At 46.2% G+C, this 229,318-nt stretch overlaps 2 protein-coding genes across 7 annotated transcripts; one reads left to right on the top strand and one right to left on the bottom strand.

Moving 5' to 3' along the window:
* The first annotated feature begins 10,830 nt into the window (after positions 1 to 10,830).
* Positions 10,831 to 31,996, top strand: DNASE1L3 (deoxyribonuclease 1 like 3). The gene is made up of 8 exons (XM_033133236.1): positions 10,831 to 11,223; positions 18,174 to 18,262; positions 21,444 to 21,530; positions 22,106 to 22,218; positions 24,689 to 24,801; positions 27,372 to 27,529; positions 30,252 to 30,348; positions 30,643 to 31,996. Exons 1-8 carry the CDS (start codon positions 11,086 to 11,088, stop codon positions 30,757 to 30,759), a joined length of 912 nt encoding a protein of 303 aa, XP_032989127.1. The 5' UTR covers positions 10,831 to 11,085; the 3' UTR covers positions 30,760 to 31,996.
* A 20,740-nt stretch (positions 31,997 to 52,736) lies between these two features.
* FLNB (filamin B) lies at positions 52,737 to 177,611 on the bottom strand. 6 transcript variants are annotated; one of them, XM_033132801.1, is made up of 47 exons: positions 177,142 to 177,571; positions 128,987 to 129,235; positions 126,487 to 126,584; positions 124,058 to 124,205; positions 117,125 to 117,243; positions 116,215 to 116,292; positions 114,780 to 114,942; positions 113,590 to 113,787; positions 110,954 to 111,091; positions 109,258 to 109,384; positions 108,168 to 108,304; positions 106,928 to 107,121; positions 105,830 to 105,943; positions 105,067 to 105,210; positions 104,698 to 104,821; positions 104,205 to 104,365; positions 103,100 to 103,190; positions 102,663 to 102,832; positions 97,872 to 97,989; positions 95,419 to 95,681; positions 93,526 to 94,123; positions 93,077 to 93,250; positions 92,080 to 92,242; positions 91,303 to 91,463; positions 88,692 to 88,859; positions 87,542 to 87,634; positions 86,638 to 86,761; positions 85,497 to 85,653; positions 84,276 to 84,465; positions 82,187 to 82,434; positions 79,439 to 79,510; positions 78,614 to 78,716; positions 77,786 to 77,926; positions 75,365 to 75,493; positions 74,433 to 74,606; positions 73,391 to 73,549; positions 72,889 to 73,092; positions 71,721 to 71,873; positions 71,494 to 71,616; positions 68,686 to 68,952; positions 67,688 to 67,825; positions 66,542 to 66,657; positions 63,198 to 63,330; positions 60,414 to 60,590; positions 56,459 to 56,677; positions 55,337 to 55,540; positions 52,737 to 54,418 (listed from the first exon to the last, which is right to left on the bottom strand). In XM_033132801.1, the coding sequence occupies exons 1-47, from the start codon at positions 177,431 to 177,433 to the stop codon at positions 54,231 to 54,233; spliced, it is 7,902 nt and encodes a 2,633-aa protein (XP_032988692.1). In that variant the 5' UTR covers positions 177,434 to 177,571; the 3' UTR covers positions 52,737 to 54,230. The 6 variants fall into 6 exon arrangements, with proteins under 6 accessions (XP_032988692.1, XP_032988695.1, XP_032988693.1 ...); XM_033132802.1 differs by having other exon boundaries at positions 54,231 to 54,418; positions 79,472 to 79,510; positions 177,142 to 177,611; XM_033132804.1 differs by lacking the exon at positions 87,542 to 87,634 and having other exon boundaries at positions 54,209 to 54,418; positions 177,142 to 177,570.
* Positions 177,612 to 229,318: the final 51,707 nt, after the last annotated feature.

Genomic DNA, 229,318 nt, shown 5'->3' with positions numbered 1-229,318 from the left:
AAACAATTCCCATCAAAATCTTAACAGGGCTTTTCAATGATGATGATGAACTGACTAAAATTCATATGGAAAAGCAAAGGTCCAAGAAAGGCCAAAATAAGCCAAAGGAAGAAGAAAAAGTAGGTATCAAAACTTATAAAAGTATAGTCATTAGGGTGGTATGTATTCATGTAGAGATAGATAAAAACACTAATGGAACAATAGAAATCACAGAAACAGACCCATGCACATAGGGAAACTTGATTTATGACAACAGTGACCTTTCAGATCAGTGGGGAAAGTAGGGACACTTACTGAAGGGACACTTACTTACTGAAGATAAGTAAGACAGTAAGTAAGACAGTAAGATAGAAAATATGTATGAGTAGGATAGAAAAATATGGAATTTAACAACTCTCTCACCACTCCCCCATTTATTCACGATAGATTAAAGACTTTAATATAAAAGGTAAAACTTTAAACTTTCAGAAGACAATATGGGAAAATATCTTTAGGGTCTTGCCAATACTTGACACAATCAGACTTTTTCTAATCTAGTGAGTATGAGATGGTATCTTATTGTGATCTTAATCTTCATATCGATGATTAATGGGCTTGAGCATTTTTTCATATATTTATTTGCCATTCATATTTCCGTGTCTGTGAAATACCTGTTCACGTCATTTCCCCATTTTTCTGATTGTCAGTGTCGTAATGGTTTGTACTTATATGTGTTGCAAATATCTTCTCCCAGTTTGTGGCTTTTCATTTTTCTTTAGTGGCTTTTCATTTTTCTTTGTGGCTTTTGTTTATCCAATACTTGGATAAACAAGTATTAATTTTAATTTAGTCAAATTATTCTTCACGTTTAGTGCTTTTTGTGTCTTGTGTATGAAATCCTTTTCTACCTTACCTGAACCGCATAGATTGAGATTAGGGGAGACAGAGTACTCCAAGGAAAGTGGGGATGCAGGTAGTGAATTAGGACAGTGGTTACTGGGCTGGCAAAACCCCAGCGATGGCAGCCAGAAGAGGAAACCAAGCTCCCAGTGTCTGAATCACTTGAACACATCTCAGGTGAAGACAGGGGGCTCTGGTTTCATCAAGTCCAGCTCTGCCACTTATGAGCTGTCTACATAAACCTGAGATGTTTCATGTGTCAATAAGGGATGCCGACGAAGAACTGATGATGGTACCAACCTCATAGGGATACAGAGATCAAGCTGAACAATGTGTTTCAAGGTTCGCACTGGACGTGGCCCAGAGGGAGTGTGCAGAATATTAGCTGTCAGCACCATCAATCACCCTTCATAAACCGAGCATTTACTGGTTCTTAAACTCTGAATAGTCAAAGGTCAGTCATGGAAAATAGATTATGAAAACCCCAAATGTAGACCAGGAATCAGTGGGTGAAGGTTACCAGCAGGCGTGCTCATGCTTGTGCGTGTGTGAATGTCGGGCAGAGTTCTTACTAAGAAAACACACATTTCTCCAGGGCTCCTTGCTGGCTGCCTCACAGGCTTCCTTTCACATCAGCATCCACACCAGCCATGTCACTGTACCAAGACCTCTCCCCTTTAGCTGTCCCTGGTGTCTCTCACGAGAACCTTTATCAGCCCACCATATACAGCCACTTAAACATGAGCATCTTAATAAAACTTTCAAAGATGTGCATCACATTATGCCCTCCAAATCATGATGCTTCCTGATCTAATGTATTAAAAGGATACAGCATCTTCATTTGTTCCTCTCTTGTCTCTTTGACCGGCTGAGGTCATGCAGGGAGTCAGGGCGTACAGCTACATGAGTGGATCATAGTCCGGTCACCCGTTGGGCAGTGGTCCTGGTGCCCAGGTTGGGGCTCTGGGAACTGGGAGTACTGGGTACCCAATAGGGCTAGGAGCAGGAGGAACCAAGTTTGGTCATCTCTTCCCAATGGCATACGAGTGGTCGGAACAGGCCGAAGAGTCAGAAGCAGGATAGATATTGAGAAAGAGCAGAGAGGGATGGGGCAGGTGAAGCTAGGAGAAGCCAGTCGTGGGGAATAGACTGCCGTTTGCTCCTCGTTTTTGTTCTCAAGTGGATTCAAGCCATAAGGTAGGCAGGTGGCAATTAATAGCGAGTGTACATTTCTTCATTGCCGGTTCTGTACCAGGCTTGGTGCTTTCCATGTGTTACTGCATTTGTTTTCATCTTCACAACAGCTATGGCATGTGTATGTTGTTACTTCCACCATTCAATAGGTGAGGAAGCTGGGCTTGGAGATTAGGTAACTGGCCAGCAATTGGAGTAGAGACTTGTCTCCTGAATCCATGCTCTTAACCACTGTACTCCATGACACTCGGTGAGCACCTCTAGGGCTTGTGCAGGACTGACATTTTGCAGACCGCTATGGAGATTCTACTGAAGTCACGAATGATAGAATGGGCATTGGGGGATCCTCAGGAAATTGTTTCTGAGGGTCTTTCCTTTAGAAATGCACCTCACTTTAGTGATGGCAGCTCCCCTCCGGTGTGGCTACTTGTGAGCACAGCCTCATTAGATGTGAGTGGGTCTTCCGCTGACTTCTGCTTCCAGAGCAGTCTGCTTCCAATCTCTGAGAATTAATTTCAAATATAGATCTGAGACTTCATCTGCAACACGTTTACACACGAGACCTCTGAGGCTGTGTGGGAGGTTGGAAACACGGGGTTTGCTCTCTGGCAGGCCGATGCTGCCATTTACCAAAGGTACACTTCTGACAAATTGTTTACTCTCTCTGCAGCCCAGTTTACACCTCTGTAAAATATGGGTGATAAAGCACTGACTTCATGAATTTATTCTAAGTATTATTAATCTGTAAACGAAATAAGCGTTGGCTATCAGTTTTTCTCTCCCACCTACCATTCCCCTCGTGCCACCCCTGTGACCAACATTAGGGTACCAAATTCATCCCCACGTGCTCAGGACTACCCCTGCCTTTACACTGAAAGTCCCCCTCACCCCCTGCCCTTAGTCTCGGGCAAATGGGATGCTTGGTCACCCTCCCCAACTCTTCAGTCAGAGAAGTCATAATAGTCCAGATAAAACAGTGACCAATGGGGCTCCAGAAGGTCTGAGTCCAAGATTTACACTGGAGATTTCAAAATCATGAGAGTTCTGTAGCCATTGGATGTAGAATGATAGCTGAGAGGCATAGAAAACTCACAGAATTCAAAGGTTAAGTCCAATTAGTTATCTCATTTTGAGTCCCCAAGGCCAGGAGCTGTCTTACTCATCTTTGTATCTCCCTCCACCCTGAGTAGGTTGAATTGTTGAACCAGTGAATAACAAATCCCCTAAAATACCCACAATGCAAAATAATCCCCAGTCCCTGGCAGGGAGCTGCTTGTGTCAACAAGTCTCCAGGGCTGGTTTCTTAAGGTTTCGTGTTATGAATGACATTGGCCCACATCTAAATCTGGTTCTGAGATTGCTCTGAAGCAGTCTCTGCTTATGGTGGGGAAATCTCATGCTAGAGTAGGGTTCCTGCTTCGGGAGTCATTCATGAGTCACTGTTTCGTTAAGGATCGACACCTTCTGCTCATAGTTGCTCTCCTCACCCTGTATTTGGGACTGATGTAGTTCTTAATGGATTTATAAATAATTGCTTCAATGCATGATGACTCAGGAAGGGTGTCTAGAGAACATCACACAACCTACTGAGGTCCCCTACTCATGGCTTGAGGTATCTTCCAAGCTCTCATGTCTCTTATGTGTTGGGTTCCTGAATTTGGAGAGAAAACATCCTCAGTTGCTGGGACTCTCAGGGATGGGGCGGGGGTAGGGACATGGATGATCTCAGTGTTCCGAGCTGGAACACGCATGGCCTCGTCACTGCTAAGTGCCAGAGAAGGCATGGTACAGGAGACTGACCAGGTGCTTGGATGCCGGTGTTGAACAGTCCTGGCTGTGCCTCTTCCAAGCTGTGAGATCTGAGTCAAGTGACTCAGCCTCTCTGAGGCTCAGTCTCCTCATCTATGGTTTGAGGACAATAGTAGTACTTAGGTGGTAGTGAGGTTTAAAGACCTAGTAATGAAAAGAAGATGTATAATATGTGGCCTGATACAGCTCAATACCTGTAGTCACTATGATTGTCTTATTAGTGTTGTGATCCAACATTAGTACCCCACACAACATTGTTCCAAGGGGAGAATACCCCCCACAAAATCAACAAATGTAGTGTCAAACAGCAAGCACTTAATAAATGTTAGCCGCTGTTATTAAGAGCTTTTAAATCATCATCTACTTCCTGGATCTCACCCAGCTACCTTGTGAACACCAGGAGAAGCTCATTGAAGAAACTCCGTGAGACACGTAAGTTAATATTCTTGCCAAAACCTGAATATAACATGAAGAAAACTCAGACGAACCTAAATTGAGGGAGATTCAACAAAATAACTGGCCCGTACACTTGAAAAATGTCAAGGATATGAAAGACAAGAGAAAGGCTGGGGAACTGCTCAGATTGAAGAAGACCAGGAGACAGGACTGCTAAATGCCATACATTATCTTGGCTTGGATCCTGGGCTGGAAAGAAAGAAACTGCTATAAAGGACATTATTAGAGTAAATGGGAAAATTTGAATAAGGTCCGTATATTAGGTAATAACACCTTAGGATTGCTAAACCTTCTGGTGTTGATAATTTTCCTGTGGTTATATAAGAATGTACTTGCTCTTAAGAAATCACCCTGAAGTATTTAGGGATAAAGGGCCAGAATGTCTCCGATTTACTCTTTAACACTTCCAGGAAAAAAGTCTTTACATATAGAAAACGAATGAAAAAGCAAATATAGCTAAATATTTTTTGATGAAGCTGGGTGGAGAGTATGTAAGAGTTTGGGGCTATACTAACAACTTTTATGCACATTTGAAATCATTGCCAAATAAAAAGTAAGACAAATAAAATGAAGCTAGGGAACCACCAAACCCTTAAAAGAAGAATGAGACACTGTCGGAGGTTGGCAAGCAGCCAGCTCCCTTCTCAAGGCCCCCCAGTCAGCAGCTGTGTGAAGCCCTCTCCCTCTTGGTCCTGTTTCCTCACTGGCCCAGCTCATGGTCAGCCTGGAAAGGCCTACTTTATATTAACAGGCAGCTTTAAAATCTGCCACAGAGGCAGGGACAAGTCCTTGGGCATGTTGGTAAGGAGAGAAAGGCAATGGATCCAGCTCAGTGCAGTGGCCAGAATGAAGAGCTGGGCCTGGGCCTTTGATGGCATCATTTGACCTGCCTGCAACCTCTTAACCTAGAAGGTGTGAGGGTGAAAAGCGTTGTTAGTGCCCAAAGGGTCTGTTCTAGCACTGAGACGCTGCCTTAAAGGGGCAAAGAAGGCGAACTTGGCTCCCCAGGAGAGAAGCCGTGCTCACTATCAGCCAGAAGAGGGCGCTGTTGTCTCCCGTCATCCTTTGACAAACAAGCTATCCACTCCAGGGGTGTCCAGAGTGGTTTCACAGATCCGCAGGTTTAGTTACTTGTCCAAGGTTGAAAAGCCAGTAAGTGGAAATGCACATGCTTTAACCTCCACACCAGCATTTTCAACAGGGTGTGGTCTCCACCTCTTGAGGACATTTGACATACTTGAACTTGTCACAACTGGGGGGTGCTATGGCAACTAGTGGGGAGAAACCAGGACTGCTGCTAAACATCACACAATGCATAGGGTGGGAATAAGGTGAAGTGAATGAGGCAGAGTTGTGAAAGCGCAGTGTTGGATCCTGTCTTTATTTACGGTTTTGATACTTTGCTCATTATAGACGTTCCTGCATTAACTTTGATTATTCAAAATATTGCAAAATGCTTTGAATATGAATTATTCAAAATATTCTTTATCATGATTACCTAGTTATTTGTCACCCCCTTATATTTTGCACTGGAGGCCAGTGCCTCATTTGCCTCACCCTAGTCCCGCCTTGGTAGCTCTAACCCATTAATTGAGACACCACCAGTTCAGAGTTTGCAATATATTAGATGAGATCTGGAGTTATAGGGTCTTTTTGCACCTATAAAGAAAGGGGTGGCAAAGTAATTAATCCTGAGAACCCCAATTCCTGCCTTTGATGTCACTTCATAATTAGCAGGGGGAGCCTGACTTTTTTTATCTCTAAGTCTCAGTTTTTTCACATGTAAAACAGGGCCGGCCATCTTTTCTATGCACAGTATATTCTGAAGATAGAATCTCACCCCCAGCTGAGTACCTCTAACAGCCAGACACTGCTGGTCTGCTCTTTAGTTATAAACTCACTAAATTGTCACAGCTCTACCATGTAAGAGTTACTATTAGCCCCATTTTTAAGGTGAAGAAATGGACACAGAGCGGTTTAGTTATTTGTCCAAGGTTGAAAAGTCACCAAGTGGAAATGCATATGCTTTAACCTCCACACAAACATTTCCAACAAGGTGTGATCTCCACCTCTTAGGGACATTTGATATATTTTAACTTGTCACGACTAGTGGGGTGCTATGGCAAGTGGGGTGCTATGGCATCTAGTCGGGAGAAGCCAGGGATGCTGCTAAACATCACACAATGTAGGCGGACAGCCGCCTACAACATAGAATTATCTGGTCCAAAATGTCACTGCCAAGGTTGAGAAGCCTGCTCCACACTCTGTTCCCAGGTCAGGGAGTTAAATGAGAACTTAACATTCAGTGCTTCACAAAAGGCAGATGTTCTGTAGTGGTTGTTATTATTTCTTTTGTTTTAGTGGCCTGGGGTTTTCCTATGTTATCCAGGGACCTGGGTTTCCTTGGCTCAGTGCTCTCACAGGTTGGTGGAGAAGCTGAGCTCTGGAGTCAATCTAAGTGTCATATCAGGAATTCAACAATGATTTATTGAGCACCTGCTAGTACATATGCTATGTATGCGCCAGTCCTGTCCCGAGCAGTGCAGACACACATAGGTGTCCCTGCTCCTACAGAGCAGTCTGGCGGGGGCAGGGGGTGACAGACGATAAGACAACACATAAGCTCATAGCTAATAATACACTGTGATACCTGCCACAAAACAGAGGGGCTAGCGGTGGTGGGGAGTGGGGTGGGCAGCCAGGCTTCTCTGAGAGAATGGCATTTAAGTTGAGACATGGAGCTGGGAGGAAGGAAGAGCTGCAGGTGGAGGAAACAGCTGTGCAAAGTCCTGAGGTGGGAACTGAAAGCCAGGCTGTGTGAGAAGAGGCCAGTGGGGGAGAAAGAGAGAGTAGAGTGATGTGACCTTGAAGAGGTAGGTGGGTGAGGGCCACCGAAAATAGTTTGGTCTTCATCTCAAATAAAAAGACTTTAAAGGGTTCTTCTAATCAGAGCAGGGACACATCAAGGCCTTCCCTTCAGAAAGTGATCTGCTTGAGGTCCAGGCACAGCCCTGTGTGAAGATGCTGCACGAAGTCAAAACCCAGAGCCTGCTTCATCAGCTGGAAACCATCATGCAAAGGTGAGGTCTGTTCCAATTATGCAACCTTCAATAATGCACCTTCCCTGCCGCAACCCCCAAGCTGGTTGTGAAACATGATGAGTGGAGCAATTTGCATACGTTATAAGATTATTGCAAGGGCTCATTCATTATCAGACAAAGAATGACATCACTGACTAGAAACACCTGTTTGGGTCACGCGGCTCCTCCCGTCACAGTATCGGGGACTTTCCCATAGGCCCCTTGTTGCTTTTGGGTGACACAGCCTGTAGCACTTTCACTCCTCCTGGAAGCCCCATCTTGCCTTCCTCAGATGCTGAGGTGTCCTTCATCCAGCGTGTTGGCCCCCACTGCGTCCTGTCCCACCAGGGCCTCTGGTGAGTGGCCATGGCTGCCAGTGATGCTTGGAGTCATACATCTGAACTCCTGATCCTCCTTCCTGCCCACTCAGAGGGCATGCATGGGACTCTTCTGGAGGCACTTACTGACAAGAACTGGAGCTTAAGGCATGAAGGGATCTGACTGTTCCTGCTCAATCGGGACGGTATTTCCCAAGGGGGACGCCGCTCAATATATTAAAAGGAATTATAGTATGAAGAAAGGGTCCCATGGACAATCAATTCAGGACACCCTGTTTCAACACAGTTTAGCAGCTTTGTTACAGGACTTTTCAGAACATTGAATATGCTGATGTGAAGTATGAATCTCCAAAACGGAGTGATCTATATTATCTTTCTTTCAGGATCCTCTTCCAGGCTAGTGTTTAGAAGTACATGCTCCAGGAAATGCCATTGATAGTCATGAAATGGCAGAAGAAAGGACACCCCAGAGTGGGTCAGACCAGTGGCTGCCTTTCCTTCCAGGCTCCGTTCTAGGCTCCTGGAACGGACTATCTCAAACTCCCAATTCCCAACACTAGAGCCCGACAGAAGGATGAGCGGAGGGTTTCTGCTGTCTCTGAGCTGGCTAGTACAGCCTCTTTATGACCCCTCCATTACCAGTGACTTCTGGGCTGGCTGAAAGCTGCCCTCGGCTCAGTTTGCATACAAAGATATGTTGGCATGGACCTTGTTTAACCTGCTTCGAAGAATAAAAAGCTTTTAGCACTTTTTCTTTCTAATTACTAAACAAGTACGTGTTTTTGTAAAAACAAAACAAAAACCCAAAGTGTCTACAGTAAAAAATGGAAATCCTCCTTTCGGTTCCTCCCCGCCCCCTCCCCATAGTGTTCCTTTTTAAGGTTTTGCCTGGTTTGGTGGGGAAGAAGCCTGGTCTGCAGTGAGAGAGACTGGGTTCAAATCCCAGCTCTGCCACATGCTAGCTCTGCATCCTTGGGCACAAGCCTCAGTTTGCTCATCTATAAAATGGAGGCACTATAGTAAGGGCTTGGGGGACCACTGACTGAGAGAAAACAAAGAAAGCACTTGATGAAGCCCCTGCACCTAGTTGGATTCAATTATATTGGACTCTTAGGATCTTCCCTCCAGAATCCAGGTCCTTTTTTTTTTTTAAGTCCAATTCCACGTAGTGAATGTGCTAATTACAGAACAGGCTCAATCTCTTCTGTCTATTCATGTGATTTTGTTTTTCTAAGTCCTCAAGGGCAGTTTCTATATGCAGAAATCACTCTTCAGAGGTTTAGTTGATTTTTCAAATTAATATTTAAATGATCAAAGTTAATAATTTAAAAACATATTAGTTTACTCCCTCATCCTATAGGTCAGCTTATTTTTGATACTGGGAACTAAAACCTTCCCCAGGACCCTGACATGGTGGTTATTGCCTTAGAAGATGTCATGCTTTCAAGTTCAGCTTATAAGAGTTCTTATTCTTTTTACAAATCTAGCTAGGATTGCCAGATAAAATATAGGATGCCCAATTAAATTTGAATTATCTAAAATTCAAATTTACCTAGTGCTCTCTGAATTTTTATTTGCTAAATCTGGCAACCCTACATCCAGAACACTTAAATAATTACTTTTAAGGAGTTCTGGACCCATTTATAAATTTTAAACTTCTTTTATACGTTTAATATACTTTGTTTCCTTGTAAAGTTCTTTAACTGTGTTAACTAACAGAAAGCCACCACTTTTAATGCTAAATAATTCTAACTCCAATAAATTAAACTTATTAAACACTATTAACCCCAAATTCTTGTAAATGTTCCCTAAATGACATAAACTTAGTAAGGTTTCTTCAATTTAAAGTCAAATCTAAATTGTTCCCCCTCAATGGCACATTTTGTGTTGGAGTTACAAAATTGTCAATTTAACAGGCCAATATCTCTCATTTGTTACAAGTTCATAACATCATATATGTACAAATCTCTTCTTAAAAGACAAAAAAAAAAAAAGTGTGTCTCACTTAATTCTAAAATCTTTCTCTGCTTGGAAGATGCCCGTTCCCTGAGGAAGGTAATCACCACTTTGCTGACTAAAGCGGCTTTCACCAGAGCTTCATCCAGGCCTGAGGTCTGGGCTGGATGGAGACAATGGGGAGATTCGTCCCACCAGCAGCTCAGGAAACCATCATTTCCTCCCATGTATCATTTGGGGTTATCTCCTTAGAATGCCTGGGCGTACTTGGACAGAGATTTTGGCCAGGATGCTGACTGTGCATATACTGGCAATCAATCCACACTTGCTCTTTCCTGAGGCTGTGGCCACATGTCCATCACTTCAGGAGGAGGTAATCTCTATGCTGATCTTAATGTTGGCTTTAAGTGCTTCTCATTACCTGCTCTCTTCACAGAAGAATTTTTCTTGCCAAAATCTGCAAATCTCACCCTGGTTTATAACTGCATTGAATTTTGTATTTCTTTTGCTTTTCAGATCTTCATCTCTTCCTGCCCAAATCTCTGTAAGTCATTTACTTGGGCTGAAATTCTGCGAATTCTTGCAAAAACCTTCCTTTCTTAGGGCCACACGACTCTCACAAACATCAAAATAATATCAGGTTGAATCATGGATCCCTCCAGGGGCTTTAACTGGCTCTTTGTCCTTAAAGTCCAAGGACATTTTGCTGACCCTGTCTAGCAGACCAGCATTCGCTCTTCCTGGCAACACGCTGCTAACATTTGGTGTGTTAAAAACTGCCTAAAAAATTATGTAATCCAAACGAGACTTGACCTTAATTACACCCTCAGGGTGATGAGAGAATCAGAGCCTGGGTGTGTTCAGGGACCTCTAGGCTGCCAAGTCCCGAGGATGGCAGAAAACAGCAGAATTTCCTGCTGCCCCTGCTTCACTGTCCTCCCGAGGAAGCCTCCATCACCCGAGGTGCCCTCTACAGTGGACCACATCCGAGTTCATCCATTTTCAGGAAATGGCATGTGGCCTTTTGTGACCACAGGAAAGATGACCAGATGTGACAGCTGGCTCCCAGTTGGGGTGGGAGTGACTTTGCAGAGGACGGTGCCTCAATTAGGCAGGCCAATTTTCTCACCAGAGTGACAAAATCAGGGACTCCTAAAACACTAGCCCATTTCCTTCATTTCCTTGGAATAAAACCCATGATCTTTAGTTCCTCAGAGAAGTGAAAGTAGCAACAAGGAATCCAGTCATTCCTGTTATCTGCAGGCTTTATAAGTCAGCCAGCCTAAGGAGGTGGCCTGAGGAAGTGGCTCTTAGCCCGTGCTCCTCACACTGCTGTCCTCTCACCGAGCCCTGAATCCGGGAGAAGAGCCAGGATGTCTCCATCCCTGGCCGCCTTGCTGCTTCTCCTGTCCATCAACGGCAACCTGGCCCTGAAGATCTGCTCCTTCAACGTGAGGTCCTTTGGGGAAACCAAGACGGAAAACCAGAATGCCATGGATGTCATTGTGAAGGTGAGCCCCTTTCCTGTCAGAAGGACCGATGGACACCCCTCATACCCTCTCTACTGCTTTCAGGCTTGAAGAGACTCAGGAGGAATTTAAAGGTAGTCTCCAGGGTCAAGGTAGCAGCTGGCTTGGAATTTTGTAGCAATAACAACAGCCCTATTTACAATAACCACCTCACCTCTCTGGGCCTCTGTGTCATCATCTTAAAATGGGGACAATAATAGTGCCAACCTGTAGGACTGTGGTGAGGAACACATGAGCGGGTAGGTGTAAAGCTCCTAAAACATCCGTGCCTCACAGTAAGCGCAGGTAAGGGTTGACTGCTACTAAATGCTTACTACCATTTATCGGACGTCATGTCAGGCACTTAAACACAGGATTTCGTTTCATCACCCTTAGGAAGGACTCTTATCCCCCACGTAGAGATGATGAACTATGAAAGGTGAAGAACCATCGTTCAGCTGGTGGTGGGTGGGGAGCTGGGATGCCTGCCCAGCTGGTCTTTTAACCATCAGTGCAGCACTGATTTTTGCTTGTTTGCCTGCCTTCCCTCCTTCCTTCCTTTCTCTCCCCCTCCTCCTCTCCCTCTCTTTCTCGCTTTGCCTCTCCTCAGCCATCAACCTTTTCCCAACTCCCAGTTCTAATCTTTTCTCCACATAGGTGAGACTTTCCTTGGGAAAGGTAACAAATGACTTGCATCTTTGCTCAAATTCCTCTGGAGTCAGTTGACTCTCTACCCTAAAGGTTAATTTACTTTTGATGCTGGTTGCTGAAACCTTTCCCAGGACTCTGACTGGGTGTGATTGCCTTAGAAAACCCTGGAGTCACCATGACATGGTAGGACTGCAGAGCCCCCAACGTGGCAGCAGTAGCGGGGTGAACCAGCTTGGGAAGTCCCTTCGGCTCCCTGAGCCTCCAGGGCCTTTCAGTGACATGGGCCTTACACAACCTAGAGTGTAGGTTGACTGAGAGAAGTCAAGGTGAGTGAGGGCACCCCACCCCGCCCTCCCACCGCATGCAACCAGAAAAGTGGTCACAAACAGGAGCTGCTGTTATTATTAGGCAAAGTGCATTAGGGTGAGGACTGGCAGGCTGTGTTCTTCCTTAGACAGTCCTTTCAAATTCAGTCGTCCCTGCCCTTTGGATAGTACCCAAGGCCTTCCAGGTATCATTGTTTGGCCAGGACAGCCATGCCAAGCCTGTGAGAACCGTGACTCCCTGGCTCACCTGGGATCTCTGACATGCAAGGAAACTATTTTTCCCGCTTCCTCACAAAAGTTTCCCCAGAGCCTGGATACCTACTGAGTTCCCATCACCTACCTCATTTGTTCCACTCAGGAAATGTCACCACAGTCTTTGACAAAAAGAGGCTGTCATTTTGTCCCTTGGTGATTCCACTGTGGGGGGCTTACAATCAGCACCTCCCTAAGCCACTGTGCCCCACAGGGCTGACTGATGGACAGCCCATCATACCAAACACCAAGCTTGTCTGAACTTTGTCAAAGCCTCCTTATGTTCCCCATCACTGCAAAACCATCCTGTAAACAGAGGCCACCCCCAAACCGTGCCGGAGCCCCCCAGAGCACTTATAGTGAAACTCAAATCCCAGGCACTCAGGATAGCAGTACTTATAGGGTCCCTTGTCTGAGCACCTACTATAGGCCAGGAATTTTATATTCTGTTTTAATACTATGATGTAGGTGCCATTGCCCCCACTTTATAACTGAGAAGACAGACTCGGAATGGTGAAGGGACTCATCCAGGTTTCCATAACTAGTAAGGGGAAAACCAGGATCAAATCCAACTGTATAACCCAATCATGTAAGTGGAGATACCTTTTCCACTCTTCCATACTGGATTTATCACATCAGAGGTGACGAGTGAGGGAGGTCTGCCTTCCCCATCTTGGGTTTGCTGGCTGGTACTATATTCTTCAAATGCCAAAGCCTGCCTGGGTAAGGCTCCTTCTGTCTGTGACTTCTTCAGTTTGTGTCCTTAAAGAGTAGAGCTTGTTCATCCAACAAATCCTCATTGAAGGTAGGCCTTGTGCCAGACGCTCCAAGGCACTGGAGTGAGATGGTGCATGTGGTAGGCACATAATAATTTAAAGAATGTTGACTTTGTGCCAGGCCCTTAATATGCAGTGTCCAACCAAGTTCAGCCTCACAACCCCTCTGATTAGTATGCCCATTTTACAGATGAGGCAAGTGGAGTTCAGAGAGATGAAGTAAGTCAAGGTCGTGGAGTAAGTAAGTGTAAGAGCAAGGGTCAGAGCAAGGCCTGATTGACCCTATCTGGGCTTTTCCCGACCAGGCTGTGTGGCCCCCTGTTTAGAGGCATGAAAGAGGGTTTCATTGGCTGCTCTCTGCCCCAGATTTTTCTAGTGTTCTCCGTACCACCATTTCCCCTCTCCCCAGGCCCACTCATGACATCCTCTATTGGGATCCCTCACCACTGGCCATGCACAGCCCCTATTCCCCTCCTCCTCTGTGAACAGAGTCAGGAAAACTCACTGAGTTTCAGGTCTGAGAGGGCCTTCCGGTTATCCTCTTCCTTGGATCCTCTTCCTGAGAAGATGGAGCCAGGAGAGATATATTTTTCCTGGTCCTCCGACCTGAAATTGGGGCAGAGAAAAATATGTCATGAATGAATTTGAAAACTAAATAGTTAATGACTATGGGGCAAACACTTACAATGTAACATTAAGCTAAAAAAACAAGACCAGGATGTATAATAAATATTGCCATCATTTGCTCAATATCTGCTCTGTGCCATGGACTAGGCTGAGCATTTTATATCCATTATGTTATTTAATCCCCATAAGTGGGGGATTCTCCCAGTTCAAAGATAAAGAATCTGGAAGTTCCAGAAGCATTAGTGCTCAAAGTCACACAGTGATAGCCTCAAGTGATGAGTGACAGAGTCAAGACGTGAATGCAAGATTATTGGGCTCAATGTCCATACTTGGAACCAATGGGCTAGTCATTTTGATGTCAATTTTGTAAATGTAGAAATATGGAAAAGTGTCTGAGTGGTGGGGTTATAGCTCATCAGATGATTTTTACAATCTTCTGTCTTTTCTGCATTTTCCAAATTTTCTACAATAAACAACATTATTTTCATAATTAAAAAGTTATAACAAAATTATTGTTAAAAGGACTGAATAGGAAATGTAGTCCCATTTTTCTTACAATGCCATAAAGAAGATTTAAACATAGGAAGATATTTGTGCTTTATGGACTTGGCTCAACTGGTTCCAGTATGGCCCTTCCTTTCTCCTTCCCTCCCTTCTTTCTTTCACTCATGCCAGATGCTGTGCCAGGAGTTGGGCATAAAGAGGTGAATAAAGCAAGGTCGAGCATGTTGCCTGGCACACAGAAGGCCCTTCGTAAACCTTTTTCAGATGGATGAACCAACAGATGGATAGATGGGTGGGAGGATGGATGGAGAAAGTCAAACAGCTAAAGTTACAGGTCCCATCCCCAGAAGAATTCTGATAATAGGATCTTGAGCCATTACTCACTGCAGTGGAGATTCCAGTCTATAGAAAATATTCCCAGAGGTGCCTGCCCACAGGAAGTGGAAATCAGTAACTGCTGGAGATATGGGGCTCGTGGCGTATTTGTTACGCAGGCAAAAGAGTTGTAAACAGGAAATCTGGAGGCCCAATCCTTCTACTCAGGAAAGGGAGTCTGAATCCATTTTCCCAGCATGGCTGGATCACACCCAAAAAGGGATTTGGTCTTTGAGGAGAAGCAGTTACAAGGACATGGTGATTTCCTTGGTGGTTGAGTGTAGCGATCAAGAGGGACTCTGTAGTAGATATTCCATTGCCCCATGGTCACTCTGTGTAAAATTACTTCACCTCACTGAGCTTCTGAGTCCTGAGTTGTGCAATGGGAATAATAAGAGAACCTGCATCGCAGGGTTATTATGAAAATTTAATGAGTTAATGATAAGAGCTAACTCTATAAAGCCCTCACTATGTGCCAGGCACCATATTACCATGTTTACCAGAAAATAAAACCTAGCTGGACCATCAGCTCTAATGCATCTTTTGGAGCAATAGTTAATATAAGACCCAGTATTTATTATATTATATTATATTATATTATATTATATTATATTATATTAATTATTATATTATATTATATATTATATTATATAAGACCCGGTATTATATTAAAATAAGACCGGGGCCTTATATTAATTTTTGCTCCAAAAGACGCATTAGAGCTAATGGTCCGGCTAGGTCTTATTTTCGGGGAAACATGGTAGGCACTTTATATAAGACATTTCATTTAACTTTTTTTTTAAAAAAAAGATTTTATTGGGGAACAGTGTGTACTTCCAGGACTTTTTTCCAAGTCAAGTTGTTGTCCTTTCAATCTTAGTTGTGGAGGGTGTTGTTCAACTTCAAGTTGTTGTCCTTTCAGTCTTAGTTGTGGAGGGCGCAGCTCAGCTCCAGATCCAGTAGCCATTGCTAGTTGCAGAGGGCACAGCCCACCATCCCTTGCAGGAGTCAAACCGGCAACCTTGTGGTTGAGAGGATGCGCTCCAACCAACTGAGACATCGGGGAGCTCAGCGGCAGCTCAGCTCAAGGTGCCATGTTCAATCTTAGTTACAGGGGGCGGAGCCCACCATCCCTTGTGGGACTCGAGGAATTGAACTAGCAACCTTGTGGTTGAGAGCCCACTGGCCCATGTGGGAATTGAACCAGCAGCCTTCGGAGTTAGGAGCATGGAGCTCTAACCGCCTGAGCCACCAGACCAGCCCTCATTTAACTTTTGTTAGGTTAGAATCACACCTGTCATGTGTTAATAAATATAGGCCACATCCTAACCCACAATTCCTTTCTCATCAGCATTTTCTTTTTAAAATAACACTTTAATTTTTAAAATTACAAAGGTATAATTTTTAAAATTATAAGCTTGCAACTTATTAATTAATTTTATTAAATTAAAAATAATCATTATGGGCAATTTTTAAAATATAAAAACATATGAAAAAGAAAAATATTCATCCAGTATTCTAGAACTCAAAGATAACAGTTGTTGGCATTTGAGTAACTTTGTTGTGGGCATTTTTCTATGCAAAAATAAATACATAAGTCTGCATCTATTTTGAAGGATGGAGGCCACCTTATATCAGTTCTGTATTCTGCTTTTATATTAGAAGTATTTCATATGTTGTTAATATTCTTTTAAAGCATGACTTTTAATGCTATATAATGCCTTATGTTTTCAATACATTTCATTTAATGCTTTTTTATTGAGGGATACTTAAGTTGTTTCCAATTTTTTTTGTTGCAGTGCGTCTTGCTCTTTATAGTAGTAAACTACTACTACTACTACTACTAACACTAATAATAATTTATTGTGTGTCTCCTATGTGGCTGGCACTGCTCTAAGTACACATTTAATCTTCCAGCAGCCCTGTAAGGAAATGATTGTCAATCGTTCCAATTTACAGATGAGGAAATTAATGTGAAGAGAAGTAGTAGATATTTCTTTACAATGATAGACATTCCTCAAAGTGGGAAAACTAGACCAAAAGGCAAATACATTTTTTAAAGCTTTTGATACGTACTCTAAAGTTCCGTCCAGAAAGGACTAATAGTCACAGATGACTGAATCAGCAGGCTGGCTCGGTGAGCAGCGCCCTGCTCTCTCTGGGGAAACCTGCAAGGCTGATGTCATAAATGCCAAGCCTGTTGGTGGAAGGATCCAGACTCGGACAGTCTTCCTCCTCGGTCATTACACAGGTGCATCTCTAGCCCCCAGCAGCTTCTTAAAGACTGTACAAACCAACGTGTGTGGCTGTCCCCATGTCACCCTTCTGGAGAGGCAGCCAGAACATATGCTGCGGAAAAAAGGCCGGGGGCATAACGCACCTGCTCCATGTCTTTGGTGGCTGTGTGAGAGGACAGAATTAACCTTGGGGATGCTCTGTCCTTTACCAATAAATCTTATGTCGTTGAGCCCAGCAGGATCCCTTACACAGAAAGGTCCTCGTGGTCTCCAAGGGGTGCGGACATGGTCTGCACCCTGATCTCCAGGCTGTTGCTCATCCTGAAGGAGCCTCTTCTGCCTTCTTTATCCACTGAGCTCCTTCTCACCTTTCAGAGTCTCTTCAAATGCCGTCTCCTCCTTGGAGATTTCCATGACCCTCTGGGCAGAAGTAGTTAATTATTCCTCAACCATCTCAGAGCTGTGACTTTTGTTTAGCACAAATTTCAATGGCCTCTCATCGTAGCTAGTTGTTTCCACTTGTCTCTCTCACTGGACTATGAGTCTTTGAGGGCAGGGACTATATTTTAACAGTATGGCATGGTGGACTCACACAGACCTGAGTTCACATCCTGATCCTACCATCTATACTGGCTGTGTGACTTTAAGCTAGTCACTCAGTCGCTCTGAGCCTGGTTTCCTCCTTTGCTTAATAGGCTAATAATCAGAGTCGTCTCATAAGGTTGGTGAGGCTCACAATAAATGTCAGCTCTTATCATTATTAGCATTACAATTATACCTCTTTATTTCCTCAGTATCCAGACTGGTACTTTTCACTTACTAATGTACTACTACTACTATTATTATTATTATTATTATTATTATTATTATTATTATTATTATTCAAACAAAGTCAAGAGGTAAGATGTGCCGGGTATGATCGTGGGCTTTGGATTTGCATTGCCTAGGTTCACTTTGACCTCAGCCACTTTCCAGCTGGGTGACTTCGGGTACTTGACTCAGCTTTCTGGAGCCACAGGCTCCTTGTCTTTAAAATAGACATAGTAATGGCACCTCCCTCAGGGAATCCTTTTATTTATTTCAGGGAAGGAGTTAATTCATATAACAAAGCATCCAATTTGATACTTAAAACATAATAAGTACCCCCAAAAGGTTTTTATTATTTGTAGTAAATGGCCTCAAACACCTGGAAATTCTATCCACAGGTCATCAAACGCTGCGACATCATCCTACTGATGGAAATCAAGGACAGCTCCAACATGATCTGCCCCATGCTGGTTGAGAGGCTGAATGGGTAAAGATGGGGCCCCTGGATCCTCTGTGGGCTCAAAGTCAAGTGCAAGGGCACTTGTAAAGCCCTAGGGAACTGAACCTAGTATGAGAGCCAGCACTCACCCCAACCACCAGCTCACGTGACCAGCACTACCCAGCCTTCCAAACATTAGCCACAGTCCTGAGAACTTTCAACCAGCTAGTTTTAATATGATAAAGCAAAATAGGAGACATAGATGAGGAGTCTAGACAGAGAGAGAAGTGAAAGAAACAGACAAGAGGCTGAGCTGAGAAGTCCTCTTATAAAGAAAAGATTGAGTGCAAATAGGAAATTATGATATGCCCACAGGCCGGAATATTATGCAGCCATTAAAAATCATCTTTCCTACAGAATAGGTTAGAGCTAAATCTTCCAGCATGGAAAGATGGCTGCAATGTATTGAAAAAAGCAAGTTCAGAATTGTAGGTAGAGTAACTATTACATCACATTAATACATGAATAAGAGTGTGTTTGAGTTTCTGTGGGCAAAGAAGAAAGACTGGAAGGATATGCTCCAAAACTGTTAACTTCTCGGGGCCGAGGGGCTGTGATTGTACAAGGGGTCAGTGAAAGAATGAGGAACATTTGCTTTTTATTTTACATGATCTTGTATGAGTTGAATAGTTTACAAAAAGCCTGAATTGATTTTCTAACTTAAAAATAAAAAAAAATGTCCTCAAATAGTTTTAAATGACATTGGGTTATTTATGATTTATATTCTTTCTCAAAGAATAATCAGAACTCCTCACCTGACACTCACCCCAGAGGGAGTTAAAAGCGTATATTCAAGAGCCTCAGGTCTATTGAATGAGAATATCTGTGAGAGAAGAATCATTATCTTAACAAGCTTCCCAGATGATTCTAAAGCACCTGATTTTTTAAAACTTCTAATACGTTTCTTTTATAGATGGTGATAAGATTAAACAACAAACTAGAGTACACAATAATATGTGCCAAATCATTCAATTATGGAAACAAAGCAAAACCAAAAACATAAAAAATTCAAAAGTAGTGAACCAAAATGTTGACAATGGCTGGCTCAAAGTACAAAGTTACAAGGAATTTTAATGTGATTTCTTCTATATGTTTTTTGTTATTTTCCAAATTTTCTACAATGAGAATGTTACACTCCTTTTTCATTTTTTTATGAAATGTTTTAAACAAACCTAAAAGCACAGAGAAAATGATAACAGCCATGTATCCATCATCTAGATGGAACTAACAGTACATCTGGTCATTATTATAGTTTTGTAATTAGGAAAACACATGGTTTTTTAGAAATGAATGGTCAATCCAGTCTTATTAAGCCCAGGGGGAAGAGCCTTGGCCGTTCTCCTTCACACAGAGGGCCTCTTGGGCTGGCCCTACCTCTCGCTAGGCCTCAATTTCTCATCTGAAAACACACAGCTGGAGCTGAGCTTCTCCTTTCTCGCCTTGGCAAGTCTTGTTTCTGGATCTGATCTCTGACACTGGAAGAGGGTATTGCAGCACAGGGGTTAGGCCCCGATGCTCAGCTCAGACTCTTGGGATTGGATCCCAGCCTTGCCATGACCTCAAGCAAGTTACTCAACATCATTTTCTCTGTCTATAAAATAGGGCTGATAATAGAACCCGTCTTCCTGGGATGTGGCAGTAATTAAATCATGCATGAAAGCAGTTGAACTGTGCCTGGCATGTAGCAGTGATCATTAAGTGCTGGTGGTTTCTATTACTAGTAAAATGAAGAGAAATAGAATGGCAGAAGACGGTCCCAGGGGCCACAGGAAACAGCTCCTACCAATACCCTAACCTCATGCCTGTTAATTCACTTACATGTGCTATTTCATTTACTCCAACAACAACCCTGTGGGGTAGATACTCTCACTGCTTCCGTTATAGCTGAGGGAACCGGGGCACAGAAAGGAGGGACTTGCCCAAGATCACCCAGCTAGTAAATGGCCGAGCCTACCTTCGAACCTGGGTTGTGTCTGACTCCAAAGCCCGTGCTCTATTCTGAGCAGCCTCAGCCGTCCTTAGAGCAACTCTAGTCAATTCAGACATATGAGGGGCTAGGGGGATGGGAGGCTCTTGCTACAGTCAGCCTGTAGCAAGTCTTTCCACCCCCAGTGGTCTCAGTTCTTCCCAATCTTCCTAGACTACTGTGGACTGCAGGCAGAAGCAGGCCTGTTTGTCCCTTATTCCCCATAAGTTTTAAGTCACTTCACAGCAGAGTCATTACAGTTTGCCAACCCAGGACTTGGCAGGCTAGATTCAGAACAGGGCCAGCCTCCCCAAACTGGAAGCCTGGAGGGATCCATCGTCCACTCTCCTGAGGCCCCCATGGCTCGATTTGCCTTAGAATATGCATCTAAAGTCCCAGGAATTTCTGTAATGTCTAAGTTGGTTCCTAAAGATCCATTCTGTCTTTTTCCAACTGAACCTGAGACTATGCCATAGTTCAGACAGGCCCTACGTCTTTTTGCAGGCAGATGGAGTAAAACCAGCTCAGGCTCTGCCCACGGTGGGGTTATCAGCAGTTTGGCAAATACAATGTGAGTCAAGTTGCCCTGGAATAGGTGAGGGGTAGAGGCAATAGAACTTCAAGGCTGTATCACCAAGGTATGAACAACGGCAGATTTGAAATCAAAGTTCAGGGCTTGTGAGAAAACACCTAGGGGTTATCAGAGCAGGAGAGGAAGTCTGACATAAATATTACTAGGAATCCAGCATATGATAAATGCTCACGAATGGTGCATAGATAAGGTTTGCTCCACCAGGAAGTATGAGCTCCAGACCCAGCCACGGGCCAGAGTCGGGTCTGGGGCTGATTCTGGCCTGAATCTTCTACGGTCTCAATGGTTTCCCACAGGTGCAAGCCAAACCATGTGGATTTGCAAGTGAGTAGGATCTGGATTCAAATCCCAGCTTTGCACTTGCAAATTATAAAAAGCAGGTAACAATAGTACCTCATAAGGTCAAGAAATAATGGCTGTAAAGATTCTTGGCAGATGTCAGATTCCCAGTCAATGGTGGCCCTTCTTATTAGACTTAAAGGTTATGATAAATAGTGACCCTTCTACATGATGCTATTGGAGATATGGAGGTAAATTGGAGAGAGGGGAATCTATGCAGTAGGGAAACATTTTTTCTTTTAAGATGCATGTAAAATCTTTATGTTTCATAGAAATTCAAGAAGCACAACATACAACTATGTGATTAGCAATCGGCTTGGAAGAAATACATATAAAGAACAGTATGCCTTTCTCTACAAGTAAGTATAATCTATGCTTCCTGGAACATGGTTCGTTTAGAAATGATGACTTTGAATTGAATCAAAATGCGTATCTTCTCTTCAGAACCACATTTTGATCTCTAACCAGTTCTCAATATCCATCAAAATAACTGCTGTTAAAATGGAGGCTGGTGCAAAGTATTAACTCTACAAACTAGAAAACACAAGCAGCTTCCCAACACCTCATTTGTTGGTTAATTCAGTGGCTGCCTGGTCAGGGGGGTCAGGAATTCTTTATTCTTTATAGTCAAGTCCTGGTCCAGGGATGGAAACCTGAGTTGCCCAGCACAGCTGACGTCACAACTCCAGATTCTCATCCTCTTCCTACTAATTTGTGGGTGGCCTAGAAAACCAGCATTGCTCAGATCTTCAGCTCCCAAAGGGCCCTGGCCATTGAGAAAAGTTGACTAAGCCTTGTTCTCAGGCAAAAAATCCCTTCGAGCACTCAAACCTGCTTAGGAGGCGAATGAAGCCGTGGGAACATGTCTCTGCTTCTTACAAGGAATAAGAAGACAGCTGACTCAGCGGGGAGGGCTTCCTTTTTTGTCTTTTAGGGAAAAGCTAGTGTCTGTGAAGAAAAGCTACCTCTACCATGACTATCAAGCTGGAGACGCAGACGTATTTTCCAGGGAGCCCTTTGTGGTCTGGTTCCAGTCACCCCACACTGGTGAGGCCCACAGGCCATGTTCTCTCGCCCATGTTCTCTCCAGTGACCCTGTGCATGGGCAGCTGCCCTGAGGGTGACCTGCAATCTTAGGGTTTATGCAGCATCTGTAGGGGGACCTTCGGCTTTAGGACTGAGAAAGCCATTAAGAATTTCTCATACCTGAATGTAGAGAATAGTCTAGTTTGATGGCACCGGGCCGGCTGCCTCTGCAGTCTGGAGCCCACCTAGTGGAATCAATGATAACCACTGTCTGTGGAGCATTTAGGCTGGTAGAAATTATTTCCTGCAATTCCTCAGCCCCAATCAAGTACAATGATTCCTTCATTTAAAAATGTCCTAGTGATGGCCAGCAAAGATGACCCACCTATCTAGAGTCTCACTCTTTCTCCAGGAGCAACATAGAAGTTTCCTCCACAGACAGGGGTAGAGTGGAAATCCAAATGATTGCACCCTGAACTTGAACAACAGCACTTGTATTAGCCACTAACAATTACTGAGCCCTGATTTGTGCCACGCTCCTATACTCCTTGCAATGACCCTATAACATAGGCGCTAGGATCATCTCCACTTTACATTTGAGGAAACTGAGGTTCAAAGTCATTTGTCCAAGGTCACACAGCCACTATTGAACTGGATGAGCCAGGGTTGTAACCCAAGCCACGAGCTCAGGAGGTCATGCTGTTAACCACTATATGGCACTCAATGGAAAGGCAAGAAGAAATTTGGTTTGCCAGTTGGAGATATAGAGAATCAAATATTTTTTCAGTACCCACTACGTGCCAGAGTCTGTTCTGGGCACCAGACAAGACAGACAAAGTCCTCACCCTCATGAAGTTATATCATAGTAGGGGAGACACACAATGACCAAGCAAATACATGCAGAGCTGAAAGTATGGACATCTATACCTACACCACACAAACATAAGCATCCCGAACTATTTTCTGCCCAGGGCTCATTGCCTCAGCGGCAGAGTATTGTGAAACATGGGAGAATGGTGAGAAAATTCCCAACAGGACAAGAGAAGAAGATAAGGGCTACTGAGGGCAAGAAATGCCCTTCAGAGAGCACGTGCAATAATCCTCTTTGGCATGTACACGAGTCACACTTGGCTGACCAGGGCAATGTTCAGAGAGCTTCCTCCCCTGTAATGATTATTTCTTCTCCAAAAGAGTCCTCAGCCTTTGTGAATGGCAAACGAACCTGTTTCTGTTGAGCTTCCACACTTCCACTCTTCTCGACCCCTCTATCTCTCCCCTGGGATGGCACCTCAGTCATGTCCTATTTAGAATTTTCTCTCTTGTGCAAGGAAAACTCCTTCTGTCCCCTCTATCTGGGATTAAAGATGAAAGAGTTAGCTATTCTTCTATTCATTCATTCATTCAGTTAACAAACATTTTTGAGCACCTCCAATGTGCCAGGCACTGTGTTAGGTGCTGGAGCCCAAGAGGGTGAATGAGACAGATAAGCCTGCCCTTACAGTGCTAGGTTTCCAGTGGGCCAAACAAAGAAGTAAATCAAGTAATTCCACAGCATGAAGGAAGGAAGCAGTGTGCATTGACTAGCAGGGTGAAGGGCCCACCATCGATGGGGGGACCAGGGATGGCCCCTCGGAAGAGACATTAGGTTGTGATGTGAAGAAGTCAAGTCAGAGAGGGCTGGGGAAGGGCATTTTGGAGGCAGGGCACAGTGAGCACACAGCTCTCTTGTGAGAAAGGGGTTGGGGTGTTTAGGGGGAACAAAAAGAGGCTAGGGAGTGGAGTCGAGGCATGAGAATGAGAGCAGGAGATAGCTGCTGGATCAGTGTGGGGTCCTGGAGACAGCCTGCCCAGTCTGCGAGCTGGCTCCCCCACTGTGACCACGCCATGGCATCTCGCTCCTGAGTAGGCACGGAATGAGGGAAAGCCGAGGAAGAGGTAGTCAGAACTCTACAGCAGGTAGTAGCAAAAGGGCAAGGTGTGTTCTGAGGCTCACCCACATTCCCTCATTCAGGCTCTCTCGGTCTCTCCTGGGGGGCGAAATGTTTTAGACATTCCATAAAAAAAACTGCTTTAATTTTAAAATGACTTTTGGGGGCTTTTTTTCCTAATTACAAAAGGAGTGTAAACTGACATGCTTCAATTTTTTCCTTACTACAAAAGCCAAACAGGCTTATTCTTTGAAAAACAAACAAATGAAAAAACAGTTTTTCAAAAAATGAACACCCACAATGCCAGCAAGGAACACTGTCTACCAGCTTTGTCTTAGCTGTGAGGGACGACTGGGGGGAAAGAGGCTTTCATGTGCTGAAAAGAAGGGCCTCACAATCCTAAGATCATTCAAATTTCAGCCACTGGCTGGGCTCTCTGGCGATGGGGGAGACCAGAAAACACAGTCCAGGCCTTCTGGGAGGACCGCCTGTTTCCGTCCAGCAGTGTTCCTGGAACCGTGCCAGGGCAAGTGTGTGACTTCTGCCTCTTTCCTGTTCCTTAGCTGTCAAGGACTTCGTGATTGTCCCCCTACACACTACCCCCGAGACATCCGTTAAAGAGATTGATGAGCTGGCTGATGTCTATCTGGATGTGAAACGCCGTTGGAAGGCAGAGGTGAGGACCCTCTGTGTCTGTTGAATTCCCATCTAGCAGGGGCAGAATCTGGTCCTTAAGAGGGATAAGTGACTCCCCGGGAGAGTAAGAGGACAGAGCATGTGCAGACCACCATCTTTAGAGCCTCATTTTAGGCCTTTCCTTAGCCCTGAATATCCTTCTTGTTAAATCTGCCTGAGTACCATTCATGTGGGTCTTGGAAATTCCTACAGTGCTTCACAGTAATGGCTGCCAAACGTCACTGAAGGTGCCAGGAACTGTGCTGAAGACGGGCATGGACAAGTTTATTGAATCCTCCCAATAATCCCACGAGGTAGCTACTTTTATCCTTCTCACTTTGCAATTGAGAACAGTGACACAAAAAGAGGTCAGGAGTGACAGAATTTCAAACTGGCTCATGAAAAGGAAAAGCAATTTATTGGTTCTTGTAACTAAAATGTTCAGGAGTAGTTCAGGCATAGCTGGATCCAGGGCTCAGACAAAGTAATCGGGGTTTGGCTGGTCTCTTTCTTTCCATCTCCTACCCTCCTTTCCTCTGCGTGGGCTCCATTTTCAAGCTGGCTCTACCCTTGGGATGGCAAGGTAGCCATCAGCAGCTTCTAGACCAACTGACAAATTTTATTTCCCAAAATGTAACAAATACCCTGGATTGAGTCTCATTGGCTCTGATTAGGTCACATGTCCACCCCTGAACCAATCACTGTGATCAGGGAGTTGAGATGCTCTGATTAGCTAAGACTGTGTCAGCTCCACCTTAACTTCATGAACTGAGGTGGAAGAGAGAGGTGGTTTCTCAAATCAGGGGTGCTATTCTCACAGAGAGGGAATACGTCTACCATCCCTTTGGCCTTAATTATTTCCTCATCTGGAAAACATGGATGCTGCCACTTGTGGCGGTGAGAGTCTGCAAAAGTGCTTTGCAAACATGGAAATGCTCTGGAGGGCTCTTCCACACTCTTCTTTCCTCCTTTTGGGAGGTGACTCCAGTGAATCCTCTCCCTCTTCCTCAGTTCCCCTGCTGAAAGTGCAAAATGAGTCCAGTAAAGCTGGACCCATAGCTAGGACATGGAGAACACAAGGGGCATATTTCATTGCTTATTTGTAAAGAGGAGGGCAAGAGAAAGACTCATTCATTCATTCTTAAAATTATGAATTAGTTAATTCATTCAACCAGAATTAATTGAGCCTGTTTTAAGTGTTGGGCACTTGGGAGGCATCAGTGGCACAAAAGGGAACAAGAGGGGAAACCCACGCTGAGGGGCTGTCAGGGAGGCAGGTCAGGGTTCAGTGCTTGTCGTCCCCACTTGCATCTCCCAGCTGAGTGTTGTGGAGCAGGCCCTCTGTCCTGTTTCCACAGGGGTTAAAGGTCCTTCTACCTCCTAGTGTTTGTGAGATTTAAATGAAACTTTATAAAACACTGAATGCTGGGCCTCGCCCACAGGGAATGCTCAGTAAATTGTGCCTGTAGTAAGAGAAGATGCTGGTCACTAGAGTTAAGGTTGACATCCTGTCCTCAACTACGCCCATCAATCTCAGGGAAAACCATGATCACTGAGGTCAAGATAAAATGTTTTTGAAGAAAACTCTCAAGTCAGCAACAGCCCCAAACAATAGCACAAACAAGGAAATCTTACACTTCCTCTGTTCTGAGGAATACTAAAATTCTGTTTCAAAAGTCCTGCAGGGGAAAACACTTCCAAGATAGAATGGTCTGTTGGTGACCTAAGGTTCTTCCCACTGTCTCAACAGGCAGAATTTCCCCAGAAATTAATTCCCCAGTTCAAGACAATAGGCGAGAAAGGGTGGTGAAAGCTATCAAATACATCACGCAAATACATCACCCAAGTTCAAACAAAAGGGGTTGATGCATTCATGTCTTTGAGCCAGAGACAAAAGATGTGAGGGAATAAACGAGCGGGATCCCCACCTAGCTCTGCTCGCTGAATTACAGAGACCTGGTGACTAAGACCAGCAGGGAGCGGCTGCAGCAAACATCCTTCTTCCCATTAGAACACCCTCCCTTGTAAACACTTGCCTGTCAATTACTCATCAAAACTGTGACTCAACTCTAAACCACGGCCTCTTCTTTTAAAAAGCAAAAGGAAATTAAGAAAGGCCCTGTCTTAGTTTGCTAGGACTGCCATAACTAAGTACCAAAGACGGAGCGGCTTAAACAACACAAATTTATTTCCTCACGGTTCTGGAGGCTGGAAGTCTAAGATCAAGATGCCAGTGGGTGGGTTTCTCCTGAGGCCTCTCTCCTTGGTCGTCCCTCCGTGTCTCTTTGTGTCCTAGTCTCCTCTTTTCCAATAGGACATCAGTCATATTGGATTAGGGTCCACCCGTGTAACCTCATTTGACCTTAATGACCTATCTAACGGCCCTCTCTCCAAATTCAGTCACATTCTAAGGTACTGAGGCTTAGGACATCAACGTATGAATTTGAGGGGGACCCAGATTAGCCCACAACAGAACCCATCATTTACTGGGCATCGGAGATGCAGTCATGACTAGCCGTTCTGAGCAACCAGGCTCACCAGGTGACTGAGCCTCCAAATCATTTCTTTCAGAATTTCATTTTCATGGGTGACTTCAACGCAGGCTGCAGCTACGTCCCCAAGAAGGCCTGGGAAAGCATCCGCCTGAGGACTGACCCCAGATTCATTTGGCTGATTGGGGACAGAGAGGACACCACGGTCAAGAAGAGCACCAACTGTGCATATGACAGGTAGGGGGCACCTGTGCCAGAGGCTGCTAGCCCACGCACAGCTTGGTATGCTCTAGAAAAGGCACCCCCTCTGGGCTGATGAGGCACTTGGCTTGGAGAGCTGAGTAGGTTAGATTTCAGGTCTCTTCACCTAGTGCTTTGTGCTGTATACAAATTGCATGAAGTGGGCACTGTAGTTTAGCAGTGGCAAGCGCGGGCTTTGGTGTAAGACAGGCCTGAGTTCAAGTCCTGGCTCTACCACTTAATATGTCTGTGATAAAGAGACAAAGGCTCTCTGTGCCTTTGTTTCCTCACCTACAAAATGGAGATTATAGCTGTGCGTCACTCTTGGATATACAGTGAGGATTAAATAAAGTAATTTGTAAATCTTATTACACAATGCCTGCCATGTGGTAAGCACTCAGTACGTTCATTGCTGTTAATTATTCCGTCACAAAGACATGCCACAGTTTGCTCACTCAATCCCCTATAATTGGGCATTAGGATTGGGCATTCGGTTATTATATTACCGAGGGTTTGTTATTAAAAGCACTGCTAAAATGAACATTCTATATATGCATTTTGTGCATATATTTATGATTTCCTTAGGATAAAACTCTAAAAAGGAGACCGGTTAGTGCAAGGCTAGTTATACTTCTAAAGCTTTTGCTGCACATTCCTCAATGCAAATATATACATTTGAATAACAGCCTGCTCTTATATTTGTAAAGTCTCTCTGGGGCTTTTCAATCAGCTTTCACTTTTGCTCCTTAAATGGGAAGGGAAGTGGTACGAGTGCCTGAAGACTGTGAACGTTCATGTATGATCTGCCCATCCACGGTGGAGACCGCAGGTGGGAATTCCCGAGGAGCCCTGGTCCCACAGGTGGTTGCCATTCTCAGGGCTCAGCCTGCCACCGAGAAAGCATGAGACAGCCATCTGTGAGACAACTGTTGTTCTTACTTCTCTAGTTTTGAGGTCTGGCTTTCATTTCCATCCCATGACCTCCTTTGTTCCTCTTGGAGCTTTCAGGGCTGGTGTGACTGTGGTAGAAGTCATTGTTTCAGCCCTCACAAGTGGAAATAGCCCTCGCATTGGGGAAAGCAGAGTCAAGGTGGGAAGTTCCAGGAGGCTGGGCTCCCAGTCCCCCATTTAGAGAGGCTGCCTGCAAAGCACATGCCAGTTGTGTGTCTGTGGGCAAGTCAAGTCCCTTCTGTGGCCCATTTTTCTCCCTTGGCAAGTAAGAGGGAGGTGATCGAAAATAATGAAGCAGGAGAACAGTGAATCACAGGAAAAGAAGTTTACAGTAGATTAGGTGGGGTGGGGGAACAGGCTGAAACAGGTGTTTACTAGAACCCTGGCGTTATACATGTATATGCCAAAGGATGGCAGGGTGACACGTGATGTTTTAAGGATTAATTTCTTATTTTGCTACTCTGAATTTTCTATGTTTTCCTTAACAGCATGTATCTTTTGTGGTTTTAAAAGATGCATTAAATGTTTAGTAAGGGGGCGGTTAAGATGAAATGATCTCAATTCCAGCCTTTGTTCTGTGTTCAAATATCTATTGAATAACCCATGTGCTGGAGCAGCTGTGGGAAAGCTTAGCACGGTCAGCTGCCCCACCTGTACACATACCGAGAACTCAGAAATGGGGAACCTTAACTATGTTGTTCCAGACTATGTCCAAAAGCGTGGCTTTAAAAAATCTCCAACCACAGGTGAAGGGGTTACTTGTGGATTGAGTTCAAATTTAACCAGGTGGTGCTGGAAGGCAACACAGGAAACCAAATCAGCTGGTCGGAATCAGGGAAAGCTCAGTGGATGGCCATGAACTAGCTGTTTGACTCTCCTTGTCACTCTTCAGTCAGTCTGTGGGGGCCATACAGACCCCAACTGCATCACCCCACTTGGTATCCTTTAGAGTCCATATTTCCAAAATTCATTTAACTACCACTTTTCCATTTTTTTTGTCATTGCTGCAAAGCAACTCTACTATGGTTTTTCTCCATACCGTGTTTCCCCAAAAATAACACCGGGTCTTATATTAATTTTTGCTCCAAGAGATGCATTAAGGATTATATTCGGGGGATGTCATCCTGAAAAATCATGCTAGGACTTATTTTCCAATTAGGTCTTATTTTTGGGAAAATACAGTATTTGTGTTTAAATCCATTCATTTCTCACTGAAATAAGTTAATTTTAAAGGAAACTTCATAATACTAAGGGAAGAAAACAGCATAATTTGTCATAATTTGGTGAAAACCAAACAATGTAAATTTGGCCTTAATTCTCTTGCCTTTAGAATGCTCGGTGGTTGCAACCTGCTTTCTCTTGGCCAAAATGGGGGCTTAAGGAGTATTAAAGATAAGCCAACACTTTTCTCCATAATCAAATCTGGAAAAGTGAAAAATAATTGCAAAGGAAACATTATTCTCAGAATGCAAGAAATTGCTACATGGTGTGGTGTCCATATACCATATAAAACCTTTCTTTCACTACTAGAGTTACCTATGCCCACAGGGAAATACTGTCCTGGTGCCCACAGGGCCACAGCTGGAGCTGATCCTGTTTCCCAAACTTAGGCACTGTCCTAAGGATCACAAGCTAAAAACAGGTCTGGACTTGGACCACCACATGAAAGGGCTGCTCAGTCGAATCCAGATGTCAAACACGGACCTTGGTTTAATCTCAAAAATCAACAGGGTGACTTAACATGACCGTCTTCCCTCCCCTTCCGCAGGATCGTGCTGAGAGGACAAGAAATCGTCGACTCTGTTGTTCCCAAATCAAGCAGTGTTTTTGACTTCCAGAAAGCTTACGGGTTAACTGATGAGGAGGTATGGCTGCCATTTTGACTTTTTATATTACCGTCCTGGAAAGACGGGTTGGTGTCACTCTTTGAGGCCACCACTGTAGACACAACAGTGGGACACTGGGCCTTGAGTCTCAAAGCCTGTGGCTCTGTGACTGGAAGAGCTGCTTAAATTTCAGATTGAGCTGGTCCAGGGAGGTGCTCACCAGTATGTGTTCTGTTGGGTGACTTTGGGCATTTTATTATCCGACCTGGAGCCTGAATTTGCTCATCACTAAAATGAGAGTGTCTCCTGATTCTCAAATTTATCTCCTTACAGGCCTTGGATGTCAGTGACCACTTCCCAGTTGAATTTAAACTACAATCTTCAAGGGCCATTACCAATAGAAAAAAGTCTGTCTCTTTAAAGAAGAAAAAGAAGGCCAGACGCTCCTAGATACAAGGGTGTCATTTTATTAGCCATTTCTTGCCTCTTAAAAGAGCTCTAACAGGTATGAACTGCTCCCTGCACTCCGGAAACAAGATTGGTCCAACTGCTTTCATTTTTCAACTTGAATTTAATCCTACTTGAGCCAAATTGGGAGGAGAGTCTTCTATGATCCCACTTGGGCTCCCACCTCCTTTGAATTACTCAAAAGAAAGCTAGGGGCTTTTGCAGTCCAAAGAAAGGTCTTCATGTCCTGAGCTAGAACTCCACCCACTATTACGGACATGGCCCAACCCTGCTGTGGAGAGGCTGCAGAAGGACTGTCAGTTTTCAGTCTTCACAAGGGGATCCCACTCCATGGAGAATGATCAGAAATGCCAGGGCCCCAACTGCACCCCATGATTTGGACAATTGACTGTTTTGGGAATCCGGCCCCTTCTGTCTGAGGTCAAGCCACCGTCATGTCTCAAAGGAATGAAGTCTGCTCCTACCTGATCTTCCTGCCTCTGAATTGTCCTCCAACTCAGACACCACCAATGTCATCCTTTGAAATTTCATTCTGACCACAGATCAGCTGCCTTCCCACCCCTGCTTATAAATCCTTCAGGGGCTCCTGTGACCATTCAGAGAGAGCCCAGAGATTTTGGACATCCACGAAGATCTCTATATCAGGCAAATCATGTCGGCCTGACCTTCACCTCACCTTGCGCTTTATGCCCAGCAGGACTGCCCCTCCCCTGTGCCCACGTGCCCTGTCTCATCCCAGAGCCTGGGCTAAGTGCCCTTACCCCCATGTACACCATACCCCTATTGTAACATTCACCACATTGCATTTGTCACCAAGGCCACTATTAGGACTCTTAGAAGGACCTGGTGATCAAAGACCCAGTTGGCTGGCAGGGACTTGAGGATTTTGTTATATTTCTGCAACAAAGTGTTGCAGAGGAATCCAGCAACATGGCACCACTTTACCTGTATCCTGTAATCAAAATGTGACCATTTTGTTTGTTTTGCTTTGTTTTCTCTTATATTGTTTCTTTGTTCAAGCAGTGCATGAACATTGCTTACTGTGCGAGCAATACCAAAGAGTGTGCACTGAGGAGAAATGCTATACCCTGACAACCAGCCTCTACTTTTCTGTCTCAGAAGCAACCCCGCTTAACCAGCTTATACGTTCTTCCACAGAGGCTGTGCCTAAATAAGCACCATATATAACCTTGAAAAATACAGTTTATAACAAACTACATTCATGGTCCCACTCTTTGCTTATTTCCCTTAATATATTAGGGATGACGTGACTTTTTATATAAGAAAACTGACCATAAGCTTGATTTTTGAAATTTTGAAACACCTGACTGAGGGAATAAAATCAAAAGATCCTGCTTAAACAGGGGAAACCATTTTCCCCAAACATCCAATTAACTTCAGATGTCCTGTTGGAATGGGTGAGGGGAGGGTAGGGGCAAGCCTGCAAAAGTCCTGTCACCCCCTCTTCTGAGCAGGGTTCACTGTCCCAGGAAAACTTCCAGTCTCCAAGGTCCAAAACAGTCAAGCAGGCAATGCACACATGAGCTTATTCAGGAGGAGAGATCGGCCTGCCCCAAGGCCAGCATGTGGCAGGAACAAGTCCTGTGCTGGGCGGGAGAGGTCACGGAAGTGGACCAGACACCAAGCGAGCCTGTGTATGGCTCTGACCTGGTCCTGCCACCCTGCGACCTCCTCGGTGACAAGACATCCCTCTGTTCCTGCACAGAGCAGGTTACTGGACCGATGAGCATGTGCCAGCTCTCATTCTGGGCAAACTCTGCTGGGCAAGAGGGGACAGAGTGGGGCTTCTCACTGGCCACAGCCTAATGGAGCTGCACACATCCTCCCTTCGCTCTGGGCCACCTGGCCTGGGTGGGGCTTCCAGGGCTTTTTGGGGCAGTGTACCCTGGTCGCATGTACTCTTTCAGCTTTGGCTTTCTTTGTCCAGATGGTTTGAAACTTGTGTTCAGCAGAATCCCAGGGGACCTGTTATCATGCTTATCCCCAGGCCCCAGGCCCCCAGAGTGTCTCAGGAGATCTACGTCCTCAGGATGTAGCCCAGGAAGCTGCATTTTTAACAAACTCCCAGGTGACTGACGGCCAGAGTTTTCTTTCATTAATTATTTATTGAGAACCACATTTTGAATTCACTTTCCTAGCCCTCCTCAGTGAGAAGAGGTGTAGCAAGGTGAAGGGGACAGGCTCACTTTGGAACCATACTCTGCACCACCTACTGCCTGTGGGACATTGAGAAGGTCACTTATCTTCAGTTTCCTTATGTGTAACATGGGGATAATAAGAGAATCAACCTCAAAGTTTAAATAACAGAATGCATGTAAAATGCTGACTATGCGCCTGACACCTAGTAAGCGCTCCACAAATGGAGGCTGTATTTTTATTAACAGGTCTTGCTCTGTCAAAGGGTAGGCCATTTTAAGTGTTTGGGTCCATATGGCTCTCATATAATTATTTAGAATGAATTTTTGCCATCCATTTCTTTATTATTCACCACACGAGCATTTGGGAACGGGAGCCTTGAGAAATGGAGCCGCCACTGCTTCCAGTCCTTGCTATTTTCTCGTCCTCATCAACACCCTTTTCCCGCCTCAAACACAGAACTATTACCCTAGTACCCTTCATCCTGTCCCTGTGGGGTGGGCGTGAATGGAGCATCTTTAATTCAGCAGCCCTAGCTCCCGTCTCTCCCTTGGGTTGGAGAACTATAAAGAGCAGTTGTCAAAACAGGAAAGTGACAAACCAGAGGCCACATCCCTCTACGCTCCTGGAAGGAGGAAAGGCACCTGGCTCAGGTGAGTATGTGGGAGAGCAGAGCCACTCAGGGGCTTTCACACCTGCATCATCTTCCCTGTCTCCCCTTTAGACCTTCCACCCAAATGGTCCTGAAGCAGAAGCCACAATGAGCCAGCATTCCCATGTCACTTACCCACAGGTCACATTTTGAAGGCAGAGTGGGTAACCGTGTGCCCCAGGACTGTGGCACAGTCCTGGGTGTGAAGTTACTGGCCCCAGTAACTTCAAGCTTTAGGATTCAAGGAAGCTATTGACATTAAGTAAAACTAAGGGAATTTCAAGGAAACAAGAATGTGTGCGTGCATGTATGTGCACACACACACACTCAGTTCTTCAGAGAAAATGGGCTGGGAACTAGTGAGCGCTCTGAATGGAACACTAGTTGAATGATTGCTTGGTTCCCCAAGTCTCCATGTAGGGGAGACAAAGCTGCAGACAGACGCTAGACTTCATAGGGTCAGAGGCGGCTGCCCTAGCCCAGGTCACAGACTCTTGCTCTATGATAGCAGCCTCGTCGCTAGTCCTACCACTTCCACCCTTGCCCCCCACAACCTGTTCTCCTTCCAACAACCAGGGTGTGGTTCCTAAAATGCAAATCTCACCCTCTCTCTCCCCTGCCTAGAACCTCACTGGCTCTCCATTTCTCTCTGGATGAAGACCCAAGTCCTTACCGTAATCTACAAAGCCCTGTGTTTCTTGGCTTTCGTTTACCTTTCTAACTCCATTTTCAACCATCTGTATACTGTATCCACACCATTTAGTTCCTCTATTCTTCATGCTCTCCCCAGCCTCCAGGCCTTTTCATGTGCTGTTCCCTACTCCTGGGTCACTCTTCTCGCCCATTCACTTCTCAAACTTCTCATTCCTCACAACTCAGCTTAAACCTCACTCAATCAAAGAGACCTTCACTGACCAGCTCCCCCCAGTCTATTTTGGGACCCTCAGCCATGTTCCCCTGTAGGGCTGTACCCTGTATGGCTCCTTCCTAACCCTCATCACATGTGTAATTACTTATCAAAGGTCTGTTCCCCATCCCCACCTACAACCCCTAAGAGGGCAGAGCTGTGTCTTCTTAGTCACTGCTCAATAAATTGTTGTGGAATTAATTAAACTCAGGGGGCACTACTATGCCATCTTGGAGTAAAAAGCAATAGCCTTGACAGAGTTATGCTTAAAAAAGAAAAGAAGACTTTTGAGCCAAAGGTAGTAGACGTTGTAATTTTTCTTTTAGAAACCCTTTCAGATGGAAACACCTAATTTACAAAGTCAGGGAGTGACTTTTGCTGGTACAAATTGGGGATTAAAAACTTAACAGTGTCCTCTAGTATATTAAAGTTTCTCAAAGAATATTTGAAAGATATAAAATGGGATGACAACAGGACACAAGAACTAAAACCTAAAAATCTAGCTAAAGGTAAACTTCACTGTGTTTGTTTGAACTTGCCCTCCACCCTCCTGCCTCAGGCCTTTGCACATGTTGTTCCCTCTGCCTAAAGCACCCCTTCCCTCTGTGCCTCACTGCCTTGCGAGCACAATATCTCTCTCTCCATAGATCTAAGGCTTTCCTGGCCTTCAAAACTCTATGCAAATCTCCCCTCCTCTAAGACACATGCTACACTCACACACACACACACACACACACCCTTTTCCCAAGGGTCTGCCAACCTGGCACATATTCCCCAGGCCGCCCAGGTTCTGGCTGGTTGGAGTAAGCCCATGTTCCTACCTCATATGAGTTCCCTGATGCAGGAAAAATATGTTAGTCATTCACATAAACTCCTACTGACCCTCTTTTCTTTTTTTTTCTGACCCTCTCTTTTTTAGGAAACTCTTACTTCCCCCATCAAATACCCTGGAAGTTACATTTAATTTCTCCATCCTTTATGAGAGTCCTGCTTGTTTGAGATTATTTTAATAGTTTCATAGAGGTCAGAGCTGCAAATGTCTTTAAAGATAAGAACAATAAAAAGAATAAGAATAAATAATGATAATAATAATAACTGCCATTTGCCAAGACTTGCTCTGTGCCAGGCTGTGCTCTGTACTAAGAAGGGATGCTATACGTTGTCTCACTAAATTCCAACCACAGTACAAAAAGGGTGGGGGAGGAGGGTCTGTTATCATCTTCATTTTATAGACGAGGAAACTAAGGCCGAGAGAAGTTAAACAACTTGCCCAAGGTCACACAGCTTGTGAGTGGTGGAGCCCAGGGTGACTCCTCTATGCGGCATAGTAGGCATAGGGCTTAGGGCCCATGATACTTTTAGGGACCATGGAAATCTTGAAATTTCTTTCAGAAGAAGGAGAAAATGGAATTTTAGGTTGAAGAGAAATTTTAATGTATAATATTAATTTATTTTTCTTTATACCAACATAGTTGTAAAATATAATTTTTCGTATTATTTCAAATGTAAGAAGAGCCTCATGAAGGCCGACGTGCCTAAGGCCTACTAAAATCGTGATGTGGCCCTGGCGGAGTCAGAAGTCAAATCAGGTTCAGTTGGCCTGCAGAGGTCATGCTTTCACTAGTCTAGGCTAACCCCATTTTACAACTGAGGAAATTGAGGTCCAATTTCCTCAGCAAACGTCAAACGGATGACAGAGCCAGGTGAAGAAGGCGGTTCCAGCGGGCGAACCATCATACCCTGTGATCTGACAGCACCACCTGGTGGTCTTTCAGGGAACTTCCCTTTGGTCAAAGGATGAACAGAGAGGGAGGGCACAAGTTCAAAGACCAGCAGGAAGCAGCTACAAGCCAGTCTGCCCTTGGACTCCATAATCGGCAGTGAGGGAGCCAAGCCAAGCAGCCAACTCCACATACTCTCATTAGGTTGTCATCGGAATTCACACATCACTGCCCCCCAGTTCTCACACACACACACACACACACACACACACACACACACTCCTCTCCCAGAGTAAGAGTTATCTCTTACTTAATAGTTGCAAAGTGCTTAGAGCTAATAGGGATATCATATGAGCCAAGTTATAATTTGAAATTTTCTAGTAGACACATTAAAAAGGCAAAAAAAAAAAAAGTAAAATTAATTTTAATAACATGTTTTATTTAACCTTGGGTTCAGCAAACTACAGCCTGTGGGTCAAATCTAACCCACCACCTGTTTTTTTAAATAAAGTTTTATTGGAACACAGCCATGCCTATTTGTTCATGTACTGTCCACAGCTGCTTTTATGCTGCAACCATAGAGTTGAGTAAAATGTGGTGTATCTTTTCATCTTTGACAAATCTCAATTTGAATGAGACACATTTCAAATGCTCAGTGGATATATGTGGTTCATGCTACTGAACTGGACAGTGCAGGCTTAGAAAATGCCGGAACATAGCAAAGATCATATAGGTGCTATTAACTACATAAATAAATTCCCCAGAAGAATTAAGCTCTAACATCCTGGGATACCCACTGCTTGTAAGGAATCAACCTTTCTGATGCCTCCAGACTGGTGCTAGCTATGTAGTACTCTCTCTGGGAGAATTGAGAAAATTGTCACCCAAATCAGTTTCTGTAAGCCCGTCCTCTATGAAGCAGGGTGCAGACTTACTGAGAGAGATCAGTATAATAATTAATATAATTAATATATTATATATGAGAGAGAGAGAATAGAGAGACAGAGAGAGACAGGCATTTGCTAGACATTTCCTGAGCATTGTTTCACTAAAGGACAGAAATAACATTGACCTCCCTCAGGAAGCCTGCCCCAAGCTCCCATGCTGACTTCGGTGCCTCCTCTGTGCTCCAAACGTGCCCACTTTCTGCCATCCCAGCCCTTCTGTCTCCATATTGTGAGCTCCAAAAAGATCTGCCCCCTTTATGCCCAGGGGTCCAGCCTAGGCCTGGCCCATGGGAGCTGCTGGATCAATGTATGTTGCTTTCAATAAATTACCCCAGAGGAACCCAGGGGGGCTACATGGTATTTGATTAAATTTGGCGGGTATTTTTAAGTGCCTTTGGTTTGCAAGGCTACGGTGTGAGTTCCAGCAGGAACCCATGTACATATTGGGCCCTTGTTCATGCTCTCTGCCTCTTCTTATCTCCCACTCAAAGAACTTTCCCAAAGTTGATAAGGGAAATGCAGGCAAGTTAGTTCAATTTGCAGTTTTAAGTGGCCTAGCTTTTCTGTGACGTTTAAGGCTAAGAGGAAGACCAGGAGAGCCCTAGAAAATTCCTCTGGAGGTGGCTCTCTGAAGAGTGGTTGGTTTGCCCAGTTCTTTCTTTGCCCGGTCAAGGGGCTGCTCTTTGACTGGGTGGGGAGCAGAGGTACCACAGTGCCCTGATTAAGCAAGATGTGCCCAAGAGCATTTGATCTTCACAAAAAGCTGTGTGCAGGATGACTCTTTGGGATCCCTACATGCCCAAGACCTTGGAGACAATGAGATGCTGTGTGCACCAACACTAGATGCTGCCAGATACAAACATTTGACACATCTGGGATTCTGGGAGAGACCTCGTCCCAAGGAAAGAAGGGAGGCCTGTCAGTATGGCCTAGTAACCAAAGTTTAGCTATCAGATGGCGGTGTTATGGTTTGAATTGCATACCCCTCAAAAAAGATATGTTAAAGAAAAAAAACAGATTTCCAGTCAAAATGGCAGAGTAGGTAAATGTTGTGCTCACCTCCTCTCAGGACCACATCAATTACAACTAAACCACAGAACAACCGTTATTGAGAATCACCTGAAGTCTAGCTGAACCAAAGCCCTACAAATCCGGACATACAGAAGAAGCCACCTCCAGACTGATAGGAGACACAGAACAGGCTGGTTCCACACCTGCATGTGACCATTAAAAATTGGGAGGGATATCTAGGCTGTGGAGGTTCCCCTTGAGGAGCGAGGGGTCCCAGCCTCTCCCTAACCCAGAGGTTCAGTGCCGGGAGAGAAGTCCCCGTAATGTCTAGCTGTGAAAACCAGCAGAAATTGTGGTTGAGTGAGGCGGAGGGTGGCTGCACCTCTTAAAGGGACCATATGTGGACTTGTTCACTGATGGACTCACCCGCTCAGCTCCAGCACTGAGGCAGCAGCTCGAAAGGTGCCAGGGATCCACAGGGAGGAACTGAATTGTCTATCTTCAGGGTGAGGGCTGAAGCAGCAGCTTTCTCCCAGACGTGAAGCTTGTGGAAGCCATTGTTTCTGTGTTGAGCCCTCCCGCTCCCTGCATGCAGAGGTAAGGAGACGCACCTGAGGCTCTATTAAACTGGCTATCACCTTTCACCTGTCCGGCTCTAGTGATTCCCTGAGACCATGCCCCACCCAACTTTTGGGTACACCCTAGCCACTTCCAGAGGCTTTTCCATATAAACAGCCTGTGTTGGCTCATGCTGCAGACTTTCCTAAAATCTCTCAAAGGTTCACAAAACATAAACAAGCAGCATCTGGCTTTGGCGTGTCCTACAACTCTGGCTGAGCAGCCCTAAGCCTGGCACTAGCCACAGCCAGCCTTGGTTCGTGGCTTGGCTTCTCAAGGTACCTCCAAGCACAGTATGGGTGGTGGCCAGGCATATGCTTGTGCCAGGTAGCCCAGGCAGGGCACAGACTGAGGCTAACTTGGCCTGCAGCAGCTCCCCTCCCAGGAGGCTCTGGGACTGGCAGGTCCAGTGGCTAGCTTTGGACTGGGCCAGAACATCACCTGGCCACCTCCAAGGATGACACACCCAAAGGGAAGGCTAGGCAGACACCAGAGTCCCACCAAGATAAACCCTGCTCTGTAGGGTCAGCCCTCACACAACAGCTCCTCTAATGTACTCAGAGCAGTCCTCACAACCAACGACCCTGAGGGTCACACACCTGGAGCACCCTGCTCCAGTCACCAGGGAGACTGCACCATTGGGTCCCACAGCACACTACATAAGGCTATTCTACTAAGACCAGGAGGCATAGCAGCCCTACATAAAAACAAGCACAGGGAGGCAGCCGAAATCAGGAGACAAACACTTCCCAAATAAAAGAACTTAACAAAGCTCCAGAAAAAGAACTAAACACAATGGAGACAAGCAATCTACCAGATGTAGAGTTCCAAACACTGATTATAAAGATGATCAGTGATTTCAGGGAGAACTTCAACAAAGAGATAGGAAGCATAAAAATAGAGATAGAAAACATAAAAAAGGACCAGTCAGAAATAAAGACTACAATAACAAAAATTAAGAATATATTACAGGGGGCTGGCCTGGTGGCTCAGGCGGTTGGAGTTTCGTGCTCCTAACACTGAAGGCTGCCAGTTCAATTCCCACATTGGCCATTGGGCTCTCAACCACAAGGTTGCTGGTTCAACTCCTCGAGTCCAGCAAGGGATGGTGGGCTCCGCCCCCTGCAACTAAGATTGAACACAGCACCTTGAGCTGAGCTGCCGCTGAGCTCCCACATGTCTCAGTTGGTTGGAGCACATCCTCTCAACCACAAGACTGTGGGTTCGACTCCCGCAAGGGATGGTGGGCTGCGCCCCCTGCAACTAGCAATGGCAACTGGACCTGGAGCTGGGTTGCGCCCTCCACAACTAAGACTGAAAGGACAACAACTTGACTTGGAAAAAAGTCCTGGAAGTACACACTGTTCCCCAATAAAGTCCTGTTCCCCTTCCCCAATAATAATAATAAAAAGAATATATTACAGGGAATCAACAGTACATTAGATAAAGCAGAGGATTGAATCAACAATTTTGAAGATAAGGTAACAGAAAACCCCCAATCAGAACAGCAAAAAGAAAAAAGAATCCAAAAAATGGAGGACAGTTTAAGGGGCCTCTGGGGCAACATCAAGCATACCAACATTTGCATCATAGGGGTACCAGAAGGAGAAGAGAGAGAGAGAGCAAGAAATGAAGAACCTATTTGAAGAAATAATCCCTAGCCTGGTGAAGGAAATAGATATACACGACCAGGAAGCACAGAGAGTTCCAAACAAGATGAACCCAAACAGGCCCACACCAATGCATATCATAATTAAAATGCCAAAGGTTAAAGAGACAAAGAAAGAATCTTAAAAACAACAAGAGAAAAACAGTTAGTTACCTATATGGGAGCTCCTGTAAGACTACCAGCTGATTTCTCAACAGAAACTTTGCAGGCCAGAAGGGATTGGCAGGAAATGTTCAAAGTGATCAAAAGTAAAGACCGACAACCAAGATTACTCTACCCAGCAAACCTCTCATTTAGAATTGAAGAACAGATGAAGAACTTCCTGGACAAGAAAAAGCTAAAGGAGCTCATCACCACCAAACCAGTATTACAAGGAATCTTAAAGGGACTTCGTTAAGACCAAAAAAAAAAAAAAAAAAAAAAAAGATTAAAAATATAAATAATAAAATACAATAACTACATATCTATCAGCAATTACTTTAAATATAAATGGATTAAATGCCCCAGTCAAAAGACAGGGTGGCTGAATGGATAAGAAAACAAGACTCTTACATGTGTTGCCTATATCTGACTCACTTCAGCTCGAAAGACACACACAGACTGAAAGTAAAGGGATGGGAAAAAGATATTTCATAAAAATGGAAACAAAACAAAAATCTGTGTTAGCAATACTTATACCAGACTAAATAGACTTTAAAACAAAGGTTATAACAAGAGACAAAGAAAGACCTAGTAATCCCACTTCTGGGTTTTTATCCGAAGAAACCCAAATGCTACTTTGAGGGGATGTGCTCATCCATATGTTCATTGTAGCATTATTTACAATGGCCAAGATATGGAGGCAGCCTGGGTGTCCCTGAATAGATGAATACTGTGTTTCCCTGAAAATAAGACCTAGCCGGACAATCAATTGCGTCTTTTCGAGCAAAAATTAATCTAAAACCCGGCATTATATTATATTATATTATATTATATTATATTATATTATATTATATTATATTATATTATATTATATTATATTATATTACATTATATTATGTTATATTATAGACCTGTCTTACATTATAGTAAAATAAGACCAGATCTTATATTAATTTTTCATCCAAAAGACACATTAGAGCTGATTTTCTTGGCTAGGTCTTATTTTCGGGGAAACACGGTAGATAAAGAAGAGGTGATACATATATACAATAGAATATTACTCAGCAGTAAAAAAGAATGAAATCTTGCCATCTGCGACAACATGGATGGACCTAGAGGGTATTATGCTGATTGGAGTAAGTCAGACAGCGAAAGACAAATGTCATATTATTTCATTTATAAGTGGAATCTAGGGCTGGCCTGGTGGCTCAGGCGGTTAGCTCTAAAGGCTAACTAAGCTCCATGCTCCTACTCCAAAGGCTACCGGTTCGATTCCCACATGGGCCAGTGGGCTCTCAACCACAACGTTGTCAGTTTGATTCCTCGAGTCCCGCAAGGGATGGTGGGTAGCGCCCCCTGTAACTAAGATTGAACACGACACCTTAAGCTGAGCTGCCGCTGAGCTCCTAGATGGCTCAGTTGCTTGGAGCATGTCCTCTCAACCACAAGGTTGCCGGTTCGACTCCCCCAAGGGATAGTGGGCTGCGCCCCCTGCAACTAGCAACGGCAACTGGACCTGGAGCTGAGCTGCGCCCTCCACAACTAAGACTGAAAGGACAACAACTTGACTTGGAAAAAAGTCCTGGAAGTACACACTGTTCCCCAATAAAGTCCTGTTCCCCTTCCCCAGTAATAATAATAATAATAAAAAAAGTGGACTCTAAAGAATAAAATAAACAAATTAAACAGAAACAAACTCATAACAGAGAACATTTTGACGGCTGCCAGATGAGAGGGAGGTTAGGGATGGGTGAAAAAGGGGAAGGGATTAAGAAGTACACATTGGTTGTTACACAGTAGTCATGGGGATGCAGGGTATAACATAAGGATTATAGTCAATAATATTGTAATAATTATGCATGGTGTCAGATAGGTACAAGATTTATTGGGGCGATAGATGGGAGGAGATTAGAGGCAGAGTGAAAAAGGTGAAGGGATTAAGAAATAGAAATCGGTAGTTATAAAATAGTCATGGGGATGTAAAATACAGCATAGGGTATATAGTCAATGATATAGTAATAACTATGTATAGTGCCAGGTGGGTAGTAAACTAGTTAGAGGGAATCTTTTCTTAAATTATTAATATATAAATGCTTAACCACTATGCTGTACACCTGAAATTAATATAAAATAATATTGAATGTGATAAAAATTAGAAAATGGATAATGGCCCGCCACCCCAAAAAAAAGTTACGATGGAATCCTAACCGCAGTTCCTTAGAATGTGATCTTATTTGGAAATAGGATCCTAACAGATATAGTTAGTTCAGGTGAGGTCATACTGGAGTAGAATGGGTTCCTACTCCAATATGACCGGTGTCCTTATAAGAAGATGGCCACATGAAGACAGAGACACCCAGGGAGAGCGCCACGTGATGATGAAAGCAGAGATTGGAGTTATGCAGCTACAAGCCGAGGAATGCCAAGGATTGACGGCACTCCACCAGACGCCAGGAAGAGGCATAGAACAATTCCCCTCTAGGTTTCAGAGGGAGCGTGATTTTTAGACTTCTAGTTTTCCATAACTGTGAGACAAATGTCTGTTGCTTTCAGTTATTGGGTTTGTGGAACTTGGTTATGGCAGCCCTAACAAACTAATACAGCAGGGATTTCTGAGTTTAGGGTGGTGGCTGAGCTCACACGCCCCCCAGAGCCGTCACAAGACACATCAGGCACTGCGGCAGGAATGGGCTAGATGTTCGGGAAGACTTTCTCCTTTTCTTCCTGGGCACCTGGCTACACAGCACTCCCAGCCTTCCCACATCTAGAAGTCGTGTGACCAATAGACTGTGACAGGAAGTGATGTTTGTCACCTCCAGGCCAAGGTGGGTAAGAGTCAGCACGTTCTTTCCAGGCTCTCTGTCTCCCTTCCCTTGTCTCCCAGTTGGGTGTAGAGAACTCAGGGAAGGACTCTGAGACCTTAGGAGATGGCAGAGCCACCAGAATGGGAGAAGCCTGGATCCCCAGTTACCATGTGGCAAATGGCCCACTGAACAGATTGCACAGTGCTGTAAGAAATACATCTTTATTAATTTAGGCAACTGGAGTTTAGGGGCTGTATGTTATAGCAGTGAGATAGCCCTGACCTATGCAGGATCTGGAGGGTGAGAGAAGCAGTAAGTACACACGGAAACAACTTCCCTAAAATGTGGGATACAGTCGGACTGAGCAATTCTACTATGGATCCCTTCAACAGAATGTAGAGCGAGTAAGGACAGGGAGATATTCCCCACCCCCTTAGCACCTTCAGGACTTAGCCAGCCCTCCCCCGCCCCAGGTCTGCAGCTGGAGCACTAGGAGACTCCCCCGTTTCCCCAGGAGAGTGGCACATGCTGGAGATGGTGGGGGCGGGGCTCTCTGTAAGGAGCTGAGGTCATTGAGGGCAGACAAGAGGGAGAGGGCAGCAGCTGGGCTACCTTGAATCCCAGAGGTAGCGCTCATGCCCATCCACGCTCAGCAGAGGCAGGGCTGCACAGAACAGAGGGACGGCAGGTAGTGCTGCAGCATGTCTGCTCTGCAGGGTCCAGGTGGACCATGGGAAAAGGAAGGAGCCGCTTCTGAACCCCCAGCGAGTTCACGTTAGCTGGTCTGTTTGCCGTGGAAAATGGAAGACACTACTTTTGATGTAAAAGGTCTTTGTGGTGACCTGGGATTGGCATAAGTTGGAGGCCAGGTGTCCTTCATGGCATCCCCTGGGACACAGCAAAGGCCTGACTGAACTGGGGACACCATTTCTCCTGCCAGCCCTCGACCAACCCAAAGGGCTGAGGATCAGCAGACACACGCAGCTGTAACTGCTCCTGCGGTTAAAATAGTGAAATCCTTCTGCACCGTTAGAAACAGCTGCTGCCCCTTGTGCCCTTTGACCCCTACTATGGGACCCCCATTCCTTCCTAGGATCCCACAACTAAAGGGGACGCTTGGCATAGCACGGGAACCTCAAGACTCTGCTTTGGCTGAAGGACCAGGACGTGCCCTGATGCGTGGCACACAGGCCTTTCCAACTGTTAACTATCTTGACCCTAAGCTCACTTACCCCTCATCACATTTTTTCCCTTGTCTAGCAATACCCCACCCATCCCAGTGCTCCATGGTAAGCACCTGCAGGGTCCTGCCCAAGGCTGACCTTATCCCCCCCCCAAATACCCATAGGCCAACAATCCCATCTGTTGGCATAATAATAATAATAATAATAATAATAATAATAATAATAATAAACAATACCAGTTACCATTTGTTGAGCACTTACTATGTGCCAGACACTAGATTGGTGCTTTTTTCTATGTGTAAAACGGCATTTGGGACTGACCCAGCCGGGTCCCAGACAATTCCTTTCACCCTCTTTCTCATGGCTCTTTGCACCTACTGGGATGACACAACTCCGTCTAACTATGTTGGGGAGGTTGGAGAAGCAGTCAGCAGGTCTGTTATCTGTTCCCCATCTGGCCTCTGAACTGGTTGGGGTCAGGGAATGAGGCCAGAAGTCTACAGAATTCTCCAGAGCACCTGTGAGCTTAAGCAGAACCATTATGGAGGAAAACAATCTCCCTGTCTTGCTCTGAACCCAGCACAGCCTTGGTACCCAGGGGCCATCTAGAATCAGCTCACCTGGCTCCAATGTTTGGGTTACTGATCAAATACAGGATGCCCAATTACATCTGAATTTCAGATAAACAATGAATAAAATTTTTCAGTATAAGTATGTCCCATGAACATTTGGGACTTATACTAAAAAATGGTTTACCTGAAACTCAAATGTAACTGGGCATCCTGTAATTTAATTTGCTCAACCTGGCGGCCTCACCCCTGACAGTGGCTTCACAGACATTGGACGTGGAGCAGGAGGCAGGAACAGGGAAGACCTGCGTGGTACCTAAAGTGAAACTCGCTCCATGGGCACAGGTGTCAGGCTCTTCTCCGAAGAATCCAATGGAGTAGATAGGACTCAGGACTCTGCTCAAACGTCCCCTCGCCAGCAAGCCTTCCCTGACCCCTCTCCACCAGAGCAGCCCCTCAGCCTCCATCTTCTCTTGATTTCTCTCTCTTTATAGCCTTGCCACTGAGGTGTGGGCCACAGACAAGCAGCATCAGGTGTCATCCAGGAGCTTGTTAGAAATGCGGAATCCTACTCCATCCCCAGACTCACCTGCGGGGTGGGAACCTACATCTTAACAAGAGCCCCAGTGGTTCCTGTGCACTACATCATAATGTTTGCTGTCAGCCCTCTGTGACTAACCGTGTTTGTCCTATTCTCTGCTGTACCCCAGGGACAAAAAGTGCCTGACACACATCAGGTGCTCAGCAAACATTCGTTGAACGAATGAATCAGAATTCAAACCCAGACCTTCTAATTGCAAACTGAGTCACTCTGCTGTGCCTGTTCGTTCGTTCCCTGACTCATTTGGGGGCAAAGCGGGGACTCAGTGACTCCAGATCTCCCTGTACAGGCTGTACCATGATTACATGTTGAAAGAATTAATGTCTGTCCTACCCACCTCATGGGGCTTTTGTAAGGATAATTCCTGCTCAAGGTGCTTTCCCACCTGATTTCCCCAAACCTCTGTGACATAGGAAGGCAGACACGAACTTATTCCCATTTCTCAGATGTGCAAACTGAGGCCCAGAGCAGTTAAGGTTCTTGTTTGAGTTCACACAACTTGGAAGTGGTGGAGCCAGGATTTGAACTCCTACTTCCTGATTTCAAATTGAGGCCTCGTTCCCTCGTCCGTATTCATTCATTTGTTCGTTTGTTCATTCATTCCACAGTCATTGAGTACCAGCTCCAAGCTGGTCATCCTACCTGTTCCTCTTTGCTGTTAGGGGAGCTGGTAGCAGGCAATGGCCCCACTCCCAGGGCTGATCTGAAGGGGGCCCGCTGGAGCCACTTCCTGGGCATGGACCCCTCCTTCGGGTACTTGTCGCCATAGTTGATCTTCCAGGTAACTAGGGCGGCAGCTCCTTCCAGCTGTGCTCCTGCCAGCAGGCTTGGTTCTAGGAAGTGAACAAAGCCCTCATGGCAGGGAGCGGGAGGAGGTGGGGGACATTGGAAACATTCTGCCCACGGTTTTACGATCTGTATTTGCACGGCTGGTGTCTGGTCTCCAAGGATACATGCAGCCAATGAGGGCTGGGTTGCCAGGGTCCTGCTGGAGAGGAGGAGCTGGGGACTCAGAGGACTTGGGGCTCTCCATAGGCTGTAGGACAGACTAACCCGGAAAAAGAAGCAAAAGCCAGCCACAACCCACCCAATGTGACAGACAGGAGGCCATGTTCTCTCCCAGAGGGACTCAGGGCCCAGGACTTTCTCGCTCATACCCAGAGGGTCTCGGGTGGCTCATCAGGTGCCATAGCCTCTACTCCACTCAGCAAACCCCAATGTACACCTACTATGCACCAGACACCCAAGGGGGTCCAAAGAGAGGCAGTCTCCACCCTGGGGAAGTTCTGGACACATGGCTGAGGCATAGCTCTGCCACTCCATAGCTGAGTGGCCTCATCTGTACAACTGGATGATCATGGGAACTACCCTTAGTACGGAGAGAATGACATTAGGTCAGTGTATAACGACTTGGGGGCAGTGCCTGGCATGGAGGAAGGAAGCCCTCTATGAGTGTCAGCTGCTGTTTAACAAGCATCTGTTTCGTACCAGCTGCTGTGCTGTGCTCCATATGGCCTTAAATCATCCCAAGGAGGGGCTCTTATAACCTCCTTTGCAGGTAGGGAAAGGAGGCTTAGAGAAATCATGTGTCTGCCCCAGGACACACGGCTAGTATGTGGTGGTCCTACTCTGTGCCAGGCCCTGGGCTGGGGGTTTTACTGAGGGATGTCACTCAATTCTCACAGTGACCAGGCCCTCCAAGGTTAAGTACCAGTGAGAAGGAGGTTACCCACAATGCCCTGGGGCCACTCGCTTTTTCACTCTCTGCTGGGTGTGTTCTCATTTATTCATTCATCAAACATTCATTTGCTTTTGGCCCTATACCAGGCATGAGCCAGGTACTAAAGGCAGATAAAGAGGGACAGAGTCCACATGCTTCCTGCCTTTAGGGTTTCTCTGTCCAGAAGGGGAGACAGACTCATAATTGGGTGGGGAGAGGGGGAGGCAAGGAACGGGGGATGTGGTCAAGGAAGGCTTTCTGAAGGAGGTGCCCTTTTCTTGAGACTTGAACTATGAACACGAGTTAGCTGAGCAGAGTAGGGGAAGACTGTGGCAGACTGGGACTCCCAGTCTGAAAGGCAAAAAAAGGGCACAGCTGTATAGACTGTCCTCTGTGCCTCAGTCTTCCGACCTGTAAAATGAGGGCTATGAGGAAGTCTGGAAAATTTGGGAAGATTAAGAGCCAGCTGGTTAGGTGGGACAGCCTGGGCCTGTATATCTCCTTTGGCTCACAGTGGTCACTGATTAATTGTGCAAACACCTTTTTAACCCAAGTTCCCTGACTTGGCTGTAAGCAGTACCATTCTTTCCATACTGAGGGCCTTCTATGTGTCAGGAGCTACAAGTGAACAAAATTGACAAAATGTCCTGCCCTCGTGGAGCTTGTGCTTCTGGGCCCTGTCTTGCTCAACACTGTATCTGTATCTCCAGGGTCCCTCTGGATGTACTGCCTGGCAGACAGTCGGTGCTCAGAAAAAGGCTCAAGGAAACGATGCATAGGGGCGCTTCACATTAGCTCTTTTGCAGCTGGGTGGGCGGGGAAGGAGGGAGGGAGGAAAGTCAGGAGTTGCTGGACTGTAGGGTGCAGGACCCTCTGATGGGGGTCTGATCCCAGAATTCGAGAAAGCCTCCCTAATCCAAACTGCCCCACCCCCAGGGTGGGAAGTCCAAATGCCGCGAGGAAGAGAAGGCAGAGATGGGTGTCGCCTTCCTCGGGGCTTGGGAGACCCAGTGCCTTCTCGACCGCGGCAGGGTCTGTGCTCAGTGCCGCATTTCGCGTGTTCAAGGCGACCCCTGGCGGTCATCGTGGCGACGACAGCCGAACGGCCGTCCTCCCACCCACGAGGCCGACAACCAGACCCAGCAGGCTTGGCTGTCCCGGAGCTCCGCTGCGGGGTGCATAGGCACTCCCCGCCCCGGGGGGAGGGGGGTGGGAGGGTGCAGAAAGGCGCCCCCAAAGTGCTACTTTCCAAGGTGCCCAAGAAGGGCCGACGGGCACACAAGGAGAACCGCTTTTAGATTCCTAGTGCCCACCTGTGCCAGGCCCCTCCGTACAGCGCTCCGCTTCCGTCCCCGAAATTGAGGTTTCCCGGCTTTATCACAGCCTTGACCACTATTAACCTCCCAGAGCTCTGGCAAATTCCCTTGTAAAATATGGGGATAATCATAAGACTAAGTGCCTAGCATTAATAAGTGTTATTTATGATGAACAATTTTCTGACGCTAGATTTATTAACTCATTAAAAACCAATCCAAAAAACACAAAAAACAACCCATCCACCAACCTCTGGAAGGTGTGCAGGCAGACCCCAGGCCTGACTCTGGCCTAAGCCTGTGCTAAGGGGCAAGGGGACACAAGCTCAGAAAGCAGGGGGGCTGGGAGGTGAGCTCCGGCAGTGCTGGGACGCACTTAACGCTCCTCCCACCTTCCTGGCCACGCCCCCAGGCCATCAACAGCCAACCTTGCTGGGAGCTGTCATTAGCCCACCCCATCCACTCCTACTGATGAAGCTCCAATCCAAGGCTTGTGGCTCTGTCCGTAAGTGCCTCTCCTAGGACTCAGTATTTAATGTGTCTTTACAGTAGCCCCTCCTGCATTTAAGCTCTTGGGGCAGAAGAATCATCTTAGGCAACTTACAGCAATAGTAGTTATTTTGTAAACACTTACCATGTACTGTACACTGATCTGCTCTTTACATGCATTTTGTCAGTTAATCCTCAGAACACTCTACGGGGTCCTATAACCCCATTTCATTGAAGGTAAAACTGAGGCACTGTTTTCTGTGAGAGTGTTCTGCTGGAGGTCATAGCAGGGTCAGGATTTGAATCCACTGACCCATGCTTATAACTACCATGCTAAATGGCTTCCCAAAGCCCTCCCCCCCCCGTTGAGGTACCCCTTTCACTGTGCCTTGGGGAGCTGAGTCTTCTCCGTTCAGACTGCCCCCTGGGTGGGGGTTTGCCCAGCCAGTTGGGGGATGGATGTGTTGTGAGATCTTTCCAGAGGTTAATCTTAGACTAAGTTTCCTGTTATTTTCCCATTTCATGGATGAGATCACTGAGGCAGAGAAGGTAATTGCCCCAGGAGTCTGAGCTGGTAAGCGGCAGAGCTGGAACTGGGATGCAGACTTGAACCTGCAACATCTGACGCACTGCTTTTTTTTGAGCATTCCTCACACACTAGGTTATTCTACTGCCACTTGCGTGGGCTGCTTGTAGCTGGGCCTGAAGCTGGCATTTCCGGGGCTTGGTGCTTCTGCCAAGGTTTCCTTCTCCTCTGAGATCACCATGCCAGTGGTCAGCATCAGCTTTGCCTGAAGAATGTCCACACTGACAGGGAGAGGAGTCCTGGGGCCTTGGGAAGGCAGTGAGTAATAAAAGGCTCGCAGAGGCTTTCATCTCTGAGCTTTGTCCTAGGGAGATAAGCAAGTCCGAAATACGAAACACCCTTGGATGTGAGCCACAGTCAGGCCAGTACATTCCCTATCTCCTGCCTGCCTGTTTAGAGAATTCTTGAGGAAGAGAGAAGGGGTATGGAGTAGGCCACCCTAAATTCCTTGTACATGAGCTGGTCCCCTGTGGGCTCAGGGGCCCAGACAAAAAAAGCCTTATCACAAAGCAAAATAGATCCTTTGTTTTAAAAGATTTCTCCCACCATGTGTTTGGGCAGCATCCTTAGGACAAAGCCAGAGAAAAAATCTAATTCAGGCTTGCCTTGAGCGACGTGACATTTTTACTCCCTCTTGGTGTTATGATTTGCTATTGTGAGAAAAAAAAATGAGCTAAACAAGATGTGTTCTGGGAGAATTTTCATTAGCGGAATACTGATTACAAAGCGTCTTGCCCTCCAAGGCAATGGAGATTTAGACAGATTTCATTGCTTTCCCAGACCTACTCCCATCAGGCCCAGCATGAAGGCCAAAGGGCACTTACATTAACGATGTAGTCCCCATTTTAAAATACAAACTTGGGGGGTTGACAAGGATGGAGCACCCGTTTTGCCATTAACCTTTATTCTGCTAACTTTTCAGGCCGTGCAATTTTCCAGGGAAATTAAATCCCTATGTGCCTGACTCATTTTACACCAAACTCATCAAAATGTGGCCTTCAAGACCCCTTTGAAGTCTTAAAACTAGACATGTGGTCAAGGGCCCAAGTGTTTATAAGTGCATTGGAAACAGAACCATGTTAATGAAATGTTTCCTTCTTGGCAGCATTGCTTAGTGCTTCCCTGGGTTGCAGAGCGAAATCTGAGGCAGAGGCAGGCATCTGGGCTTGGGAGGGGGCAGGGCCGCCCCTGGGTTGAGGATCTCTGCAAGGCAGCTGCCAGCAGCTGTCTGCCTAACCTCTATCGGCCACTAAAGAGTGATGGTCCAGTCAGATCCTGGTAGGAAAGAGTAGTCAACCAGTGAAAGTCAGCAAGGGCCTGGCACCTGGCTTGTCCATGGTTAAGTTTCAGTTTTCAAAGTGTTTGTATGAACAATAGCTGGTTTCCATAGCAGCAAGTCCACGTGCAGATAAGAGTTGCCCTGTGGCTCTGGCCATGGACCAGTAGAGAGGTGCACAGGTTTCACCCTGAGATGTCTTTCATACAGCTGGCAGAAGATTGCCAGCGCAGCCCCCGTGCTAGCCAGCAGCCCCAGGGCGTCACCTCGAGCAGGGTGCCGATCGCAGATAGCAGTGGCTGAGACTCTCCCAGGTCCCGGGGTGTTTCATGTGATGCTGACAACCACCCTGAGGGAGGCTCTCCCTGGAGGTGAAGCAATCTCCCAAGGCCACAGAGCGATGGACCGGCTGAGCCAGTGTTTCAGCCCTGAGGTACCTGATGCAAAGTCCACATCGCTAACTTACAAATGCTACCTCCCCAGAAATCAGCCATGTTTCAACAAGCTATGGAAACCAATGGCTGTGGCCGGTGTTCCTCAGTGGGCAAACCCAGCCTGCTATGGCCTGTCTAGACCCTACTGGGCAAAGCCTGCACTCCTCAAAGCCCTTGGACCTTGTCGTGAATCCAGTAGCAGTCATTCACGGTGCAGAACCACAGATAAGGGCGCTCCCTCCAGGAGCAGGAGAAAACCTCCGTTCTTCCAACCTCCCTTCCACCTCTCAGAGGTGAACAAATAGCCACCCTGATCGACAACCAGGTGTCAGGAAGAGACACACAGAAGGTTCCAGTCTTCCTTCCTTGCCTGTCCTTCCACCCCTCACCCCCAATGGAGAGGGTGGGGGGTGGGGAGAGGCAGCGGGGACTTACCATCACTATGGCAACTACCAGGGGCTTATGGGGGCTCTTGGGTCCCTTTCCTTCTGTGCTCCTGCTCCTGCAGTGGTATAACCAGGGAGGTAGAGCTCCCGTCTGGAGGACACAAAAGTTGGGTGCAGGATATGCTCCAAGTGAGCTTTGGGACTGCAAACATGTCATTGCAGCACCTGAGTTAGTGTCACTGTGACACGGTGTCACAGCACCGCCCTGACTCGTACATCCTAAGCATGAAGCAGAAGTTTTTCCTAGCAGGAAGGAGCAGCAGAGGAAGACAGAGGGAGGGGAAGACTACAACACCAAGTATGAGCCCTGCAGTCCCAGGGCAGTGGATGTCTTGTTTGAATCAATTCCCTAAAAGGAGGGTTTCCCATGTAATTAGGAAAAAGGCTTTGTCTCCCTGTCTCTCTCCTAAACCTCAGCCTCCACCGAGGTGGGTTTCACACGTGCGAGTCTTACCTAGGGCACACCCCAGCAAACCTCTCAACAGGCTGTGGGGGTGACAGGACCCATGCACCACCACCCCAGTGCCCCTCACCCTCGGGCTGGCCCTGTCTGCATAAAGGCTCACAGAGAAGCGAGACATCCCCCTGCAAAAAGAGGCGAGGCTCACGGTCCAAACAGGTTGCTAACCTATGTCCTTCCAGCCGGGCTTGGAAGAGCTGGTCAAAGACTCAAACCATTGATTCAGAAGTGACACCATCCAGGAACACCAGGGGAGCTTTAAGGAGCAAACATTTTATTTAATAAGTTATAAGATACAATTTACAGTCGGCATTTGATTCCAGTTTTGCTTCCATATCCCCGTTTCCAAGGCCTGTGTTCCTTTCACATTTGGCTTTGGGCCGCTCCAGTTTCTAAGAGTGGGCTTTTGCCAACACTCGCTGCCAGTGGCTACACCTTGGTGAAGGTGACCCATCTGGTCGACTGTCCCACCTACAGACGTACTCTCAACAACAGGGTCACTTCCTCAGGACTGAGCAGCACATCAGAAGGGTCTTCCTGCCTCAGCAACTAACTACTTGGGCCCTGCAGTGTCCTCCAATGCTTTAACTTTATTCCAAAGCTGGTCTGCAGGAAAGTGTGCAAAATGCCTTACACTCTCGTTTGGGAATTTTGCACCCGCATCTTGCTTCCCAGACAGCCTCAGATGACATGTGGTCAGGGCCAAATACAGGCCAAATACACACAGCCACCATCAACTATGTAGCTTATACTATTTCTGCCAAACAGTAAAGGACCACCAATGAGCTGCTGTCCTTCCCACCCTAACAATTCCCTTTCAGGCCAAAGGTCGGCCGAAATTTAGTTCTTTCCTATCTAGAATTTATTTTCCAGAAAAAGTGACCCCGAGACAGACTGGGATGGGTGTGGAGTGTTATGTTGCGTGAAGGCCCCGCTAACACACGGACGCCCCTGCAGCCACTTCAAATGTGTTGGGAAGGCTCACCAGACTGACAAGTGGCTGGAGCATGTGTTAAGAACAAGGGCTACTGTTGGTCAAAAAAGGGATCTTTGGCAAGTGTGTGGGGCTGCTTACCACTGCAGAATTCCCTCAGACCCACCGACTGAAACGGACTTGAAAAACAAGAGCAAAAACATGGCTGCCAAGATGGTCACACGTCCTGCCTTTGCAGGGAAATAATCAGCAGAACAACGGGAGAGGCAGCAGGAAGACATTCAGGCCATTCAGGCAATCTGCCACCATGTACACTCTGCCTTTTGAGAGATGGGAAAAGGCCACGGAGAGAGGCGGGGGTGGTAATTAGTGTTAAAACAATGCTGTCCACCTAAGAGCCTTTTCTTCTGTAATATGGGCACTAGAAGAGATGAAGTTGGTTTTAAGCCATCTTCTTTTCTAAATGACAACCTAAACGAGGGTTCTTTTTCCTTGCCCCTCCTCCTCCTGGTCTTGTTTCATAAATTGGTTGCCAATTTCACTTTTTAAATCATCGGCCTTGCCTGTGCTCTTGGTTTGTCTGCAAATTCCAACTTGCTCGGCCCACTGAATACGTTTGCATTTCTGAAGCGCCCCCAACACAGCCCTAAAGAGTCAGTTTAGGACTTCTTTCTGAAGGCACTTTAGAATGGCAATGTTTTTGGAATAGAGTTTCCGACCCACAAACAGGCTGGAGGACATGGTACAGAACGAGTTACAAACAAGCAACAAAAACAACCACCAGAACTCCTTCCAGGATTTGAGGAGAACTGTTTTAAGGCACCGTGACGTGGAAGGGGCTGCCAGGAATGTGCTCCTCTCCCCACTTCACAGCCAGAACATAATCCCCCTTCTCCTTGACGACATACGTGACGTTGTATTGTTGATTGCCCACATGCTTCATGGAGACCTCTTCGCAGGGGGTGGTGGGACCATGGACCCCGATCAGCAGCATGTTGGAACCTGGGAGGCAGAGGAAGGTGGTTATTTTGTGAGGATGCATCCCAGAAGGCAGAGGAAGAGGAGGGGATATGGGAGCCAAAGGAACGATACCAGTTACTGCCTATTGAGCTTCTATAGTGATGCTGGGGACCCGAGAGGTGGGAGAGCGGGATGACTGAGCAGGACTCAGAACCTGACAGTGTGGGTTCAAATCCCTGCCCCGCTACTTCCTGGCCAGGTGACCTTGGACACGGAACTTCAACTCTTCCTGTCTAAGCCTCCTCGTCTGTAAATAGGGGATGACACTAGCACTTACGTCATGGGCTCATTGTGAGGTTGAGAGGAGTTATTATATGTGAAGCCCTTTGCACATAGTAAGGGCTATCTGTGTAGGTAGATCTCATTTTGATCCCATTTATTCTCATAAGAACCTTACCGAGGGTACTATCATCACTCTCATTTTAGAGAAGAGGAAACTGACTTTCAGCAAGAGATTTAGTAACTTTCCCAAGGTCACATGGCTGTCGAGGAAGGGAGGGAGGGATAGGTAAGTGGTGGAGCCAGATTTCCAGCCCACATGTGCTAGATGCCAGAACCCAGGCAATTAACCATTGACACTCAAATAAATACCCAAGTTCAAACTGCAATTAAATTTGAAGCAATTAGTGGCAGAGAAGAGGCCAGGTTACTAATTCAGTTTGTTTATCTACAATGGGGATAACGCCACTTTTCCTATCTTCGAAAAAAATGAAGAAGCAAAAGAGAGGAAAAGCATTTACAAATACTAAGTGCAGAAGAATAGGGTAATAAACACGGTTACTTGCAAAGAGCTGGGTTACGTGAATGGGTGGGCACTGCAGACCAGAGCAGGGAAGACCACAGTATCAGCGGGTGCTCAGCTGCGCCCACCCCCACGCTCAGCAGGGCCAGGCTACCTACCTGCTTTGCTGCAGTCCACCAGGAAGGAACTCTTCTGGCCCACGAAGGCCTTGGAGAGCCCTGCCCCCTTAGAGGTCACCTTGCTGGCATCCGAGGAGGCCTTGGGGATGGCGCTATAGCAGGTCTCCGTTGAGGACCTGGTCACTGACTCCACCAGGATGGATGAGGTCTCATTGGCCAAGCCAGGGCTGACCAGACGCTGGCCTAGGACATGGAAGGGAGGGCGGTGGGTGTGAATGGCCAGATCCAGTGGGTCTCTCAGCCAGAGGAGGCAAGTGCCCCGTATAGCAGCCCCAGGAGAGCCTCCACACCCCAACACCTGGATCTGAATGTCACCATTTCCCCATCTCACACCCATGACGTCTTCTATGGGGTCTCACCCCACACAACCAAGTTCTGGCTTTCTGGGCAAACGGACGAGCCTGGTCTTGGCTGACAAGTCCTAGCAATCCCTCCCACATAACCACGTGGCACCCTGTAGAATCCACACCTTCCATTTACATGAAGCATTACGAATAAGCAGTATAGACGTTTGGGACGACATATAACAAAATATGAAAAGTTATTCTGCATGCGAGAAGATGATTTTTGTATCTGAATTTTTAATTTTTCTGCAATGAGCCTATATTACTTATATACCAGTGAACCCAAGCAGAGCAAGACATATGGAAGGAATTCACCATAATATTTACGGTGGTTACCGTGGCTAGGGAATGTGAGGTGGTTTTACTCTTTGGTGTTATTTCTAGTGTTCTGAAGGAGGCACATTTTTATAAAGTGAATAAAAACTTTTGATTATTTTAAAAGGTTAGAAAAGAGGAAATTTTTTTTCAGGCCCCGATCTAAACACATACATAAGATTTCCAATATGTAAACAGTTCTTCTTTCCTGTGAGAGACAGAAACCATCTAACACGCTTTCTCAACTCCTATACTCCCGCCTGGCCTATTTATTTTACAAAGTTTCGAACATGCACTCCCCTCTGACCGGTCCTACCATTTCTTTACAATCAAGATTTAAAGTAGATTCAACAAATCTAAAATGATCCACGGTTTCTACTACCAGACAGCTCTGTTGACAATGTGACGAGGGGGAGGAATGATTTCAAAGGTGTCTGGTTACCTGTGACCTTGGCCTTGAAAGGACTACCCACGATGTGGTTGGGCCCGCCATATTTGACGCCAATCAGGTAGTTTCCAGGGGCCATGGGGGTGTACATGACTTTGTACCCTTCTGGGGTTTCCTGACAATCCATCTTAACCTTGGACGGGCCTTCAATGGTGACGGATAATGTTCCCGGCCCCGCTCGGGTGGTGTTGATGAAAAATTCGGACTGGATACCTGGGATTAAGGAAGACGAAGTAAATATCACGTTGATAGGTTGGAGGGATGAGGGGGTATGACTTGGGGAGCGTTCTTGGGGGCACTGAAGCAGTGCGGGGACACACAGGTTCCCTCACAAAGGGGTCCCCTTGGCAGAACCTACCAGTACTAACTTTAACTTGGAGCTCCGGGAGCAGAGAGCGTCAGGCCCTGGGGGCGGTACCTCCCTTTCCAAGGCCCAGGCAGGAGTGTGGCTGACATTTCGCCCACCAGCACCAACCGCCTGGAAACTGTGTTCTCACCTCTGGGCATGAGCTGTGGCTGAGGGCGAGAAGCCCGGGTGGTCATTGGGAGCCCAAAGTGCTGCTTCAGCTGCCAAGGCCCAGCTCTGCCTCCAGGGGGTGTGGAAGCGTGGGCACCTCTGACTTTGCCTTTGTCCTCTGCGTGAAACTGGAGAAGCCCAGAAGGCCCCGCATCTCCGACTGCCTCCTCAGGCGCCCTGCCCCAGACACAGGCTGGAGACTGGCACAGCTGCTAGATCTGCCAACTGCTCCCCCCTTGCCATGAATACCAGCCACGAGAACAGGACCAACACAGCAACAGCTGATAACTGAGTGCCACTTGCAGCACTCGGGCTCCAGAGCCTGTCCTAAGCATCATGTTCTGTGCCCAGTGATTCCTCTTTAACAAATGACACTGAGGCTCAGGGTGGTTCAGCTACTTGCCAGTCAGAGCTACAAACAAGAAAGTGGTAGCGTTGGACTCTGAACAAGTCTGCAGAGCTCCGAGCCCAGGCCCACTTCTTGGCCACTGGATGGGCAGCGTGGTGCCTCAGAGGCCCATTCTGCAGCCCCAGGACACCCAACCTCTAGGCCAGCCCGTGAGGGCCTCTGGCTCAGACATCTGTCTTGTGAGAAAAGGAAAGCTGGGCCAAAAGAGAATGCCAACTGATGACCATGGTGGCATTCCTGCCCGAGCCCAGTGCCCTGCAAAAGCCCCCGCTCTCTCAGACCTCTTGCCGGTCCAGTGAGGGCCACGTGGGGCATCATACCCCAGCTGTACGTCTGCTACAGTGCCCTCTATGGGGGCACAGCAACCGCACACCGGGCGGAGCTTCTTCCCGAGCCCCGGGCATGCCCCAGCTGGGAACTATTTTGGTTTAATTACAGCTTGAAGGGCAGAGAAAGAATTATTGTTCTGGTTATCAATAAAACAAAGGAGCTGCTATCATGTAACCCCCAAATACAACCCAGCTGTTTCTGGAAGCTCCCAAGGCTCTTAGCCCAGCACTCTCCCCCAGCCCCGCTATGTGTTTCAACCTTGTATCTAAACTGCGCATCCTAGAAGCCCTTCGGGCCGCAGCTGGAGGTCTTCCCCCAAGCCCCCATGTATGTGCAGCTGAGTTCCTGTGGGTGTAACCATGTTTAATGCAGCTCTACTCCATCGTTAAGGTGGGTGAGGGCTAAGGGAAGGAAGGAGGCTCTTAGACGGCACCTCCCGGGTACTGGGGTTCCTGGAACATTTCATCAGGAAAACTGCTTCTCCAACCAGAGGGTCTGGAACTCCGTGGTCTAATTCCTGACCTCTAACCCCTCGGCAGCAGAGTCTCACCCCAAATTCTCCACATGCCGCTGCTCCGAAACCTGCAGAATGGACCATTTAAAGCTCTAGCCAAGAGATACAGCAAGTCCACCCATAAAAACACAGGGAAGTTTGCTTTGTTCTGAAGGTCAGGATGCCAGGCCCTCCAGCGGCTGCCCACAGATACCTTTTCATTCCATGCACAATGCAGCTGTGTAATCTTGGGATGGATATTTGGGAAAAGGCTTGGGAGCAGGAGGGCTAGGAAAACAAGACGCCTTCCCCTTGACAAGAGCAATATTTACATAGGGTTTGAAACAGGCATGCTCTGTACCTCTCCCTCCTGGTTGGGAGTCTCCCTGCAAGACCAGCTCCTTCTCTCAGCAGCGTCCAGTGCTTGCAAAGCAGCCTGAAACCTGAGTTCGTGAGAAGGCCTGCGAACAGCCAAGAGGAAGCGCGAGGCCCCAGGCGCAGCAGGTGTGACCCAGCAGGAGGGTGAGGTGGCTGCTGGCAGCTGCAGGAGACCTCAGTGGCTGCTATGGGGCCTGGACCAAGGTCTGCTGTAGCGCCAAGTACCAGGCGACCCCCACCTGGGTTTCCATAGTCGGTGGCTTGCCAGGGGCCAAATGCTTACACTATCATTCCAGGGTAGCTGGGAGGACAGGACTCCTAGTTTAGGACCCGTACAAAGTGGGCCAGGAGTGCAGCCACTACCCAAGTGAGCCAGACATTTGGGGAGGCAGCAAAACTCAGGGGTTAAGGGCACAGGCTCTCAGGCTGTGGGCCTGGATGATTGTTGGTCCCTCTCACAGCGAAGCTTGGTGAATGCCTCAGCCTTTCTGAGTCTCTTTCCTTATCTGTAAAGCGGACATTGCCAAGGGGGAAACCACACCGTGTCCTTTACATAAGAAGGACCAACTGCTGGCCTGCAGTGCAGTGTGGAGCAGGTGGGCTTGGGAGTCTGCAAGCACTCACACCGCCCCATGGGTGGTTCTGCTGAGACCACTGTCTGGCCAGAGTCCCAGGGTGGCACACCAGCGGGCGAAGTCACTCTTGCACCTCGATAGGGTCCTTTGTCACTCCCCTCATGTAACCACAGCCACTCATCCCCCTTGCCCGTGGGTCTGTTCTATCCCACTCACTGCATCGAGGGAGACTAAGAGCAGAATATGTACATACAAGGGATTCAAGAAAGCGGGACCAGAGTAACACCCACATGCAATCTGTGTCCCGGTGAGCCCACGCCTGTGGACGTTCCTTGCACAGAAGCATAACAGGACAAGCTCCCCACCCTGGCACTCCCCGTAATGGGCACCACCTGATGCCCTGCTCTAGGTTCACGGTCTGAACACTATCTGCAACCATCATTACAAGGAGAGGAGATCTGTATGTTTTGACATGGAAAGTTCTTCTAAGATGTCAGGTGAAAATAGCAAGTTGTATAACATTACGTGCACTAAGATTATCTTAGTGAAACAAAAGCAAAACTACAGTATATGTCTACCTTCCTAATGAACCAACTAGCTAAGCAACCAAGCAACCAAGAAAGAAGCCTGACAAAGAGACAATCTGAACGGCCTTCCCTGTACTGTCAGCAGTGCTTCCTCCTGGATCACAAGGAGGAAGGAGAGGCAAAGAGATGGAGTGAGTTTTACTTTATATACTTCCTTGCTATGTATATTTTTCACAATTAAACGTGTCCTATCTGTAACAAAGGTAAAAAACAAATTGTAACGAGTCCACAGACTTCAGAATTCTTCAACTGTTTCCATCTTTTCTCCTCCTTCATTAGGATCAGAAAATGAAAGGAGGAGACAGACCGTGACAGGTCTTACTGCTGATTCAATGTGTTTCTGGGGGCTTGGGGACCATTAAAGGAACTAACAGGTAGGGGACATCCCAGGAGGCCTGTTACATGCACCATGAATTCCGTACAGGCAAGGAAACGCTCAAAACGAATGACACTGGGCTGTATTTCCTCACTATCAGCGAGTGTCCTGGCCCTAAAGTCAAAGAACTGAAACACAACAAACAGTAATGAGTGTGAGGGCCTCAGAAGTGTACATTATCCCAACGTCCCTGGGCACAGCGTACACAAGGCTCGAAGACTGCCATCTGCCCGTGTCCCTGGAGCTGGCTCAGGTGAAGACGAGAGGTAGAAGTGGCACGTTACCTGTGGTGCCGCCCTCAAGCCCTGCGCCATAGGCAGACACCAGGGCCGGGTTCCCCGCTTGTCCAGGCTCCCCAACACGCACTTTGAAGGGGCTTCCAACCACGTGGCTCCCATTGAACTTGACATCGATCGTGTGGACACCATTCTCGTGGGGGATGAAACGAACAGCATACTTATCTAGGAGAGTGAGCAAAGGCATGGGGTAACACCAGGCAAGTGGACCCCACCGAGTTAGGGGAGGACAAACGACAGGAAGCCATCCTGACATGGCCAATTTCAAATCATTAACAAGATAACGGTTCTATGGAAGTCTGGCACTCGATACGTTGGATTGCAAAACTACATGGGCCTATTCGTGTGTCCTCAGTTGGCCCTTTGGGAAATGCATCCAAATCTCAAGTCCTGTTTAATCCTCCAGAAGGACACTTCCTTTTTGAAAAGCTCACTTCTTGCAAAGTTTCTCTATTTGGCCACGTGAAGGGGAAAACAATTGCTCCAAGTGGGGTTAACACTCCTTAGTTAAGTTCCAAGATAGCAACTGCCCCACAGGGTAACAGCCAGATTTTCCCCTGTGAGTTTGAGTCACAGCATGTGGCAAGGTAGTCTGTTAACTGCAGTGGACACTGAGGATATCCATCCAGCGTGTAACACCTGTCCACCCCTTTCTTCCTCTTGAAGAAGTCCCATCTGGGATGCAGAGAGCACGTTCTCCTCCTCCCTCTCTCGTCAGTCTCTCAGCCTCTCCCTGGCTCCTGGTTCCCTTCACTCCCTTCAGAATTTTTGTTCCCCAATGCTCCACCCAAACCCTCTTTTCTTTCTCCTCTGCTCTCTCTCCAGAGCTGAACCTCTGTATGCAGCTGCCAGCCCATACCCTTCCACACTGCACTTCCCCCGACAGTCCCTAGCGGGTACCCACCCCCACATCCAGGTATGGTCCTTGATTGGATCAAGCTAATGGGGTGGGGGAATCCCTCTTTCCCCAAGCCATCAATTGGCACATGGCATTTAGCCACAGGAAGTATGTGTTCAGTGAGACAGGAGGGGTTTGCTGGAAAAGGAGCATCTTAAATTTCTGAGAAAGATTCTTGAGGAGAGGATGTCTCTCTTGATTGATGTGGTCTGAAGACGGGAAATCTGAGGTTGCTACAGCCATCTTGTCACGAAGAGGAAGGCCAGTCTCAGAGGGAGGCCCACAAAGCAGAAGAAAGGGCAGAGATGTTTGGGGCCTTCGTGAACACAGCTGAATGGCTGACTGACCCTGAATTTTCCATTTATGTGAATTAACGGACCCCTTTATTGTACGTAATGGACCCCTTTCTTGTGCGGGTTGGCTTCAGTTGGGTGTTCGGTAATTTGCAACCAACAGCATCCTACCTGTGGCACGCTGGTATTCTCAGACACCAAACCTCACTTGTTGGCTCAATCCCAGTGGCTACAGAGAGCTATGAAATATCCTTATTTGGACATCTGGGAGACACTTTAAAACTCCCCAGAAAACCTTGTAAGGACCGCATACGGCCTCGACCAGCCCTCACCCTTTGCTAACTGCATCATCCTCTTTCTACCCCATCACCAAACTACATGCAACCTTTCTGAATTCACTTGCATTCCCAATGGCCAATTGGTCACCAAGCGTCATGGTTTTCTGGCCTCAAGTCCCTCCTCTCCATTTCCAACGCTATTGATTAATATGGTTTTCTTAAATGGGCCACTCTGGGAGCATCACTCCACCTTACAGATGTTCCAGCACATTCTCTATGATGCGTTCACATTTAAACCAAGATCTGATCAGGGCACTCACTCTCGACATTTGTTCCTTCTGAGGCACCTTGCTGCCCTTTCCTTTTCTGCCCAGTGGGAGAAAGACATCTAAACACTAAGCCAGGTCTTTGATCTCTACCTTCACTGTACACGTAGCAGTGCACAGAGCAAAGGCCCAATAAGAGCCGTGATCACTGAGCTCTTTCTCATGCATTAAGGCCTGCAGTCAATGCCACCTCCTCTGAGAAGCCCTTCTGACCTTGCCAAGGCAGGAACCATTTTTCTCTCCTGCTCTAACCGTCTTCACTACGTGGCTGTCAATCCTCCCGTGGTATCGGTGGTCAGCTGGGTGAGGACCCAGCTAGTGTACTGCAGGTTTGTGACCAGGTCCTCACTCAACGCTGAGCTCTGCTTTGAGGCAGGAATATCTGGCTCAGCCTCACCTTCTTGCCAAGTCTCTGACTCTTTAATAAATGTTCGCTGGCAAAATGTTTCATTAAAGTTGATTGACATCGGAGAATCCCACACATCAAGGCAGCAGGCAAGAAAATCTTATGTTATTAAGCATGCTGAAGACCAGGTTCTCTTTTAAATTTAAATTTACAGATGAACATCAATTGACCTCTCGCTCAGGGTCAAGTAAGGTCAAAGTGTACTTACTCATGTCATAAGGTCAACAATAAAAATCTGTAAGATTTTGTTAAAATACGAGAGAAAAATAATAATGAGCGTAATGTGAAAGGAACCTGAAAACCAGCAGAAAATACAGCAGCATTTGGAAGAAGAAGAAGAGGAAGAAGTAGAAGGAGAAGGAGAAGAGAAGAAGGAGGAGAAGGAGAAGAAGAAGAAGGGATGTTAAATCCCGAACAGTCTTCCTTCCCTGACAATGTTTATACCCTAATTTATAAACAACATCTGGCAACAACGTGAAGGCTGCTCAGTCCTCTGTTGGGGCGCATGTTTGCAGAAACGTTCCTGGTGAAGCACTGGTGCTGGGACCCGCACCCCAGGCCTCCTGCTTACCTGGCTCCAGCTCAGACACGTGGCATTCCTCCACGGCTCCCGAGGGGCTGTGCACCTTCGCATCAATCTTTCCTTTTGCCCCATTCAACCTTATAGCAAAGGAGGCTGGCTGGTTAACCTTTAATCCCGATTCCTGAGAATTTAATACATCAGACAGGGTTACGGCCCTCAGTGTTCCTGCCCAGTGGCACACAATGACCCCACCTGGGACTCTGGGGACAGGTCTCATGCAAATAGGCCCTGTATGTTTATCCACATAACATTTAACAACAGAAGAGCAAGCAGGTGGGTCATTCCACATTGCTAGCATTAAATAAAAGAAAGCAGACACACACATCAGCAATCTTGTACCCAAACTATTTTGATTCAGGCTAGAGGAGATGGGTACTAGGTTTGAAGACTTGAGACATCTGGGGCAACAGGAGTAGTTTTAGCATCCCCAATAGGCCAGAAAACCCAGTATTAAAAAAAACAAAACAACAACAAAAAACCATTCTCCCTTTTAGGAGGCATCTGGCAGCTGACAAAAGCATGCACTCACTAATATGAACAAAGTTTTATATCACTGCTATATTTTATCTCGAGGGTAAGAATAGAGAGAACTTTTAACAAACTTGTAAAAAGGGAGGCGGTTGGTACTGCACAGTTGCTAAGAATCAGCAGGACCTGGGTTACTCCTATTTCCTAACTAAAGTTGTTTAACCTCCTTCAGTCTCAGTTTCCTCGTATGTAAAATGGGTATAACAACCGAATCTATTTCCGAGAGCTGCTGTGAGGATGAAATGAAGTTTGCATTCAAAGCACTTAGCACAGGGCTTCGCCGATACACACACACACACACACACACACACACACATATAGAAAGGCTCAAAAATGTCAGCTTATTGTTAAATAGTAATATGCATTCAGAAGTTGTCTGTATTCCTGAAAAAACAAAAGCGAGAAGTACAACTTTTGCTGTTCACTGGATCAGTTTCACTCCCCATGCTTTGTCTCAGAAACTATAGCCTCTCTGGGAGGAAGGGATTAGAAGTTTAGGTGCATAAGCTATTTTAAGATCAGCCAATCCTGAACAGCAACATTTTACAAGTCAGCAGTTCTGAGGTAAGCTTGGTTTGGACAGCAACTCCTCAGATAACTCTAAAGCAGCAGGGTTCACACTTAATGTGCAATGCAGCACCTGAGGCTCGTGTTAAAATGCACGTTCTGATTCAGCAGGTCTGAGATGGGACCTGGGAGTCCAGGATTCTAATCCGTTCCCAGGCCACGCTGAGGCTGCATGTCCAAGACCCACATCTTAGAAGCAAGGCACTTAAAGCGGTGCTGCCTAAATCAGTAGTCAATAGCCACAGGTGGCTATACACACTGTATATTTAAATTTCAATCGATTAAAATTAAATAAAATTAAAATTCAGCTCCTCAGTTACACGAGCCACATTTCAAGTGCTCAATAGCCACATGTGGCTGGTGGCTACCGCACTGCACAGCGGAGACGTGGGGCATTTCCATTGTTGCAGAACATTCTATTAGGCTGCACAGAGGTCACAGACTGGGCTTACAGACCAAACTCAAAATTGAGGAGTCTTTGATCACCAGCTCACCCCCTCCTCCACAAAATGCCAGCCGACTCCAATTTTCTTAAAAGTCTCAAAAGCAAGACAACAATACATGCCTCTCTTTCCTAACCAGTACCAGATGTGGCCGTGTGGGCCTCCAGTAAATCTCCGATAAATAATTTACATATCACTTGGCATCAAAAGACCAGGGAAGAAAAGGGGACGAAGCTTACATACCCAATCCCAGTCGCTCCTGCTGTAGCAGCTGGTTACAAAAGCATGACGGATATACAGCCTGCTAAATACTTATTTAAATATTTACGACCCAATTGTGATGAGAGGACTCTACAAAAAAGATTTCTGGAGAGCATTTCTCCAAACCAGCTCCCTTTGGACAAAACCATTTACATTACCTGAATCTGCTTGCGGCTAAATCCTCAAGAGGGAGATAAACACCTCGGAAGATCCGAAAGAAATCTTCGAGACGCATGAAGGCAACTCTTTGCCCTCAACAAATGCTGGGTTTATCTCCCTCCGTAGGTTTTAGGTAAGTCGGCCACAAAAGGAACTTCTGTTAAGAAGCCTTTAAATGAAACACAAGAAAAACATCTATACCACAGCAACCAGTTAGCACCCTTGGAACTCTCCAGGTGAGGCTTCTTCAATCTCTGGACCCTGACTCTAGTTTGGGTTCTGTTTGGGTTCTCATGTTTGGAACAACTAGCAGTACAAATTTCCCCCAGGGTAAGGTTAAAATCTCAAATGTAAACCAAGTGTATGGAACTAGGTGCAATGGTATCACCTATCTGAGATACTAGACTGGGTTTTAATTAATCCAGGATTTTTGAGAACTGGGGGTGGGGAGGTGGGTAACTGAAGACTATTTAGAAACCCTTTAACCAGAAATCATATTATGGGATTCTGGTGTTATTTCACAACTGAATTGCTACTGCTGATTCAGACACCTAATTATTTTTCAATAATTAGGGCCCAAAGGCGTACCCTAATGCTTCTTAGTTTGGCTAAAGGCTCCAATGCAACCTTGAATCCAGTGACCTGTTTAAGACCGGAAGTAAAGTTCATTTCCTGGCATTCCAATAGGTTGGACTGTGTAACCAGTGGCCACAATGCCAGAGTGGGGATTAAGGAGGCCACAGTTAAGACCACAGGTTCTGGAGCCAGAGACCTCATTCTGCCTCATACCACCCAGCTCCTGACAGCCACAATCTCTCTACGCCTCAGTTTTTCCATCTTTAAAATGGGGTCAAGAGCAACCTACTCATCAGGCTGTTGTAAGGATTTAATGAGGTAACACTGATAAAGTTCTTAGCAAAATGCCTTGTGCGCTTACTATAAATAAATCATCATAATGAAATAAAACACAATTGACTTTCTTAAGGAAAAAGAAGCCAACAATAGCAGGCTAAACATCACTGCACTGTTAGTTTTGTGTTTGTTTTGTTTTAAAAGCTTTCCTTATCCCTGAACCAATTATTAACAGGCCTCCTTTGTTTCTCTTAAATAAATATTTAAAAGACAAACTTGTCCCCAAACACTGAGGTGTTTTATTGACTGTGGCTCTGTTTTGCTCACCCCCACGTCTCCTTGTCTTAAGTATGTGGGGGATTGACTCTGCCACGACTAAGCTCCTCTACAACTGGCAACACCTGTGCTCAAAACGGAACGGGACGCTCAGCACCCCAGGGGATTGATTGAAGCAGCCTCAGGAGTCCAGGGTCTCACTGGCTGGCCTGTGGCCAAGGAGGTGGATGCTTCCTTGCGTCTCACCTGAAGGCTCATAACAGTGAGGCGGCGGGCGTCGTCGGAGGGAGCGATGACCGGTACCAGGTAGGGACTTTCTGGGATGTGCTCGTCATTAAACTTGATAGACACTTCGTAGTTACCTGTGGGGACAGGAAAGTCCCATCATTTCAAAGACTGCAGGAAGGTTGTTACAGAGAGGCCTCCTGCTTCTAGACCTCATGCTAAAATGCCTCTCGAGAGACCCTGCCCTCCTAAGTGGCCGTGGCTGATTGGTTCAGGGAGTTGTCTGACTCAGGATGGGCCTATATGATTTTCTTAGTTGGAAAAAAGTCTTCACTCAAATCCACAGAGTCCCACAAAAGGCCTTTGTATAGAATTCAGGAGATCTGTGAAACTCGATGGGAAAAAAAATCACATCTTTATGTTTACTAACTGCTAGCTGAAATTTAGCATTTCCTTTCTTTAGAAATGTTGACAAGTCCTTTTAACATGAAAAGTACTTGTGATTTTGTCACCAACAAAGGTGACAAATATTTTTATATTTTAGTTGTACATATACCTTGATATATGATTTATACTCAACACTATTTTGAAATTAAGGTGGTTCACAGGCTGTCACCAAATCTTACGCTTCAGTGTATTAATGAAGGTGGGCACATATTGCTAGGTTACACGTTTGTTTCTGCAAGATTTTGATAACGACATTTTAATAGCGTGGATTGCTTTTATAATTCAATGTAATTGATATTCTGTATATCAGAACATCATCCTGAGAATGGTCCCCACAGGCTTCACAAAGTGGCCACGGCACAAAAGGTTAAAGACCCCCGTTTGAGGGAGTACAGACGCCGAGTCTCCTCCTTTGGGGCAGCTACACCAGCTAGTGGCCAACGGTGGGCACACAGGCTGGTCAGTGGAAAGAACGAAACGGGTGAACGAAAGCATGAAGTTGAGAGGCAGACGGAGAAGGACAAGAGATGAATGAGAACAAGAATTCCTGCCCTTTTGAAACCTGGCTGCATTTCCTGCAAATGGATTTCTAGGAGAAGCCCCCATGCACCTACAGAGAGAAATTCCTTTTACTTGAGCTAGCTCGACAGGTTTCTGTTCCTGACAACCTACCCATCCTCCAACAAGGCAAATGTCCTCAGCTGGCTCTCGAATACGTACCAGGCTCTTGGGCAATATAAGACACACCGCAGGATCCGTTTTTATGGTCATCAAATGTAATCTCGGCCTTACTGGGACCCTCGACAGCAATCGAGAGGCCCCCTGCACCTGCCTCTCGTGTCCAGATGCTGAACTCGGCTGAGACAAAGAAAGAGCTGGTTAGTGCCGGAGCCTGGGCGAGGCCCCTCTTCTCGCCCAAAGCCACAGGGCGGGGTTCCTTTTATTGACAGGCCTGTTCCCTTCCCCTCACCCCAGAAGAACCTAAGGAAGAGCACTGCAGATGTTTCCTAGGCACGACCCATGACTACACTACGTTTGTGGGGCACTGCGCATCTTTTGAACACACCCAAACCAAGCCAGAAAAAGATGGGAATATTTAGTTTTGTCCCCCTGGACCAGGGGTGTCCAAACTTTTTTCAACGTTTTTCACCAAGGGCCGTATGCGGTAAAATACACAAACAGCCGGGCCACTCACTCGAGGTGAAGTACGTATTGCCTCACCTGGTTTATTTAAGTAAACTAAATACATTTTTGGAATTTGCTGCGGGCCAATAAAAAATGGATTGCGGGCCGCAGTTGGCCCGCGGGCCACAGTTTGGACACCCCTGGCCTAGACCTTCCCACCAGCAAGCACCACTTGAAGAGACCCTCACAATGACTTTTATAGAAATCTAACTGTTCTACAGAATGCTGGCCCTGCAAGATGCTCTGGAAACAGCTTCAGTATTCTGTTCCCTGCTTCTCTAAGGCTTATCACACACAGTAACTAACTGAAGGCTCCGAGGAGTCCCTCAGTAAGAAATTTGTTTAGTTTTGGGTAGGTGAGCAATTCCCAAAGGTACTCAGCCAGTTCTTATTTTAAAGAATGCCCCTTAGTACCACCCACCAGAATGACACATGCCAAGTCTTCTCTTCAGAGTAGGGTGAGGGCAGGCTGCTCACACCATCAGGCTCAGTTCTTACTCGTCCCAAGTAAAACGCCTGCCTGGAATGCTTACCTGGGACTCCTGCTTCTCCTCTCTCCAGGCCAGGGCCTCCTGCCCGGACCTTGTGGGCGCCCCCCTCACCGAGCGGCCCCACGGTGAACTGGAAGGGGCTGCCAGTCACGTGCTGGCCTCGGTACTTGACGCTGACTGTGTGCACGCCCATCTCCTGAGGCACAAACCGGACACAGTGCGAGTTCTTCCCCATGGGCACAATCTCTGCCTCGGTCACGCGGCCAGAGGGGCTGGTGACATGGGCCGACATGTCACTGCTATTGATTTCTGAAAGGGAGCAAGAGGTTGGTGTTAAAGCAAGGGCCTGAGGCAGAACAGGACATGCAGGGCAAACAGCAGAGGACCAAGCAGGTGCAGCTCGGGAGTGTGGGGTGCTCAGGCTGGATGCCTGCCCTCCTGTCTCCCTCAAATCCCTGGGTGGCTATGGTCAGCATGGAGAAAGCCAGGCCCTTCAAGCCACACAGTGCAGAGAACATCCTAGGGGAACCGACACTTCTTGCCCCACCAGGTACTTTTACAGCCTTGCTGGCTGGAGCTGAGTTAATTCCACACATCAGTTTCAAACCAGATCCTGAGCTGATAGTTAAAGCACATAAATAAAAACTATGACAGAGCAGATGTCTTTAGGCCAAAGGTGACATGTGGCTATCCGTCATACTTATAGGGACTCTTTTCCATAGGTAGGTAAGGGCAGACAATGCCAGAGCTGTCATCCCTTACTGCCAAGCAGCCTTGGCATTTCTTTGAGGTAACAAGACAAAATGCATTCAGAGAATAAGGTGAACACATGTCGGTCCCAACAACGAAGGGGAAAGCATGCATGAGCAAAGCTTTGAGCAAACTGAAGACCACAGGCCACACTTTCTGGGAAGCGATGCTTTGGATCCCCAACACCAGGAAGCAGACCACATCTGCTCCACCCCAGGTGCCCATGCCATGCCGAGGACCGTGCCTGTACTGGTGTAGTGGAGACAGGTACACCACGTGCTGGGTGATCGCGTGACGCCATCACCTAGAGCCACATGAAAATGCACCCTCCAGCCCTACAGAGTCGGGGCTGACCGGCGCATGACTGAGCCCTGAGGACAGAGAAAGGAAGGGAGGTTGAGGAGAAGGTCATCAGCATGGACTGGGTCCGAGGACCTCCGGAAGCTGGTGAGGCATCCTCCATTCGAACTGACAAGAGGCGGTCATTTCGGTAAGGAGGGGAAAAGTGTGATTCACCGAGTCATCTGGTACCAAGTAAGTGAAAAGAGTAAAAAGGAGTCAGGAGCCAGAAAAGGCTAAAGAGGAAGGGTAACCATCCACATCACACAAAGACAAGACACAAACAGGCAAAGGGACCAGAACGGATAATTTGCCAAATGAGAAATGAAGCAAATGAAAACAGTCTCTGTCACTAGCAACCCGAGAAATTAAATTGAAAACTGGACACCATATTTTTCCATCAGACTGGTCACAAAGTGAGAGCGAAAGACAGTGCCCAGTGCTGGTAAGGACAGAGAAATGAGCGCCAATTCATTTTCTGGAGGGCAGGCTGCCAAGGCCTAGCTGTGTCTGAAACTCACCGGCCCAGCAGTCCCCTCTGATGTGACAACAGCCTGAGCAAATGGTGGCAAATGTCACAGAGCACTGATTATAGGAGTTGAGGGAGGGAAGTGAGTGTCCGTGAAATGAGAAAACCTAACAAAGGGCGGTGCATTTGACATGACATGCATGCAACCTTATGTAGTCGTTCAGAAGGTGATGTGGGAGTTTATATGTTGCTGTGGAAAGAGGCCCGCGATAGAGTGAGTGAGAAGCACACCAGTGTGATCTGAAATCGAGCCCACGGGTCCATGAGGCTGAAGGCATCCGAGGTCCAGCTCCGTTCCTCAGACATGAGCCACCATCTCCCTGGATGGTGAGATATGAGGTGACATTTACCTCCCTCACATTTGACCACATAAACTTGTTAGGATCACGACCCACACAGCTCTTTTTAAGTGATTTGGTCTGGACACTAGAGCAATGACGTTTTTATCACATTCACATGTGACCAACGTGGTGTCTACACACGAAGAACCCATAAAATATTGCTTAGAGGGCAAAGCAAATAGATATGCAACATGTCAGGAAAGACAGGAGACCTAGTATGGGAAAAAAGCCCCCTCTCCAGATTAGAACATGAGTGTCATCTGAAGACTATTTAGAGTTTCTGTCTCCACAGAATCTGTGCGACTCCAGAGGAGCCTCAAAACCTTCACTCACACAGCCATCTCTCTTTGGGAGGATTCTTTGTAGAAAGAACCTGGACCACATTTCAGAAAGACTATGGCTGTTTACTGGCTAATTGGGCCCCATGGAGAATAATACATGGCTAAAGGGCTAATGTGCCCACCCAGCCAGCCCTGCAGCACGGCCCTCGGTCTAATTTTAGGAATAAAAGAGATGAACGGAAATTTGAAAGTTGCTGCTGGGCTGACACCTCTTAAATACTTCCAGGTACTGGCATCAGCAGGGCTAGTTTTCTCACTGACATTATTCTATTCGACAACCACTAAATTAAAATCTACAAGCTTATCTATTTCCTCCCATGGGATACAATAAAGCTATTTTCCTTTGGAAGGAGAAAAGGGGAGCAGGTGAACAGATCTACTTTTCCTGGGTGGACCTCTGCAAAAATAAATATTAAAAACAGTAACACATGGAAATTAAAAAAAAAAAAAAAGTCACCCATGGTGAACTTGGGCAGTACATGCTGGGTCAGGCCTGGACTTCATTTTCAATGGTGCCCATGGCCCTCACACACAGGCCCCTCATGCTCACCTGGGATTTTCAGGTTCAGGTCGCAGATGCTTCCGACAGTGGCCACAGAGGGGGCCCGGCTGGTCCGGGTGATGCTCTCCTTGACTCTCCCCTCCCCACTGATCTTCACGGTAAACGGGCTCCCTGCAGGGACCGAGAAGGCCCACGTGAGCAGCCCAGAGCCCCAGGCACAACATCTACAGAAAACCCAAGCACCAGGCCGGGAGAGCAAAGGGGACCCCACCTACCGGGCACGTGCTCGTCAGCGAATTTGGTGGAGACGATGTAAACCCCAGGCACCGTGGGGAAGTAGGAGACCTTGCAGGTGCCGTCTTCCAGATCCTCCGTCTGGATGTCCACTTTGCTGGGGCCTTCCACGGCCAAGGATATGCCGCCATAACCTGCAACACAGTAGCCCGGGCTGTTGTGACAGCAACTCCCTGGGAAGGGAGAGCTCAGAGCACACGGAAAGGACATTTGACCCTGGAAATTCAAACTGCTATTTCCAGAGAGCAGAAAGAAGGTAACTGTGGCTCCTGATGGAGAGCCCCAGGCAGAGGAGCAGGTGAAATTCTATAGTGGGCTAATGTGCTGAACATGGCTTTGACCACAGAACCTTTTTCTCGAGGATATCTACGACTATCCCATGGGTCACCTGCCCTGTAGAACCCACTGGGAAAGACACTCTGCCCACACGCCTCCAAGAATAGCGTGCACTGCCTTGCAGGTCTACTTCTAACCACAGGCCTGAAACTTTGAATATTTACGCTGCCTTGGATGTCTAGCCAGGGGACCACTAAGACAGCAGACCTGAAGGTTTAACAACATGAGGAATGAAGAGGGAGGGTCAGCTCATCAGGACCAGGAATTCTCTGGCCCTCTCCCCTGGGGCTATGACTCTGTCTAGAAGTCACCAACATGGCCACCCCTCCGAAAGGCAGAAGATGAAGACACGAGGATGTGGCGTAGTTTGGAGAAGCCCAGCCTAGTTCAAACCATCTCAAACAGGAAATAGGAAGAGCGTCCTCATTTCCATGAGAGCACTATGAGCAGAACACGACCATGGCCAGCTGACCCAATATTCTTTGCTTGGGAGGAGTCCAGGAGACCCTGGGAAGCTGAGAACAAAGGTGGGAGTTATAGATAATGAAAGAGATCTGTGAGCTGTAGTGGCTCTGGGTTCAAAGGTCAGAAGGAGACATGCTGTGAACCCCTCAGTTTCTTCATCTAGAAAACAAAGATAACACCAACTTTGCCAGTGGGCATGGGGCTTAAATGATAATGCCAGAATAAGGAACAACAACTCAGAAAGAAAAGGGACTTCATAGGACGAAGAAATGAAGCAGCTTAAGAAAGTGGCCCATTCTTGTAAGCTCCGAGCCTTCCCCCCTGGCCCCTGGGGCTACCCCCACAGACCTGCATCCCTTGTGTCCACGATGAATTCAGACATCTCAAAAGTCCGGCCTTCTGACAGGCCGCGGCCGTAGACTTTGGCTCTGCGGGCGTCGCCGATCTCGGACTGGACCACCATGATGGATACGGGGCTATTAGCCACGTGATTGCCGTTCTTCTTGATGCTGACCAGGTGTTCGCCCACCTCCCGGGGGATGAAGGAGATGCCTGGACCAGGGCACAGATTGGGGTAAGGTGGGAGGAAAGGGAATGAGGAGAGGAACTAGGAGGGAGACATGTATGGAAATATGACTTCCTTCCTGACTTTGCAGTAACTCAGAGTATCCATGAAGATAGTCAACCATGCAACATAGAAACACACTTCGACTTTTATCACGTGTGTGATCTAGCAGGTTTTGCGTATCACACTCCAATGTCTTACCAGTTTCACAGGAAAGGACTGAAGGAATCTCCACCTCCCACCTAAGATGCCCCAGCTCCAGCTGGGAAGGAGGCCTGGACTCACCAATGTGATTGTTGGGCAGCCTCTTCAGAAGACAGGGCTCGTCGCGGCCGGACGGAGCCTTGATGCTGGCCGTCAGCGTGCTGAGGTCAGTCTCACTGATGTCAAGAAGGAAGTCAGCAGCAGAGCCCAGCTTCACCTGAGAGCACCGTCTGCTGTCGTCTAGGAAACAAGCCCGCAAACACGGCTCCCATTACACGTGGTTACTCGGTTCTCCAAAGCCCTCACACCACCCAAAGATAAGTGAAAAAACATGCTTCAGACAGTGAGTGGACCTAGCCAACAATGAATGATTTCTACGTATGCCTGGTTAAGGGGAACACTAGTTGCTGGCAGGAACGGGAGTCTTAAGTCTTCACGGAATACTTTTTAAAGGAATCTGCCAGTGGACGGCACCTGCCACCTGCCTGCCATCCCTTTGGGCATTTCTCAGGTAAACATTCATCATGTTCTACACTGGACTGCTGGCTATTTACAGACAGGTCTAAACACCTCAGAGGCAAGAACCTCGTCTTGGGCAACTTCTTTAGGACCTACAGAGAGCATGATCCAAACATAGTGAGCACAACAGAGGGTAGCAGCAGGGCTTTGAATCAGATAACCTCAATCTGTATCACAGAATATCCACATGTGAACTTGGCTAAGCCAGTATCTCAAGCCTCAGTTTTCCCACCTATAAAATGGAGAAAATCTATCTAGTAGTGATGCTGAAGGCATCTCTGAGCTCGTGTATTCATGCGTATTAATAATACGTATTGTTTGAATGCCTCTATCTGAGCCCCTGCTGTTAGCACGTGGAGTCAGACTGGCACAAAATAAGTGCACTCCAAATGGTGTGCTTGCCTTTTCCCTGGCTTACCAGCTAAGGGAGGAATTAGCTCATCTGAAGTGGGTCTTGCATTCCCAGTTCCTTCCAAATGAGTCCCTGCAAAACCTAAACTCAAACAGATGACTAGCCTGCTGGCCCTGGTCTGACGGGGAGAGAGGATGATGGGGGAGAAGCCACACGCTCACTAGGCAGCCCCAGCGAGCCAGGTAAGCCCACCTGTGATCTTGGCTGTGAACGGGCTGCCGGGGATGTGCTTGTCGTTGTACTTGACCAGAATGCTGTAGTCGCCGGGCAGGGTGGGCAGGTAGGTCACTGTGCACGTCCCATCTTTGTTGTCAATGCAGCTGATTTCGGCCTTTGACGGCCCCTCGATAGCCAAGTCCAGGCCACCTGTGAATGGCAGCAGGGAGGGAGGGCCATCAGGGAGTGTTTCTTTGTTTCCATGGGAACAACTCCTCCAGGGCAGCCCTGAGTCTGGGAACATCAGTCTGACACAAGCCCTGTGAGCCATGGGCAAGGTGCGTAGGTCCGAACAAAGCGCCGTACGTGGTGAAAGCGCCCACTAGGAAGGCACGCCCCCATATGAATTCTTCACTGAAAGTAACCCTGAAGTTCTGTCTACTCTTCCAGATGTGTGGGACGAGAAAGGGGTGGAGCCCTGGACCCCGACCACACACACGGGAGGAGTGTCACACACACTATCACTGCTGGTCAGGCGCCGGATGCCACTGTGGAAATCCCATCAGGACCACAAATGTAAAAAGCTCCATGAAGACAGTGGGGATGCACACAGAGATTTATCTAGAATGGGCCACTAAATAACTCATATGGTCCCATGAATGCGAGTATATATATGCAAAAGAACAAAAACAAAACCATCATCAACCAAAACACAATGAAAATTTTAGGCAAGTCACAGGAAGCATTTCACAGCATGAATCTGATTTCAATCAGAACCTAAAGAACTTCAAAAATTCCTGTTTTGGGTAGAAGACAGAGCAGCTATATGTAAGGCATTTCTCTGAGACAAAAGATAAGACAAATACAATCATCCTACAGTTTTATTTTTAAAAGCTGCCCTGGACTTGTGTCCGCGTAGCTCTCCAATGGAAAACTGAAAGCATATAACCACATAAATGACTCAGTACCTTCTCCTGCATCCTCCGTGACGATGGTGAAGGTGGCAGTTTTGTTGGCCACTCCATAGACCAGGCCGGGACCGTATGCAGAAACGCTCCCACTGTTGGGGTAGTTCACGTAGAACTGGAGCGGACTCTCTGGGTTTGCAAAGAACACAAACAAAACTGGGGGTCACTGAGGGGGAATGCATACCTCGGACCCCCAGTGTCCTAACATTTCTCTAACAGCAAGCAGGTGTGGTGTCTCCTACACAGAGGCAGAAGGCACAAATGAGACTGATGGAGCTTACCCTCCTAGGACATACAGTGGGGTCTACTCACAATTGTTCCTTCAAAGTTACACAAGAAAATCAGTCCTGAGGCTGCTCCAGACCAGAGGGGGCGCTAAAGCAGGGGAGTCCAGCTCAACGTGACTAATAAAGAGGAAAAAGCTGACTGACCGTGTGAACAAATGACCCACTCACTGTTAAGAAGGAACACAGCTGAAAAGGCCTTTTGTGAGGCCATTTGACGGTGCCCTTCAAAATGGAAGGCCCTACAAGCCCACCCCACCCACACTGTGGAAATTTATCCCACAGGGATGCTCCCTACCCACTTCCACTTCCAGCCCTATGCAAGTACTTCCATTTCCACCGTGGTCAGATGCAAATTAGGAAAAGCCTTATATCTAACAATAGGGAATTGATTACATAAACACTGTTCTACTCTTGGGTCATTAAAAAGAATGAGGGAGATCTATATGTACTAACTTGAGAGATTATCTATAATGCGTTGCATCAAAAAGAGAAAAAGGCAAGTTGCTATATAATATTAACACCATTATTCCATCCCTTTAAAAACAAAACAAAATTGTATGCATGTTTGTAGGTACAGAAAAAAACATCTGAAAAGATACACATACCAGCAGGGAAAGTAGGAAGGAAATGAGAGAAAGACAATTTTTACTTTCTCTGTATCTTCTTCTTTATAATATTTAAATAGAAGCAGATAATACATTTTTGCTTTGAATAAACGTTATGCACACACATACACATAAACTAAAGCAAACATCATCGCAAAGGGCTAACCTCTCCAGGATTTAAATTGCTCTCAGAAACTGATATGACAAAGGCCAATAACCACATAGAAAAACTGGACCAAGGATGCAAATGCTCATTTCTCAGGAAAAGATACACAAACACTCGTAGTACTTAAACATACAGAAAGTTGCCCAATCTCATTCATAAGAGAAATACAAATAAAACAACACTAAGATACTGTTTTTTCAACTATCAGTTTGGCAAAGATCCAAAAATTTGATAGCCTATTCCACGGGCAAAGTTGTGGAAAAGCAGGTACTCTCCCACCTCGCTGGTGAGAGTGTGAATTGGAAGAGCCCTGATGAAGGGCAATTTGTCACATCTAGCAAAATGACAGATGCCAGTACCTGTGCCCAGCAATTCCTCCCCTGGGAACTAAATCTCACAGATACACCTTCGCAAGTGTGGTATGATAATGTAAAAGGCTATGATTTACTGCAGCACGACTAGTGATAGCAAAAGGTGGGGAAGAACTATCCTCCAACGGGGACAACGGCTAAATATGTAAGGTTCACCCAAATGGCAGGGCGCCCTGAAGATACTCTATTATACAGACGCGCAAAGCGTGAACTGTTAGACAAAAAGGACAAGGACAGAATAATGTGTTGAGTAAGCGACTGTTGATGTAAAATATGGGGAAGAATTAAAAATCTGTATTCCCATTTGCTTGTAGAGTCTTAAAAATATTCTGAAATCCAACATGAAAAAACTACCAGTTTGGTTCAAGGAGAGGGCAGATAGGAGCTATGTGGGAAGGAAGCCTTTCTCCACGTCACTTTAAAACTCTGTGTATGTTGCCTACTCAAAGTATTAAATTAAAAAATAATTTTTTTTAATTTACAAAAAGAACCTTTTGTTTTTTAAAAAAGAACAGGAATAACACATTCTGCTGCTTGAAGGACCTGAAACTTGAGCTGGCTTTCCTTGTCAAGGGCAGTGTGACAGTAAGGCAGCTTATCCTCTTCTCACAACCTCTTCTCCCGCCGCAAACCCCCATACCACGCAGGGTTCTCCTGGAAAGTCCCTTGATGTGCTTCACAGTTTTCTCCCAGCTAACCCTGTGGCCACACTTGGCACAGTGACAAAGACCAGCTATCACGGACCTAAGGGCCTGCACTGTGACCCGGATGCTCAGCTGTATCATCCCTCTGGAAACGAGCTGCCTCTGCTGGGGTCACCGGCTGTCTGGTTTCACAGGGACGCCCACAGCACATTCCCCAACCTGCTACTGAGAACTGTTTCCCACACAGCAGTTGACCGAACATCTGCAAACCTCCCAGAAGTTCAGGCTCCTGAATCTTGGGAGTCCTGCATGCGGGGCGTGCTGGCCAAGGCGCTGAGCACGACTCACCAGGGATGTGGCTGCCCATGTATTTAATGTGCATCTCGTGGAGCCCGACCTCCGTGGGGGCGTATCTGACGGTGACCGTGCCGTCCTTGTTGTCCACGATCTCAGGTGTGGCCGTCTTCCCAGAAGGCATGTGGACTTCTCCTATTGGAGCACAGGGAGACAGGGCAATGAGCCCACCAGTGACTTTGCCCGGAGAAGGCACAGGTGGCCTTCAAAAGAAAGGTCTTCAGATCTAAGCACACTCCCTGCTGTCTCAAACACTCAAGTTCCACAACAGGAAAATAGACACGAACCTGGCTTTATTTTGTTCCCTTTTGGTCCCACAAAATGCAGCAGGCAACTCCTAAGCAAATGGATTTCTACTTTGTACTGACAAATTAGAAGCTGAAGCAGGACTTGAGAAGACCACGAGAAGAGGATTAATTGAGCGCAGACTCAAAGAGAAGCCGGCATTAAAAGGAGGCAGCAGAGAAAGTAACATGGTACAATAGATCTCAGTGCCAATATCATATCTGGAAAAGTGGAAGAATGAGAGAAAGCGGGAAAAAAGGCAGAACAGGACGCTGACAGTTAAGAGTAGTTCTTAACCTGGAGAGAACCTCGGGCTCTCTCCAGGAGGTATGCAAGTTATAGAGGAGCCACCTCTTCAGAGACACAGAACATTCTGCAATCTCAGGAGCTCAAGCACCAACCCCTAGAGCAAGAACCAGGGATGCCGGGATCAAAACGGCAGGTCGGGGGGCAGACAGGTAGAACCACCTCCCGGTACCGTTCTGGAGACCTAGTGCAAGCAAGGGAGAATGGGATGGCTTTCATGACAGTGCTTACCAGTGATTTCTCCTTTCCTGACTGCGAACGGGATGACCAAGTCGAAAGGTTTAAACCCCAGGCCGTTCATGTCACTCACTGGGACATAGGCCTCTTCAGTGACCTAAAAACAGGAAGCAGCGGTCACTGGGTAAAGTGGACAACAGCGTGAGCTAGTGAAGCTACAGCGGGCAGAGCAACTGGGAATTTTGCAAGCAGTGCAGCGAGGATTTGGAGATATGGTTGCCCGTGTGGTACGGGCTTTGTGGAACTGGCCCTGGGGCCAGAGCAGAACCTGAGGGATTGGAGAAGTCATGTGACCAATTGCTAAAAATTACTAGGCAGTTTGCTTGTAAAATTCCCAGCAGTGCCCACGGGAAAATGGAAAAGTGAGAGACAGCAGTGTCTGTGAGTCCCAAGAGGCTCCATCTGGAAAGGTTTAGTGGCTTGTGGCCTGGAAAAGAAGGTGTGTTTTAAGTGGCAGAAAGTAGCAGCGGGTGGCTTTTGCCCTGAACAGACACCCAATGTGCAAAAGTGGTGGCTTTGAGAGTCAGCAGGAGGGCTGAAGACAGCTGTCCATCTTTCTCTTTAAACGTAGAGACAAACTGCACCGAGCGTGATCACACACATGATGGCTGGTGATTCATGGAGCGTGTACGATGACATGGGTGGGTCTCATTACAGGGAAAGCAGGGATCATCGTGATGGACTGATCGGTGAGGGACAAACCAATGACCAGGACACCCAGAGGGCTTAAGCAATCCCCAGAAGCAGGCTGTAGCTTTTCTGAAATGAAGTCTGAGTAAACACAGAAATGCAAAAAGGAAAAAAAAACAGAAAGTGTACCCAGGGCCTGAATCCAGGGGAACATGCATTTACCGGTGCCTCCTCCACAGCCATGACTTCCCCGTCCGAGGCCTGGTCGGTGGCAAATGAAGATTAGTAGGGAATCACATTGGAGGGACATTGCTACTCAGTAGATTCCACCACCTGAGGGCTGCTTGCTCCCCATCGGCTCCACATTGCACAGCAGGGAGCCTACCTCCTTCCCACCCTTGGGGTAAGCAAGTTGGCGCCCTCCTTCGAATGTCAAATCCACATGCCCTTTGAGCCCACAACCCCACTTCTAGGAAACAGAAATAGTAGCAGGTCTACAGATTTCTAGGTCTACAGAAATAGTAGCAGGAAAGTCCATAGAAGAGTGATGTATGCAAGGGTTTTCCTGGAGCCGTTTGGGGTCATGAAAACCGGAAGCAACTTAAAAGTCCATCTGTGAGGGAGTCAGCTAAGTAAATTCCGTAAGTCTGTGCAGTGAAACATGGTGCAGCCACGCTGGAGAAGCAGGCCCACCTGATGAATAGTCACGGAAGGCTATCTGCGGCACAGTGAAGGGAGAAAGCACGTTGCAAAGCAACATGTGTGGTGTGATCCCAGGCCCAAAACTGATGTTTGTTACGCAAACAGGGAAAAGCATGAAATTGGGAAAGTGGTCTCTTGTTATTTGCAATGTTTTAAAAGTCTTTATAAATTCATTTAAAAAAAAAAAAAAAAACAACCCATAGACTTCATGTTCCTAATCCAACTGCCCTGATGAGAGGGTCTCCCTCTTCTACCAAAATAAACAAGAGTCGGAAGGCCTCCCCTATGGGGGAAAGTCTACATGCCCACGTTCACTCTTTTCAGTGTTATTTTGTCATCTGCAGAAAGAGAGATTCACTTACAAAGGCAACTTTGTGAGCTTTGACATTTGGAACAGCCCAATAGCCCCCTTGTAGGGCCCTCTCAGGTTGGGGCTACTCAGATACTGGACAGCCACTTTCAGTGGCTACGCTATGGCCTTGGATCCAGGACGTCTCAATAGGAACACACAGATAAACTGCTAGATCCATGACTTCACGTGCAGGTCTTCTGTGTGATGCATTTAACCTGAAGAATCAGCCTGCTGGGTCTTCTTGAGATATTTGCTGCACAGGCAGTACTGGGTGTTCATGTCCTTTGGACCCAAGGCTGTCGAGGGAGGCAGGAAATCTACCCATAAGAAGCCGGGACAAAGCTTGGGACGGCAGAATGAAGACCCAAACCTTGGTACCATGGGTGATACTTCCTTTCTGTGGTCAGCAGTGGTTAGGGGGCAGTGTGCCTGCACAAAGTACTCGTGCTTTGTGTGCATTCCAGGGTCAAGGGGACATGTATTCCTAATGAGTTTGGTGGCCTCCACGTCAGGTCTCTGCTAAAATGATCCTCAATGTTTTCACACCAATTTTCTCACTCAGACTCTCTTAACATGGCCTATTATTCCCGGTTCATTGCACCAGCAAGGGCTGTGATCTCTGCCCAGAAGCTGTTCTTCCATCCTTCCCAATTCTAACCAACAAGAGAAAACCCACTACGGGCTAAGCACAGATTCTTAAAAAAAAACTACAACTGGGATCCTCCTCTGTAAATAAGGACACCTACTTTCTAGCTGCATTTCTGTCTGCCCTGAAGGAGAAAAACACTCCCAAATGAGCACTGTCAAAAATTGACATGTGTTTACATCCTTGAGACACAAAAGAGCCTCCAGACCTCTGGCACATTTACAGATAAACAAATGTCTACAGCAAGGAAAAAGAAGCTACAGCAGATTATAGACTGTCTGGAAGACAGACATGAGCTTCTGTTTGGAGTGGCGTCTTCACGCCCTTCTCTGTCGCTGCATAAAGTGTAATCATTAGAAGGGGCTTCGAAGGCTGTGCTCGGAGCCAGACCACTGAGGCCTATGAACTTTGTGGTCAAGTGTGGCCGCTGCCCGCAGCATCAAAGCACACCAGCTGAGGGGGACCGCACAGCTCGGTGGCTGGCGACAGCAGGCACTCTGGGCTCAGCGGACTTGACTCTAATCCCTGCTCCTACACTTCACTTGTAAAAGGGCCAACAGTGCTTGTCTTGAAGGCTAAAGGAGGGAACGCTCGTAAGGTTTCTAACCCTTTTCCTGGTTGAAGAACCTTAACAATCAGAGGAAGATCTAAAAGTCACTCCAATTGAAAATTAAAGAGCCGAGTCATTCTCTGGCCCAGAGGTGTACATAACGGTTTCCCTTTTTTCCAGATGTTCCCAGTTTCAAATGACAGGCTATTTCCCCTCAGATGCAAAGTTTGAAGCTTTACAAAACACAACTGGAGGAACTTAGGAGTCGCAGAATATCAGTCAAGTCTTCGGACAAAGCAGCATCCGGAACCTCTCTCCTCCAGGCCATGGACATGGGGGAGGAAGGAAGACCAGCAGAATAAAACACTGCAATGTTTTCCTTATAAACGACTTTTGTCTAAGTGTGTCTTTCTGAACTGTGTTTAGGCCAGGACACTGCCTAAGACCTTTAGCATGATGGATACTTTGGTGGCCGATAAAATTCCCTAAAAAGTCTTAGAGCCAAAGGGTCTCTGGGATTCTGGAGCGTCCTCTAGCACCTACAAGGTCATGACTGCTTAAGAAAAAAATTTTTAAAGAAAAAGAAACATATATATAGATGGGGCTGTTTTAGCCAGGGCTTAACTAATGGCAGCTGTTATGGTTTCTGCTGATAACAGCACGCTTGAGAGAAGGAATTTTCCTTACCATGACAGTGAAGGGGCTGTTGGGAATGTCGACGCCCCCAAAACGGACGTAGATGACATAGGTGCCTGGCTTGGCGGCCGTGTAGAAAATGTCATAGGTGCCATCCTCATTCTCGATAACATCAGCCTCACCCTCAGTGCCGTCTGGGGTCAGAACTGTGCAGGTCACTTTCCCCTTCCCGGCAGTCTTGGCGTCAACCACAAAGCCCACTTCCTCCCCGGTTTTCACAGTGGAGGCAATTCCAGGACCTGGAGAAGAGAATGGAAATTTCAGCCATGGACAGTGACCCTGGGGGCCTAAGAACAAAACACATACGTCTGTGTTGTCTGTACCTGTAAATGTGAGACCTTCAACTACAGCCACATATAGGGAGGTCCCAGAGATTGCCTGGGGAAGGCGATATTGACAGAAGCATTTCATCTATCATTTATTACATAAGGAACCTGTGAGCTCGGAGTGTCAGTGAAATGCTGGATCTGGCTCGCCACCATTCAAGAGTATGGGCATGAAAGTCAGCTTTCATCAACAAACAACATGTTGCATGTTTTCTTAAGTGTCAGACACACACAAAGGTGAGCAAAATACTGTCTCTGCTCTCAAGCTGCTCAAAATCTAATATGGCAGACGGATGCCAGGCATCAAGAATCACAGCTCAACCTGCTGTAGAAATGCTGAGGGGGACAAAGTTACAGAAAAGAAACATCCACTGTTCTTCAGAGAAGAGTCCTGCAGTACTTCCATTCAAAAGTTCTAAGACTTTATAGCCCAGGGTTTCCACATTGACAGAAGGCTTTCTCAGGAAAGGGGAAATGGCTGAATTCTGAAGGATGGGAGCATCTGGCTAGGGGAGACATACAACCTCTGTCCATCAACGATGACCAATCTCTTTCTCTGACTTGTGGCACCCCATTACACAGGATCCACACAATATCAGGGAGTGCAGAAAAGTCTAAACTAAAGCACACTGGCCAAAAAAAAAAAAAAAAAAAAAAAGGGGGCAAAGTGTGTAGAAGCAACAGGGAGTGATAAGAGCATGCTGTGCAGACATGAGTAGTAGAGGGAAGGCTGAAGCCAGTCGGTGGAAGGCCTTGAATGACAGACCGAGAGGTGTGGCCTACAGGAGACCCCAGGTGAGCAGTTATCTGCTCAGGATTCTGCCTGAATGAGAGGCGACAACAGGGCCTGGAAAGCAAGGAGGAAGTCCCCACCCAACACTGACACGCCCTTTGGTTAGCAAAGGCCATCCAGTCGTCTCTGGCACAGCATATACTCAGGAGGTGGCAGATTGGCCAGTGTTTCAAAAGTTATCAAATTTTGCAGTGGGTGAGCCAAAATGGGCCAAGACGAGCAATTTACAAGCTTGCCCTGAAATCCAAAAGATTTTCTCCATTCAGAATAAGACAAGATATGAGAGAAACAGAACACATCCAGGGTGGGGCCTATGATTAATTTTATTTAAGGAAGAGCAAATCTGTTTCATTTCAGAGATGGGGATTCATGTTTGGAAATCTGCTTGAAGCAGCAGCAGAGTTGCAAGAGCTGTACTTAGAAAATGAAGGGCCTGGGCTATTCAAATAGTCATGTCTTAGAAATGGAAGGAACTGTGATGCTCAAATATTCCTGGAGAATTCCTGAGAGACTTAGGCATAAGTCCCAAGTGTTGAGGAAAAATCTAGGTCCCTGAATGCGTTTCTCTCATGCTGGCCTACCATGATCTTGAATAACGAAACCATCGACTCATGAAAGGCATACATTTGCTGCTTTTCAAGGGAGCTACCTTCACAGTTGAGATCTCAACAAAGGCACCCACTTCAAAAGTACTACAATAATAGCTGCCATGTGCCTGGCACTGTGCTAAGCATTTTTCATGCCCGACCTCATCAAACCTTTGCAATAACCCCGTGACAGTCTTTGATCCTTAGAAGAGCTTCCTGAATTTAAACGTTCTCAAAAAGATCTTAAATCTTAGTCTGACTGATGCTCAGAGGGATTTAGTATCTTGCTAAGCTACTTAACAGCTGTGTGATCAGGGCTAGCCCCTGGACTTCTGACTCCAAAGCCCACGCTCCTGACCGTGACCTGCACTCACCCGTGGCCAGGCACTTGCTGGCATCGCCCGTCTGTGTGGCCCGTATGCGGTAGGGAGAGAACGGGATGTTATCCCCCCCATAGGTGACCCCAATCATGTAGCGTCCAGTCTTGTCAGGGATGTAGGTGACGGCGTATGTGCCATCTTTATTGTCCTGGACGATGGCTCTTTTGGGTTTTCCCTCCTGGTCCTGTGGATCAGAAAAATGTCATTTGGGATACTGTCACCAAGATATAGAAACGACTCATGGAAAACCTTGATACATGTTGCTCATTAATTAGTGCCTCTCTCGGGAGGAGATGGAATTACTGGCTTAATACAATTGAGTGTTTTTGGTGGGAAGAGGAGAGGGTCGCAGATCCCTTTAACACGGTGATGGACATGGTCAATTTTTTCTGTCAAGCAAACAAATAGTGTTTTAGCTCAAAATCCACTGACACTAGGGTGGCCAGGGGGCAGAGGCCCCTGCTTGCACACCGCCATATTCACTCTCCCTTCTCTCTTCATTAAGGACCCCAATTCTCCGCTAGGTGCATTGCTCCCAGAATACAAGACTCCACACTTCCCAGCAGCCTTTGCCACTAGGTATGGCCACATGATTGTGACAAATTTCTGGCAAATGAAAAGGGAGTGGAAGTCTTTTAAGAGACTTATCATAGGGCTGTATAAGAAAGCTGATGGAGTTGGAAGGCCCGGATTTTCTCCCATCTGCCCTTTTTCCTCCTCTGCTGTATCATGTGGATCAGATGGCCAGAGCACCAGGAGCCTTGTGGCCCAAGAGGAGACCATAAGGACAGATGCCACATGCTGGGATGGAGTAGCCACACAGCACCCAGGTACCCTGCCCCTCAGCTTCTTTAACACGAGAGAACAATCCATGTATTTAAGGCACTCATTTTAGGGTGGATTGTGATGTGTAGCAGAACTTAGTCCTACCTAATCCAATGAGTAAGTTAAAACATTTTAAATAAAAACATAGACATAGATACAACAGAAAGCAAAACACATGAGACATAGCAAAACGTGGTACTTAGAGCTATACCCTCAGACCTCACAGGCAAGTCTGTTTGTTTTCTTGCACAAGCACTGACTCTCTGGTGGGAAAAATCTGTCCAACATGAATTGGCATCAGGTCAGAAACTGGTTATTAGAATCCTTGTTCTCACCCCTAACCAGGGTGATCATTAATCAATGTGGCCCCAAAAACGATCTCCCAGTTACCGTTATCTGAACAGCAAGCAGGCCTTCCCCGGCGTCTCTGGCGTCGATCGCAAACTCCACAGGCAGACTGGCAGGCACGCCATAGGAACTGAGGCCAGGGCCACTGGCGGTCACTTTGCTGGCATCGTATGTGGGAAGCACCTTGACCTTAAAGGGACTTGAGAGACACATATACCCTCGGTCAGTATGGATTCATGTCAACACCACTACATCTGACCTCCCTTACACGAAGCAACGGGGATGGCAAAAGGGATTTCTAGAGCAGATAACATGGTACGTTTAGTCAATGTCTTAAGTCCAGACATGTATCATTGGGAGGTAGTAACTATCATACCACAGACTGGCTTTCACCGATTGCATTCCGGGGGATATAAACTAATTCCACAATTTGTTTGGGAAACACGGGGTTAACAATGTTTAGCCTAGTTTTATTATGCTAACACAATAGTCACCAAAATGGGAAGAGCATATTGGAACTTCAGTTTTACTATTTTATCTCATCTTCTTATTTTTGTATGCTAGTAGTAAAGTAATACATAGGTGTAATTTACAAATATTTCTACATAGTTAGAACTACATAGCTAGAGCTCTTTATGTACATATGTATATTAGAGGTATGGGTAAAACTTTTGGATCTTTAGTATGATTAAAAAAACCTTTGGAGGCTATTCTGAGAGGTGAAGAGCTTATGCAATATGTTTTTTATTAATTATGAACGAGGAGCAAGGCTTCTATCTCACACTTCCTGGGAATGCTATTGGCAACCAAATTCTCAAGTCAAGAAGTCAAAATCTTTGCCCTAATCAGAAAACTACTTGCAGCGTCAACAGAAAGAAGACTTTGATAAACTAATGTATTCCTTGTTTTCTTTTTTTTCAAAGATTCCCAACTCCTTAATTTCAGCTTGTCTTTAAGTTAATAATGGCTGAAAGGCACAAGGTTTGGGGGGGTCGGGGCAGAGAGCAGGGGCCACAGACATAGGGTCTAGTACGTTGTGACACCTGTGCTGAGCAAGCAGGTTCTCGGTGATACTTGCTGATTAGATGGATGGATATGTGGGCCACCAGAGCAATGCTGATGAAGCCTGCAGAGGGTTGGACTGGAGTCGTTTGGACCCCTTCCCTACGTGTCAGAAGCTTACCTACGAGGGATCTCTTCATCAGCATATTTTACAGAGACCATGTAAGGCCCTTCCTGGGATGGGGTGTAGGTCACTGTGTGTGTGCCGTCCCCATTGTCCACCACGTTCACCGGCTCCACCAGGCCTGAGGGCAGAGATGAATGTTCTGAGAAACTGTCTGGCCTGCCTTATACTCCACCCTGGGCTGAGTACACAAAAAGAATCACATTCATCCCCAAGAGCTATTGGTTTCCACTGATGAGTAACACAAAGGCAAGCAGGCCATAATCAGAGGCCTAAGAAATCACAGGACACAGGATCCCCAATTCATGGTTCCAGAAATGACCCCATGAGACACCTTTAGCTTGTTACTGGCGGAAGTACACTCAGTCTGCCCTAAAGTATAATTAAGGAGACGGCCCACACTTGTTCCTGCAGGGCGTATGGTGAAGGAAGATGCATGCTGCAGACATGATATATCCTTTCAAGATGGTTAGGCATGCTTGGGATGCAGGGCCAAAGAGTCCAGAACCTTGAACAGCAAAATTAACCAATGTGCCGGCCAGTCAAGACTTGTGGCCATCTTTGAGCAAAGACCACAAGTGCCAGCAAGCTGGGTGTAGGTGCGGGGCAGGTGAGGGTGCCAATCTCATGGGGTGAGGGGACCATCAGTGTGATGCCTGCAGGGGATGGTTGGAGATTATGTTAAAGCATAATCAAGGCATGCATTGTGTTGGCAGATTCTAGATCCCAGTTCCAAACATGAGCGTCAAGGATTGGTTAACAGCAGGGTAGGTTAACCAAAGCGAAACATACTCATTAAGCAAAGCAGAGGAGGGACATACAAGGCAATTTCAGTGGCGAGGCCAGCAAGAGGCATTCGGGTTATATAAATTAAAGCAGCAGCCAATAGGAAAATGCAAACCTGTCTCCATAAAGTCACCCTTCGGGTCACCTTTAAAGAATTCTGAAATGGCTTTCAAGGGGCTGCGCCATGACTGGGAATCTGTCTCATCAGCTAAAATTAAAAGGCTGTTACTGAAGAATCCGCCATAATAGAGGTACATATCTAACTAAGTAAAGCCTGCCCCTCTCTCTCTACACACACACACACACACACACACACACACACACACACACACTCTCTCTCTCTCACACACACACAAACACATCATGAAGCTCAGTAATTCTGTAGAATCAGTTTCCAGCCCCATGACCTCATTTCCCCCAAACCACTTCTACCCTGAGTTTAAGGGGGCATAGCCTCCTGCTGAACTAACTCCATCAAGGAGCAAGTTCCTCTTCACAAACAGGAAGCCCCCAATCTGCTACTTCTGTGAAGCCAAGAACACATCACTGGGGATAAACCCAGATAATTTAAGAAATTCAACAGAGAATTTAAGAAATTCAACATTGTAAGTGCTGGAAGAGGTAATGGGGTCGCAGTAAAAAAAGTGAATTTTAATGCACTTCAGAGCTTTGTCCCAAAATGGCCTGCTCACCTTACCAACCCCTAATCCCAGGCTGTCAAAAGGGTGGACCAAATTGCCAACAATGCCCATCCTCGAAGAGATTTCCTCTCTCCAGGGAGTTGGGACAAATGACAAAGCCATGTGTCACGTGAGCAGAGTATCTGTCATTTCCAGAAAGTGTGTACATGGTCCATGTGAGCACCAAGGCGTCTCAAACAGAAGTATCACCTCCAAACCCACCACCCACCCAAATCCAGAGCAACCCCAGTCCCCTCACAAATGCCGAAACATGTAATGAAGCAGCCGCACAATGATTCTACGTGCGAGCCCAAACACTATCTGCTTCATCTCACTACTTTAAGAAAATGAAATTAAAGCCATATTATTAAGTGGGGGGAAGACAGACCGCAAGAGGAATAACAGGCTGTCTACCTTTTAGGCAGGAACTTCTACTGTTTAGCTAGAATATGGAGCAATAAAGTAATTTGAGAAATTTAATTTTAAGTTCCTGACCAAACTTAAAAGCAAAGTATCTGCTCTGGGTCATGGCTGTCTCTTCCCTGGGCAGGTGAATGTTAGCAGGAAGGCAGAATGAATACTCACCCCGTGGGCCCAGGACCCTCACTTCCAGTGGGGCCAGGCCGGCCTTGCTGCTGTCCACCGTAAAGGACTGTAAGACCCGGGCTCGGACACCCGAGCCCAGCCCGGGGCCAGCAATCTTGACCTTGCTGGGGTCCACGACATCCTTCACAGGAACCCTGAAGGGGCTGCCTGGAAAAGAGGTCACAGGATTCTGAGCGTCCACTGGAAGTTGTCTGAACTTAGCACGTGAGAAGCCAAGAACCAACAAGATAACTTGAAGTACAAGACGGCAGGTATCAAGCATGCTATGCCACTCCCGTGTTCTAAGCTCCAGGCAGACATCATCAATCAATCACGGCAGCCCTTCTTCCTGATGCAGTGGATTCGGCGGTCTAAGCAGCCACCACCAACAGACCACCATAGGAAACCAATATGCCATTGCGGGTAAGAAAGGATACCTTGTTAAAAATAACCCCACTATGAGTTTTGTACTGGGCCAGGAAAAGCTGGGCTAATGTTTAACCAACTAGAATTCCCATGCAAGCAAATCAGAAGCTAGCAGGTTGCTGAACGTTTCACAGCAGCACCTCACAAGTTCCCTTAGCTATGAAGCCTGACACTGAGATAATCAACCAATACTTTACGAAATGACTCTGCCTAGAAAAATTCTGGAGTCCAGGAGAAGCTGGCATTAGGCTCTGGGAAGCAACAGAGAGTCTGAAACATAGAAAGGCACCATCTACATCTGATGGGAAAACTGCACATGGGCCTCCTTCTGTTATTATGCTCAAAAATGGCCATCTGCTTCAAGCGCATGGGTCAGCCAAACTCTCACCCCCTTCTACAAGGGGAATTCCAAAGTCTGATGGCATCCACTAGACTTTCCCAACAAAATCAAAATAGCTTTGTTGCCTCCACAAGCAGGAGGAACTCATCTCCACTGCCACCTGCCTGGCTGAAGCCACCAGGTCATCTCTCTGGCGACGCCTTCTACCCATTTTCCGAGCCCCACTCTCCTAACCCACGAACAGCAGAGTTGCAAAACTAAAAGGTACCCATGGCTCCATATCCTGTCACTGAACCCTGCTCTCTTTCTTCATAGCAGTTACCACACATTTTGGTCACATAAAGGCTAGACAGGAAGCTTCTGAGGCAGGAGCTTTGTCTGGTCCAGGGCTGAACTTCCCTTGATTAGTGATTACAGGAGTTTAAAAATCTATATTGAAAGAGCTGCAAGGACAAGTTTGAGGAGAAATATCACTTTTACTGAATTAAGGCTGAAATGAACATTTGAGTAGAATTACTTTGAGCTGAATGTCAAAGCTTTCTGATCAATGTGAGAGAAAGAATGAGGGTGAGGGTGTGTGCACAGTGTCACATGATAAGGGGAAAGAACAGACAGAATCAGGAAAGCGTGTAGTCAGGGGACACTCGGCTTCCTGGGAGTAGATCCAGAAACCCAAAAATAGGACCCTCAGCCTGGCCCTGCCCCTCTGTCTCACTCTGGCATATGGCTTTCAGGGCAAAAACAGCACTGACCCATCCAAGGCTCCTCCTGTCTGGGGGTCTCAGAATGGGGCGCTGCTCTCTTTCTCACTACACATGAGATAAGGCATTAGCTGACTTGGGAGAAGCCCTAGTGTCCTTGGACTTGCGTCCACATGACACCACACATTCACCTGCCCTTCTAGCTGTGTGTTGGGTGGCAACTGTTTCATTAAACAAACAGAACTAGAGCCTATGGAAATTCCCCTGCTGGAACATGAAAGTTAGAGAGCCTTTCACTACTTTAGTCATATATTTCTTTATTATTTAAATCATTTATAGCAGTGGGTCTCACCTAGGAGTGATGTTGTAGGGGGCAAATTCACCCCTAGTTGAGACATTTGGCAATATCTGGAGACATTTTTGGTTGTCACAAAATGGGCCACCTAAATACGCTATAGTGGGTAGGGCAGCCCCACAACAAAAAATTATCCCAAGGCGGGTGGTAGATGAGGGTAAAGGGGATCAAATATATGGTGATGGAAGGAGAACTGACTCTGGCTGGTGAACACATAATGGGATTTATAGATGATATGATACAGAATTGTACACCTGAAATCTATGTAACTTTACTAATAATTGTCACCCCAATAAACTTTAATTAAAAAAAAAATTCCAAAATATCAACAGTGCTGAGGATAACAAACCCTGTTTTACAGTAAGTGTATATGCAGTCACTACATAGGACAGAAATTAATAAATAAGAATTTGAGTTTGTGTGTCTTTATCAGCTACCAGGACTGTCACTGTAAAACAGAAAACAAGATGCATGTGTAAGATGAATAAGAACCAACCATAAAATAAAGTGGAGATTTTCAACTTCGTAAAAAAACAGCCTTCCTTTAAATCAAGAACTAGGTCCTCCAACAGATGAACAACCATTTTCAGTCAAAATTCCAAGTCAACACTTCTTTGCCCTTAGTACTGGGAGTTGGGATATTCTTGGAGATACAGCCCTAAGGAAAAATTTCCCTTCTCCGCAACTACAAACAGACTTTTTTTTTTAATTCAGAGAGATAAGCAAAATCAAACCTGCTTTCATGCAAAATCAGCTCCTCTTTGGGTTCCATCCAAAGGGATAGCTTACCAGGGATGTGGGCTCCTCCATATGTGATATTAACATCATAATCTCCTGGAGCAAAGGGGATATATTCAGCACTGCAGCTGCCATCTTTGTTGTCTCTGCAGTTTATCTTCGACTCTGATGGTCCCTCAACGGTTATGCCAAGCCCACCAATTCCTGCCCCTCTGGAAAGTGCGGAAAAGAAAGTGAAGTAGTACTAGTAGTTCATGGCAGTCTGCTTATTGCCAAAATTCATTTAAAAATCCCTCTGTGAACTTCCCATTTAGCCAATCCAACTCAACTACTGTAGCACTTCTCACACAAGGAATTTCTTAACGGTGTAATAAAGATAGCTTTGACCCCTCCTTTCCGATGTTTATCTTTCATTTGTTTTCTTATCTAATTGCATTGGCTAGGACTGCAAGTACAATTCAGGTATGTGCCTTGTGATTGATTTTAATAGGAATTCTTCTAGTATTTCACTTAAATACGAGGTTGGCTACATATGTCTGCATTATCAGACATATATAGGAGCTTCCAAGTTAGTCCTCGTTTGCTCAGCAGTTTTATGACTCTTACCAAGTGCTTTCTGGTAGCTTTTTAGGTATACTCGGTCTTTCTCTGTAACATAAGTCTCTACAAAAGAAAATGCCTCCTATATCAGAGAAAAATTCCCTCTCAAAAGTTGGGAGACCATGACACATATGTAGGAAACACCCCATAAAACTTCTTTAAAGCAGTTAAACTACCTAGGGCTACCCTGTTAGAGACACAACACATAAATCCCAGGGACTTACTTACCTGGTAACCACGGTGAAAACATTGGGTTTGTTGGTAAAGGCCTCTTTCAATCCAGGTCCTTGGGCTTGAACCCGAGATGGCTGGCAGCCTTCGGTTACAGCCACTTTGAAGGGACTATTTGGAATGGGCACATCATCATAGGTCACCTCCACTACATGGAGGCCTGTTCAAAAAACAGAAACATATTGTACAGGAGTCACTTATTTGTGGGAAGTGACACTCTCCTCCAGGGTTCTACCTAGTATTCATGTCTACATGCTTTACCATGTTATTTGAGAAGAGTAGGTTAAAGAAACAGTAATATTGGTATGATCCAATTTAAAAAAAAATACAAACTGCTTATTTATGCTTTCTGTTCACTTGGCATTCCCATACCCCCTCCTCGCCCCCCGAAACCCTCGACCCACCCCCTCACGCACAAACTCTCTTCTCCAAGCAAATATCCTCAAGTCTACATTCAAGTCCATTATCTTAAACACACATCCTGCTTTGGGAAAACTCCACCCAGCCATTCACCAAAAGACAAAGAAAAACCCATACTATGGAACATACATGCATCTATAAAAAGAGATTAAAATATCTATATGAGGATATTTACAGGGATCATGTACCCAGGTAATGAGGCTATATGGTGCTTTTTTTAAAATGCTTTTATGATTTATCAAATTTTTTAATGATTCCTAATATTCAGGAAAGAAATTAATGTGCTAAAAAAATTGCACAAATGATCAATCTCCATGACATCACCATATAGCCTACTCAGGTGAGGCTTAGGCTAAACTCAGCCCAACTGTCACACAACAGGCCCAGTATGCAAGGCCCTGAGTGGGCAGGTGGCTCTGTTGGGGCGTGAGGTTTTCACATTCCCTCGTCACTTTGCAAGTGCCTCTGCTAAGATGGACTGAGCACGTGAGACAGAAGTCAGCATCACTCGCTGGGAGGAAATGGCCAAACACAACTCTGAGCAAGGGTCACGTCCAAAGAGAAGTCAACGCACCTTTCTCAAAGGGTGTGTACTCCACCTGGTAGGTCCCATCGGCATTGTCTGTGACGAAGCACTCGGTGGAAGCCCCTGAGGGGTTGGCAATGTGGGCTTTGATGTGGTCACCCCCCACCTGCGTCAGGGGCCGTGAGTCAACCGTGAAGTCAGTGGTGGCCTCACGAAACACATCTGCAGAGCCATCACACAGTTAAGAACATCAACACAATGGACCCAGGAGCAAATCCAAGAACCAAGGTTCTTTGCACTTTAGAAAACATTAAGTGACGGCAAACAACTGGTTTCTCAGACTCTCAAAATCAGAAATTAATGTGCACCCCTCCCCCAAAAGAAGCTCCTTCCAGAGTAGCCTCAGCCAAGTGACAATACAGCCCCTTATACACATTTTGGGACAGAGGTGGGGATCCAGGGAGGTTGCAGCCTCCCTCTTTTGTTATGAAACCTACCTTTTCCTTCTATCCCTGGCCCAAAGACTTTGACCCTGCTGGTGTCCACAGCGGGCTCCACCTTGACCCGGGCGGGGAAGTGTGGCACGAGCTCCCCACCATACTTCATGGTCAGCGTGTACATGCCGGCGGTCAGGGGCACGTAGGTCACGGCATAGGTGCCATCTTTGTTGTTCTCAATACAGACTTCGGCTTTCGCTCCCGAGTCTGAGACAGCTTCCAGACCCAGGGCCCCGGGCCCCGCTTCTGAACAGTCAACGCTGACTAGCCCGGCTTCCCCCACTTTCCCGTGCTCGAGACCTGGTCCCGATGCCACGACTTTAGAGGGGTCGAAGGGCATTTCAATGTCGGCCTTGAAGGGAGAACCAGGTATGTGGACCTCCTCAAAGAGAATGTTGACAAAGTATTCCCCGGGTTTTGTGGGAAGGTAAGAGACAGAGCAGGTCCCGTCGCCATTATCCGAGCATTCAATTTTAGCCTCGCACGGACCTTCCACAGTTAGGCCCAAACCTCCCGTTCCAGCTCCTTTGGTGTCAATGGTGAACTCGGCGGGCTTGCCCACAAGACCGCCTTCTAGGCCAGGACCATGGGCCTTCACCTATTTGAAGAAAGAATGAAAGTCAAACTCAGCTTGACACTGGTATTGCTGCTCAGCCAGTACTGCTTTCTACACCCACGCTTATAACTGGCACTGAATTACATCTCAGTCAAGTGGGCCTTCTCCCTGGGGCCTAACTTGGGTCACACACTCACCCCCACAGTTGAGTTACAGCTACAGTGCAGTCGATGCTGCAAATGGCTACGAAAGGAAGACATGGCTGTGAACTAATCAACACTGAAAGTCATAGCAGCGAGGCATGGCCCTCTGAAGCACGGAGTGTGACTTCCCTCTCTCCTGCCCTGCCCGGCTGTTCTGAACCACCAGGCTAGAGCTGGAGACCTAACATCCATCCCATAACCACACACAGGTTTCCCGGGTTGAGTCCTCGTTGAACGACTTTCATGGACCTCACTATTGCTCTGACGGCTATACATCCCTCAAGAAATTCTGCATAATAAAAAATGAATGGTAATGATGGATGCATGTCATTATATACCTGTCCAAACCCACAGACTGTACCAATAGTGTACCCAAATGTATACTATGGACTTTGCGTGATAACGTCGTCAGTGCAGGTTCATCACTTATAACCACGCACCACTCGGCTGAGAGATGGTGACAACAGGCAGGCTGTGCGTGCGTTGGAGCAGGGGGTACCTGGGAAATCTCTGCACCTTCTTCTCAGTCTTTCTATGAACCTAAAACTGCTTTAAAAAATAAAGTCTAATAAAATTTTAAACTAGAAAAATCTAAATTTTAAACGAGGGAAAGGGGAGGCTGAGGCTTTCACCTCTGATTCAACAAGACGGACAGTTTTATAGGATTCATGCCATTCAGACCACTGGCCGTACTCTAACACCCTTGATTCAGGACTACTAGGAGAAATAAAGAGAACAATCTACTTTTGTATTCTATCATTCTAGCATCTGTAAGGTGAGCTCATTCTGTGTACCCGATGCCAGTTGCGGCCTCCACACGCACACCCCTCCCCTACCCTTACAGACTCCCTTTGAAGCGAGTATTGTTATTCCACTAAGCAAGTGAGTTATTACACTAACAAACAAGAATAGAACTCAGGGACAGGGAGCCCCTCACAGCCAGAGAATGAGAGGAGGGGTGGGACCCAGCTGTCCAGGGGACCCTGCACGCCGAATTGTAGGAGAACTACTGTTAGCCATTGAGAACTGACTTTCATCACAGCATGATTTTCTAAAGGTGTTTGCCAGCATCAGAGGACTATGGGGCTACATTAGACAACAGAAGACACGTTCCGGAACGAACACAAAGCTGACCTTGGTGGGATCAGGCGGCAGTGAGGCCTCCACGGCATAGGGGCTCCCGGGCACCGGGTGTCCATCATAGGTCATGTCTACAGCGTACAGCCCCTCCTCCCGAGGGATGAACTTGGCCGTGCTGCTCTCCCGGCCCGCCATGGGCGCCACCAGACATGGTACAACCTTCCTGGAGGGGCTCAGGATCGTTACGTCCAGCTTCCCCTGGCCGCCCGCACCCCTGGTGTCAATGGTAAACTCCTGATCCTTTCCAACTTCGACTCCTAGAAAAGGGAAAGAAGCCAAACTGATCAGCTGATCCTTTTAGCAGCAAGACCTGAGAACACAGAAATGGTGATTCCTTGGACATGGGGTCATCTCAGCCTCTACAATAAGCAATAGCTGTCACGGAGGACAAGAAGCGAGGCTGAGTAAGAACCATCAGCACCTTGGCCTTAGGAACAACTGGTGTAAGAACAATCATTCATTAACGACGACAACAATGATAGCTATGATTTACTGAACGCGTTGTGTACATCAGGCCTGAGTACAGCACGTTATCTCCTTTAATGTTCATCACAACCCTATGGGGTATTTATTTATTAGCAACCAATGGCTTTAACAGATGGAGAAACTGAGGCCCAGAAAGGTTAGTGACTGTCCCGGGTTACGTATCCAGCAGATCACAAAGCTGGGACTCAGACCTAACTTTACTTGATTCCACAATCTGCTTTGCTGACCAGTCGGTTATAATCTGACACTGTCCTCTTTCCTTTACTTACTTTTGGTGTTCACTTTAGATCAAAACATTCCCATAAGCCAGTGTTTTATTTACTAATTCTTGGCAGCAAATTTAATCCCACAGCCAAGAAGGCAAAAGTCACAGAGCTGGTATTTGAAAGGTCTTTGCAAAGCAGGGCCACAGAAAACCAATGTGTTATCTTTGACAAAAACAGGTTAAGGACTTTGAACCAAAACAAAAGCACTGGGAGCACAGCCCCCCACCCCCACCCCAGGGAAATCCTGACTCTAGTGCAACACAGGACCTGCCTAGATGAATACTGCCGAACCACAGGCAAGGAGCTCTACGTCCCAAAGGCTTTTCCTAATTGGTATTGTGCTTTTCCTAGTCTAGAGAAAGGAGTGTTAAGGGGACACGCGAAGGGTTGGACAGTGACCGCTCGTATATTGAGAGCTGGCTGCCCCCCCCAGGGACAAAGGAGCTTGGCAGCACTGAGCTCTTGCGTCAGAGCCCCGGAGCTGGGAGCTGGCTCATTCACAACTCCCGCATTTGGGTCATAGGTCTATGAAGGTGCTCACCGATGCTCCTGCCGAGACCCCAAGAAACCCTCACTGGAGAAACAAGAGGCCTCCCGTGGGGGTACACGCCGAGCCCTGTGTGAGCCTGAAACCAGGTGAACGTGCCACTGAGGTACAGCCAGGCTGCGGTTACTTGGCAGCTAACGCCAACAAGGGGATTAAAGTGTGAATGTTTTCCAAGCAGAACTGCTGATGTAAAAAGGCAGGCTGAAGACATATGGGTAGAGGAAGATATTTGAATGCAAAATAAACATTGCCAAATGTTTTCTGCTAGCACATATGTACATGCACATGCAGAGAGAAGGTCTGGAAGGATAGAAACTGAACCGAAAACAAAAAAGGAGAAAAAGAAACTGAACTATAACTTTGGTTAATCTAGGGAGGGAAAGAGGTGGTGATGGTTAAACTGGAATTTACTTTTAACTGTGGTGGTTTTTCGATGAAAAATCAGTTTAAAAAAATACAGATTTGGGTAAAAAATACTTTTATGATCACATGTTGAACTTCTAAAGCTGAGTGATAAGTACATCAGCCTTCATACTATACACCATTCTCTTTACTTTTGTATGTTTGAAATTTTCCCTAATAAAATTTAAAATAAATGAAATGATCTTGTAGTAATAAGATATTTAACAAGCTAAAGGACTATTGGGCTAGGTGTGGGGGTGCACTGTAATTGTGGTTTCTGAGTGCCAGCGAACTGGCTTTTGTACTTGACTCTCGACCCTCATTTGGAGTCAGGGGCCAAGGAGAGCTGGCACAGTAGAAACTCACCAGAAAGCAATGTGCCCAACTTCTTTGTAATGAAAACATTTCACTGTGATCCAAGTTACTGAGGGGTGTTACTGAGTCACGGTGCCAGCCTCTGAATTATGAGCTCATTTAATTTTCTCAATATTCCCTTGAGTGTTCTTAACCACCCCCACTCCTACCCCTTCCCGCCCCCTCCTCCCAACTTTACGAATAAGAAAACAGGCTCAGTGAGACTCAGCAGCAGGTAGGGTCACAGAGCTCATGGAAAACAAGTCCGTCCATCGGCAAAGTCTTGTAAGACAGAATTTGCTTCTCTGCAAAATGTCTTTTGAAGGGAATCTAACTGACGGCCTTGGATGGTGGTCTTCAATGACCCAGCTCCCCTCCCTTCATACACTTACTGTTTTCCAGGCCGTTAATTTTTATCTTGCTCAGATCCAGCGGAGCAGCCACGCCCACGGTGAAAGGGCTTTTCGGGATGGGGTCCCCACCGTATGTCACCAGAACCTGCATGCTGCCCTGGAATGAGAGAAAACCGAGGACACCTTTGAGGACTAACTGTGTTTCAACCTGTCTTCTGGATCTTTCATGCTTCTCAGAGACACAGCGTATTGGCTTTAGAAAACATCTCAGACATATTTTTAAGCTTCTGGCCCCACGGTAAGAAAGTCAGAGAAATCAGATAAAATAAGAGCAACGAATAAGAACAGGGACAATGTAATGAGCGTCCTGTCCTCTATGCTTGTAAGCATTTCCTTGATTCAATCTCAAAAACAGTCCTAAGGGGTGGTTCCCTCTGTCTTCCTTTTTCCAGGAAAGGAAACTTCGGCTCAGAAAGGTAAAGTCACCAGCCCCCAGTCCCATGCCTGGTAAGTGTGAGCTGGGCCTCACACCCATGGCACCCAAACCCATATCCTAGCAGCTTTGCCACAATACCTCCTACCCAACACACACCCAGCCCCGGCCATGGATAAAGCACAGAGTCTAGGAGCCTCTGACCAAACAAAATCTTTTTTTTTTTCCCTCTGTCCTGGGAATTGATTTCCAGTCACCAAGCTGAGAAAGAGATTTGCAGGAGTTCACCTGGACCTGTTATAAGACCACTGCACAGTATGTAAACTCCTGCATCTTATGTCAAGGAAACAAAGGTTGCCAGGGTGAAGGCAGGCTGGGCCTGTGGGCTTGGCGGGCCCCAGCGGCTATGGAGGCACAGCACGGACGTATGTACTGCCGTTCTCCTCTGGCTCATCCTGGCCCACTCTCTGCTGGCTTCCTCTTTCCAGTCGGCTGAGTGCCCTCTCTCCAAACCAAGGCTCCATGAAAGCCCATGGCTGTCTCAGTCAATTAAGATCCCCTCACCTCAAAGGTCCAGGCATAATGTAAGAGGACGTAGGAGGGAAAGACGCAATGGGGAGAGAGAGATGAATCTTCCCAGGAATCCAGCGGTCTCGCTGGAATCCAGCCCCTGCTGAAAGCTGTCACTGATCGAGTGTTAAAAGGGTGTAGCTTTTGGCCTATGTATATTTTCTCACATTCCTTTTATAATAACAAAAGCGGGGTGGGGGGGGAGCCAAGAAAAAAAATTGGTTACATCAATGAAGAATGGAGGATTGATTTTCCAGGCTTTATTTGCACTGCACACAAAACCAACAGACCCCCTGACTCCAGGGTGTAACATTTCATGGTAAAATGTACACAGATCAGACTCAACGGAGTAGCAACTGACTTATTACTTCAGCCTCTGTGGCATTTTCAACATGCCAGCTCTTCCAGAGCTTCAAGTTGCCCCCAAGTCCCTAACTCCTATGTGCTAGGCCTCACAGCTCACCCAAGGTCCTGGAAAAACCTTCTCCACCACACCCTATAAGTTTTCTGATTACCTCTCTGGAGCGCCAAAACAGAGAGGAAACAAAATCCTCTTTCAATTAAACCTACCCATCCCATAAGAGAAAGTATGTTCTCATTACCAGTCATAAAACAAAACAAAATGAAAACTCAGATAGGAAATTAACTCTAAATAACCTAACCAGGGGAAGGAAGAAGGCTTAGAGGTTTGCACCTGCGATGGCCTGCAGCATGTTAAGGTTTCCTCAGAGGCCCCAGCCAAGGAAGGGACTGTGCCTTTTCCCTAGAGGCTCTGACGTGAGCAGTGTCTGAGCAGTGACCCTGGCACATTTCACAAAGATTTCATGGACCGCAGGACAGTTTTAGTCTCTCCCCTTTGTGCTTCTGAGACCTTTACCTTATCCTGCAAACCACACGCGCAGGAGACCCACCAAGAGCTCGGATGAGGATAGGATGGAGAGCTCCCCACAGCCCCCAACTCCGGACACCTCTGTGACACCACAGCCGCCAGTAGTAATACTACTTCTACCTGTGAGGCTCAGCGAGCTCCTGGGGTTTCCTAAAGGTGCCACAGTCGCAGGTGGCATTTTCAATTCCCAGTGGTTCCTGATTCAGCATGGAGCTGCTGCCACCAGCTTCTCAAACTGCTCTGTTCAGGGAAGCTTGGGGTGAGAAACTGAAGTCGCCTGAGGCCACAGACAACCAAAAGCACAAGATGAGATCCACGGGGGAAACGGCACTGCACGATTTCCCTTCCAAAACATCAAGCCTTTGTCTGACTTTTGGGAGGTCCCCAAGCCCCAGCCCAGCAAGTCCAGTCCTCTGAGGCAAAGAGAGCTCTGACCACTATGTTCTGAGAAGAGCTAACAGGATCAACCAGCACCCGCACCCCTGGCGCCCTACACAGGACTGCAGGTACTGGGAGCAGAGTCAGCCATCAGGTACGGCTGCGGCTCCTCACACAGCAGTCTGCCTGCTGAGGCCGCAGCGTTCACCCACCCCCATCTCTCCACACACACCTACCAGCTGCATTTCTGGAAAGTTCCAGCTGGCTATTCCCTAAAACTACCAGGAAGTGTGCCTGGGGGTGTCAGCCCGCAAGGGATGCTTCCCGCCTCTGTCCAGCAGAGTTTGCTGGGCTGACCCAGGCCTCTTAACCACCTCCAAGAGAAGGGCTCAGAAGGTATGCTTATTTAACCCAATCTTGAGCTGTCCGCTGCTCTTCAGAACAAAAGAGTTCAAAGGAGAATAAGGATGTGCAGGCTCCACTCTCCTACCGGATTACAAAGTTCTTCCACTGTCTCTGCTTGTGTGTTGCGGCTTCATTTATTCACCCATTTGGCCCTAAATCCACACGGAGCATCCACAGCGTCAGGCCCTGTGCTTGGGGCCAGGGATGGAAAGATAGACTATTTATATTTATAGCTATATCTATAAAAATAGGATATCCTGTCTTTGGTGAACTCACAGTCCAACAGGAGAGATTTAATTGTTTTCTTTAGAGAAATGTGCAGGATTGCAAGTTGCCCAAATAACGAAACAGTGAACTTCAGTCTACATAACAAAGGACTAGAGAGACACGGCGGAGCTTTTCACACGAGGCAGTGACGGACAGCAAGGCCTTGCCAGGCTCCTCGGACATACAATGGGCAGCATTTGGACAAACAGCCCCAAGTGGCCACTGAGCATGCAGACAGCCTTCAAACCTGCTATCAGAGAACTAGATGACCTTGACCTTGGGGTGACTGGAGTATGGAACCTCATAGTCTAGCTTCATTTCAAACATAACCAAACAGGACCTGGGCTCCTGACCTCCACCTCGGCCTCGACTGGCAGCTGGGGGCATCCGGGACAGTGGGTTCTAACATCCTTTCTGGGGGTGTGGGTCAAAACCTGAGCCTGCCGTGGCATCTGCAACTTACGTCTTAGCAACTCAGCCGAAACGCAAAAAGGTATACAGACATAGGATAAAGTTAAGCATCTCAAAATGTTTCCAGAAGTGTCTATGACCTTGAGATCTTGACCAGCATGCATGGCCTTGCATTCTGGTACCTTCTCCCAAGGCACGTGGAGCACTGACAAGAAACATGACATCAAGTTAGCGCTCTGAGAGATAAGGCTCCCACCAGCCCTCGGAAGCATCCGCAGGAAAATAACTGCCTGCTTAGCAATGAGCAGCCTGACGAGAAAAGGGTCTCTAACCTACAAAAGTATTTGTTTTACCATTTCTAATAATGAACCCCATTAAAGTTCACACACACACACAGGAAGAAGCACAGCTGAAGGCAAGAGGCCACATGTGTAATGTGGCACACAGAGCCTGCCCCAGACAAACACACCCACTCTTAGGGAAGTTCTCAGAGCAAAGATTCTACTGCCAAGGATACCAGCCCCCGATGCAAGGGGACACCTACACCTTCCCTCATCCTCTCTGTACCCCTCGTTCTTCCCTACTACACTCTGGCCAGCTCCTCACTGGGGTGGTCCAGGCAGGAATGACGCTTCGGAGCAGTGTTTCTGCAAAAAGCATCGCCCTTCTCCTACAAATGGCATTTTTCTCATAGGGGGACTCTGCTGTTCAAGAATGAAGGAATCTCAGATGTTTGGAATGACTGTTTAGAACACTAGGCCTGAGCAATAAAATCCAGGCTTTTCTGCAGGGATGTCTGCTCCCCAGACCCTAGAGGTGTAGACGTGAAGCAAAACAAAATGTTGAATAAACATGAATTAGTACAGAGAGGTAGTTTTTAAGGCCCTTACTGCCTAAAACAATCAGATCAAAGGAGCCTGTCTGGCAAGATCCTGTCTGTATTCCTGCATTTTGTAAAGGGGAAAGTATGGGGTCTTAAGTAGTGTACCGGGGCTGGGGGCCTAAAGGCTGAACTGGCTCTTTGAGGAAAGACTTTGAGAAAGATGCCACCACAACACCTTGTAAAAAAGGGTAAACTAAGCTAAAAGGGCCAGGAAGGAAACATAAAGGCATGACACCTCTTTCTCAGTAACTCATCAAAGATTCAGCAGGTAAGGAGGGGAGTGTGTGTATGAGAGAGAGGGAGATTATTAGGTCCTGAACTTCAAGAACTTGGCATTTCCCTGCTAAAACCCAAAACGTAGGTGGGAGATTGGAGTGAGGAGGTACAGCCAGCTTCCTTCTTGTTCTTGGGGAATCCCGCAGGCCCTCCTGAAAGAACTGATCAGGGTCTTTGTCAACTCCCAGACAGGTGCAGAACGAAAGGCATAAAGACTCGTCTCCCACAGGGGAGCCCTTCAACAGAGCAGTTTACACTGCCGGCACCCAAAGTGACACAGCACAGCACTGAGGGCAAAGGGGATGGAAAGAAGCCTACCTGCTGGGTGGGTGTGTATTTAACTGTGTGGGAGTAGTCATAATTATCGATGATATCCAAATCCTTCACCGCGTCACCAGGAAGAGAGCTGCTGAACTGTACATTGAGTGGGGCTTTTCCGGCCCCTTTGGTGTAGACAGTGAAGTGGGTAGGTTTCCCGTTTTCCACACCTGGAAAGATAAACCAGGACGTGAGGAGCCAGGCCTGGCCCAAATGGTTTCACTTTTAGAACCAGTCTGACAGGTTCATCAGCATCAGCTCTACCCAGGCAGCCAGAGACAGGGCTGGGGCTCAGCCATGCCAACCACTCTGGCAGGAGCTCTGATCGAACACCCGCCTTTGGTGGAGGTACATCCTTCAAGGCCCCAGACCAAATACTGCCATTGCCACCGCCTACAGAAGGCCTCCAGGACGGCCTCACGCACACGCCATCTTACCTGCTTTGCTAAGCCCCGGGCCTTCTGCCTTCACCTTGCTGGCGTCGTGGGAAGGGTCGACTTTGACTCTGAAAGGGCTGGCGGGGATTTCCTGTAGCAGAAACACTGTCTCAGTAGGAAAGCCCCTGGAGCAACTGCCAGAGCTTAGCCTTCTGCCCAAGTGCATTAAGGCAGAAACCTTCAGCACAACTTTGATTTGAACGGGTGGTGAGCAAACTTCTGTTATCACCGTGTCAAGTCTTCATGCTCTAGCATCACGTACGGACCATAATCGGTCACTTAGGAATGCCTTGGTCCCTGTATCACAGGCTTTGGCTCGTTTTCTGCACAGATAGATAAAGGACGGTTTCCCCCAAACAAATCTGAAAGCTCTGAGCCTTTCACACCAAATGTTGAGTACTTAGGATACAAAAAAATACTACCAAGAATAAAACCAAAAATGATAATGTAGGGCGTCAGAGGGAAAGAAATGTCCTCCAGAGAAAGGTGAAAGCTAAGGTTTAGGGAATACAAGGAACTGATCAGAAATAGAACGGTTACAATTCTTCAATAAGAATCTTGTAGACTGTTAGTGAAGGCAGAACAGGTAAACTGGATGAAGCCAACTCAAGACCAACACTTTTGGGAACAGAACTTTCTTCTGAGGTCCCTATTTTTATGGAAGGTTGATTTGAATCACCAGCATTCCATTATTCCCTATTTTTGGTCCTGCTTTGTCCTTCTTCACTATCACACATAATAAATAGGAACGCTATCTGAAACACTCCTCTCTCCAGAAAAGTTTCAAGGCTGAGACCAAAGGCATTGGTTCAAAGAGGTCAAAGCTAGAAGTTCATTAAATTTCAGTGAAAAACTTGATGAAAGTTTATAGCAAACCAATTTCTTTCCAGAGCCCCACTTTTAACCACTGAATAAATACACGGCCTCACTTTTGTTAGAAAGTGGTCAGATTTTAGTTCTGGGTATTTTTTCCTTCTTAGTTTTAAGGAACAAGAGAGGAAAACCATTGAGCAGAATTCTCAAGACACCTTCCCTATTGCTAAAAAAAGACAAGAAGGAAATATGCAGATAGGTGGCCAGAAAGAATCTAGACCCAAACACACACCTGAGATGCAAAGAGAACTTTGATGGTATATCGCCCGGCGGCAGGAGGCACATATTTGACTGTAAACGTGTCGTTGGCATTGTGAATAATGTCAAAATCCACATCTTCCTCGTCCTCACTCAACACCCGGGCATCACATTTAATGCCAACGCTGACATCACCTGGAATAGACCAGCTCATTAGCACCGGTTTACAAGAAACAGCATGTCCAAGGCAATCACTTCCAGCTCAGATGAACACCCTAAAATGAGCAATTGGGAAGTTTCCAGTAAGAAACACGAGAAAGAGATAGTGGTAAGCCAGGGTTTTGGAGAACGGATGGAGGATTAGCAATGATGTCACTGAAGAACTGACACAGAAGCTCATTAGATGAATAATTACCTATTCAGGTAGACTACTTCCTGGTTCAAAGCTTACTGCTATGAAATGTTATGAAAGTGCCTTTATTCCCCAAGGAGCAACAATCGCTGCATTGGGCAAAGCCTCCTCTCACCTTCCCCAGCTTCGGTACAGTCCACTGTGAAGTGAGTCGGCTCACTGGCCTTCAGTCCACTTCTCTCCACGCCTGGCCCAAACACTTTGACCTTCTGGGGATGGCTCCCCTGCCCAATGTTGACCTAGAGAGAACAAGGAGAAAGTTGTAATCAGATTTTCCTCTATTTGGACCCAGTAAAAGATTGTTAGTGAACATTGTTACAAATGGTCCTTTGAGACAATCTGGAGCACTCTGCCCCTCAGGCCACGCCATCTTTCAGGCCCACCCAGCATGGGTCCTTCCCATTTATCTGCCTTGGCCATCAGGCAGACCTGCCACAGGACGGGGCTTTTCATACCACAGCCAGGATTCCGCCTCACAACCTACCCTGTAGGGGCTGTGTGGGATGTTCACCCCTCCCCAGACCACAGCAATGGTGTGCTTGATGGACTTCACCGGGGTGTACGAGCAGGCATATGTGCCGTCCATCCGACTCTTCATCTGGACATCAATGGGCTGGCCTTCCCCATCCTGCAAAAGATCAGGGGCTAGGGAGGGAGCTGGCTCTCACACTGTCTACATCAAATAGGTCCATGTGGCCTCCCAAGACGGTGAAGTCACCACTCACTCATCCAATAAGACTTCATGGAATGACTATGATATGTTATCACAATACAATGACCATAACCACAGGTGATAAAATACTACATGCATTTATTTTTAGTTATTAAGAGCAAATGGACCCAAAAGAAAGCCATGACCACTCAATACTTCTTAATTTCAATTCCTGCATTTAAATCCTTTGGCCAAATTGAATTAAATTAACACATTTAATAAATCCTTATTTACAAACATCCCATCGTGCATGGCCAAGGAAGCTTCCGCCATACCAAAGGACATTTACAGGGAAATAGGAAACAATCGAGCCTTGTTTCCACAGAACACAAATCATAAAAATGAAAACACCATGCTTTACATGTTATAATAGCATCTTATTTACTCCTCACATAAGCCCATGAGATAAATATTCTTATTATTCCCAAAGTGTAGATAAGAAAACTAAAGCTCAGGTGGACTGAGCAACTTGCCATTAAACTGTCGGATCTTATCACCTGACAATTACCTGCACAGGTGGCCCCTGGAAACTTACCTGAGCAAGTATCTTTAAGGGAGCTTTTCCAGCATCCTTAGGATCCACGGTGAACTCAGCCAGGTTGTTGACAATGCACCCAGATTTCTCCAAACCTGGCCCGTATGCTTGGACCTGGAGCAAAGAATCAATAATGATTCTCTTTCTGTGTAATGCCCCAACTAAACCCCTAAATGAAGAGTGGTGACCAGGGGACAGGAGAAGGAGAAAACAACTGTGCCTGGCTTTATAGCACCCACGTAACAGGATGGTTACGGGAAGGAAAATGCTCAAGTAGGCTCTAACTTCAAAATAAAAAACAGTATCATTAACCTCTCATGAGGTCCCAAACTAGCCTGGGCTCCCTGACTTATTCTGAGCTGACATAGAGAACATCCAATAACTGGGGCGGGAACCTCCAGCCATGCCCCAATTTCAATGTTCCCGCTTTGAAGGGGCTCAGAATCTTCACTACAAACAGCATTCTAAATGTTTGCAGCCCCAGAGAGCAAAAACCCCAGTTGGCCAAGAAGGGGTAGCTTCCAGCTGACTGACATCAACCTATGGACAGCTGCCCACGTGGGCCAACAGCAGCACACACGGGGGTAGGCTGGCTCAGGCTCGATGCTTATCAGCCTGAAAAGGGTCTGAAGGAGCTCTTGGAAACACTGCTCCAATTTAGGATCAGGGAACTGAGAGAAATATGGAGCATCTTGAAATAATAACAACAGAAAGTGACAAGACTGAAATAGGACACTCTAGGTTGCAGGAAACAGCTTCTTATAGAGCTGCCTACCTGGGCCAGGCACTGGGCTAAGGGCTGTTTTTATGCATGTTCGTTACCTCCTTGAATCATCCCAGGAACTCTGGGAAGCAGACGCTACAATCATTCCAGTTTTATAGAGGAAGGTATCAAGGGTCAGAGGTAAGTTACTTGCCCAACATTAGAAAAGTACCCAGTGGTACGGCCAGGATTCCAGTTCAGGCCTGTTTCCTTTCTAAGCCCTAAGTGGCTCCCCTTGCCATCTCTCAACACTCTGCTTAGGGCAACTCTCCAGGCAGCGGGGAAGATGTCCGGAGCCAGAAAAGAGAAGACAGAAATAAAACCAGCTGGCTCACCAGGTCTGGGTTATAGTCTCCCGTGGCCGGGTGGATGAAGGCCATGTACGGACTGTCCTTGATGTCTTCGTCATCGCACATGATGTGAACGGCGTATTCGCCAGGCTCCTTGGGCCAGTACTTGACATCACACGATCCATCATTCTGGTCGTCATACTCAATCTTCGCCTGAGAGGGGCCTTCAATGGCAAACCCTGGGGGATGGGATAGGAGGACCCCCCCTGGTTACATTGGGGAAAGTACCTATTCCATGTTACTACCAACTCACTCCCTTTGCCTGTCTAAAAGTCAAGTACTGGCCAGAAGAGTGACATCTGTATCTCACCAAGCCTACTGAGTCTTCACTAGTGATGGAAGAGTTGGATTTTATACTTTTGTTTTTTAAACACCATCTAACAATGAAGGTCAACGAGCAAACCTTTCTGTTGGCAATATGGCAACACACACCCAAAGCCTTAAAGCAATGCCCACCCTCTCCCCCACCGAATCCACTCAAAGGACATACCAAGAGGTTTGATGTTGCCTGTAGTCTACAAGGATATACCAAAATGTTTACTATCTCTCTAGAAGGAAAAATTGAATGTGACTTCCTATTTTCCCCTCTGGTTATTTCTAGTACCTAAAACAGAGGTCATCCAAACTTAGGCCAGTGGGCCAATTCTGACCCACTGCCTATTTTTGTAAATAAGATTTTACTGAAACATAGTCACATTCCTTCGCTTATGTATTTTCTATGGCTGTTTGCTGGGGAAGTCAAACAGTTGTGAGACAGAATATGACCCACAAAAATAAAATATTTCTATCTGATCCTTTGAAAAGAGATCGGTGCTGACCACTGATCTAAAATGATCATATATACAGATGTGTATTTTAAATATATTCAGTTATGTGCAAAAGAATATTTACTTCCCAAATTTTTGATTTCAGCAAAATTAATTCATTCATCTAAACAAAGGATCAGTCAACAATATTTGCTGAGTGCCTACAATGATCCAGGCACAACATCTACAGAAGGCCTCTGCCCTCGAGGTCTAGTGGCTAAAGCAATGAATGAGGCAGAGGGCAAGCTAAAGGGTAGGAGAATGGGAATTGCAATTCCACAACGATATCCAGAGGCGGCGCCAGGTGGTAAGGAGACCAGGAGGATACAGGCAGTGAGGCCTAGAGGGGGCTGCAACTCTCAGCCTCACAGCGGGCTCAGACCCCCTCCAGAAGCTGCTGGTCAGTTGCTCCCACTTACCCAAAGACCCCACTTCAGAGCCAATGGACTCCACCACGAAGTCTGCTGACCGCCCAACAATTCCACCGTGGAGGCCAGGGCCCCATGCTCGGACTTTCTGCATGCCTGCTTCAGGGCCAACTTGAACTTCAAAGGGGCTAGAAGAAAAGGAACGGAAGCATTCAAGAAGAGCAAAGGGTACAGCCATAAACTGTTTACACTGATTCTTTCCACTTGTCTGATCCCTTTACCTGCACGCCCCATCTCCAGCCAAGCCCTTCTTCCAGCAGGTCCCCCCACAGCCATTATTATGTCAACAATATAATGTAATGTGCTGCCTCAGGGCCTTCAGGTGGCCACTGGGTTGGCACTCAAGCCACACAGTCTTGCACTATCCTTCTGGTCATTTGAGTGCAGGGCTCACCAGACTGTGGGCCCTGGAAGGTAAGAGAGTGTACACTTTTCCACATCCTGCTTATGCTGCAATAAGAAAACTAGGTTGAATAGGCTTTATCTCATACATGAATGAATGTGTTTTAATTTTCATACAGGAGATTAAAAAATAGTTTACTTAGATTCTCAGAACCTTATAATATGCCCAGATATGTCTCAAAGCAAACTGAATTTATTCAGAGTTTCAAGTTGCCCCCAGGAGAGCTGGGAAACATGGAGAAGCACGGAGGGCCACGCCAATGCCACACGGCAAAGCTGCAGGCTGCGTCCCTTGATTCCTGACTGCACTCACGTAGAAGATTTTAATGTAAACCATAGCAGATTTTACCCCACGGCATTCCTGAACAGAGGCACACATTAAAAGAAAGAGAATCTCCGTTTACATAAGGGTATACAGGCACAGAGCCCATTTGCTCTCGATTACTGCTCCTTCTGGCTTCCCCGCATCCCATCGGCTCAAACCACTAGCATTTGATTTAAAGGAAGGCAGCCGAAACCACAGTGACTTTCTGCTGCTTTTGAGAACAGGCCAAATGTATGTGCTGCTCTGAAAAAACAAGTCTTCAACAAACCAGACCTCTTTCTCTCCTGCAGCCCAGAAAACAACCCTGGGCCGAACAAGCCTCCCAAGAAGACGTAACTCCTATTGGAGACTCACCTCTTTGGAATGTGGTGTCCCCCCCACGTAATGGCGATGCTGTATTTCCCCGGGGTGCTGGGGTAATACTCAAATGCATAGACTCCATCCAGGAAGCCTTTTTGCTTCACCAGCTCCTCCAGACCCTCTGTGGGAAGGAAGCACACCATTTTCCAATGCCATCCTAGGCTCAGAATGAGAACCCAAAAGACAAGAACAGAAAGACAAGTATTCACAAAGCATAAGCCACACAGGAAACTTCAGCGGGCTGCCTCAGAGGGTGGACCCCCAAAACCTGAGAGATTAATCCAAGCCAAAAATGGACCCATCTCTGCTTCTAATTGTGGGGAAATGGAGGGTTTCTAGCTGACTGACTTTGGTAGGCTCTCTCAGCTATGAGGGGGCTATGAGGTCCTGAACCTCCTGGGTCTGTGTAAAGATAAATCTAGTCACATCTCAATTTTTCTCAACAATCCTCCCCATCTTAGTCCCCCACAAAAACTGGGGAGGGAATGAACCCTTATGACTATTTGGCATGAGTTTCAGGTTAGTGTCCCAGCATATCCTTTTCAACAAAAGCCGGACAATGAAAGTGACAAAGCTCTTGCATGAGATCTACAAGACAAGTTTTAGATGCTACACTACAAACTCCAGAGCAAGCCGTCAGGCAGGAACTTGTTTTATGTTGAGCCTTGAGGTTTGGCCGTGAAAGCCATTTTAGTCAAGCGAGAATCCAAGGTCAGAAAGGAAAAAAAAAAAAAACCCACAACAAAAACGCCTCCTTGGCTCCTATAGCAACAAGCCAGGAGGGAGGGCAGCACCAGAGCAGTGTGGCTCCAGGTCTGAGCAGTCTAGAACCTTGGCTGCCCTTGGGGAACAGCTTGCCCCAAAGCTTGGTACTCTAAGATCAAATATTAACTTTCTGGAGCTCAGAACACTCCTGTCCCAGCCTGTTGGGAATACAGAGGGTAAGAGCAGTCCTAGCACAGGAAGCTCAAGATTCCACAAGCCAAGGGCTGCTACTCCTGCAACTAGAAATGCCAAGCTTATCTACTTATCTGTTCCAGGGGAAAACTCGAGGACTGCGTAGACACCCGTCCTAGCGTCTGCTGTCTCCTTTCCCAAAAGAGGGAGCGAGAATGAGTTGCAGGGTACAACCCACCCCTCCACGAATGGCATTTATTTACAAAGGAAACGTAATCTTAGGGAATGTGATTCTCCTTCTATAAGCACTGATCATAGTAATTAGGTACTCGACATAATTTCGTAGTCTATAAAATATAACCTGTAGTGAGGAAATTACTGGCTTATGGAGACTGTGCTTAAATGAATTCCAGCTCAGATGCTTACAAGTTGTGGGACCTTGGGCAAGACCCTTCCTCTCTAAGCCTAGGTTTCCTCAAATAAAAAATGGGCCACTGGAGGTAGTTCCAAGGACAGCATTTCCCAAACTGCATTGCATCACTGCTTTTTGTACTCCCAGAAGACTTAATATAATGTGAGGCTGTCAGGCCACCACTGTTCCTCACCTGCATTCAGGGCAGACATTACTAATCAATCACTGCTTCCTGCCCTGTGGAGCCCAGATAACCTCTAACTTTTGACACAGATGTCTGGGATAAATTGATCAGAATTGGCCATGGGGTGAAATCTTTATGTCATGGCTACAAAGTTAGCTGAAATCACACCTGAGATGGGGAAACAAAGCAGCACTTACTAGGACCCTTCACGGTTACGCCGAGATCCCCGCTTCCGGCAGCTTTGGTGTCAACCTTGAAATCCGCAGTCTCCCGGATACGGATGCCTTTGGGCTGCAGGCCTCGTCCACTGGCCCGGCAGGCATTTGGACTGCAGGCTGCAAACACAGTTTCTACATCAATTCAACCTTTCATTCTTTACTCAGGGTAGAGCAAGCCAAGGTAACCTGGAGCCACCCGCCAAGAAAATATTTGCTTTGCACAAAGAGTATGCGGCAGTTGCTGAGGCCAGGGGTCTCATTCAGGGAGCACACCAGGCTAGCAAATAAGGACACAACATAACTTTGTCCAGCCACACCGTAGAGGGATTAGGGGGAGGTTACATTGGCCAAGGAAGCCAGAGAGCACAGCGTGGATTCCCTGGTACCAGCTAAATCCTGGCGTTTATCCTTAAAGTGGTGAAGGAGAGTTAAGACCCAGTGTTGGACATTGTTCAAACTTCATTGCTATACTCAAGGGCCCACTAATTGGGAAGAATGGACTTTTTCAAGTCTACTTGGAAAATGTTAACACTTGAAAACATTGACCGGGTTCCAAACTTTGGGTCAGCCATTTCTAAAAGTCTAAATGTTGTCGTCTTCTGCACAAAGAGCCCGAGAATAGCTAAAAAAGAGGCCAGTTCAACCCCACCTTGGCCAAAGCACACAAACATTTCAGTGCCTTTTGTTACAGGTCCTCGGAATGTGGGCAGCTATACATGCAACTATCAGCAACAAACACCACTCTCCATTGGATTTCTAGATCTGTTCAAAAAACCTAAAGTTGGAAGTCTGAACACTAAGGACAAAGATAGCCTCTAGTATTCCTTATATGAGAGATCCACAAAACTACTGCTCCATGGGGCCCATCAGTAGGTTGATAAAAGGCATCCTGCTACCCTAGGAATTCTTTGCCAAAATGGGCAACCTTCTCATTAAGTATAGAAACGGGAGCTTAACAGGTAAAATGTCTTGCTGTGTATTAAGTGGCTTTTCCTTTCTAAATCGGACACTGCATATTTGACAGCTCTCTATACACTAGAGGTTACAAACTCCAGAAGAGGAGACTACTCCGTAGAAGAAAGGTAACTCCTCCTCTGGCCCTTCTTCCGCGTAATACCCTTGGCTGGCTATGTGGCAAACAACTACTTCCCAAAGAAACATACACACACCCCTGGAGTTAGAGATGATTTTAGATGGTTCATGGATGAACACACGTTTATGGTGGCACTTAAAGGCATTTGAAAATGATACGAAGCTTCTTTTTTATATAAAATCATTTAAGTGGATGAAGAATTAGTACATCAAAAAAAAACCTCTATTAATTAAATATTATATAGTGCAAGTGACGGATGGATATACCAGGAATGAAAAAGGTAGTCCATGAGCGAGAGGCAGTCGAAAAACACTATTAGAACCAGAAAAGCTAGTAAAAATTCTTTCTTGCATTACGTCAAAGAGTTTTGTTTATGAATATGTTGGGTTTTTTTCCCCTTTGTCAAGAGAGAAAAGTGCCTCATACCAGGAATAAGTCACAACAGGATGACAGGACTTCCGCATGGAAACTCTGAACATGGACAATGGTCTCAAGATCAAAAGGGTAACTGCTCACTTCAGATAAACACTAAATGGAGCTAAAGGTTTTGAAGGAAACGGACAGCATCTCCAGCATTTAAAGATGTCTAGAGATGTTTAAATGTAATTAGAGAGTGGGCTTGGGGTCTGGCTGGACAAGTTATGGTAACACCTGCACTGTCATTTCCTGAGGTCACAAACAGCACAGACTCAGCTGATATTTGCAGGCAGCACAAAGAACTGGCCCAGAAGCCCCACCCAACCAGCCCTTACCAAGCAAGATGCCTCTGGCCCCGTGTTCTCAACTAGGAAGCCAACAGCTTCGGGGTCCAGGATGGCCCAGAGGCAGAATTCGGAAGAGGAAGCCAGCTCTGCAGATGCAGATACACAGGACAGAACAGGGAAAGGCAAGTATTGGTTAGAAAAGGCAGCAGAGTTGGGGGAAAAACAGAGAGCAACAAACTGAGAAGGAAAAAGAGCCTAACAAAAAAACAAAAACAAAAATGCACGCTGTTGGCTGGAGAGAAGTTTAGCCGTGTGGTTAAGGGGTTGACAGAAACCTGGGTTCTACTCCTACTGGCGCCTCGTCTGTACTCACCGATTCCTTACGTGTCTATCTGCAAACTGGGGGTAGTCAGAGCACCTGGCACACCCAAGCTGCTGTGACAATTAGGCGCAGCCATATAAGTGCCGGGCAGCCAGCAAAGGCCAAGCTGTGGAGGCTGCTGGGTACCAGCAATGCTATTGCCGCTAACCTCAGCCGCAGACACCAACGCCTCCCATGGCCTGGCCTGCACCTCTCAGGGAGGACAGCGACTCTCCTTACGAGTGTTGTGGGGGAGGATTTAAGTGAGTTAACACAAGCACTCAGGTCACTGCATGGTTCACAGGGGGACGTCAGTATCCGTATCTTGAGGACGAAGTAAGCCACGTCCCACGGAAAGAGGTCCAGTGTTGGGCCCCGACCTGTGTCCTGGCCTGGGAACCCAACTGTACGCACAGTCAGCCTCCATGCAGACATGCTCGGCCACCCCGGAACTCACCTTCCCCAACCTGCACAATGAAGGGACTCTTCGGAATGGTGTCCCCGGCAAAGGAGACCTTGACCACGTGAGGGCCAGGATGCATTGGCTTGTACACACAGCGATACACCTGGTTTCCTTTGTCTTCCACGAGCAGCTCCACAGTGTTCTTCCCTTGGGGATCTTCCACCTCAATACCAATGTCACCCACACCGGCACCTGAGGGAGAGCGGACATCCCATGAGCCCGCCACCTTCTGGGAAAGCTCGCTGCTGATGAGCAGGTACAAAACGCAAACCCAAGGACAGACGCACTCAGAAGGGCCACGCCAACACCTTGACAACTGGTTTCTGGCCCGGGAAGGAGGGCCGTGGCTGAACTTTCCTTTTCTCCCATTCCCTATTCTCTACATTTTCTACACTGCAAAGAAAGCTGACATTTCAAGAACTGTGTCTTATTCATTCTTTCTAATCCCCCCACAGGGCCTTGCATGGAATTTGGTCTAGTAGATGATTCTTAAAACTTAGACTCTTTGGAACATTAATTTCATCAAATCAGAAATGTATACAGAAATGGACTAATTACTTATAACTAAAGTCAAACTTGAGTGTAAGATTTTAGAAAAAAAAAAAGACTGGTTTTGAAAAATCTGAAACTATAACCAACACAATTCAAAAGTTGTTTTTGTTGTTGGTTGTTCCATTTAAAAAACAAAGGTCAGAGGGCGGCTGGATGTCTCAGTTGGTTAGAGCACGAGCTCTGAACAGGGTTGCCAGTTCGAATTCCCACATAGGCCAGTGAGCTGCGCCCTCCACAACTAGATTGAAGACCACAAGCTGCTGCTGAGCTGCCACTGAGCTGCCAGAGGGGCAGCCGGATGGCTCAGTTGGTTAGAGCCCAGCTCTCAACAACAAGGTGCCGGTTCAAACCATGGGATGGTGGGCTGCGCCCCATGCAACTAAAGATTGAAAACAGTGACTGGACTTAGAGCTGAGCTGCGCCCTCCACAACTAGATTGAAGGACAACGACTTGGAGCTGATGGGCCCTGGAGAAACACACTGTTCCCCAATATTCCCCAATAAAATTTAAAAAACAACAACAACAACAAAAAAAACCAAAGGTTGGGCATCCCGAGCCTTTGGCTTCCTGAGGGTCACCTCTGGCTTTAGAAGAAAGGCTGACCCACGGAGGAGAGGCGGAAGCACATTACCTGCCGTGTAGATGTCAAAATAGGTGGGCTTATTGGCGATGTTCCCTGCAGCTTCCAAGCCGGGGCCTTTCGCAGTGACCTTGCTGGCATCTCCCTGGGCCTTGTCAACATTCACTTCAAATGGACTCTTGGAAATGTGCTGTCCTGCAAAGAGGACTGTGACCTGTAAGTGACAGACATGACATAGCATCACTTCTCCCTGCCCAGTGAGACTACCAAATCAAGCCACATGCTTTGACTATCTTCTCTTCCATCCGTCTGATTATCCACACAAAGGTGGCTGGAAGCACGAATCCTGCTAGTGGCCTGAATGCGACTCCCACCTGCCTCCACCAATCACACAGCTGAGCCGGGGATATCAGGCCTTCAGCAAACTAAAAATGCTTCCATCAGATATGCTTAGCCTCTCTAGTAGGATATGAATACTTATACTTGAATCTCTAGACACTGGACCCTTTAAGACAACTGCAGAAGGGGCCTCTGTTCCCCAGACTATAATGCACAGTTCCAGGATTTCAAACCCAGAGTATTTTTCAAGGGATCAGGATCATTCCAGATATGTGGATTTGAGACAAAGTACAGATTTCCATCTAAAACTTGAGCCAGAGTTCTCAGCTTTTAAACTTTTCAGGGCTACTAAGTTAGGTTTCCTATGAACTGAATAAATTAATTATATCATAAATGCTCTCTCCAAGATTTTTTTCCCCCAAATTCATGATGTCATAAGGATATAAATCTATGGCCGTGGTTCCAGGTGAATCCACGTAAGCCCAAGGCAGCGTGTATGGTCTGTGTGTCAAAGTCTTGGCACAGTACCCAGGTATGGGGCCTGCACGTGCTCTCACAGGCTTTCAGCCAACGAAAGGCATACTCCTAGATCACCCCAATCTCCTGCTAACTCCCTTAGCCCCCGTCCTATAGGTCAACTGGACACCAACTCAAACAGAACTCAAAAGGTCACTGAGACAAAGGACCTGGGGGGTGGATCCCCACCAAATCCCAGAGGCATGACTGGGCCATTGGCTTCCACTACGGTCCACTGGCCTTCTCCGCCCTCAGGCTTCAATGCAAACAGACCCCCCAGAGCACCTGGAGGGGACTGCTTAGGTAGCATCCAAGACAAAGGGTTCAGAGCTGAGCATCTCTACTCCATGCATGTGGCTATCACCATTCACTATCTAGATGGAGTCGGAAAAATCTATGACAGTGCAGAAACCTTAGTGGAGGGTGACCAACCTAGATGTATCAGTTACTGTTTCAAGTCTGGTTCATGGGGACCCAAAATTTTCTATAGTGAGCATGAATACTTTTATACTCAGAGAGGAAAATAAGAAGTTAACTTAAGAAAATCACTCTTGTTCCTAAGGTATCCTTTCATACATATCAAAGGAAGCCCAGACGAGCAGTCCAAGCAAACCATGACACCTCATCTTACTTTGTGCAGCCCGGTGACCTTGGGCAGATATTCCACAGAGTATGTCTTGTTCTTGTCACTGTCAGGGGTCACTTGTGCCTAGGATGGAAGATACAAAACAGTTAGAGAAGACACTGTGTGACGGAAAGCCTGCTGTGCCAGCCAAGGGCCTGCAGTTAGCTGCCAGATCAGACACCTGTCCTAGCTATTTCCTGCAGGAGACCCCAGGCGAGAGAAGCAGCCAGAAGTCACAGAAGCAAAATCATGTAGCACAAAGGTATAAGCAAGTCAGGACTCTCCACTGTCTCAAGCCTAGAATTCTCTAGACAAGAGAGACTATGAAGCAAGAAACTTAACCTTTTTTGGCCCAGTAGTTGTTAAGAGTTTATGAAATGTTGAGCCCAGTGTTAGGTACCAAAACTAAAACAAATCAGGCAGCACCCGTGCCCCAGTGGGGGAAATGGAAACAATGCCAGTAAACTTAGCAAGTAAATTCCTTGCTAAGCACTAGGAATAAAATATAGTCTTAAGAAGATAAGTAGACAAAAAGAACAGTCCGTGTAAAGCCCTGAGGGAAGAATCAAAGGATGGTCAGGGTGGCAAGACCGTAGGACATCAGCACAGTTACTGTATTGTACTGTTATTATTCTAGCCATCAGTATCTAAAACCTCAACTAACGAGGCCTGTGCTAAATTCAAAGTATCCTCTATTTTATTAAACACTGTGCCCGTGAGTATCACTTTACATTAGTTTTCAAGACACAGCCCTTAGGCAAGTTAATGTAACCACTGTTAAGCCTCAGGATCCTTTCAATAAAATAGTTTTTGTTATGAGCTGTAATGAGAAAAATGGAGGCGCCGTCCCTGGCCCTGTTACAAGCTCCAAAGCCCCCTGGGATGCTGGCAGGGCAGGCAGCACCTTCCCACACACCTCCTCTTTGTTCCCTTCTGGGTCCTCGACAAACACCATCACGTCTCCTTGCCCAGCGCTGATGGTGTCCACGGTGAACTTGGCCGGCTGCTTCACCATGTTTCCAGTGGGCTCGATTCCTGTCACAGGTTTACACAAGCACATTACAAGCTGGGCCAGGCCCTGATACAGGCCAGCACCCCCCGCGTCTCCCTCAGGAAACTGAGAGATGGGACCCAGCTCTGTAGCTACCACGTGGGAGACAGGGGCAAACTGCCATGAAAAGAATAATCAAATGGGTCAGAAGGCCTAATTTTGTCCTTGTTATTTAAGCAACATCCTATTCTGAAATATTCAGGGCAATTCAGTCAGAAATCTACACAATTATGAAAAATGAAGTGGTAACTAGCAGTGCAGCTGGCATTGAGGGAGGTGATATGGGGGCAGGACTGAATTAGGTGTGGGAAAATGCCTCATTTTTTCATTGAAGACCATTTTGTATTTCTCAAAATGTTGAAAAATTGCATTGAAATGTTATTTTTATTTAAATTAAACTTTTTGAGATGGTTGAGCAAATTATAGATTTACATGCACGTGTAAGACATAATCCCCTTTATCTAGCTCCCCAAATGGTTACATAATACAACACTCTAGTACAGTATCACAGGGCACTGACCTTGACACTGTAAAACAGAACATTTCCATTCCCATGGGGATCCCTCATGTTGCCCTTTTAGAGCCACACCCATTCCCCTCCCATTTCACCCTTTTCTTACCCCAGCAACCACTAATTTGTTATCCAGCTCCATAATTTTATCACTTCTAGAATGTAACATAAATGGAATCATACATTATGTAACATTTAAAAATTACATTTCCCACTAGCATAATTCTCTGTAGAGTCGCATAAGTTGTTGCCTGTATCAATAGTGTATTCTTTTCATTGCTGAGTTAATATTCCATGATATGAATGTACCACAGTTCGTTTCACCATTTACCCATCAAAGGACATCTGGGTTGTTTCCAGCTGCCTATTACTGATAAAGCTGCTAGAAACATTGGTGTACAGGTTTGTGTGTGAACATTGTTTCATTTCTCAGGGATACACGTCAAAGAGCGCAATTGCTGGGTTGTATGGTAGTTCCATGTTCAATTCTTTTTAAGGACTGTCAAACTGTATTCCAGAGTGGCTGTACCATTTTACAGTCCCACCAGCAAAGTACCGTATTTTGCCATGTATAATGTGCACTTTTGGCCCAAATTTGTGAGGGAAAAATAAGGATGCGCATTATACATGGGTAGTACTAATTTCATATCTATATAAATGTTTTAATTCTTTTATTTATGCTTATGAGTCAAAAGTGTAACTCTAGAAATCAATAACGATAATCATATGCAAAATAATACCCTGGAATACAATAATTGGTTTTGTTGAACTTACCACAAACTTGCAGCAAGGAAGAGTTCTTGGCCTTCTACGATGCGTAAATATCGTAAATGTGTTACCACTACATAAAATTTCTTGTACCTTGTATCTATTCTTGCTCGTAAATGTGTTACCGGTACATAAAATTTCTTGTACCTTGTATCTATTCTTGCGTAAATATCGTAAATGTGTTACCGGTACATAAAATTTCTTGTACCTTGTATCTATTCTTGTGTTTTGTAATTATTGGTTACATAAAATTTCTTGTACCACAACATGTTTAAAAAATAAATGCTAAAATTCCTTTATAATACAAAAAAAAGTACCTAAATGTAAACAAATAAAAATCTGAATTAAAAAATTAAAACAAAAGATTTTTTTTTTCCCTGAAAGTTTGGGCCCAAAACATGGGTGTGCATTATACACGGCAAAATAGGGTATGAGAGACACAGATCCAGTTTCTCTGCATCCTTGGCAGCACTTTGCTATCATTATTTTCTACTTGAGCCATTCTGATAGGTGTATAGTGGGTTTAATTTCCATTTCTCTTACAGCCAATGACACTGAACATCTTTCCATGGCTCCTTTGCCATTTGTATAGCTTCTTCAGTTCAATGTTTGTTCATGTCCTTTGCCCATTTTCTAATTGGATAGTTCGGTTACTTTTTTTGTTTGTTTTTAATTACTGAGTTTTCAGGTTCCTTAATTTATTCTGGGTACTAGTGTTTTGTTGAATATGTGGTTTCCAAATGTTTTCTCCCCATCTTTAGCTTATCTTTTCATTCCCTTTACTGCAAAAACTTTTTTAAAGTTTTTAAAAGTAAAATCCTGTCCCCAGGCCCTTCATCTTAGCAGTATTTTGAGTTCTATCTGAGATGCTGTCTCGCCAGGTGGCCTGTACGGTGGACGACTCAGGAGCTTGTTCTGCAGGAGAGTGGGGTGATCAGGGCTGCACCCTTCACCGAGAAATTCCACAATAGCAGGTACAGTCCAATCCTCATGCGCCTGCCAAGACTTTGAGACACAGACTTCTTACACTTGCTGCATTTTTAAAGTTTTAACTTTGACCTAAAGTCCAAGTTATTGTTGGTTTCTTTTATAGATGGATCAGTCTAAGAATTCTTGGCTTTCTCCTAGGTCCCAAAGATTCTCTTCTGGTTTTTTTTCTGTAAGTTTTATAGTTATATAGCTTTACATGTAAGTCTGTGATTGATTTTGAGTTATTTTTTATGTAAAGTGTGAGACATAGACTGAGCGGTTTTTTTGTTGTTGTTGTTTGTCTGTGGATTTCCAATTACTCTGGAACCATGTGTTAAAAAGACTCTTTTACTCCACTGATTTGTTTTCACACCTTTGTTAAGCATCACGTGTGCATGTCTGTATGGATCTCTTTCTGGGTTCTGCATTCTGTTCTACTGATCTATGTGTTTATCCTTCTGACAATATCACAGTCTTGATTTGTGTAGTTTTATCATAAGTCTTGAAGTCAGCTAGACTTATTCCTCCCACATTATTCTTCTTTTTCAAAATTGCTTTCCCTGTTGTATGTAGTTCCTTTGCTTTTCCATCTAAAATTTGAAATAATAATCTTTTCTGTATCTACAAAAAAATCTTGCTGGGATTTTTGATAGCAATCGTGTTAAACTTATGGACAATTTGGGGAGAACTGACATCTTTACTCTGACTTTTTCAACATGAAAACAGTATGTTTCTCCATTTATTTAAGTCTTCTTTGATTTATTAATTAGTGTTTTTTGTAGTTTTCAACATGTAAATTCTATATGTGTTTTATTACATTTACATCTATTTCTCAATTTTTTTTTTTTTTAGCAATTTAAATGGTATGGTATTTTTACCACTTTGGTGTCCTTTTGTTAATTCTAGTAGACAGAAATACAATTGATGTTTGTACGTTGATCTCATATCTTGAGACCTTGCTGAACTCACTTATTTAAGCTTTTTGTTTGTTTTAGAGATACTTTTAGTACTTTCTACATAAACAATCATATCATCTGCAAATAGGAACAGTGTTATTTCTTATGTCTTTCACCATTAATTATACTACACGTTTTTTGTGGTAGCTACTGTGCGTCAAATTGAGAAAGTTTCCCTCTAGTCCTCTTTTTCTGAGTTCTTATCATGGATGGCTGTTGAATTATATCAAATACTTTTCCTGTATCAACTGATAGGATCATGTGACATTCTTTCTTTAGCCTGTTAAATATATTAGATTATGCTGACTGATTTTCTAAGAGTGAGCCAGCCTTGCACCCCTGGAATAAACTTGTTTCACACCTTCACTCCCACTGCTTCCCTCCTCCTGTATTATTTTGATACAAATCCTAGTCCTCCTATTTTCCACCCATAAACATTCATTATGCATCTTTAAAAGTCATTTTTAGAATATCCACATCAAAAAAAATTTCCCATCAAAAAAACTAACAATAATTCCTTAATATGATCAAATATTCAGTGTTCAAATTTCCAATTATCTTATTAGTGTCATGAATTTCTTTTAATAGTTTGTTTAAATAGGATCCAAAAAGGGTGCATATACTTCCATTGGTTGCTAGGTCCCTTAAGTCACATTTAATGTCTAGGTTTCTCTCCATTTGTTCCTCTCTTTGCTATCAGTCTGTTGAAGACACTGGATCATTTGTTACTATACTCTGGGCTTGTATTAGTTTTTCAATAAATAATTTAGTTTTAGGAAAATCAGTGGTAGATTGTTATATCATAAGATAATGTTCACACAGGTAAGAAATGCAAATTGAAGAAAATACATAGTTGGAATTCATTTCCAACTATAAATAGAAAAAGAATAGAATAGAATAGAAAAGGGCTGGAAAGGATTACCTCAGACTGAAGGAAGAAATGAGATTAGCAGTTGGGAGACAGGCTTTCGGGTTTTATTTTCTACATTTTTCTTTTGCTTAAAATTTACAAAATGATCACATCATTTAACGACTGGATGTAAACATGCATGTATAATATATTCATAAACACCCACTCCATCTGACTCCAACAGCCTTAAACAGCGAATTCTGCAGCTTATCCAAGAACCTGGCTAACCATGGTTGGTCAGGAGGCCGAACCACATCCCACACTCTGTAAACTTGCTGGGAGCTGTGCTTACCGTGTACAGACAACCATTCCCTACCATCACTCCTAGCGAAGAGTGTTTACGTCTTGCTGTGTAGTGAATGCTTCATACAGAACATCGATTTGGGAAAAGTTTTCTGCTTAGCTCATCGATGCACACTTTCAATCTGCCCAACCCCGCAGGGGAGCCCACCACAAAGATCCATTTGGGGCTGTAGGCTTACCTCAGCCCAGCCCTCTCTACTTTCAACCTAATGGAACAAAGCAAGTCAGGGCTCAGGGAATGGCTCTGCAAGGGCTAACCAGCTGGTAACTGTAATCTAGTCAACATCCAAAAGATAAAATGAAACATTCTCTGGTTCAGATGGCAGAAATGAAGCAATGTGGCCACGTAGGAAACAGAACAAACTGTCCCTGCCCTTTGTCTTATCATGAGACAAGTAATATCTTAAGGCCCCACTGTGTGTGTTCGTGTGTGTACACATACATATATATGTGTGTATATGTATGTGTACATATACATAGACATTTTTTTTCAAGGTATGTTTGCTCCCCAAGTACGTAACACTTACAAAGAGGCAGATGAAGGAAATGGCAATGACTAGCCACATCTCTGCACTGTTACTAGTCGTCATTTTTTTTTTAGAAAATAGCACCATGAAAGAAAACCATTTCACATTAACAATGGGGGAACTGGACAACCAGTGATAAGGTTATTGCAAACAAACATTTTATTATGCCTTAATTAGATGCAATCCATTTGGCCAATTTTGTTGACAAGAGATTTGACTGTTTGCAGGATTTTTGCCATTTAGGAAGCATAATGTTTAAAATCAGAGATTCCAGCCACCACTTCCACATGGCTTAGAGAAAACACTTTTAAAGCATGGACATGCTGACCTTAGAGTGACAGCACATAGGGGCAGGGCTTCAAAGTCCCCAGTCCCTTTATAACACAAAAGATTGCACAGACCCCAGCTCATTGCCATAGAACCTCTAATGGCAAGTAGGTTTGTTCCAGGACTATGAGCCTGTCTTCCTGTCTAAATCATGATAAAGGGACAGATGAGAAGGACCTGGCCACTGAGGCTGAGAAACACACAGTCAGCACCACGGCCCTGGTTGGTGTCATCTTAAGCCTAAGCTGACGCCAAGTAGGGCAATGCTATCTTCAAAAGGAATGAGTGTCTGGGACATCCCACAAGACAACTGGGACGGACTCTTCAGAAAGTCAATGTCATTTTAAAAAAAAGTTGGGGAAAATTTTTCTAGATTAAAAGAGCCTAAAGACAAATAATAAATGTAATAAGTGAATCAGAATCAGATCTTGATTTGTAAAATAATAAAACCTAAGAAAGACAATTTTAGGACAATAAAAAAATTTGAAAACAAAACTAGATATTAATTGATAAGAAATTATTGTTAATTTTCTTATGTGTGATGATGAATATTGTGGTTATTTAAGAGGATGTCCTATTCTTAGGACAGGCTTGCTGATGTAGTCAGGAGTAAAATGTCACCATGCCTAAAATGTACTTTCAAATAATTCACCAATCTCTCTCTCTCTCCCACTCCTACTCACCATGCACACACACAAAGGATGAGAGAAAGCTATTACACTACAATGGTAAGAACTATAGATTCTAGGAGAGAAAATGGAAGTTATTTGGTGTGTCTAAATGTTATCCCAGTTGTCATGAAAACTAAGAAATATAACGTACTCCTATAGAAAATGGAATACATTGTATCTTGCTATGCTGATCTTTACCAGAAATCACACTGCTGAAATGCAACTGTTCTCCTTAAAACACAAGTGTGCTTGAAGTCAGGTGCCAACCAGAACCCCAAATGCCTCGCAATCCCTTCAACCTACCACAATTCTGTTCTGAACAGAACACTCCTGGCAGAGGCATAAACAGGATGTCTTAGCAAGGAAGTATCTGCCAGGGGTTATCAATAGCTCCCACACCATCTGGAAATCTGAGGCAGCTTTAGCATAACCAAAGGAAAAATGAATCAGCAGCCAGATGACCCAGGCCCCTGCCCCCTGCCCCCAGCCCCAGTGGACCATGCCTCTGATTCTTCCTCTGAAAAATGGGAACCACAGTGCTTTCTTCATCCCAAGGTTAGTGCCACTAAAATCACAGAGCAACAAACCCGTCGGTTTGTTAAAGCTGTAGTGTTTGTTAAAGCTCCATCACATTAAAGCTGCAGTGTTTCTGAAAGCCTCGAGTCACAAGGCAGAAGATGGTCATAAATAAATAAATGGACCTTTAGGTAAAAAGAAACATCTGACAAAGGAGGCCTGTGGTGACTTCAAGGATTAAGCCTGTACATCCTAAATTTTGGGAACCTTTTTCCTGCAGCCACATAATAATCTCTAAAACCAGAGGACAAACCTGCAATCCAACACGACCAGTGCTTACCTCTGCCATAGGCCCTGGCTTTCTTGGGGTTGAGTTTGGGTTTAAGAGGAGCCCCTGGCTTGAGCTTGGCTTTGGGGAACTGAGACAGGTAAGTCATTACTGAGTGCTCATCCACATCCGGGTGAATAATTTCTTCAGGGGTGATGACCTAGAAAAATGACAAGGTAAATGAGTGCCAGAACACATCACTTTGCAACTACTCAAGTTTTTGCAAATGTCTCTTAAACCAAACACCATAAATACTAAGACATTGAGTCAGCGTCTTAATTAGGTGAAATTACATTAAAGGAACATGCCAAGACCAGCACTTTTAACCTTTTAGAGGTGTCACCACTCCCTTTGGAAGCTGAGGACCCTCTCCAGACAATTCTGCATGTAATTTCCAGAGGTGCATGCCCACCCTGCCAGCAACAAATGCCTACTCACTTTCCTGGTCAAACTTTCCAGAAGGGATAAGCTACATAAAATGTGGAGGATAAAGAAAAAGTACACATGGGCTGAGAGCATATTATTAAAAAAAAGCACAAAAACTGGCCTTTTTCCTTTGCTCATCTATCCATTGCCTGTATCTTTGTTAACTCAGCTACTAATAAAAAATTTAAAATAAAAACAAGAAGACGACATGGTCACATATTCGATATGTGGTCTTATAGACTAAGGCTTTGTGCCCTCCCCAAATTCACATGCTGAAGCCCTAACCTCCAATGTATTTGGAGGTGGGGCCCTTAGCAGGTGGGCAGGTTTAGATGGGGTCATGAGGGTGAAGCCCCCGTGACATGACTAGTGCGGGTGTAAGAAAAGGAAGACCAGAATGTGTATTTGCCTGCTCACAGTTCTCTCTCTCCCTCTCTCTTGCTCTCTCTCCCTCCGTCCCTCCCCCAAGCCAGAAAGAGAGCCCTCACCAAAAACTGAATTGGCTGGCCCCTTGATCTTGGACTTCCAGCCTCCAGAACTGAGAAATAAATGTCTGTTGTTTAAGCCACCCAGTCTATAGTATTTTGTTATGGCAGCCGGAGCTAAGCAGTCTCAATACATTAGGGGCTTTGAGAAAATAGGGAGGGGGTGAATTTCTCCTGATATTCAGCCTAGGAGCAAGAATATTAGTCAAGTTCTTTACCACCCAAGCGGGATAGGGGGGCCTCTCAGAAGGCATTATAGCCTTCGTTCTACCACCTGACCCAGCCCTAACAGCACAAAAATTCCTCCCGCCCCAACAAGAGGTAAGCCATACCTCCAGAGACAAACAGAAGACTCTGTCTCATAAACCAGGTTAAGCAAATGCAGAGGGACATATGGACACAGCGTCCCTCATCCCACCGTAAAGAAAAAAAGTAAAACAAAACAACAACAAAACACACCAGTAAACATTCTGGTGATTATTGGCCTATCACAACAAAGTGGCTCTCTGGGTTTGTACAGTTGCCTTCAATACGCTCTGTAAAGTGTAGGATGTGAGCAGACTTGGCATTTCTTCCAGGCAGCTCCTTCAACAACTCGACTGCCAAAGTCACATGAACGTCAAAAGGAGATGGTTTTAGGTTTAACAGATGAAAAACATACCACACCACTCCCTGAAGATGGAAGAGCCAAGAAATGGGCCATGAAGCAGAGACATGACGCCAAAACCAAACCAAAGGAATATAGCAAGTTTTTCTACCTTCCAAGGGATCCTATTCCAAAATGCACTGAACTCGGCTCTGAACACCAACTTTACACCTTAATGGAGCCTGTGGTCGGTCAGGTCATCCATTCCCATGGCACTGACCAACCCTTTTCTTGACCAGGGTTTTGAATGTGGGAGTCATGGTGTTTGATCACCAGGAGGAACATTTTTAGACTCCGTGGAAGGGCGTAGGAGACTAGACCTCAACTAAAGCAATGTGGCTACTGCAGATGGTATCCAAGACTTACTAAATTTCCAAGTTCTCTTGTTATATGCCTGTGATAGGATCATTGGCATTACAAATTCTTCCACAATTCTCATTAATTGTAGGTTATCCTGGTTTAAATTTTTTTAAAACACTCTAAGCCCTGTGACTTTCCCTAAGATATTGAATCAAAAATATTTTTTAAACTAAAAAGTGGTCAAATGTCGGCAATTTCTTATGGCTCTTATGGCTCAACTTAATCATTATAGTCTTCATTTGCAGTCTGATGCCCAAAGATAGCCTTTGAGATTTTTGGAGCAGAAATACGAGGAAATTTGCAGCATGGGACAAAGAGTGAAGATTTCTGGATGACCCACAAGCACTTAAGTCAATGAGAACCTATTATTATGGGTAAACTGAGGAAGGTGGGAGCATGCCATGAACAATACTCTTTGAAGGCTGATGCCAAGGAGGCCAGACTGCCTGCAGGACCCACAGAGTCCTGGAACAAGCTGGAAGGTGGAAACCGCCTTGTGGGACATGACGTGCTCGTATATATACCTGTGGGACCCCCAGCCAGTCGTCTGCCTGCTGCATGGCTTCTCGTGCATTATCCACAGGCTTTCGTGGGTCCCAGGATTCCCAGTCTGGGCACAGACCTGTTAACATAACACAAAAGATGCTGTTAGCATTAGCTGACTGAAGAGATTTCTGGACTTTACAATGGTGAAAAAGCAAAACACCACTCAACAGAAACTTGAATTTGGATCTATTCCCAGGCTCGCAATATGAAGTGCAATACTCTCGTGATGGCTGGGCTGCAGCCGTAAGATGATTTTGCCCAACAGTAGGCTAATGTTAGTGTCCTGAGCATATTTAAGGTAGGTTAGGCTAAGGTAGGCTAAGCTGTGATGTTTGGTAAGGTAGGTGGACTAAACGCATTTTCAAATTACAATATTTTCAGCTGACAATGAGTTTATCAGGATATCATCCCACTGTAAATCAAGGAGCATCTCTCTGTATCATGGATATGAGCAGGCAAGGGTGGAACTACTCTGTCATGGCTGAGACTATCCTCCAGGGTGTTATCTTCTTGCAGTCGCATAAGGACTATCCATTTCTTAATGGTATGGTATAAATGAACAGTCTGTAAAACCATCTGGGCCTGGTACCTTTTCGCAGGAGAGATTTTTTTGACCTTCCACTCTCACACTTCTGTACCCTGGGCACCAAATGTGGGGGGTTGACACCAGCTGGGTGTCCTACGATTTAACTCGATTCTGACACTATCTACCAGGACATAGCATCAGACCCCGAAAGTTACGGCTCAGTACCCTACGACTGCACGCCCTCTCCACTTCAGACGTCAATCTGAAGTCCAGGTTGTCACCTGGGTTTCTGACTGACCACCTCCAAACCCACCTCAGGTTTGATCATTTACCAGAGTGGTTCACAGAAATCAGGCAAGCAGTTTATTGACTAGATTATCCGATTATAAAAGGATACAACTCAGGATGAGTGAGATGGAAGAGATGCACAGAGCGAGGTAGGAGATGGGACCAGGAGCTTCCGTGCCCTCTCTGAGTGTGCCACCCTTCAGGACCGCCATGTACTCACCAACCTGGAAGCCCTCTAAACCCCCGAGTTCAGGGATGTTTGTGGAAGCTTCACTCCATAAGCAGGATTGATTAAATCACTGACCATTCATGATTAGCTCAACCTCCTTTCTTCCCTTCTTCCCTTCCTGGAGGTCAGAGGACAGAGCTGCAAGTGCCAGCCCTGTAATCATTGGTTGTTTGCTCCGGACATAAACCAGCCCCCATCCTTAGGGGCTTTTCCAAAAGTCACCCCATTAGCATAAACTCAGGAGTGGATAAAAGACCATTATCACAGCTTTTACCACTTAAGGAAATTCCAAGGGTTTTAGGAGCTCAGGGCCAGGAAAGGGGATGAAGACCAAATATATGTTTCTCATTTTAAATCACAATATCACAATCCCATCCCTGGATATATCTAAAAAGTCTGGACTAGTATCCTGTATAATTAAAAAATCCAGTTGCTCAAAGGCCAAACCTTAAAATTACCTTTAAAACCTTCGTAAGCACAAGAAATACAGGACTGGAGCAAAACTTCCCAGGTTTACACTGGAAATAGGCATCCTACAATGTGTCACTAGATGGAAGCAAGGAAGAGGACACTGCGAAATGAACTACTGCTGAGCTATGACTGACTTCGGGATGACACTAGACTCTCAAGGGAGGATGAGGCTTGGAGTCAGCCCTCCTTCCCTGTCCGACTGACAGGAGCGAGGTCTGCGTGGAGAACCTCCAGCTCACTACATACTAATGTGCCCAGCACATACAGAGCACTCAGTAAATGAAAAATAGGATTTTTAGAGTTTTTTTCTTCAAAACAATTCTGAGGGGTACATATAAACACAGGCTCTGGTTTTTCTATTGAGTGTGTACCAGCAAATACTACCCATCAATCTAAACCCTACATGAGGATAATTACTGCCTTGGGGTACGCTCAACCACTCAGAAAAGGGAGGAAAAGCCTCCAACTGGATCCTGACCAAGCGCTATTTCACAGCAACACAGAGAGAAGGGTGGAGAAAACCATATATAGTCAACCCAGTGGTTGATAAAAATGGGTACTTTCCACTCAATGGAAGTTTTTAGATTTTCATGCCAAGCCACCTAACAGGGTCACATGTTTTTGCCAAAGCCAGCGGGAAACTAGGCACCAACTGTGGGAAGAAGCAGGACTTTGGAGTCTGGACGCTAAACCTAAGGCCTGCTCCAAGCATTAAGGTCTTCACTGGAAATTTGAATAAATAACTGAATCCAGTGCTCAAACAAATGAATGGATACACCTACAAGACCTGCCATTGGAAAGGTAAACGGAACCACTTTTAGTTCCTTTAGGCATTGTACAATGGGCTAAAACCAGGAGAAATACAGCAAGCACAGCCAGCCTCGTTTTCCCATCGAAAACCAAGAGGTGTACAGCCCACACACCCTCGCCCTGAAGACATGGCTCAGGCAGCCACGGCGCTTACCTGGAGCACAGCTGTCGACCAGGGCGCCCAGGGCTTTGCCATCTTGCCAGTTCTGGTTAAAGTTGGTGATGGGCAAGTAGGGGATCTTGTTCTGAATCCATCCCAGCAGCCTCTGCTTCGGCGTCTGCTTCTTGGCATCGTCGTCGCCTTCATCCTCCCACACGGGCATGGAGATGGAGTAGTGGAGGATCAGCGTCCACACCAGGCCCAAGATGAGCTTCAGGTTCCCATCCACAATGGCTTTGCTGTCTGGGAAGAGAGGCACAGGTGTGGTCATTCCTCTGGGCGGCACAAGTAAGCGTGAATCACACTCTTTGTGAGAAAGTAAATGAAGCCGTCATGTCAAAGAGTGACAGGATGCAATGTTGGAGTTGGCTCCACATACTTGAGAACGGGACTGGATAAAACAAGATGTTTTTCCCATCTTGTTGTAAGCTGGTGGCATGGGATCATGGGTACATAAGGATGCAATTGAAATGTTCCATAATAAAAAAGGTTTTAAAAATTTTAAAGTGTTTTGTGTTCCCTTTGGTGGGAAGACCTTTCACTCCATCCTCCTGTGGCACAAATCCTGGCTCTTCATTCAAAGGCCAGATTTGACGGTTTGGTGGTGTGCTCCCACCAGCCTATGTGTGACTATGCCAGGGTCCTCTCAAAACAAGGACCATTCACTCCTCCGCCCCCCACTCCCCGACTCCAGGGCTGTGAGCATCTGCTGGGCAGAACCTGAGCCTTCTTTTCCTTGGAGCTCCTCTCACCTGTCCCACCCACCCACCGCAAGTCACCTGAATATTGGTTAAACATACTCTTACGCCAAACTGCACTTTATAGGAAACCCAACCACATGAAAAATATACACACATGCTGACAAGGAGTAAATGGCATGCCACTCAAAACTGAAAGGGTGGGGCTTTTTTTCTTTTTAAATTAACCTATTTACTGTTATATTCTCTCACAACAAAAGACCTCTTAAAAGGCCACAACCAAAACCACTGAAACCAAAGGTAATTTCATGGTTGCCAATTCAATCATAATACACTTGATGTAAACCTGGACAGAGTAAAGATTATCATGAACAAACTAAATTCGAGTACCCCTCTTTCAAAGTTAAGGTGCTCCGGGATAATGAATTGTAAAAATAACAGCTTTTAAGCAGGACTGTCTACACTAACTCATGGGCCCAATGACCAATGAAGATGCAGGACTCCTTGTCCAAAAAGTATGAAGAAGTTCAAGATGGCAAGAGCAGAGCATTGCTAAACCAAGCACAGCCCCTTCTCAGCATGGGTCCCTGTATAGCTGCACAGGCTGTGTGATCATGAAACCTGCTCTGCTTCTGAGGTCCTGTGGTCCATAATCTACATAAAACATGGACCCTGCACAGAACTCAGGTGTGCAAGGAATTCATCCCACCAGACCACACATTTATTTCTCCAGCGGGCAGTCCTTGACCGTGATTGCATTTTTTAGATTAGATGTCCTATTATGAGGTTGTCTTTAAAGTGTTACCAACGGATCATAAGAAATTCCAGGTCACCTAACTTTCCATGCCAATTTCCTTTATTCAAGCTAACAGGTGAAGAGCAGTAGGGGGTTGGGGAAGGAAGTGTGTGTATGCTTATCGCTAACCAGGGCAATGGGGGTGTCCGGCTGGGGTGCAGTCTGAACAGGCCAAAGTCTCATCCAACCACAGGCAGCCATAGCCTGCAAAGGTCAAACTTCCCTACTTATGTGTTAAATGTTTCTCAAATACAAACTTGCAGATTTCTTTCATGCATTAAAACATGAGACCAGTTTGCTCTATTTTTACCCAGCTTTATACATGTTGGTCTAAAAGAATGAGACATGAGTCTTGTTCGAAAAGATTTTAGGAGAAATGTTACCTAGTAAAAGTCTAAGCCAAATTCATGAAAAATACAATGCCTAGAACTTCTGTTTCCAATGAATTCAAGGTGGGTGTCCAAAAGGGAAAACCCCCATTAAAGTCTCATTGGGATAAACGATACTTTGGTTCTGCTATTCTAAGAAGCTGGAGGGAGGGCAATCCTCATTCCAAGTGATTTTGACAGGTGAAGGTTCAAATGCTTTACTGAACTCTTGGAACAATAAAAAGATGGCGACTTGCCCAAAAGGCCTCCCCCAACCCCACCCACATGAAATTGGAGACTCCCAATGCCTTGAAATTGAAATGCTACACAGCATCACGGTGCCGAAGTCTGCTGATCACAAAGGATTACAGAATTTCCGGACCTGAGTGTGCTCTGCGATGGAGTGTAAACATGGAGCAGAAATGTAAAAAGAGGAAAAGGCCAGGTCGGCCAGAAGCCTCTCCCTCTCCCGGCAGGCAGGATTCCACCTCAGTGAGTTAGTGAGAGACTCTTTCAGGAATACAATAAGCCAATGCCGGTTATGTCTGCCCCACCTCCTAGAATCTGCTTAGATTGTCTGTGGGTTGGAATCTGGCCACAAGTTTTTCTCCTCCCCAAATCACAACCCATCCCAATCCCCACATAACTGGTCCTGGCTCTGGACAACACTGACCCTCAAGCCACATACACCTTCTGGAACTACTTAAAATTATCCAGCATTGCTTAGAAGTGAGGGCAGAGGCTTTTTTTTTTTTTTTTTTTTTTTTTTTTAATAGCTAGAAAGTTAACTTGAGCTACTGCAAATTCTAGGATGGAATGTTTTCACGTCATTTCAGGACATCCGTTCTCCAGGCCTTGTTAAGCAAAATTCTGGAATGGGTGCATTTATGGGGGTGGAAACCAGCTATTTTTAGGCCATCTTCAAAAGCATCTTGGAACCCTCGCCTTTGTAGACAAGTTCCCCAGAGGTACGGGGGATGGTGATCTTTCAGCTCTCTCTACTCATATCATCTACTCTACCATCTGTGCACCTACTACGTGCACCATACCAGCCTTCTCTCCTGGCTATTACTAATTAACCAGGGTGGTAGGTGTGGGGGCCCACAAGGCCTGAGTAGACACCATTCACGTTTTTGCTCTCCTGGGTAAGGACAGCAGGTCATCTACTGGCCACAATGCAGCTCGCTACTGGGTCAGAAAAAGCCACGTGACTGCAGGAATCAAGGAGATGCACGGGTTTCAGACAACAATTCACCAAGAGCATACTCTGCACTCTGACTTGGCCATCTGGGGAACAGACTGCTACAGGCTCTGCTCCCTGCCCTCTTATCTCTGTCACCCACTGAGGGGCAGTGTGGCACGGTACAGTGTGGTACTGTTTGCAAGTACAGCTCCTGGAGTCAGCAGCTCAACCAGGTATGTCACTTTGAACAACCCACCCACCCTCTCTGGGCCTTATTTTTCTCGTCTACCAGATGGGATTGATCCCAGTGAACACACTTCACAGGGCTGCGGTAGGCGTAGGTGGGTTAGAGGATGCCCGGTAGGCGTAGGTGGGTTAGAGGATGCCCGGTAGGCGTAGGTGGGTTAGAGGATGCCCGGTAGGCGTAGGTGGGTTAGAGGATGCCAAGAGTAGAACACAATGCCCGGTGCAGAGTAGGCCCTTACTCTTATCGCCTTCCCCTCCCTTACTTCATTCACCTAACTTTTTGGTACCTGCTATGTGCCAAACACTGTTCCCTGGAACCAGAAGTCCAGAAGCTAAAATGCTACTAGTGTTGTGTGCAAGCAGAAAACACAAGGCAAGAAAGTACCTTGTGAATTAACGGGAGGATGAAATGTTCAATGTGTCACTTCTCTGAGCCAAGCAATTCACAGAATGGTCATGAGCCTTTGGGGTCCCTACTCTCCTGGTTCCAAGACGAGGCTGAGGCACAACACTGCAGTGAACCCAGGACATGTAAGGGAGGTGAAGGGGGACATGTCTGGGCTGGGCAGTTTAGGAGACCAACATGGCCTGAGACCCCCCAGGGAGGAGCCACAAGCCAAACGGAACAACAGAACTACTGATAATTTATCAGACCTTCCTGAAAGACAATATGGTACAAAGAGCAGCCCACATGGGCTGGGTCTGGTTCCTCCTTGACTTCCTGGCTTCACACTGCCCCAGTCTCACCCTCCATCCTTGGTCACAGTCCACTTGGCCTGGAACTTTCTCCCTTCTCCCTTCTCTTGACCGGGCTAATGCCTCTTCTACCTCCAACTCTGCAAAACTAGAACAGATACCCTGTTCAACATGTCCAACACCCCTTACTACTGTGTGCCTCCGCTTTTAGTGCACCTACAACTAGATGCTTACACAACCACCTGTATCGTGTCTGCTTCCTCTGCTCAGTGTCAGTTCTACAAAGGCAGGAATGGGTCATTTTGTTCCCCGCTGATCCCACAGACTGGAGCCTTGTCTGTTTGGGGGAACCAGCTCCCACACACACAGCTCCATACCCTCTCACCTACAGTGCTCTCTCAGAGGCAGTGCAGCCTGTTGCAGAGGGGATGCAAAAAGTACGCACATGCAGCCTTTTCAGACAGAATTCTAAATTGCTCCGGACTGCGGCCGCAGTTGAAGCCCCGGCAGACAGCACAGCCTGTGGCACAGAAGGGAAGGCCGGGGAGTGGTTAAGGCTGCAGGTGCTGCAGGTGTAGGCTCAGCGCCGCGATGCAAGCCTTTGGATCCTGGCCAAGCGATCCAATCCACCCTGGAGATAATGTTGGAACACAAGCATAGGCTACTCAGAAGGCTAAACGTGGTAACACATCTCCAACACTCAGACCCCCACACGGTCAGTTTTCATCAACCAGTAGTATTTTTGCCACCGCTGATTTCAACATGCTTTTATCAACCTTGAGACAAAAAGGACAAAGGCAGGAGGAAAAAGTGAAAGCTTAGTCATTGAAGGTGTTGACCTGCAAGTCTGCACTGGGGTTTCCTGTCAGCACTGATTGCTTGGGTGAGGTGACAGCAGCAGCATCCTGTGAAGGGCTGCCCCAAGTTAACCTCGCAGGGCAGAGCTCAGATCACCTCGGCCCAGGACCCAGCTGGCACACCCGGAGCTCACCGCCATGGCCAGGTGGGCTTTGCCATTCCTCACTATCCTGCCTTCTTTCCCAGCCTGAACAAACCATGGCCGAAGTGGAGGCCTCAGTTGTCCAAATGAGAGTGCCCTGAATTAAAAGGAGGCCGCTGACCACTTTCCTTAGTTTTGCAGTCAAAACCCAGCCCAGATGCCAGTCATTCCTGAGGCCACGTTGAGGAGGATTGTCTCCATCAGCTACCCTGAACGGGGGTCACATTTCCGGGGATGCAACAGTCCTTCCATTCACACAGTAGAGGATGGACTGTACCCTTTGGCTCAAGTGCCCCACAGGTCCCAGGGCAGGATGAAGGGGGCCAGGCTGCCTTCCCTCCCCCTGCTCAGGGCTTCTCTCCCGGGGCTTAAACCAACAAAGGACGAGACCGAGACTTAGAACCAGGTGACTCACTCCTCTGATGACTAAAGGATATCTGTGGCTGAGGACACTGAAATCCACCCTCCCCTTCTCCCAGGAATGCGGCTTCCTGCTAGATGACCCTTCCAGCCTCCCTTACAGTTTGGTGGTGGGCTTGCCTCGCCAAGGAACAGCAAGCAGAAGGGAGCGCGCCATCACTTCCGGGCCTTGGGCAGTGGGTGTGCCTCCTCCATGCCGTCTCCCCCCTACTGCCAGCCAGAGCACCAGACATCATAGTCACATAGCGTGACCTGCCCCAGGAGGAAGGCCCGGCAAGGTGATGGGACGAACCGGGGTCCCAGAAGAGGGTGCCCCAACAACCTGAAGACCAAAAAAGCCACTGTCTAGTTTTTCAATCTCTTAGTTACAGCAGTTTATAACAAGAGGATGTCCTGGGCCTTGAAGACCTGAAGTCACACAGGCCTGTTTCTATCGGTGAGGTAAAATATAGGCCACAATAAAGTAAGAGTGGGTGGGGCCACTGGGGTCGGCTGGGTTTCCGATTCTTTTTCCTGCTCATGAACTACTCATTAAGACAAAGGAACTGTTTGAGTTAACACTTTTTACACATCACTAGGTCAGAGTTCCATTAATAAAAAGTTCATTCCGAAGGCCTTTTTATGGTAGGAATTTTTCAGGAGATGATACAATAGACTACGGGTGGCAAATGGTGTTGGCACGTGAGGTGAAAACTCAGTGTATTGAGAAAGATTCTGAGGCCCTCTCTGGAGTCAGCAAGAAAGACGGCCAACATGGATTCCCAGTGTCTGCCACGCACAAGGCGTGGGGCACGGAAGGTCAGCGAGGAAGATGACTGCGCAGACAGATGGCGAGTGTCTTCCCGGGGAAGGCCTGGGGGTTGGCAGCCGGGCCGGTTCTGCAACAGAACGGAGTGAACCGTCCCAAAGCCCTGGTCTGAGACGTCGACTGGAGGCCCTTCCACATTCTTGACGCACAACCTCAGACTTCAACTTTCCCACTTTGCCAACTATGCCTTCTGTTCTCTCTCACTTGCTGGACAATTCCTATCTGGAATAATTAGAATAAACCATTGCATAAAAACCGGGTTTTTGTTTTGGAGTAGAGTTGGTGGTGGACTTTCAGATCGTAGCTCTCACGGCGGTGCACTGCTTCACACATGGTATGATGGTGCGATTTACCTATTTCCAACACCCTATTTTCTGGTGAAGAGGCATCCTTTATTCAAAAGTTACGTTTGTGCGTGGCCGGTTAGCTCAGTTGGTTAGAGCGTGGTGCTGAAAACACCAAGGTTGCCGGTTCAGTCCCCACATGGGCCACTGTGAGCTGCACCCTCTTTTAAAAAAAAAAAAAAAAGTTACGTTTGCATCACCCAGTGGGCTTTCTTTGCAGTACTGCTTTTGAAAAAAATTTATCGCTTTTGAGAATTACTTTACATCAGCGACAAAGCCACGCTGGACTAAACGAGATGGGTATATTAAAGGGCCTCGTACTTAGTCTCTTCCTACTTAGTATTATCGGGAAAGCCTTAAAAAGTTAGAATAAGGATTCTAACCTTCTTAACAAGGTTAGAGAAAAAAGGAAAAAGGAAAGATACTCCAAAATGGTCACAGCAGTGCCTTCTAAACTAGGTTTTGGACCTCAAAGCCACCGGTCCGTGCACTCATTCCATTGCTACCACAGTCCTTCTGGGCGACTAGGTGGACAGGGGCCCAGGGACCCCCGCCCCCGAGCAGGGAGTGGAAGAGCCCCGATTCCAACCACTGGAGTTGCGCGCACACCCCAGCAGGAGCTCACAAGGCTCGCGGCTTCCAGCCACAACTGCTCTGAGAACACGTCCAGCTGAAATAATAAACGCTGGCTGTGAACGGAGGTCCTCGTCACCTTTTGACTCTGGCTCAGTCTGTCATGTGGCAAGGCCACCACACCTGAAACCCAGTTCACTGTCCACCCAGTACACGCATGTGCAGCCCACAGAGAAGCCCTGGAGGAAAGCAGTGAGGGAACGAATCCTCAGCGCCTCCCCTCTTTACATCAACAACAACCAAAACACAACAGCAGCGGTCTCTTCCTGGCCCTGTGCCACATGCCTCACCCCGTAGAACCCTCATGGCAACCCTTCGAGGGTGGCTTTTACAATTAATCCCATTTTACAGTTGAGAAAACAGAGGTGTGTAGAGGTACTTGCCAAAAGTGACATGGAGGAGAGCCTAGATTGAAATCCAGTTATCTCTCTAGCCAGAGCCCAAACTCTCACCTCCTCCACTTCTCTGACTACACATTCCGTCAGAGGGCTTCCTGAGGTAAGTGCAGCATGAGTCCCATTTCACAGATGAGGAGTCTAAGTACAGGGAAGGGACCCACCCATAGGGCCCTAAGCCAGCATGCAGCTGTACTTGGGAGGGGAACCCAGGCAGGGCCTCAAAACTTCTAACCTCCCCAACAATCCCTAAACTGCCATGGTTCTGGGAGAAAAACGTGGTGGAGGGACAGCACAGAAAGTCGTGTACAAAGCCTGGGAGGTGGAAGCAGGAGTCCAAGCCGGGTCACGTTCGTCCCCTTGTCTCAGCATGACTGACTCGGCCTCCACTGCACCCTCGGAATTGGGGGTTCTAACCCTGTCCCTGTCTGGGGGGCCCACTGTGCATGACCCACTGCTGGGCACAGGGAATCAGGGAAGGCAGAAGACAGCTCAGCCCAAAGCTATCAGCCTGTGTTTTCCCCGGAAAATAGAAATTAGGGTCACTCCTATATTTGAAAGCTCAATTCATCCAACAAATAACTTCTTAACTGCCTACTGGGTGCCAGGCCCTGGGCTGAATACAAATTATTCTTTTAAGTAAGAAAATCAGTTAAATTGGCTTTAAAACACTCCACAAAGAGATGACATTATTATAATGAAAACCAGCGTTCCCTCTCCCAGGGTAAGACATTGAAGATCTTTTAAGGGAAAAAGGAAAAACAAAACTTTTTGCCTTTTGTCTCTCGTGCTAGGCCATGTTTCCTGAGGGTGGTTTTTTTTTTTTTCCTTTTATAATTAAGAGTAAAAGTTAAAAAATAATAATGATGGTGAATACAATAGGCATTCACCCTTCCACTGCAAACTTTAAAAGTTGAGCCTTGTTACAAAATCAGATCGAGGTGACTTCTTAGGTTTGAAAGGGGAGAAATCAGTTTGTATTGTTCCCCCCACCTTATGTTACAACTCATACACGCCTGTTATAGAAATGGCAGCCTGCCCAAAGATTGTGAAGTCATAAAAGGAGTAAAACTCTCAATTTAAAAGTCTTGAAAGGGAACCAAGCTGGGGGAAAATCCAAATAATTTATAACTGCTGGCTCTTGCAATTACCAACAAAGTGGACGAAGTTGAAGGAAAGGAAATTCTCAAAGGATTCTCAAAGGACAGATACAGGGCACGTTCCCCACTTTACCTATATTGACACTTATTGGACAGTTCCTCCCTGTACCAGGTCTTTCGCTCAGCTGAAGGCTCCACTCTGTATCCCCATATTTGGACCTTCCACGCACAATTACACGAGGAAGCCTCTGGACACACTTGTACCCAATCGCAACAGGGCACTCGCAGCCCAGACACCAGGCTCCTCCTCACGGGTGGAATTCCACACCAACATCCACACATAAAGAGCACCAGCAGGGCTGAACCCACTCAAACAAAGAGGAGCTCGGCTGCTGAAATAATTGGAAGCCAAGTAACCCAGGGTCAGGAACACTAAGTTAGTCAGTGATGGGGCAGTCAGAGTTCAGTGGTCCTGCCTGCCGTCCGGAGAAGCCAGGTTCCGTTCCCAGGCGCGGCCACTGACAACTCCGGGACTGGGGGCGGGGGGGCTTTACCCTACTCTCCATCTCATCTCTAAGATGAGAGTCAGAACTGGACTCCCCTCATAGAACTGCTGTGAGATACTAGATGCAGCAAAGCAGGGAGCGTTCTGCCTGATGAGGGTTCCCCTGTGTCAGTAGGGAATATTACGACTACTGTGATATTGCTATAACATTATAAACACCCACACAAGTTTGGGGACTAACAGTGCCCCGTTAGCACTATGAAAGATTCAATCAAGACTGCTCAGAGCCCAAGACCCCAGAACTCAGCCTTCCAACACAGACAAGCATTCCATCTGCTAACGACAACAAGAACCAGCCCATCAGGGACCCAGGATTAAAGCTGATAGAATCAAGATGTTCTTTGCTCAGTGGGCTGCTGAATGAACTGGCAGTTTGCTAAAATCTGCAGGCCACCCCCAACTCCTCCAGCAGATTCCTGAGCCGTCTTGCAGAGGCCAGGCCCGGCCACTGCTGACAGAAAATTAAATGCAAGGTCAATACATTCAATTTGAAGCACAAAGTATTCAAGAAAGTTCCCTAACATGATTTCTTTGTCTAATGGGGGGGGGGGGGGAGAGTTTTGGGTACTAAAATGATCTTTAATCATGAAAGCAGTTCATTACTATAAAATAATGGGGGGAAACAACTTAAATTCTTCCCCGTGAATAAATGGTTAAATCAACTTTACAGAACATTCAGGTAAGAGAATAACAGGCTGCAGGCTGCTGTGAAAAGAATAAGAAAGATTTGTTTGTTCTAACAGGAACAGACCTCCATGATATATTAAGGGAACAGGACAATTTGTAGAAAAGTATAGATCATGTGATCCTGTTTTTGAAAAGGCATGACTGCATCTGCTCAGAAAGATCTGGAAGCATGCACACCAACCTGTTCACTGGCTGTCTCTGGGAAGAAGACGTGGGGTGATAGCAAAAGATGGGCTTTCTTTTTTGGGTGTTACATGCTCCTGTGTTGTTTGAATTTTTTTTTAACTACATACATTACTTTTATAATAAATTGACACACACCCCCCAAAAGAAAGAAACATAGTAATGTATATGTTAAGAAACTTTTCATTGGAAGAAAATTGCTTGTCAGGATCTATAGGCACTGATGTGGGAAAACTGACAGGTGTTACCAAATGGTGAAAGCAACATATATGGTAAGTTCGCATTTTGAGTAAAGTGGTGGTTGGGGGAATTACATAATTGGACTCACATATTCACAAACGATCTCTCAAAGGGAAAGAAACTGTTCTTCAACAGTGCAGTTGCTTCTAGGTAGAGGACCACGGAATGGGGGTTGGAGAGGCCAGGAGGGAGCCAATCTCTCTTTTTACACCGCATACGATTTTTACCATGTGCGATGTTATCTATCAACAAACATAAATAAATGGAGGCTTTGCAGGTTGGTGTGTTGTCCTTCTGGCGACCTGTTTTGCTCAGCTGTCACACAGTGGCCATCCAAACACCTTCCCATTCCTCAGCCAGCTACCCCATCCTGGCCAAGCAGTCCCCTCGCCTCAGGAGATGGCCTTTGCCTTTCCAAACAGCTTGCCGGAAGAGCTGAAGAGGCTGAAGACTACAATGCAAGAAGACCGAGTCATCTGGTTGCTTTGGGGCATGTTTTTCAAGCCAACCAACCAAACAAACAAAAATCAACCACCCACCTTTCTGATCCTTTCACACCCGTCTTCCCTGGCACCGTCCCTGGCACCCTGCGAGTGCTCTTCCCACGATGGGAAGGCCCAGCCTGTTTCACACGAAGATTGAGGGCCTGGCCCAGTACCCCACTGAGTTCTCACAGCTGCCTTATGAGGTATCTCTGCTCGCCCCATTTTCCAAGTTAAAAAACTAATAAGGAGATAAACTGAGCCCCAAGTCACACAGCTCGTGTGGTGAAGTTGGGATTTGACTCGAGACCATCCAACTCTGGAATTTGCTGCTGACGGTTCCGCGTGGAGACCAGGATGGTGTTGCAGAGGAAGAGGCCCATCCACAGGCATGACGATATTACAAAGGCTTTCCAAACTGGCCGAACCCGAGGAGGAAATAAACGCTGAGGGTTACGTCATCCTCCTAAAAGAGATTTATCGCTGTGCCCCTGAACTCTGTCCCACGATAAACGGCTGGGGCAGTAAGATAAACAGACCAAGCACATTGCAGGTCAGCTTTGCTGCTAAAATGAGAACACATTCTGACATTCCTGAGTCACACTGTCCAGTGCAGGGCCAGCAAGTGACACAGGCTAAATACCCATCACCCCAACCGCAGCTGGGCCGTTACTGAGTACACACAGCCCAGTCAGATGTCTTCATCACCAGTTCTCCATCTAAAGAGTCCTGTGCTTCAGTCAGAAGCTGCTTGCTTGCCTACACGTGGCTCTGAGGAACACTCTCAAACCTGGCCCTATCCGCCTACCACTTGGGCCACTTACTAGGGGTGTTTTTCCTTAAATCAACTCACTTTTTCTTTTTTCCGAAGACTAATCTTTTTTATATAAACACAGACGAGCATTCCATGTGCTAACGACCGCAAGAATCTGCCATCAGGGACCCAGGATTAAAGGCGGAAAGCCAGAATTATATACCAGTGGCGCCAAAAAAATGTATACAAGTGGACACTTTGGTCAACATTGCTCAAGCAGTAGTTTGCTGTAATCAGAAGTGTCTGGAGGCCGATGGTAACCACTTTGAGCACCTCTTGTAATTGCAGAAGTCAAACATGACTTGTATGCATCTTTTGTTATCCGTATATATTGAGTATTACAATTTTAATAGTTTTTTTCCTTTCTTAAAATGTGTATACATTTTCCTGGCACCCTCTGTATGTAAAGTAACTAATGCATCAAAAAAATACACACACACACACACACACACACACGTGAAAATACGTAACTGTTACAATTTTGAAATGCAGGTCATGTAACCCCTAATATTATCTTGAGTACATCTTAGAAAAGATTGCACTAGATGTTAGCTGGTTTCCCAAGACCATAGGGTTTCTGTGGTCAGTAAGCTGGGGACAAATGGAGTTGAACAATTATAAACTGCTGCAGGACTTCTCAGAGCCTTTACTATGCAAATGTACATTGAAAATCTCCAAGAGAGCACCAGGATGCCACACAGCATTTCTCAACTTTATTGCACTAAGGAACTTTTGTGTTAATACTACCTCAACAGACACTAATAGTCTCCAGAAAATACTCTGGATAATTCTACTGTAAATCACCCTTCTCCCAAACACTCCCATAGGCTGGGGGATTTACGTTATTTTAAAGCTGGCAGGTGTAGGAGTGAGGGAGACAGGAGAGAGACACAAAAGGAGGATGGCAGGAAATAAATTACTGAGGCTTTCTCTAATCTACAACTGTTTCAGTGGCAATGATTAGGAAACTAAAACCTTGCTACTTGGAATCAACAAGTCTTGCAGCTAAAGGACATAAAAGCCGGCTCTCAAAACATCGCTCCTCATTAAGGGTGCCCAAGGGAAGCAAGCACACCCTTAACCGCCTATTGATGAAATTCTGGTGATCACCAACTCACTTAAAAACCACACTAAGAAACACCTTATTGTTCCAGTGCAAACTGTAATTCTTAAACATAGGCAATGATTTCAGAGGAATCCAGGCCCAAACCCATCTCCTTCTTCCTGGGTTTGCTTTAAAGCTTCCAATGACAAACTCTTCATCTCCAGGCAACATACTGCTAAGTGAGAAGAGTCAGAAATGGAACCAGTAATTTGGACCACCACTTGAGACAGCAGAAAGAGGGGAAGTCATCCTGATGTGGATAACTGGAATATCAAATTAGGCGAACAGTGAAAACCCCCAGAACCTCCTCCCAATTGCCACTTAGCTCTAAACTTCCTATGACAGGAGTGGGGAAAACTTCATAAAAGTTAAAAATTATTTCTATACTAATTGAAAACACATCCTAGTAGTATTCCTAGTACTACATAAGGATGAAATACTCAAAATCATAACACTAATAGCAATGAACCATGCAGCTTGAGTGCTAAACCCACTCTCTAAACGTCTGTGTAGTACTGGATCCAAATCTGAGATTTAGCTACCTGTAATGTACGTGACCTAGGGACAGGGCCCAGGCTTTGTCTTTAGCATCACTGTGATCTTAGTACCTAGTATATTGCCCACACACAATGGAAAAAAGAAAGAAGGGCTTGGGGGAGGAGAAATTACTGCCCAATCAACAACTACCCACCATCAATAAATCAACCCATCAACAACCACCCAACCTAACCAGACAACCACTAAATCAACAAACATACCAAATGACCACCCACCAGCCAACCAACTACCAAACCCACTGGACTCATCCCTGACAAACACCCTTTTCCCCGAAGTCCACTCTCTCCCGCAATCTTAGCTGGTTACCTCTAAATTGATCCACAGCCCAGCAGCCATCAGCTAATGTCAAGCTCCCCTTACTGACCACTCCATCTAAGCCCACATGTCAAAAGTCGCCCCAAATCTTCCCACTGGCCCCACTAGGGCCACCCCATATCACTTAGGCATAGCTCCGTCTCAGGGACCTACAAAACAATTTGAAAGTTGGGTAGGACACGTGAGGGGATTGGTTCCAAAACATAAGAAAACTGAAGTTCTAAAGAAATTGAAGTTATGTTTTATTAAATGCCTGAATTTAACATTATACCTTCTTTATTAATTGCTCAATTTAGTATTCACAAAAAAATTATTACATTTGAAAATAAGCTATAGGTTAGTTTTCTCACATCACAAGAATTCCCAAATATGCATCACGACTGCTGAGAAATCAGTCAATTGTGAAATAAAGTGGTTGTGGCCGAAGAATAAAACAAAGCACAAATATAAATAAAAGCAAAACTACTTTTTTCTAAACTTTCAAACGATTTTCCAGCAATACACACAAACACACACTTTCTTTTGTTAAGTGTGAGAGGTGAGTGTGTTTCCTTGTATTTGACAATGATAGACTCGGGGCCTAAGGTTTAAAACCTCCCCAGATTCTGGACAACGTCAGTACTCCTCAGGAGGGTCACAAGAGGCCTCCTCGCTGGCCTCTGCCCGTCTCCCCAACTTGCCCTCACCCCACACCCTCTACAGGCCCTCTCCTCTGCTCCAGCTACAGGAAAACACCCAACTGCATGACCCTCCAGGTCTTTGCACAGGCTGCACCCTCTATGCAGAACGCCATCCTCTCCCGCCTTTCGCTCTCTGGCTCTTTCTTCGCCATCCTTCAAGGTTCAGCCTCCTCTGACACACCCGTTTTCCCTTTGTCATCATAACTGTAAAGAGTATCTCACAAAGTAGACAGAAGTGGTACTCCCCACGAGATCACCTATGAAGCTAAATGTCCAGGACATTTAGCAACACAAGCCACCATCCTCAGTTGCCTCCCATCTTCCTATGCCTGATGGTCTAAGTCAGGGGCTGTTGCAGGGGAAGGTGTGTGTGGGGGGGGAGGCGGGGGGTGTCCATGAATTTGAATAAGAAAAAAGTTAAATCTTTGTTTTTAGTAACCTCTAACTAAAAGGTGGCATATCTTTTCATTATGGATTTAGACCATAAAACACAGGTGTATCAGCAGCACCTCTCACATTGGCGTTGGCCATATTGTGATCATCACGGTATTGAAATTATGTTAGTTTTTAGACTTGCTGCTAGATCTTGTTAGTAAACATTGTAATATAGATGTGCATTTATTACTATACCCCCCAATTTTTTCTGATCATCGTATTGCAGTATAACTGGTTTCCTTTGTGACCCCATGTCCATTATTTCGACCTCTGTGTAAGAGGGGAGCAGGAGAGGACGTCCCAATTCGGGCAATTGGAACATCAAATTATGTGAACAAGGGAAACCTGTTTCACAAGAAAGAGCGCCATCTTCAGAGAGCTAAAGGGATCCCAAACACACTAAAAACTCTGGCTCCAATTAATAATTCTTAGAACCAAGAAGTGAAAGGACTTCGGTGATGGACGTTTTGTTAAATGGACCACAGATCAGTGGGACTGCCCCTGCCAAGGCAAGGCCTCAGTCATCTTTCACGGGGACCCTAGGAGGTCAATGCAAATGGGTCTGTCCACAAACCTGACCCACCCACCACCACCCAAGTTATCCTCTCAGGCCATAAATGCAATCATTACGTCACTCCCAGCTTGGACACCTTCGATTGCTGCCTATGGTCTACAGCAGGGGTCGGCAAGCTTCTTCTGTGAAGGGCCAGAGAGTAAGTATTTAGGGCTTTGTGGGCCATACAGTCTCTGTACAGTCTCTGTATTCAAATATATCAATATAGTGAGAAAGTGGCCATAGGCAATATGCAAATGAATGGGTGTGGCCTGTGTTCCAATAAAACTTTATTTACAAAAACAGGGCTGGATTTGGCCCATAGGCCACAGTTGGGACTACAGCACCCCCGCCTAATAGCACTACTATTCCACAGAGCTTTCTGTGTTGACTGGGAGAGTTCGGAAGTACACTGTCCAATACAGTCGCCACAAGCCACCCGGGGCTACTGAGCACTGTGAAGTGTGGTAAGTGTGACTGAGGTGTAAATGACACATTTTATTTCACTTTAATTCATTTAAATGTAAGTAGCCGCGTGAGGCTGGGATCGCACAGTCAAATCCAAACTCTCTGACAGCGCCCCTTTGAGGGGCTACACAGGGCGGCCAACATCACAAGTAATGGACTCGGCGCCGAGGGCGGTCAGTGGGGGACCAGGTGCTGTCACAGGTCCCACTCCTGCGCCCCGCTTGGCCCCAGCAGTTATGCAACCCAGAATGTCCTTTGTCTCCTGAATCTGCTGCTTTAACCCTCCCCTTGGCCAGGGCCTTCCCTGACCACCCACATGAAATGTGTTGCCCGTCAGGCCTCTCGGGGAAGCATGCAAGGAAGGAGCCTTGTCCTGTAAAGCCTGGCACAGCGACTTGTGCATATAGTCTGTCTTTTTACCTTCACTCTTAAGATATCTGAAGATAAGGCCATGTCCCCAGCACCGGGCCTTTAAAATTAATAGGAATGCACTAAGTTTGTGAAATGAACACATGTTAAGTACAGCTGAGTACCTAATACAAGCTGTCTGAGGAAGAAAACTAAAACTAGTAGGTGTATCTAAAAACTGTTTATCACATTTTTAAAAAGGCTAGAGTCTAGATGAAGGTAGAAAATCTAAAGCTGAGATGGACTTCTGACCTACAATACAGAGGGGTACAGCCACTTGGGTTAACATCCCATTCCACTACAAGATCTCACCCATCCCAAACCTTAGTTTTCCTCATCTGTAAAATGGGTTGCCTGCCTACACCTGGCAGATAGGAGAGTACTTACTTAGCACAGTGCTGAGAGAGATAAATGGCAGCTTCCTAGTGGATACAAAAGCCCCCATGAACACAGGGAGTAGAGAAGGCACACACACCACACTTGGCGGGGGCGGAGTGTAGAAACACCAGGGTGACCGTGGGATTCCTGCACCAACCAGCCGTTTGCATGGTCTCACTCAGCGCAGGTGGGCACGACCTTGACACAACACCTGTGCTTCCGAGCATCCTCTGACCACACTGATAACACTAGAAGTGAAGTCACCTGGGGCAGGTCAGTGCACATGGAGGGCATCTGCCAGCCCGTGAGCTATAAAGCTGTGCGCTGCTGCTCTGACTGCTCAGATGACACGGCGCCATCCCTGTAAAGGTCAAGGCCTCTGCGCACAAAAGTCTGGAAACTGCAGTTTTTGCAGCTTCTGGAGATTCCCTGAATAGATAAGAAAATCTGGCCATTCGTTATCCTGGTTTTTCTGACCCAAGGCACTGTTTCCCCTCTTACTCAGCTGTCTTACTCAGCAGGCTGGGTGCCAAGTGACTGAGCCATTGTTAACAATGCGTGGGAGGGGGGAAGGGAGGGGGGCAGGAGGACCAGCCACCTCTGAGGGAATTCAAACGAGTGGGCTGGGGCCATTTGAAACCTAGGTAGTTACAAAGCACCCTGGTTAATTGCTTAAGTGGAACCTCCAACAGGCCAGAGGAACCTGAACGACAAAGCCCAGTCCCATGACTGGAACCCATCTTTGTCCAGAATGTTTTATGGGAAATTTCAAATAAAATTAAATAGCTATAGTTACCACACTCGGCACTTAAGTCAGGTCCCCCCCTCTTGTCTTACAGCTCACTCATGCACAACAAATTACCCTGTAAAAATAAAAAAATTTTAAAGCTCACTCTATTTCTTCCAATTCACAAGGTAAAAGAGGGTTTTGTGAGTGTCTCAATCTCGAGGACTTGCCTTCTGTCTGCACAAGGGGCTCTCCCACAGTACAGGGTGAGATGAAAGAGATGGGGAGGGCCCAGATGGTACCAAGTATACATTTTCGAGAACTACTCTGAGCAGACTAATGAACAATTTCCACATCATCCTCCCTTCCTCCCCAATTTAAGGGCCCCACTCGGAGCTGCAAAATAGTCCTGACACCCCCTCTGCAACTCCTGGAGTGTGCACGGAGAGCAGCCAATTTTTCCAGGGCATTGGGCCAGCAGTGTAATCTCATGCCGCATTAGAAGCTTCTGGTTGTTCATCAGGACCCAGAAACCTGGCTGGAGCTGCGTATAGGCAGGAGGCTCCATCAGGCTTCCTGTTGTAATAAATTTCTCCACACCCCACCTGTGAAACTCCATTTCCATTTATTACCAAAATTGGAGCCCTGGCTTTCTAGCTTTTTCCGGAGCCTGGAAGCTGGCTTTTCCAGCTGATGACATCACTGACAAGCTTCTGACAATGGCTCCCGAGAGGTTAATCCTTTCACTAATACCTAGCAAGAGCACATTCCACATAGGTGAGGTCATGTTTAGCTAATTACTAATCTGGCCCCTACCCCAGCACCCAAAACCACAGCGTGATGAGATGCCACTACAGTTCTCTCCTAGGACACACCCAAAGCTATAAATACCACCCAAAGCAAACGTGAAATCCCTGGCCATCTCTGAGCAGGCTGGGAGGACCTAGCAGGCAAGGCCAGATGTTGCAAATAAAATACAGAATATCCATTTAAATATGAGTTTAGATAAACAATAAATGCTTAGCATAAATATGTCCCATTCAGTGACTCGTAATATGAGAGAATTGCCTGCCATATTTGGAATATACTTAGACTAAAGTTATTCATTGTGTATCTGAAATTCAAATTTAACTGTTTTCTCTGGCAACCTTTAGGGACCACAGGTGACTCTTTACCTCTTCATTTGGCTTATTTGATTTCTTAAACTGTCAATTACACAGTACAACAAATGCATAAGATGTTCCAACCCCAAAAATACAAAAAATAAATAATGTGAGAAAAAAAAATTCACACATACCAAGTTGCTTTTATATTAAAAAAAAATGGGGTTGGGGTGGGGACTGAATTATGTGTAAGTGAAATCACTGTAAGAAACTGAGGTGGCAGGGGAGGGGGAGCAAAAAAAACAGAAGGATTCTGTACTCACACTGCTTCACAAGTGTCCTTACTCCACCTTAAAGACGCCAAGACTAGAAATTCGATGATGCATTTTGAGCATGGCTTATGCAACAAAACCCACAGGCCTCCAGCCAATGCACTATCAGAGAAGGAACTACACGAAAAGATGGATGATCGGCCACCACACAGGTTCCACGAGGGAAGTGCCTGGCAGAGTAGAAGAAGCTCAGGTGATAATTATAGGATGAAATCTCCCTCGTCAAGACTTTATTTCCAGAAAAATAATAACGCTGAAAGTGACCAGTGGTAATCCATTCACTTACCACCCCATCAGCTGAGGTTTATAAGGCAGAGAATAGTATAAATATATATAACTTGGAGATCTCATTTCTTAAGTTATTAGCTCAGTAAACCAAAACTTTATATACAGAATCTCTGATAATATGGGCTAATATTTGGTTGTTAAATAAAGTGATAAATAAAATCAAGAATATGCATGCTTGAAAATTGGTAAATGACTATACGGTTATAGGTTTTAAATTAAAATAGACTTAACCCCTCTTTTAAGGACTAGAAATTCATTCAATCTGCTATATCATGCATTCACTGTGTACCAGGCTCTGTGTTAAGCATTTCACATAGTCATCTCCTTTCATCCTTCCAACAACCTTGAGGCCAAGACTCATTATTATCCCCATTTCACAGACGAGAAAACTGAGGCTCAGAAATTTGCCCCAGGGGATGCAATTTAGAACCAGGTCTCTCTGATTGTCTGTGGGCTTGAACACTCTCCAACCCTAATTTCCTACCTCCAGACCAGCACGGTGAAATAGCTGTTCAAAGTTCTGGACTGATTTACAAATGACGACCAAGCACCCCAAATCTTACAGGTAAAGAACCCTCATTTGGAAATCTTTCCTCTGCAGCATCTTAGGGGGTGGGGGTCAGGGAAGGGGGAACATAACATACCCTTGCACACCAAACCTGCCTGGGACACTTTTGTCAGCAGCTCCCACTCAAATACTCCGTTATTGGACACTAACTCTTCATTTCAATCAAAAAGAATAGCTTATAACATGTGAGAACTGCCTACCCAGTTTAGAAGAGTGATTTCTGAAAGCTGGGATATTTAAAAGTCCCAATTATAGTCCTAGGAAGCAACTCCAGGAGGTGCTCAAAAATTTGTTACTTGATTTTTAAAATAAGCCATTCTACTTCTGGTTGTGGCATGTAACCACTTCTTACGGGAATCATACCTGTGAGGGTAAAAGGGGTAAAAATAGGATTTTAAAGCTTCCAAATTGGGGAAACTATAAAAGCCAATGTTTACAATACAAATGGGGGTCAACTAGCCACTAGCTACATTTAAAAAAATAAAAATTACACACATAATTGCTGGCATGCGTTGCCAGCAGGAGATTAGCACTCAAGATGTTACTTTTTCCCCCAATAAGTTCACTAATAGGTAAAAATGGTTGGGGGCCAGGATATGCGTGCAGTTTCAAAGATTACGTATTAATTACAATAGGAGAATGGCCCATTTCATTCAATGGAGAGCTGGCAAACACCATCGGAACCGAGAGACAGCACCAATAGCAGGACAAATGGACAAGTTATGCCTCTTGGTGTGATGCAGTGGGAAGCACTCCTGACCTTTGGAAGTGACCTTGCCAAAAATGTTTCACTTGAATTTAATCATGAAGAAACAGACAAATCGAGAATATGGAACATTCTCCAGCCTCACTACTCCTACTGTAGTCTGCAGCCAGACGGCATTGGGATCCCTGGGAAGCCCGCTAGAAATGCACTGTCAGGCCCCACCGAGCCTACAAGACCATCCGCCACCCCCCCACACCCGTGGTTCTTTCACACACAATGTTTGAGAAGCAACAGACAATTGGCCTGGCTTCTTCAAAAATGTCAAGGTCAGGAAAAACGAAATTTTTTTTAAAAAATGGGGCTGTTCTTGATTAAAGAAAAGTTTGAAGTGACTTTGAAACCAAACTGAGTTGAGTAATCTTTAATTTGTTCCTGGATTTAAAGAAATTAAAGGACACTGGAGTATTTGGGGAAATTTTATACAATATATGATTATTGTATCAGTGCTCACCTCTTGTGTATACAGCAACATTGTGGTTAGGAAAATGTCCTTTTTTTCTTACAGACACCTGGTAAAGAATGTGGGTGTAAAGGGTCATGATATGTGCTAGGTACTTTTAAATGGTTTAAATAAAAAGTAGAGAGAGTGACAAAGTAAGGCATTAAGAAATGGAGACTCTAGGGAAGGTTATATGGGAATGTGCTACACTCTTCTTTCATTCTGTCTGTAGGATTGAAAATTTCCATTGAATTTGGGAAGGGGAAGAAAAATATTATTGCTAAAATTAAAATTTTTCAATAATTCAAGCACTTGGAAAATAAATATAAGAAAAAAGTTCATTACAACTCTGGCTATTGAGCATTTTTGTTAATTAACACTTATTAATTTTCTTGGCAATACAAGAAAGAACACACTTTCTTGCAGAAACCAACTTTTCTCCCAGGTGTCAAAACATTTAAGAAAAGTAGCAATTACTTAGGTACAGGAAGGCTGAGAAAATCTCCCTTTTCATCTCCACATGTAGAGACTGGCTTCCCAGGAAAAAGCTTACCAGGCAAAGGAAAAATAAATATGAAAGCTTTCCAGCTTTATTTTCAAATTCAAGCCCTATACATTCCATCATTTGCCCATAAAAAGGAATGAAGTATGGATACAACATAGATGAACCTTGAAAACATTTTGCTAAGTGAAAAAAGCCAGTCACAACACACCACATGCTGGCTGATTCCACTATATAAATGTCCAGAATCAGCAAATCCACAGAGACAGAAATAAATTAGTGGTTGCCAGGGGCTGGGGGGGAGGGGAGAATTGTGGAGGGGAATAACTGCTAATGGTTATAGGGTTTCTTTGGGGGGGGATAAAAATGTCCTAAAATTATATAGTGGTGATAGTTGTACAACTCTGTGAACATACTAAAAAGCGTACAGTTTAAAGGAGTGAATTTTATGGTGTGTGAATTATATTTCAGTAAAGCTGTTTTTTTGGTTTGTTTGTTTAAATATCCTATACATTCCTCCAGGCTACAAGTTCTGCCTTATTCTTCCTAGCAGAAGGCAGTTACAGGCAGGACTAAGATCAGCCAAATCTCTGTGACCTGGGACCCAGGAGGCCTGGGTTCGAGTCCAGCCACCGTAACTCCCTGTGGGACCTTGAACACATCCTGTCCCTCTCTGAGCTTTTATCTTCCAGACGGTAAACTCAGGGCTGGACCAGAAAGCATGTTAAGTTTCTTCAAGACATTTTATGAGAACCAACTACAAGTCTTTTACTGCTATTTTAAATAGCACAGTTACTGAACTTCCCTGAACTTAATTAATAATAGAACTCCATTCAGTTCATCCAAGATCAAGTTTCTGGTTCACAGAATTGCATTACTTTCTTTAGTGATCTTGGGTTCGACAACATGGCATCTGTATTCAAACTTAGCATTTTGATTCCATTCAAAAGACACGAAGATGGGGGAGAAAGGTCATTTTCAACACTGAGCGAGGATTTTTAGAGATGTTTTCTCCAACACTTTCAGGATTTCCCTTAAGCAAGCAGTATTATGATCCCCCAATTCCAACCCCAAGTGTTCATGCCAGAAGAAAGGCCAGCCAATGACCTATGAATCTGGTAATTAGGGTTTTTCACACCTAGTAAAGGTCAGGATGACAAAGCCCTTGTCCAGGCTCATCTCTACAAACTCATTTCTCATCTTCTGGGCAGCAGAAGCCAGACGCTGCGTCCACAGTGGACAAAACTCTGCAGAGCCAGAGGCAGCATGCTGGAAGTAATCAGTGTGATTAGTGTTTGGGGAAATCCTTGGCCCTCGCGCACTCTTTGATTCAGTTTTTCCAGTCGAAGCCTTCCCGAGTCATGCTGACTTGGGCCGGGAGGGAGGAAATTCCCATTCATGCCTCTCAGACGGTGCCATCTCCTCAGCAGGAAGGCAGGGCCCACCTTGGAGGGGGGAGGCAAGCTCAAGAGGTCCCAAGGTGCTAATCGTAGGCCCTGCTTCCGGGCAGGAAGCAGGCATCCATGTAGCTGGGCTGGAACATCACCCAGCATTTTCTGAGCTTGGGAGAGACACTATTTATTACCAACAGCTTGGACTTAGAGAAGTCTTCTCAACCAGATAAGGAGAAGCACCCACCTGTCCCTTCTGGACCACCAGCCTACATCTCATCTTCTCCAAGAAGAAACTCCACTCCCCTGCCCCCTCACCCCCAGATTTGTCTTAAAAGACCCAGCCTCAGCCTCCACAGCTGACCGGACTGGGTGGAACCCCTTGAAGCACATGCTCCCTTGAGGTCTCAGCATATGGTTGGACTGAGTGAACTGGAACGAGCCAGGAGCCATGCGGCAGCCATACTGTGTGTGGCACTAGCCAAGCCCATCTACAGAGGGGAACGAGACACACCAGGGAAACAGAAACCAGAGGTGGTCTTCCTGGGGCCCCTGCAGGACGGCCCTAGGTCTGCAAACCCACGGGTCTGTGTGGGGATGATGGGTTGTTTCTGATGACCAGTGTGGTGGGTGAGGGGTGCGTGTGACAGGGCTCCCCTAAGCACCGCGGGTGCTTCAAAGCTAGGCACATGATTCAAGGGGCCTAATCAGCATGGGCCTTGTACGGGAGCTGCCGGAAGGAGTTGGGTGCTTGCCGCTCTCCCTTTTCTCTGGCAGGGCTTGGATCTGGGAGGCCTAAAAGGACCACCAGAGATGCAGCAGCCATTCTGCCACCACATGGAGCCACAAAGAGCCCAAGTGGACACAGCAGAGATGAGGAGGAAGATCAAACCCATGACCTATTTGAGCCTTGGGACCCAACCACGCTTGAGGAATAGCTCCACTATGAGACTTCTCAGTTACTGGGCCAAGTGGTCCCTTCTTTTGTCTGTAAGTAGTTTCAAATAGATTTCTACCACTTAACCACTGTGGGGGAAAAAACTTGATAAAACCCTCCTAACAAAAAACAAGTTCTTCGTTTAAGTTAGCTCAAGTGAGTTTCTCTCACTTGACTTAAAAGAATGGTGCCTAACAAGTTACCAAAATGACTTACCCACTCTACATACCAAGAGTTTAAGATGTATTTTTCCCTCACAATTACCCAACATTGCAGAGAAAAGTCCGTGATAGTTCCCAATTCCTTCCCAGTCCATCAGAAGAACTGAAGCAAGGTCTTACGACCTTGGTCAGCAGCATGACCTGGTCCTATCCTAGCCTTCTCAGATTAATTCCCTCGCACCACCATGCTAACTGTCATAAACATTCCCAGCACGAAACCGTCAATTGGGTAAGAATCTGAGAACTGCTTTGTGGCCTGAGATGAAAGGGGCTAAATCTATAGACCCGAAGCCAACAAACAACAACAAAAACTAATGAGATCCTCTAATCAAAGACAGCTAATGAAATCTGAGGTTTACCCAGTGTGAATGAGAAAGCCAACCCCTACAGCAGCATTTCCAGGCCAATTTGGAAAACCAGACTGGTATGAATCAGGAATTGTTCGGATTCTAGAAGACATGTTCAACCTATGTTGCAGAAAACCCATACAAACCAAACACAGTGGGCTTTGCCGAGAATGCGAAACTGGACTGCACCTAAGGCCGTCCCTTGAAGGGCAAGGGAAAGAACGAATGGGGGCAACTGAGAAACTGAAGAAATGAAATGGTTTACCAAACTGGCCACAGAAAGAATCTCAAGAATGCTAAAATCTCTAACCTCTCTAATGAGTCTCAGAACTCTAAAAAACAAGCAACGAGGGTGCTCAGGGCAACACAGCTGGACGAGCCCCTTCCGAGCCCCTTCCAGCGCTGCCTGACAGCTCAGTGGTGTGGCTGGGACCACCCAGCCAGTCAGTCAACACAGGCTGTAGGCCTCTTACGGGGACTCCACAAAGATAAGTCAAACAAGGATTTGTGAGGGAGGCTTGCAAAGCACAGCCCAGATGACCGCACAATCACACAACTGCTTTAATCTCAGCTGCTAACACAAGGCTCTGCAGATCCCCAGGCTGTAGTTCAGGCTGTGTGGGGCTCAAGGCACATATGCAAGGCAGGTATGTCAGTTTTCCAGCAGTTAACTGACCTAAGGTACCAAAGCAATAGGGATGGATAAGTTACCTATTATTTGGAAACTACGTTAGGAATAAAAAGGTTGCCTTAGAGCTTTTAGGCCTGCCCCAAGGGTGGTGTGAGTGGCGGGAGAGGGTTGTTAGGAAAAGCAAGGAGCCCTCTCAGCCCAGCCAGAATCCCAATGAGACCAGGTGCATCTTAGCATAACAATGATCCTTTGGCTCAGAGACTAACCTAGCAGACCAGGGACGCTCAGCGGCCTGAGATGGATGCACACACCTGACAATAATTCATCGTTGGAGCTCCCTGAGCACATGTCTTCTTGTTTTATCAATGAGAATAATCCTATGGCTTTCTTCACTGTAATATAAGTAAAATGATTCTGAATCCAGTGAAATCCTTCTGTCACCACACAGCTCTAGTCTCCAGAATTCCTCCAGACCTGAAGCTAGGCTCAGCCACTTGCTGACTAGCTGGGTAACCTTAAATGGAGCAAATGGTTTCCTCACCTATAAAATGGAGATTAACACCATTTTTCAGACCTCAGTGTGAGGACTAACTGAGATGAGGCATGAAAAGCTGCCGGGGACATTGTAGGCACCCAATCGCTATGGTTAGCACTCAAATTATATTCTAAATCAGTATCTGTAACGATCAAACTTTCACAAAAAAAAAAAAAAAGAGAGAGAGAAAGGTGTCTATTTTGTGATCTAAAAAACCAATCAAGATTTATCAAAATATTTAGAGAGAAAAAAATCAGATATACTCAGCTTTCATATATGAATGGAGGGAAAGAAAGTATGCATTAAAGAAAGCATGTCCTCAGATCTAACCCGCTTTCCATCAGGTCTTGCAGGCATCAGCCAGGAGGCTGCCCACCCGCCTTAACAAGAAGGCCACTGGCTCCACAAGAGTGGGGTACAAACAGCCATCAGGGGCTGGTCAGAGGCCAGCTCTACGTGGTACAATGTAACTGTACTCACATGCCCCTGCAGTTTCAGTGACTGTCCTATTTGCTTTTGCTCCCTGGGTCAGGCTGTACTGTCATTCAACAAACACTAATCCTGCAGGAGAGCTGAAGAGGTCAGATACTTCAGCACAGCTGGGGGATTTGCTGTCACAGCACCCCAAGGATCTGGCTTGCTTCTGTGCGTTTCCTCACAATGTGAGATTTTACCTCCTGTGGAAGCACATACTGGTGTTGAACAACTGGTGAGGCCAAATCCTGAAACTCCCCACCCACCAATAAAACAGTACCATTCTGGGCAAAAAGGAGACTAGGCAATAAAGAGACTGGCATCTTTCCAAGAACAAATCAGAGCACTTCTGAATCCTTTGCGAGGTAAAGAGCCCCCAATAAGCTCCCATTATCAGAGCCCAAGAAGGCTAAGTCTGTTTGTCACTGTTTGCAACCTGAGTTACAGTGAAGCAAAGTCTGATAAAAAATGCACTAGATGGGAAAACAAGGTGTGAGGGTGGTAACCTAGTTTCATCCCAGGCAGGCTAACCCCAGGTCAACTGTTAACCTCTGGGCATCAGTTTTCCCATTTATGAAATGGGGTGTCTGCATCATTGGGCCTCCCCTAGATTAAAGGTGCAAAGAACAAAGACACCATTTTTCATAAGAATTTGTTCAAGACTGGAATCCCTTTTCTATATGATTTTTTTCATCTATCAAATCCTAATTCAGCAAAGCAAAGAAATGAGTCCTTCCCCCCAGTCACAGGCAGTAAGCCAACCAAAGCCAAAACACGTCTGATTTTCCACTCACTATTTCTGATAATCCTTATGCAATTCTTACTTTGGGCAGTAAACAAAGGCACTCACATGGGATGCCGGGATTATAGGATCAAATTGTTCAACAATATGTACACAGACCTGAGTTTCTTCAGGTGCGGGGTCCCTACTGGGAGTCAGCACAGCCTTTCTCAAGAAGGAGCAGGACAGACAAAGCAGTGATGGAGGCGATAATTACTGGAGTTGGGGGTGTTCACAAAGCATCAGATTCTGATTCTAAGCAGGCCTTGGGCTCAGAGTTTCCAACAATATTTTCAAGAATTTATTAACACTACGGTTTTCATTGATTTTATTTTTATAGTTACTTATTCTTAATGGCAAGTGATAGTGATTTTCCATTGATGATCCTGTTCTACAATTTCCTTTTGAAGGAAAGGAACATAAAAATGAGTAGATGTAAAGAAAAAGTATTCAGGAAATAATACTGGTACTTCCAGCGGGCAGAAATTGTGATGGTGATCTAAGAAAGTCCAAGGGCTGGAGGCTGGTCTGGTGGAGGGCTCCTGGCTTTAAAATCAGTATCATGGCCATTTTAGAAGCATTTTAATTTATGGGTACCGTGCTGTGGGAGCAACAGAAGAAATGACTGATACTACATGGGGGATTTAAAGAGGGGTTCCACAAGGGAAGAGGCATCTGAATAGGTCCCTGAACTCCAGGAAAAATGAGTGGTCAAGCAGAGGAAAGAGCAAGGCGAAGGGAAGGGGGCGTGAAGAGAAGCAGTCAGCAGTAAGGGGCTGAGTGCGGCTGACGTGAACCTGAAGCCAACACCAGCCACCCATTGGGCATAACGTGCTCTGTAGGCTCTTTACAGGGTAAAATCCAAACCATCATAAATAAAGGGGGGTTCAAATTCACGTTGTTTCATCAAGACGATAAATGGGTTTCGCCTCAAGGACCAAAGGACTGCCTGGAGCAAATGTTCCATGGAAAGAACATCATGACTGCCTGGCAATATCCGCCATGGAGAGAAACAAGCGCAGCCAGAGGGCCAGCTGTCTGCTGACCCTGACTTTGGTCAATGCTCAAAGTTTACAGATGAGAAAACTGAGGCCCAAAGACATAGCTGATGAAGAGCACAGTCAGAATAAGAAATAGGTGTGCCTTCTCCATGTTCTTCTCATTCCGTGCTCCAGGATCCCCATTTATCCGAGTGAGTCAGAAGCACGTAAGGCCACAGATTCTTTATACAGAAAAGCACCTTTGCTCCAAGTCTTGAGTCAATTAATTAAGAGGCTTAAATTTATGGGGCCTAAACAATTAAGCTTTGTGGAATAGAACACCAGTGAGAAAAGGATGGACTCATTTGAAAGTGTATCACTGTAGAAAGTAAATCCCCATAAAAATCTCTCCCATGTTGCTATCCCAAGCCAAGTGTAGGGATTGTGCTGGGCCAGACTTCACATGTGGTCAGCTCATCTGTGAATAGGGTGGCCTCCTCCAGCTGAGGAGGAGCTATTCTCACTATCCAACGAGGAATTCTAGAAGCTTCCACTGTCCTCCTACCAGAATCTCCCAATCTGGAATAACACTCAAAATGACTGAGGCTGCTGGTTTGTCAGGAGTCCAAGCCCCATAACTGCGATCTTTTTTTAGTTTTTAATTGGGGAGAGTCACTGTGGCTGAGCTACATTTTCCTCTCCCTCAACACAGGCCCTGGAAGGCAATCAAACCTCTTATTTCTCACATGTTCATTCTTTCTTTCAACTCGTCCTCCTTGAAAAAAAAGGGAGGTGGTGGTACCTGTTGCTTTCACAAAGCTGCCATTTTGCACCCTCTTTAGATAGAAATCCAATGCGTCTGCAAGACTAAGGATCACAAATTAAGTTAGCTGGTATTTTAAAAGGCATGGATGCCACTTAAATTTGAAGTCAGTATTTTATACTAACACCTTTTAATTATATAGACAGCTTAAATGAAACCTCAAGCATGCTACAATTTACACGCGTTTGTTTGTTTGTCTTCTTTCTCTTTGATCTGCCTGTGAGGTGAAGAGGTAATCTTCAGTTTCCAGAAGGGGACACAGGTGATTACCCTAAGTCACAGGCCATACACTGTCACAGCCAGTGACACCAGAGTTTCATAAAATGAAGGGGGTTTCTAAAGAACAAATAGCCATTTAGTGTAGCAGTTATCCAGTGTGAAAAGCCTCCGATGTCCATTCGCCAAACCTCTTCAGTGTCCCAGATTTGGAGGTGGGGCAGGGGAGGACAGGTTAAGCCTATCCAACAGCGCACATCCTAGCCAGTGATTGACTGAAGAGAGGGCAGGTGACCCAGGCTGGTCCCATCACAGCCTCAGGGTTTTCCTGAGACTGCTAGGACCAGAATCTGTTAATAGTGAAAATGAAAAGCTTTGTCACGGAAGACCGTGAAATAAAGTCACTAAAGCCACAACTACTTTAATGAACCAGGTTAAAAAACACGATCTTGGAAAAAAAACACTTCTTGCGGCTAGGATGTGCAAGAACTGGAACTCTCAAACCCTGTCAGTAGAAATGCAAAATGGAAAAATTGGAAAAGGGTTTGGCAGTTTCTTAAAAAGTTAACCATACACCTACCATATGATCCAACCATTCACTCAAAAAAAAAAAAAAGGAAATATACGTCCATACATAGACTTGTACAACAATGTTCATAACAGCCTTGTTTGGAAACAACCCAAATGTCCTCAACAGAAAAATGTATAAACAACTTACAGTAAAACCGTACAATGGAATACTGCTCAATAAGAAAAAGGAATGAACTGTTGATACATGCATCGAGAAGGATGAATCTCAGAGTAATTATGCTGAGTAAAAGGAAAAAGATAAAAAAAAAAAAATTACATACTGAATGATTCCATTTACATAAAATTCTGAAAAATGCAAATTGACCTAGTGACAGAAAGCAGATCAGTAATTGTTTGGGATGGGAGTGGACAGGGAACGATGAGAAGGAGGAATTACACAGAGGCAGAGACACAAAGGAACTTTTGGGGCCGGATAGATATGTTTACCACATTGGTTATGGTAATGATTTCCTAATGTTTGTGTGTGCATATATGTATGTATGTGTGTGTGTGTGTATCAAAACCTATCAAACTATGCTTTTTTAAAAGTCATTCTGACAGTCAGAAACTCAGCAAGGCTCTTCTTTCAGAGCAAAACAGGAAACACGGCACATGACTGATACTTAGAACTTGAGATTTTGCCCTCTGTTCAGTGTGTACAATCACTTCTTTTTTTTTTTTTTTACAAAATGATCACAATAAATGCAGGTTAACATTTGTCACCATACACAATGACAATTTTTTGTTCTTTGACAGAACTTTTAAGATGCAATACAGTACTCTCTTAGCAACTTTCAAATATGTAATACAGTATTATTAACTATAATCACCATGCTGTATGTTACATCCCAGGACTTATTTATAACTGGAAGTTTGTACTTTTTGATCCTCTTCAACCATCAGCCATGTAACCCCATTTTCACCCGTTTTGTCCACCCTCCACCTGGCAACCACCAATCACATTCATCCATCAATGGACACTTACGTTGTTTCCATGTCCTGGCTATTGTAAATAATGCTGCAATGAACATGAGGGTGCAGATATCTTTTTCGAGTTAGTATTTTTATTTCCTTTGGATAAAGACCCAAAAGTGGAATTGCTGGATTTTAATTTCTTGAGGAACCTCCATACTGTTAGTGGTTATACCAAATTACATTCCCACCAACGGTGCTCTCGGGTTCCCTCTTCTCCACATCCTTGCCAACACTTATTTCTTATCTTTCTTATAACAGCCATTCTAAGAGGTGTGAGGTGATACCTCATTGTGATTTTGATTTGCATTTCCCTGACAATTATTGATGTCAAGCATGTTTTCATCTGCGTGTTGGCCATCTGAACGTCTTCTTTGGAAAAATGTCTACTCAGATCCTCTGCTCACTTATTTTTTTAAATTGGATTGTCTGGGTTTTTTTGCTATTGAGTTACCCGAGTTCTTTACATATTTTGGATATTGACCCCTTATCAGATACATGATTTGCAAATATATTTCTCCCAGTTGGTAGGTTGCCTTTTCATTTTGTTGGTTTTCTTTGCTGTGCCGAAAGCTTTTAGTTTGATGTTGTCCCACTTGTTTATTTTTGCTTTTGTTGCCTTCCAACTGTACACTTTTAAATACGTCATTTGTTGTATGTCAAATATACCTCAATAAATTAGTTTTCTTAAACAATAAACACTTCTGAGTTCTGGGACACTAAGGCCACAGCCCCCTAGTTAGGGACCGCCAAAGCACAAAATGGACAGACTTGATTTGGGCCAGAATACAAAGGTGTTCCTAGAATGCCACTCTCTCGTAACACTCATTCCACTGTCGAACCATCCCTTACTCTGGATTTTACTACTTTTAAGGGCAATGGAAATATTTCAACAGTCCCTTGAGCTATTTCCCTGAGAAATAACTCCTTCACTTAGACAATAAGCAATTGACTGGAAGCTCCCGGAAGCAAATGTTTAATGCTCGCTTTGCCTTTGAGAAACTAAAGCCTGCCATGTTCACAAGCTACGCCATGGGAGGGGACTTACATTCTAAGGTTATTAGCTCAGGAGTTTCAACACACACTTGAGGAGTAGGATAGAGAAATCCTGCTGTGTGAATGTCTTTTGTCTTAATACCATCCTGACATCTTGAGGATGATCTGTTTTCTTTCTTACAAGTTAGGCCCAAGCTTGTCTTTAAAATAAACAAACAAAATAATAAAAGTAGGGCACTTTTCTCCCTTCCCTTGGTTAAGCAATGCATTGCACCAGCATTAAAATTTTAGATATACTTTTTATAAGGGAAATATTTCCAACAAACATACACACAAAGGGGAGAGGGGTGGCAGAAAAAAAATACAATATAACCACCACGCAACTGAAGAAATACAAAGTTACAACGAGTTGCAAGCCCCTGCACACCCCTTCATGACCGCATATTGCATACCCCTCTCCCCCTCCCCCAGGCAACCGCTATCCAAAGTTTGGTGATGATCATGCTCATGAACATATCTGTATTTCTATCACATATGAAAATCTTTACGTAACAATATCGCAGCATGTGTATCTTCCTGCAATTAGCTTTTTCTGTGCAACATTGTAAAACTGATCCAGTGTGATACATTCAGAGACACTGCTGGTGCCTGCCACCATCTTGGCCCATGTCTGATTTCAGCCACAGTCACCGAGGGCAGTTCTGTGCCAGCTCAGATCACCTCCCGAGACCATCTACCAACTCAAGCACAAGGCTTTTCTATTTCCTTTTTGCCCCAGCAGAGCCGACATGCACGGGCGCCCAGCCTGAAGTTCAAAGGAATTAATGCTCCGTCATTGGGGAGCAAGAGCTGTTAGATCTCCAGCTTCCTGTCCTCCGCCAGGTGGACAATTCCAGAGGTGTTCTACATACTTCTCGGGAGGTCCCAGAAGAACTGAGGTCCTGCCGCCCACAGTGGCAATCCTGATAATTCACCTAGTACTGGGTCTTCTTCCCTGGCTCCCTGGCCGGCCCTCCCTCCTGCTCCCCTTGAGTGCAGGTCCTCGTGGCCAGCCCACTCTCGGGAGAACCCAAACTAAGCAGAGTTCTAGTTGATTCATTTTTGTTGCTCTACATTCCATTTTTGTTGACATTATTTATTTTAAAAGGATAAGCCCTTTTTATGATGGAGTGTTATAAGAAAACAAGTTTTTAAGTGACATTTAATGACAGAAATTAATATCAAATGATGGAATATAACACTACACACAGTCTGGCTCCTAAGTTATGTACAAAGGTTACATGCATACGTGTATAGAAAAATGACAGGGAATGTTAACAATTCCTTTGTTATCTCTGGACAGGGAGACTGTAAGCAATTTTTCCTCTCATTATTTGTATGCAATTTTCCCGTTCCTGTGCAAAAACATATACAGTTGACCCTTGAGCAATGCAGGGGTTAGGGGCACTGAAGCCCTATATATAACTGCACAATAACGTCTGACTCCCCCAAAACTTAAGTCATCCCTTGATATCCACGGTACTGGTTCCAGGAGCCCCAGAGGATACCAGAATCCTCAGGTGCTCCAGACCCCTGTGTAAAATGGTGAAGATCAACACATACAGTCAGCCCTCCAAACCCACAGATTCCCAATTGCTGGTGGAAAGTAGTACATGTATTTACTGAAAAAAACTGTGTATAAGTGAACCTACGCATTTCAAACCTGTGTTGTTTAAGGGTCAACCGTATTACTCCTAACTAGGGGGAACACACAATAAACGCGATGCAGATATACAACTGACACGGGTGGTATTCCCGCACTGAACTAGCATGGAGGAAGCCTTGTGGGGGGAGGGAGCAGGAGCACCTCAGGGACCCAGGGCGCGACTGCACCCCAGCTCCGGAGAAGGCCTCCCCATTCTGGGAGGATCTGTCCCCCTTGCCAGATACGGGTTCAAAAATGCCATGTGATCCAATGTGGGCCAATGAGACATAAGGAAAAGTCCTTTGCCAGCTTCTGAAAAAGTTGTTCTTGGCTCATAAGAAACTCCCAAGAACTATCATTCAACCTCATGAAAACTCTCTGCAATGGGAAACCACAAGGGAATCGGCCTTAGAAGTAATGAAACCAAGAGAGCTGAGACCCAAAGAACCTGGGTCTTTGGTGACATCACTGAGCCACTGGGTCCCAGAAACCCATAACCCCCTCTCTGTCTGCCCTTGCTGATGGGACGCAATTCATTTCCTGGCAGGTGAGCTACTTTGGGGTCCCATTCCTTGCAGCTGAAAGGATTCTAATTGTCCCCCACCCCCAAGGCTCTTCTTCTTGTCCATTTCATCCTGATTTGACCCACACACTACCTTAGGGGTCATGGCATCATGTGTCCCAAACCTCATATCCCTTCTGAATGTCCTGCTGCCAATCAGCATGAGTGAACCAAACCCATATCTGATATCCCCTTTACCCCACTCACCAGCCTACAGTAGTAAACACCCGCCTCCTTCCATCAGGAAAGTGTGGGATTGGGGCGGCCAGTTGGCTCAGTGGTTAGAGCGCGGTGCTCTTAACAAGGTTGCCGGTTCAATCCCCACATGGGCCACTGTGAGCCGCGTCCTCCACAACTAGACTGAAACAACTACTTGACTTGGAGCTGACGGGTCCTGGAAAAACACACTTAAATAAAAGTTTAAATATATATATATCTATAGATATAGATATATATATATATATGAAAAGTGTGGGATTACCTGGTAGCACTTCCTGAATACTTCCTATGTTGCAAGTACTTTATAAAATTTAGCTCATTAAATCTTCACACCCACTCTTACAGGTAAATCTATGATTATCCCCAGTTTACAGGAGAGAACACTGAGCACTGAGCCTCCAGAGAAATCGTGTAACTCTATCCTAGATGACACAGTAAAACCCAGATTCAATCCCAGAGCTGCCTGACTCCCAAGTCCTGACTCTTAAGCACAACTTCCCTCTTCCCAGAAATCCAAGGGAAGCAGGTGGAGCCTTCAGCTAGCAGATGGACAGAAAATTCAGACTCAGCCTCATACCCTACTACCTCAAAAATACCATTCATTCCTAGGGTTTAGCCTGAGGCATTTCAGAGGTCCAATCTCGGGGTATATCTTGCTTTGCAGAAATGACAGGGCATGCTGATCAGAGGGAAAAAATTCGTGTTGCAAAAATTCAGGCCATTTTGTTTTACCTTATCTACTTCAATTGACGTGGACACCAAGAGAGCTCAAAACTCAAATCAGGTTTTGGGGAAATAAGGTTGATTACCATTCCAAAAAGGGTTAAGATGGATCGTTACCTTAACACTACAAGAACAACAATGATACTACTTTAATATATTTAGTTTCTCTAGAATCATTCTGAACTGAAATAGGTTTATCGCTCATTTCAAAAAAATTCAAATTAAAAAGTATTTTCTAAACAACCTCTCCACACAAAAAAACTTAGTTCTGTAGTTTTCTTACTGAAACCTCTGTGGCCTGTCCTGCTCTTCACTTTACACCCAATCCACTCTCTGACTCCCATTAGACCGTGGGCTCCCAAGGTCAGTGATCCAGGTCAGCGCCCAAGGCCCAAGCCCCTCCCCTCCTAGCTGCTTCCACAGTTCCTGGCACACTTCCGGCACTCAGGAAAGGCGCCACAAGTAATTATTGAACAAAGCACCTATATATTACTCCTCTGAGCAGTAATATATCTGGGGACCCTCTATCAGTCCCTCTGAACCAGAGAGAACACTATTCTCTTTCCATTTCTTTCTCAATCCTTCTGAGTAGGTCAGGGAGAAAGGCTCAGTGTGGTGCTCAGTTACTCTGAACACCACTCTATCTCTGGCTAATTCTACTTTTTAACCAAAAGGCTAGGCCTCCCACTGAGAATAGGCAACAGCCTAGCTGGAATTTAATAACACTGTTTTGGGTTTATTTATGGTTACCTTCGATTTACCTAGTGACACTGTTTTTCCGTTATGATAGTGACACAGAGTCTCCTTTTCAAATACATTTGTTTCAAAAGCAAACCAACTGCAGGGGGAAAATGTTAAGAGAAAATGAAATAGACACAAGCATGGGCTATGGCAAAAATAGTAACAGTGGCTCCTTTACAAATGACGAAAGTTTGGGAAACATAGACCAAGTCCAGTTCTCCCATTGTACAGATGGGTAAAAAAGCTGAGAGGTGCCAGTACTGGTAGAAGCAGGCTCGGACTAGGATCCAGTGTCTGGGTCCTGCAATCTGCTTGGGACCCACAATCTTGCCAAATCCAGCTTGTTCTGGGTCTTTCTCAGGATCAGAAACTGGTCTCCAGAAGCAGAGCAGATTAACACCTGCTGATCTTATTGATAACGCCTAATTGATGGTCAACTTCAGTAGCTGGTGAAACAAAAGCTATTGTGCAAGTGTGTAAATTTTTATCTTGTCACATGGAAACAGCACCCAGGCTGACTAATTTCCCGTCATTAAAATGTGAATATCTGCATTAGTCACTCACTCAAGTAAAACCCTCACAAATTCTACCTTTAGGAAAGGTGTTGGGTATTCTCTGCCCCCACAAGAGATGACCTAAAAATGACACTCCCCTAAAAGGCTATAATATTTGAAACCTGGCCCAACCAAAGAAACAGCAGGAAGCTTGTCTTCAAGAGGCAACTGAGGGAAGGAAGCAGGTAGGTCCGCCAGACACAGACAGATTCCTTTGGCCTGGCAGGGCTAAGACTAGCGTACCCCTGAAAAGAACTGAGAATGATCCCCCCAACCACCAACCTCCCACATCCCTTCTGGTCCTAGGAGCCACAGATTTTGCTGTTTGCCAGCCTCCACCGGCCACTGTGGCCCAGCAACCTTGATACTGTTTGTACAGGGTGTGACCCCAGGTGTCCAGTTTCCAAGCACTACTGTAAAAATATTGTCACCAGCTCCGGGACACCAGGTTGGACAGTGCTGAGTTAAAGACCACACCCAAGGCAGCAAAAATCCTGGCAGGTGGTACAGGAAGCCCTACGATGATGATTCCAGAGGTCCAAGGGCCAGGACTAGCAGGGAGAGAAAGCAGTGCCCAGAGCAAGGAAGGGACCAGTCAGGCTCCAGGGGTGCGTGTGGAGGGTGCGGTGGGAGCAGCTGGTACACGGCCCTTTGCTCCAGATTGGAAGCACACTGGGCAGGCAGCATTGCCTCACCTCCAGCACTGCTGCTCCTCCTTCAGCCTCCTTGCTCAAGCCCTGAAAAGGCTAAGTGGGAGGTGTGGGCTTCCCAGTAATGATGTTAATGCCATCACCACAATAGTAGCACCTGGCATTTACTGAGCGCTTCCTATGTCCAGGGTGGTGCTTTGGATGCACGTACTCGTTACACCTTAGAACTCAGTAAGGCAGAACATTTCATCACATTGTGCATATGGAAGACAGGCTCCTAGAGATGCAACAGCTGGCTGAGGTCAGTCAGCTCTCAAGGTGCAGAACCAGAACTCAGACCTGCGTGCTTGCACGTCACCTGGATTGCATTACAGTCACTTCCACGAGAGCAAAGCCAGGAAAGAAAGAAATGGAAGGGAAGGACAGCCCTAGAGACAAAAAGAAAGGATTAAAGAAAGAAGGGAGGGGCAAAGGAGCTAGTTAACAAAAAAAAAAAAAAAAAAAAAAAAAGATCCATTAGCCAAACAGGACAAAAGTGAATGTGAGGAGGGAAGGCATTGAAAAGACATCTTGCTTTCTATCCTTAAAGGAAGCTTGGCCAGAAGACCAGCAAATGCCTCTGGCCCATGGTTCCTAACCAACAGCTTACTCAAAAACCCAGGTCACTTCTTCTAAAAACAACCCATTTGGTATGATGTATCTTTGACCAATTTTTGGGTGTATTCCCACCCACCTTTCCCCTTCCAAGATAAGTCAGTTCTTCCTCCAGTCTGAGGGGGTCACCATAGGTCCAGGAATTAGGTGGAGGGGGGAGCGAAGAAGGAAGGCGACAGCCAGCTCTTACTACCTGCCAAGGACTGGCCCAATGCTTTATAGGGATTGTATCATTTAATCTTCAACAACACCAGGAGTGGGGTACTATTATAGCCTGGGACACTGAAGCTCAGAGAGGTCAAGCAACTTGCCCCAAGTCTCTCAGCGAGTAAGTAGCAGGGACTAACTGACCCATAGTCATACACTCAAGTGGCTCAATCTGTATCCAGAAGTGGTTTCCATTCCATCTCCTTTGCCTCAAACAAGATCAAGACAAGATGATTCCATAGACCTGGTGTCCTGAAGGCTGCTGGGAAAATGATGTCTCCAAAAAAACCAATCCCATGAAGGCTGCATATAATTTTCAGATTACTAAAAGTTCCCAGGCAGGCAAGAGTGAACTAAGCTTCCCACCTACAGTATGTTAAAGACATATCTGAGATACATTTAAATTGCTAATGGAGCTGAGCAACTAAAAGGTAAATGAATTTCTATGCTGCGCTAAACATGAGACCAGGTCACAAGAGTTACCAAACATAATAACTATTGAGACACTGACAGTCCCAATAAAAGTAGGTCCCTGAAGATTTTTAAAAGACAGAAAATGGCTGGAACACTCCTACTCCGTGGTTGACCAAATCGTATTTCTAGACCAAGGGAGACTTGCAAACCATAATGAGCTTCAACTAAGACCTCCAATTTGAATGTTGGCCACAGCTCAGCAATAACTCAAGGATGGGTCTTGCTACAACCATCAGTATGACCGAAACGATTTCACAAAACAATTCCAGTCCACAATCTCTTTTTTCCTGAGAAAATGCATCTTTCTCTTCCTCAATCAGATCGAAAGGCAGCTGTAAGCAAAACTCCCTCAAAGTAGAAAGAGATTTCTTAAGATTCTTCACAGGTGATGTGTTTTTAATTTGTATTTCTTCATGTTCTTGCAATTTTTTTTTTTTACAAAGAACTACAAATGCAACTTTTTAATGTCAAAAAAAAAAAAAACTTGTTAGAAGTGAATTTCGAAGACATGATGAGCTGATGACTTTCCTTTAGGGACGAAAATCTCAGACAAGGGTTTGAGTCAGTCTTCCGGCACTTGGGTGTGCCTCAGTTTCCCTGTCTGTATAATGGGGACTGCAACAATAACTACATTTCAGGGTTGCAATGAGGTTTCGTTTAGCTATTATTGGAAAGCATTTATCACAATGCCTGGTACTAGGAGGTGCTCAATATACATATACACTATTATTAATGAAACTATCTATTACTATGATTATAGCGAGTCTCAGCGGCTTCCTTTTTATTCATTTTCTGAGCCTCACTTGGCAGCTTGGAAAAGGCCTTGTTATCTAATAACTGAAGCAAATTACAGATGTTCGGAGACTGACTATGAAGTGTTGAGTTCTCTAAGTTCAACATCGCCATCCCCAAAATGAGGTATTTTACTGGGACCCCGGCCCAGTGGATCATGACACTTCACCCCCATTTCACTACAGGTTGCAAAGGATCACTATTCTGCATTTTCTAAAAGCAAATATATTACAAACAAATCAATATACCAAACTTATTATTCAATCCACCTATGCAAGAAGTTGTTTATTTATTTAATAAATTATTTATTATAGTCCTACTAAGTGCTGAGCTCAGAGCCACATAGGTAAACAAGAGTTACAGGGCCTGCCCCCGGAGCAGTCATGACCCAGTGGGAGAGCAAGACAGGCAAGTTAGGAGACCAGGGCAGCTCAGGAAGCTATGGAATGGCATGGGGTGGGGGTGGGGAGACTGTGGGTGTCCAGGAGAGGGCCTCATGCCCTCCTACCTCAGGTGTAACTCCCCATGGATGTCGCAAGGAGAAAAATAAAAAGGCACAGGAGAGGCAATTACGGTAAGAGATCCAGGGCTGCAGGAAGTGTAACATGAAACCTGGATCATTTCCTGTAAAGGACTCCCTGACTGGAGAAGGCTCCCCAGGGGCCGGCCAGTTGCCTCCTTTAGTGGAGATAAGGAATGTGACAAGCCACTGCCCAGGTGCTTGCAAGGCACGACCCAGCCAGGCTCACTGGTTCTGCCCCGTGGATGGCTGGAAGCCCCACCAAGGGGCCCCCTGTCCACCTGCAGTACATCTGTGATCTTGCAGCCTCTGCCTCTTCTGATGAGGAATCTCATAAAGAGAACCCAGAACTCTGTTCAATTAACAGAACCACCAAGTCACAAAGCCCTCTTGGAATCGGAGTCCAACCGCAGCACCTGAGGTTCCCCTGGGGGGGCCGGGCTTGGCCCCCTGCTTCTGGCCTATTTTCCCCCCACCAAGGAAACAATCACTGTTCTCTTGAGCAAGAAACACCAGGCCCAGTCAAGCTCCCAACAGGCTGCAGAATGCCAAATAATTCTTGTTTCCCTGGAATATCTTATAAATCACTTCAGGGAGACACAGGGAAATCAGGGTGATTCACACAAGGAGTGCAGTACCAACATGATAAGAACTTGACTGTTTTCTTGGGGGCAGTAGAGGAGATGGAGCAATCTGATTTTAGCCCTGGAGAATCCTTTCATACCTCAGCCTCCCTGGGAGGCCTGTCTCTGCCTGGGTCACAAGCAGCATGTGGCTGAAAGTAACACCATTCCTGTTTGTCAGAAGGAAAGCGGACTGCTGCTTGCCTTTTTTAATCTTGAAATCTGAATTTATGGGCTGCAGCAAATGTACATAGTGCCTGCCACACATCCCCACCCATTTCCCTATGGCTCAAAAGCCAAAATTCCACAGTGTTCCAAATAATTCCCAACCTCTTTGGTTGCCTTTCTATCGGAACGGAAATTCCAGAAAAGTTGTCTGGCGTGGCAAAAGCTGACCAGCCTTATGAAAATACCCAGAAAGGTGACCCATTTAGTCAAAAGAGCTTTCAGATCTCCATGAGAAAAGGAATTCATGCCAGCATAAAGGGCCTTCAGAAAGGGAGAACAGGAGTGTTGTGTTAACGCCCAGACCTTTCAACAAGCCAGCCCTGCAAATTCTGGGGAGTTGAGCAGCGAGTGGAGTCGAGTCTCGGCTGGCCAGCCAGACCAGCTTTCTCTCTCAGGACCGCTGCAGGAGAAACCCGGGGGACTCAAGTTCAGCTCCAGAGCACACAGCTCAGCGCTGGTACACGGCAAGGGGCCTGCCCACAAGGCTCCTTGAAGATGAGTAGGGAGCTGCCTGCTGGTTTGGGTTGGAAGCAGGTGACTGCTTGTGCCAGGGCTGCCAGACTGACAAAGGCCAGCCAGGAAAGACAGGTTCTGCTCCCCAGCAAACACCACCAAACACAGCTTCCACCAGTTAATGTTAAAGGGTAAGCAGATGGCAAGGATGTGGGGTGAGGTCATTTCTGATAGAGCACAGCTGTGCCAATGGCGGCTGTCACCAGGGCCTCCCAGCATGGCTGGATATCAACAAACCCCTCCACGTCCCCCAAGTGGTACGTGCTGCGAACCCCACAGTACTACAGCCAGGAGGAACTCCAAGGACACCTCCTCTTCACCTCTGGCTTCCAGGCCTCACAAAGAAAGCCCTGTCTGGCTCCCCAAAACTGCCTTCAGCTGGTCCCTACTGTCCAAACCTGCAGTGAAAGCACTAACCCTGGGAACCAAACAAAGGCAGGGAAAGAACTAGAGAGATGTCTCCAGAACTGGAGAGAAGGCCTGCATTAAAGCTCTAAGGTGCTGGAAAAGGTAAAGCAAATAGGCGAAAAAAAGTTTTGTTTTGAAGAAGGAAATTTCAATTTCACTAATTCAAATGAACACCGTTTCAAGCAAAATAAAAAGAACAGCACTAAAGCAGTAGAAGTCTCTCGTTACAATGTATCTATTTTACAAGTGGGGAACCCAACTTGGACATAAAAAAATACTTTACAGCTTGATGCAGGCAGGTGTGAAGTGAGGCAGGCTTGAGCCTCAGTGTTCTCACCTGTAAAAGGAACTAGATATAAAGCCACTCACTTTGCGGGGTTCATAATGAGGATTAGAATAGAGGGAAGGCACTCAGGACAATGCTTAGCAGACAGCAGGCCTGGGGCATGCTGGCTATTGTGTTAGCGGGTGGGTGTGCACACCTCAAAATCTGGTACACAAATGGCATCACCAGTGTGTGTCTTTGGTACCAGGAACAGCAAAGGAATATGCAGGAAAGGCTGTGTTCTCCTTGCCAAGCTGTCTACCTGAGCCAGGTTTGGGTGATCGGGGGAAGGGAGGAAATCAACCGCTCTATCAGAATAATTGAGTCTCACGGCCAGTCTTGACTAAGTGAAAAAAACCAATCTGCTTCTTTGCTTCCAGTACAAAAAATTCTGACTAAGGACATTCTACCTCATGGGGACTGATCAAAAGGGGATCAGGCAAGACAAGCATTCTTTGGTAAATTTTGTAGTCAGACAATGGGTGTAAGGAAAATCTCATCAAATCATTTTTATAACTGAAAAGTTTGCAGAAGAGTTATGGCAACCATCTACCTCTAACTTATCAAATGAACACACTTAAGGTAACTGCTGTAAGGCTCTTAGAAAAAAGCAACTTTAGATATAGCTCGGTATTTTTCTTGCAAAAAACAAAACAAAAATCACAATACCAAGTGGACATGATTAAAATACCCAATGGTTCCATCCTTTATATCATACCTACTCTCACCTACTGTTTATCACTTTAGTCATAAAGAGAATCATTTGGTTTTCTAATCATCTTTCCAAGAAGTTCTCTCCCTAGACATGCACTCAATTTCCCAAGAAAAGCAAACTAGACACCGTAAAACTACAAGGTTACTTCCCAAGCCCCAGAAGAAGAAAGTACTATTGTTTATTATACAATAAACTGAGCCAATCTGGTGATTACTGAGCATGTTTAACGAATAACTACATTTACAACAGTAACGTAAGATGGCTTTTAGTAGAAAGGCAATTTTAATGATCAGAAGAGCAGGGGATAGCATACATTTAGATTGAAATGGCTCATTCCATTGGATTTATTTATTTGGTTCAACTTACTGTTGGAGGGAGAGGTTCTAATTATAGATCCACCTTTTTAACTGAGGATAACTAAAGATGAAACTAAATGCAGAATGGCAAGATGGGGGTGGAGGGAAGAAAAAAGAAATACAGAAACACTGGCACTCAGGGGCCTCTAAATCGGGTACATTGCACCCCAAGGGCACACAGGATAATCCAATAAAGCCCAGGAAAAAAACAGATCTTGTATCTGGATTTGTCATCTAAAAATAAACTAAGCTTTACTAACATTTACTATATATACTGACAGTGGCATAGGTATATAGCTTACAAATATACATACATATACGAGAAAGGGGCATGTGCACAAATTTTTTCTTGCAGGAATGACTGGAGCAACAGCTGAGACATCCCCTGATTAGATGACCCATGGCAGCTGGGTTCACCTCCCCACGCCACCCCCCCAAGCTCTCTCAAGGAAGATGCTCTGATGGCAGCCTTCAGCCTCCGAAGGTCCCTTACAAGCCAGCCCCTGCTTACCTCCCCACCATCCCTCTGACCTCCCTCCACCTGATACATTCTGCTCCTCCTGTGCTCACCTGGCTAATTGTCTGTTCACCTGCCTAATTCTAGTTTGGCTTAGAATTCTGCTTAACCCGCCCTTCCTCCAGGGAGCCCTCCAGACTTACCCACCCCATCCCAGCCTGAGGGGAGGTGCTCTTGATCCTCACTGCTCATAGCACCGTCCGTCCACAGACAGCAGCAAGTAAGGTAGGAGCAGGTTCCACGTGCAGAACCTCAGCCTTCACCCCTGACCTACTGAATCGGACCGCCATTGGTAACCAAGTCCCCAGGTGATCTGTGTGTCTCTGGAGGTTTGAGAAGGACATTCCCTGGTGACGCCATGTCTCCTCCATGCTGAGCAGTATGTCATGCACATCAGAGACATGACATTATTCCTGTGGCTCTAGCACCGGGCCTCGCTCAGTGGATCTTTCGTATATTTGTTGAATGAAGAAAGGAAGAAAGAAAGGATCTTGGGAGGCATCTTCATCAGACATTCTAAGCTAAAGGGAAGGGGACGGCTAACACACCCGATGACAGTCAGAATAATAGATGAACCCTACACTTGGGTTCAAAATCACAGTAATCTTATTGATAATGCCAGCATTATGCTATAACTTAATCGAATCAAATACAATGCTCTCAGCAACTCTAAGATAGGAACTATTATTCTTCTCCATTTTACAGATGGGGAAACAGGCTCAGAAAGGTTAAGACAGTGGACCAACGTTGCACAGCTGTGAGGGGGCAGAGAGGGGATTAGAATCCTGGCAGTCTAGCGTCAGGCCCATACTCTGAATCCTTCAGCTGTATCTAGTACAACCAGTATGTGCTGACCTGGAGGCCATTTACAGAGAAAGCAGGATGACGTGGTACCCCTGGCCATGGAGCCACTGCGGGCAGGGCCCAAAGGCTGAGCCTGAGCATCTGCTGCCCAAGGAGCAAGGCAGCCATCCTCAGCTAACCAGGGACACCCGCCTCACAGCACAGAACCAGGACCCTGGGCAGGGAGAGGGGGAGTACCCGGGAGACATAATTTGGCTCCAAATCAAAGCCCTCTGTCAGCACAGACTCTCCAGGAACGAAGGCGGCTGCTGACTGGCACGCTGGCTCCGCTGTTGCTGGAGGAGCTGCGCAGAGGCCCAACTGCCATCTGGAAGTGATTTGGCCCAGAGATTCCTGAACGGGGTGGGAGGTTGGAATGACCAGACGCCCGGAGCTCCTGTCCAGCTCTCGGAAACAAAGCTGGTGTGAATGGGCCCCTGAGGCAGCCATAACATAAAAGGGTCATCCCCTTCCGAGGAGGGGCACCTCTGGGCCGCCCATAATTAACATTAGCCGACCAAGCTCGTTTCCCCATTGCAGCACAGATATTAAATGTTCTTTCAGTGTGAAAACCCTCCAGCACCTTTTGAGAATATTATTGGCCAGCACCTGATTTAACATTCACATTGCAATTACTGTGTGCTCCAAATTGTTCCAGCACTTTAAAAACATGTTAACTTGTTTAATTTTTATCAGAGGTAGTTACTGTCCCCATTTTAGTGATAAGGAAACCAAGGCACAGGAGTGTCTTAATAGCTACTAAGTGGCAAGTGGTATTTAAACCAAGAATCCTCTAATTCCCACAAAAGCCACCTCTGACACTAATGTGTTACTTTGTTGCAGATGGCGCTGAACTTGTTCATTCTGACAGAGCATGCTACTTTGCTATTTTTCAAGCACGCTATGGGTCTGAACTACATTGCCTAAAAAACACACTGGCATTTTGCTAGGTAGTTCAGGAAGAGTAGAATTTAGAATTATTTGTACATTATTTTGGTGGGGGTGGGACAAAAGGAAGACAAAGGGGCTGAGTAGCACGGTGACCCACCACCCTGGAAATTGCCCAGTGACCCAAGGTCTTGGGAACACAGCACCCCGCCTGCTCTGGGGCGCTGGCCTGCAACAGACACGTTAAGTAAACATTAGGGTCAGACCTCATCCTCTGAAAAGGAAAAAATTCCTTTTTTCTAAAGGATCAAACCAAAACACACCACCCAAACTTCTAGGCAGCCTTGATTGTCATTCTTGAGCTGGGAGACCCCTTTTTCTCCAAGTTGGCTGGGCTGCCCAATGTCAGGAAGGTTTTTTGGAAAAACAAGTAAATAAAACTGCCAGCTCTGGCAGGCAACTAAAATTAAATATGCCGAGGCCTCACTGTGAACTGCCCAGGATATAACAAGAAACTGAAGAAAATCTTTAACTTTTGGATAGAGCCTAGGATGGGCCCACCTTTTAATGAATCACAAATGTGAATAAACAGCCAGGGCTATCTTTCAGTGAATTGTAGGCAGAAAAGTCAGTCCTCGGGCGGCTTTTGACCTTTCCTTATCTCAGAGCTGGGTGCCCGAACACACCTCTATAAAAGGTTCCTGCACTGTAGATTGTTGAGTTATCCAAAGCATACAAACCCCTATATTCACTCAAAGGTACCTTCCCAGATTGTGGAGTAAAACACCGTCCTTTGGGTAGCAGAAAAGCTCCCCCCACAAAAAACAGTGAAGACAGGGCAGCCATTCGCTCAACAGATTCACCTCAACACCAGGTGGGAGATGCCTGAGATTCTGCTCTCCTCCCAACATGACTCTGATCTCAGGGGACCCTCATCACAGTTGAGGGGCTTATTCCTGTCACCTACCTCCTTAAGATCCCTGCTTTGTTCAAGGTCAGAGGCTCAAAGTGTGGGTGTCCAGCCATTATCCCAACATCCCACTTAAAAACAGGGTGACAAGGGCTCTGTGTTCAGGGGCGAGGGACTGTATTTTACTCATTTCTGACACTGGCAGGCAGATGACTGAAGGCTCAATTTCAACGGCTGGGCAGACCCGGGTTCTAGTCACCATTTACTAGCTGGGTGACTTCCAAAAGCTACTTCACTCCTGTTTCCCTGTCTTTAAATACAGATAATACTAACAGCAATCGCAGTGATAACAGCAACCACGATTTTCTAAGCACTTGGCCAGGACTGGGGCAAGCGCTTCAGCCTCCCGGGGATTTGTTAAAGCAGATTGTTACATAGACAAGGAAACCACTCCAGGATTCAAGGTGGTGACCAATGGGGTGACCAATAGAACACATTTAACATGCCTCCACATTGGAGTTAGTGTCACCAACAGCACAACACAGCACAGCATAAACAGTGACTACCTGAACTGAAGTCCCAGCGGGATGTGACTTTTTTCTGAAGAGCCATTACCCAGAACAGCCCCAGAAGCAGAGGGAAGAGGCCTCAGGCATCGCCCCCACAGGAATCCTGGCACTTGGCACATCTCCCTCAGGTCTCCAAGGGCTGGAAAACCGGTTCACTGGAGACCTTTCTGGAGAGCAACTAGGCAGCCAATGACAGGAATCATAATTGTGGTCACGCCCTTTGACCCAGGAATGCCACTTCGGGGAATACAATCCAAGAAATAATTTAAAAGGAGAAAATAAAATAAAACAATGTAACTTGTGGTGGGAAGAGGTCCACAGCAAGAAGCTGCCAAGAGCCCACAGGGAAGGGGGAGGTAAACCTTGGAATGCCAGGATAATAGAGGATACTCTAGCCTGGGTGGGTTCAGGAATGAAAATCATGAGGGTTACAAAACTGTAAGGGGCCAAAGTCTGGAATGAGACCCCCAAGTTTAGGGCACTGATGGGAAGCTGGAAGCAGCTGCAGCCTCTGTAAACAGCTGGTAAATTAGGCAGTCCACGATTTTCTGGTGCTGTGGTTTGGGGTTTTTTTTGTTTGTTTTGTTTTGTTTTTTAAAGATATTTCATGTCATGTTTGGATACTCCTGGTTTACTTTAAGTTTCTTTGTTCACCTAATTAAATAAATACACAGTTTTAAAACAAAGAAGAAGGGATCCAAGTTGAGCCCAGCAAGGCCTTGAGATTCCTCAAAAGGAAGCTGGTTTCTGAAAAGGAAAGAATTCCAGAATTCTGAGGTTCTCCTTCCCGAGTTATAGGAGAAGGGCTCCCAAAAGAAGACGACAGCATGCTGCACAGCTTCCCTTTGCAGAGAAGCCACCCTGCATGGGGAGGCTGGCTGGGCGGAGGCAGCTGCTTGGGCCCAGGAAGCAGCCCTACTTGCTAGGACAGGTGTGGGGGAAGGCGAGGGAGAGGCCAGAGGAGACTCAGCCTAGAGGGAACCCCTTTGCTGCTGGAGAAAAGTCCCAGCAGCCACACCCACCGCCCTTTCTTCCTGCCCTGGGGTCACTATAAGGTCTGGTTTCCTCCGGAAGAGACCCCAGACCCAGGCCTGAGCCAGCTCCTCTCTGGCAAGAGGTTCACCTGGCAGAACCCACACACAATGTAGGCACACCCACGCTGTGTGCACAGACTCTCTCTGCACACATACAAGCTGTGTGTGACAGCGCACACCTTCAGCAGCCTTGTCTGTGACCCTCGTGGAAGCCCTCCACTAGCCTGGGGCATAGTGAGGACCTCACCCTCATTCTTCCTCCCCAGCGCAGAGGGAGAGGAACCCAACACCAACTCCCTCCCTCCTCTCAGGAAGACCCTGGTGTGGGGAGGGCGGAGAGAGGAAGGCAAAGTCTCCTTTAATTGTCACCCATTTCCTTCAATTCTCAGCTGGACCCTCTCTACTTCCATGACCTTGGGCCGGTCATTTAAACTTCTGGAACACTTGTCTGTAAAATGGGTGTAACAAAATCCCAACTCGGGGGATGTGTACAGATTGAGATACCTAGAAGGTTGTTGGCACACAGTGCCCACTAGTTTGGGCTCCTACAAGGCAGCAGTTCCATTACCACCATCACCTCTAAATTCTAACTTCAGCGGTGCGAGCGGGCTCATCCTGCGGCGCCGGGCCAGAACAGAGCTGGGAGCCCCGGGAGCGAGGACACACCCCCGCGGCTCCCCTTCCCACCTCCAGGCCCACACCCATTCCGGAGACGGCGGGGGAGGGTACCAGGTCCTGGTATCCACCTGGGCGGGGAGGCCCCAGGCTCAGAGAACCGTCCCCCCGCCCCGAGTCCCCTCCTCCGGCCTGAGCCAACGCCCATTAGGCGGCCGCCGAGCGCACCAGCCTGGGCGCCGCGAGTCGAGCGCTCCCGGAGCCCTGGACTAGGGTCCCACCGCGAGGACAGCGGACCGGAGATTCCCAATTCCCCAGCTCCCGCAGGGGCACCCCAGGTGCAAAGAAATGCCACAGACCCACTTCTCCCCGTGCGGTCCCAACTCCAGCCTTCCACCCACATAGCTCCAGAGACGCGCTGCTGGGCACACGGTCCGGAGCTATCACTCGAGGTCGCAGCCCAGGGGTTGGCACCTGGGAGGGGATCTAGTTCTCCTATGTCCCCACCTCACCCCCGGGGACCACGTCCCCAGGCCTCAGCGCTCCCACCCAGCCCCCGACTGGACGAGATGGGGGCGCGCGGCAGGCAGCCCCCGCCTTCCCCAGGGGCGCAGGCACGGCCCCGGGACGGTACACCCGCCCGCGCCTGGCTGGGCCAGGGCACTCACCGATGGACACAAGCTTGATGCTCTCACGGTCCAGGAACTCGAGCGCCACCGACACGTTCTCGAGCTGCATCTGGCGGAAGGTGGGCCGCTGGTGGTACTTGCGGTACATGCGCTTCTGGCTGAGCACCTCGAGCAGAGCGATGAGCCGCAACCCATCGCTCAGGTCGGTCTGCAGGTTCCCGATGCGTTTGTTCACGCACTTGAGGTGCTCGTTGCACCAACGCGTGAACGTGTTCTGCTGTATCTTCTTCCACGGCGCGTCCTCCGCCAGGTCCTTCTCGGTTACCGGCATCCTGGCGGCGGGGGGTGCGCAATGCGCAGCGAGCGGCCGGAGACTGGCGTGGGGAGGCCCTAGGACCGAGGGAGTGAGAACCAAAGCGGAGGGGCAGTGGGACTCGAACTCGCTGCTACAGGAGCCGCGACCGCGGTTGTTCTGTGGCCGCCTGTCCCTGACCGCGCGAGGCGTCTGGCCCCGCGCCTGCGCACTGAGCCGACCCGCCCCCGAAGCCCCGCCCCGTCCCAACCCTCCGGCGGGAGTTCCCGGGCCACGGTCGCCCCCTGCAGCCCAAAGAGGCCACTGCTTCCTACTGCCTTCAAGGCGTCCTGGGAATCAGCGCTCTCTGCTCACCGCCTCGGGTAAAGCAAACTAGGGGGGAGACATCCGGCTGCTTAAGGAAAAGGTCACCGGGGCCTGAAGTGAAGGGACGTGCAAAAGTAGGGAACTGGAGAGAATGGGCATGGACGGCAGCGTGGGTCGTGGGAAAGGGGCCTGCAGAGAGGGTACTTCGTCCACCTATAGGATTTTTTGGTTTTTGGTTTTTCTGAGCTCCTGCTGTGTGCCAGGCACTGTATTAGGCACTGGAGGACACCGTGAAGGAAACAGACAGTTTACTATTCATAGTAATTTAACTCATATGAATGATTATATATATTATCAGTCATCGCATTTATTTAGTGTCTGCTGTGTGCCAGGCCCTCCTTGAGCTTGTGAACCAATGGTAAATAAGACAAACTTATTCCTTAACCTTGAGAAGTTCATATACTAATGGGAGAGAAAAGTAAAAATCAACTGTCACAAACAGCTTAGTTGTAGTTATAGAAATGAACAGTAATTTGCATGTATATTAGTTTCCTAATGATGCTGTAACACTTACCAAAACTTTGTCTTAAAAAAAAACCACACACACACACAAATGTATTATCGTGCAGTTCTGTAGCTTAGATGTCCCTCTCAGGTCTCACTAAGCTAAAATCAAGGTTTGGCAGGATGCATTCCTTTCTGGAGGCTCTAGGGAAGAATCCATTTCCTTGCCTTTCCCAGCTTCTAGAAGCTTCCCACATTCCTTGGCTGTGGCTTCTTCCTCTATTCTTCAAAGCCAGTCACATTGGGCTGAGTCTTTCTCACACTGTCATCTTCTGGTTCTCCATGGTCACATCTTCCTCTAATTCTTTTAAGAATCCTTGTGATTACATTGGGCCCAGTTAGTTAATCCAGAATATTTTTAAATCAGTGAGTCGCAATCTTAATCCCATCTACAACCTTAATTCTCCTTTGCCATGTAAATTAATATTTCCGGTTCTGGAAATTAGGATGTGAACATCTTTGGGGACCATTATTCCGCCTACCGATACCATGTAATGAGCACCTACTCTGTACTCATCCAAGTTCTGTGCTAGGTGCTGGGATACAGTGGAGACCCAGGCCAGACCTCTGCTGTCAACAGCTTAGTAATTAGAAGGGTAGCAGCTAGCATTTCCTGAGAACCTGCTCTGCCCCTGTGCCAAGAGCTGGGCTAAGCAGTTTCTTTGCTGTTGGCCCCAAATGACAAGAGTTTAACTGAGGTTAAATGACTTGCTCAGGGTACACAGCACTAACAGGACTGGATTCCAGGCCTGTAGGAGAAGCACAGGATGCCTGGGCTCAAGAAGGGACACCTAACCCAAGGTTGGTGAGGGGAATCAGGCAGGCAGGCTTCCTGGAGGAAGAGGGGCTGTGCAAGATGGAGGTTAAGGGCTTCCAGCCCAGCAGTTAGTTGCCCAGGAGAAGCCAGCGATTTATGATTGTAACATTCTGTAACAGGACATTTGTACACAATGCTGAAGTGCTTTGTTCACAGCGATTACCTCACTCTGGAAACCGCTCAGAACAGCCTGGGGGAGAGAGTGTATTACCTGGCCCTAGCCCTGCCTGGCCCAAGGTAGGGACACAGTAACTATTTGAAGGCTCATTCCCCTCTTTAGTGATTAAGGGAAGAGATTTGCTGGAGGTCAACTAGTAAGGACTAGACAAAGCTCAATTTGAACCTGGATGTAACTCCAAAGTCTGCATAATGTCTAAGGGCCCTCATGCTGTTCCCAGCCTGGGTATTACCTTTGTCTCACTAGAGGCATTGTTGGTAACTTTTGCTTCCCCTATACCCAAGGTTCCTTGTATCTCAGGCTTCCCTCTACCCAAACTCATCCATCAAAACTTATGGGCCAAGTGTATACCTCCCAAAGGGACCTCCTCCTTATTAGGTGAGACTGGAGCTAATGTAATCAACTCAGCTCAATCAGCAGCTGTTAGTGTGCAAAGGTTCCCCTTTCTTGTAAAATATGTCTGCTTTCACCAGGTTTTGACACAAATAACTAAATAAGTTCTGCATATAATATCCAATCCACTTCACTCTGAGCTGAGAAATCCCTGTCTTAGGATGAGTCCTGTGATTCTCTCCAGAGAATTCTTAGGCTTCTTCAATAGGAAGAAACCTAAGAGTTCTCTGGAGAGCAATCTATGGGAGGAGAAGGAGACTCAAAAACCGTGGTGGAGGAGGGTACTCAGTGGCTTCAGAGGTAAGGAGAGGAAGAAGAAATGGTGTTCAGATGGCTCTTTATCAATATTTGATAAAAAATGAGGGCTTAAAACTCAAGATAGGCATTTCTGCAAGGAGCATTTTGGGTGTGAATTCTGGCTGTTCTGGCTTTGTGCCCTTGCACAAATTACCTTTGCAAGCCTCAGTTTTCTCATCTAGGCAATAGTGATAATGGAGATAAGCCAACTCCTAGGGTTATTAGATAATGCAAGCAATACTCCTAGCTGTGTGCCAGGCACACAACAAATGTTCAATAAATCTAGCTGGAAATCGGGCAAAATTAACCGACTTCACAACCAGCCCCTGAAAAAGCTGGAATTAACTGCGTTTTCCCAGACTCCAATCCTTCTCTGTAAGAAGCCATGTCTCCCCTCCATGTCTGTTACCCACAGATATTGACACCACCCTGCCATAGCCCTGAGAGACCCCAGTCAGAATAAACTGACAAAAAAAAAAACAAAAGTAGAGCCGTAACCCCTCCATATCAGCATGGACCTGACAACAGTCGCTGCGCAGACATCCACAAGGGACAGAGTAACTGAATTTGAAGCTAAACATTGGTAGGCAGGTTGAAGCCATGTGAGCCTACTTGTCAAAGATGCACAAATTGCCAAATCAGCCCATCTGAGTAGGATCAGCAAGGGTTCTTGTACTCAAGCAAGTGTGTGTCTATAACAGTTCCCCGGATCCCACCTCCATGCCTTCGCTCAGACACTTCCCTCTGCTCTCATCTCTCTCCTCCACCTTGGGAAAAGCATGTCCATCCTTCAGTCCCCTCACACTCCCAGCTTGTGCAGTCACAGTGCTTGTTTTGTGCTGAAGTTTAGTTACTGTTGCCTGCGATCAGTTGCTGGGGAGAGAGACTCGCCTGTGTCACTTTGCAGGCTATGGTCTGGGTTTAAGACCTAGAGAGCCGGCCCTGTGCAATAGAAATACAATGAGAGCCACATTGTAATTTTAAACTTTCCAGCAACACTTAATAGTTATTAAGTATTATTTAAAAAACAAAAAGAAACAGGCAAAATTAATTATAATAATATAGTTTAGCCAAAAGTAAAGTGACTGACTAACTGTCCCAGCTTGTCCAGGACTAAGGAGTTTCCTGGGATACAGGCCTTTTGTTTTAGTGCTAAAACCAGGAATGTCTCTGGCAAATCAAAATAAGTTGGTCACCTTACCCAATATATCCATTTATATATATGCCAACTTTGAAGTCTGATGTGTATTTCATTCTTACAACATATCACAATTCAGACTCGGCACATTGCCGGTGCTCAGTAGTTGCCTTTGGCGACTGGTGGCTCTGAAATTGGACAGTGCAGGTATTGAAGATATGCTTGATCTTGAAATAAACCAGTTAATAAGTTGGAGACCCATACGCTTTCACCAGGGTCCTGACCTTGGAAATCCCTCATGTGTGAAACCCACCTCCACTCTTCAGACCCGCAGCTCTGTTGGGGTCCCAGGTGAACGAGCATTCTGTAGTTTCTTGGCATCGTGGGGTCCACTGCTATAGTGGCATGTCAGGAGGTGTGGTTATTATCCCCATTTAACAGGTAAGGAAACAGAGGCTGAGAGAAGTAGTGACATGACTAAGGTCACAGAGTGACAGAGACTGGATACTAAGGAAGGGCTAAGAAAGGCAATAGTCCTGAGAAGGAGCAGGGACCTGGGGCTGCCCTGACTCTTTCCTTACCCGGAGCCGACATTAGCAATATACCTCCTGGGAGTTTCTGATAAATGAAAAACTATGTGTCTGTCTCACATTTAGCATGTAAGTATCTGCTGACAGAGCTGACACTGCTGTTATTATCATAGTTATGCTGATGATATCATGATAATATCATGATTCTGCTATGAGTGGACATCAAAGAACAAAGACTGAAAGTTCCAGATTTAGAAGCCGCTTTCCAAAGGGAATAGAGATGGAGAACCAGGACTTGCAAAATGAATTTATGTCTTCCCCAGTGGCATCTTTCCCGCAGGGTGGGGCCTTCACTGAAGTCCACACCCTGCCAGAAAGAAAGAGAAGCAAAATATAAATGAAAGTATTTGCTCTGCCTCCACCCTCTAAGGGAAGAGGCTGGTTCTCTCTGCTGCACACTGGAGAGGTGGGAGGGCTCACCCTTTGCCCCCTGCAGGGCTGGGAGAAAAGCCACTGTGGTGGGAAGAGGGGTACTGGAGACCAGGCCTTCCCCAAAAGGGGTGGCAAAAGGCAATAGCATGTTGAAGGCTGACAGGCCCCACCAGCCAGCCCTGCCCTGAGATAAGATGGGGGCTGCCAGAAGGCAGGCTGCTGGGAGAAGGCACAGACCTTCGCCCCACAACACCTAATCACCCACTGCCAAGGTGGAGGTCAGAATGGGCAGGGCTACGTGATTGTGATTTTACCCAAAGTGTTTCCTTGGATCCTAGAGCCAGAGTAAATGGCCACTACCTAGTACCAGGTATTGAGTCGAGCATCTCATGTCCATGAGTTACCTTTTTTAATCTTCTCAAGAACACTGTGAGCTTGGTGCTATTATTATCATCCCCCATTACAAATAGGGAAATTGAGGCAAAAAACAAACAAGTCACTCGCTCAGCGTCCCTTTGTATTAGGTGTCAGTCTGCGCTCAAACCCTGGTCTAACCAACTCCGGAGGCCGGTTCTGAGTCTCTAAGCTCTTCAATCCCTCAGAGCCCATGGCCCTGACGGTCAGAAACAGTTTGCCTGGCGATGGTGAAGGAATGAAGGCAGTGGCTGCCGTTCACTGGACATCTGTGTGCTGTTCATTCAGCGGGGGGGGGGGGGGGGGGGGGGGGAGGGGGGCCACAGGGTCTGCTAAGGGCCTCGACTTCCTTCCTCTGGGCGTTCAAGCCCAAGGTGAAACTCAAGGCCAGAGCATGCCGCACACCCAAACCCAGTCTTGCTGGAATCACACACACACACACACACAGCAGTTTGCAAGTGACTGGGCCGTCTTCCTCCACCCAGTCTGGCTTTGGCTTCTTTGGAAGATTTATGTATGGGTCTGGTTTGGTTTTTTTCAAAAGTGCAGACAAATGCCACAGACCACTTTTCTTCTCAAGAAAACCCTGTCTAGCCACTGCTTACCTGGCAAACCCCATCTGCCTTCCAACTGGAACAGAGCTGTCCCTTTGTGGCTGGCTGTACAGTTGACAAAGCCCTTTCCATCCTTATCTCATCTATTCTCCCCCCTCCCGGGGCTCTCCAAGCCAGCATTAGTGGGATTATTCTCAGAGGCTCAAGGACAGAGACTGTTTATCTTTATCCTTAGGATCTAAAAGAGCGTAGGAGGAACTCTCTGGCAGCTCAGCTCAGAAAGGTTAAGTGACCTGCTCAAGGCCACACCGTGTCAGGGTCAGAGCTCAACATTCCGGCTTCTGGCACTAAAACCTGTTCCCTAGTGCTCCTTTTGGATATGCAAGGCTGTTTATTGCAGCACTGTTTGTGACAGCCCAGATGTCCCTCACTGGTGGGTCTGTCACATGCACCTACAGCCTTGCTGCTCGGAGCCTAGTCCCACCAGCAGCTTGGGCAGCACCTGGGAGTGTGCAGAATTTCAGGTGCCACCCCAGACCTACTGAATCAGAAGCTGTAGTTTAACAAGATCCCCAAGGTGATTCATGGGCTCATTAAAGTTGATAAGTTCTGCATTACAGTACATCCATCAGGTAGACACCCTTGGTACTTTTTTAAAAAGAATGGGGTGGATCTACATAGGCTGATGTGAAAAGATCTCAGAATTTATTAAGTGGGGAAAAAGAAAAGCAAGTTACAACATGAATTTGTATGATCTAATTTGTACATTCACTTGTTAAATGCAAATGACACTAATATATGCTAATATATGCACAGAGCCAACCAGGGTGCTAATCTAGAAGCAGGGAGCTCAGACACAGCATGGACTAGATCAAAACCTGTGCCAGTTAACTCGGCTTTCCACACAGGACAGACCTGTCGTAACCAGTGATCACAGGGAAACACCATCCTCCGGGAGAAACTGGAACATTCTCTTCCCCAGCACTAGGGACAACTCATGGTGGTGCCACCAAGTCAGAGTCCAGCGAGGTGACCATTCCCTCAGGTCTGCAGCCATGTCAGCTTACTCCTTGGTCAGAGCTGCACCAAGACTTAGCGATTTGTTAGTGCCTCCCCCAAATCGTATGCCCTTTAATACAGCCCTCCAAAAGCGTGGAAAACTATAATTCCAGGACAATTGCAAATAAGTTAAAAGGCCAGGTGTCATTCTGTGCATGTAATAAATCCTTTATTTTGAAAAGAAAGAGGAATGATATATTTTATTAACAGAAAATCAGTTTCTCCACATCCTGCCTAAGTAAATTTTGAACAACTGTTTTTAAAATATCAAGTTGAGGGGATGCCAAATTATTAGCCTGCCCAGGGCACCTCTGTGTCTCATTCTGGTTCTGCATGTGGATAAGAAAACAAAGGAACCTTGGAAGGATTTATAGTAAACAATTAAGCAGGCCAATCACTGGGAGGTGGGATTATAAGAACTTTTACTTTCTACCTTAAGGACTTTCTTCCTGCCTCAAATGTTTCTCTAACGTTTTTAAACATACACTGTTGGTGGGAATGTAAAAATGGGACACCCTCTTTGGAAAGCAATTTCTTAGAAAGTTAAACATATACCTACCATATGATCCGGCCGTTCCAGTCCTAGGTAATTACCCAAGGGAAACAAAAGCATGTGTCTATAAAAAGACTGGTACTTGAATGTCCACACCAGCTGTATTTGTAGTTGCCCCAAACTGGTAATGACCCAAAGGTCCATTAACAGGCGAAGTATCCACACAATGGACTAGTTAGTACTCAGCAATAAAAAGGAAGGACTCACTAATATGCACAGCAGCATAGCTAAATCTCAAAAAAATTATGCTAAGTGAAAGGAGCCAGACCAAAAAAGAATATATACTGTATGATCCCATTTAGACATAACTGTAGAAAATGCAAACTAATTATATTGAGAGAAAGCAGACCCGTGTGTGCCTAGGGAGGCAGGGGTAGGAAGGGAGAATGGGAGGGAGAGATTACAAAAGAGTATGAGGAAACGTTTTGGAGTGATTCATGTGTTCCCCATTTTGATTGTAGTAATCGTTTCGTGAATATACATATGTGTGTGTGTGTGGGGGGGTGGATGTGTAAAACATCAAATTGTACACTTTAAATATGTGCAGTTTGCTATAAGTCAATCATATCAGGAGGGAGGGAAGGAAGGAAACGAGGAGGGAGGGAGGGAGAAGAGACAGAGGAAAGAAGGAAAGAAGGAAGGAAGGAAGAGGAAAAGAAGTCTGTCTTACTTTTATGGCCAGAAAAAATCAATAAGGATAAATTCAAAGGCACACCCACATAAAAATGTGTGCTTTCACTACATAACATGTTTATCTTCTAAATATCCTAGTCTCCCCTACCCACCATTGCAGAGAACTGCACCAAATGTGCTTTTTATTCAGCTTATTTAGGACTATTTGTTTCTTTCTCTCCCCCATATCCCCCACCAAGGGTGAACTAAGTGGGATCCTGCTGAAAAGGAGTCAGATAAGGTTTCTTTACCACCCTTGCTCCATGATGGACCCAGATTCTCCTCATGGGGGTTACAAGCTGTGAGGAATGTGATGACATGTTTACTTTGGAGCAGACTTTGGCAAGTAAATACATTCTCAACTCAGACCAGAATCAGCCCCTAGTAGGCGATAGGCCCTTCCAAAAGAGCTGGAGATCAGTCCTCCCTCCAGATGCTCCATGTAGATCTTGAATATGTGTGTGTGGGGCTGGGGTAGTGGGCGGTGGGGCGTGGCTAGCGCTAACGCAGACCACTTGGCTTAGTGTCCTAGAGCCTAAACTGGGAGAGCAGGTGGCTACAGAATCTCATTGAGAAGTAACACAAGAACAATTAGAACATGGTTAGCTGAGCTTAACGAGGTCTCAGAGGCTCCCTGTTCTCCAAGTGTGAAATGTTTGACTTTTCCCTCTGCACTTTTTTCTTTTTAAAATTTTTTTTTTTTAATTTTTTATTTTTTAAGGAGGGCGCAGCTCAGAGTGGCCCATGCGGGGATCGAACCGACAACCTTGGTGTTATTAGTAGCATCATGCTCTAACCAACTGAGCTACCCCTTCCTCTGCACTTCTGTTGACCAGTCAGTCATGCCATCCCAAGTTGGTTAGGACCAGAGGGCGTCCACTGCACCAGACAGCTTTCCAGAATGCAAGACTTCTCTAGTAATAACGATAGTCAGAACAACTACCCCATGTATTGAGCAAGTATTTACATCTATTGCAGCAATGAGTCCTCACATACTTCCATGAGGTAAGAACTGAGGCCCAGAGAGGTTAAGCAAGCAGTCCAAAAGCATGCCGTTGTGTGAGTCGTGTAATGAAATCTCGTGAATAAAACAAACAAACAAAAAGCATCCTGGTGATAGGTCTGACGCCAGAGCCCAAGATCTGAACCACGGCACCACACTGCCTTCCAAGAAATCACGGGAAAGCCAGGCATGGCTTCAGTGTCTTCACCTGTAAAACGGGATTGACAAAGGCATACTACCCCTGGGCTGTTCCTAGGACTCTAGGCCTCAGCCCCCTTTCCTATTTCCCTTCTCCACGTGGAACCTGAGATCTTCCCTGGGGGGGGAGGTTTGGGTCAGCGAGAGGAAAACAGGGATTCAGCTTTGGGTCCTGTGCATACCTGCCCTGAGCAGACCCTCATCGTGCTTTGGAAGGAACCCAGTCTCTGATGCCGGGCCCTGCAGCAGGGAGAACGAAGAGAGTGCTTTCCCAGGCCACGTGAAGAATCCCTGCAAGTTCCTGTGGTCCTACAAGGAAGTGGGGCCCTTACCACACAATCACCCCCCCGTGTAAAGGGCTCAGGACAGAGTCAGGGCCCTCAGTGCTCACTCAGTCACTCAGTTAATGCGTGTTCACCGAGTACACGCCTATCAATCAGGACTTTCCTGGTGACTAGTGACAGAAACCCAGTGAAAACTCCTAAAGCATAAAGCAGAGTGATGGTTCCTGTAACCATACAGTCCAAAGGTGGGGTTCAAGCATGTCTGGATCTAGGGGCCTAAGTGACACCATCCAGATCCATGTTCCCTCCACCCAGGGCTCTGTCTTCCCCTCTGTGGGCTCCCTTCTCAGGCAGCCCACCCCCCAGCTGCTTCCTCAGCAATCCCTACAAGGAGAGAGCTCCTCCTTCCCAGAACTTCCAGCAAAAGTCCAGAGCTAATGCTAATTGGCTCTGGTGACGCTCACCCTATCCCACGGTCAGAGGGATGTGGGTCTCACGTTGGCCAGGCCTGGCTGCACGTTCACCCTGCAGCAGGGGGGCGTCCAGCCACCTCGCTGTTGATAAGGGGAGCCATAAATGACAGATTCATTGAGCCCTTTCTCTGTGCCACACACGATTCCAAGGGCTGTATGCATTTAAACATCACAGATGGTTTAAATAAGTAGATAAGAACTAATTTAAGTACTTATTTAAGTGAAAGAAGGACCGTGTGTCATCTCCATCGGGCAGGTGAAGACACTGGGGTACAGAGAGGTCATGTGACTTGCCCAAATCCCACAGCTGGCAGATAGCGGCTGGGCCTCATACCCAAGCCCTCACAGAGCCTGTCTCCCTAACCATTGCACCCCATGGCTTCTATCATTTCTCCCTCAGATCCTGTCCTCTGGCCAGACTAAACCACTTCAGTTCCTCAAATGACTGAGCTTTCTCCCACCTCCCACCCTTTGCACTCACTGCTCCTTCTGTTCGGCACCCTCTCTTTCCCTTTTCACCTGGTTAACTCCTACTCATCCTGCAGCCTGGGCTGAAGCAGCTCTTGCTCAGGAAGTTGTCCCTGACCCTTCCGACTGCGCAGAGCCAGCCCCAGAATCCCTTGCAATGGGGTGCACTTGCCCTCTGCTTGCTGATGTACCCTGCCAGATGTCAGCTCCAGGGCCTCACAACCGTCATCAGGAACCATGCTGCAGCCAGTGCTGTGAGTAGCGACTGTTATCATCTGCATTTCACCGACCCCGACACTGACTCACAACTGGGGCTTAAAGCCAAATGACTCCTCCCACAAATCCATCCTCTAGCCGGCCTGAATTGCTTCCAGTTCCTCAAACTGCTGTGCTCGCTCACCTCCTGCCCTCTGCCCTCTGAGGCACAGAAAGGTTAAATCACTTGCTCACACAGCAAATTAGAGGTTGAACCACCCGGGTTCAAGAGACGCTCTCTAGGCTTGGAGTCCTCACACGTCACCCCTGTGGGAGGCAGAACAGTGACCCCTCGGGATGTTTACATCCAGAACTTGTTACTGTCACCTTGTATGGCAAAGAGACTTTGCAGATGTGATGAAATTAAGGATCTTGAGATGGGGAGATTATCCTGGATTATCCAAATGGGCCTGATGTAATGACAACAGTCCTTCTAAGAGGGTGTTCTCCGGTCTCTTTCAGAGATGATAATAGTCCCTCCCTCGTAGCACTGGCGGTTATAGGATTAAATGAGTCAAGACATGTGAAGCACTAAGCACAGTGCTTGGTGGAGAGGAAGTGCTCCATAAGTGCTGGCAATTAGATGCTGTCTTAGTTTGGATTTCTTCACCAGCAGACCCTCCATCCAGGATTCACATGCGAGACATTTACCGGGAAGTGGTACCAGAAAGCACAGGCAGGGGAGGTGAGAAGTGAGACAGGCAAGAAAGGAAGCCCACTAGAGATGCGTTCATGAGGGGGCTGCCTGCCCCTGTGGGCACCGAAGGCTGAGGAGCTGGGGGGTTAGCATCAGTATTACCATCAGGTCTACGGGGTGGGGAGGGGCTGTCTGTTCTAGGCCCTCCGGCCTGCCGCTTGTGCAGGCAGAGTGTAGAATTGTGATGGCTACACAAGTTAATTCATGCAAAGTATTCACCCCTCACCCCGGTGACCAGAGGTCATTGGGCAAAAGCACCTGGAGGCTGGGAGCTGATGACACAAGGTGAAGGGGCCTGGGTGGCATCCACGGTGTGCTACAGACATGCCACAGGGCCGTCGCCGCCCTGGTGTGGTGACTATGCAGGAAGGAAGAGGAGAGTGTGGCTCCTCCACCTTGGAAAAGGCCAGCCCAGGACTGAGCCTGAGCCTTCTGGGCCCTTCAGTGCTGTTAGGAGAGGCTCTCACCCGATTTCATTTACTTTCTCCAAAATATACGTGTTGTCCAGGACAGGCTGAAGTGGACATGTTAACAGATCCCCACTGGTCTGGGTGAGGTGGCTGAAAGGCTGGCTGGGCAGCCCAGGACCCCAGAGGCTGACTGCAAGGTGGTGCCTGTGGGCGAATTCCTGGTGGGGGTCAAGTAGCCAAAACACTCGTCACATCCCTGCTTCCTCCAGGGAAGAAAAGGGGCATGAAGGGCCTGGGGTAGGAGGGTGGTGGTGGGGGCGGGGGTCAAACCAGGAGGGAGGGCGGGCAGGAAGATGACCTTTGAAAAGAATGTGAGCCAAGAGGCTCTATAGTCCTGGGTAGAGGGCAGGGCTGTTGTTACTTTCTGAGATATTTTGGGCATGAATAATGCTCAGACTGTGGGGGTGGACACAGAAAGGAAAGTGGGGAGAAGTCCTGAGAGACGGGGAAAGGCCAGCTACTCTGCAGCAGCTACAACTGGAGACATTAAATGCGTCTGCGCCTGGCACTGGGGGTGCAGGTTGTTTCCCGCTTCAGGGCACTGGCAGGCAGCTGGTGTAGGGACGGGCCCAGGGGAACAGGGCATCTTCCCAGACCTCACTCTGCTCTACACCCAGGACAGGCCCAACTGACGGAACGTGGCCAGCTGCTCAGAGCCTGGGGTTTGGGGCAGAACTTGACCCCATGTAAGGTTCCAAAAAGAGGCCTTTTTTGAGGTGTTGCTCCAACCCTGGGCCCCACCCCCAACCCCATGATCTGTAGATATGATGTCGTCTGTCCTCTAAGAGCAAAAGAGGACCATTCAGTGATACCTGTTTGTCTCCCTGATCCGGGAGAGCCTACAGTCAAGAGCCAGGCCGCCTGGGTTCTGGTTCCAGCTCTGCCATTCACCAGCTATGTGACCTTGGGCAAGTTACTTAACCTCTCTGAGCCTCCACTACCTTTCTCTTGATAAATGGATTGACCGTAACAGCATCCACCTGCCAGAATTCTGATGACTAAATAAGTTCACGTAAAACACTCAGCACAGTGCCTGGCACACAGGAAACCATCGACTTCTCTAGCTAATGTATATTATCTCATTCATTTTGATAACAAGCCAAGTTGTACTCATCCAGAGCCCTGTATGTCCGCCATCAAAACAAATCGTCTCACTGTGATGGATTCTAACTTCCTGCTAACTTTTCAGGCCCTTCTCTGGAAGTTCTCTCAGGAGAGAACTTGGCCTCCTGGTTCACTGTTCTTCCCAGCACAGCACAGACGTGCTCTAAAAATGTTGATTTGAAAGTATCCTGTTTTACAGACAAAGAAGCTGCGGGTGGAGAGTTTCAGGGACATATTCATGGTGCCCCACTAATGGCGGTTCCGAAAGACAGACTCCAGCCATGCCATTCTGTGTCATGTGCAATTCTTGGAGCTCCTTCTGTATATCAGGCCTTGGGCTGGGCACCAGGAAGAGACACAGAAAAGCAGGGAAACCTCTGCCCATCCTTGAGGAGCTCACATTCTCGCAGGGAGGATAAATCCACAAATGTCTATGATACACAGGGCATTATGGATACGGCCGCATCTCTTTGGTTTACCTGTGTTCCTCTATTCTGGTACACAGTTGGTGCTCGGGAAATACTGGGGGTGCCCCAAAGAAGTATACAAGTGGACACTTTGGTCAACGTTGTTCAAGCAGTAGTTTGCTGTAATCAGAAGTGTCTGGACGCTGATGGTAACCACTTCGAGCACCTCTTGTCATTGCAGAAGTCAAACGTGACTTATATTCATCTTTTGTTTTCGGTATATATTGAGTATTACAATGTTAACACAGTTTTCCTTTCTTAAAATGTGTGTACATTTTTTTTTGGCACCTCTGTATTTGTTGAATCAGTGAACAAAATAAAACAAGAAGCAGGTGATTGTAGTTGCGAGTGGAGTAACGGTCAGTGACGTGTGTTGAGCTGTGACCCTGTGTGGCCCCATGAAAGTGCATTGTGACCTCCCTGCATCCTCCCATCACCCTACAAAGTAGGTACTGCTACGTGCCCATTTTAGAGACAAGCAGAACGAAGCTGGGGGTGGCGAGGTGGTTTCCTGAGGCCATGCAGCTGGGCAGAGACGAGGTGGGGACTGGAGTTCAAATCTGTATTTGAAATTGGCCTCCAATAAAGGTTAGATTTTTTAAAGGGTACAGAGATGGATACAGGCATTCGAGGCAGAGGGGACAGCATGAACCAAGGGGTGATGGTTCACCTTGGGAAGAAAGAGTGATCAGGGACTACTGAGGAGTCTCTTTTGAGAGTAACGAGTGGGGAGATAACTGAGGCTGAGGAAAACAGCTTCGAATGTCAGGCAGAATACCACGGAAGTTAAAACCACAGGCTCTGCAGCCAGACACTCCTGGCCCAAGTCCTGCCTTTGTTATCTATATGCTGTGTGACTCTGAGCCAGCCACCAGCCTCTCTCCACTTCAGCATCCTCAGGTTTAAAATGGAAATCATACCCGTTTCCAAAGAAGACATATGAATGGCCAAATGGTAAATGAAAAGATACTCCCACATCACTCATCATCAGGGAAATGCAAACCAAAACCACAGTGAGATATCATCTCACACTTGTTAGAATGGCTATTATCAAAAAGACAAAAGATAACAAGTGTTGGCAAGAATGTGGAGAAAAGAGAACCTTAATGCCCTGTTGGTGGGAATGTAAATTGGTGCAGCCGCTAAGGAAAACAGTTTGGCGGTTCCTCAAACAATTAAAAACAGAACTACCTTATGACCCAGCAATCCCCCTTCTGGGCATGTACCAGAAGGAAATGAAATCTCCATCTCAAAGTGATATCTGCACCCCCGTGTTTATTGTAGCATTATTCACAATTGCCAAGACTTGAAAACAACCTAAATGCCCGTCAGTGGATGACTAGAAAATGTGATATATATATAATTCAGCCATAAAAAAGAAAGAAATCCTGCCTTTTGTGACAACTTGAATAGACCTTGAGGACATTAAGCTAAGTGAAATAAGTCAGAGGGAGAAAGACAGGTATTGTATGTTCTCGCCTATATGTGGAATCTGAAAAAGCCAAACCCATAGAAAGTAGGCTGACGATCGCCAGGGGCTAGGGAGAGGGGGAAATTGGGAAATGTCGGTCAAAGGTACAAACTTCCAGCTATAAGATGAATAAGTTTTGGGAATCTAATATACAGCAGGGTGACTATAATTAACAATACCATATTATATACTTGAAAGTTGTAAGAGAGTAGATGTTAAATGTTATCACCACACACACACAAAAAAGGTAACTTTGTGAGGGGAATCGAGGTGTTAACTAACTTTGACTCTTACTGTGGTAATCATTTTACAATATAAACGTGTGTGATCACCACGCTGCACACCTTAAACTTACATATGCTGTATGTCAATAATAGCTCAGTAAAGCCGGAAAAAATGGAGGTCATATTTCCTTCACAGGACTACTGTGGGATGAAGGGAGCTCTTGATTGCCAAGCACCTGGCACAGGGCCCAGACTGGGGCAAGGGCTTGGTGACTGGCTGCTGGTACTGGTTTGCAGGCCTTTTCTTATCCCCTTCACCTGAGTGTCCCTTTCTCTCCTTGGCCCCCCAAGCCTGGCTTTGTTGTCACCTCCTCCATGAGGCAGCCCTGCTCATCAGGATGGTTTAACCCCTCTTCTGCGTTCTTGAAATGCCCCAAAGTTTTCTTGCACTCCCCACACTGGGTTAGCTCTGTACCAGATTATCCAGTCCATGAAGAGGGACTGTGTCCATCTCAGCCAGAGCTGTGTCCCTGCACCTGAAACAAGGTCAGCCATACAATAAATGCTGAGTGAATAAAAGAAACAAGTGGATGGATGCATGGATGGATGGATGAATGGATGGGTGGATGGATAAATGGGTGAATGAATGAACAGATGCCAGGCTGAAGGGCATCGCTTCATCCTGCAGGCTGTGGGTAGTGCTAGGGTATAGGGGCATCCACAAGTTCAGGCCTGAAGAATCTAAATCCTGGGGCGGGGGGGAGGGGAATAGGAAGGGGGGGGGGAAACAAAAGCATCTATATCCTGTCCCTGCCCTGGGTGGGGTGTTTGCTCTACTCTTATTTCCACAATCCATTTAGCTGCAAATACTCTCATTCCAGGGGGCAGATTCCAGGGGGCAGATTCTAGTAAATCAAACAACCCTTATAACCCTTACCTCCCTGACCAGGAAAAGAGTGACAGGGTCTTGCCATCTACCCATGGCTGGCTTCAGAGTCCTTGACAAGTCCTGGAGATTGCATTCCCCAAAAGCTCTTAGCCTCATCTTTTTATTTTCCTTGTATATGTGGCAAAACATTATACTCAAGTCTTCCATTTTACCTCAAGGATTTATAGTTTCCTGTTACTTTTTCTGAACTTTATCCTCCTGAAAAATAGTGTCCACCCAGAGAAATCATATGTACTCTGCACTCGAATTTATTTTCACGTGATATATTACTTTTCTATGATACCAGACACTATTTATTTGTGTAACCGCCGGTGACTGTGGCCAGCCTTTACTACACATTAATGTAATTTACTTAACCATCTATCATGGTCAGACAACTGGGTGGTTTATAGGGTCTCATAGGGTCTCACTAGCCCAAGCCACCCTGTGATTGGGTGCAGAATAATGAAGCCAGAGTGCTACCTGTGTGTAAAAAAGGTGGAGCAGGGAATATATATATATATTTACCTGTCTGTGCATAAAATACCTCTGGAATGAATCATAAGAAAATGCTAAGATTGTTCTTTTCAGGGACACTGACAGGGAGAGTGTTTTCACCTGTATCCTTTGCATTTTAAACCCGGAACATAGATTTTTTTGGTTGAAAGTAATATTTTAAAAATTAAGGTTTCCTCCCAGAGGTAGAGCCTCGTTCCTGGCCTCCCCCACTTGAGGCTGGCTTAGACTTACTGACTCACTTCCAAAGAGCAGAGTTTGGCAAATTTCATAGCATAGCAGAGAAGCCGAATAGACACCGCTTTAGCTACAAGCTCAAGCTTCGCCTCACCAGTGTGTTGTGAGGGTGTCATGGATGTGATAAGAAGGGTACTTCGTTCTGTGGTATTTTCTCTAAAAACCTATAACCCAGTCTTATTAGGAGAAAACCACAAAATGAACCCAGTTTGGGGGACATTCTACAAGATACCTGACAGTTCTCCTCAAGACTAATCAGGTCATAAACATAAGGAGAAACTGTCACAGATTAGAGGAAAGCCATGACAACTACATGCCACGTACTTCTCTGGATGGAGTCGTGGAACAGAAAGAAGACATTCATAGAAAAACAGGTGAAATCCAAATCAAGTCCGGAGGTCAGTTAATATAGCAAGGTGCCATTCAATTTCTTGATTTGACAAATATACTACAATAATATAAATGGTAATAATGGGGGAAAACTGAGTGAGGGAACTCTCTATATTACCTTTACAACTTTTCTGTGAATCCAAAGCTGCTCCACAACAAAAAATTCACCTAAAAAAAGAATGTTCCAAGTTTTAATGAGGAATAAAACAAAATAAACAACCTAACTATAAACATTTTGGAACAAAGTTTTTCTTCTTTGGTCTCTGGTCTCGGGAGTGCTGGGTGTGATGAGTCAGGGAAGGATGGGTACATTTCCCACATTTTTGTCAGCAGTACTGCTGATGGAAGTCTCTTCAGGCCTGGTGTTTGGGGTTGAGTGACGCTGTTCAGTACAAATAACATAAATTCCCTCAGTGTCGAGGTTTGCATCATTTGTACATTCACTTCAGATGGTGTCTGGGATCTCTTTTGGCGGAAATGGCTTCAGGCTAAGGGGGGTCTGGAGGCCAGAGTTTTGATGCCACATATGCTACTGGCCAGCAAGGTGCCAGCTCCGATGGGGAGTTTCTGGATCTCAGTTTGCCTAGCTATAAAATGGGATGGTAACTTCTCTCTCATAAAACAAAATAAAACAACAGCAACAAAAAACCCATGTGAAAGCACTTAGCAAAAGGTATAATCAGTTCAAATATGAGATCACAAATGTTTCTACCGTGGACCTAAGGGCAGGATGGAAAACGAATGGTTGAGGGTCGGGTGGAGAATAGCCAGAGAAGCATTCCTCAAAATATGCTTTTTGGGGCAGGGTGTGTGTGTGTGTGGGTGGGTGTGGAGGTGGGGGAGGGCAGGGTGGAATCTCAGACTTTAGCTTTAAAATTCGTGAAAACTTGACATTCTAGTCTATGTGGGCAAGCACTAAGTGCTAGGACCAGCTTCATGGGCATGCAGCTCTTGCAGTGGACAGGGTTCTCCGCTTAGAAGGGGCCAGCGCTTGATTTAACGCTCTGTTATCAACATCTTGAAATTCTTCATAATTTCTGAACCAGGGGCCCCACATTTTCATTGTACATCAGGTCCTGCCAGTTATGTAGCCAGTCCTGCTAGTGGCACTCAGCTTATATGTGTGTGAGAGCTGCAGGCTGACTGGGATTTTGAGGGCAAGGAGGGAAGGAGTGGCTACAGGTGCAGAGAGGAGCCATGAAGTAAGTTGGACAGGAGCCAGGAAGCTGAGGCCTCAGGAAATCAACTCCTAGAGAAATTGCTGGGATGGGAGGTAGGATTTTCAGGAAGTCTTGCTATACTAGGAAAATTGCCTTTTAAATTCCTAAGAAACCATCCATAAGCCTCCTTTCTCATGGTGGGTTGGATTTGGTTTTGGAGCGAGAGTGTTTCAGGATTGGGTGCCGCTCCACATGGTGCAGAGGGGAAGCTCGGGGAGCATGTACTGGGTGTGCACTGGACACCAGCTGCCATGTTGGGTGTATTGGCCCTGAGAGGAGAACAAATCTATAAAGTAGGGCTAAAGGGCCACACTTACGCGCCTTGATCCCTGTTCTTGGCTAAGTTCAAGCAGGGGGACTGTTATTTCCTTGGATCTCCAAATTCTGGGATTTTGAGGGGCACGGATAATAGTTTCTAGTTGAGAGCTCAAGTCCTTTGGGTCCCTGAGGAAGGGAGATTTGGATACCAGGAAAAGGAAGAGACTCCGATCCTGGCCTGGGCCTCAGCCTTCTGCTTTGTGCCTGAATTCCACTTGGAAGCTGGCCAGCCCCCTTACCTGCCCTGACTTTATCTCTGGCACTGCCCCTGGCTGAGGCCCCACAGGGCCTTCCCCGCCTAGCCCCACCTCCATACCTTTGCCCACACCTGAAACTACACCCCTCCCAACGCACCAGTCCAAATCCGACCTGTCCTCAAAGCCAGGCCAGACCTCCCCCTCCACGAGGCCTTTCCAGCTTTTCAGGCTTCAGCCGTATCCCCTCTGCACACTCACGGCGCAGTGTTTGCCAGGCCACTGTCTCAAGGTCTATTTGTTTTACAAGGCTTTATGTATCAGGTGTCCACCTCCCCACGGTCTCCATAACAGTTCAGTGATGCCCTTTAAGTGCAACTTAGTCACTGGCCAAGAGTGTGGACTCTGGAGTCAGAGAGACCTGAGTTCAAATCCTGCCTCCACCAGTGTGATCTTGGGTACCTTACCCAGAAGTCCTGAGCCTCAGTTTCTCCACCTAGGAGGTGCGGATGGTGTCATGGGTTCACTGAGAGAATGTATAAGTGAGAGGACAACGAAGAGTGAGTGCTCGTCTTATTATTGTTATTGTTACAAGGGGGGATGGATGGGGTACTCTGGACAGGACTCAGTTAGCACAGAGGAGAACGGCCGACACAGACTCCCGGGTCATGCGGTGTTCTAAGTACGTCATGTAGGAGTCATTTAATCCTCATGATAACCCCGTGAGGCTGGTATTATTATTTCCCCATTTTACAGACAGGGAAACTGAGAGCCACAGAAGTTTATTAAGTGTTTTCCCCGACGTCATAGTTTATGACAGGTGGAGCTGGGATTTTGAATTCAGGCTGTGTGGCTGCAAAGCCCATACCCTCACCCACCAGCTATGCCAGCCCTCAGCTGCCACGACACTGCCCCCTCCCCCCAGAACCTAAGCTGGGCCCCTGCCAGCCTCTTCTGACCTAGTGCTGGGTACCCCCACCACCTCAGGAAAAAGCCCTTTGTCTTTAAAAACTTTAGCTTTCCAGATAGCTAATATTTACTGAGCGAAAAAACCATACCTCAGGAACTATGCAGATGATTAAATTATCTCATTTAATCCTCAAAACAACCCTATGACTTAGACACCTTTGATACCTCCATTTCACAGATGGGAACTGAGCTCAGACAGTTTAAATAACTTGCTCAGGGTCACGCAGCAGAACTTGGCAGAGTGGGGACTTGAATCCAGGTTTGTGCTGCTCTCCTCCCCAAATGGAAGCAGACAGGTACCTTCCTACAGCGGGTCCTTGGGGCTTATGGGACTCTTCTTTGGCCTGGAAGCCAGCCCCAAAATCACAGCAGCAGGCTTTGGGAGGCTGGAAGAAGGATGGATGGCCAAACCTGTCCCTGGCTCTAAGAATGTGATGAGGGCAGGGTGAGCCTGCCCCCCTCCAGCTTCTTCTGTGCCCCCACCCTACTCTCCCTGCCCCCTCCTCCTACATCCAGACTCGAAGAGGCAAGCTCTAGCCCAGAAAGCCTGCTTTTCCTGGAAGGCAGGATGAGGAGGGAGAAGCTTAACTTTCCAGTAAACAGTGGAGGGTGAGTCAGCCTGGGCCTGAATAGGTGTCCTGCCTGGAGTTGGGGGCTGGACCAGATGACTTCATGGGAACCTCGCCTCAAAGCCTGGCCACCTTAATGGCCTAAGACTCAACAGAGACGGGGGGATGGCTTTAGCTGCAATGGTGAGCGCATCCCATCAATGTTTGGAGTCTGATTCCTCCCCAGTTTGGGGTTTTTGCAGAGTTTGCTTGGCTATTCTGCTCACTTCTATTCCTGCCCCAAATCACCCCAGCTGGATACCGTGTTCTACAGACAACTTGACTTGATAGGTTGTTTCATTTAAAAAGACCAAAAAAAAGTTCTGGAGGTGGATAGTGGTAATGATTGTACGACACTGTGAATGTACTTAATGCCAATGAAATACACTCAGAAAAAGCTAAAAAGCTGAGTTTCAAAAAGACAAAAAAGAAAATCATTATGAAAATTTTCAAATACAATAGTACAAAAAACGGTTCACTGAATTTCCACATACCCATCACCCAGATTCAACCATCAAGATTTTTGCCAATTCTTGCTTCATCTATCCTTGCTTTCTCTCCTTTCTTTTCCTAAAAAGTATTTCAAAGCAAATCTCAACATTATATCATTTCAACTCTACATCTGTATTCATCTCTTAAAAAATGTGAATATTTTCGCACGCGTACATAACCTCAATTCTATTACCACACGTGATACAATGAACTGAATCAAATAACATTCTCTTTTCTTTAGAGGATTTTAAAATTACAACTCCAGCCCCTTACAGTCACAATCATACTCTACTTTCCACTTTCTACTGTTCTCTATAACTTATTTATTGTGTTTATTGCTTATCTTCTGTCTGCCCTCATTAACTATAAACTCTACAAAGGCAGGAACCTTTGTGTGTCCACTGATACACACTAGGCCTGGATCGGTGCCTAACAGATACTAGATGGCTCAATAAATCTTTGAGGAATGAACAAGTTTATGCATAACTTAGGACAGTCTGAGAAGCTATCTGAATGCAATATACCAAGATGAAATAAGTTTAAAATAAATACGAAAAGGGAGATGAAGTGAAAATAAGAGTAAGAGGAGGCCAGGAGTGAGGTCGGAAATAGAACAGACCCATGAGACCCCCTTACTTATTAGAGATAGGTCTCCAGTTTGGTTCTGAGCTTCCTAGCAAACAAGACAAAGAAGGAAATTTTGTTTATTCATTTAACACATATTCATTGGGTGTTCATTATGTGCCAAGCTCTATACTAGGAACTGGAGGACCTAGTAGAGAACAAGGCAAATATGGTCCCTTCTCTATTGGAGTTTATTTATATTTTAGTCGGAGGGAGATAGATAATAAGTCCTTGTAAGTCCAGACAGTGATTCATGCTAGGAAGAATATAAAACCCTGACAACAGACTTGGTGGGGGCTGGTTTAGCGGGAGTGGTTAGGGAACGTGGTGAGACATGTCGTGGTGTGAATTGTGGCTCCCAAAAGATATGTCCATCAGGAATCTCAGAATATGACCTTATTTGGAATAAGGGTTATTGCAGATGTAATTAAGGTAAAGACCTCAGGATGAGATCCTCCTACATAGGGCGGGCCTTAACTCCAGTGGCAAACTCCCTTATAAGAGACAGAAGAGGAGAAAACACAAAACACAGAGAGAAGAGGGCCAAGTGAAGATAGAGGCAGAGAACCGAGTGATGAAGCCCAAGCCAAGGAATGCCAAGGGTTGCCATAGCCACCAGCAGCTAGGAGAGAGGCATGGAATAAATTATCCCTTAGAGCCTCCGGAAGGAACCAACCCTGCTAACACCTTGATTTTAGACTTCTGGCCTTCGGAACTGTTAGAGAACACATTTCTGTTGCTTTAAGCTACCAGGTTTGTGATCATTTGCTATGGAAGCCCTAGGAAATTAATACAAGACCTGAATGATGGGAAGAAGCCAGCCACGTGAAGATTTGGTTATAGAGTCTTCCAGGCAGAGGGAACAGCACGTGCAAAGGCCCAGAGACATGATCAGTTAGATCAGTGGTTCTCAGCCCTGGCTGCACATTAGAATCATCAGGGACCCTTAAAAAACACTCCTGAAGAAGAACAACTGAATCAGAAGCTCTGGAGGTGGGACCCAGGCATTGGTATGTGTTGAAAGCTACCCAGGTAACTGTAACTTGCAGCCAGGAGTCTACCACTGAGTTCCATGATTCACAATCTTCACAAAGCAAAATAAATTCATAAAAAATTAAACTGTTGAATATAAATTATTCAACTGATTCCTGGTGTCCCCAGTACCCCTGGGAAACATTGCCCAGGCCCAAACTGTCAAGCTCTCAGGCTATTCAGACTGTCACACACAGCTGGTGGATTAAGAACAAATAAATGAATAAAACCACAATTTTTGATTAATCCCATCAAGAAGTGGAGTCTATTTCTCCCCCTTAAACCTAGGTTTGGCCTTGTGACTTCCTTCCGCCAATGGATCCGTAGCCAAAGTGATGCAAGCTGGGGCACTGGGGCTTGCACTCTTTTGCTGCTGGGAACCCTTCACCCACCCTGTGAACAGGTCTAGGTTAGCCCTTCTGGAGGGTGAGAGACCACATGGGGAGAGGCCCAGATATTCCATCTGCCCCAGACTAGAACTGCCCCGCCACCCACCAAATCAGGAGGAAAACTAACTGTTGTTTGAAGCCACTGTGCTTTGGGATGATTTCTTATGCAGCAAAGGCTGATATACCTACCTTTGATTTTTTCCTAAATGAAGGCTGGGACACCTTTGCCATCAAAACAGAGCTGTTTCTTCTTAGAGTAACATCATTATAAGTTTCATAAAGCCATTTCTTGATTGTCCTGAATTGGGTGATGGCTTCTGTCGAAGTGAACACTGGGGGTAGGGTGGGGGGGGGGGGCGGCATGCCCTACACAGGGCTCCAGGGCCTGGTCTGCCTGCCTGGCCCTGGAAGCACCTCCTCCCCTCACCTGTAACCACCGACTCTCACACACGTGCTTCCTTTCTTAATTAAACCTCAAGAAGGCTTCTTCCCCAGGCCCACCACATTTTCCAATCTAAGTATCAGAAGTAAGGTTTCAGGTGTGTGTTGGCCATCACTTCTGGGTGAAAAAAAGTTGTCATGACACTTAAGTTTGGATGCCACGATGTTAGATTTCTGGACCCTTTGGAAGATGAATGCACATAATGAGAGAGAATATTTGAAATCCGGATAATTCCAGAAAAATTGGAGCTGGGCAGTCACTACAAGTGTGGGGGATTCCAGATTCCTCTGGACCTAGGGAGCACAATTAATTTAGCACCGGGGTGGAGACCAGCTCCACCCCCCTCCATCCTCCCTAAGCCATTCTCCTCTCTACCCACCCAGAGAGATTTATGCCCTGCAAGGAGACCATATGGAATGCAGCCCAGGCCTCTGTGCAGAACTCTGGTTAACTCCTTCCTGACTTGCGCTCATTGGGCTGGAAGCCGGGCAGGAGGATGACTTTGCCCACATGGGACCAGTGGGACTTACTGAGAGGCCATCATGTGCCCGGCACCACGTTGATGTTACTGCTAGCCTCTCAAGTCCCCCAGAGCCCCAGGTTCACAGGTGATGGGCATGAAGTCAGAGAAGTAAACTCAGTTGCCCCAAGTCTAACAGCAGTCAGTAATGATAATACTAATAAAAGTAATCATAGTAATAATGTAAAATAGTGCAGTAATAATAGCAATAATGATAGAGTAACAATACATTGTCGTGAGCTCTTCTGTGTCATCTACTACCTCCCTTACATGTATTTACTCATTTAACTCTCCCCACAACCCTGTGAGTAGGTACTGTTCTGAACCCCGTTTTACACAGGCGGGAACTAAGGCACAGACAAGTAAGGACACTTATCCAAGGTCACACATCTAGAAAGTGGAGGGGGTGGGGCTCAGACCCAACAGTGGCTGATCTGTAAAGCCTCTGGTCTCTTTAGGGTCACTTTAGCCATAGTAATAATAACAGCAGCAAACATTTACGAAGCACTTTCAGTGGCATTTGACTTATGCTGGAGGCTTGCCTGCATGATAGCATTGAATCCTCACCACGATCCTGTGCAGCAGATGCCTCTCTGTGCCCCAGTTTCCTCATCTGTAGAACAAGGCTTGCCATGAGGGTTAAGTGCGTTACTTCTTTTACATCACATAAGACAGTGCCAGGCACACGGGAAGCATTCAGTTAAGTATCATTCTCTTGCATTATTGTATTGTAGTCCTTGCATTATTAAGAATAACAGCCCGAGGGGCAGGCCCGGTGGCTCAGGTGGTTGGAGCGCTGTGCTCCTAACACCTAGGTCGCCGGTTCAATTCCCACATGGGCCAGTAAGCTGCGCCCTCTACATCTAAGATTGTGAACAATGGCTCTCCCTGGAGCTGGGCTGCCGTGAGCAGCTGGAGGTTGGCGTGAGCTGCCGCAGGCTGCTGTGCTGCCGTGGGCTACCGTGTGCCGCCATGAGAGGCCGGTGGCCAGCGTGAGTGGCCGGCAGCTGGCGTGAGCTGCTGTGAATGGCTGACCGACAACTGGTGACCAACTGCCTCAGCAGGGAGGGGGGGGCGGTGTGTGTGTGTGTGTGTGTGTGTGTGTGTGTGTGTGTGTGTATGTGCAAAGCCCATAATACCAGCGTGGGCCAGGGAGCTGCGTACTACACAATTAGATGGAGAAACAACAGCTTGAACCGGAGTGGTGGTGGGGTAGGAAGAAGAGAAGAAAAAACAAAAGAATAACAGCCCCAATATCCGTGGCTTATCATAATAAAAGTTTATGTCTGGTTCACATGGTTCAGTGCAGGTCAGAGAGGCAGGGCAAGGGCTCTGCACACGGAGTCATTCAGGGGCCCAGGCTCCTTCTACCTTGTGGCTCCACCTCTTCCAGGTCCTCTAAATCCTCTCAGCTGAGTCAGCAGGAGAGAGAAGAGGGTGTAAATGGTGTGTGGGAGGTTTATCAGGAGCTAGGCTGACAAGTGGCCAGCACTTTTGACTTCCACTCACTTTCCATTGGCATCACAAGTCATACGGTCACTCTGCACAGCGAAGGAGTCTAGGAAATGCATGCTGGCTGGTGCCCATGAAGAAAATGAGAATGTGGAGATGGTGAATACTATTACCATTTTAACTTTTTACAGATGAAGGGCCCCTAACAGACCCTGAAGGTCACCTTAAATCAGCCAGAGGAGAGTAGATGGAGGCAAAGAAGCCTGGAGGTGGTGGAAAGTGGAAGTCAGTGGGACCCAGTGGGAGACCCAGGCCTGAGTCACCTAAAATAGGTATATAATAAGGACTAACATGTAGTAGGCATTCACTGTGTGCCAGGTCTTTATGTGGATTGTCTCCTTCAGTCCTCATGACCTCCAAACCAATGACATACTATTATTATCCCTATTTCCCAGATGGGGAAACTGAGGCATACAGGGAGGCAGTGTCACTTGCTTAAGGTCAGGTAGCTAGAAACGGGTAAAGTTGGGACTTGAGCGTTGATGTGTCTGAGGCTACATCCTGTGTTCTTCTGTATTCCGTGGACTCTGCTGCCTCTCTGGGAGCTGGGAGCCGGGAGCCGGGAGCTGGAAGCTGGGCCCAGCAAAGTTCAAGAGCCTGATGACACAAGCAGGTTGTAGAATTTCCTGACTTTGTGAATAATGACGGGAACCTCAGGCTGAGGGCATGGGTCCTACCTAAAGCAATTTTTTTCTCCCCAGCACCTAAGAGACCAATGACTGAGAGAGAACTTGGTGTAGGGGTCAGGCTCAGGGGCCCACATCCTGGACTCCCACACATCCCTTGCATGCCAGGCTGGTGCTAGGCTTCCCACTTTACAGCTCCTAGCGGGCAGTTCCTGGCAAGGTGTGTGCTCAGTAAATATTTGTCAAATGGATGAGTGAACGGACAAAAGAATGAAAAGATGGAGACTTTTTCTCTCAATATGATCCTGCTTTTCTCTCGTGTTACTACGTTTTGTATTTTGACAATTCTAAGAAGCACATTTTCCACATTTTACCACTTCTGCAATTGCGTCAATAAATCTCACAATTGCTGTTGGCAAGGTGGGTGTCACAATAAAATTGTCATTGCCTAACAAATACCTTGATCTACTTATTTCAACTATACTTTTTTATGTATACATAGATGCTATGTTATCTGATAAAGGAACTACTCCAATAAGAAAAAAAATAAACATCCTAAGTGATAACAGCTTTCCGTCAGTTTAGTTGGCAGAGTTTTCTCTTTCTTAGTGTCACATGAAATAATAATGTGTTCTTATGATCCAGGACATCTTGGAATCAATGAAACACAGCATGTCATGAGCATCTGATTGCCAAGAATGGGAACAGCTAACAAGCACTGAGTTCTCGGCACGCTTCACATTCACTGTCTGATGATAACCTAGATAATTACTGCCTAGATCTTACTATTGTTCCCATTTTACCAATGGGGAGACTGAGGCACAGAAAAGTCAAGTTCCTTCCTCAAGGTCCGTGAGAAGCAGAGCCAAAACTTGGCCAGCCGCAGTTTCACACCAGAACCTAGGTGCCAAGCACTGGCACACCCTCCCTCCCACTCAATGAGTGAAGAGAAACAATGGGGTTATCATTTCCATTTTTAATACCCGCTGGGGTGATGTGTCCGTCTGTCAATCTTTTTTTTTTTTAAGTATATTGGGGTGACAATGGTTAGTAAAATTACATAGGTCTCAAGCGTACAATTTTTTTTTTAACTTTTATTTATTTTTAAGTGTCTTTTTCCGGGACCCATCAGCTCCATGTCAAGTCGTTGTTTTCAATCTAGTTGTGGAGGGTGCAGCTCCCTGGCCCATGTGGGAACCAAACTGGTGACGTTGGTGTTATGAGCACTGCGCTCTAACCAACTGAGCCAAGCGGCCACCCCACGTGTACAATTCTTAGTACATCACCTATATATCACAACCTTTACTGAGCACTTACTGTGTGCTGAGCGAGCCATGAGGAATCCCTGTGAGGAGCGCCCAGGCCTCTCTCGGTATCCCAGCTCATTCTAGGTGTGAAAACTTCACCCACCATGCTAACTTAAAAATCCAGGTAACGGTCACAAATTCAGTGGAGGCTGGGTATTTTAAATGTTAGTAGGAGCAGAATGGAGGGGCTCAGCTAGTGGGGCAATCCAGTAGGGCTTCACAGAGGTGGTAGCTTAGACCCATAAACCTCTTTAAGGGCTTCAACCAGGATCCAACAGGGTAGTTGCCTTCCCGAGACAGCAGGAGGCAGATTTTACAGGGAGGTGGTGCCCTTGCCCACAGTCTGCTTCGCCGCCGCCTGTCCCAGCTGACATTTCAGCTCAGACCTTGGCTCTGACCCCTCTCTTGAGCTCGGGAGACTGCAAGAAAGGGAAACACAATGCCCAGAGCCTCCTGGGGGGCAGACACCCAGCCCAGCTTCTGTGTAGTCTCTGGGCAGGGACAGCCACCCAGTCTCAGACCCTGACAGAGAGGGCGGCTTCTCCATGTTGAGGCCCCCGTCTCCCCCTCGGCTGTCCTGGATCCAGGACTCGCCTGTTCATGCTGCCCGATTTCTCATGGAGCTCTGGATTCGTCCTAGGCCAGTCATTTACAAACGTGACATCAGCTCCCCCCGCTGAGCCTCAGTTTCCTCTTTTCTAGAACGGGGATGTTAACAGTACTGACTCTGCAGAGTTTCTGGGACGCCTGTGAGACCAGGCTGGTAGGCCAGGGCTCAGCACACTGCCTGGCTCAGCACACTGCCTGGCTAGTGGTGCGCAGGCGCGGGTGGGCGGGGCCAGAGTCAGGTGCCTGGGAGGAGCCCGAGTTTATTTCCTTTGGGCCTCAGTGGGAGCCTCTGTAGAGTGAGCGTAAGAGCAGGAAGGGCTGCCTCATAGTGTCATGATTCAGTGACATAAACACACATACAGCCGGAAATAAATGGCAGATTCAGTGATGCTCTTGTTCCCCTCCGGCAAAAACCTTCCAGGTTTTGTCTCCATTTTTCAGAAAGGAAAACAGCACAGAGAGGCGGAGGACTTGCCCCAAGTCATGCAGTGGGAAGGGATGGAATGAGGCCTGCCGGAGGGTCCGTAGGCTGCCCCCCAGCTCCCCCTCCCTTCGCTCTGATAAAGAATCGGAAAGGGTAGGTAACAATACTCAGGCTGCGACAATCAGCCAACAGCAGCATCCAGGGCTCCTGACTCCCTGTCTAGCATATTGGAGGACTCAGTCTTCCTCTGTATGGCATCCCACACTGAGCAGGAGGGGGCTCGCAAGCTCAGGAATGAGTACCTAGGGGGGAAGTTGCCCCAAGATTCCCGCAAGCAGTAATGGGAAGAAAGACAGTGAAGCTACTTGTGTGTCCACCACATGATTTCTTTTAAATTTCATAACCCCTGATGTCTTTAGCCCCATTTACACAGGAGAAAATCAAGCCCAGAGAGGTTAAGAAATCTGCCTGATGAGGCGGCGGGGTAGCTCAGTTGGTTAGAGCGGCAGTGCTCATAACACCAAAGTCGCCGGTTCCATTCGCGTGTGGGCCAGTGAGCTGCGCCCCACACAACTAGATTGAAAAACAACCACTTGATTTATTCCCCAATATTCCCTAATTAAAAAAAAAAAAAGAACATCTGCCTGAGGTCACACAGCCTTCACACAGCAAGATCAGGATTCTAACCAAACAGTGGGGCTGGAGGGATGGGAAACAGGGAGATCTGGGGATAAGGAAGCGCTCAGAAGGGGACAGAGGGCGTGGTGAGCCCTCAGACCCTCCTCAGAGGTGGGTCCTTCCTTGCCTGGTTACATTGGCTGGAAGGGGAAGATGGAGGAGGAAACTCTGGAGTTACCGAGTGTGTTTCCATATCTTACTGTCCCTTGCCACTTCAGTGCCCGCTGCCCAACTTTCACCTGCCAGCACCTGCTCTCTCCATGTTGCCAGGGCCCACCTGTGCCGCAGAGCCTGACGCGTCCCCTGCGTCCCAGCTCCCTCAGTGGGACTAAGAGGAGATGGCGCATAAATACACCAGCTCCCTGGTTCCTCAGGCCGCCGGCCATACCACTTCCCAGGGGGGCGGGGCCAAGCCCCTGTTGCCCACAGGGATAACCTGTTCACTCACACACCCGGTATCAGCTACCTTCTCCCTGTCTCGTTTCCCCATTCCTCGACTTATGCTTCCAGAGTCCTCATCTCAAGATCTGCTTCTGGGATCATCTCAACCATCTCAACACTGGGTGATTTTGCCACCAGGGACATTAGGCAAGGTCCAGAGACATTTTTGATTGTTACAGTGAAAGAGGGGGAAGATGTTACTGGCTTCCAGTAAGTAGGGGCCAGAGATGCTGCTAAACATCCCACCATGCACAGAACAGCCCCCAGCAACAAAGAATTACCTGGCCCCAAATGTCAATGGTGCGGAGGTTGAATATCCCTGATCAAAGTACGACATTGTGATAACCCTCTAGCATCCTTGGCCTGACAGGAATGGCCCAGCAAAGCCTGGGTATGTATGTAAAGGCTCCATGGATGGGGAGTTGCCTGCCTCTATCTCTTCCCCTACCATCTCCCACCCATTCTGTGTGGTTCCGCTGCTCTGCTGTCCTAGCCCCACAACAAGATCCAGTGCGAGGCAAGGCTTGGCCAATCCAAAAACCCCCTCCCCAGACCATGGCGATTTGTTCAGGGAAGATGTGACTTAAGATAAGCCGATCAGAATTTTCTCGGGGACTTTTCTGCCAGAGCCTGTTTCTTTCCACTAGGACCAGTGAGCTGGCAGGACATGACCCTGCAGCATCCGGCAGGCATGCACAGAGCAACGTCAGACCTGGCTGACAAATGCTGAGAAGGCAGAGTCCGGAGGACTAATAGATGGTTCAGTGACGTGAATCAGAATCTTCCCTTTTTTGGAATGACTCTTCTGTCTTGACTAATAGGGCCCTATCTCTGCATTGGGTTGGGAATTTCCTGTTCTTTTATCTCATTTTCAAGCACCGCGCCTCCTCCTCCTCCTTCCAAGAGCCTAGAAGAGAAGCCCTTCTAGCGCAGGACCAGCCAACGGATCATTTATGGGTTACTCACCGACTGTCTGGCCCTCGGAGAAAGCCTGATCCAGTCTCTCATGACATCACACAGAAGAGGGAACTGAGGCTGGAAAAGCACCATGGCCTCCTTGGTAGGAGACCCTGAAACAGTGGTCTGTGTGGGCCCCTTTGAGAACCTGATGTAAGCTATGGGGGGGAGCCAAGAGGGTTCCTAAAACTCCTGATGCCCGTACCCTGCCCTGCCCACCATCTCTCTATTTGGGTTTTTCAAGGGAGTTTGAATGTTGTACTGGGCTTGAATCCTGAATCTGCTGCTTCCTGGATGAGTAAAGCTGAGCAATTCACTTCCTCTCTCTGAGCCTCAGTTTCCTCACCTGCAAAATGTGGAGAGCGATAACAGCAACCCCCCAGGGTTGTTACTGGGGTGGAGATTAGAGGAGACCACATAGGCAGAAGCCCTTAGTCTAGTGTCTGGTGCTCAGCAGGCAGTCATCACTTTGGGGGAATAATATTCTGGAAATAATTTCTGTTTGAAAAATAAAGAGGAGACGCCCTGGGCCACCCCTCCCCTCCCAAGCCAGCAAGGCAAGGAATCCTCTCTGTGGTCTTAGTCAGGAGGTGGGTGTGGAGGCCGGACACACTCCCACGGGACCTTCCCCCCTTGGCCAGTTGGTGCTTGGTGGTGCAGGGTCTGGCGTTTGCAGGCTCCCCACACCCCGGGCACACCCAGCCCCCCACCCCCGTGAGTCAGCTCCACTCCTTAAGGCACAGCAAAACCCACAAGTCACTTCCTGGCCAGCCCCAAACAAAGGCCTAGAACCCGCAGTGCAGGAACTGACCCCTTATCACTTCTCAGGCCTGATAAGAAGGGCAGCAGGTTGTGAGTCAGCCAGGAGTAACTAGCTGTTTCACGACTCTTCCCTAGCCTGCTCCCAGCCTAGCCCGAGAGTTCAGAGTCCTGCTGCTTCTCCGGCTCCTCCACTCACGCTGCCCTGCAGGTCTCCCATTCAGCCCTCCGGCATCATCTCCGGAAGAAACCAGATAAAACCTCTTGGAGGAGCAGCAGCCATACAGTGGCATGCTCCCTGGAGTTTATCAGACAGGCAGGCTCTTCTGGAGCCCAGGGAGTGAGGCAGGGACTGGGACATATGAGGAAGGGGAGAAGGGGGAAGGGCGGGGTGGGGCTGCACCTCGCCATCTGGCTGAAGCACTCCACAGGAGGAGCTGGGGCTGCAGCCTCCTCAGTCTCTCAGCCTCCCAACCAGCCCCACTCTGGTCTGACTATCCTCCACCCAGCACCTTGTGCCACCTTCTTTTAAGCCACATCTGCTCGTTCCACCCATTGCCCTTGGGGGAGAGGCCGGGTTTTCTTCTGACTCCCAAGGCCTCATTCCTTCCTAGAAAGGAACTTCTCATATCCAGAGGAGGTGGTACAGGAACTTTCTTAGTGCGTGGGTGGAGGTTTGATGGAAGGCTTCCTGGATGAGGCAGCATTTGAGTTGTCCTGCTATTCTAACAGAATGAGAGGCAGAAGGAGAGGAAGGCACATGATTCCCAGAAGCCAACAATTCCAATTCACCCAGCTTCCTCCTGAGCAAGGAGCCTGCATGGCCCTCTTCCCAGGCAGGGGCTTCTAGTGGAAAGAATGGGAAGCTCAGCACTTGGCTGTGTGACCTTGGACAAGTGTCTCTGTACCTCTGATCTCTTCTGTAAACCAGGCTGAGGCCACCTATCAGGGCTGCCAGGGGAGAGGAAAGCCTGCAACGTGTATCAATGCCCACTAGGTGCTTAAGCCATTTGGTCTATGAGGGGGTTTTCTCCACGGCAGCGTCTTGGTTGCTTCTCTGGTCCAGGTCAAGTAAAGGGCCAGGGTTCGGGGGAAACGAGGCCAGGCCAACCCGGATTTGCCAATTGTTCCCCGCTGTGTGTTTGCTCCTTGGGGCTCAAGGGAGGAAATTCTCTGCACAAAAAACAGGAAGGAGAGGCAAAGCTAACAGTGGCGCCTGGTACAATCCAAAGGTCTGCAGCACCTAGAGAGCCGGCAGGAGAATCACAGCAGCGGCTCAATCACCCAGGCAGCACTCACCGAGGCAGCACTCACCCATTCTCAGGCATCACCTCAGGATGCCACGCAGCGGAAAACAGATCCGGACTGACTTTGGACGTGCTCTAAGTCACATAAAGGCTTCCAATTCAGCTCCTCGACTTTTTGTCAAGTTCACGATCATTGACTGAGGACATGCTATCAAGTACCTAGAAGACGGTAATCCCTCACCAACTGTGGTTTTCAGAGAATTCACTTTATACATATATATACACATTTTAAATAACTTTATTGAAGAGTAATTCACATGCCATACAATTCAGCCATAGTAAGTATACTGTTTGATGAGTGAATTTACACAGCAGTTCAGCCACCACCAACAAACCAGTTTCAAACACTTCCATGACCCTGTTTGCTCATTTGCAGTCAATTCCACCCCCAGCCTCAAGCAGTGACTGGACAGCCTTCTGTCTGCAATTTTGCCTTTTCTAGAAATCCCCACCCTCTTAAAAAAAAAAAAAAAAAGTGAAAAACTCAGGAAGGGTAAAACTCTCCAGACCTGTAAAGGGGAAAACTTTAAGAGCAAAAAGGATGTATCCGTGAACGGCCTAGAGGGTGTGGGGGCCTGACTCCTCCTGGTTCGACTCAGAGAACTCACAGGTAAACATAGGGTCAGAGGCCTGGTGAGGGTGGGGAAGGGCCTTCATGCCACGGATAATAATCAAAATGGCAGCACAATGTTTACCACCCAGGGCCTGGCCTGGCCATGTGTCAGCTACCCCTGGCAACCACCTGAGAAGGGAGACTAGGTCTGGATACAACGGCAGGAGGTCCTCGCTTCCCAAGGACCAGTGTGTGAGTGCTCATGAGGTTCAGATTGGTCTTGTCTTACCCAGCGTGGATGGTGTATGCAGACCTGGCGTCTGCTAGGCATCTAATGTGCCCTGTTGGACCCAGGGAGGCCTGGTCTCTGGGGCCGGCCATTTCTAGTTCTGGCTGGAAAGGCTCTTGTTCCAAATTTTTGCCTCTGGGCCCTGATAAGCTCATCATGGGTTACAAGTGTTCAAAAAAAAATTTGCCAACTGCATGGACTTATAAATGGCTAGGGAAATCACCTTTGAAACTAGACCCAGAGCAAGCAGCCATAAAAGAGCTCATTCACAAAAGCAGGGTACGTTTGGAAGCAAGGCTGGGGGCTGGGGGCTGGGCGGGCCTTGGTCTCCCTGGGCAGGTGAAAATCAGACAGGCCTCCTCTGTCCTAATCAGGAACTTGCCATGTTTTCTGGAGGCTGGAGCCAGACTATAAATTTCTTTCTTTCTTTTTTTTTTCTTCTTCTTTTTTTTTTTTTTTGCCATGACCAGGCCCAGGAGGGGAGGGAAACTTTCCAGTGCTTCCAGTAGAACAGCCTTTTCCACCCCGAAAGCTGGGAATCTGTGAACAGGCATGCTGAAGATAATGTTAGTAGCAGAGAACATTTCTTCAGAGCTTCCTATGTACTGTTCTAAGTACCGCCTTATGGAGTATGTACCATTATCACCCCTACGTCACAGATGAGGAAACTGAGGCCCAGAGAGGTGAAGAAAAGTCAGGAGTCACACACACTGGGGAGTGGAGATGGCAGCTGAACCCTGAAGTTGACTCCATTTATGCCCGTGCGGTACTGACTTCTGCCACAGAGATGCCTTGCCTTCCCCTAAGCCGTGTTAATAGGCCAACACTCAATCCTAGAACAGCAGAAACCCGCCAAAGGTATCCGTGCCTCTGCTCTTTTCAGCACCCCAAATTGCCCCTATTAAGCCAGGGGTTTGTGATGCTGGGTAATGAGAAATAAGTTAGGTAAGGTAGTTGTTAAAAGTTGAACTGTCTCCCCAAAGAAGATGCTCAAGTCCTAACCCCAAACCTGAGAAAGTGACCTTATTTGGAAATAGGGTTCTTGTAGATGTAATCAAGTTAGGATGAGGTCATACTGAATTAGGATGGCTCTAAATCCAATGACTGGTGTCCTTATAAGGACAGGGCGATTTGGAAACTACAGATACACACACACACACACACACACAAGGAAGAAGGCCACGTGATTACAGAGTGCTGTGTCTGCAAGCCAAGGACCGCCAAGGATTGCCAGCAACTACTAGCTGCTGTGAGAGAGAGTCATGGAACAGATTCTCCTTCAGCGCCTCCAGCAGGAACCACCCTGCCTACACCTCAATTTAGGGCTTTTGGCTTAGTAAACTAAGAGAATACATTTCTATTGTTTTAAGCTACTCAGTTGGGGGTAATTATGGCAGCCACAGCAAACTTTTTTTTCTCCCCTCAAATCTTTTCAACCAGCTTTGTCATTTTGCTGGTTCCCTCATTAATGAAGCAAATAAACTTTAACACGTGGTTACTATATATTTGTATGAGAACCCTTTTGAAAAGTATACTTTGCTACAGCATAGATCCAGAGCTGTTACTTCAGCTTACTCTGTCCACTGTCTGATAAACAATGTCCCCCAGTGCCCATTCCTCGGTCCCAGGCATTGGGAAAAGCCAGGCTAAGCCCCCAGCCCCCCACGCGTGGCAGTCCACCCAAATGGTGTCAGGAGGAAAAAAACCCTCTCAGCTTTGGTCTTTTTCAGCAGGTGGAGGGCAGGCCAGCATGGTGACAAAACTGAGAGGCAGAGGGCTGGGGAGGGGTGAACCTAGCCATATCTAAGTGGGGCAGAGAAAATACTTATAAGCCCATACCGGAGGTGCTAGGGCCCAGGGCTCAGTGACATGAAGCAGATGGCCAAACAGCCCGCTGAGGACAGTGAGGTCATTTGGAGGTTGTCTCAGATGGGCAGTGAAAGGAGGAAGTCAGCTCTCCCTGAACCTGAAACAAGCGGGGCGCCCAGGGTGGGCCTGGGAGCAGGGCGCTTACCAAGGCTTCTGGTAGAAGGCCCGGTGGTAACTGGTCTCTTCTCTCAGGACACCCTCAGAACTGAGGCATGTCGTGAGACGTGGGTGGGGCAGCAAGCTGGGCTTGAATCTCATTTCCCTCATGTACTCGCTGTGTGATCAGGAATCAGTTTCCTTACTGGGAAAATGACCACCTTTCCCACTAGTTCCCAGGAGGCTGTGCTGCACTCAGGGATGGGAAAGCTCCTAGCACAGGCCCTGGCATGAAACTGACACAGAAAGACAAAAAAAAAAAAACACATTAAGTCATCCTCAAATACTCTTTTGGCTTTTTTTGAGGAAATCACTCTGAACAGGAGGGTGGGAGGTAAAAACAACTTAAGTAATTTCTTTTCCAAAAATGGAAAATAACTTTCCATGTAAAACAATTACTGCATTCCACTAGGATGTACATTTTTTGCATATTTTAACATCTCAAAAACCCAGATGTATCTTACTAATTGGTGACATGTTGTAGTTCAATTGGTAGTTTTCCTTCAAGGTAGTATATAAAATAATGGTGTCTTGCAATCAGTGGCATCTTAGACTTATGAAATGTGGTCAAAAATTGATACAAGCTCATTGTATCAAGTTCTGACACAGAGAAGCATACGAGGTGTGATAAAAAAAATACAGTGAATGTTTAAATAAAAAAATTATTACAGTAAAAACCACATTGCCATTAATCCCCCCCAAAATACTCCCCTCGCTTCAAACACACTTATCCCATCATTCTTGCCACTTTCTGAAGCAGTTCTGGAAGTCCTCTTTCGTGAGTGTCTTTAGTTGTGCTGTCCTGGCTACCTCGATGTCCTGAATCATTTTGACTTTGGGGAAGAGCCAGAAGTCGCACCATGCCAGATCCGGTGAATAAGGTCGATGAGGACACACCGTAATGTTTTTATTTGACAGAAATTGCTGTACCAGAAGCGATGTGTGACACGGAGCGTTGTCATGATAGAAGATGAAACTGTTTGCCCATTTCTCAGGCCATTTTGTATGCAGGCTGTTTCTTAAATGCTCATAGACACTCACAAAAGAGGGCTTCCAGAACTGCTTCAGAAAGTGGCAAGAACGATGGGATAAGTGAGTTCACAGTGAGGGCGAGTATTTTGAGGGGGATTAATGGCAATGTGTCATTTACTGTAATAAAAATTTTTTCTTAAATTTATATATTCACTGTATTTATTGATCACTGCTCATACATGGTAAAGTTTCCCAAATTCCAGAACACCGCCACCCTAAAGACAGCCTGCTCTGTGTGAAAGCGCACGTTTCTGTTTTTATTCTCTTTAATTGCCCAGCAAATCTCAGGCCAGTCGCCCAGACCTCCTTCAGTGCATCACAGCCAAATTAATGCTCATCTAACGACAGCAACATGTTACAGATTCGGATTTCTGATCACTTTCCCCACGTGCACCCCATCCACATGGCTGGTGTCTCCCCTGCTGCCCAGTGTCCTGTGCAGACCAGATGTAGGACTGAGGGAGGCAATGATTGCAGGCTTTGAAAACATGTGCAGTGTGGTTTGTAGTTTTACTACTTTCAAGTGACAAAAAATCCGGGCCCAGAGAAGGAAAGCAGTGGGAAATCAGAAATGTGTGTCTTATGCAAGGGTAGGCTTTTTTTTTTTTTTTTTTACCCATGATAGGATTTAGCAGAACCACCAAGGAGCGCTCACTCTCAGCTCTATGCCAACTTAACCAAACTGGGCAGAAGGAGGCCCCAAGTTTCATAATCACATGTCAACTCCAATGCACAGGGAGCAGCTGTCAGGAGCACTGGACTGAAAGATTCTGAGAACCACATTTTTCAGAGAAGGGGAAAGTGACTTGTCCAAAGTCATTTGACTAGTGGGCAGTGGAACCAGCCTGGAATCCAGTCTAGTCTCTTGGCAAACAAGTCTGGGGCTCTTTCCTCCCGGGGGGCCCCTCCCGCCCCCATCAGCTGTGCACAAGATTTGCTTTGCTCTGAGTCTATCTCCACGGCCTCCTGTGGCTCACACTCCAGCAGAAGACTGAAATGAGAGGCAAGGGGAAGGAGGCGGGGAAACACACCAGCCTGGGGGCCCACTGGCTATGAATGGGACCTCTGTTTGCCTGCCCTGTGCGTCTGGAATTTTGTATGAAAACAATGAACTGGAAGGAGGTGAAAGCATGTTCCCCAAAGCAAGGCCAACCCCCCTCACCCCCCGCTTTATAAAAGACCTGCTTTGTTCCAAGCAAAGGAGAAGCTGGGAAATATGCTGAGATGTGGAGGAGTTCAGGTGTTTGGGCTGATATGCCAATCCTGCGAGGACGCAGCTATCAGGAAATCAGGGATTTCAAACCCAAACCTGGCATTTCAGAGTCTAGTCATCTTCCTAACTACTCTTATGTTTGTGTGATGCGTTACACAAACTTGCAAAATGATTTCTCAGACATTTTCTCAACAGAGTGGCAATGAACATCATTTCTTCAGCCTTCTCTCTTGCTGTCTGGGTGGCCATAGTGTGTCGGCTACTAAGGGTACACTGCTTTGTCCATCACTGTCCCCATCCTTGGGAGTCTGACAGACTGGCCGAGGTCCTGGCTTCTGCGCCTTCGGTACCTTGTGCGAGTTCATGGATCGTGGTACCAGCTGCAAAAGGGAGAATGATAATGGCTGCCTGGCAGGAATGGCTGTGAGGACTGAACAAGCTCTTGGAGTAAGGGGTCTGGCTTATGGCAAGACCTCAATGAATGGTGGCCATTAGCTTATCATGGCTAGTGAGAGGTTTACAGTAAGGCTGGGAGTATGGTCTAGCCTGGAAGCATCTGGGTATGTCGTATGTCACCTGGATGTTAAGTCTCATCCAGAAAAACAGGGGGTATGTGTGGGTATGTGGGGGGCGGGGTATCATGTCAAGCAGGTTGTGGACTGAGTGATGCTGCAAGTGGGGTGCGGGTTGACAGAGCTATAGGAGCTGTACAGCTTTGCATTTTAACTACAACACACAAGGAAGTACTGAGATCTAATGAGGGTCAGATTACATCAGTCCTCTCCCTCCACTCTCCGGAGTTCTCATCTCATGCACAGGAATAGATACAATCCTTAAAGTGGCCTGTTGGGTCTGACATAGTTGGGGTCCCACTACCTCCCTGACCTCCACTACTACCACTCTCTTCCTTACTCACTCTGCCCTGGCCACACTGGCCTCCTCGCTCTCCTTCAAACATGACAAGCATGTTTCTGCCTCAGGGTCCTTGCACATGCTGTTCCCTCTGCCAGATGTGTTCTTCCCTCAGATTGTCACACAGCTCCCTCGTTTCCTTCAGACGGCTGCTCCAAATGCCATGTTTCCAAAGAGGCCTTCTTTGACCACCTTCTATAAAATAGCAACCTGCCAATCGTGTCCCTAGCTGCTGTAGCATGCTAAATTTCCCTCCGGATCACTTATCAGACCATGACATACGTTATAAGATACACAAGTTTGTTATGCCTCTCTCCACTAGAATGCAAGTTCCATGAAGGCAAGGATTTTGTGTAGTTGGCTTACTAGGACTATGCCTGGCATGCTATGGGTACTCAAAAATATCTGATGGATGAATAAACCTTTGTTACGAGAACACAGCAGGCTGCTGTACAATAGTATGGCATGCGTCCCTTTCTGTTGTCTGGAATTAACATTCGCTGGCAACTGCTTCGTACCAGCCATTGGACTAAGCCCTTGACATGAATTAGCTTATTTAAGCAAGTACTATTATTACAAATGAGGAAACTGGATCTCAAAGTTTAGTTCCCTTTCTCAGGCAGTAATGGCAGAGCCAGAACTCCTCGTATGTCTAGTTCTGAGGACCCCCAAGTGTGGGCTCCTAGCTACACACAGGGCTTACTCCTGATGCAGCAGGAATCTGAAAGGATGCACAGCAGAACTGCAGGAGGCTATAGGTGATCTGTATCCTTCTTCATAGTTTTCTAAATTAATGAATTTCCCCCACGAAGCAGGTATTCATTTTATGATTGGAAAAAGGAAAAGATTGATCATACTAAACCATCTATCTACCAGCCATCACCAAAAAGTGGGGACCCTAAAGAGGGACGCTGTCCATGGCTCTTCTGGAAGCCTCGATCTCAGCATCCCTGGGAACCTGGTTAAGAGCAGGAGGGATGTGAGGATCCCCGTTTCAGATGATAGCAGGAAGACACCTCTCAGGCAGGCTGTGAGGATTGCAACTATTGCCAGAGGCAGCGAGAGCGAAGATGGGAGAGAAACCTTCCTCCACGAGTACGACGGTGTGACTTCTTTCCTTTCTGAATTCTGGCGCCGCATGGACTGTAAAAATGCTTCAAGACTGGCTCACCTAAGTGATGCCACCTTCGCTACACTGTGCTCGGTTTTGGAACTGTGACAAGGTTCACATTTTCACCCAGAAGCAACAGGCAGACTTTTCCAAGATGACCCAGCCCCATCCCTTCTTGGTGTGGGTTTCTGTCCCTGCAGGGTCTAGTCAGGAGTGACATGCGTGACTAAATCCCTCAGATCCATGACACCACCCCTCCCCTCACCCTCCGATTCTCAGTGAACACCGTATCAGGGCCAAGAAACCAGCACTCCCAGTAAGAAGTGAAAAACCAAGAGAATGTCCTTGTTCTTAGGAAATACACTGTAAAGCAAAGGAAGACGATGAACGAGTTGACGTTCTCAAACAGTTCAGAAAAAAAAGTGTGTCTGTGTGTGTCTGTGTGTGTGCACACACAAAGGGAGTAAATGGGGCAAAATGTAAACAATTGGTGAAGCTGGGTGAAGGGTAAATGTGAGTTCCTTGTCCTAGTCTTCCACTGTTTCTGTAAGTTTGAAATCACTTCAAAATAGTTACAAAGAAAACAAAGTATAAGTGTGCTGAATTTACTAAGGTGCTCAGCTCCGTGTTCAGAGAAGCTGAGTGAGGAGTCCAATTCATTTTTGTGTGCTGAATGTGTGGAGAAAATTGTGATCACCTCATTCCTCTCCCAGGGGTCACTCTGGATCCTCTTAAGTTCCCTGGTACGGAAAACATCCTGCTTGGACAAGAGCTTTGATCATAAAAATGCAATAAATGTTTGGAACCTGAGATTGAAATCTTTGCAAGGGGCTGTAGATTACATGGAAGGGGAAACTTGGGTACCTCCCCATGAAGAGGCCAAGGCAAGGTCAACGTGGAGAAAATCTAAAAACTTGCAGATGTGCCTTCCAGGATGGTGGCGATGGCGATGGCGATGGTGGTGGCGGCGGTGGTGGTGGTGGCGGCGGTGGTGGTGGTGGGGTTGGGGGAGCTGGAGGGCAGCACAGACGAGTGAGACACAGATCGGCCATTAGGAGACCACAGTTTAATAGGGCAGAGAAGCTACACACAGCCGACTCCTGGAAACTGCTGGGACAGAAGGGGGTGGGGGACAGAAAAAGTCCTCCAGGGGCTAAACGCAGGGAGGCTGCTTGGGGAATTTTCTAAGGAGAATGGGAGGGACACAGAGACAGAAACAGAAATGCCCTGTAGTGTGGCCTCCTGATAAATTCCCTTCGTGCTTAAGCCCTTCTCACAACCAAAAGCATGAGTCCTCCACCTCAGTGAGTGGGGCAGCCTTTGCAGGTTCAAGGTCTCGAGACACACCCAGCTCCGTCTGTCGCAACCATTTCTTCCACCTGAAATGGTTGGAAATCCTCTCCTCCCAGTCTCCTCCCAAACCCTGCCTTTCCTCCCAGCCCACTCATCTGCATGAAACCACTTACACACAACCTTCGCTTTCCTAACTTCCTTGCAATGTCTTCCTGATATGTCCCCAATAAGCCCAAATCTTTCTTGCCCTTCAAGCCCTGTCTGCAAAATCTTGCCTCCTTCCAATTTCTCAAGCTGCTTCCTGGAGAAGTCATTTGATTCTGGAGCCATTAGTATGACTTCGTTGTTCAAACGTTTACTGCTCCCTCAGGATGCATGGACCAAATGCTATTTTGAACTGACCAGTCCCACCAAACTCTTCATAATTCAGATCCTTTTGGAAGCCATTCTTGAAACCCCTGACAAACCAGTGCTGCTCCAGAGGGGACTTAGCATGGAGGGCAACCTTGTCACATGACAGAGCTGAGCTCCTTAGGCTTGGAGAGGGGCATTCCACTAACGGAAGAGTTGTCATGAAAGGAGCAGCTGAGTTCTGGGTAGCAAAGAGTTCAGAACCAGGACAAGTGCAGGTTGGAGATACAGGACTTAGGGTACTTTACACTCTGAAATGCTGCCACGTGCGGTGGTGCACTCCCTGTTGCACGAGGGAGCCAGGTGACATGGGGAAGCATAGAAAGATTTGTCTCGGCCTACATCAAAAGCTCCCAAACATCCCACCATGAGGGCAGTCTCCAGTGGTCTAGGGTGACCTGAGAAAAATAAGGGCAACAAGCTGAGGTGTTTTCATAAAACTAGTCCATGTAAAGGACTTGCTTTTTTGATATAGGTCCACAATCCAAAAAAGTCTGAAAACAAGGTTTTTTGGTTTGGCACCAAAACTCATTTGGCAGAAAATCCTGTTTTGAACTGACATACAGTTATTTATAGCCTTTCCTTACTCCACTTAGTTGAATATTCATATGGCTTACTGCAGAAATTTTACATTTTATTATGGAGTATTATATGCGCCCTATTACCTTTCAAAAATGTAAAAATCTTTCAATTCCAAAACAAAGCTGGCTTCCAGGATTTCATAAGGAATTCTGGACCACTATTAGATACATCCTACTTTTAGGTGTATAAATGGCCTTTCTTTGACGAAATAGTGAAAATAAATAGTAGCACTGTGGTATTTTTTTTTTTAAGTAAAAAATGTTATTGCTTGCTAAAATAAAAAGCTGGCAGCCCGATGTCTAGCTCCAAAATTTCTGGAACATTTTATTGTTCTGTGAAGTCCAACTCTGGCATACGGCACTTCTGGTACTTCACAAATTTAGGCTTGATTAGAACAGAGGTTGCCAGCTGGTAGCCCCACTGGCCAAACTGAGCTTGCAGACTTGTTTTGTTTGCCTCACACAGTGCATTCTCCCCTCCCCTTTAATCTGGAAAGTGAACATAAAGTCTAGTTTCCCAGATCTCTGGAAAATTCAAAAGATATTGACAACTGTCCTGCCTGGCACACAATCAGCGGGAGCCCAGGGGCAGGTGGCCTCTCTGCTTCCCAGCTGACCCCTCTGTAGACCGGGATGCTCAGTTGGCTTCACTACCAAGAGACGAGGGACTGCCTCTCCCAGGTTAGGATTGCTGGTCACCAGCTAAACATAGGAACGGTGCCCTCGCCGATACCTCCACACAAAATCAGAAGGCCGCTGCTCCAGGAAGGCCTGCTGCACAGGGTCCGAAAGGCTAGGAGGCCAGGAGCAATTTGCTGGACTCAGTGAACTCCACAGCAGGTGACAGGAGAACTCACTTGCTTAGGAATTCTTTGTCACTTTCACAGACACTGCTGCAGAAACTGCAATTGTCAGGAATATTGTCACATCCTGCCTGAGGCTCAGCTGCTAAAAGCCTGTGTGTCATATGGTCCTTTGTCCACAAGGGTGGCAGTACTGTATTCTGAGGGAAAAGTCTCAAAAGATGGTATTTGTGTATTTAAAACATCTTTCTTTTTTTAAAGGCACAATACAAAAAGCAAAATAAAAGCAGTGATTTTTTTGGTTACACCATCTATACCTGTCGGACCAGAGCTAACACAGGTCACAGCGGAGCTTGTATACTAAGTAGTTTTCCCTTATCCATGGTTACGCGTTCCATGGTTTCAGTTACCCAAGCTCAACTGCAGTCTGAAAATATGAAATGGAAAATTCCTGAAATAAACAATCCATAAGTTATCAACTGCATGCCGTTCTGAGTGGCATGATGAAATCTCGAGCAGTCTCACCCTGTCCCGCCCGGGATGTGAATCATCCCTTGGTCCAGCATCTCTACACTGTATTTGCTCCCTGCCCATCAGTCACTTAGTAGTCTTGGTTATCAGGTCCACTGTCATGGAATTGCAGTACTTGTGTTCCAGTCACGCTCATTTGACTTAATAATGGCCATTAAAGCCAGTCACATAACTTTTATTACAGTATATTGTTATCATTGCTATTTTATTATTTATTGCTGTTAATCTCTTCCTGTACCTAATTTATAAATTAAACTTTATCTTAGGTATGTTTGTATAGGAAAAAACATATATAGACAGGGTTTGGTACTAACCTCAGTTACAGGCATCGATTGGGGGTCTTGGAACGTATCCCCCACGGATAAGAGGGAACTACTGGATAGTTAAAACACTCCCCTCTTACAGAGACGGTCTGTTTACTGGAAACAGAACTCTTTTCTTCAAATACAAAGGCATGGAAAACAACATAAGAAACACCCATGTACCTGTCATCCCAAAAGAACAAATGTTAGATTCTGCCATCTGTGCCTTTTTTAAAATAAGGAATAAAACATTCATCTCAGTTAAAACTGATGTTCCTGCCCTGTTTCTCCTTCACTTCTCTAAATCTCATATTCCTTGTATCACCACCCCAGAAGCAAATATACAAAGTTAGTATTTCTATTGTCACTAGTTACAATTTTCTTACATAGAAAACAGAGAGTGGTTTTTGTCTTTCATCTAATATTGTTTGAGTTCTAGCAGAGTCGATACACATAATCCCATTCATTAAGTTTAACTGTTGCATAGCGTTCCACATAGCCTTTATGGAAACTACAATTCATCTCTTCCCTTATCGATGCACATTTGGGTTGTTTCCAAATTTTTGCTGATACATAGACTGCTTCTATGAACAAAGATCCTTGTACACACACATTTAAGATTCTCTAATATATAAAATTAGAAGAAGGATTGTTGGTCAAAAAATTATACATTTTCAGCTTCACTAAATATTGCTCAATTGCTCTCCCAAGTGGCCATATCAAGTTACATTCCTGCTTGAAATTGCTAATTTGTTTTTCTACACCTTTACTAACATTTTTTAGCATCATCAGACCTTCCATTTTTAAAATGTGAAGATTCATTTAAAACATCTAAAAAAGAGCACAATTAAAAGCAAAATAAAGATGGCAATTTTTATATGATATCTCATTGGTGTTTTAGTTTGCATTTCTCTGATTTTTTAATATTTTATTGGCCATCTGGATTCTTTTCTTGACTTGCTAGTACATATCCTTTGATCATTTTTCCTTTGGATTTTTCTTACCAGATTGTAGTTACTTATACATTTGGGATGGTAATCCTTTGTTATATATGTTGCATATATAACATCTCCCTTTTAACTTATTAAATTACCTTTTGCTGTACAAGTTTTGAACGTTAATACAGTTGAACTTATTTTTACCTTCATAAGTTGACCCAACATCAAGGGTCTTTAATTCAACTGGCATTTATTGTTGCGTAAGGTATAGAGATTAGCATTTATTTTTTCCACGTGGAAACCCAACTTCCTCAAACTGTTCATTGAATTAGTTCTCTGTGGTTTATAATGTAATGTGACCTCTATTATAAATATACCAAGATTCCATAGGTGCTTGGATTGATTTCTGAGCTCTTCTGTTGCACTGATATATGTGTTTAGCTCCAACTTAATACTATATTCTAAATCATTATCGCTTTATTACAAGTCTTGAAATTTGAAGGAGCAACTCTATCCTTTTTCTTTTGTAGACGTTCTTGGCAATTGTTGAAACTTTAAATTTCTCACAAATATATCACCTTTTTACATATAGTCAAAGAAAAATCCCACTGGAATAACATTAAATTTATGGATTCGTTTTGGGAAACTTGACATCTTTATGACACTGAGCTTTTTATGATTTTTCCCTTCATGAACATAGTACATTTCTCTATTAATTCAAAGCTTGATTCCAGGTACTTCATAGTTTCTGTTGCTATCAGACATGAGCTCTTTTTTTCTACTACATTTTAAAGTTAGCTGTTACTGGTATTTAGAAACACTACTGAGGTTTGTATGTTGATCTTACACTGAGCAACCTTCATTCAATTCTTGTGAGTCCTAATAGTTAATGAATGCTCGTTTTCTAAATAGATCATTACAAGATCTGAAAATGACAAGTTTGTGTCTTCTTTTCTAGGCCCTATATTACATTTCTTATTCAGATAGCATTAGCTAGTACAATGGTGAGAAATTGGAGTGAGAATGGGTATTATGTCCAGTTCTTGACTTTAATAAAAATGCTCCTTAAGTTACCCCATTAAGTATGACGATTGCTGTACATTTTTAAACACATTTAGAAAATCTACTGTGGACAATCTCAAACATACAAAAGTAGAGGAAATAGTGTAATGAATCCTCATTTACCCTTCCCGGTTTTGACAAATGGTGGTGATCTTTTTCATCTACTCTGAATACTTTTGAAGATACTCAGGACTCCCTATGCCACATAGCATGGATTTTTGAAAAACAGGCTAAGAGCAATTTTAGGTTCACAGCAAGAGTGGAATATTGCATGCATTTTTTAACAAGCGCTGATAGAAATTCCTTGTTTTTGTACTTCTCAATAATATATTATTTATCTTCTGAACACTGACTTGGTAACTGACTATATTTTTGATTTGGTTACTAGAAAGCTTAGAGCCATTATGTATAGGGTGGCACAGAGTAATTTTTCCCCCTCTCAATTTTATAATCCTCACTCGTTTTACTTTCTTCTCCCTCTCGTCTGCTCATTTTAACCACACCATTCCGCATTTTAGGTATTTGCGTAGGCCATATACAAAGAGAAGGTAGGGCATAAAAAAATGCTTATGCAGTACCTTTTTACTTGGTAATCGGTAAAGACTAGGTCCAGCTTTTCTCATTGTGATCTTTATGTGTATGAGTATACTTTAAATAAGGTTAAAAATCTGTAAGAAAGAAGTTCCTCTTCTAGTCAAATTTACATTCTGGTAATAGCATGTTCACTGCCGCTAAGCGGTTTTATTCCAGACCAGTGGGCACACCAGCATGCTGTCTTCCAGTGGCTGCCACTCACTGGAAAGTGGCGCCTCAAGTCCACCTTAAGACTTGGCTTCCACTTCCTTTATTCAACAAATATTTATTGAGTACTATACACTAGGCACTGTACTAGGCTCTGGATATACCAAAGCAAGTAAAGGCCCAGTCGCAGCCCCTCGGGAGCTTAGAGACAGAGAAGAAACCAGCCATTACAGCCTAGGGAAGGAGAGATGCACCGAGCCCAGAGTTTCCAAAAAACACTGTCCCCTTAGCTTTTAACGTAGTGGTCGAAGATAAAGGACATAATTTTAAGAGAACTGTCTACTTTGATAAATCTTAATAAAAATTTCTAAATTTAACTTGTAGATGTGACAATTATCTTGAGGATACACAAGCTTGATAATAATTCGTCATCCAAAGAAATGCATTTCCTAAGTGAATTTCCTTGTTCTGGACTTTCCACAGTGCAGAATCAGTAATAACCAATGATACAAGGTTTGGGCCCCCCCCCCCCCAAATTTTTCCTCCCACCTTTCTAAGTTCTTCTGGCTGGGCTAATAATCAAATTAACATGACACAGATTAATATGAGAAAATGTCCAAAATTTATTACATATGTACAGGCAGGGGTTCCATAAGATACTGAGACTTGAGGCTGGGATTGGGCCGTTAAGGTTTCTATGCTATTTTGGACTTAGGAGAAGGGGGATGGTGGTCTGGGACGTCAAAGGGAAAGCAGGAAATTCACAGGTAGATGAGAAAGAACAAACACGTGGCAAACCAACTCTCTGAACCACCCAGAAACAAGGGGACACAGAGGGGAGTCCAATAAACAAGCATTGGGAGATTTCTGTCTGCCACACTTAGTTCATATATGTCAAGGTGAATATGCTAAGGCTTCCTTCCTGAAGCAGTTTTTTTAAAAAAAAATTGAATTAATTTAGGCAGGAAAGGGGAGAATTCTTTTTTAGTCTTTTGTTTCTTAATAACCAGCTTAAAATCAGTAATCCAAAGGGCATATTTTGGGGTGGCAAACTCTGGACCCCACAAAGGGAAGGATGTAATTCTTATAGAAATCTCCGTAGTCTATCCATTTTAATATATTTCACAAAATCAAGTCAGTCAACAATTCAGAAGTTTCCTTATAGGAAGTTAAGTGAGGAACCAGTCTCCCAGCTGGCTCCCAATAGTCCCTGCTGCCTCTTGGTATCCATGCCCTTGGTTACCACCACCCCCACCTGAAATTGTACCTGTGCCAGTCTTTGTGACCAATAGAATACGGCAGAGTGATGCGATATTACTGCAGATTCAAAAAACCTCCATCCTTTGTGTTCTCTCCCTTGAATCACCTGCTATGCCTACGATGTCAGCTACTCTCTGTCAGCTGCTCTATGTCCGAGCAGCCCTACGTGGTGAGGAACTGAAGCTTCAGGCTAACAGCCACCTGAATGGGCTTAGAAATGAATCTTTAGACCCCAGCTAACAGCTTGACTGCAACATCATGACAGACCCTGGTCCAGTACCACCCAGCTAAGCTGCTGCTGGATCTTAAGAAACTATGTGAGATAATAAATGTTTCCTATTTTAAGCTGGTAATTTTTAGGGTAATTTGTTATACAACAGATAACTAAAACAACAGGTTTTGAGGACTTTGCTATAAAACGAGACCAGGAAAATAAATTTAGGTATTCAATGACAATGACTTGAGCAGCTAGAAGGTTCTATTTACTCTAGGTGCTCTAACAGTATTTACTCATCTTCACTGATAAAAAGGGCTTTACGTGGAAACATATAATTCACCACCTAATTTTTGGCTAATTTTATTTAAAATACAAAGCTTTTTTTTTTTTGCTAAAGTTGCATGACTGAATAAACTCCTCCCATGGATTTTTAAAAATATGATTTTATTAGCTAAATTAGAATGTCCAACTTTAGGGGGCGGCCTAGTGGCTCAGGCGGCTGGAGTTCCATGCTCCTAACGTCTAAGGCTGCAGTTCGATTCCCACATGCGCCAGCGGGCTCTCAACCACAAGGCTGCCAGTTCAATTCCTCGACTCCTGCAAGGGATGGTGGGCAGTGCCCCCTGCAACTAAGATTGAACACGGCACCTTGAGCTGAGCTGCGGCTGAGCTCCCCTATGGCTCAGTTGGTTGGTGTGCGGGCTCTCAACAAAGTTGCTGGTTCGACTCCTCGACTCCCGCAAGGGATGGTGGGCTCTGCCCTCTGCAACTAACAATGGCAACTGGATCTGGAGCTGAGCTGCGCCCTCCACAACTAAGATTGAAAGGACAACTTGGAAGCTGAACGGCACCCTCCACAACTAACATTCAAAGGACAACAACTTGATTTGGAAAAAATCCTGGAAGTAAACACTGTTCCCCAATAAAGTCCTGTTCCCCTTCCCCAATTAAAAAAAAAATCTTAAAGAAAAAAAGGAATGTCCAACTTTAAACTATACCAAATTCAGTTTGTAGAAGAAAATGTGATCAGCTCTATATGCACTGACTTTATAAGGAAAAGGAAAATTTGATTAAAAATATCCAAAACACATGAACTCTTTGAAAGTTGGTTGGGGGTCCATGAAGCAGGGGGGTGGTGTGCGTGATGGGGCAGTTAATTAAATAAGCATAGGCTAATTCTCTCAGAGTAAGTTTTCAAACAAAACCAGAACGGCCTAACTACAAAGAGACTTATGAACAGGGAAGTAGTACAGTCATGTAGCAGAAACCTGGGATTAAGAAGTGGAAATGGTGGAGGTTTATAATGCCTTGGGGCTCCTTCCTTGTCTGCTTGAAGACGAAGGGTTCTCAGCGTAGAGGAACGGATCCCTGTCATTTAGGACGAAAAGGGATGCTGTCTAAGCAGGCATGCTTGCTTCACATTGATGGCACACATACATACATACAAATTTAGGATTTAAAATAAAACACCCTCTTGGATGTAATTTCATAGAGTATTAGTTTAAATCTTGGCTAAATGAAGTTGGGCTACCAGGATGTACTCTGGCCAATGCAAGAGGTCAAAATGAAAAGATGAAGTGAATAGCAGCTGTGGACAGTGGGAGTATAACTAGCACAAGTTCCTTTACTCTCCCTCCCCCACCCCATGTCCCTTTTGCTTTTATTTATTCTCAATGTTCTTGTCTTTTCCATAGGTTTTATCTCAATGTCCTTGCACGACAGGGTAACAAATCATGCAAGATCTGAGCTGAAACATGCTTAATCTTTAGGAAGAAATACAGTTGCTGAACCTACTGAATGAACAGCACTGTAAACACATGCAGTAAGAGATGGTGAACATTTGCTTCTACGTGCAAGGTGTTACTGGCTTCATCCAATCCATACCCCAGCCCAGCAATGGGAGATTTCTTTCAAAGAGCCAGTTCAGCTAAGACACTTCTCTGGCTTAAAAAAAACCCCTCCACTAGTTATCTGTTACCTGCAAGGTACAGTTCAAATCATTAAATAGGACAAAACCCTAAGACAGTACATAAGGCCTTAAAAATGCTTTCCAATCGCAATGCCTTTACTAGGAAAATCAATTTCAGATCTTAATGGTTTGCAAAACTAGGTACTTCCAAAAGAACCCAGTCCTGTTCCCCAGACTAACTAGAAGGGGAACCTGACGTCTCTGGCTTGGATAGTTGGGTAGTTAAAGGTGAGGAAAAATGCAGCCCATTTCTATGGTTCCATAGGCTCCTAGGCCTCTACTTGACTGTACCATAATGGCCAGCTTCCTTGTCTGCATTTTTCCCCTCCACACCAAAAGCTCTATGACAAGAGGGGCTGAGTATTGCCAGGAACAGGCACAGCGCCTCATATTAGACACTCAGTACGTATTTGCTAAATGAATGGATATAAAACCATCAAAGCCTGGAGACACAATGTGGAGGAGCAAAAAATATCATCTTAATTCTCACCTTTATAACTACTATTCTGACTCCGAGGCAAAAATTCCCTGGATTTTCTTCCTGACAGGCAAAAAGGTGAGGAAGGATTGCTAAGACCTCCTCCAGTATTCTATGTACATGTCTACAAAGCATGTTGAAAATTATAAGACTGATTTTTGAAGGAACACAGGACAATTCTCAGTGCAAATGAACATTAACCTCTTTAAATGGAGGCAGTTTGACAAATTACTTACTCATTCATTTCTGAATACGGAAATCAATTCAGAATCAGCAGAATTCTTGTTTCTAACTCAAAGAAAATCAAATAGCAAAACATATTTACTACTAAAAGTAAATCAGAGATCATAAAAGGAGAAAAGAACTGACCTACAATCATACAGACAGAAGCACTCATGTAGCCTGGGTATAAATCTTTTGAGTCCTCCTGCATACACATATCCTGTATGTCTACATTATTTCTTTATAAAGCTAGGATTATCTACACTGGCAATTTCTTTCTTTTACTTAATACAGTATGAATATCTTCCCACATACGTTGCAAGCAAGGAATGGCAATATTAATTCATTTAATTTTAATATTAATTAATTTAATCAATGACCCCCTACTGGATATTAAAGTTGTTACACCATTACCAAAAAAAAAAAGCTACACTAAATGGCCTACAAATAGCTAAAATTTTGTGCATACAATTAGGTTCTCAGAATAAATTTCCAGAAGTGAATTTTTTGGAGCAAGGCTTGCACATTTTTAACACAGTTGATTTGTATGTAGTTTTTTTCTCTTTGGTAGCAGACTTCCAGCCTTTTAAGAGTAATCACTGGAATCAGTCAAAAGTCACTGGGGTTAAGTTTGGTGATTGAAGTGAGAGATCAAGCTAGGCAACACTATTTTTGGTTGAAAGCCTCTGACTACGTGACTGGTTGGTTTCACATGCAACCCAAAGTAGCTCTGACTTGGCAGCTACAAGAGGCATCCCAATTTGTTGCAGGCAATTGGCTCATTATCAAACTAGGCGTATTACTTCCCAAAGACACAGCAGAGCTAGGTGAAGATGCTTTCTTAGGATTCACTACTTTGCAGTTATAGCTCATTCACACACATAGAAAGTTTTAACATTTGAATCAATTCATTTTAAGTAGCTGTAATGGTTTGCTTAACTTAAATATTTGCAGTGCTTTTTTTTCCTAGTATGACATTCTCATTACTAGTTATTTGCCACTTGCGTAACAATTCACATCCATTATCTTTTTAATTTTCATACCACCACTAACAATATAGATATTATTTCTCTCCATTTTATAAATGAGGAAATGGAGACTCAGAGAAGATGAATGATTTGCCTAAGGCAACACAGCTGAAGAAAAGCAGAGCCAGGATGCCAGTTCGGTTCTGTTTAGCTTCAAATGCCACGTTCTTTTCATTTTCTGACCCAGTCATGTAGCGCCTTTGTGTACTTCTTAAATGTATCATTATAGGGTTGTTCAATTCTTAACTGCTATGGTTAAAATTTCTTAATGACTCTATCACTAGCAGCGAATAATCCTACTCTTTATTTAACCTGGAAGTGAACTGAACAAAACTGGAGGTATTGCTTATGAATAGGCTCATTTATATTCTTAAGAAAAACTGGCAGTAACTACAAAAACTCATTTATTCAA

This window comes from Rhinolophus ferrumequinum, chromosome 17, assembly GCF_004115265.2.
Source record: "Rhinolophus ferrumequinum isolate MPI-CBG mRhiFer1 chromosome 17, mRhiFer1_v1.p, whole genome shotgun sequence".
NCBI lineage: Eukaryota > Metazoa > Chordata > Mammalia > Chiroptera > Rhinolophidae > Rhinolophus > Rhinolophus ferrumequinum.
The sequence above is the reverse complement of the archived record's forward strand: the minus strand, read 5'-3'. Positions and strand labels throughout refer to the sequence as shown.

Excerpts from the sequence above, each read along its gene's own strand:
- DNASE1L3 (XM_033133236.1), top strand. The coding sequence starts at position 11,086 with ATGTCTCCATCCCTGGCCGCCTTGCTGCTTCTCCTGTCCATCAACGGC. Across the intron at positions 21,531-22,105 it reads CAGTATGCCTTTCTCTACAA|GGAAAAGCTAGTGTCTGTGA; the intron begins GTAAGTATAATC and ends TTTGTCTTTTAG. Across the intron at positions 27,530-30,251 it reads ACCAACTGTGCATATGACAG|GATCGTGCTGAGAGGACAAG; the intron begins GTAGGGGGCACC and ends CCCCTTCCGCAG.
- FLNB (XM_033132801.1), bottom strand. The coding sequence starts at position 177,433 with ATGCCGGTAACCGAGAAGGACCTGGCGGAGGACGCGCCGTGGAAGAAG. Across the intron at positions 105,944-106,927 it reads GAGACTATAACCCAGACCTG|GTCCAAGCATACGGGCCAGG; the intron begins GTGAGCCAGCTG and ends TCTTTGCTCCAG. Across the intron at positions 71,617-71,720 it reads CGCTGACGAGCACGTGCCCG|GGAGCCCGTTTACCGTGAAG; the intron begins GTAGGTGGGGTC and ends CGGTCCCTGCAG.